The sequence below is a fragment of the Podarcis muralis genome, chromosome 2, assembly GCF_964188315.1.
Source record: "Podarcis muralis chromosome 2, rPodMur119.hap1.1, whole genome shotgun sequence".
Taxonomy (NCBI): Eukaryota; Metazoa; Chordata; class Lepidosauria; order Squamata; family Lacertidae; genus Podarcis; species Podarcis muralis.
Window position 1 is genome coordinate 109667479 of NC_135656.1, and position 283886 is coordinate 109951364.

The 283886-nt window shown below is 45.3% G+C and overlaps 13 protein-coding genes and 1 long non-coding RNA gene across 30 annotated transcripts in view; 8 read left to right on the forward strand and 6 right to left on the reverse strand.

The window, feature by feature from the left end:
• The first annotated feature begins 5321 nt into the window (after window positions 1-5321).
• Window positions 5322-16119, forward strand: LOC114590951 (killer cell lectin-like receptor subfamily B member 1B allele C). 2 transcript variants are annotated; one of them, XM_077925219.1, is made up of 6 exons: window positions 5322-5809; window positions 8228-8326; window positions 10226-10375; window positions 12068-12222; window positions 14225-14328; window positions 15548-16119. In XM_077925219.1, the coding sequence occupies exons 1-6, from the start codon at window positions 5725-5727 to the stop codon at window positions 15666-15668; spliced, it is 714 nt and encodes a 237-aa protein (XP_077781345.1). In that variant the 5' UTR covers window positions 5322-5724; the 3' UTR covers window positions 15669-16119. The 2 variants fall into 2 exon arrangements, with proteins under 2 accessions (XP_077781345.1, XP_028573412.2); XM_028717579.2 differs by lacking the exon at window positions 15548-16119 and having other exon boundaries at window positions 14225-14332.
• A 33884-nt stretch (window positions 16120-50003) lies between these two features.
• Window positions 50004-62090, forward strand: LOC114590246 (early activation antigen CD69-like). 4 transcript variants are annotated; one of them, XM_077925204.1, is made up of 7 exons: window positions 50004-50292; window positions 52895-52952; window positions 55346-55870; window positions 58601-58732; window positions 59466-59656; window positions 59758-59864; window positions 61628-62090. In XM_077925204.1, exons 3-7 carry the CDS (start codon window positions 55720-55722, stop codon window positions 61761-61763), a joined length of 717 nt encoding a protein of 238 aa, XP_077781330.1. In that variant the 5' UTR covers window positions 50004-50292; window positions 52895-52952; window positions 55346-55719; the 3' UTR covers window positions 61764-62090. The 4 variants fall into 4 exon arrangements, with proteins under 4 accessions (XP_077781330.1, XP_077781333.1, XP_077781334.1 ...); XM_077925208.1 differs by having other exon boundaries at window positions 50017-50104; window positions 52899-52952; XM_077925207.1 differs by lacking the exon at window positions 52895-52952.
• A 1455-nt stretch (window positions 62091-63545) lies between these two features.
• Window positions 63546-79293, reverse strand: LOC114591973 (killer cell lectin-like receptor subfamily B member 1B allele C). Its single transcript, XM_077925215.1, has 6 exons — window positions 76509-79293; window positions 74586-74675; window positions 68550-68675; window positions 65933-66087; window positions 65131-65240; window positions 63546-63752 (listed from the first exon to the last, which is right to left on the reverse strand). The coding sequence occupies exons 1-6, from the start codon at window positions 76591-76593 to the stop codon at window positions 63632-63634; spliced, it is 687 nt and encodes a 228-aa protein (XP_077781341.1). The 5' UTR covers window positions 76594-79293; the 3' UTR covers window positions 63546-63631.
• Window positions 79294-79515: 222 nt separating this feature from the next.
• On the reverse strand, window positions 79516-99318 carry LOC114590952 (C-type lectin domain family 2 member D-like). Of its 6 annotated transcripts, XM_077925211.1 has the most exons (9): window positions 98826-99297; window positions 94753-94922; window positions 94407-94624; window positions 92018-92074; window positions 91152-91220; window positions 84719-84811; window positions 83036-83220; window positions 81981-82084; window positions 79516-81044 (listed from the first exon to the last, which is right to left on the reverse strand). In XM_077925211.1, the coding sequence occupies exons 4-9, from the start codon at window positions 92034-92036 to the stop codon at window positions 80912-80914; spliced, it is 603 nt and encodes a 200-aa protein (XP_077781337.1). In that variant the 5' UTR covers window positions 92037-92074; window positions 94407-94624; window positions 94753-94922; window positions 98826-99297; the 3' UTR covers window positions 79516-80911. The 6 variants fall into 6 exon arrangements, with proteins under 6 accessions (XP_077781337.1, XP_077781336.1, XP_077781335.1 ...); XM_077925210.1 differs by lacking the exon at window positions 94407-94624 and having other exon boundaries at window positions 79517-81044; window positions 99005-99296; XM_077925209.1 differs by lacking the exon at window positions 94407-94624 and having other exon boundaries at window positions 79517-81044; window positions 98826-99296.
• A 2231-nt stretch (window positions 99319-101549) lies between these two features.
• LOC114591975 (killer cell lectin-like receptor subfamily F member 1) lies at window positions 101550-113539 on the forward strand. The gene is made up of 6 exons (XM_077925225.1): window positions 101550-102176; window positions 107967-108056; window positions 109338-109463; window positions 111188-111342; window positions 112040-112149; window positions 113212-113539. The coding sequence occupies exons 1-6, from the start codon at window positions 102092-102094 to the stop codon at window positions 113330-113332; spliced, it is 687 nt and encodes a 228-aa protein (XP_077781351.1). The 5' UTR covers window positions 101550-102091; the 3' UTR covers window positions 113333-113539.
• A 46-nt stretch (window positions 113540-113585) lies between these two features.
• On the reverse strand, window positions 113586-224367 carry LOC144324883 (C-type lectin domain family 2 member A-like). Of its 6 annotated transcripts, none has more exons than XM_077925221.1 (6): window positions 224269-224367; window positions 123023-123548; window positions 119854-119961; window positions 118919-119112; window positions 118710-118816; window positions 113586-117386 (listed from the first exon to the last, which is right to left on the reverse strand). In XM_077925221.1, exons 2-6 carry the CDS (start codon window positions 123201-123203, stop codon window positions 117275-117277), a joined length of 702 nt encoding a protein of 233 aa, XP_077781347.1. In that variant the 5' UTR covers window positions 123204-123548; window positions 224269-224367; the 3' UTR covers window positions 113586-117274. The 6 variants fall into 6 exon arrangements, 5 of the variants coding, with proteins under 5 accessions (XP_077781347.1, XP_077781348.1, XP_077781346.1 ...); XM_077925222.1 differs by lacking the exon at window positions 224269-224367 and adding an exon at window positions 127162-127258; XM_077925220.1 differs by lacking the exon at window positions 224269-224367 and adding an exon at window positions 125755-126024.
• Window positions 127530-161617, forward strand: LOC144327049 (uncharacterized). Its single transcript, XR_013392029.1, has 3 exons — window positions 127530-128156; window positions 128811-129029; window positions 161466-161617. It is a non-coding gene; the product is annotated as an uncharacterized LOC144327049 (long non-coding RNA).
• LOC114590954 (killer cell lectin-like receptor subfamily B member 1) lies at window positions 176180-181189 on the forward strand. Its single transcript, XM_077923542.1, has 5 exons — window positions 176180-176276; window positions 177239-177286; window positions 178841-178995; window positions 179384-179493; window positions 180760-181189. Exons 1-5 carry the CDS (start codon window positions 176180-176182, stop codon window positions 180878-180880), a joined length of 531 nt encoding a protein of 176 aa, XP_077779668.1. The 3' UTR covers window positions 180881-181189.
• On the reverse strand, window positions 183668-193662 carry LOC114591971 (uncharacterized). 2 transcript variants are annotated; one of them, XM_077925218.1, is made up of 7 exons: window positions 193164-193662; window positions 188990-189635; window positions 186745-186867; window positions 185813-186003; window positions 185604-185710; window positions 184839-184994; window positions 184510-184598 (listed from the first exon to the last, which is right to left on the reverse strand). In XM_077925218.1, exons 2-6 carry the CDS (start codon window positions 189267-189269, stop codon window positions 184883-184885), a joined length of 813 nt encoding a protein of 270 aa, XP_077781344.1. In that variant the 5' UTR covers window positions 189270-189635; window positions 193164-193662; the 3' UTR covers window positions 184510-184598; window positions 184839-184882. The 2 variants fall into 2 exon arrangements, with proteins under 2 accessions (XP_077781343.1, XP_077781344.1); XM_077925217.1 differs by lacking the exon at window positions 184839-184994 and having other exon boundaries at window positions 183668-184598; window positions 193164-193657.
• Window positions 208979-224364, reverse strand: LOC114591970 (C-type lectin domain family 2 member D-like). Its single transcript, XM_077925216.1, has 6 exons — window positions 224246-224364; window positions 220478-220981; window positions 218586-218699; window positions 216004-216197; window positions 215795-215901; window positions 208979-211236 (listed from the first exon to the last, which is right to left on the reverse strand). Exons 2-6 carry the CDS (start codon window positions 220593-220595, stop codon window positions 211023-211025), a joined length of 747 nt encoding a protein of 248 aa, XP_077781342.1. The 5' UTR covers window positions 220596-220981; window positions 224246-224364; the 3' UTR covers window positions 208979-211022.
• A 7493-nt stretch (window positions 224368-231860) lies between the features above and the next one.
• On the forward strand, window positions 231861-241982 carry LOC144327050 (killer cell lectin-like receptor subfamily B member 1C). Of its 2 annotated transcripts, XR_013392030.1 has the most exons (5): window positions 231861-231994; window positions 238423-238577; window positions 238770-238825; window positions 239662-239771; window positions 240316-240341. XR_013392030.1 is itself a non-coding variant. In XM_077925227.1 (4 exons), the coding sequence occupies exons 1-4, from the start codon at window positions 231937-231939 to the stop codon at window positions 240467-240469; spliced, it is 477 nt and encodes a 158-aa protein (XP_077781353.1). In that variant the 5' UTR covers window positions 231861-231936; the 3' UTR covers window positions 240470-241982. The 2 variants fall into 2 exon arrangements, 1 of the variants encoding a protein (XP_077781353.1); XM_077925227.1 differs by lacking the exon at window positions 238770-238825 and having other exon boundaries at window positions 240316-241982.
• Window positions 241983-244919: 2937 nt separating this feature from the next.
• Window positions 244920-255985, forward strand: LOC114591968 (E3 ubiquitin-protein ligase TRIM17-like). The gene is made up of 7 exons (XM_077925226.1): window positions 244920-245637; window positions 248004-248099; window positions 249933-250166; window positions 252272-252294; window positions 253218-253385; window positions 253842-253973; window positions 255055-255985. Exons 1-7 carry the CDS (start codon window positions 245032-245034, stop codon window positions 255293-255295), a joined length of 1500 nt encoding a protein of 499 aa, XP_077781352.1. The 5' UTR covers window positions 244920-245031; the 3' UTR covers window positions 255296-255985.
• A 4248-nt stretch (window positions 255986-260233) lies between these two features.
• On the forward strand, window positions 260234-271689 carry LOC114590956 (nuclear factor 7, brain-like). The gene is made up of 5 exons (XM_028717585.2): window positions 260234-260626; window positions 263269-263364; window positions 265123-265356; window positions 266641-266663; window positions 269629-271689. The coding sequence occupies exons 1-5, from the start codon at window positions 260237-260239 to the stop codon at window positions 269846-269848; spliced, it is 963 nt and encodes a 320-aa protein (XP_028573418.2). The 5' UTR covers window positions 260234-260236; the 3' UTR covers window positions 269849-271689.
• A 10246-nt stretch (window positions 271690-281935) lies between these two features.
• LOC114590957 (uncharacterized) overlaps window positions 281936-283886 on the reverse strand; it is a 13695-nt gene continuing 11744 nt past the window's right edge. Inside the window, exon 6 of the mRNA XM_028717586.2 lies at window positions 281936-282709. Within this exon, the coding sequence (XP_028573419.2) occupies window positions 282530-282709 (180 nt within the window). The 3' untranslated portion in view covers window positions 281936-282529. The remainder of the gene's footprint in view (window positions 282710-283886) is intronic.

Below are 283886 nucleotides of genomic sequence, written 5' to 3' on the forward strand. Positions count from 1 at the left end.
ATGATTTCAATCCTAGAGTAATGATCTTCGAATCCTAGAATTGCAGAGTTGGAAGGGACCCTAAGAATCATCTAGTCCAATCGCCTGCAATGCAGAGATTTCAACTAAAGCATCCATGGCAGATGACCAGCCAGACTCTGCTTGAAAACCTCCAGAGAAGAAGAGTCTGCAACCGCCCAAGGTTAAATACAAAAAAAATGTACAGAGAATAATAATAATAACAGACAATAATTACAGAATCCAGAAAAAAACAAGTCAGATAGATGTTTTAAACCAGGCATAGGCAACCTTCGGCCCTCCAGATGTTTTGGCCTACAACTCCCATGATCCCTAGCTAACAGGACCAGTGGTCAGGGATGATGGGAATTGTAGTCCAAAACATCTGGAGGGCTGAAGGTTGCCTATGCCTGCTTTAAACAAACCAAGAACTCTGCAATCAAACCAGCATTACTAACCTGTGGTGAGAACAACAGTGATAATCTCCAATTTAACCAAACCGTCTCAGTCACCCCATCTCTCACCTGGGTCAGCACACTCACTGCCTCTCTTCCTCTCACATCGCTCTGCAGCATATGAGCTACTTTACACTTTTGATCCTCACTCTCAAACCCATCCAGCCTTTCACCCCAAGTGTCACAAATCTTTGCCCACAAGCACTCATATGTAAGATGGAAAGCAAAACCCTGCCACCTCATTTTCAACAGTAACAGCAGAGAGAGAGAGAGAAAATGAGAAAGAGGGGTTTCTCCTTACTGGTGCTGCACCAGTAGGTAAAGGTAAAGGTAAAGGTCCCCTGGATGGTTAAGCCGAGTTGAATTTGACTATGGGGTGTGGCGCTCATCTATGTTTCAGGCTGAGGGAGCCGGTGTTTGTCCACAGACAGCTTTTCTGGGTCATGTGGCCAGCATGACTAAACTGCTACTGGTGCACGGAGGACTGTGACAATTGCCAGAGCGCACGGAAACGCCGTTTACCTTCCCGCCACAGCAGTACCTATTTATCTACTTGCACTGGTGTGCTTTCGAACTGCTAGGTCAGCAGGAGCAGGGAGCAAGCAACGGGAGCTCACCCTGTCGCAGGGATTCAAACCGCTGACCTTCTGATCCGCAAGTCCTAGGCTCTGTGGTTTAACCCACAGCGCCACTTGCGGAGGTAGTGGAAGTCAATTACCCCCCACCCCCCGATCACATAAGCTCAAAGAACAAACAGCTCTGCTGATAACAGGATTTCAATAAAATGTATGCAGGCAAAGGCCACAAAGACACAGTAATAGTTAGCAGTAAACAAAGTTAGATGGGGCTGTGTCAGCAAGATTACAGGTCTAGTCTTTCTAGTATGCTAGGGCGCAGACGCAGCATTGCAGCAAAAAGTATCCAGTGGGTTTTTGCCAGCTATCCTCTGCAGATTTGGGGGGGGGGGCTTTTATTTGGACTCTGTGTGTATTCTTTGCGTGTAAACTGTATAAAAAGTCTCAACGGACAACACCGGGGGATCAGGCTTTGGGAAATATCCTGCTGAATCAGTTAGTTTGCACAAACTAATAAACGCTGGGTTCTCTCTCCTTTCCGTCTCCTGTGTCTCATTGGCAAAATCCAGGAAGAACAGGTTTTAGACCTGCAACAACCCCGCCATGCGACATCAATCCGCCGACCTTATGATTTGCAAGCCCAAGAGGCTGGGTGGTTTAGACCACAGCGCCACATGCGTCCCTAGTAGTGCTGCGGCACTAGTCGTTAGTTTATGGCCTACATATTTGTTTCATTTTTGTATTTCTTGTGCAACTCAAGGTGGTGTGTGTAGACATCCCAAGTGTTCTCCTTTCAGACCCAGTCTTCCTTAGCATGGTTGCTTCTGTCATGTCTCCCTCAGACCACAACCTGAGACTTGCCACAGCGGAGACAGCCCGCTCATTCTGGCATCACTTATCTCCACTTCTACTTTTCTACGCCTCTGTCCTCATCATAACAACGAAAGGATGTTTCACTTCACTTCCCCCAGCTTCCCTTTTCCTGAAGCACGCAGACAACAAACCCATGCGCTGGAAAGAAAGAGCTGTTTCTCAAAGTGCAGGTTGGACGCTACATTTACCCGCAGGAAATTGAGGCCTAGAGAGTAATCTAGGGCAGCCTCAAAGTGAGACGGCAGTTGAGAGAACCAGCAACTCTAGGAAAGTTGACATGAACGAAGGACCTTTTCTTTCTCCCTGAAGAAAGAAAAGTTCCTAATTCTTGTCAGGCACGAAGAAACTTTAAAGGACTTCATTCGAGATATTACAGCATTTCTGGTGGGCTGGAAGCTACATGTGGGCCTTGGGCCATTTTCAGGTGTGTCACAATGCCATGGCCTACCCTTCAGTGCCTCCTCAACCTGTTCCACTTCCCAGCCATCCCACAGCCTTTTTGTTGGAGCAATGCCAGCACCAGCAACTCCTTGGATGCTGAGGAAAGGAGGGTGGGAGCCAGAGAAGTTGGTGGAGGGTCAGGGATGGGGGAAAAGGTCTCCTTCCTCTGAAGAAAAATGTCCAGAGGAGATGTTGAATAAAATTAGGGGGAAATGTTAATATTTGACATCATCATTATTAAGTTGTGGGTCGACACAGAGATTTCTCCAAGTGGTTCTTTATAGTAAGCTGGAACTGAACTGAACTGAACTGAACTGAACTGAACAGCTCAGCCGGCCTGCTTTTATAAGCAGCCGGCTGTCAACACTGTAACAACAACAACCCAGGGTTTCCTGTCTAAATTAACTGAAGTGGACCTGAGTAAAAACTATATACACGATACTCCTGGTGGCCAGGGTGAGAACTTCAATACATAACAATCACCATCAATAAATCAGCTGGAAACAGAAGAGAAGTGAGGAAAGTTGTTACAGGAGGAAGAAATAAAGATAAAAGGACAAGGGAGGATGGATGGAAGAAACTAGAAATTTGGGTGTGGTGGTGGAGTAAGATACAAGTTAAGTGTGAAAAGAGAAGGGGGGGAAAAGAAATTTCAGGAGACAAGTGAAAATACTTTGATAGACATGTGGGCGTAGGAAGCGAGAAATAGAAAATAAAAATCCTTTTTCCATTTCAGATCCTTCTAAATCAGCAAGTTCTGCCTAAAATGGGCAGGCTGAATCACATTCCCTCCAGAGCAAATGCCTCTATTTAACCTGAGGAAAGCTGAGCTACGCATAGAACTCCTTACCACAAGGAAGAATTTAACAATTTCCAACGATGGAGTAGTGTCTGTAATTTCCATCTGGTTATGTGAAACTCGGCCTACATCCACTGCCATTTTGTGACCAGCTCTGTCCCTGCAACGCCATTTTGTGATTGCTGAGTCTCAGTCACTTTCAGTCATTTCATGGGCCTGGGAGCAGTACATTTGAGAATCCCCGTGTTAGTGTATAAAGAACTAAAGGCCAGGACAAGGTTAGCTGGAGGGCTGCCTTGTACTTTATTCACTTTATTCACTGGCTTGATCACTGTGATCATCTAGAATAGCCCTCTTGATTTCCCCCACAGATATACTGTATCTTATTCATTTAGTTTCTACATGAACTACTAAGGCTTTTAGTGTTGCAGCACCAGTCCTCTGGAACACTGCTACAATTGGCCACTAACAACTGCAGTATTTCATCACCTGCTGAAAACTTTTCTGTTTCAGCAAGCATTTTTAGAGATTTGAATTTTTTTCAACATTGGTCATTTGTTCTGTATTTTATGATTTTACAATTTCATGGTGCTTTGGTAATTTCACTGCACGCTGCACCATACAATTAGCAATTCATGACTATTCTTAAGAATAAAATAAAATGCAGATTTTGGCACATAGAATTCTGCTTTTTCCATTGCCCCCCACATCCACTCCCACCAGTTACCAGTTATTTGTGCTGCACTGCACCGCAAAAACTTTTTTTTTTTGACACTGCAAAGCTTCAGAAGCGACTTGTCAACTTTCACAGCAGGACCTCTGCTCATTTGCCTCTAATGCGGTAAATAACTGTTATAAAAAGGAACAGCAACACCCCCAAAGTGTGAGCCTCCGGTTGTGACCCTAATGGAGAAAATGTATCTCATTTTTGTTCTGAATTATAGTACTCAAGGGCCAGGCACCTCAAGGAGCTGATTTTTGCCTGGAAAGAAAGGATAGCAAATTGCTAGTTATTTAATTTGCCGTCATTTTATTTTCTTCTTCCAGGGAGAGGTACTTATGGGATTTTCTGCCTCAGGTGCCAATATAACTTGGCTGGCTTTCAGAAAGATGCACCTTGCCACAGTGGTGGCCTCAGGGGTGTGTTTGTGTGTGTGTACCATTTGCTGCTTCACCTCAGGCAGCAAAATGACCTGGACAAAGCCTGACCAAGAATGAGGTGCTGTTTAATAACTTGCCATTCATGTTTTGCCATTAAAACAAATATATGGGTTTCAAAGTGGGGAACTTGTGTCCCTCCCAAGCTGTTGGAATCCAACTCAAACTAGCTGCCCCCAGCTTACATGGCACATACCGTATTTTTTGCTCTATAAGACGCACCTTTCCCCTCCTAAAAAGTAAGGGGAAATGTGTGTGCATCCTATGGAGTGAATGCAGGCTGCGCAGCTTTCGCTGAAGCGAAAGCAACGTGAAGCCTCCTGAGCGCACCAGGACTGCTCCTGCTGCGCTCAGGAGGCTTCAGGCAGCTATCCCTGAAGCCAGGAGAGCAAGAGGGATCGGTGCGCACTGACCCCTCTTGCTCTCCTGGCTTCGCTTCACTGGAATGGCACTGTGAGAGGGAAAGGTGCGCAGCGCCCCTTCAGTGAAGCGGCAGGAGAAACGGAGCCCCTTCCATTTCTCCTCCCGCTTTGCTGGAGAGGCGCTGAGCAGAGAGGGAGAGAATATTTTTTTTCTTGTTCTCCTCCTCTAAAACTAGGTGTGTCATATAGAGCGAAAAATACGGAAATCAGATATTGTTGAAGTTGCATCCCTGCAATATCTGGAGCATGGGTAGGCAAACTAAGGCCCGGGGTCTGGATACAGTCCAATCGCCTTCTCAATCTGGCCGGTGGACAGGCCAGGAATCAGCATTTTTTTACATGAGTAGAATGTGTCTTTTTATTTAAAATGCATCTCTGGGTTATTTGTGGGGCATAGGAATTCGTTCATTCCCCTCCCCCCAAAAAAATATAGTCCGGCCCCCCCACAAGGTCAGAGGGACAGTGGGCTGGCCCCTTGCTGAAAAAGTTTGCTGACCCCTGGTCTGGAGGGTCACAGGTCCATCTCCCAGCATTTAAGGAACTGACTTTAATGAAATGAAAGCACACAAAAGGTTTTAAAAGAAGGTAGTGGGCTTTTATGAGTTTGACCAAACTGCGGGAGGCAGTGGAAGACAGGAGTGCCTGGCATGCTCTGGTCCACGGGGTCACAAAGAGTCGGACACAACTGAACGACTAAACAACAACAAAGTGGGATTTTAACTTCAGTGTCCTTCTTGACCTCAACAGCAGAAGCCATAGACGCCCACGGGTCTTTCTCGACTGCAGCTACTTTCTTTAATGTTTCTCCTCCTCCTGCAAGCACAGATGAATATAACCGCAACTGTACTTGGGGAAGGAGGGATGTCATTTAGCTGCAGTCACACAAAAGGGAGCTGATATGTAAGCAAGATAACACGAGCAGCTCAGTTTCCGTGAGTTTTACGTGGGTGTGAAGAAAGTTTCTCACTCACAGATAGTTCCACTCTCCAGAGTGACAGTTCAGCATGGATGGAGCAGTTGTCTATGCAGACATAAAATTACCTGAAGTTTCTTCACCCGGAAGAAACTTAGATTCAGTTCAGAAGCCAGGTATGTTGAGCTGTTATCAGAGACTTATCTTGAACTGCTTGTGCAAGACGTAGAGGTGGAGGGTAGGACCATTTAAAGCTGATGCAGGATGGTCATGTGGCCCAGGCCTCAAACGCAGGCACACATTCATGTTTTGGCAATTGCAAAGTTTTGCCATTTGTTTTTATTGCACGGCAAAACAAAATGTGGCACTGTCTCAGCTTACAGCTGTACAATTAAGTGAATTTGTGGTGTGATTTAGTAAAATACTTTTCTTTCTTTCTTTCTTTCTTTTTGTTAGCTGATACGAATTTTGCCATGTTGAAAAGTTTTTAAAGTTCCTAAATATTAAGTATAAAATACATCCATTCTGACGGCACAAGAGAAAAACCATGAGGAAAATGTCCTCTGTTCAGCGGATATTTTTGTTCAGCGCTTTGTATTGTTTTCTTGTGTTCATCATTTCTTACGCTTTTATTATAACTCAAAAAGCTTGAAGTGGGCCAGGCCTCGGCAGATCTGTCAGGGAGCTCAAAATCAATTTACGGAAACATGCTACCCTTTTCAGCCTCGCTTAGAGCAGCTTTACACAAGCTGAAGGAAGAAATGGGAGAGAATGTAACACTTTCTCACCATGTTTCTGAAGTGGTACCCACTAAAGGGAGGAGGGGATGAGGAAGGTGTTTCTGCATCTGAAGTATGGGACAAAGACTTGCTGCATCATTTCCTGTTGATTCCAAAGAGAACTGGGATAATCTGTGGATAATCCCTTTGTGGTGGGCCAGCACATTTAAACTGAGGTGCAGTAGTGAATTTTTGTTCACAGCCTCACATGTAAAGAAATGAAGCAATAATTCCCTGTGCTACCTCATGGACTTTCTTTAAATGTAAAGGACTGGTGAACAGGAACTTTGGAGAACTTACACCTCTTCAACAGATGACCTGATACCATACAAGTTCATATGACACACACACACACACACACACACACACACACACACACACCACCGAGAACAGATCAGCATGAACATAACACCAATTTTTGTGCAATCCAAGATACTTGTTATTATATACAAACTGGGACCCGAACATATTTGCATGGGAGTATTTTCACTCTTGTGAATTCATCTAAATTTGTTAGAATCTCCAGGAAGACTTGGCAAATGTTGGGGATGTTAAATTGATGGTGATGGAAGCAGAATAATATCTCTCTCTCTCTCTCTCTCTCTCTCACACACACACACACACACACACACACACACACTCCTGTATCTACTTTGTGGACCTCTCTCCCAGATACTGCCCCTCTGAGCAAATCTCTGCCTCCTTTAGAAGGCATGTGGAAACATTTTTCTTTAGATGTGTGTGGTGAACTGGTTTGTGCTCTGTTGCTTTAAAGATTTATTTTTGTGGTTGACGCTGCTGTGATTTTGCCGAATTTGGTTTTATGTGTTTCGTTGTACGTTGGCTCTGGAGTTTCTGAGGAAAGGCAGCTGAGAAACAAATGCCTTGCTGCTATTTACTTGCTTGCTTGCTTGTTGGTTTTGTTATGTATTTCTATGCCACATAGGTCAGTTGGTAGGAGCATGGGACTCTTAATTTCAAGGATATGGGTTTGAGCCCCACATGGGGTGAAAGATTCCTACATTGCAGGGGGTTGTACTGGGTGGTCTTTGTGGCCCCTTCCAACTCTAGAATTCTGTGATTCTGGCCAAGGGACATTTAAAATGGCTCACAAAATAACCAGAAAACAAGTACAATAAAACCCAAACTGCACTAATCAGAGAACAAAATTTTTTAAAATGTATTTAAAAATGGCGCCAGGAGGGTGAAACAAGGGGGGTGAAAAGGTGGGGGCAGCACTAAATGACCAATGGAAGGAAAAGAAGAGGCAAAGTAGAGCTGGCTCTACCATCAGGCAAAGTGAGAAAAATTGCTTTGCCTCAGGTGCCAAAATGTCTTGGGCTAGCCCTAGTTTAGGCAGTAGAGAGTACAGCACATTTTAGCATTCAGCTAAAGGATTCTGGGCACAGTTCAATCCACTGGTAACTGTTAGAGGCTGGGCTAAGCAGCCATTTGATCCTCTACAATTCAATAAATTATCACAGGTGCACACCCAGTTCTTAGTGGTCTCATTTTGGCTCCATTTCTTCTCACCAGTTAAGTTCGCTATTGGAGGCAGAGATGCCTTGCAGGCAAAAAAAACCCCTGGTTCATTCTCTGGCCAGATAAGACCCCTACCTGAAGCCCTGGAGAGTCATAACTAGACAGACAATACTGAGCTAGATGGAGTAACAGTCCGAGCTGATGCAAGGCACTTCCTTATGTCCCTATTTCATAGCGGAATTCTCCATCAAGGCCCTGCAATGCAGAGTTAAAAGCTGAACACAGGGCTGCCTTGGAACATGATCCCCAATCTTTTCACCTGCGTTTTTGCAGAACACCAACTGTGCCCACGCTGGCATGGAATTATGCTGCAGGTTGGATGGGCTGGAAACATTGTCCTGGTGGCAGCAGTGATAGTGATGGGAGTTTGGGGTAAGTATCAAAACGTGAGATTTGCGCAAGACTTAACAATGATCTTCCCTGGGGCCCTGGCTGCCTGGGCACCCACAAAATTCCCCATGAAGGTGCCAGGCACCCACAAATTTCGGTGCCAGGGCCATGCATGCTGTGCGGCCCCCCACGGTCACAGGGCCAAGCTGGCACTCCTGATTAAGCTGGGCATTTTGTCTAGCAGAGGAAAGAGGGAGAATCAAACAACAAAGAGCACAATCACCCATACTAATCTGCCTGAGCTTTAAAATGATAGGATTATAGATTAAAGCAGTGTAATAGGGAAGAAGAAGAAGAAGAAGAAGAAGAAGAAGAAGAAGAAGAAGAAGAAGAAGAAGAAGAAGAGAAGTTTGGATTTGATATCCCGCTTTATCACTACCCGAAAGAGTCTCAAAGTGGCTCACATTCTCCTTTCCCTTCCTCCCCCACAACAAACACTCTGTGAGGTGAGTGGGGCTGAGAGACTTCAGAGAAGTGTGACTGGCCCATGGTCACCCAGCAGCTGCATGTGGAGGAGCAGGGAAGCGAACCCGGTTCCCCAGATTACAAGACTACCACTCCTAACCACTACACCACACTGGCCCACACTGGGAGGTCCACAAAGAACCTACACATTGCACCTAGATAGATAGATGATAGATAGATAGATAGATAGATAGATAGATAGATGATAGATAGATAGATGATAGATAGATAGATTAGATAGATAGATAGATAGATAGATAGATAGATAGATAGATAGATAGATGATAGATAGATAGATATAGATAGATATAGATATAGAATTCCTGTGCCCCACAAATAACCCAGAGATGTATTTTAAATAAAAGGACACATTCTACTCATGTAAAAACGCGCTGATTCCCAGACCGCCCACGGGCCAGATTGAGAAGGTGAATCTGGCCCCTGGGCCTTAGTTTGCCTACCCATGATGGTCTTCTAAGGAAACATGGCCATTTAAAAGAGATAAACCAATTTGAAAACCTCATGATAAACAAACAGAAGCAACAACTTCTTAGTAAGATATATAGCAGAATTATGAGCGTGGACATATCTAAGAATTCATATCCATGTAATTGTGACAAAGAATTGAGGGGGGAAATGTCTCAGAAGAAGTAGACATGAGTGCAACACATATTCTACAGCAGACTCTGTGCCCAAATTTAAAATAAAGATATACAGATCAGTATTCCAGTGGTACCTGAGACCTGTATCACTTAATCCATGGGTAGGCAAACTAAGGCCCGGGGGCCGGATCAGGCCCAATTGCCTTCTAAATCCGGCGCGCGGGTATATACAACAACACAGTTTAGATATGGTGGAGGTGCAGAGCACCAAATCAGAAAGTGCTTTATATTTTTTTGGGTCTAGCTATAACATAATGATTTTTGGAAAACTGTAATAAATTAATTAAACTTACAACAGGCAAAAACATTGCTTTTAAGTTTTGAATTTTATTTTATGCTGCTTTGCTTTATTGTGATTAAAAAATAATAATTGTTATTTTACATTGGTGATTTGCTCATTTTATAGAGCTGCTTTGAAAGGATTATCCATAATGATTCTGAAATAAATAAAAATATAAAATATCTCGGCCCCTTGCTGACTTTGGAAGGACAACTTGGTATTTGCAAAGCATCTTTACGAATCCCTGTGGAAGTCAGCAGAGCAATTTCACCCAACCTGGTGCCCTCTATCTTTTGGACTAAAACTCCCATCATGGCCATGCTGGCTGAGGCTGCTGGGAGTTGTAGTTCAAGACACTTAAAGGACCCCAAAATGGAGGGCGCTGTGGAGGCTGCTCATCAGCCAGCAGTACTATCAAGCTTTAAACTTGCAACATAGTAAAAAAAAATCTGCCTAAATCTTTCTCCTCCCCAGTTATAAATAAAACTCCACAGGATCGTGAAAAACAGGTCAAAGCATCTGAATGGTCTCCAAACACAACTCAGTACAGCCCTGCAGGATGTGAAGGAAGCAAAGCATCAGAGGATTTCAGGTCTACTCTGAAAGAAAAATTGTGTGAGACGGGTAAATTCATTTCATAAGTAACTGCGACATGCTTATGCCTTTGATCTGCCTCTGCTACGCTTTCCAAGTAAACTGTCGTTACTAAAAAAATAATAATATTCTAAATGTATAGCGATACCTAGTGCTCAGCTCCGGAAAATGCAGCCCTGAAAGAAATTTTCAGCTGAAGTAAAATAAGCCCACAACTGATATAGGGGTTACGTTGTGGGGATCATGCCTAAAGCCAGAATCGCATGTAGTCAAAGCACATTGATTTCCACAGTGGTTAGGATTGCTAAAGTCACTTTGCTTTTCTCAAAAACCCCATCCCCTGTATTTTATTTTTTTGCCACACGTGGAAAGCTGAACATGTTAAATGTGTGTAAGTTATGAGCTTACTGCACTGGAGACTGTTTCTATTATTTTAACATTTGGTAGGGCCGGCCCAAGACATTTTACCATCCTGAGGCAAACCACAAAATGGCGCCTTCCCTACCAGGGAAGAAGGGGTGTTTGAAGATCTACTTTGGGAACAAATCAACCTTACCTGAGAGGTGAAGTGGGAATCAAAGGCTATCATGGGGAGGGGGAGGGAAACCCTCTGAATCACGCTGGGTGCAGGTACAATTAGAAGACCCCAGAGGGCAGCCCCTGCCATTTCCTTCCAGCGGGGAAGACTAGTATTGCGTCCTATTTGTCAAGAGGCAGCTGTAGAGGGGGCATTGCAGTGTGACGCTGAGGAGCCATGAAATCCAGCCTCCAATGATGGCGCCACAGTCATTGTTGACACCATGGTGGCAACAGTAGTGGGCAATGTATCCTTGGGTGCTGGATCTGCTGCACCTATGGATCTGACCACCTGAGGCAGTTGCCTCACCTTGCCCCATGGGTGGGCCAGCCCTGAAACACACATGGTACACAATGTAAGATTAACACCTTTTCCTGCCCAAAGGATTTATATTCTGTGTTAAACTGAGGGAAAGGGGGGAACCTGGCATTTGAACTTCTCGCAATCTCATTTGATGAGTTTTCAGTTTCTCTGCATTTGTTCTAGAGCAGCCTTTCTCAACCTGTGGGTCCCCAGATGTTGTTGGACTACAACTCCCATCACCTCTAGCTAGCAAGGCCGGAGCTCAGGGATGATGGGAGTTGTAGTCCAACAACATCTGGGGACCCACAGGTTGAGAACCGCTGTTCTAGAGTCACAGGCACTATGGGCGCAATCCTAACCCCCTAGTGTTTATAACGGGGAAGGAGAGGCCACTAGACTGGTGCAAAAGGCCTTCTCCACCCATCTGTCCCTTGCTGATAGTGCAGCAAATCACAAATTGATTTGAAAATGTAGAGAATTGAACTTAACACGGGAAAAATGAGTAACTGAGGGGAGGGAGAATGGAACAACTGCTTATATGTAGCCCTGCTCCCAGCCTGAGGTTTGGCTTGCCCTGTGCATATCTTTGGCCACATTCTGTTTGCTGAGCTTCAGTTCTTTGAAACTGACAGAATACCATACATTTATGACTAAAACCACCGGGACTTCTGTTATTCTCCAGCTAACAGTCAATAATATGCAAATAACATCGTTCTGCAAACTGCTGGAGAAATCTGCTGCGAGAGTGCTCGTGAAGCTGAATGGCGAAAGACTCGCCTGAAAAGTACAGATTGTGTGAGGTATAAATCCAAATTAAAAACAACGGGAATTTTTCTTCTTAGGGGATGGAAGCTGCCACCTGTGCCCCATGCAGTGGCGTCTGCACAAGAATAAATGCTACTGGTTTTCTGAAACGATTCAGTCCTGGGAGAAGAGCAAGGAAGACTGTATAGCCAAGAAGTCTCACCTACTAATAATTGATGATCAGGAAGAAAAGGTACAAAATATTCAATCCCGACAATGAATTCTTACTCTTTCACACTTTTATCTCTGTTACAGAATGTTTACTCTTTCGCCCTTATTAGTGCGTAAGCCAGCAATGTGAAGCATCACTGTCTAAATTAGTATACACTACACTGTAGTTTTGAAGGGGCACTGAAGTACATATGGAGAACGTTCACGCTTTGAGATCTGTTCGTGTGACTGCACGTCATAAGAGGAACCCAGGTGATCAGGCCAAAGGCTCATCTAAGTCTAACAGTCCGTTCCCACAGTGGCCAACCAGATCCTTGCAAGGAAGCATGTTGCAGTAATCTAGTCAGGAGGTTATCAACACACGAACGGCAGTGCATGTAGCTACCTTAGATGGGGTAAGATTCAAAGCATCGCTAAGGAGATCGTTCCATCAGAGCAAGCCTCTCTGCTTGCCTAATGCAACTATCTTCCCCTCTCCCCCCCCCCCCCATGTGCTGTTCTGGGGTTCTCCTGACCCCCAGAGCCAATTTGGGGGAGGAATGTGGGGCCCCAGGAGGAGGAGAGGGGGAAATTCCCATTGCACAAGCGGGAGTCATTGCACTGACACCTACTAATGCAATTATTGTGGGAATGTTGAGGAAAGTAGGAGAGGATATATTGATTAAATATTATCCCTCCTCACTCACGCTAGTGAGCAAGCAGCAGAGCACATTTCCTTGCACATTGCTGGAAGCAAGTTGATGAATTCGTTAGAATCATTTAAGTTAAGCAATCCAGTCTGGCTTGCCCAGTCTAGAATGTTCCTGGTAAGTTTCCCCTCCTAAAATAATAATAACAGAACAGTCATCTTTAAAAACAAGAGCAAAGTTCACTTCCATTCAGTTCATAGCAGTAAATCTGAAGGCAGGCTTTATCTTGTGGTTACAGTTACATTTGGAGAGCAAAGAGGTTTGAGCTAGGCCTCTGTCTTTCTACTTTGTGGCTTCCATCCTCTGTAAGGATGAGCCATGTAAGAGCCAGAAGAGGAGTCCCAAAGGAGAAAATGGAAAAGGGGAAGATGGCTGTGTGGCTAGACCTTTTGTAGGGTCTGCTAGGGTCACGCCCATCTACCTGGTCACACACAAGGGGAGGAGGCTCCAGAGCAGGTATGACAGGAAGTCCTCCCTGTCTGGAGCAACGTTCCCCTGTGTGTCCACTCTAGGCAACAGGAAATGTTGCATTTGACTGCTTCAGTGGCGATATATCCCACAACTATTTCGTTGAATCTGACCCATTAGCCACAGCTGACTTACCAGCCAAAGCTGATTAAAAAGCACTCCTTGCCACAGAGGCCACCTGCACCTCAAGTGACAACAGTGGTTCAAGATGTACTACCTCCAAGCTACATACCACTGGTCTATTCCCTGAATCTGAGAACAACTCACCCACAAAGCCTCTGTATTCCCAGGGCATAAACTGCGGAGAGGGTGTTGGGGGGAAATATCAAGGAGGCGGCATCCTTGTCCTCATATCAACCTGAAAGGGGAACCCCAAAGAGAAGTTCCCTGTCATGTTTCTTCTTCAGGGCTGCCTCCTCAGCACCAAATTGTAGGCGGCAGACTGCTGCACTGAGGTAGCCAGCAATTTCTGGCTCCATGACCTAGGATTGCCCACAGCTGAAAAAGAATTTAAATGCTTCTCACTCAAGCAATAGACCTCACTGCAAAAAAATAAAAAAATAAAAATGGGCATGTGAGGGCTTTCGGGACTTGTGAGGGCAGGTGTATGTGCTAAGAACTATTCCCCAGCTCCCTGTCCACCACACAGTAAGATCTTTGCCTGGAGTCCACATCCTGTTGGCCTTTTTTCTGGGGGTGCTTTTTCTGGGCGGTACGCAGGGGTATCCATACCCCTGAACATTTTGTGAATATAGGTTTGGCCTCATTGAGGGGCAGTATTTCAATACGAGTAGGAAAATGAGAGTATCCCTAAACATTTTTTAAGAAAAAAGCACTGTGTTTATGTAATTAAATCATATTTTATAGGAATTCATCCAGAAAAATGGGAAATTAGTATGGATTGGACTTATCGTGTCATTGCCAGAGAAGAAATGGATCTGGATCAACGGCTCTTTGTTACAGGAGAAATTGTGAGTACTGAAACACCTGTGTAGGAGAAATTGTGCAAATCAATAGTTTTGCATGATGAACTTGCAAGAAAAGCTACGATAAGGAAAACTGTAGATGTTACCATGGCTATATAGTGGTACTTCTGGTTGTGAACGGGTTCTGAAAAAAGCACAACCCGTAGCAGCGTGTCTGTGTATGCGCAGGTTGCGATTTGTCACTTCTGCACATGCGCATGATGTTATTTTGCACTTTTGCGCATGCGCGAGCAGTGAAACCCAGAAGTAAACCTTTCCGGTACTTCCAGGTCACCGTGGGACATAACCTGAAAGAATGTAACATGAAGCAGATGTAACACAAGGTATGACTGTACACTTCTTAAAGGTATTGCAGCTCTGCTCATTTTTACTACATAAAGCATATAGCAAAGGGTCTTATAGCACCTGAAAGACTAAGAGCCCAGTCCAAAATTGCCTCCTGATACATCAGCCCTGTTGAATTCAGTGGGGTTACCTTGTTCAACACTTTCATTCCTTTTCATTTTCTTATATTTCTGTTCCATCTTTCTTCCATCATGTAAGATGCCATCCCTCCATCACATGGGGTTCCCAGGCAGTCATTCGTCCAGGTATTGACCAGACCTTGACCTGCCTAGCTTCAGCAAGACCTTCAGGGCATACTGAGGAATTTCAATGTACAGTGGTACCTCAGGTTACATACGCTTCAGGTTACATACGCTTCAGGTTACAGACTCCAGTAACCCAGAAATAGTACCTCGGGTTAAGAACTTTGCTTCAGGATGAGAACAGAAATCGTGCTCTGGTGGCACAGCGGCAGCGGGAGGCCCCATTAGCTAAAGTGGTGCTTCAGGTTAAGAACAGTTTCAGGTTAAGTACAGACCTCCGGAACAAATTAAGTACTTAACCCGAGGTGCCACTGTACAGTCATACCTCAGGTTACAGCCGCTTCAGGTTGCATTTTTTTGGGTTGCAGACCGCCGAAACCCAGAAGTACCGGAACGGGTTACTTCCGGGTTTTGGTGGTTGTGCATGCACAGAAGCGCTAAATCGCGCTTTGCGCGTGCACAGAAGTGTCAAATTGCAACCCACACGTGTGCAGGCACGCAGACCCGGGTTGCGAACGCAGTAGGTTGCAAACGTGCATCCCGCATGGATCACGTTCGAAACCCGAGTGTCCACTGTATACATACACTGACTGCTGTTTCATCCCTTCTCGCCACAGATTTCCAGCAATGCAGCCTGAGGAAGGCAGCTGTGGTGCCCTTCAAGACAATGAAATCTATTCTGAGCTGTGTAGCACACAGCTTCGCTGGATTTGTCAGAAGGAATCTGTACTCCTTTGAGTATCTTCATGTGTCCCCATTCGTAATTAGCTACACACTCTCCTTTAGACATCTTGTTCTCCGTCCTAAAAAAACCCTCAAGGACCTTCTTGGTGGCTGCTCCCAGACTTTGGAACTCTCTCCCTAGAGAAGCCAGACTGGCTCCCTCCTTGTTCTCCTCCCGCTGGCAGGTGAAGACTTTCTTGTTCCAACAGGCTCTGGAGAACTGACTGCTTCTAACGAAAGGGCGGGTGCCATGCCGTTTTTATTGTGATATTTTGTATGGTTTTAATAGATTAAATATATGTATATATGTAACTTTAATTCTATCAGTGTGTGTTTGTTTATTTTAAATTGTTGCTTTTCTTATTTGTTTTTAGCTGTTCTTCTTTTTCTCTGTAAGCCGTCTCGAGTCTCTTTCAGGGGAAAAGGCAGGGAATGAATGAATGAATGAATAAAAATAATAATAATACAGTCGTACCAGTGTGGTGTAGTGGTTAAGAACAGTGGACTCATAATCTGGTGGATCGGGTTCGCTTCCCCGCTCTTCCACGTGCAGCTGCTGGGTGACCTTGGGCCAGTCACACTTCTTTGAAGTCTCTCAGCCCCATTCACCTCACAGAGTGTTTGTTGTGGGGGAGGAAGGGAAAGGAGATTGTTAGCCGCTTTGAGACTCCTTAGGGTAGTGATAAAGCGGGATATCAAATCCAAACTCCTCCTCCTCCTCTTCTTCTTCTTCTTCTTCTTCTTCTTCTTCTTCTTCTTCTTCCTCTGCTTACGTATCCCTCTGGATATGTAAACTTCGGTTTGCAAACACGGCAAACCCGGAGGTGTATACTTCCAGGTTTTACCGCACGCACATGTGCAGAAGCACTCTATCGCAACACACACATGCACAGAAGTGGTGCCTCTGCCTATGGACTTTTTGGGTTGTGGAAGGACCCCCAGAATGAGTTAGGTTCATATATGTAGGGTCCACTGTATTATAACAACATAAAATACCCTTCACATGATAATGACAGCACCACCGTACAGGAGACAAGCAATGTTTCCTCTTCTTGTTCATCTCTCTTTGTGGTGGCAGCATCTTATGGATGTGAATCCTCATTACAGTGGTAAAGGGATGAGAAAAACTGGGCTTGGTGGATATTCATCAAGAGTTCTTAGATAGGAGTACTGTGTCTTTTGGAACAGAGTCACCTGTTATAGTGACTTTTTGCACACTGAGGAATAAGATAACCACCCTAAACACCGATACCTAAATTAGGCTATGCGTCTATGCCATCCTGGTTGAAAAGGACCAGTGCTTTTCCCCCCTAGAAAAATAGGTGCTGGTTCTCACCATGAAGTTGTTACAGTAAGTGTCACACTTTTAAACCAAAATAAAAAGAGGTGCCAGTACTGCATGCCCTTGAGTACCCCGTTAAAAAAAAGCACTGAAAATGATTATTTTGTTTCAGGTAGGAAACTGACAGGCACTTTCCTACATTCTTTTCTAAATGCTCATACATTGTTTTAAACCCCCTCCAAGTGTCACCCCCCTGCTCATTCTGCTCAAACCTCTGCCATTGTTTAAAATTGCCACTTTCCTCACTCGGTTTCCCCACATCCCAGCAGTACCTGAACCTCTTGTTTAAAACGGCTGGTGTTGTGCAGGCCACCTTCTCTTTTGCTCCCCTCCCCCACCCTGACTTCATGCAAATCCAGGATCACAGCAAAGCTTTACAAATCCTGCAATGCATGACGACGGCCTTACATTTTTATGTATATAGGAAGATTGATGTGTGCAGCAGCAGCAGCAGCAGTAGTAGCAGTAGTAAGAATGTTGTCATGCTGCAATTCGTATGGCCACCAGCAGGTGGCCATGCAAACTGCAGCATAGCAACAGAACAGTAGACAGCCCAGGCAGACAGACAGATAGAGCAAACACTCTTTATTTCATTAAAATAAAATAAAATAAAATAATAATGCTCACCCAAGACTACCACCAGAATGACAGTCACAAAGTCTGCTACTTAGGGGGTACTCTCATGTCATCAGGGAAACTAGGAAGTATATGTAAAAGAGTGAAAGATACTGTATTGGCCTGAATATAAGCCGCACCCAAATATAAGTCGCACTTTTAAAATTCAATGGGGGGGGGGGGAGAAAAACAATACCCAAATATAAGCCATTCCCTTAAAATTCTGCAGGCACTCACACCCATTCCGTTTTACCGTATGTCTGTTTCAGCCGCGATATCGTAAAAGTCAATTTTTGTAAGGTCGCGAATTTAAGCCACACTTTAACTTTTCACAGTCAGAATTTGAAAAAAAAGGGGAGGCTTATATTCAGGCCAGTACGGTAATTTGTGAACTTCATGGCATGAGTTGGGGATGGAGGAGAAATGTGATTCAGTTCACACTGAAAAGTGAACCTGTCAAATTTGCACAACAGGGGAACCAAAACACAGCTATCCTTCAAATTTCGTACTGCTCTGAATTTTGCGTAAGCAGCAGGCCATGTCAGAACTAATCAGGTTTCACTTGTTGATTTATTGTTCAGATCAAGCAATGGAGGGAAAGACATTCTTTTAGGTAACTTGGTAACTCTATGGAGGGTTACATGAAAGTACAGTGGTACCTCTGGTTACGTACTTAATTCGTTCCGGAGGTCCGTTCATAACCTGAAACTGTTCTTAACCCGAGGTACCACTTTAGCTAATGGGGCCTCCTGCTGCCACCACACCACCAGAGCACAATTTCTGAAAGTTCTTAACCTGAGGTACTATTTCTGGGTTAGAGGAGTCTGTAACCTGAAGCGTCAGTAACCTGAAGCGTATGTAACCCGAGGTACCACTGTAACCTTAAATGTCTATCGCGGTGGCTAATAGGCAGCCAGATCCCTTAGCATAGGTGCGGTTTGGGCCTCCTAAATTAGATAACTTCACCTATCTCTCTTTCGTTATAGTAAGTGCCCTCATAAGTTATACAAACCTGGATTTGACTGTAAATTTGCAATATAGATGACTTATAGTGGCACATAAGACACCCACTAAACCATTAAATACTGGGAGGAGGATGTAGAAGACTAGTGGACTGGTTAAATAAATTTGGGCTGCAATTGTACGCCTAAGTGGGAGTAAGCACCACTGAACAAAGTAGTACTTAAATAATAATAATAATAATAATAATAATAATAATAATAATAATAATAATTTATTATTTATACCCCGCCCATCTGGCTGGGCCTCCCCAGCCACTCTGGGCGGCTTCCATAGAAACCAAAAATACAGTAAAATATCACACGTTAAAAACTTCCCTGAACAGGGCTGCCTTAAGATGTCTTCTGAATGTCAGGTAGTTGTTTATCGCTTTGACATCTGCTGGAAGGGCGTTCCACAGGGCGGGCGCCACTACCGAGAAGGCCCTCTGCCTGGTTCCCTGTAGCTTTGCTTCTCGCAATGAGGGAACCGCCAGAAGGCCCTCGGCGCTGGACCTCAGCGTCCGGGCAGAATGATGGGGGTGGAGACGCTCCTTCAGGTATACTGGACCGAGGCCATTTAGGGCTTTAAAGGTCAGCACCAACACTTTGAATTGTGCTCGGAAACGTACTGGGAGCCAATGTAGGTCTTTCAAGACCGGTGTTATATGGTCTCGGCGGCCGCCCCCAGTCACCAGTCTAGCTGCTGCATTCTGGATTAGTTGTAGTTTCCGAGTCACCTTCAAAGGTAGCCCCACGTAGAGTGCATTGCAGTAGTCCAAGCGGGAGATAACCAGAGCATGCACCACTCTGGCGAGACAGTCCGCAGGCAGATAGGGTCTCAGCCTACGTACCAGATGGAGCTGGTAAACAGCTGCCCTGGACACAGATTTGACCTGTGCCTCCATGGACAGCTGTGAGTCCAAAATGACTCCTAGGCTGCGCACCTGGTCCTTCAGGGGCACAGTTACCCCATTCAGGACCAGGGAATCCTCCACACCTGCCCGCCTCCTGTCCCCCAAAAACAGTATTTCTGTCTTGTCAGGATTCAACCTCAATCTGTTAGCCGCCATCCATCCTCCAACCGCCTCCAGACACTCACACAGGACCTTCACCGCCTTCACTGGTTCTGATTTAAAAGAGAGGTAGAGCTGGGTATCATCGGCATACTGATGAACACCCAGCCCAAACCTCCTGATGATCTCTCCCAGCGGCTGCATGTAAATGTTGAAAAGCATGGGGGAGAGGACAGAACCCTGAGGCACCCCACAAGTGAGAGCCCAGGGGTCTGAACACTCATCCCCCACCACCACTTTCTGAACACGGCCCAGGAGAAAGGAGCGGAACCACTGTATGACAGTGCCCCCAGCTCCCAGCCCCTCAAGGCGGTCCAGAAGGATGCTATGGTCGATGGTATCAAACGCCGCTGAGAGATCCAGCAGAACTAGGAAACAGCTCTCACCTTTGTCCCTAGCCCGCCGGAGATCATCAACCAGTGCGACCAAGGCAGTTTCAGTCCCATGATGAGGCCTGAATCCCGACTAGAAGGGATCCAAATGGTCTGCTTCTTCCAGGCGTGCCTGGAGTTGTTCGGCAACCGCTCGCTCAATCACCTTGCCCAGGAATGGAAGATTTGAGACTGGGCGATAATTGGCCATCGTGGCCGCATCTAAAGATGGTTTTTTAAGAAGCGGTTTAATAACCGCCTCTTTCAGCGGGTCTGGGAAGGCTCCCTCATGGAGGGAAGCATTCACCACCCCACGAAGCTCATCGCCCAGTCCTTCCCGGCTAGCTTTTATAAGCCAGGATGGGGAAGGATCCAGGAGACAGGTGGTTGGTTTCACTCGTCCAAGCAGCCTGCCCACATCCTCGGAGGTAACAGACTTACATCCAAAGGAGAAGTAAATGGAAGCAACTAACTGATAGGAAGCTGCCTTATCTCAATCCAGACTATTGCTCCAGCTAGCTCAATATTGTCTGCAGCTTTCAAAATGTAGACAGAGGTTTTTCCTTACCCTACCTGTAGATACTGCAGATTTATTTATTTATCTCCTACATTTATAGTTTGCCTTTTCTTGAGGAGCTCAGGGTTTCCCCCTCTGTTTTAACCCTTACAACAACAATGTGAGGTAGGTTAGGCTGAGAGGGAGTGGTTGGCTCACGGTGACTGGATTTGAACTCTGGTCTCACTAGTCCCTTCATGAAGCAGGTGTATTTCACGAAGTCTTCAAGCTCTTGCAAAAAAAAGTTTTCATTTAGTCCTCAGTGCAAATTATTTCAACACAGGAAGTACGTTGTTTCCCACGTCTGTGATCTTCAGTGCTTCGTATGCTGCTGGTGAAAAAATATGAGTTTGGCCTAGATTCCACAATTCCCAGAGATGGGACTTTAGTCTGTGTTTCCCATCATGTTGGTTTCTTGGGGACAGCCTGATCATGAAGCAGAGCAGGAAAATGGATTCGGGTAGGTCAGACCTCAGCTGGAGTACTGTGTCCAGTTCTGGGCACCACAGTTCAAGAAGGACACTGACAAACTGGAACGTGTCCAGAGGAGGGCAACCAAAATGGTCAAAGGTCTGGAAACGATGCCTTATGAGGAACGGCTAAGGGAGCTGGGCATCTTTAGCCTGGAGAAGAGGAGGTTAAGGGGTGATATGATAGCCATGTTCAAATATATAAAAGGATGTCACATAGAGGAGGGAGAAAGGTTGTTTTCTGCTGCTCCAGAGAAGCGGACACGGAGCAATGGATCCAAACTACAAGAAAGAAGATTCCACCTAAACATTAGGAAGAACTTCCTGACAGTAAGAGCTGTTTGACAGTGGAATTTGCTGCCAAGGAGTGTGGTGGAGTCTCCTTCTTTGGAGGTCTTTAAGCAGAGGCTTGACAACCATATGTCAGGAGTGCTCTGATGGTGTTTCCTGCTTGGCAGGGGGTTGGACTCAATGGCCCTTGTGGTCTCTTCCAACTCTATGATTCTATGATTCTATGATTCTAGGTGTGGGAAGAAGCAAATCAGCACCACCAACCTTGCCTTTGCATTGTTTTATTATTGAATCAGCTCACTTGTCGTGTTGGTTGCATGTTTTTGCCCGTTGAATCACTTACTCTGTGAGGCAAGTCAATACACACACCCCTCCACCTCAGATCACAGCAGGATTCTCCAGGTACTTTCCTTTTCCTCACCAACTGGATGCTCCGCTGGGCAGCTCCACCCCCTTCCTGTTAAATCAGCACCAGGCTAAGTCCCTCCCTTCGCTGCTTTACATACTTAAAGCACTAGAGTCCTACCACCGCCTCTCTCTCTCTCCCTCCGGCCCTTCCCCTCCCAGGCACGCAGGACAGAGCCAGCTGGCCACCTCGGTGCCTCGCTCGCCCCTGCCCTGAACTCGAGCAGAGCCACCCGTAGCAGAACAGCCTGTGGCGCTCCAACAGGCTCTTCCCCGGACTCCTAATCTCGGCACCGAACTCTCAGCTAGGCACCCCTGAGAGCCCGGCGCCCTGGCTCCCTGCACCAGTAACGCGTATGGTTAAGACGGCCATGACCCTGAGAGTACCTAAGAGCCTATCTTAGCTTCACTGTCACATCATGCCAACGTCAGCAGACCTACCAGCATGGGAGGACTATTGCATTTCTCTGTTAGCGTTGCAAGGAGTTGGCAACGAATGCTGGGGCTCCCTGCAGAAAGTGATGAGTTAGGTTTTTCTTTGCTCCTCCTCAGCTCAAATTCCAGCCATCACCTTTCACCTTCTCATGCCTTTTGATGGTTTGGGCTTTGCGAAACGAAGTCTGGAGAGGATTAGGCAGTGCAATTTGAGAAATGAACATTTTGCAAGATGGTGGGTGTGCCAATAGGTTTCCTCACAGAGAGTGTTGACATTTAACGTAGTTCTTCATCTCTGAGTTCAGTGAGGGAAGAGAACCAGTGAGTGTGTTAATTGGGCTTGCTGAACTGGAGTCAGTTTGGCTCAGTCCAAAGGTAGTATAAATAGCACTCACTCTGTTGAAATAAGAAGGAGAGGGAGCAACAAGTGGCCAAGATTTGTGAGGAGGGAGGCCTGAGAATTTCAGTGGGAGAGGAAATTACCAGTCATGGTCACTTATTCGTCCTACTCCTGGAACAAAAATAAATCCAGGAAATATAGCTGGTGTTCGCTGGTGTTGCTTTTAGACTGGAAGCTTGTTTACTCCTGCTCCTGAGGGCAGGACTCGAACCAGATGTAGGAGTGCAAATATCCAGGGTGTGGGGTCAGGTGGGATTACTATGAGGAATTATAAAATATGCATCAAGCCATTGTGTCCGCCGTGAAAGCGTGGCGTGGACTGGGTTTAATTCACTGACAATAATTTCTGATCAAATCCCACAACCCTCTGCATCTCTGGCCATTTTCTCTACTGTCCATTTCTCTCTGCTTGACAAGTCACGTACACAGCCCAGTGGCCAGCTGCTTCGCCAAGCATGCATCCTGGGCTGTGAAAGATAGTGGGCAGTTTCTTTGATGTAGCTTTTCTGATATGTTAATCTTAGGTTGTTAATCTTAGGGCCAGGAAACAGATCTTACATTAAGGTGATAATGATCGCTGTCCTCCTGGCCATCCTTCTTATCAGGTATATTGCTTGTTTATGACCTCAGAGGTTGACAAATGCACTCCTTTGTAGTTCTGTTTTATTTACCCCAGAATGTATGCATGCTTAATTAGTTTTCATCGTTTAACTTCGTCCCCAAGTGGGGATTATTGAAATGCTCAGAAGAAATCTGATTGGTTCTTACAAACACTCTGTAAAAAGTTCTTTTGTGAATAAAACGACCTGGGCCAGGGGGTGGAGGGACAGATTATTATACGCACCCTTCCCAGAGTCTTGCTGGTTCAAGCCTCTGTGTGTATTTTCATTATCAGAGTCTGATCCTTCCTTTGCTTTGAGAACGCCACACCAATGGCTTCAAGTGACAAGAAAGGAGATTCTGACTAAACATCAGGAAGAACTTTCTGACAATAAGAGCTGTTCAAAAGTGGAACGGACTCCCTTGGGAGGTTGTGGCCTCTCCTTCCTTGGAGGTTTTCAAGCAGCGGTTGGATGGCCATCTGCCATGGATGCTTTAGCTGAGATTCCTGCATTGCAGGGGGTTGGACTAGATGACCCTCGGGGCCCCTTCCAACTCTACAATTGTATGATTCTATGATATCCTCCCTTCCTCCCAAAAAGCAATTAAACGGGGGGGGGGGGGACACACATATTTAAAGCCTTCTTTAAAAGCGTGTTAAAAGTAATTCTAATGCGGACTGGGAAAGCTCTAGCTTTAAAGACTTGTTGAAAGAGGCAGGTCTTCAGTAGGAGCTGAAAAGACAACAGAGGAAGCACCTGTCAAATACTCAGAGAGGGAGGGGATATTCCAAAAAAGGTAGCTGTCACAATACTAAAGACCCGATTCTGCATTGTGCAGATTCCTAATAAGATAATATCAGCTGGAGGCCCTTGCCTACAGAGCACAGCGATCAATTGGTTATATAAGGGGAGAGATGATCTTTCAGGTATCCTGATCCAATAATAATAATAATAATAATAATAGTAATAATAATTTATTATTTATACCCCGCCCATCTGGCTGAGTTTTCCCAGCCACTCTGGGCGGCTCCCAATCAAATGTTAAAAACAGTACAGCATTAAATATTAAAAACTTCCCTGAACAGGGCTGCCTTCAGATGTCTCTTGAAGATAGGATAGCTGCTTATTTCCTTCACATCTGAACGGAGGGTGTTCCACAGGGTGGGCGCCATTACCAAGAAGGCCCTCTGTCTGGTTCCCTGTAACCTCAATTCTTGCAATGAGGGAACTGTCAGAAGGCCCTCGGTGCTGGATCTCAGTGTCCGGGCTGAACGATGGGGGTGGAGACGCTCCTTCAGATATACTGGACTGAGGCCATTTAGGGCTGTAAAAGTCAGCACCAATACTTTGAATTGTGCTTGGAAACGTACTGGGAGCCAATGCAGATCTCTGAGGACCGGTGTTATGTGGTCCCGGCGGCCAGTCTCAGTCACCAGTCTAGCTGCCGCATTCTGGATTAATTGCAGTTTCCGGGTCACCTTCAAAGGTAGCCCCACGTAGAGAGCGTTGCAGTAGTCCAAGCGGGAGATAACTAGAGCATGCACCACTCTGGCGAGACAGTCCGCGGGCAGGTAGGGTCTTAGCCTGCGTACCAGGTGGAGCTGGTAGACAGCCGCCCTGGGCACAGAATTAACCTGCGCCTCCATGGACAGCTGTGAGTCCAAAATGACTCCCAGGCTGCGCACCTGGTCCTTCAGGGGCACAGTTACCCCATTCAGGACCAGGGAGTCCCCCACCCCCGCCCACCCCCTGTTCCCCAAAAACAGTACTTCAGTCTTATCAGGATTCAACCTCAATCTGTTAGCCGCCATCCATCCTCCAACCGCCTTCAGACGCTCACACAGAACCTTCACCGCCTTCACTTCCCAAGCTGTGCAGGTCTTCATACACCAAACCTCTTAGCCTGCTAGCAAATTGTCAGCTTTCTGTGTATTCCTTTCACAATACTGCAGACCTCCCACTAGATGGCAGCTGTTGGTACTTTTTCTGTTGATACTTTTTCTGTCTCCAAAGTTCCAAGCAGCTCCTCAGTGAGAAATCACGCCATTGCATTACTTTCTTAGATATTGGGCACCAAATTGGGTGCCGCAGTCCGTTTGCAAAGCTGGTGAAGGTGAGGGTTGTGCTCCTTCTTTGTTCTTCTGAATTCCCTCTAAGGATATTTCCATCGACTGGCATCTCTTGGTTTCAAAAGAGGAAGAGACGTTTTTCTACTGCGTGATTTTTGCAAAGCTTACAAGACTCCTGATGGATTCTGAACGGGAAGCGGCCTGCTCCCTTGAGGGGAATAGAGCTTTGCTTTGTAAAAGGGGAACTGTCACCTCCTAAACCTTTGGTGAGGCGTTGGGACAGAGTCCAAGCAGGTAAGGGAGCAAATGGAAACTTTTATTATAACCTCACAATTCTCACAGTTCTCCCTGGATAGGACCTAGCACTGAGTCTTCCGTGTGTTTTGCTGTTATTGTTAAAATTCAAAAGGAAGCCCGACTACTAGAGATTAATGCACCCCCTGTACTATCATACCATTCTGAAAAACAAAAATTATGTTAGCAGGTTTGTAGTAAAGGATACATTTGCAAAGCTTCTTTTCTATTATATTCATTTGCATTTCATTTCCTTCTTTCCTCATACGCCTTTTTTGTTTTCCTGATCGTTGTCCGATATGAAACTCGATGATCCCAGGCAGTGCTTTTTTGCTATAAAACAATTTTTTTTAGGAATACTCTCATTTTCCTACTCATATTGAAATACTGCCCCTCAATGAAGCCACACTTAGGCTCACAAAATGTTTAGGGGTATGTGTACCCCTGCGTACCCCCAGGAAAAAAGCACTGATCCCAGGGCATTGTTCCCTGAAATTGTGTGATGGCTGGTTGCCCTGATACAATACAATAAAAAGGAGTTGAAACAATGAGCAGAGAGTTACGCCTTTGATCGCCTTTCCACATTTGTTTCGTTTTCTAGTTGTCAACATGTTGGCCCCGTTTTATTTTCTGCCAAACCCTCAAGGCGCCACTGATGGGAAGAGGTAGTTTCGATTCTTGTAACACAGCTGCTGCCCTGCTGCTGTAACTCCTAAACACTGCACAGGGTTTAAGGTTCAACTTGTGTTTGCTAAACTGGCCATATAAATAAACTCTTCCTTTAAAGCAGAGAAACAATGCTTTTATTAATTTGTTTGTTTATTTAAACCCTACCTTTCTGTGTTATGGGACTCAAGGTGGCTTATAGATAATTAAAACAAAGATCTGCTAAAAACATAGAAAAAGCAATCATTAAAAACAATTAAGAACTGATAGGATTAAAACTATCTCTCTATATACACACACACAGGGGCACCATCGGGGTGGCCAAGGGGCCAAGGAGGGGACTGGGGCCCCTCAATATTCTGTGGGGATGTTAGCACATCAGGTGCGCACCACACATGCAAGTTGTGTGGCGTGTGTGTGTGACATGTCAGCATGTTGCAGCATGCACATGTGACATGACCACATTGCTGGGTGCTAGCCCCCTCAAGTGTGTGTGTGTGTGTGTGTCCCCAGAAAAAAAGCACTGTATATATATATATATATATATTGTGTGTGTGTGTGTTAATAAAAATTAAAATAGCACAGCACCAGCCTTTCATTAGAAGCAACCAGATTCCCAAAGCCTGTTGGAACAAGAAAGTCTTCACCTGCCAGCAGAAGGACAACATGAAGGGAGCTAGTCTGGCTTCTCTAGGGAGGGAGTTCCAAAGTCTGGGAGCAGCCACCAAGAAGGCCCTCTCCTGCATCCCCACCAGGTGGGGCTAAGGATGCAGTTCCACAGTGGGAGGGGAGAAAACAGAAACTGAAGACCAACCACAGGCATAGGCAACCTCGGCCCTCCAGATGTTTTGGGACTACAATTCCCATCATCCCTGACCACTGGTCCTGTTAGCTAGGGACGATGGGAGTTGTAGTCCCAAAACATCTGGAGGACTGAGTTTGCCTATGCCTGACCTACCACCTCTCCCAATGCCCCAAGGTCCCCCAAGTATTAGAACTGGAAGCCATGTTTTTTAAAAAGTGATTTAGAGTTAGGAGTGAGCAGTGAGATAGCCAGCTTTGCTGATGACACCAAATTGGTAGGGTGGTTAGAAGAAATGGGGATTCTATGGAGATCCAAAACTGGGTGGACTGCATTTTCCATTTTAATGCTCATTCAGTGTAGGCTAAAGCAGAAGATCCTGATTTTCCAAATATGCTAACGGGGTCTGAACTGGTGGTGACTCACTAGGAACTAGACCGTGGGTTCGTGGTGGAGAGCTTGATGACGATGCCGGCCCAGTGTGCTGAAGCTGTGAGAAAAGTGAATTCCATGCTAGGGATCATTAGGAAAAGGACTGGACATAAAACAGTCTATATCAGGGGTTGTCAACCTGGTCCCTACCGCCCACTAGTGAGTGTTTCAGGATTCTAGGTGGGCAGTAGGGGGTTCTACGGCACAAGCCAAATCCTCCTTCTATCGAGCACTGGTGGGCGGTAAGGAAATTTTACCCTCAAGAGAGATGCATTAGTGGGCGGTAGGTATAAAAAGGTTGACTGCCCCTGGTCTATATAATGAGTTGTACAAATCTGTGCTGCAAGTGCACTTGGAATAATATGTACAGTTCTGGGTGCCTCCTCTAAAAAGGGATGTTATACATCTAGAAAAAAATCAAAAAAGAGCCAAAATGTTTTGGGGCTTTTTGGCAAAAAAAATTTGCATTGCTTTTCAAATTTTTACAAATTGGTCTATTTATTTAGCCATACTTCTTGGTGAGTTGTCCTCTAAGCTAATAATGCTTTAAAATGATCTCATTAAAAAATCACAAACGTAAAACACGGACAGTTTAAAAAAAGAAAGCGAGGGACTGTCCCAAGAGGGGCTGCCCCAAGGAATAAGGGCAGTGGAGACCTTTGTCATTCTGTCGTTTGGTTTAGTCTGTAAAAAAAAAACCCAGGACTCCTACACTAGGCTTGGGTTTTCACATGTTGCTTATGCTTATGCTTCTCTGCTTCTTTGACAGTCATATGACTTAGTATTGACTTTACAGGAGCCAGAATCTAGTACTAAAAGAGTATTAGAACTGATTCAAGAATTTGGTCATGTGGCAGGATTTAAGTTGAATTTAAGTTAAAAACTAAAGTCCTTGAGAAAAATTTAACACCAATTGAGAAAGAGAGGTTTCAGAATGAGACAGGTTTAACAGTGGTTAAGAAAGTGAAATACCTGGGGATTAACATGACAGCAAAAAATGGGAATTTATTTAAAGACAACTATGATAAATGTTGGTCAGAAGTGAAAAAGGACTTAGAAATATGGTCAAATTTGAAGCTTTCCTTGTTGGGTCGAATTGCTGCGATAAAGATGAATGTATTGCCAAGAATGTTGTTTTTGTTTCAATCATTACAAATTTTGGACAAAATGGACTGTTTCAAGAAGTGGCAGAGAGATATTTCTAGATTTGTCTGGCAGGGCAAGAAGCCCAGAGTAAAATTTAAAATACTAACTGATGCAAAGGAAAGAGGGGGATTTGCCCTGCCGGACTTTAAACTTTATTATGAATCAGTAGCATTTTGCTGGTTGAAAGAATGGCTGCTTCTTGAGAACACAGACATTTTGGATTTAGAAGGTTTTAATAATGTTTTTGGGTGGCATGCATATTTGTGGTACGACAAGGTTAAAGCACATAAAGCATTTAAAAACCATATTGTCAGGAAAGCATTGTTTAATGTCTGGATAAGATATAAAGACTTACTTGAAAATAAAACCCCAAGGTGGTTGTCACCGATGGAGGCAAAGGCTCAGAAAAAGTTCAATATGGAGGCCAAGTGGCCGAAATATTGGGAAATTTTGCAGCAAGAAGGAGACAAATTGAAATTGTAGAGTTTTGAGAAATTAAAAGACAAAGTGCGAGACTGGCTTCATTACTATCAAATAAGAGAGGTTTATAATTTGGACAAAAAAATTGGCTTCCAGGTGGAAAAATCAAAATTGGAAACAGAACTGCTAGATCCCAAAATAAAGATACTTTCAAGAATGTATAACTTGCTGTAAAAATGGAACACTCAGGATGAAATGGTTAAATCTGCTATGATTAAATGGGCACAAGATGTTGGACATAACATTATGTTTGCTGACTGGGAACAGTTGTGGACCACAGGTATGAAATTTACGGCATGTAATGCCTTAAGAGAGAATATTATGAAAATGATATACAGGTGGTACATGACACCAGTCAAGCTTGCAAAAATATATCATCTGCCCGATAATAAATGTTGGAAATGTAAAGAAAATGAAGGTACATTCTTTCACCTTTGGTGGACGTGCCCAAAGATTAAGGCTTTCTGGGAGATGATCTATAATGAAATGAAAAAGGTATTTAAATATACCTTCCTGAAGAAACCAGAGGCCTTTCTCCTGGGCATAGTCGGCCAATTGGTGCCAAAGAAGGATAGAACTTTTTTTATGTATGCAACAACAGCAGCAAGAATACTGATTGCAAAGTATTGGAAGACACAAGATTTACCCACACTGGAAGAGTGGCAGATGAAGGTGATGGACTATATGGAATTGGCAGAAATGACTGGCAGAATCCGAGACCAGGGAGAAGAGTTGGTGGAAGAAGATTGGAAGAAATTTAAAGACTATTTGCAGAAATACTGTAAAATTAATGAATGTTAAAATGATGTTGGATTGAAAATAAGTGGTATTGGTAATAAGATTAACAAGAATATGCAAATACGGATTGATAATGGATGAAAATATATAGTTATAATAGGTTAAGATATAGAGTAAAGATAAATGAAAGAGGGTAAGGATTTGCTGAAATGATTTTGTAAATGGGAATACAAAAAGGGGAGGTGCGAGGAGGTCAAGGAAATAAGTAAACGAGCCTAAAGATATTGAAAAATGGATTTATTTTTTTAAAAAATTCTTTCTAGCTATTTGTTTTTTTGCATTTTGTTTCTTTTTTCTTCTTTTTTTCTATGTGTGTTTCTTAGTTTGTTAATTTTTGTTTTAATTTCCCCTATTCTGTAAACCTATGTTTTTTGTAAAACCTTAATAAATATTTCTTTAAAAAAAAAATAGTCTATAAAAGAACCCCAGGACTCCTACACTAGGCTTGGGTTTTCACATGTTGCTTATGCTTATGCTTCTCTGCTTCTTTGACAGTCATATATGGACATGTGTGGTTGTCTTCGTATGTGAGCTGTGACAGTTAAAAGGTTTCTAGATGAGTCTGTTATATCTCTTGACTTTGAAACTCTCCTAATAGCTGGTGGTTTCCTCTTTTGGTCACCCTCACCAACAATCAGATATAGCAAGAGGGAGAACTAAGTCATGGTGCAATGGAAACTTGACTAGCTTAGTTTTCCATTTCGGTACTTATTCATTAATTGAGGTGTTTTAAGACATTTATATGCCACATTTCTGAATTGAAAAAAAAAAATCCTAATGCAACCTACATGTTAAAAGAAAGTATATAAACGATGCCAGTATAACCAGCCCTGAAAATACAAATAAATCAATTAAATAACAGATGGTTCATTTAAAAAATCAGAAGTAAAAGGTCCCCACATCTGAATAATGTTGCCTATCTAAAGGCCACCTGAAAACATTTTCACAGGTTGCTGAAATGGTTTGAATGTGATGGACTTGCCGACATCAACAGGTGAGGCGTTCCAGAGCTGTGCAGAAAAAAACATTCCTCTTCTTCCCACCAATCTCACTGTCTTTGGTGACAGGAAAATGAGAATGGTCTCTGTGTAGATCTTTGAGAGCAAACAGGACAATGTGGGTTGAAGGGGTCTTTCAGCTGACTTGGGCCTTGACTTCCCCGATGAACCCAGTCTAAAAGAACTCCCAAGCTGTGGACGTGATCTTTCTGTGGAAGGCGGGGGTCGCCCCATCTTGGACCAGCTGTAAACCAGCTGGGAGTTGGATGTGATGGTTTGTACTTGGTGCTGGGAGGCAAACACAGGACTGGGATCTCATTGGTAGACCATCCACGCCACAGCTCAACTACCTCCCTGAGCTGCCAGAGGCGGTCCCTGGCATGGTGTTGGAAAAACCAAGGACATTAGTTCTGGGCGACATCCATTTTGATGCTGCCTTAGCTAGGCCAGCTCTGGACTTCATGGCAGTCGTGACAACCACGGCGCTGTCTCAATGCATCATCCACACAGTGCATAATGCAGGTCATCCCCACTAGGTCTACTTTTCACTACAGAGGGTATTAGAAATAATAATAATAATAATAATAATAATAATAATAATAATAATAATAAATTTTATACTCTGCCCATTTGGCTGGGTTTCCCCAGCCACTCTGGGCAGCTTCCAACAAAAGATTAAAAATACATTAAAACACCAGTCATTCAAAACTTCCCTAAACAGGGCTGCCTTCAGATGACTTCTAAACCTTAGATAGTTGTTGAATGCTTTGACATCTGATGGGAGGGCGTTCCACCTGTTCTCCTGGAGAGGTGTTTGTGTGGCTATTACTCTGTTGTCACAGAAAAATCTCTCCCTGGTTTCACTGTGTAATGTTCAGATGGAAAGCACCGTCAATACAGTGGTATCTTGGGTTACAGATGCTTCAGGTTACAGACTCTTCAGGTTACAGGCGCTTCAGGTTACAGACCACACTAACGCAGAAATAGTACCTTTGGTTAAGAACTTTGCTTCAGGGTGAGAACCGAAATCACGCAGTGGTGGCACGGCAGCAGTTGGAGGCCCCATTAGCTAAAGTGGGACCTCAGGTTAAGAACAGTTTCTTTTTTCTTTTTAAAATAATCTTTATTAATTTAAATTACACACATATACAAAGAATTTACAATCTCATACTACAAAAAGAAAATTAAAGAAAAAACAATTAAGGAAAAGGAAAAAAATAAAATACAGAAAAAAGAAAGAAGAAAGAAGAAGAAACCTTCTAAAAGTATATTTCCTTGGCATCTAATGGAAGGGTGTTCCACTTCTGCCAAGAAGGCCCTCTGTGTGGTGTTTGAAGGGAACACAAAATAAGATACAAAGGGGAGGGAGGCCTTGTCTTGCACGAGGGCTAAAGGAGAGTTATGGCTAGGACACTCCGTCTCCCTCTTCTGCCTTCAGGGACAGCCTCTCTAGCCTCCGTGGGGCAGCGGCTTGCCCCACTGTCCCCCGAGCTTGTGGGGCTGGCGATGGGGAGAAGCAAGCTTGCTTCTCCCCCCTGCCAGCCTCCAGACCAGGTCCGGGAATAGCGGGGTGACGGCGCTCCGCCTCCCCGTTATCCCCCGAGTTTGTGGGGCTGGCGGGGGGGGGGGATGCAAGCTCCAGACCAGGTTGGGGAATAGCGGGGTGTCGGTGCTGCGCCTCCCCACTGTCCCCTGAGCTTGTGGGCTGCTTCATTTTTGGAGGGGAAAAGGTGCATCCTATAGGGCGAAAAATACGGTAGTTCCTGGGCCAAGTCACAGGCTCACACCCTATTCAAACACAAACATACCTTTAAGACATGATTTGTGAGGAAAGAGACAATGGGGAGGTTTCCCACTTTGACCTTGCAGAGAAAACATTTACTCAGTTTAGGGATCAAAATGGTTCCAGGTCGGTCTTCCTGTGCTGATCTATGTACCTGCTTGGTTGGTACACTTATGAACATTACCATATATCTAAGACCTCAAAATTCCTATCATATCCCTAAGGTTATAGCATGCTGTGAATTTAATATCTACCTTCCACAATCTCTCCTATTGATCCATAGATATATATTGTATCCAAAATCCTGTGCCCATTTCACCATAACTGCCTTGACTTGTTCTTCTTTTGTTTCCCATTCCAAAAGGTAATCATAGATTCGTGAAATATTTTTTTCCTTTAATAAAAATGAATTCTCTTTCAAATTTAGATGTTTCTTTTGCAATTCCTTGTTTTAAATCCATGGCTAATCTTTGGTGTAACTGAAAATATTATAACCAATCCGTTAGGTGACTTTTAATTTCCTCTTATTTTTTCAATGTAGGCTTGTCTTTATCTATTTCTAGGACTAATCAGTTAAGAACAGTTTCAGGTTAAGAACGGACCTCCAGAACAAATTAAGTTCTTAACCCGAGGTACCATTGTACAATCATGCCTAAGCACCTCTCTGGCCAGGGGGAGTACAGGAGGCTCCTTGCTCTAGCTTATTAAAGAGGCTGGACATCAGCTAGAGTATAGGGGATGCAAGTATTGGTGTGAACCTAACAGAGGTACGAGTACACAGACATTCTTCCATAGACAATGTGACACTGGCCCTGTATGCACTGGCTGCCAGTGAGCTACTGGGCCCGATTAACGGTGTTAGCACTGGCCTATGAAGCCCTAAATGACTTGGGATCCAAGTACCTAACAGAGCGCCTTCCCCCAACACCAACCACCATGGACCCTGTGATCAAGCGAGGGAGACCTTGATGGTGGCTGAAGAACACCCAGACATTTGGCAGCTGAGGCCTCCTGATCCTGACAAGCCCTAGATCACTGGATGGAAGACTGAGATGGTTTTCAGAATGTATTAACTGTTATAAAACCTTTTCGCTTGCTACCCTGGGTTCCTTAAGGAAGAAGGGCAGAATTAAAAGAAGAAACCCAATAAATAATTAAAAAATGATAATAACCACCTGGATTTAATGTCAGGTTGTTTCCCCTTTGTTCATCCCAAAATTGCCCTCCTGCAATGTAGTCTGTGGCTAAGATATCATTTTTTGGTTCTGTCTGGAGGGGAGTTGCACCAATGGACCCATTCCTGCCCTGCTCTCCTGCTTCCTATGGGCAACTGGTTGGCCATTGGGGAGAAAAGGATAATGGACACGATGGGGACCATTTCTGATACTGTCATGTTAATGTTTCCCTTTTCCTCTTCCTCTGTGCTATATTTTCCCAGCTGATTTGTATACCAGAGGCCTCTTTTGCCTAGCTTGGCAATCGCTAGTGGTTTTAAACAAATAAATTTGACTTGACTTCATGCATCTCCAGTGCCATAGTTTTTCTCTTTTGCTTAAATTCCATTGCTTTGCATCTCGCCCCCTAACAAGGAGCACCAGTGGTAATGGCAAAGGTAGTGGAGAGTTTGTACTGCTCATTTGGCAGAAACATGAAACCGAGACATCAGAGTCCTTGGCCCAATACAATGTGCCATGGGTGGGATCTGTGGTCTAAACCACTGAGCCTCTTGGGTTTGGTGATCAGAAGGTTGGCAGTTCGAATCCCTGTGACGGGGTGAGCTCCTGTTGCTCTGTCCCAGCTCCTGCCAACCTAGCAGTTCAGAAGCACACCAGTGCAAGTAGATAAATAGGTACTGCTGTGGCAGGAAGGTAAATGGTGTTTCCGTGTGACCATTTACTGTATGATAATCCTGCCAGCAACCACTGTGCCAGCTTTTAAATAGCTGCTAAGAACTTTTCCATTCCGTCATGCTTTCTGATTTTATTTTATTTTATTTCTATACTGTCCTATACCTGGAGGTCTCAGGGTGGTTCACAGAACAAAATCAAAATATAAATATATGGTAGGAATAGCAATGATAGGGGGTCAGATTAAAAAAGGGCATGTGATAAATTGCCTTAAAAAAATAATGCCATTGTTTTGCAACCAGGAGGCTGTTGTTTTGCAACCAGGAAGATCCGCAAGAGATTCCATCAGCCTTAGTTTGCTGCCATGTGCAGTCTGTCTGCCAGTGCTCTTCATCCCACCTTACAATATCCAAGTGGCAACTAAGCCCATCCATACAGAATGAGTTGGAAGGGACCCTGAAGCAGCGGCAGAGCAAGCTGATTGGGCGCCTGAGGGTGGGCCAGCTGCCCACAGGGGCAGGGCCAGCCATCCACGGGGCAGGGCAAACCAGGGCAGGATGCTCCGTGGGGCCTCCGAGGAGTCTGCCTGCCTCTTCCCACTCAGCTTCCCTACAATTGAGGAGGAGGAGCCAGGTTGACGTGTGTCTCAGGCGCTCTGCAGGCCCCGCAGTGAGTGCCGCCCGGCATTTTGTCACCCCCCTCAGTGGTGACACCCGGGGAGGACCACCCCCACTGCACCCCCTTCCTCCGCCCCTGCTTTGAAGGTCACCTGGTCCAAGCCCACCTTAGGGCAGGATAGCCCAAGTGAAGCATCTCTTCTTACTCCTCCTGCACGTCTCCCACACAGGGCTTCTTATAGCCCTGGAACAAAAATCTTGTACAGTAGAATATTTCCCCATAGTGGGGCATTGGCAAAAGAGCTGGCAAAGAGTATCTCACTTTTGAGCACTTTTTAATCCCAGGTTGCCAGAAGAATGCCTTATTAAGCATCTTTCGTGTTTGTGACACAGGAATGAGTCATGTGTTCTACCACACAAATTATGGGGAATTAGTTACTAGCTGTGATGACTATGCTCTGTCTCCACAGAAAGAGGAAATAATTCTTCTGAATAATATTAGCTAGAAACTGCAGGAACTACAGGCATCTGGCGGGCCACTGTGAGAACAGGATTGTGGACCAGATGGGTCATTGGCTTGATTCAGGAGGCTCTCCTTATGTTCTTATGACCATAGTGCTGTAATACTGAAAATCATGAGAACTTTAAATGCAGGGCAAAGGCACTGATAAGAAGCTGGCCATAACAGTTTATGAGGAAACTGTTGCAATCTGTTGCTTCTGTTGCAATCTGTTGCTTCTGTATTTTCTCCCGAAAACCCTTTGTGCAATCCGCCTTCTCAGCAGACCCTGATCACATGAAACTCATTCAACTGTCACACTATTATTAATATTTATTAAATTTGTACATCACCCTTCATCCAAAGATCACAGGGCAGCTCACCAGATTAAAAAATGAGAACACGAAATACATAATAAAACAGAAACCAATATCCTCCCAGAAACACATTTCAAAGAGCATTTCAAAGTTCAATCAGCCCAAGGTCTAGTTGGAGGAAAACAATTTTGCCTGGCGCCAGAAGATCTGTAATGAAGGGTCTCAGAGAAGCCTTCAATCCCTTCATTTCTGCCTCCCACTATGACTCCTGAAAAGGGTGGGGTGGGGTGGGGTTCAGATTAACCCTCCGTGCACTCAAGGAATGGGGTAGGCCTGCTCACAGCTGCCAAAGGGACCTGCAGCCAGATCCATACCCTCCAACATAGCCCAGATGACAATAGGGACATTTCTCACTCTCCACCCCACAACTGACCCTCCTCAACCTCCCATTTTTGTGCCCCCCACCCAGCATTTCCTATCATAAGAAGGGTGGCTGCCACCCCCCATTACACCAACAGGACACAGCACACATCCCCCCTCCCATCCTGAAAAAACCCCTCAGTCCTGACTTTATCTTATTTTGTAGATTTACAAAAAAGAAAAGCACACGCCAACAAATACAAGATTGGACATGGGCGCACAAAGCATAATCACCATCATCATCATCAAGACCCCTTTCTTCCCTCCCTGCCCCCTGCCTGACCCTCAGAGGGGGCGCATCATGTGGGGCTGGGCCTCAGTGGTGGCAGCCTCTCCCCAACGGAGGAGGCCAGCAGCAGTGGCCATGGAAGAGGCCGGGGAGAGGCAACAGGGTGGTCCCTTGCCATCTTCGCTCGGGAGAAGCACCGGCTCATCCTCCTCCCTCAGCTCAGTGGTGGCAGAACTGGCGGGAGAAACAGGGACATTCCAGGATCAAAGCAGAAGCCAGGGTGGCTTTCGTAATTCCAGGAGTGTCCCTGGAAAATTGGGACTCTTGGAAGATATGATGATACCCTGTCAGCTGCCTTTAACCACAGTCATTTTAAAAAACCCATAGACTAATAGTAAGTATGTTAGTGATTAAGGCTGCAAAAATAGCCAGGTGAAGGGAGGGAGCGTATACAAAAAAACACAAGGTCAAAATGGGAAATTTCTAATGCTGAGGCATTCTTCTTTCGATCCGCTTCTGTAGATTTACTTCTCGTTTCAGAATAAAGTGCTTGTTCTTTACTTCTGCTTTTATTTTTGGATACCAATGAAGTAAATCAATGTGGGTATGTGGGTGTGTGCATTAAATAAGATTTAAGTTGGAACAATTAGTGCCTATTATTTCTGCTTGGACACTCAACTGCCCCCTCACGGGCTAGTCAAGGGTTCAGCTCGATTCACCCCAGAAGGATGGGGCTGGTTGTAGAGGAGAGGAAGGCAACCTCATGCTACAGGTGGACTGGAGGAAGCCAGTCCAGGGCATTGAGTCTGGACTTAGGGGGTCGAAGGCCCTGTTTGGGGAGGAGGGATCGAGGGAGGGTGCCTTCGAGGGATCTTTCCCCCGGCCTTGCCCCGGTCTGCCACTTCACCCACAGAGGGGCAAGGTAAGTGAGACCCATGGACGACTGGCGTTCAGGTGATGCTCAGGCAGGTGCAGCCCCAGGAGGAACCCAGGGCTACAAATATGTTTGACGTGTCAGTGGTCAATGCATCAATGCATCTTGCACTGCACATTGCGTACTGCAGCTAGTTGTGTTCTTCTTCATTGCACAAACTGAGTGATTTAGTGCTGTTAAGGAAAAATTCTGGGTGCAGGTTTACTCCGCTGCCCAGCTGGTCAGGGTGCCACTCCCCGCGTGTCTCTCCTGGTCAGCAAAAGAAGGAATCTCCAACCAAGTAAAGAAGCAAATCAGTGGTCAGTAGACCTGATCTTTATTGTTGCAACAAGGTTCTCACACACATGGAGTAGGAACCCTGAGCATGGGGTTTCATGGACTTTTAAGACTTTCCCCCCTTCCCATAATACATTTCCAGATACATCCCCAACGTGTCACCAAGAAGGAGGGGATCTTGCGTGGTAACATGAGTCCATCATTCATCCCCTTATCAGATTCAGACACCTTCTAAGTACCCACCACCAAGAGAAGAATAAAACTATTTACACCTATCCTTGCCCTCAGGGCTTTCCTGAAGATGGGCTTTGTGAACACCTGGCTTCAGCAAACTCCATCAAGGGATATCTGTCTGGTCCATTGTTATCTTTTCCTCACTCTCTGGGGAGGGGGGAGGTGTATGCGACTCTATGCCTCAGGGATTATGGAGGCAGGGAAAGCCCTGGATACCCCTCTTCCAGAGAAGTCATTAGCCATTGGAACCAAGGAAATGGGTCAAACTGTTGAATTTTGGCGATTATTTGCTTCTATATTGGATAGTCGCAGGAAACAGTATGATACCTGGTATCCACTTATTGCTACAGATTTATAGACTACGTTTTAGAGGCTGCGGTGGGGACTTGGGATTTTGGGCGAGTCATTTAACTCCCCCACCCCCGCCCCGTTCCTGTTTTTAACAGTTCTAGGTACTTTACAAATTCTTAAAGTTTCGTTTTGAAGTTTCTTGTTTAAGTTTCGTTTCCACAAAGCCTCTCCCTCTCTGCCTCCAAGTTTCTTAAACAAGTCATGGTCACGGCTGTCTCACAGTCTGGGCACTCAGCCCAAGACCTCATAATCAGCAAAGGCAGGGGAGGAAATTGCAGCTGTGGGTCAAAGGAGAAGCCCTCCACCTTCTGTTCCCTGCCTTGCAGTGGTAAACAGGAAAAGAACACATACCATGTGTCATGGTTTCTTCCTGAAATGGCTGCAGCCAACCAGCAGAAGAGAGGCAAAAGAAAAATTGACTTGAACGAAATTCCTCATGAATGTGAGCACTGTCAGCATGGAATGGCAGCAGTGAAAATGTCTTGGGGCCTCAAAATTTGGCATCCCTTGCCCTCCATTCTACAAAATAGTTGTGGTGGCCTCTGCTACACCCCCAAGTCTCTGTCCCTTCCCCAAATCTGCCCCGATGTCTGGCAGGAGTTCAAATTCTCACAGGCCCTGAATATAAAGATGAGAAGGGTAAAAATAATAATCTTGGTTACCAAGCCCTAAGGAGCTGAAGGTGGGGCTATGAGGAAAAACCAGCTCATTTGGACTTGCCTAGGCAGAATCCAAGCTGTCCCAACATTCATTAAGAACTTATGCTCCAAGGTATAATTCAATCCATGTCATACTGGCATCCGTAAGAAGCTTTTCAACAAACAGACTGCTGCGTGCTTGTTTTAGAAATACAGTGGTACCTCAGGTTAAGAACTTATTCCATTCTGGAGGTCCGCTCTTAACCTGAAACTGTTCTTAACCTGAGGTACCACTTTAGCTAATGGGGCCTCCCGCTGCTGCCGCGCCACCAGCATGCAATTTCCGTTCTCATCCTGAGGTAAAGTTCTCAACCCAAGGTACTACTTCCTGGTTAGTGGAGTTTGTAACCTGAAGTGTTTGTAACCCGAGGTACCACTGTAAAGAGAAGCAGAAGGGTGGGCAGTGCTGCATTATAAATGTAATAAAGGACATATTTACATTTTATTACATTATTTCCCGTAGAGGAGAAGTGGGGATGTTCCCGGACTACAACCCCCATCATCCCTCACGACTGGTCAATCTGGCTTCAGAATTATGCTTTGTGGGGGAAGGGAGTCTCAGTATGCAACTATAGATTAAGAAAGGGAGATAATTAGGAGGTAATTAGGTAATTAAGTAATTAGGAGGGGGTGCCATCTGCTTGCTCTTCCATTCTTTTGAAGGCACTTCTATTTCTCTTGGTCCACTCAATCCTACATTTCCCCAATTTTCCTTCCTTCCTTCCTTCCTTCCTTCCTTCCTTCCTTCCTTCCTTCCTTTCTTTCTTTCTTTCTGTTATCCCCCCCTCAAAAAAAATCTTATTTTCTCTTCCATGTTCTTTCTTTTGTTATGAACTGTTCAAGGGTGGGCTCTGCAATGGCTGCTTGTGCAGTCGGGAGAAAATGCTTAGAATAAACCTTGACATTTGTACGGTTAGTGCTGCAAACAAATTAAAAAATAAGAGGATGTCACGCGTGCAGTTAGCTGACACTTGTGGGTGTTGATAAACAGCTCAGATATGGAGCTGAGAATAAATTTCTCAGAAAAGATGCTTTGATAATGTTCTGTATTGCAACTTCCCTCCCCTAACCCCAAAAAGTCACCTTGAACAATGTTCTCCTAATGTTCTCAGCCTTTCAGTGCAGCTGCTGATTCTTCCGCACAATGCAATGGAATGGGGCTAGCTCTGGGTCACTGGGGGGGGGGCAGCTTTGGAGTATTGTCCCTCCCCCCTCCTGAGAATATTCAACAACATTATTCCTCAGTTTTGTTTTCTGAAAATAGGTTGGATAATTTACGGAGGGAGTTCCTTGTTAGAATTAAGCCTTATCAGAGGAATTGGCCACTCTCCAGGCTCCCGGCTTAATTCCTTGTTGACCTCCCCGGTCTGCGACTCCTGGCAAGATCAGGCGAGATCTTCTATCGGCGATCCTCCTCTAACGTGAGAAGAACACACCACTCCCCCTCCTCCCTGCCATTCCCCAGGGAGGGGAAAGAGACAGACAGAAATGTATTTACATGCCTTTTATTTCTGTCTTTCAGCAGTACAGAGAAACGTGTCTGTACTCTCTTAACACCAACAGCAGAAAGAGAATACTCCTCCCCCTGTACTTCCAGTACAGGTCACATGACACTCTGAGCTAACATCCGGTGCTCAGCACAGTGAATAGACTGCCCCTTTGTTCCCACGGTACAGCCCCAAACATCAACATCCTGTTTGGCTTTCCAGCCATCTGGAGCTCGCTTTTGCATTGCTCCTTTTTCGTAACATTCCTGTGTTGTGTTTTTCGTCAAACTGGCTTGTAACCTATAGGGAAGAGGAAGGAGAAAGGAGGAAGGGTGATATGAAAAAGAGACATAGCTAGATGGGGGAAGCGCTCCCCAACCCCACCACTTCTCAAATTAAAATCACACATTTCCATTCTTGCTTTTCTAGCAACAATAACATTTATTGGGGCATTGTCAAAGGAACAACCAGGAGCTTAAAGTAAGGTTACCAGATTTCCCCCCCCCCCAATGAATCTGGGGACACTTTAAATAAATAAATAAATAAATAAATACTACACGTTCGGGACGTTGATGCTGCAGTGATGGCGGTGGCAGAAACTCCGCACAGTTATGTTTCACAGGGTGCGAAAGAAGGGCTTTGCACCTTTATACAATGTGCATGTGTGCTTGGGTCCAGGGTCTTTTGCCTCACCATCCCCACTACTGACTCATGGTTGCTTCTCAGCTTAAAAAAAAAAAAATTGTCCCTGGATTCATTGAAAAAAATCTGGTGGCCATATCTGTATGGCTGCTGTCCTCCGTCCGTCTCCCAGCCGGATACTGGGCTAAGATTAGATGACTGTGGAGCTCGCAGGCGCAGCTTCCTTCCTGCCTCTCCGCTCCTGCTGCTGCTGCCACTTCCTCCGCCTCTTTCCCAGGAACATTTAGATTCACAAAATGTTTAGGGGTACACGTACTCCCACGTGGCCCCAAGAAAAAAAACACTGAATATAAGGACGGCTTTGTTTGATTGGGGGAACTGCTAGAATCCCTTTGGGGGTCGTGAGGGAGGAGAGGAGGAGAATGTTCCCTTGTGCAAGGAGAAACCTTGTGCTGACAGAACATTCTCCTAGCACAGCTAGGAATACAACCCAAAGTTCTCACCAACTCATTCAATATACAGTGGTACCTCGGGTTACATACGCTTCAGGTTACATATGCTTCAGGTTACAGACTCCGCTAACCCAGAAATAGTGCTTCAGGTTAAGAACTTTGCTTCAGGATAAGAACAGAAATTGTGCTCCAGCGGCAGCAGGAGGCCCCATTAGCTAAAGTGGTGCTTCAGGTTAAGAACAGTTTCATGTTAAGAACGGACCTCCGGAACGAATTAAGTACTTAACCTGAGGTACCACTGTAGTGGGGAATTAAAAAGTGGCTATACTGTTGTTCACCCTTCAGAGAAAAGTGGAAGAAATTTGCAGAAATATGAGCCTCTCGAGATTAAGCCTGCCAAATTTTACACAGATTCATTCAGAGATTTTTGTGCCAGACACCTTTATTAAAGTGGATCAGACCTCACCTGGAGTACTGTGTCCATTTCTGGGCACCACCATTTAAGGAGGATGTTGACAAGGGGAAAGCAGGGGTCAGCAAACTTTTTCAGGAGGGAGCCTGTCCACTATCCCTCAGACCTTGTCGGGGTCTGGATCCACCCTCTCCCAAAAGGGGCAAGAGCACCCAGTGTGCCGCCACCCACGTCCATCTTGCTCACCGCAGCTGCAGCTGCCGACACCGGCTTGTCTTTGTCGGCGTCCTCTGCCTTGACTGGGGGTCCACGGGGCGCAGAGCCAATGCCGCTGGCCTGGGCAGCAGAGGCAGCCTCCCCGCCGCCGCTGCTTCCTCCCGCTCGGTTCTTGGCAGCCGCCTCAGCGGGAAGGAAGGGGCGTCACCCAGAGGTGTCCACAGCTTTGGACTGGCTGCAGGAGCTTCCTTCAGCCAATCCGAAGCCGCGTCAGTGTCATGGAAGTTAGTCCCCACATGGTGAGGCATCCGCAGTTTCTGTGGGGACTGACCGAGTGGGTGGCAGGCTCTGGGGGCCAGATATACGAGCCTGGTGGGCCGCATCCTGCCCCAACAGCAATGGTGGTGGCAGAGGGGCATCCGCCTTGACCTCAACCGCCATGTTTCCCCTTCCTCTGAGGCTTCTATCTCCTTTCTCCATGAGCCTGAGCAGCCCCTGAGTTGTCAGTTCTTTGATGGTGGTGGTGGGGAAACGGTGCACGGTGGCTCAGGCATGGAAGGCAGAGAAGGAGGGCTGAAAGCGGCGGCAGCGAAGCAGCCCCAATCCCATTCCTACTTGTGTGCAAGCAGGAAGGGACAGGGATCCCTCAGCTGTGAAGGGAGGCTTCCCGTTGCCTAACTGAGATATCCCTGCGCCCTCCTGCTTACACGCAAGCTCTGATAGGCAGCGTGAAGCCTCCCTTCACAGCTGAGGGATCCCTGTCCCTTCCTGCTTGCACACAAGTAGGAGTTGGGAGGCTGCTCCAAAGGGCAGCATGAAGCCCCCCTTCACAGCTCAGTTGCTGGGGTCAGGGAAGGTGGAGGCAGCCCGGAAGCTGCCTCTTCGAGCCCCTGCACCACCATCATATGGGGAATTCTGAGCAGCTCCTGAAGCCAGCCAGAACCAACCGCTCCGGGCTGCTGAGACTGCCGCTGCTGCGTTTCCCTGGGACGTTAGATGAAATCCGGGGACATTCCGGGGATGGAATTTGTCCCGGGACCTATTTGCAAATCCGGGGACTGTCCCCGGAAACAGGGACGTCTGGTAACCCTAGCTTAAAGTGGAGTCCTGATGATTGCCTTCCTGGGGCAAGGCAGGCTCCCATCTTGCCCATCAACTGATGAGAGGTATGAACCACTCAAGGAGGGAAGAGTGGTTTCCATCTGATGTGGGCAAAAGCCCATGCCAGGTTCGAGCACAACAGAGTCACTCAGTCCCAGGAACGATGAGAAAGTGCTGCTTTCAAATAGATTCAGATTTTATTTCAAGGTGCATCAAGAAAGCTGACAAACAAGACAAGAAAAACAAAACAAAAGGGTTATTGAGGGCTGCACCCTGAGTTGTGCCTCCACAGAGTTTTACGCATGCAGATAAACATCACTCTTTTCATGTCATTCTAACCATTCTAGCTAACCACGAGGCTCTTCATATCAATTACATAGGAAACATCTGCACAACCACTTCCTAGGGAAAAAACACTTCTCTCTCTTTTTCCCCATAACTAAAAAAACCCCCGACTTCCCTTCCCCTCTTTCTCTCTCTTTCGCTCTTGCCTATGGCTCATGCTAGCCATAGCAAGCACTGCATAAGCAAATCAAAATGGTGTCTGTCTTGCATCTGTCTGTTTTAAGAAAAGGTCTTGCATTCTCCATCTTGCATCCCACAGAAGCCACCTCTCCTCCCCATGGCTGTTCTCAGAAGCAGACTCCGCAGTCCCTTGCAATTTTCGAAAATGGAAGTTGAAAGGAGCAGCGTGAGGTGGCTTACAGGAAGCTGACTTTTACAGAGCCAGGCAAATTGATCTGTCTACCTCAGTGTTTTCCACACTGACTGACAGCTGCACTCCAACATTTCAGCCAGACTTGAGGAAGGTGTGGAGCAACAGTGGTGTGGGTTGGAGAAGAGGAGATGGCCTATGGAGAGCCCTGGGGGCTAGTCAGGCATACCCCACAACTAGGGGAGTGGATGGCTCTGCGGTCTCAACCAGGGATGTCCAAGAGGTCGATCGCAATCTACCGGTCGATCATGGGGGTGTCCCAGGCTGTAGTTTTGTAAGTGATCTCCCTCTTGCTCTTAAGCGATTGTTACGCGCCCCGCCCCCGCTTTGAGAGGTTTATTTCCTTGCCTGGGTGGCAGAGTTTGGGAAGGCAGGAGGTGAGCTGACTGTTGAGCGATTGATTTAACACACTCCTTCTCCTAAAACCAACCTTGCGAATCCTTTCCAAAAGAAGCTCAACAACTTTGGCTCCCCTCCCCAAAATCATAACAACTTAACTATTGCCAATGACAATGGGTAGATCAAAGCCAGTCTTTTTATACTATGAGTAGATCGCAGTCCCTTGGGAGTTGGATGTGCCTGGTCTAAACCACTGAGCCTCTTGGACTTGCTGATCGGAAGGTCGGCAGTTCAAATCCCCGCGATCCTGTCGCTCCATCCCAGCTCCTGCCAACCTAGCAGTTTGAAACACACCAGCATGGGTAGATAAATAGGTACCACTTCGGCGGGAAGGCAAATGGCATTTCCGTGCACTCTGGTTTCTGTCATGGTGTCCTACTGCACCAGAAGTGGTTTAGTCATGGTGGCCACATGACCCAGAAAGCTGTCTATGGACAAATACCGGCTCCCTTGGCCTGAAAGCAAGATGAGCGCCGCAACCCCATAGTCGCCTTTGATTGGACTTAACCGTCCAGGGGTCCTTTACCTTTTTAATTTTACCACGCAACTGACACATTTTGAGCTAGATATTGTGGATTACAGAAGCCAATCCCAGCTTCTGTTTTGATCCCGGAATATCCGATGAAGACTAGCACCTTGGCATGAGTCAGCAAGGCTGCGTCTGACCCTGCGGATGAGCATCAGACCACCTTCTGGATGGCTTTGGCAATCATCAAAGGGTCGTGCCAAAGTGGCTCTGGGAGGCCATGCTGGCCGGGGGTGGGGAGGAGGCCACGGCAGTGGAGGAAGAGGTTGCAGCCACAGAGGAGGAGGGCAGAAAGGTGTAGAGGAGGAGGGAGCGAGTAAGTGGGCAGGGAAGGGAGGGGTGGGTGTTGGTGGGCGTGAGCAGTGGGGTGGTGAGATGGTGTGGGGTATCCCAATTTGCCCTCTTGAAATGTTGGAGTCCTGCTGGTTTCACATGATTCAAAATCCCATTATAAAGGATTATTATTATTATTATTATGACCAGAATGTAATTGAAACTAATAAGATTTTGGAATGCAAAAATAAAGAAAATCATCAAACCATCAAATCTAGCACGCGGGGCCCCACTTTATCTAAATTATACAATTTGGCATTTGAACGATTAGTATTAATAATTGTATTATAAATTGGGATTGTTATAATGAGGCTATTATTGGACTGTAATTGAAAAATAATAAAAATTATTATTAAAAAACATTCATCCTGTTCTGCTTCTTGAAGGCTTTGCCATCATCAGAAACTGCAGAAACTGGCTGCTGGATTGATCCCAAAAGGAGGCAAAAAGAATAATTATGCAAGATAGAATGAGCCTCATAGAAAGTGGAGAGAGAGAAGCTTTTCTCCCTCTCTCATAACACCAGAACTCCACGGAAACATCCATGGAAGCTGAACGTTGGAAAATTCAGGAGGAAACAAAGTTTGTCTTCATCCAGCGCATGGTTAAACTATGGCGCTCCTTCGCCCAGGAGGCAGTGATGATCCCCCACTTGGATGGCTTCAAAAGAGGGTGAGAAAGGTTCCTGGGGGAAAGGGCTATTGAGAGCTTCTAGCCATGAGGTCTGTGCTTTGCCTCCTTCTGAGTTTCTGGAAACTGCAGGCGGGCAGAGCGCTCTTGTGAGTTTCCCACAGGCATCTGGGTGGCCCCTGTGAGAACAGGGTGCTGGACTCCTGATGCCAATGGCCTAATCCAGCCAGGCTCTTCTGACGTTCTTATAGTCTTATGAAGCTCAGTTTAATCAACAGTTGTCATGCTGAGTCAGAGGGGAATTCAGGGCAAAGGAGAGGCAGGGAAGGAAATCCCACCCCTTCTAGTTCTGGCTTGCCCTGTTGGCTTCAAACCAGCTACTGCAATAACAATTCCAGGAAATCAGTTCCATTTCCAGAAATCCAGGAAATTTAGTAGCAGCTGCTGGCAACGAGCCTGTATACGGAAATTTGGCGCCAGCTAAAAACAGTTGGTTAGAAAGGTTATGTAATTATCATCTGCTTTATTGTTTTAACTTTTATATGTTTTAAATGAGGGCTATCCGTCCCGTCCCGTCCCCCCCCCCTGTTTTGATTGTTTTGTCTTTTTGTAAACCGCTCTCAGGGTTTTTCTTTTTATAATCAAGCCAGATTTGGGTTTGATGAGCCCCTAAGCTACTGAAGGTAATGGGGCCCTTTATATGTCCAGCGGTCCTTTGCCAGCAACAAATTGTCGCTGTTTTTTGTGTTGAATATGGGCTGTATGGTAATTTATGGACCTAATAGGTATCTAAAGCCATTTGCACATAACAAAATATGTATTTTATCAAAGTACATCCAGGTTTTTTTTCTTTACATTTTTTGGCGGCCCCCAAGAGAGTGGGGCCCTAGCTGTAGCCCTAACCCCGTGGTGAGTGCTGCCCAGCATTTTGCCACTCCCCTCAGTGGTGACACCTGGGGCGTCCTGCACCCTACCACACACCCCTTCCTCCGCCCCTGCTCCTAGGATGAGACAGGCCGGAAATTAGGCTGTACAAAAATGCTAAGAGTTTTGAAGAGACCAAGGACTCAGCTACATTAGTCAAAAGACAACGTTTTGAATGTGTTATAAACATGCAACACCAGATGGTGCCAGAGAGCAGAAAGAATTTCTATGCGATTTTTACATAGCAGTTTTGTTTTTGTTTTGTTTTTTTGGAGACAAGGCAATTCAGAATAGACATTAGAGATGTTTATAAAATTACATTCTTTGTGCCAAGTTTGAGCGATTAGCATTAATAATTGTATTATAAATTGGTACTGTTATAATGAGGCTATTATTGGAATGTAATTGAAAACTAATAAAAATTTATAATTAAAAATAATAATCACATTATGGATTCAGAAATACATGATGCGTTCATAAGGCTGCCGAGAAACTAGTCCTACTTATCGCAATCAGTTATAAGACTGGTTTCTCAGTATTACTAGATGGTGGTATCATTATCACACAATGATGAGAATCAGGAGAGGAGTTAATGTCAGGAGGGGTGTGTAATATTTTCCCTTCATTATCTCTCCCAGCAACATGGGGGTGTGGGAGGCTTAGTTGAGTATTCATTCTCTCCTGGGTCTACTTATGAGGCATTACCAAACAGAGTGTATTGATATAAAGCTGCTTTATGTTCACATGATGTTAGCGTTGACAAGACTACCCACCTCAAAATTAAACAGATGTCTGGCAACAAAGAGATCAAAACTAATATTGATGTACTCCAGGTGGTGTGTATAATCTGCTCAGCCCAGCTGAAAGAGAAGGATGAAAATAGAAGCATGATTTCAGAACCAGTTCATGCAATGATGCATGATTTCCTTCCTGGGCTTATATTGCAGGTGTTGAGAAATCATATATCACATAACACAATAAAAACAGCATTCATAAATATAAAATATACAACCAGAGCAGATTGCAGCAATAGCTCATGGGTTACCATAAAAAAATTACCCTGAGGCAAAGATCACAAGACGACCTGGCTGGTAGCAAGATTCTGTGACCAGCATTTCCCTAGTAAGCTATTTGTGTTTGGAAACCTATGTTAGGGTTCCCATCTTCCGAGCTGCAAAAACCCAGATGCATTTGGGGCATTCCTCCTCCCCATCCCACATCTCTGTCCCCCGCCCCCTCCCTGCCCCACCTAACCTACCTTTCTTCAGTGATCCTCCTTCACAGCCCTCTGGGAGCGTTGGGAGAAGTGGTACAGCATGGCCTCTACTTGGCAGAAGTGGCACAGGCCAGGCAATTTGGTGGCCACATGACCCGGAAGCTGTATGCCAGCTCCCTTGGCCAATAAAACGAGATGAGCGCCTCAACCCCAGAGTCGGTCATGACTAGACCTAATGGTCAGGGGTCCCTTTACCTTTAAGTATGCTTATGAGGGATGCGGGTAGCGCTGTGGTCTAAACCACTGAGCCTAGGGCTTGTCAATCGGAAGGTCGGCGGTTCGAATCCCCATGATGGGGTGAGCTCCCATTCCTTGGTCCCAGCTCCTGCCCACCTAGCAGTTTGAAAGCAAGTCAAAGTGCAAGTAGATACTGGTAAATAGGTACCACTCCAGCGGGAAGGTAAACGGCGTTTCTGTGTTCTGCTCTGGTTCACCAGAAGTGGCTTAGTCATGCTGGCCACAGGACTCGGAAAAACTGTCTGCAGAAAAACGCCGGCTCCCTCGGCCATAAAAGCGAAATGAGTGCCGCAACCCCAGAGTCGTCCGCGACTGGACTTAACAGTCAGGGTCCTTTACCTTTCAAGTATGCTTATGAGCAATGCTGTGATTCTAAAAAAATATTCAAGGGTACTCTCACTTTCCTACTCATATTGAAATACTGTCTCTCAATGAGGCCAAATTTAGATTCACAAAATGTTTAGGGGTGTTATGTACTGAGTTGAATAGGATCCAAACTGCAGCAGTCTGATTGGTCCTAGAACAATAGGATCCAAAAGGCAGAAGTCTGATTGGTCCTAGAACAATAGGATTCAGAATGCAGCAGTCTGATTGGTCCTAGAACAATGCAGCAGTATGATTGGTTGGCAGGAACCACCCAATCATGCTCCAGATAGAAGTGAATCCACAACCTGATTGGCTTACAGTAGAATTCCGGAATTAGCCAATCATGTGCAGCCCATTATGTAAATAATGTATATAAAGCAGATACTTTGAGGGGACATTCATTCATTCCTCCTCACCACTATGAGCTGAATAAAGAGCATGAAATCACCTTGCGACTCTGAGTATATTTCAAGGGGTATGAGTCCCCCCAGGAAAAAAAGCACTGCTAATGAGTGTCCTGGAGAGTTTCCTGCATGGAAAAACCCTAGCACTTTTGTACTGACTTAAACTGTATTTTGGGTTGAAAGCTTAATGTTTACTTGTTAAATATTTGCTAAGATTAACGAGTTCGAAACAGCGTTTTCAGGCTCCTGGCGAAGTTGATCTTTAGGCTGTTTGTTCTATGTTGAGGCAGAAGTCAACGATCCAACTCAGCAGAATGAGCAGGAGCAGAAGTGATAAGATCGTAGTTAAAACAAAATACAAAAATTCCTTCCAGTGGCACCTTAGAGACCAACTACGTTTGTTATTGGTCTGAGCTTTCGTGCGCATGCACACTTCTTCAGATAGTAGTTAGTACACAATGCCTTTAAGGGCAGGTGTCCCATTAAGACCTTCAAGTCCAAAGGCAATAATCTCCTAATTGCACCACTGTTCGACCTTTTACAGCCTTCCGTGTTCTTGTTCATGTTCAGTCTTATCAGCTCACCTGCAGATTGCGAGGGAAATAGATGGCTGATTGCTGTAGGGTCAGTTGCCTGTGTGGGTGGGGAGGGGGTGGCAGAGAAGCAGGAGGAGGAGCGGGGGTGGAGCTGAATCCAGCAACCGCAAGGCTTCAACGGCCAGCGGCTCCTCCTGCTGCTATCATTGAAGGGGGAGGGGCTGCTTTTTGACCCTCCTTCCCCTCCTTGGCAGGAAGAGGACGAGAAGGAGAGCTAGCCAGAGAGCAAAAAGAATTTCTATGCGATTTTTGCATAGCGTTATTTTCTTTTGAAGAAAAGGCAAGTAAGAATAGACATAAGAGGTGTTTATAAAATTACAGTCTTTGCTCCAAGCCAGAGGGGAAGGCAGGAGAGGAGAATGAAAGGAGAGGCGGAGAGGGAACTTCCACCCCTTTTAGTTCTGACTTCCCATGTTGGCTTCCTGAACAGCAGTTCCAGAAAACAGGTTTCAGTAGCAGCTGCTGACAATAGGTCTGTATAAACAAGTTTGGCGCCAGCTAAAAACAGTCTTGTGTACATAAGCCTACCAGTTGCTTAGAAAGTTGACGTAATTATAATCTGCTTTAATATTTTTACTTTTGTATGTTTTAAATTAGGGTTGCGTTTTTCACCCCAATTTTATTTTTTTATCTTTTTGTAAATCGCTCTGAGGTTTTTCACAATCAATTGTACGAATTATATGATTCCCAAGTTGGGGAAGGCAGAGACTCTCCTGTGCATGATTAGGTTAGGTTTGTCACTTTCAAAAAATAATAATGAATTCTTACTGCTTTCTGCTACTTAACCATTTTTTATGGAGCAGATTTTGGGCACCTAAACGCTTGCCATCTTTTGTGAGACCTTGCATTGGCTGCCTTCAAAACATTAAGATCTTTCATTATTTTTAAAATCTCATTATCTTTTGCATTCCTCCCTCAAGAGGCTACATAAAATTACAGAAACCAATGCTCTTTTCAACTTTCTGCAGGCATTTTCCTTCCACTATAACACTTTTAATTTTCTTTTACTATAATACCTGCCTTGCTTCAAGCAAGGTTGTCATTTGTTAGTCTCAAACTCAGCAATTGCCAAGTTGCCAACTAGCACCGGGACTTCAGCAGCTGTTTCTCCTTCTGTACATTGAGGGTGATCACATTCCTCACTGGGCGGTCCTGCCCTTTGTTTGTGGGGTTGATTTTAAATTATGCTAAACATTATTTTTCACTTCGAGCCCAAGAATGCCTTCGGCCTCTAACAGGGTTGCACTGTTTTCCGAAGCAAGGCAGAAGACTTGGGCAATTGAACCCATCTCTAGATTCAGGCTGGGGGCGAAATTAAAGGCTGGGCGGGGCTGGAGTCAGAAACTGTTGACTAGGAATTCGCTGGCAAGGACGAGGAGGCGGGGAAGGGCAGGGGGAGGGAGATAAATGGCAGGAACCATTTTGAAAACTCTTTTCTGTTTTGCTTCTTGTGGGCTTGGTAGGCAGCAGATACTTGTTCCTACACTGCAGAACCTGGCAGTGGATTAATTCTGCCAGAAGGTAAAAAGAATTCTATAATATATTGGAGGAGGGAGAAATATTGGGAGGCGGAGGAAAGGGAGATGGGGAGGGAGACTGGGGAAAGGAGAAGGAGAGGAGGAAGGGGGAGATGGGGAGGGAGACTGGGGAAAGGAGAAAGAGAGGAGGAAAGGGGAGAGGGTTTGGGGCTGAAGAAAAAACATTTCTAAAATAATATAAGCAGTGCTCTATTTCTAAAAAAATATTTAGGGGTGATCTGCCCACGAGGGCAGGATGAACCACTAAAGGGGCGGGGCAAGGGCGGGGTGAACTGCCCATAAGTGTGGGGCGAGGGTGGGGTGGGCCGCTATAGGGGCAGGGTGAGGGCGGGGCGAGCTGCCCATAGGGGTGGGGCAAGGGCAGGGTGAGCTGCTATAGGGGCAGGATGAGGATGGGGATGGGGTGAGCTGCCCATAGGGGTGGGGTGAGGGGCAAGCTGCTATAGGGGCAGGGTGAGAGTGGGGTGAGCCACTATAGGGGCGGGGCGAGCTGCCCATGGGGGCAGGGAGAGGGCGGGGCGAGTCTGCCTGCCTCCTCCCACTCAGCCTCCCCTACAGCTGTGGGAGAGGCAGCGGGCAGACCGTTTGGGGCAGTGTGGAGCCTGCGGGTGCCCAAGCCATCGTGTCACTACAGGCCCCTTGGTGAGTGCCGCCCGGCATTTTGTCAACCCTGTCAGTGGTGACACCCGGGGTGACCCACACCCACCGCACCCCTCTTCCTCTGCCCCTGTATAGCATTTATTTCTTTTGGAGAAAAGGCAAGTAAGAATAGACATAAGAGATTTTTTTAAAAAATCAGTCTTTGTGCCAAGTCAAAAGGACCAATGAAAGAAGAGGCGAGTTCTGGCTTGCCCTGTTGGCTTCAATCAACTAACAGACATTACTGGAATCGGTTTTAGTTGCAGCTGCTGGAAAGCGGTCTGAATAAACAAGTTTGGTGCCAGCTAAAAACATTATTGTGTAGCTAAGTCTGCCAGTCGCTTTATAATTCTATAGAATTATAGAAACCAATGCTCTTTTTAATTTCCCACAGGCATTTTCCTGCCATTATAACACATTTAATTTTCTTTTACTATAATACCTCCCTTGCTTCAACCAAGCTTGTCATTTGTTAGTCTCAAACTCAGCAATCGCCAAGTTGCCAACTGGCACCGGGACTTCAGCAGCTGTTTCTCCTTCTGCACATTGAGGGTGATCACATTCCCCGCTGGGAGGTCCTGCCCTTTGTTTGTGGGGCTGATTTTAAATCATGCTAAAAATTCTTTTACACTTCGTGCCCAAGAATGCCTTCAGCCCCTGAGAGGGTTGCACTGTTCTCTGAAGCAAGGCAGAAGACCTTGGGCAATTGAAACTATCTCTAGATTCAAGCTGGGGGGTGAGATTAAAGGCTGGGCGGGGGAGCTGGAGCCAGAAATGGCTGACTAGGACTTCGGGGGCGATAACGAGGAAGCGGGGGAGGGGGAGGAAGAGGCGATGAGTAGCAGGGACCAATCGCTTTGAAAACAGTTTCTATTTTGCTTCTTGTGGGCTTGGTAGGCAGCAGATACTTGTTCCTGCACTGCAGAACCAGGCGCTGGATTGATTCTGCCAGAAGGTAAAAAGAATTCTATAATATATTGGAGGAGGGAGAAATATTGGGAGGGAGAGGAAAGGGAGAGGGTGAGATGGGGAGGGAGACTGGAGAAAGGAGAGGAGGAAGGGAGAGGGCGAGATGGGGAGGGAGACTGGGGAAAGGAGGAGAGGAGGAAGGGGGAGAGGGTTTGGGGCTGAAGAAAAAACATTTCTAAAATAAAATAAGCAGTGCTCTTTTTCTAAAAGAGGGTACTCTTTTGGGGTACTCTCATTTTGACTCTAGAAAAGTACCAATTTATAGCTAAAATCGGGAAAAATAAATACAGTAACAGGACAGGACAGAGAAGACTTAGTCCAAAAGGTGTTTTTTTATTTTTTAAGGAAACCCAGAGGGGAAAACACAAATCCTCAGACCAAAATTTGTGGTTCTTCCAAAATAGAAAAAAATCTACAATGTATGGGGGGGGGGAGATGGGGAGGGGGAGGAAAGGGAGAGAGTGAGATGGGGAGAGGGAGATTGGGGAAAGGAGGAGGGAAAGAGGAAGAGTTGACGGCTGAAGAAAAAACATTTCTACAATAATATAAGGACGGCTTTGTTTGATTGGGGAGACTCCATAATCCTTTTGGTGGTTGTGAGGGAGGAGAGGGGGAGAATGTTCCCTTGTGCAAGGAGAAATCCTGGTGCTGACAGAACGTTCTCTCCGCACTGCTAGGAATACAACCCAAAGTTCTCACCCCCTCATTCAATATAGTGGGGAATAAAAAAATGGCTATACTGTTGTTCAGGCTTCAGAGAAAAGTGGAAGAAATTTGCAGAAATATGAGCCTCTCTGGATTAAGCCTGCCAAATTTTAGGCAGACCTGTTCGGAGGTTTTTGTGCCAGACACCTTTATTAAAGTGGGCCAGACCTCACTATTAAGTTGTGGGTGAACATAGCAGACGACACAGAGATTTCTCCAAGAGGTTCTTTATACAGTAGTAAGCTGGAACTGAACTGAACTCAAACAGCTCAGCCGTCCTGCTTTTATAGGCAGCCAGCTGTCAACAACACCCCAGGGTTTGCCGCCTAAATTAACTGAAGTGGACCTGAGTGAAAACTACATACACAATACCCCTGGTGGCCAGGGTGAGAACTTCAATACATAACACTCACCTGGAGCACTGTGTCCATTTCTGGGCACCACCATTCACGGAGGATGTTGACAAGCTGGAAGGTGTCCAGAGGAGAGCGACATTTCTTTATAAGGCTTGGAAACCAAGCTTAATGAGGCGCAGGAGCTGGCTATGTTTAGCCTGGGAAAGAGGAGACTGAGGCAGTGGCGTAGCATGGGTTGTCAGCACCCAGGGCAAGGCAAGTAAATTGCGCCCCCTAACCCATGGATTTGCGCCCCCTAACCCGTGGATTTGCGCCCCCTAACCCTAACCCCCAGATGTTGCGCCCGGTGCGGCCGGCCCCCCCTGCACCCCCCACGCTACGCCACTGGACTGAGGGGAGTTAACAGTAGCCATCTGCTACTCTCTATTTCTCAATGCCAGGCCAGTGGGTGGTCCTATATTTGCATAGTAGCTTTCCAATTAGATATTGCTGTAAGTTCAGCAGAGGAGATGGGGCTAGGCTGCATGCCTGAGACCCTGCTAATTCCTAGATCCAGCAAGGGCTAAAATCTTGGTAATGGCCCCTTAAGTGTGGGTCAGGAGCATGGCGGAGTCAAGTGAGGGAGGAGATGGAAGAAAGACAGGCTCTGACTCTGAACCTGACAGGCTGCAGGAGGAAGCAGACCCAGCCCCCCCCCCCCTTTCCTACCAAGATTCAAGCACAGAGAGTTTCCAAGAAGGGGGCGTAGAGGCTAGGCAGCCAGATAGGCAGAGGATTGACAGCTCTTCTCTGGAAAGGGTAGAATTTCCCGACCCTCAATCCTGAAGAGCTGAAATGGTGAGATTGCAAAGGAAGTAGAAAAGGGGAAAACAGGTTTTTCTGTTGTGACTACAGTGATGACTCTGAGTAACCAACTGTATCCATTTCTGGACACTGCAATTTAAGGAGGATGTTGACAAACTGGAGGAGAGTGACATTTCCTCATAAGACTTCATGAGGAGGAGGAGGAGCTGGGTAGGAGGAGACTGGGAGGAAATATAATACACTAGCCATCTTCAACTATCTCAAGGGCTCCTCCCTTTCACTTTTCTCAATGCTTTCATTTCATCAAGAAGATGTAGAAACATGATTATAATCATTTAGACTAAAAAGAAGCAATATTTCATACCTGAATTTCCAGACCTGTAAATTGGTATGTGTAAGACCACCTTCAGGGCTTTTGGGGGGGGGCTATACTAGTATGGAAGCAAAACTGCACCTTTTAAAGACTTCAGGAAGAGATGATTTATTTCTCTGCTCTGTAATTTTGTCTCCATAGAGGAATCTTGGGACGTTGATGCTATGGCAAAAACTGATGTGGTGATTTTTTTTCTGGCAAAAGCACAGAATTGATGCTTCAGACTCTGAAGAGGCTTTCGTTTCATTAGGAATAAAAGGAGTCACGAAGACAAAACAGGGAAGTGGAAAACATATTAAGTGCAGCTTGGCTGGACAAAGTATCCGATTAAAGCACGCAATTAAGTAGTATTTAAAAAGGGTGTTTTCTCACCACATCACCTAGCCATACTGTGCTTGAATCTGCAATCCAGTGATCTGCTTTCAACATATCTCAAGAAATTGCAAAACTCGGTGTAACTAGAGCTGAGTAGCATTTACTGTGAGGTCTCTGGATCTTCCTGGGAGAAAGAAAAGATGGGTTTCTCTGAAATTGAAAAGACAGGGCAAAAGCTCCCTTTGAATCCAGATGCAGCAGAGAATGGGGAATGTAGTGGAATCACAAGTAATGGAAGCACCAAACAAGCAAGAGAAGTCTTCTCTCCGAAACCAGGCCATTTTCCATATGGTAAGTGAGTTCTGATGAGAAAGGCATGAGTTTGTCAGAAAAGTTATGGATTTTCTGCTGGGATGAGAGCTGCCGAATGCAGGCCAACTAATCAAATTCATGGAGACGCTAATTTATTCATGCAATTAAAAGCCATGGGGAAAGGATGGGTACATAGACACTTGTGTGAAAATCGAGGAAGGCTTCTCAGACTCTTCTTAGTCTGAGTAACTATCCTTCCTCACGCAGGCATGCATAAGGAGAAGGGGGTGAGGCTGCCCTTGAGGAGAGAGATTCCTGGCTGTTCTTCCAGTTCCCCTTCCATGTACACCAAGAATGGAGAGATTGTGGCTCACCAGATGTTGCTGGATTCCAACTCCCTCCCATCACTCCCTGCCAGCATGGCCAATGTAGAGCAAAAACATCTGGAGGATCACAAGATCCTCATTCCTGCTGCACACAGAGCTGGAGAGTAACTGATAAGCGAAGAGACCAGGAATCTGCAAGTGCAGGCACATGGTCCACAGCATTTACAAGCACAGTGGCACTTCAATCCTTTGTTGTTGTTATTATATGATGCCCATCTGATTGGGTTGAATGGTATACATTACAGTAGACCATACTGACATTTATATTTGAGTGGGTGATTTATAATTTTTTAATAAATAAATAAATAAAATTCTCAGCAAATCGAGAAACAAATGATACTGTGCAAATCCCCTGGCGTAGAACCCCTGTAAGACTGACTTCACAACTTTGCCTTATGCAACACTATTTCAGAACATATCGTTCAAAACATATTGGTTCCTCCTTCTTCCAGGAACCCAATCTGACCAACCAAGTGTTGGCATGTTTACATACTGGTGACATGGCATTAACTGGGAAAAAAAAATTATCTGCTGAAAGCAGACACTCAGAGCTGCATATTGCTGACGAACCACTTTGCTGGCTAGTCCTTACATTTGGACCTGGTTTTCTTTAACTGGCAGTTATGCCATCCTCAGCATATAATTAATATAGCAACCTTAGTACATCTGCTAATCCTGGTCCGTGAACTACGAACTGCTAGTTTGACTTATTTGGGTGAGGCAAGCTTGAAAATTCACTATCCTGTATTGAATGAATAAAGCTGCTTCTAGCATAGGAAAATGTTGTTTGGTTTAACAATTCATTTTAATGCATTTTGTTTTGCACATTAATGGATCTACCTGTAATGTGTTGGAACCAACCCTATGTTATACAGAAATGTGCAAGAGCTCAAATTTTATTCCCTTAATGGTTTGTTTTACAGTAAATATTAAAATGGTTATTCGCTTGAGGTTGCTGCACTAGCCTGAGATGCGTGAACAAAATATCCCATTCTGTTTCTACATAGGACAGAGATCTCCTGTCACTTCCATTCTACCAGCGACAAAAACTTTCAACTTCTGTTTTGAGGGCAATTCAGATGCTCTAAAAGGGATGGGTAACTGTGACCTTCAAGATGTTGTTGGACTACAATTCCCATTACCTGTGACCACTGGTGATGATGGCTGGGGCTGATGGGAGTCCAGCAACATCTGGGGGGCTGCAGGTTACTCACCCCTGCTCCAAAGCCCTGTGTACCCAGTTATAATATAGCAGTATATGACACTGCAGCTCCCTTGACTGGCACTGTTTTCGGGTAACAGTCTTGGCAGCCAGTGGATTTAACAAGGCTGCCACTATTAGGTAATTTACAGATGATCTTTCTTAAATTTTTAGTTACATACTGTACATACACATGCATTATATTTCACATTTGTTCTTGCTCTCCGGAGCTGACTTCCCTCCTTCCTTCTTCTGGCTTTTTTATGTCCTCTTTGACTTTTCGCATTGTCTTTGTCCATTTTCAATAAGATTGTTCTTCTTCATTTTTTCCATTAAATGTCCGTAAACAAATAAATCTTTCTATATATACAAGTTCTTGTTGTCTGTCTATATTCATTTATAAATATTGTTCAATAATAGTCGTAATATACATTTTTAATTCATTATGATATTATTTTCTTTTTTTCCTATTTCTACTGGGGTTTTTTGTTTTATTATATACCTTATTGGCCCAAATATAAGCTGTACCCGAATATAAGCCACACCTTTAAAATTAAAGGGGGGGAGAAAATGCTCGCTCCAAGCCCATTTTGTAAGGTCGCAAATATAAGCTGCACTTTAACTTTTCATGGTCAGAATTGGGGGGGGGGGGAGTGAGACTTATATTCAGGCCTATATGGTAAACATTATTGTGCATCACCTTGATAGTTTAGGAGATATAAAATAAATAACTGGTGACTCACCAGCCATGCGCAGAGGCCTACCACTTGGCTGACTTTGTGGTGGGAGGCACCAAACCTATGAGCTTCATGATGCCACAGGAGAACTTGGTTCCTCTCATACCCTTCCAACATCCCACTGAGCAAAACTGGGACGTTTCTTTTTTTGGTCCCCACCTGATTTGCACCACAAGTCAGACTCAGACCAAAAAATGGGACATTCCAGGATGCAATCAGAAGCCAGGATTGGCTTCTGTAATTCCCGGATGTCCCACATAAATCAGGACTGTTGAGTGCTATGACATCTTGCTGTGATGCAACCTGAACTCACACCTTCAATGTGGGTGGACTACCCAAGCCTGGGTAGACTTGGAGCCCCCCAGATACTCTGGAGTTTCTAGAAGGACTTGTCCGGCATCTTGTTGAAATCAAGGACACATTAACACTTTATTTCCCCCTGTAGGTTTGCACAATAATGAAAAAAAGAAACTCGCTTTTACTGTAATAATTGTGAGCTTGGTGGTTAATGTCATTCTGATCATTTCCATCATCAGCAGCAGCAGCAGCAGCAGCAGCAGCAGCATTGCTTTATCAGGTAAGTGAAGAGCCATTTTGCTGTAACTTCTGCCGGGTTATCAACAGGCCACCTGCTCTCACAGATCTCCTCTCCTCAATAGCTAGAATAGCTTTATTGGTGTTCAGTTGAGGCAGCCTGAAAGCAGTTGCAAATGGAGGCCCACATTCAGGCAAGGTAGACTTCATGTACTGTAATAATAGACCAATATGCACATACAATATACATACACAATACGCACACAATTTCAAGTGATTTAAATTGTACGATACAATTCTAATCAAAGGCATATTCTCAGGGAGAGTCAGCTAGACCTTGGCTGTGTATTTCACGGATAGTCAATTAAGGTTGACTAACTATGGTTGAGCCACAAGAGAAGCTGCTCTATGTCCTGCAAGCTCCTGAGTTTTTGGACAGAAATGGGCACTGGGCTGTCTGCCCTCCCTCCTACCCTCATTTCCCCACCCTTATCCAGGCCTCCTGGAGATGATGGGGGTTGACCGGAGACCTCCTGCACACAGTTTTTGTGTGTGGTGTATTTGCAATTACGTTGTTATACTGTATTTTTATGTGATTGTTCTTATGATGCTTGAGATGTGTTCCCATTTTCTTTGTTGCAAGCTGCTTTGAGCATGATTTCTTTTATGGAAAGGCAGCACACAGATATAATGTTGATGAGTGGAGTACATTGCCTGACCTTTATTTTGGGTAGGACTATATATAAACTCTGTCTCACTTTCTGATACCTTTCTAGGGACAAGTGCAGTATTGCCAACCGCCCTACCTTCTCCTTCCACTCCAACTGAATGCTGTCCGGACGGCTGGATTGGCTACCAAAGGAAATGTTACTATTTTTCGGACAGTGACAGAAATTGGACTTATAGCCAGAATTACTGTGCCTCTTTCGATGCCTCTTTGGTCGTGATTGACTCCCAAGAAGAGATGGTGAGTGGAAAGATACAGAGCACAGTCTGCAGCCCCAAATAGAGTTGATTCTCTATTGGATGAGGGTTGAAAATTTATTCACACTTCATTTCTTTATTAAGAGCTTCTTGAGACGATACAAAGGTCCTGCTGACCACTGGATTGGTCTCCAAAAGATGAATGACCAGGAATCTTGGAAATGGATCGATGGCACAATTTTCAATAACTGGTGAGATCTCTCCCCCCCCCCCCCCCCGGTTGTGTGTCAAGAAACAAATGTCAAAGTCCAGAAACTAGAAATTCGACAGAACCAGCCATTTAAATGTCCGGGCTATGCAGACATTTAATGTTTTTATATAGAAAATAAGGTGCAAGTATTCACCACGAAGTTCTTACAGTAAGTGCTATGCTTGTAACATTTTTTTTTGGGGGGGGGGAATGGTCTGGTGCTGAGTATCCTTGAGTACCCCCTGAAAAAAGCACTGCATGTCCTAACCTAGTGGCATGCAGTCACTGAACTAGGGGGACTAGGCTAGTCCCCTAAATGTTCCGAGTAAATAAGTGTACTGAAGTATTAAAGCCTGGCACCTCCTTCCCAAAGCCCAGGAAGCTTCTACCTGGCTTAGAGAGGGAGGTGTGATCCCCATGTTGGACATGGCAATGTTGCAACATCACTTGTTCCCCACTCCACCCCAATTGCAAACTGACACCACTTGCCCTAACTGTTCCCTTACGAAAAAAATTCACTGCACGCCACTGTCAAAGGCACATTTGTAGTTTCACAATTGTTACTACTAGCCTGCCTGAATGACCAGAAGCCTTCTCTTTTATTATACACAGAGCTCCACCTTGTGGTGAGCTGCACACATAGAAGTTCATTTTCAGTCACAGTGCAGCAAGAGTTTGATGTTTCCTTTCTAGGCCAGATTCTAAAGAAAATATTTTGGTGGGAAAGCTGCTTAGAAATATGAATATTTGTGTTATATGAATATGAATGCAATTGTCTTCTTTAGGTGAAAATTTGCTTCCAGGCCTTCCTGCACCTATGCTTGGCATTTCTTCTTCTGCTTGGTCTTATGCTAGTTCCCAGAGATATTTCTATGGATATTTTCTACGAATTGCGGTTTTAGGGTTGAGGTTGAATTCCAACAACACAGAAGTACAGATTCTGGGGGACAGGGGGGCAGGCATGTTTGGGGTATTCTCTGGTCCTGAATGGAGCAACTGTGCCCCTAAAGGACCAGCTGTGCAGCCTTGGAGTCATCTTAGACTCACAGCTGACCATGGAGGTGCACGTCAATTCTGCCGGCTCCATCTGGTACAATGACTGAGACCCTACCTGCCTGCGGACTGTCTTGCCAGAGTGCTGCAAGCTCTGGTTATCTCCCACTTGGACTGCTGCAATGCGCTCTATGTGGGGCTACTTTTGAAGGTGACTCAGAAATTACAATTAATCCAGAATGCGGTAGCTAGACTGGTGACTGGAAGTGGTCACCAGGCCCATTTAACACCAGTCCTAAAGGATCCACATTGGCTCCCAATACGTTTCCAAGCACAATTCAAAGTGTTGGTGCTGCCCTTTAAAGCCCTAGACACCCTCAGCCCAGTATATCTGAAGGAGCGTCTCCACCCCCATCGTTCAGCCCGGACACTGAGGTCCAGTACTGAGGGCCTTCTGGCAGTTCCCTCACTGAGAGAAGTGAGGTTACAGGGAACCAGGCAGAGGGCCTTCTCGGTGGTGGTGCTCACCCTGTGGAACGCCCTCCCATCAGATGTCAAGGAAATAAAAGAATGTATAACTTTTAGAAGACTTCTGAAGGCAGCCTTGTATTGTGAGTTTTTATTGTTTGAAGTTTTACTATGTTTTATTATGTTTTTAATATTTTGTTGGGAGCCAGCCAGAGTGGCTGGAACAACCCAATCAGATGGGTGACATATAGATAATAAAAGTGCTGTTATCATTACTTCAACATATGTTGTTTGAAATTTTAGGTTTGAAATTCGGGGAGGAGGAACATGTGCTTACATAAACCTTCATGGCGTTGCCAGCTCCAGCAGGCTAAGTGAAGAACCCTGGATCTGCAGCAAACCAGTTCACAGATGGGAAAGGGCACTGGCTGTGCACTGAACAGACTTCTGAATGAGGTACACATGATCTGCTGGCCCCCTGCAGCTTCCACAACAGAAGAGAGAGATTGGACTATCCATCCAAGCTATTGAATCTGTGAACACTGCTGGAGGAAAAAACAACAACTGGAATTTATTGGGGTGTTCTCGATTTAGTGTTTGGTGCTCCAGATGGAAATGAATCCACAGCCTGATTGGCCTACAGGAGAATTCCGGAATTAGCCAAGCACGTGCAGCCCATTGTGTAAATAATGTATATAAAGCAGATACTTTGGGGGAACTTTCATTCCTCCTCCCACTATGAGCTGAATAAAGAGCATGAAATCTGCTCTCGACTCTGAGTATATTTCAGAAGGCGTGCCTATATCTGATTGAAACCACCCAAAGGTTAATATTTTCTATATTCAAGGCAGATTCCCTAAGAACATGAACTGAAAATTGGAATTTCATACACCCTTGTAAGAAATTGTGGCACTACATAACCACGGCAGGTTGCACCATTGTAACATGCACTCTCTCTCTCTCTCTCTCTTCCACATACACACACAAACAGACAGACTCAAGACACTCAGGACCCAAACCCAGGAACACAAAGGAGGAGAGGTGGAGTGTGAGGGAAGTGATGGATGCAGCCAGTGCTTAGAAAGTGAATAAAATGGTTGCTGTCTTTCTCTCTATCTGAGCTGACTCCCTGCCTGTTATGTTAAGTGTGGTGTCTGCCTACATGCAGGTATGCATGAATTTCTTTTCTGAGTAATGAGCTGTGTTTTTGAAGGGTGACTCTTTCCTCCTCCTCCTCCTCCTCCTCCTCCTCCTCCTCTCTCTCTCTGTGCCTCCTCCCACCTTTCCACATCTTCACTAACTGCTGCCTCACTTTAAATCCTTTCTCATTCCTTTGAAATCCAGGAAATTTATGCCATATCAACAATCTGGGATAGCAGCGGGAAACGGCACTGGAATAAGTGAGTTTCCCGCCAAATAAGGGAAGGTTGACAGCTATGCCTCCCCACCTCCTGGACCTGAGACCTGGGACCTGGGACACACATCTTTTCAGGATTCAGCTTCAGTTTATTGGCCTGCATCCAGCCCATCAGCACCTTCAAGCGCTAGTCTAACATCTCAGCTGCTTCTCCTCATTCAGATGGAACAGAGAGACAAATCTGGGTGTGATCTGCATATAGATATGCAACTTCCTGGACTCAGCCTTGTGCCTAGATGCCCAGGTCTCTGCCATGGCCAGAAGTGTATTTGCACAGTTAAATCTAGTGCACCAGCTGCACCCATTCCTTGAGATACCACCACCCCCATCATTCTGCTCGGACACTGAGGTCCAGCTCTGAGGGCCTTCTGGTGGTTCCCTCCCTGTGAGAAGTGAAATTACAGGGAACCAGGCAGAGGGCCTTCTTGGTAGTGGCGCTCGCCCTGTGGAACACTCTCCCATCAGATGTCAAGGAGAAAAATGACTATACAATTTTTAGAAAACATCTGAATGGAGCCCTGTATTGGGAAGTTTTTAATGTTTGATGCTTTATGATGTTTTTATATGTTCTGGAAGCCGCTGAGAGTGGCTGGGAAAACCCAGCCAGATGGGTGGGGTATAATCATCATCATCATCACCATCATCATCATGCACTGTCAAATTCTACAGCTGATCCTCAATCATGACTTAAAACCAATCTTTTAGTAGCCAAAATAAATTGACTTAGAATTCCATTTTAGGTGTACTGCCTCTGGATTTCACAAAGAGGTATTTTGATGACAAGAGAATAATACCTTTACATAATCTCAGTGACTCAGTGGCATTTTTATTCTGTGTTCCTGGCAAATAACAAAAGCCCACATAATTATTTCATTTATCAAACTAAAATATCACAGCAGGAGAGAGTCTTTCTGGCAAATCCACTGAAGTTCACGATTGCAGGGTTCAGAGGTGACTTTTTGTTTTATTGCAGCACAAGAGTTTTCTTCAGCATAGTTTGGTTCTTTAAATCTGTGGAAGAAAAGGGTACATCTGAATATCAGGACTGAAGTCTGTTACAACTATTTTTCCTGTTAATAGAAAGCATGAGTGTTCCCAAAATGTACAATAAGCTGGTTGTATGCATTTGAATCCTCCAAACATGCATGAGTAGCATCAAACTGGAGAGTGTGGAAAAAGTCATGCTGAGCTTGATAGTGGGAGCAGCAGCCCTTTTCCTGCCCCAAGACTTTGGGGCCTGGGAAGAAGGATTGCAGCAGTGGGGGATGCTCCACCAGGGACTGGGGCATACTTTACACCCCAGGAAATCAAAACAGCAGCAGGGCATACACCCACGCTGCATGAGGGGTCAAGGCACGGAGGGCGCCCTCCCGCGCCACAGTTCAGGGTAGGACAGGGTTGGAGAAGCTGCTGCCCACTCTCCTCCTGCTCTCCGCTGCCACGTCAGAAGTGACCAAGTGGCAGAGCAGCGCTGCCCCCCCTCGCCTGCTCTCCTCCCCTGGGTCAGGCTGCACCAGGCACAAGCACCATAACCAAGGAGCTGCTCCTTCTGGAGCGCAGCCAGGTTCTGATGAAGGAGCCTGCTGTGGGACACCTGTCTGCATCCCCTCTCAAAATTGTGCAGAGCAGTGGCACCTCCATGCTACGCCTCTAAATGAAAATGACCTACCAGTTTGCCACCTAGGAAGAATTAGTGAAATGGGGGCAATGGGGCAGATATAGGAACTTGAGAGCAAGAGTTGGCTTTGCTTGTCCATATTTGGACCTTCCCAACTCCATTAAACAAACCCAAACCGGTCAGTTGGCAACCCCAAAATAAACGAGATGCTGGGGGGGGGGGCACCCATCATTAACTGCCAATAACTTTCCAGTTTTCCCTTTCTCTTCTCTTCTCTGATTTTCCTCTAAGGTCAGGCCAATATTTTTGGCCAGTTCTTTTTGACCATTTGTGCGTGTTAGGAGTGAAAGAAAGCCCTGAAAAAAGAAACAGGGTGAGGGTTTTTAAAGAATTCCATGGAGAAGGGTGTTGTCTCTGGTTATGACAAGGAGCATGAGGATTTTCACTTTGCATTTTTCAAAAAAAAGTGGGAAGGGTTACACCTCCACTCCCTGCCACTGTGGTTCCATACAGCACTTATAAATAGGGGGAAATGTTCCATTCACACCCCTAAGGACTTTTCCTTCCCCCCAAGAACCAGTGTTCTGGAGAAAGGGGGGAACTTCAATTGACACCATGAGTGGGGAGTGAAGTGGTCAGTGAATAAAAATAAAAATAGAACTACTCGCAAGACTTCATGGTTTGGAAACTTGGCATCCCAGGCCTTTCCCAATTTCTCAAGAGGCAAAATTCTATGATTTTTTGCTTAGATTAAAAACAATAACAACTCACAAACTCTGATCAAGCTGGGAGCCTGCAATCCAAGTCCATTTCTTCTTCGATTTTAATAGTGAGAGTCCAATCCAGTATCTTGAATTTTCAGTAATGTTTTCTATGAAATCCTGCATGAGAGATAATGTGTTTTTTATTTAAAAAATGTTAAATTATTTTCAGGTTGACAACTTCAGAATAAAGCTTACATTAAAGTAAAATAAAGTAGTAAAATGTGAAAGTTGATATTAATTATAACGAAACATTCACCAAGAACAGTAATCAAAGCAGCATTAAGCATTTATAATGCAGGCCTCCCCATTTATGCAGGCGTTACATTGCAAGGAACTGTGCATTGAAGTGAAATTGCGTATAGTGGGAACACCGTTGAAAACGCCTCCAAACACGCTTTAAAACATCCATGGGGAAAAGCCACTGAAAGGCCATGTGGAATTGGGGGAAAACAAGGGGAACACCAGCTCCTCCTCTGCCACTGCTCCACTACCAACCTCACCTTCCTAAAGAGTCTTTCTAAATAAAAAGAGGACTTGGGCTACAGTTATAGGGATTTGCTTGCAACTGGTACTTTGGTTCTCACTATTCAAGCTCCCCAAGGCCTTCTCTAGACACTGATGAACTGGCCGTGGGTGGGAATGGGATGAAGCACTAAACAAGGCCCTACACTCCACATGCTTCTCAAGTCACCAACCATGATATCATTGCAGAGCTACTAAGCTAGAGTTAAGCTCAGCTGGACTCAGGCTTCCTTCAGAGTTAACATGCATTGGAATGCATTGCCTGAAATATGCAATTGTCCCCTTACCAGCTCCTCCTTGTCTTGGATGACCAGCAGTTGAGAATCCCTTGTTGAACAGTTATGTTTGCTCTCATCCCAGGTTTTTATATCTTTTGATGGCCAGTAGCACTTGTCCCTGTGGAGCTGCCATTGCACAGGGCACACTTTGCAAGGGGAATTATCTGTGGAAAGAAAGACACTTAATGATTATGACTGGGCCTCCATTTCGATTGTGAAAAACATAAGTGCTCTGCAACGGTAAAGACCCAATGCCTCTAGGCTGAGTGAAGTTGTCCAGTAAATTGATGGTTTGCAAGGTGCTCTTTGAAACTCCTCAAAGTTGGGGTCCAACAACTTTTTATGTTATTCATTTTTTAAAAACTTTTTTTTTTTTTGAAGTGTACTTAAATTTGCCACATTTCTTTTGAAAGAAGAGCCCTGATCCAGATCATGCTCTCCATTTCTATCAGGACTCAGTGCTGGCTTCCCACCCAAAAATATGCCCTCTGTTTGAGCCAGAAGGTGTTTTTTAGGGGAGAAGGGGGGGGGGAGGCGAGACAATAGCTGTCAGGTGGGGAGGTGATTTTTATGGGAAACAGGCGTGTAGATTGATTCAGTTCGCCCCCTTTAAAGCTTCTTTTATAGTCCTGATCCAATTCAGTCCTCCCTGCACAATCAAAATCCTTTTGAGTATAAAAAGATACAGAGATCAAAGTACAGATCTCTCACATCATGCTTAGTTTAGGCCTTTCGCAAATATAAGTTTATTAGTAAAGGTAAAGGTACCCCTGCCCGTACGGGCCAGTCTTGCCAGACTCTAGGGTTGTGCGCTCATCTCACTCTATAGGCTGGGAGCCAGCGCTGTCCGGAGACACTTCTGGGTCACGTGGCCAGCATGACAAGCTGCATCTGGCGAGCCAGCGCAGCACACGGAACGCCGTTTACCTTCCCGCTGGTAAGCGGTCCCTATTTATCTACTTGCACCCGGAGGTGCTTTCGAACTGCTAGGTTGGCAGGCGCTGGGACCGAACGACGGGAGCGCACCCCGCTGCGGGGATTCGAACCTCCGACCATGCGATCGGCAAGTCCTAGGCACTGAGGTTTTACCCACAGCACCACCCGCGTCCCATACAAGTTTATTACTCGCCTAGTTTTTCCATCTGAATGAGATCAGAGAGAGGAAACTGGAGCCCTCTAGAGGACAAATTGTAGCCTTACATGTCCAAGTTGGTCTCCACAGTCTGTCTCATGGTAGCTCCATGTTGACAATACTGTGGTGAGATGGGGGGGTTTTTTGGGGGGGCTGTCAATCTCCATTATACCTGAGTCCCTTCTAATTCCTGGGGTCCTGGATCCAGAAAAGGTTAAAATCTAATGGAGGATTCCATATATATATTAACTAGCCAGGTGAGTCAATAGTCTTTAATGTTGTCCTTGGTATAACAAAGGAAGTGGCTTTGTGCCAGAGGGCAAATGGGTGGGTCTCCCCTCCCTCACCTGGCTCTTAGTGAGAACGGCAATGGCCAGAGTTGAGTGTGAAGTTAGCTCTAGAATGAAACCACCAATGCTTGATATTTTAGGAGCATAGGGAGCTGTCTTATTCTGAGGGAAACCATGGGGTTCATCTAGCTCAGTTTTGTCTACACTGACCAGCAGCAGTTTGAGACACTGCCCAGGGATTGAATCTGGGACTTTCTGCATCCAAGATCAGTGCTCTGCCACCAAACTATGAGAACGCCACCTGGAGTACCGTGTCCAATTCTAGGTGCCACAATTTAAGAAGGATTTTGACAAGCTGGAATGTGTGCTGCCACACGGAAGATGGAGCAAGCCTGTTTTTTCCTGCTCAGTAGGGTTGGACCTGAAACCATGGATTCAAGTTACAAGGAAAGAGACTCTGACTAAATATCAGGAAAAACAACAGTAGAAACTGTTTGACAGTGGAACGGTCTCCCCTGGGAGGTTGTGGACTCTCCTTCTGAAATATACTCAGAGTCGCAAAGTGATTTCATGCTCTTTATTCAGCTCATAGTGGTGAGGAGGAATGAATGAATGTCCCCTCAAAGTATCTGCTTTATATACATTATTTACACAATGGGCTGCACATGATTGGCTAATTCCGGAATTCTACTGTAAGCCAATCAGGTTGTGGATTCACTTCTCTCTGGAGCATGATTGGGTGGTTCCTGCCAACCAATCATACTGCTGCATTGTTCTAGGACCAATCAGACTGCTGCCTTTTGGATCCTATTGTTCTAGGACCAATCAGACTGCTTCAGTTTGGATCCTATTCAACTCAGTACATAACACCTTCCCTGGAGGTTTTTAAGCAGAGGCTGGATGGCCATCTGCCATGGATGCTTTAGCTGAGATTCCTGTATTGCAAGGAGACTGTTGGGGTTCCCCCCAGCTCTACAATTCTATAAGTCTATGAGCAGCCTGGCGTGCTCTGGTCCATGGGGTCACGAAGAGTCGGACACGACTAAACGACTAAACAACAACAACAACATGATTCACCCACAATGAATGAGGTTCTTTGCAGAAGCTTTTATGCCTCAAAACAACATAGATGTGAACTGAAAGCAAGTTCTTACATACAATTGCTATGCTTAAAAGAGACAGCAGTACAATATATCAATTCTACCTGAGGACCTATTCTGATTTTGATTGCAGATGCTGTGTCTTAAGGAAGCCCGGAACTTGTCTGTTGAGGCATTGCATCCACCATTGTTCAGTAGAATTTTTCCCTTTTCAGCTTCCAACAGCAAAGCTGCCCCCGCAAAACAAATAAAGTCATTTAAGTGAATGGGCATAATGTTAAGGCACAAATTTGAATTATGAAGGCCAAGGAATGGGGAGAAGAAGATGGATATGATAACATAATGAAGGCAAGCTGCAAAACAGACCAGGACACTTGTATATTTACTCATTGTGCAGAGGAGGGAATTTGGGAGGAACATATTATCATGCAGGGATGTAAGTAAACACACCTGCCCAAATTCCTCCTATGCAAACATTAGGGAGTCCCTGCTTTCTTTAGACAAAAATATGTGGCAATGGGATTTCTATCAGCATTTTTAAGGACAAAAAGATTTTGAAGCTATTTGCTTTCAAAACAAAATACATGGTTGCAATTGTCCTATTCCTCCCCAAACCACAAAACCAGGAAGCATCCAAGAATAAGGTGCAAAAAAATACCTCACAGATGCCAAGAAAAAGGATGACTCCTTTGCAATTTAAGCATACTGCAAAAATAAGTAACCTGTCATTCTTGGAATCTGTGAGATATTTCTCTTTTTTGCACTGTATTCCCCCAAGCACTGAGAAGATCGAAAGGTTCAGTGCTTCCCTAATTTCAGCTTCCTTTGGAAGAAGGTGTCTTCAGGCTTACAGCGTTTTTGTAACAGTTGCATTTATTTACAAACATATAGGAAGAGCAGAGATGACACACTTCTTCCACTTTTTTCTGCCAAAATCTTTATCTAGGCTGCATCTGGGCCTAACACAGACACCAGCTCCCTTCTTCTGATATTCACCAGCAAACCATTACAGTATCAACATAATCGGGAAGAGCAGCTTGTTATTCAGGCCTCAGATACCTATTTTTACCTCAGCTTTTGCCTCACACCTCCCTCCCTCGCTGACTTTCCCAACTGGCATTACTTCTCCTCATCTTTCAGTCTACTCCCAACTGACAACCAATCGGAATACGTTGCTTCACTGACACAGTTTAAAATGAATTTACCTGGTCCAAGTCTTGTCTAAAAACATTTAAAAAGGCAACACACGTACTTCTGTAAACTAATAAAATGTTTAATAATAAGCAGTGCTTATATTTAAACACCATTTTATAGTTCAAATCAGGGAAAATAAATACATTAAAGGGACAAAAGTACAAAGATTCACAAAATGTTTAGGGGTATGCGTACCCCTGCATCCCCCCAGAAAAAAAGGACTGATAATAAGTATTTTTTAAAAAAAATCAAAAGTACGATAATCTCTCTGTCTCCTTTCAGAAGCTGTTACCAAGCAGCAGGGGTGGCCCATGCATGAGGTGAGGTGAAGCCATTTGTTTCAGGTGATGGATCTGTCCTCCACCCCATCCCCACCTTTGTGTTGCTGCCAGCCCTGAGGGGCTTCGCCCTCCCTCCTACCACTGCGCCCTCACCACTGCACTCCTGCAGCACGGGTGCAGCCACAGTTGAGGGTGTAGTTGCGGTGATGGGGCTGAGGCGGGGACCCGGATCCGTGGGGGTGAGGCATTTTGCCTCTATTGGCAAGATGTTTGCAGCTGGCCCTGCCAAGCGGCAAATGCTAAACAGGCCTGCAATGGTAAACAGACCATGCCTCATGTTATGTACTGAAGTTCTCACCCCGGGCCAGCAGGGGTATACTGTAGATAGTTATGCAAATGAAGGATCGAAAAGTGACGTTCACTGATTGGATAGTTTTAGAAAATGGCAACAGTTACATTGTTCTGGAGCTCTATATAAGCAGGCTGACTGAGCTCCTCAGTTTAGTTCTGTTCCAGCTTACAAAATAAAGAGCTGCTTTGGAGAAATCGCTGTGTCGTCTGCTATGTCAACCCACAACTTAACACCTCAAATTTTGACAGTTGCTGCACTTTGATATCACCGTAAGTCGCTGAAATATTGTTCGTAGCACTAAACAGAGGCACAGAGAGACAGCATACTTCCATGGGTAGGTGGGTGGGTGTTTAAGGGTTATTAACAAAGAAAGAGCTGGAAACAAGGAGACATAGCCCAGATCAAAACGGGGAATTGGAAATCAGTATCAACACAAAAGAGCTGATTCAAACTGTTTTACAAAGCCTAATGCACACATGTGGGGACTACAGTGACTCAATCTGAAGAAAACTGAGGATTCACACCTGCTTTAGAGTAAAATGTGGAGGAGCCCTGAGGTGGGGAAATGTCATTCCACCAGCAAGGATCCTGTTACCCCAACGGTTGCTGATAGCAGACCCTCCAATTCACTCTGCAGTGGTACCTCGGGTTACAAACACCTCGGGTCACAAACACTTCGGGTTACAGACTCGGCTAACCCAGAAATACTACCTCAGGTTAAGAACTTTACCTCAGGATGAGAACAGAAACCATGTGACGACAGTGGGAGGCCCCATTAGCTAAAGTGGTACCTCAGGTTAAGAACGGTTTCAGGGTAAGAACCGACCTCCGGAACAAATTAAGTTCTTAACCAGAGGTACCACTGTATTTCCCAGGGACAGTGCAAGATTTACAGAAGCCGTCCCTGTTTCTGATTTGATCCTGGAATGTCCCACTTTTCCTTAGGACATTCCTTAGGACACCCCAGAGTGGCTGGGGAGGCCCAGCCAGATGGGCGGGGTATAAATAATAAATTATTATTATAAATTATTATTATTATTATTTTCATTGGAGAAATGTTGGAGGGTGTGGAGTTATTTCACCCACCAAGCCAAGGAGATAAGTAATTATACAACCTTTGGAAGACATCCAAAGGCATCCCTGTATGTGGAAGTTTCTCGATGTTTAATGTTTTATTATGTTTTTATATATGTCGGTAGCTGCCCAGAGTGGCTGGGGCAACCCAGTCAGATGGGAGGGGTATAAATAATAAAATTAAGATGATGGTGGTGATAGTGATGATGATGGAATATCATGTCCCTATTTTCATTGGGAAAATGGCGGAGGGTATGTGATAGCATACCCTCCAACATTCCTCAGATGAAAATGGGGACATTTCTCACTCCCTTGGCACCACAGATCTGCCAGAGCCTCTCCTCCTCCACACCTGCTCTCCAGCAGCCTCTTTGAGCCTCCCAAGGGAGGAGGCACACTGGTTCCCCTATATAAAATATAGAGCTGCTCAGAACATTTCCTTGAATTAAATATTTCCTTGAATTAATGGTTAATACACCGGGAGCAGGATTTTGAAACATCTACAGTTGTGGTTCCCAACATGGGGCACACACCACACAGGGGGGGCAATTTGATTTTTTTTTTTTAAATAATGTTTATTAAAGGTTTCCAGAAAAAATTAACAACCCAACAAAGAAAACCACAAGAAAAACAACAGCGAACAAACATCAAAAAATCCCAATAGAAAAAACACCCAAGAAAAAGAAAAATACAACAAAAAAGTTTAGTATAAAAAGAACACTCTTTCATTTTGATAACTTTCAATACCTTATTCTCATTTACTTCCACCCGCCTTCCCTTCTTGTATTCCAATTTAAAAATTAGTTCAGCAAGATCATTAACTATTCATCTTAAGCCTTTGTCCTTCTCTTTATAATCTATTTATCTTGACCACTTAAACCCCTTCATTTCATTTTCAATGCCCTCAGCATTCATAAATTTTACAATGTTTTTGTAGATAGACTTTAAACTTCTTCCAGTCCTCTTCCACCTGCTCCTCTCCTTGATCTCAGATTCTGCCGGTCATTTCAGCCAGTTCCATATAGTCTATTACTTGCATCTGCCATTCTTCCAGAGTGGGTAGATCTTGCGTCTTCCAATGCTTTGCAATAAGTATTCTTGCTGCTGCTGTAGCATACATAAAAAAGGTTCTATCCTTCTTTAGCACCAATTGGCCGACTATGCCCAGGAGAAAGGCCTCTGGTTTCTTCAAGAAAGCATACTTAAATACTTTTTTCAGTTCATTATAGATCATTTCCCAGAACGCCTTAATCCTTGGGCACGTCCACCAAAGGTGAAAGAATGTTCCTTCAGTTTCTTTACATTTCCAACACTTGTTATCGGGCAAGTGATAAATTTTTGCAAGCTTGACTGGTGTCATGTACCACCTATAAATCATTTTCATAATATTTTCTCTTAAGGCACTGCATGCCGTAAATTTCATACCGGTGGTCCACAACCGTTCCCAGTCAGCAAACATAATGTTATGACCAATGTCTTGTGCCCATTTTATCATAGCCGATTTAACCGTTTCATCCTCAGTATTCCATTTCAACAGCAAATCATACATTCTTGACAATATCTTAGCATTGGGTTCTAACAATTCTGTTTCCAACTTTAATTTTTCCACCTGGAAGCCATTTTTCCTGTCCAAATTATAGGCCTCTCTTACTTGAAAATAATGTAACCAATCCTGCACCTTATTTTTAAGTTTCTCATAACTCTGCAATTTCCACCTGTCCCCTTCTTGTTCTAAAATTTCCGAGTATCTCGGCCATTGGCAATTTGATTTTTAAGGGGGGCAATTTGAGAATAAGGTATTAACAGTTAATGGCCTTTTAGGCTTCATTCACGTGAATAGTTCACTCTTTGAATAATAAGAATTATATGTCACCGGGGGGGTGGGGTGTCAGGATTTTAGAGATCGTTAGGTGTGGCATGGCCAAAAAAAGGTTGGGAACCACTGATCTATAACTATTTAGAATTTAAATCTGCATTTTGCAAATTTTGTTAACCCAAGTGAAAACCACTATTTTTTCACAATACCCTTGAGTAGAAACAACTCATAATCTTCCCATTGTTCAATTGCTGAGCCTTGAAAAATGTATTTTGGACTCCAAATAAAATTAAACATTGTGCCCCACTACTGATTTTCAATATTCATTCACTTTTCAATGATTTCCCAAAATGTTTCCAGCCGGCCTGGTTAAATACCATATGTGGCAAATGTCTTAGATTTTTTTTTAAAAAATCATTATGATTCGTTTCTCATTCGTGCATAAAAATTGGTCAGATTTTCAAAAGAGAATTAGAATGTGTGCATAAGGCTTTGAATCTCTCACCTCATGTGGTTAGTTAAGCCCACCACGGACAGACACTTCAAGGCTACTTGAAAATGTAATGGTTTTATCGGAGTCAGTTACAGCCTACATCGACTTCCTGTCACATCAGAGCTCAGAAACTAGCATACCAAGAAGTCTATGCCTTCCTTTAATCAGGAAGATGATTTCTAACCAACTTCTTGGAAACCATCTTAAAGCAGAAAACAAATGTGCAATTTCTGATGTATGAGGAGGGGTCCCATTCTGAATGTGAAAAGATGCTGTGTTCGTTTCCTAATAAAAACATTAGGAAAGAGAGACTGGTTGTTGTTTTTACTACTACTACTACTACTACAGTCACTCTGGACGGCTTCCAACAGGATATTAAAAACACAATAAAACGTCAAACATTAAAAACTTCCCTAAACAGGGCTGCCTTCAGATGTCAGATACTTGTTTATTTCCTTGACATCTGATGGGAGGGCATTCCACAGGGAGGGCGCCACTACTGAGAAGGCCTTCTGCCTGGTCCCTGTAACCTCACTTCTCGCATTGAGGTAACTGCCAGAAGGCTCTCGGAGCTGGACCTCAGTGTCCAGGCTGAACGATGGGGGTGGAGATGCTCCTTCAGGTCTACTGGGCCGAGGCCGTTTAGGGCTTTAAAGGTCAGCAGCAACACTTTGAATTGTGCTTGGAAACATACTGGGAGCCAATGTAGGTCTTTCAGGACTGTGTTATGTGGTCTCGGCGGCCGCCCCCAGTCACCAGTCTAGCTGCCGCATTCTGGATTAGTTGTAGTTTCCGGGTTACCTTCAAAGGTAGCCCCACGTAGAGTGCATTGCAGTAGTCCAAGTGGGAGATAACTAGAGCATTCCTCCCCCAAAACATCCCCCCCCCCACTAAAAGAATAGCTACTTATAAATATACTTTCATACTCACCCAGGACTATCACAGCTATCACGAGGATGACATTCCCAATGCATGCCGCCCACAGAGCGATCTGGATCCAACGGGAATGCTGGGGAGCAGCTATAAAGAGTGACAACTAATTTACAAAATTGAAGGATGTGTTTATGCAGTCTTAAGTGAGCTTGCCTCCAGCCGATTTCAGGTACAGGACAAATGCAGTGATATGATGTGTGGGGAAGCCAACCTTCCCACCCATAAGCAATGTTACCCACACCACACGTTCACCCGTATGAATTTATTACCACACCAATATGCCAAATAGTCACCAAATGTGCTGCTCTATAGATGTAAGGCGAAATATTAGCAGCACAATTCACGTATTCACAGACATTTTCAAATCTGTGGGGAGAGGAGGCGAATGATCAATTATTGGGCCACATAGTGGATTTAAAAAGCAAAACAAAAAACTTTCATATTCTGGCATCACATTTTGGGCCTAAACCAAAATAATATTTTTTAAAAAAAAGATTTGCCAAAGAAACAGCCACTGAATCAAAAACTGAATTTTGATCAATAAATCTAATTTCTGGAGGAGGAGTTGTACAGATCACTGTGCTATACTTATTGCTTTTCTTTTTAAAAATAAGAACACCCCATTTTTATTTGTTCCGATTTATTTTATTTCTTTAGTGCTTATTCGACAGAAAGCCTCTAAGCAGTTCACAAAAACAATCTAAAATATTCAGTAAAATACCAGTAAAAGCAAGCATTAAAACACATCCTTTTGAATCAAAAAATAAATAAAACAAGCAAATTTAAAACAATTATACGGCTTGAACTTACACGATAAAACTACATGCCTGGGTACGCTTGCCGAAATAAAAAAGTTTTTAGCAGGTGCCAAAAACAAGACAGTGAAGGAGCCATAGATTGCCTTAGAATCATAGAGTTGGAAGAGACCACAAGGGCCATCGAGTCCAACCCCCTGCCAAGCAGGAAACACCATCAGAGCACTCCTGACATATGGCTGTCAAGCCTCTGCTTAAAGACCTCCAAAGAAGGAGACTCCACCACACTCCTTGGCAGCAAATTCCACTGTCGAACAGCTCTTACTGTCAGGAAGTTCTTCCTAATGTTTAGGTGGAATCTTCATGCCTTAATCTAAAGTGGTTAGATTAGAAGGCATGAGCTCCAAACACGGCTTGTGCGCTGAATTCCAAGTGTTAAACTGAGATAATTTTGTCAGCATAAGTTGATCTATGTTAATAAGCAGATACGTGTGGAATTCTCCCATTTTCCAAGGCAGTTACTAACAAAGACTGACATTTCACTTGCGCACATCATTCATCCTTCCCTCTATCCCACAAAAGTAAAATACTTCAACTGCTACTTCAGCTGAAGGCGTAGTTCATATACACCCTTCAATTTCTGTGGGTTGTATTGAATGCTATTCCTACTCAAAGCAGACCAGTTCATGTTTATGGAAGTTAATGGACATAACTAATTTAGGATACCTGAAGAAGTGTGCATGCACACGAAAGCTCATACCAAGAACAAACTTAGTTGGTCTCTAAGGTGCTACTAGACAATTTATTTTATTTTTATATATATTTCTACTGCGTCAGACCAACACGACTACCTACCTGAATCTAATTTAGGTTCGTTGATTTCAATGAATCTGCCCTAAAGCAGAACTTAGGACAACTTTTCATTGCTTAGATGCAACCTTTCGCACAGGATTCTATTTCTTCCATATGCCGGGGCAATTTTCCCGCACACTTGCACCAACTATTTTGCATGATCGCAGCCGTAAAAAAATGGCACAGAAACATGGGGGTCCAAGCGGAGCCCAAATGACCACCCTGGTGAAAGTTCCAAGTGCCTACTTTCTAGTCCCATGTCCCAAAGACAACCACCAATGTTTAAAAGCAATCAGGAGACACTACCACTCACCAAGTTGCTGTGATGGGCTGTGCAGGCTTGAAGAGCCTGTCTGAGAAGTGAACTTTATATCAGCATAAAGTATGTCCTCAGCCATCCTGGAAGTGGTGCATGAGTCCGCTAAGCTCTCCGTAACAAGGGGAAATGTCTGCAAGCAGTGGCGTGCAAACCAGCCTGACCAAGGCAATCCAAGATCAGGAAGTGTTAATCACACCTCTTTGAATGCGGGGCTGACATTTTCTTCATTTACATTTTCAGAGGGCAACCCGAGTCTTGTGCAGCTAGAATCACCAAGAGGAACAAGCACGAGCAGGGAGGAGGTGGATCTGGATTTCCTGGCAGGTCTTTGGATAGATCTCCAAGGGATCCTGTCTCCCAACTGTTTGATGAGAACAGCAGCAAAAAAGGGTTGTGTGCGTGCGTGTGCGTGCTTTCTAAAAACCAGGCTCTGTGGTGAAAAACTTGGAAGAAAAAAAAGAAATTGTTTTTGTATGTGGAAGGACTTGGAGCTTAATTGTAGTGCTGAAAGCCCATTCCTGAGTGAAGCATCTTCTTAGAGCAGGGGCCACCACTATGGGGGTGCCCCCTTTTCCCCTGGTGGCCACAAAGCCTCTAAGCCCCACTACCACCACCAATCACTACCTTCTTGGACATAAGGTGATGAGGGTGGCTTTTTCTTCAGCCCTCTGTGCTTTTCAAGGCTCAGATTACTTCTACTGGATTCATCTTTTACCCAGATTCCTTGGAAAAGCAAAGTAAAGTGGTACCTTGGTTCTCAAACTTAATGTGTTCCGGAAGTCCGTTCCAAAACCAAAGTGTTCCAAAACCAAGGCGCGCTTTCCCATAGAAAGTAATGCAAAATTCAGTATAAATACAGCTGATAGCTACTGTGGTCTAAAAGACTGATTAATAACCAATTGAGCCATAAAATGCTGGCTTGCCGAATAAAAATAGGGGAAATGGTTAAAGTAATTAAAGTAATATTTTGCAAAAGAAAAAAAAACAGAAGGAAATATGCAACTTACATATAGTCATTATTTACGCGTTAATAACAGACTTAAGGGGACGTGGGTGGCGCTGTGGGTTAAACCACAGAGCCTAGGACTTGCCGATCAGAAGGTCGGTGGTTCGAATCCCTGCGACAGGGTGAGCTCCCGTTGCTCGATCCCTGCTCCTGCCAACCTAGCAGTTCGAAAGCATGTCAAAGTGCAAGTACGTAGATAAATAGGTACCGCTCCGGCAGGAAGGTAAACGGCGTTTCCATGCGCTGTTCTGGTTCGCCAGAAGCGGCTTAGTCATGCTGGCCACACGACCCGGAAGTTGTACGCCGGCTCCCTCGGCCAGTAAAGCGAGATGAGCGCCGCAACCCCAGAGTCATTCGCGACTGGACTTAACTGTCAGGGGTCCCTTTACCTTTACCTAACAGACTTAAGAGAATTATTTATATGAGCATCTTGGCATAATTATGTTGACATTTTAGATTGTTTATTTATATACTTAATTTATATCCCATTATTCCTCCCAAAGGAGCCAAGGAGACCTAAACTTTGTAATGTCTTGAAAATTTTCTTATTTTAAAAATTCAAATAATAAAGGGGGGGTATGCTCCTTAGCAGAAAGCTAAACATGAAATGGAAACCTGTGTGATAAACACCTTGACCACGAAATATGCAAAAGCAGTGGAGATGCTGTTTGCAGTGGAACAAATGAGTCAGACACCTTTGGTGGACAGGCAGAAAGGCCATAGGCCGCAGTGGTTAGCACATGCTAACAGTGAAATAAACAAGCCCTATTGTTAATACTGGAGACGGCTTCTTCTACATAATGGTCTTGTTGGGGGAGGATGTGGTTGTAGGTGGAGGAAGAAGAAGGTGTTGACTGCTTTAGATTTGCAGCAAGAACCCTGCAGGCAAGAACTTAATTCGTTCTGGAGGTCCGTTCTTAACCTGAATCTGTTCTTAACCTGAGGTACCACTTCAGCTAATGGGGCCTCCTGCTGCCACCACTCAATTTCTGTTCTCATCCCAAAGCAAAGTTCTTAATCCGAGGTACTATTTCTGGGTTAGCGGAGTCTGTAACCTGAAGCGTCTGTAACCCAAGGTACCACTGTATCCCATTCTTCAGAAACTAGCAAAAAGTAGGGAAATAAAAGCTACTAAAAAGAAAAAGAAAAACGTACTTTTCCATGTATAACACGCCCCCGTGTATAAGACGCCCCCTATTTTGGGGGACTCAAAATAAAGAAAATGCCTTGCCCCACCCTCCAGTCTCTGCTTCTCAATTTGTATTATTTTATGCCCTGTGGCTTGCCGTTGTTTTATTGAATGTAGTTTTGAAATTATTTATTGTGATTGTTAAGAGTAGTTTTCTGTTTAATTTTTATATGCTGATATTTAATATTATTCTATGTTATTCTAATGATTGTTGAATGTTACTTTATTTGATGTGGGTTGCTTATTTTAAAGTTATGTTTTAGTATCACATTTTTGTATTGCATTAGATTGTTATAAGGTGTACATTCTTTGTTTCTTCAGCCTGTAAACTGCCTTGGGTATTGTAAGATAGAAAGACAGTATACAAATTAAAAGTGATGATGATGATGATGATGATGAAAATGGGGGGAGATTGCCCAGAGTTATTGAGCAAAATATCATGGAGAAAGAGATCTTGCCAAATATCTTCCAAGCGGTTGCAGAGAGCGGGGGATTCCAAACCAAGCAACCAACTTCACTTCCGTTCTGTTCCTGGGTTGCTTGGAGAGTGGTCCAAAGGTGTTGACATAGTTCTCTGTGTGAAGTTAAACAGGCCTCTGATTGGGCTTTACGTTTTTGGGAGTCCACCCAGGTAACCCAGTGTTTTAGGGACAAAGTTAATCCAGCCACTTAACTGTTGGGGATTAGTCAAGAGTCCTAAACAATTTTTTAACCTTTGCTTAATGCCAACACATAAAACCAGAGATTTTTTTTCTGTGTGGTGGTGCTGCCACCTTTTTTATTATTAAACAAAGCAACAACAACAACAACAACAACAAATATTCTTAGCAGAGTTCAACGAAATGTGTCAGATAGTTAAAGAAATGTAACACAATTTTGCACTTTTTAAAAACCACCACTTGCAACAAGATGGGTTTTTAATCCCTGAGGCAAGAATCAAGAGGTGGCAGTTGGTCCCTGTTAACTGACATTCTTAACAGAACATATCAGAACAGACACTGAAGGGAGGGGTGTTTTTCTTACACATATGACCCCTCTCATGAGTTATTTCAAGAAGGGGTGTGTGGGAATCTTTCTTACCTTAAGGCAAACGAGTTAGACCTGAGCAACATTAAGGCAAAAAATATATAAAAATATTAAAACACAGAATAAAAGCATTTAATCATTGTGTCCAGGAGAAAACAAAAGTTTTTGCCCAGCAACAAGTGAGACTCCTTAGGGAAGGTATTCCACAGATAGGGAGCTACTGCAGAAAATTAGTTATGTAGTGTGTGTGTATAAGAGATAAGGAATGGATGAAAATAAGAAGGAATGGCCTTGCCTACTTTTGACTTTGGTTCTGCTCACTTCTGGTTTGGAATCATTGCCAAGACTGGAAAAAACAACAACAACCCACATTCACCTGATTCTATAAACATCTTTACACAGCAGTTTTTAACATTCATATTAGAGAGTTTTTTGGTCCCCACGTATTAATGACCTGCCCCTAATCCTTAAAGTCACAACTTGAGACCAGCACTGGCAAGTTCAAACCACAAGATGGCAACTGTTCTTTGAAGCAATGGACAAAAAAGGTAAACATCTTTCTATCACTAGCTTGGAGTAATGTTCCCTCTGCAAGAAAGTGATAAGGCCTGAACGTGCTTACTTGGAAAGGAAATAGCACTGCGATAAGGAATGTGAAAAGTCAAACGGAGGTGAAGGGAATAAATAAGACCCTCTTGCATTCAGCTAGATAGATCCGGCAAGCATGTTTGGATCCTTGGCCAAGCGTCCACACAGCCTCAAATCGCTGCGTGTCCTGCTCACAGTTTATTCCTCAGACAAGATGGAGGGCAGCTTCTCAGCTGGTGATTGGCTTAGGAACTGTGCCTTTCAGGCCTCAGTTCATCCATACAACAAGCTTCAGGTGCTTTGGACTACAACTCCCATAATCCCATGTCACCGGTCGTGCTGGCAGAGGCTGCTGGGAGTCCAACAGCCCCTGGCTGATAAGGCAATGGTAGTCTAAGGCCATCTTGTGAGTTTATGGCATAGGAGAGGTTCAAACGCAGTGACAAGACAGTTGCCGCTATTCTTGATAAATCTCTCTTATAGGCAGATAACAAAATGGAGCATTATATCTGGAACTAGCTGCAGAAAGAGTGGTTCTACCAGTGAGACTCTAAAGAGCCAGTAGTGCTCGCTTTAAACAAATGAGGATCACAAGTTTTGTTTCCTCTTGGCGCAAGCATCCGCCAGGCTGCAGACAAAGTTCTTCACCACAGCGCACTTGGTGCTGCTGACCCCAAGGTCATTTATGTAAGCGCAAAAGCCTTCGCCTCGCACTGTAAATCTGAAATAGACAACAAGAAGAAGAAGCAGGTATTGTTCTCTGCATTAAAGCAACATCTGCAGGGTTGGAGTTAAACATGACAGCAAATATCTGTTAATTTATTCAACTTACTAGTTGCTTATCAAAGGTCTCCAAGTGACACTAAAGAAAAATATATACACGTACATTATACCACAGCAGGGTAGGAGGATCATATAATATGTCGATATTTCACATAACTTACAACTTATGGGGAGGAAACAAGACACTGGCTGCATAAACACTGGGTAAAACCTCAGCGCCTAGGACTTGCCGATCGCATGGTCGGCGGTTCGAATCCCCGCGGCGGGGTGCGCTCCTGTTGCTCGGTCCCAGCGCCTGCCAACCTAGCAGTTCAAAAGCACCCCCGGGTGCAAGTAGATAAATAGGGACCGCTTACTAGCGGGAAGGTAAACGGCGTTTCCGTGTGCTGTGCTGGTGCTGGCTCGCCAGAGCAGCTTCGTCACGCTGGCCACGTGACCCGGAAGTGTTTGCGGACAGCGCTGGCTCCCGGCCTATAGAGTGAGATAAGCGCACAACCCTAGAGTCTGTCAAGACTGGCCCATACGGGCAGGGGTACCTTTACCTTTACCTTTTTACAACTTATGGGGAGGAAACAAGACACTGGCTGCATAAACAGCAGCAGGAAATATTAGCAAAACTCTATCCAATAACCAAAGCAATACTCTCACCTACTAATTATCATTTAAACAAAACCTCATCCCCGCTCCCATGTCCACATATTCCCTATTCCTGCATGGTATTTCAGAATAAAAAGGTGTCTGCAGCTACAGCTCCACACAGTGAATTGTGGGTACTGTATATAAGCTCTGGAAACTAAGGCAAAAGACAACTTTTACAATCCAAACCCAAAGCAGGCACGTATTCACAGGCAAAGAGGGGGTGGAAATCACTCACTGGTTTCCAAACTCTGTCCCATTGGGCCATTTCCAGGGCTGACCTGCTTCTCTTGAAAGACCAATCCAATAATGAGAGGGACGAGTAAAATTCCACAAAAAATCCTAGGAGGAAAGGAATGGCAAGCAGTGGTTTATATACCTCTACCACCTTCTAGGACTCAATACTTAAATCTCATCTTTATCAGCATCATCATATCTGGTATACCGCAAAAAGGGGACCTTCCGTTCCGTAGCAGCTTGTCTGGTGGGACAGAACTACAATGTCCACTTCCCAGCATGTGTGTCCTTGCCATTTATCGAGAGGGTAGGGTGCAAGGGCAGCAGTGGGGGTGCGAGACTGGCTCTCTTGGGGCAGCTACACATTGCTCTCCCCACCACCATGCCCCTCCCTCCCTCCTGTTCCTGACATCATCTCTTACTGCCATTCACCACTCCTTGCTCCCTTTCCACCTCTCCTTCTGCTGTCTTCCCCACTGCCGCAGGGATAAGATTGCAAATTCCTTGGGGCACTTTGCTTATGTCGCTCTGCGAAGTGTCATGAACCCTGTTGTAAATTTAGTATTTTTTAAAATTATTATTATTATTATTATTATTATTATTAAACCCGGAATGGGAACGCAGGTGGCGCTGGGAACGCAGGTGGCGCTGTGGGTTAAACCACAGAGCCTAGGACTTGTCGATCAGAAGGTTGGCGATCGAATCCCCACGATGGGGTGAGCTCCCATTGCTGGGTCCCTGCTCCTGCCAACCTAGCAGTTCGAAAGCACGTCAAAGTGCAAACAGATAAATAGGTATCGGCGTTTCCGTGCGCTGCTCTGGTTCGCCAGAAGCGGCTTAGTCATGCTGGCCACATGACCCAGAAGCTGTATGCCGGCTCCCTCGGCCAATAAAGCGAGATGAGCGCCGCAACCCCAGAGTTGGTCACGACTGGAACTAATGGTCAGGGGTCCCTTTACCTTTACCTTTAAAGCCGGAATATAAGTTACAGGTGGAGCTGTACTTGTTTGCTTCTGGCGATGAGCCCACAAGTGAGGATACAAACTTGTTCCTTACCAGATCAGGCTTGGTATCAATCACAGCCAAAGAGGCACCAAGGAAGGAACATCTAGATTCACTGTCGCTCCAGTTCCTTTTGTCTTCCGATGTATAATAGCATTTCCCTAGGTACCCAACCCATCGATCTGGGCAAGCAGCATCGACAGCGGGAGGACACAGCGGACAGGGCTGTGGCTTTTTAACTGGAAATGAAACAATTTGCCCAAATGTAAGTGCTCACAATGATTCTGTAACACTGAGGACAGATACTGGGAAACATTTGGGAATTGTAGTATGGGTAGCAGTGAACTATAATTCCCAGGGTTCTTTTGGAAAAGCCATGATCTTTTCTTTCTTTTATTTAAACAACTACTGCTATGTATGTTTATTGGGCAGGTAGATTTCGTGCCCGTACTAAAAGATTATATATTTGTACTGCTGTGGTTCACATTGCTTAGTGCAAATACAAATTTACGAGTGGAAAAATAGGATAAAAATATCACAGGAAGCTGCCTGGCACCAAGTCAGACTATCTAGCTCAATATTCTCAGTTAAGATTTAATCTTTCAAGTGTGTAGCATGTCTTGCTGTTAACAGTTCTCAAGATGGCTCTGGGAAAGGCAGCCAGTCTCGCAGCTTAGCAGACCCCTCATTTATAACTTTCATTTTAACTGATTTTTAATCAGTTTGTTTTAAACTAATTTTTGCTATGTTGTGGAGAGCAGAGCTCGAGAAAATGCAGAGTTCATCTGTTGCCTGTTTTAATGAATTTTATGGAGCAGGATGTTTCAGTGTTTTGGAGACAGCATATAAATCTCAAAGAACATCAAATCAGATATAATTAGGGAGCCATTTTCCTCTCCTTTACTTCCTCAACTTTGCAAGAGAGGGGTTAGTGTTTTTCATCAAAATTTCCAGACAGTAATAGGGCCCTTTATAGGTCCAGCTGTCCTTTATCAACAACAAATTGTCGCTGTTTTGGTTTTTTTGTGTGTGTGTTGAATATATGCTGTATGGTAATTTATGGACCTCATAGGTCCATACACAACACAAAACACTGTTGCTGTATGTAGGTTTTACTTTATTTGTTTTTTATCTTATATTTTGGAAATGTACATCCAGTTTTTTCCCCCTTTAAGTTTTTTGGGGGGCCCCAAGAGAGTAGGGCCCTAAGCTATAGCTTGTTTAACTTACACATAAATCTGGCACTGGCCCTGTTAGAAGAGTTTTTTAAATAAATAAATAACTGCACATAAGGGCTGGGAAATCCATTCTCACGATGGTGCTTACTGAAGTGCAGAAGGGCCCACCTCAATTCTACTGCAGCCTGAGAATGTACTCTGAAGCAGAAATCTATACAGTGGTACCTCTGGTTACAAACTTAATTCCTTCCAGAGGTCCATTCTTAACCTGAAAACGTTCTTAACCTGAGGTACCCCTTTAGCTAATGGGGCCTCCCGCTGCCACCACCGCACGATTTCTGTTCTCATCCTGAGGTAAAGTTCTTAACCAGAGGTACTACTTCTGGGTTAGCAGAGCCTGTAACCTGAAGTTTGTAACCCGAGGTACCGCTGTATTGGACTATTATGAGGCAGCAAATGCAGTTCGGTGAGGGAAGGAATCTACAAGTCAAAGGCAGAAAGAAGCAATAAATCATAAATAATTATGTCAGGGTTAAAGCACAAAGTTTTCTCTACTCACCAGCCAATGCGATTATAGTAATGACCAAAGCTGTGATGACGGCAACAACTGCTAATGTATATTTTTTGTCTTTAATGCACTTTGGGATGAAAACTGAAAAACAGAAGGGAAAGGGTCTGAGGCAGTGTTTCTCAACCTTGGGTCCCCAGATGTTGTTGGACTACAACTCCCATCATCCCTGAGCTCTGGCCTTGCTGGCTAGGGATGATGGGAGTTGTAGTTCAACAACATTTGGGGACCCAAGTGAATGATGGTCACGAAAGCAAACAAATCAGTCTGTTTGTTGCTACAGTTCTGTGAGAATTTGACATTCAAGACAAGGCACTGCAAATTCATTCCAAACCACGACTTTAGGGTATGCCTGCCTTAGCTGCCTGCTTTCCATGAGATGTATTCTAAGGCAGCCATTCCAAAACATCATGTGCTATGGTGGTTGTTGGACTTCAAATTCCATCAGACCACATGGCCAAAGGTCAGGGATGATGGGATTTGTAGTCCAAGAACATTACTGTCCTAGAACATTGGACTACAAATGAGACTGCTTAAAAAAAAAGAGTAAAGTATAAGTACTTTATGGATGCACTGAGATACAACAAAATCCCCTAACGTTGGGCAACCCAGAGGGAGTATCTTTTATGTAACCCTACTTGGGAACTTAAAGGAAAATTTCCATCTTTCCTCTCTAACTTCTGGGGTGCTCCCCCTGCTGGATTGTAGAACTATAAGTCTCTGAGAACTGCTGGTTGTTTTGGAATTTATTTCTTTTTTTTGTGTCTGGATGTTTACTTTTTGGATTGCCTTTCCCATGGGATTTATAATTTGACCTTGAAACATAGACAGCTGTGGAATGAGTGGTGCAGGAAAAACAAGGGCCGGCAAAAAAGCAAAACAAGCTGAACTATTGCAATTAACTTTGCCTGTGCAGCATCGTAGGTCATCAGTCCCAATTGTGACGGGTCTGCAAGAAGGACAATCTAAACAGCCAGTTTTGGAAGATATGGCTGCAGGAGGGCTAGACCCTATCTCTAAAGAAATATTGGACCAACTGGCAGCTTTAAATAAAAAAGCTGATGAACAAGCGGCTAAATTTGATCAGGTGACAGCTACAATTAATAAATTGACAGACCAAGTTGCTCAAAACACACAGGCGATAGGAAATATTGAAAAGACTTCAACAGAGAGTCGAAAATTAGCCGAGGAAGCAAGTGCAAAAGCAGACCTAAATACAAAAAGGATAGAGGAACTAAGAGGAGAAGTAAGACCACTGAGTAGACAAGTTACTGAACAGCAGGCCTACCTGTCTATGGCGGAGCTGAAAAGCAAAGAAAGCAATCTTAGGCTTAGAAATATCCCAGAATCAGAAAAGGAAGATCTGATCAGCTTTTTGACTGCAGAAATATCCAAGTTCTGGGGTTTGGCAGAAGAGAAGGACTTTAAAATTGTCACCGCCTTTAGACTGGGAAGAGTGGCCAAAAAGGATAAACCAAGAGATTGCTTGGTCATATTGAGATCTAAGCAAGAAAAAGATAATATACTCGGCCTACATTTCAAAAATTCATTGGTGATACAGGGAAAGACAGCAGAAATCTTCAGAGACATACCAAAACAGCTGTTGGACTTAAGAACTACATATAAAGATCTGGCAAGATTACTCAGAAACAACACAATTCCTTACAGGTGGGAATTCCCCCAAGGCCTATCTTTCAACTGGAAAGAGAAGAAGGTAAGAATCAGAACAGCGGAGGAGCAAGAAAAGTTCCTGAACGATCACGGGGAGGACCTTCGGAAAGGAACAGCAGGTACCTGGCCACCCCCCTTGCTTGGTCAAAAAGATCCACCTCCAGGAATAGACGACAAGGGAGACAACCCTATTGGCTGACAAACTGATCCAGGATGTCTCTGCAGCTCTTCAGTTGGAACATTCATGGTGCAAATTCCCCTGAAAAAAGGAAAAGGATTTTTCATATATTGAGGAAAGAACAACTAGACGTCATTTGTCTTCAAGAAACTCATGTGACCAGGCTCCACAGAAGAGTATTAATTAACAAGAGACTAGGCCAAGAATTTATTTCATCAGACAAAGTCAAGAAAAGAGGAGTAGTGATATATGCTAAGGAGAGCCTAGCACCAAAATTTGTGTTTAAAGATGAACAAGGAAGAATTCTGGCGATTGAAATACAAACACAAGGAGAAAAATTCCTGATAGTAGGAATCTACGCACCGAATGAGGGGAAATCAGAATTTTACAAGAAGCTGCATGAGACAATGCTGGACCATGTTGACTATAATAACATCATTCTGATGGGAGATATGAATGGGGTTGTCTCCACACATATGGACAAGTCACAAAACCAAAACTTGACCAAAGATGGCAGACTACCAAAGACTTTTTTTGAACTTACAGACAATATGGACTTGATTGACATTTGGAGGGTAAAGAACCCTCTAGGTAAAGAGGGAACATTCTTTTCTGAGGCCCACCTATCTTGGACACGAATCGACCAAATCTGGATATCTAGAGGACTGGCACCTAAGACCAAAAAAATTGAAATCTGCCCCAAAACTTGCTCCGACCATAATGCCTTGAAAATGGATTTGAGACTCACACCAGCTGGATCCTTCAGATGGAGAATGAATGACTCTTTGTTTAGAGATCAGGAGATTGTAAAGAAGGCCCAAAAAACGATGAAAGACTTTTTTGAAATAAATTTGAACACTTCGGTGGAAAAGAAAACAATCTGGGACGCAAGTAAAGCTGTTATGAGAGGTTTTCTGATACAACAGAACACTATTAGGAAAAAACTCTGGAATGGTAAAAAGGACAAGATTTTGGAAAAGATAAAGGACGGAGAGAGAAGGTTGAGACTTAACCCAAAATCAAAAGAAGTTTTAAGAGAAATAAAATTCCATCAAGCACAATATGCGAAACTGATAAATCAAGAAGTTGAATGGAAAATTAAACAGATGAGACAAAGATCATTTGAATCGGCAAATAAATGTGGGAAGCTGCTTTCATGGCAGCTGAAAAGGAGACAAAAATTGAACTTTGTTACCAATCTAGAGGTTGAAGGAGAATGTATTCAGAAACCAGAGGAAATTAGAAAGTGTTTCCAGAAATATTTTAAAAAATTGTATACCCAAGGACCCCAAGTGGAGACTGAGATAAATAAATTTTTAAAAAGCTATGGCCTGGAAAAATTAACACAAGATAAACAAACAGCCCTGAACTATAAAATAACACAACAGGAAATTGAAAGTTCCATTCAGAACATGCAATTAGGCAAATCCCCGGGCCCAGATGGACTTACCTCCAAGTATTATAAGACATTGAAGGAATATTTGATTCAACCACTGATGGAGGTATGCAACCAAATTATGGAGGGGAAGGGGGCACCAGAATCGTGGAAAGAGGCATTCATTACTTTGATACCAAAATTGGAATCCGAAAAGACTCAACTTAAGAACTATCGTCCTATCTCACTCCTAAATGTGGATTACAAGATTTTTGCTGATATTTTGGCAAATAGATTGAAAAAAGTTTTAAATGAAGTAATTCATAAAGACCAAGCAGGCTTCCTCCCCGGCAGACATTTGTCTGATAACACTAGGAACATTGTGGATGTCCTGGAACTACTACAGACAAACTTGAATACGAAAGCAGTTTTGATATTCATAGATGCGGAGAAGGCCTTTGACAACATATCTTGGAAATTTATGAAGAAAAATTTGGAAGGGATGGGAGTGGGAAGGGCGTTTCAAAATGGTATTGAAGCAATTTATTCAGAACAAAAAGCTAAATTGATAGTAAATAATGTGGTGACAGAGGAGTTTAAAATTGAAAAAGGAACACGACAGGGGTGCCCCCTATCACCCTTGCTATTTATTTCTGTCCTGGAGGTGTTGCTGAACTTGATTAGGAAGGACCAGCTGGTGGAAGGAATACAGGTCGGAGGAAAACAATATAAACTGAAGGCCTTTGCAGATGATTTGGTTTTGACATTACAGGAGCCAGAACCCAGTACAAAAAGAGCTTTAGAACTAATCTCTGAGTTTGGTCGGGTGGCGGGATTCAAGCTAAATAAACAAAAAACTAAGGTTTTGGTGAAAAACTTGACACCTTTAGAAATAGAGGGGTTTCAGAAGGAAACGGAGCTAAATGTGGTTAAAAAAGTGAAATACCTGGGGGTTAATTTGACTGGGAAAAATTTGAACTTGTTTAAAGATAATTATGAAAAATGTTGGTCTGAAATTAAAAAGGACTTAGAAATCTGGTCAAGATTGAAACTTTCCTTGTTGGGAAGAATTGCAGCAGTTAAGATGAATGTATTGCCAAGAATGCTGTTTTTGTTTCAGGCCCTGCAGATCGTGGACAGGGTGGAGTGTTTTGGAAAGTGGCAGAGGGACATTATGAAGTTTGTCTGGCAGGGCAAAAAGCCCCGAATAAAATTTAAAATATTAACAGATGCAAAGGAAAGAGGGGGATTTGCCCTGCCGGACTTAAGGTTGTATTATGAAGCTGCATCCCTCTGCTGGATGAAAGATTGGTTTTTGCTAGAAAACACTGATGTCCTAGATCTGGAAGGGTTCAACAATGCTTTTGGATGGCATGCATATCTGTGGTACGACAAGGTAAAGTCTCATAAGTTATTTAAAAACCATATTGTCAGGAAATCTTTGTTTATTGTCTGGACTAAATACAAGGACTTACTCGAAAACAAAACTCCGAGGTGGCTGTCACCAATAGAGGCTAAGGCCACAAAAATACTTAATATGGGGGGTGGCTGGGCAAAATACTGTGAAATAATAGAAAAAGTAGGGGACACTTGGAGGTTGCAGAGCTTTGAAATATTGAAAGGAAAGGTGCGAGACTGGTTTCATTATGCCCAAATTTTAGAGATTTTTAAAAAGGACAAAAAAATTGGTTTCCAGGAGGAAAAATCAAAATTAGAGTTAGAACTACTTGAACCTAAGACGAAAGTGCTTTCAAGAATGTATAACTTGTTGCTTAAATGGAATACTCAAGATGAGACAGTTAAATCAGCCATGATAAAATGGGCACAAGATATTGGACACAACATTATGTTTGAAGACTGGGAAAGGTTATGGACCACCGGTATGAAATTTACGGCATGTAGTGCCTTAAAAGAAAATATTATGAAAATGATGTACAGGTGGTACATGACCCCAGTCAAACTTGCAAAGATATATCATTTGTCTGATAATAAATGTTGGAAATGTAAGGAGGCTGAAGGAACATTCTTTCACCTCTGGTGGACATGCCCGAGGGTGAAGGCTTTTTGGGAAATGATTTATAACGAGTTGAAAAAGGTATTTAAGTATACCTTTCATAAGAAACCAGAAGCCTTCCTCCTGGGCATTGTGGGCCAGAGAGTGCTAAAGAAAGATAGAACTTTCTTTCTATATGCAACTACAGCAGCAAGAATCCTTATAGCCAAATACTGGAAAGCACAGGAGTTACCCACACTGGAAGAATGGCACACGCAACTGATGGACTACATGGAATTGGCTGAAATGACCGGCAGAATCCGAGACCAGGGAGAAGAAGCAGTGGAAGAGGACTGGAAAAAATTTAAGGACTATTTACAAAAACATTTTAAGTTATATGAATGTTGAGAATTTGCTAAGTTTTGAGAAAAACAAGCTTCAGTATTGAGATTCGGAAATGATTGAAACTAAGTTATGTTTGAGAAAAGTTTAACTTTTAGAGTAAATAATTAGATGAAAATACAAATACACATGAAACAAGGTTTTAATTTGCTGTTGATTTTTATTGTAAAGAAAGCAGGGATGGAGGATGTGGGGAAGTCCAGTTGATGTTGAAAAAGGATCTGAAAAAGTGAATCTTTTTCTTTTTTGTTTTTTTACTTTGTAAAAAAAAAAAAAAAAAAGCTCTTGTTGTGTTATTGACGATGTATTAATGTTGTACTTTGACCCTGGAAAACAAAGCAATAAAAAATATTAAAAAAAAAACAAAAAACAGAGGGAGTATCTTTTATGTATAAAGGGAGAAAACAAAGGTGTCAGGATCCACAGAAGCAGATAAATTCTGGAGAAAATATGGGAAAGAGCTAGCAGGAGAAAGGGCATTTGGACTGGAACAGAACAGGAAGAGGTAGACTCAACAGAGGTCAAAGTGAAAGAAAAATAAATAAAAACAAGATGGCATTAAAAATCTTAACTTGGAATGTAAATGGACTTAATAACAAAACAAAAATAAGTAAGATTGAGCATGTAGCGAAGAAGTTAAATTTGGATGTAATCTGCTTCCAAGTAACACATATTGCTAAGAAACATAGAAGGATTTTGATTAATAAAAGGCTGGGGGAGGATTCTGTAACCTCCGACATAAGAAGAAGAAGAAAAAAGGATTTATGTATTTAAAACCAGAGTTGGACCCAAAATAACTATCTACCAGCATTTCCTGCTTCCCTTGCAGCAGGTCTCTCAGGAGTCATCAGTTCACTGTTGACAGTGGCTCTATCTGTAAAGTAAGCATAAGTGGTCAAGAACCAGTGTTATCTTCTCATGTGTGGCACCACATATGAAATCCCCCTCACCTTTTGTAATTGAATTAGGACAAAACTCCAGGTGACAACTGGGATGGAAGCATTTCTAGAACGGGACCAAAATTCAGTATACTGTGGTAGGTTTGGGGCCAGTTCAGAAAATGACCTGGTGCCTAAGAACAGCAAAGACTCCCAGATTTTATGACTTGACTCGGGGATTTTACTACCTGTGTTGAGTGGGTCTCAGATGGTCATATTTTCTTGGGAAATGGCTCAATTAAGTTCTCAAAGCAATCTTGGGGAGTTTCTATACAATATACAGTCGTACCTTGGAAGTTGAATGGCATCCATTCCAGAAATCCATTTGACTACCAAAATATTTGGAAACCAAAGCACAGCTTCTGATTGGCTGCAGGAGCTCCCTGCAGCCAATCAGAAGCCGTGCCAGACATTCGGCTTCTGAAAATTGTTCAAAAACTTGAACACTCACTTCCAGTTTTCGATCATTCAGGAGCCAAAATGTACGAGTTCCAAGGCGTTCGGCAACCAAGGTATGACTGTAAATAAATTGTAACAGAGAGATACTGGGTTATCACATGTATCTGAAAGGAAGTATCTTTTTCACCACACCCAGAATTAATCCTCTCTCCAATAAAACATTCTGGGATAGAGTTTCATCCCTGGAGTCAGTGAGAGAGGTTTGCCCTCAAGATTTTGCCCTGCCACCTCTAGTTATCCACTGCGTGCAACAAACAAGATTATTATGCCTCACCTGTGGTATCTTCTGCCATCTTGGGATCCTTCCATGCTGAGTACAACAGCTCTCAACCTTCAGGGAAGACAAAGAGGTCCCTGTTACCAGCAATGTTAATCGATCAACTTGGGTTTTGATTTTTTTAACCAGACATCTTTGTTGTTGTTTAGTCGTTTAGTCGTGTCCGACTCTTCATGACCCCATGGACCAGAGCATGCCAGGCACTCCTGTCTTCCACTGCCTCCTGCAGTTTGGTCAACCTCATGCTGGTAGCTTCGAGAACACTGTCCAACCATCTCATCCTCTGTCGTCCCCTTCTCCTTGTGCCCTCCATCTTTCCCAACATCAGGGTCTTTTCCAGGGAGTCTTATCTTCTTATGAGGATACTTATAAGTATTGGAGCCTCAGATTCAGGATCTGTCCTTCCAGTGAGCACTCAGGGCTGATTTCCTTAAGAATGGATAGGTTTGATCTTCTTGCAGTCCATGGGACACTCAAGAGTCTCCTCCAGCACCATAATTCAAAAGCATCAATTCTTTGGCGATCAGACATCTTTATTGAAAGCTAAAAAGTACATAATTATATGTGCACTAAGCATGGGATGTGGGTGGCGCTGTGGTATAAACCACTGAGCCTAGGTCTTGCCGATTGGAAGGTCGGCAGTTCGAATCCCCATGATGGGGTGAGCTCCCATTGCTCTGTCCCAGCTCCTGCCAATCTAGCAGTTCGAAAGCATGTCAAAGTGCAAGTAGATCAATAGGTACCGCTCCGGGGGGGGGGGGTAAATGGCATTTCCGTGCGCTGCTCTGGTTTCACCAGAAGCGACTTAGTCATGCTGGCCACATGACCCGGAAAAACTGCCTGCAGACAAACGTCAGCTCCCTCGGCCAGTAAAGCGAGATGAGCGCCGCAACCCCAGAGTCATTCGCAACTGGACTTAACTGTCAGGGGTCCTTTATCTTTTTAAACATGGTGATACGTAAATAAAAGAGAGAAAAAGAAAAAGAGAAACAGAACCCGTGAAGAAGGGAAAGTAAAGGGGGGACCCAAAACTGTATATTTTACAAAGTTGGTATCGTACCAGATCTTAACCTATTACAGTATTTGTAAGAATGGATTCCAAATATCATGGAATTTGTCCATGGCAAATCTGCATTTATATGCAGAATGTTCACATGTTGTGAGTTTGTATAGGTCTTCAATCGTAGAAGGGAGCTGCATTTTTTTCCAATTCATCAGTATCAGTCTTTTTGCCGTGGTAAGGGCACGGAGAGTCCACTCGCATTGTCCTTTTGTAAGGTACCATGCGCTGAGCATATAATTCAAAAGGATATTTTGTTCTGTAAATGTAAGTTTTTTCCGTACAGTTCTGTTGATAGTTTCAGTTACCCTCTACCAAAATCTTTCAATATAGGACAATGAAAAAACATGCGTTTTAGAGAACCATTATCCCTATTGCATCTCCTTAGATAGCCCTTTTTTAAACAAACGTAATGGGGTTCAGTATATTCTAAATATTATTTTTTGTTTTATGAGCCTCAATTTAAGGTCCAGAGACACCCTTGTTGTAGCAGGGTGACTTTAGAGACTTAAGGTGAATGAAGTTATTTAACTTCATACAGGCAAATCCTGTATTTCGAACAACCTCCCTCATGTTTCCAGTGTTGCAACACAGCTTTTAAGGCCCACCAAGGTAGTTTTGGATGCTGCCATGAAGGTAATATTCAGCATCCTGGAACAACCCACCTGCCAGTTTTGGTTTCTCTTAGTTTCTCACTTTTCTTCTCTTCAGTTTTCCATGTCAGTTTGTGACTTTTTTAAAAAAAAAGTCTGCATGAAAAGTACCTGCATTTTATTGCTGATTTCTCCCAGTATATGACAAAATATGCCATTTTGCCTAACGTGCATTTTTGCTAAGCAATTTCCCCTAGTATAAAACATTATAAGCTATATTCATTAATATATGCATTTTTATGCACACTTTACTCTTTATATATACATTTTTGTATACATTACTTGGCTGGAGACCTGTGCTGCAAAATTCAAAAACGTGCACATTCTGGCAGTTCCCTCACTTGCGAGAAGCCGTTACAGGGAACCAGGCAGAGGGCCTTCTCGGTAGTGGCGCCCTCCCTGTGGAACGCCCTCCCACCAGATGTCAAAGAGAACTACCAGACTTTTAGAAGACATCCAAAGGCAGCCCTGTTTAGGGAAGCTTTTAATGTTTGATGTATCACAGTATTTTAATATTTTTTGGAAACCGCCCAGAGTGGCTGGGGATGCCCAGCCAGATGGGCGGGGTATAAATTATTATTATTATTATTATTATTATTATTATTATTAAAAGATGGCTTTTGCTTCAGTTTTTGCATGATCGCTTCAGAAAGTACAGATTTGTTAGGTTTACCTTTAAGCGTGAACGGAGTCAAGTTTCTCCCCCATCCCTGCATGCCACTGATAATGCCAAGGTTGCGAGTTCGATTCCCGTATGGGATGGCTCCATATTCCTGCATCGCAGGGGGTTGGACTAGATGACCCTCAGGATCCCTTCCAACTCTACATGCTTTAAAATGTCTTTGACATGTTCTTGCAAAGAGGACAGCTTCTGGACCAAGGCCTGCATTTCTGCAGGTAGAAAAGAGAAGGAAAAAGAGGAGGACAAAAAGAGAGAGGGAAAGGGGTGCTAGCCCCAACAGATGACCACTGGCAGAATGTGGCCACAGAGACAGATTTGAAAAGTTGCCGATCCTTACCTTTGACTGTAGAAGACTGTATGTTGCCTTTGGTCCTTGCACTCAGTTCTGCAGGATCTGACTGGCAGCAGCTCACTGAGGTATCACACAAAAGTCTTTCCCAGCACCGCCATAAGTCTTTTTAGCTGGAGATGGCATGGTTTGAACCAGGTTCATTGTGCCTATGAAAGCTACAACGAAAGAATGAAATGAAAACGGTCTTGAAAACACCAAAGAACAATCATCAATAGGAGTATAGCATCTAGATCAAGGGATGCTATACTCTTGCATCAATAGGAGTATAGCATCTAGATCAAGGGAAGTAATAGTGCCACTGCATTCTGCTCTGGTCAGACCTCACCTGGAGTACTGTGTCCAGTTCTGGGCACCACAGTTCAAGAAGGACACTGACAAACTGAACGTGTCCAGAGGAGGGCAACCAAAATGGTCAAAGGCCTGGAAACGATGCCTTATGAGGAACGGCTAAGGGAGCTGGGCATGTTTAGCCTGGAGAAGAGGAGGTTAAGGGGTGATATGATAGCCATGTTCAAATATATAAAAGGGTGTCACATAGAGGAGGGAGAAAGGTTGTTTTCTGCTGCTCCAGAGAAGCGGACACGGAGCAATGGATCCAAACTACAAGAAAGAAGATTCCACCTAAACATTAGGAAGAACTTCCTGACAGTAAGAGCTGTTCGACAGTGGAATTTGCTGCCAAGGAGTGTGGTGGAGTCTCCTTCTTTGGAGGTCTTTAAGTAGAGGCTTGACAACCATATGTCAGGAGTGCTCTGATGGTGTTTCCTGCTTGGCAGGGGGTTGGACTCGATGGCCCTTGTGGTCTCTTCCAACTCCATGATTCTATGATTCTATGAATTGAAAGCATCTAAAAACATTTAACATATATTTTCCACCCTCTTTGGAAATAGGTTGGAAAGGAATAAATCAAGCATTTTGTATGTCTAGAATCCAAAATGCTTGTGCAGAGGGGGAGGGGAGGGTTCAAAAACACTCCCTAAATCAGGCATAGGCAAACTCGGCCCTCCAGATGTTTTGGAACTACAATTCCAATCAACCCTGACCACTGGTCCTGTTAGCTAGGGATCATGGGAGTTGCCCCAAAACAACTGGAGGGCCAAGTTTGCCTATGCCTGCCCTATATGAAAAAGTTACTGGTGAGGGGGAGTTGAAAGGCCCTGAGATGTGGGCAGAAATCTTTGCATGTTTACAGGTTTTTATTGTTTTCTTAAGGCTCTCGGCCATTGTGCATGAAGAAATATCCTTTCTAGAATACTTTCCATTCCATTCCCTCCTTCACTTTACTTTCTGGCGCTGAAGTCATTATGTTTTATCAACAGTGCTTTTCTCTGTTGAGTATAAACAGTCTCCTTTTGTGTGGTCACAGAAAACAATATGTTGGCAATAATAAAACTGAAGTATCTCCTCCAAAGGCTTTTGTGGTGGCAGCAGCTGTTGAGTGTAGGCCTAGGAGTTGACTCCTAGGCCTGCATGTAATAAATGCATTCCAACTCCCTCCAGGCTGTCAGTATGTTGAAGGACGGGTTCAAGTTAGACTTGAGCACTTAAAAGTGAATTAAAGCCTTCTGTCAGGCTAGCAGAACAAATCCACTTTTTTAAAATGGACTTTTTGCAGTTAGGAAAGTGACAGTGAACTGAACTGAAACATATTCGGTGTGGGAAGACAATTAAACACTCCACAATCAAATCAGGAGAAAGGAACGAGGAATCCTTCTGCTGGTGTAACCACCCCATGAGCAAATCAGAACAAATAGTCAGTAAAGACCAGATGTAATCTAACTACCTCTTGAATTCTGTGGAAGCAGGTCAGCATGAATGTTCATTAAACAGGTTGTTCGGGGGAACCCTCAACGATTGATTCCTGAACTACAACCCTTGGTAAAGGTAAAGGTAAAGGGACCCCTGACCATTAGGTCCAGTTGTGACCGACTCTGGGGTTGCGGCGCTCATCTCGCTTTATTGGCCAAGGGAGTCGGCGTACAGCTTCCGGGTCATGTGGCCAGCACGACTAAGCCGCTTCTGGCGAACCAGAGCAGTGCATGGAAACGCCGTTTACCTTCCCGCTGGAGCGGTACCTATTTATCTACTTGCACTTTGATGTGCTTTTGAACTGCTAGGTTGGCAGGAGAGGGACCAAGCAACGGGAGCTCACCCTGTCGTGGGGATTCGAACCGCCGACCTTCTGATCGGCAAGCCCAAGGCTCTGTGGCTTAACCCACAGTGCCACCCGCGTCCCTTGCAACCCTTGGTAGTGTATGCTATATTTGCCCCTGTCCTTGCACAGAATCCAGGCTTAGGCCGTCAGATTTTATTCTCCTAAAGGGAATCTCTCGCCTTCATGGGTGTGGAGAAAATCCCACAGATGTGATTGCGCCCTCGATACTTTAAGATCAAAAGGCAAAGAGCTTTTCCAGAGTATGCGCTAGCAGTTTCTGGCAAAAGCAAATGTCCAGATCACATGGTATGCCTAAATGCAATTCTAAAAAAAAAAAAAAAATGAGCGGGGGCAGAGAGCAGCTATTGCCAGTTGCCACCAGTCTTGGGCTGCTGAGCAGCACCCAGTACCACCACCACACCACACCACCCCCGTCATCCAGGAAAGGGCAGGTGGCAGCTATTGCTCCTGCCTGCTATTGTTGCCAATTGCTGGCAGGACAGAGGCAATGGGACTCCCTGAGCTGGTAGGGACAGCTGCAGAACAGGTAAACACTGACCCTCTCTTCTTGCTCTCTCAGCAAGGTGAGGAGAGCCACCAGATCATCCCTGGAGGAAGCCTTAATCCCCACCCACCCCCACCCCACACATAGATTAGCAGCAGTGGGCCTTGTTTTTTGGGTGGTGGGGATTAAGACTTTTGGGTGGGGGCATTGTTTTGTTTTAATGTTTAGATACAGTTTTATACTGTACAGTGGTAACTCGGGTTACATACGCTTCAGGTTACATATGCTTCAGGTTACAGACTCCGCTAACCCAGAAATAGTACCTTGGGTTAAGAACTTTGCTTCAAGATGAGAACAGAAATCGCGTGGCGGCAGCACGGCAGCAGCGGGAGGTCCCATTAGCTAAAGTGGTGCTTCAGGTTAAGAACAGTTTCAGGGTAAGAACGGGCCTCCAGAAGGAATTAAGTACTTAATCCAAGGTACCACTGCATCACTGTTACTGGGGGCGGAGCACTGATACTGTATGGAATGTTAACGTTTAATGTCATTTTTCTCGTTTTATCCCCCCCCCCCCCCCGGTTTAATATACAGTATATATGTAGATGTTCTTCAGTGTGAGTTGCTTACAGAGCTTTTAGGGAACAAGAGGCTAATAAGGTGCCTAGGTAATAATCAATCATGGTCTCTGGGCACACCAGCTGGAATCAACACCCACGCAGGACTAGAGCTGCTATTTCTTGCAGGATGGATGGACCAGAATGCACCAAACTTCCCTCTGCCCTTTCCCCTTGTTCCCCCCTCTTATCAGCTGCTGTCCAGTGGCAGGATACAGAAGAAATGTTAACTTCTGGTGTGCACTCTCCCCTCACTGGTGCCTGCAATTGTATGGCACCTCTGGGTTGTCAGTAATTTGTGGAAGGCATTCAAGAGCTCATGGGGGGGGGGGGAGATAAGTTTGTGCAATTAAAAAGGAGCACTGAATTCAATTTAGAAAAGAAACCAGAAGACATATAAACACCCCACAACCACATGCTTGTTGAATGCTTGCTGTCACAAAGCCCGCCCACCAACAAATCAGAGCACACGGGTGAGCTTTGTGCCAGTAAAACAGGGTGAAAGCTCAAGAAATAGGTCGGCCGGAAGAGCAAGCAGATTCTACAGAATCTACAGGTTCTGGATTCCATCTGATCCCTTCCTTTCTCCCTTCCTGCGCAGCCCCCTCCATCTGACACACCCCTTTTCTTTGTCTCCAGCTCCCTGTACGCCAGGGCGCGCCTCAGACGTCTGCTGAATAGTGATATACGATCCCCCAAAGAAGGGATTCTGAGGCTAGTGATCTCAGGCGACAGGCACGACCGAGCGAGGAGGACTGGAGGGAAAGTGCCAGCAGCAGCTTACCCCGGAGGAATCTCTTTTGAGTACACCTCGCCTGGGCGCTGAAGGGTGAGAGGCAGGACCTTGTGATGAATCACCTAAGTTCAGTGGCTCTCCAGGGTTCCAGCTGCCATGTCTGATCCGTTAGCAGAAACACTGCGACACCAAAACCCCGTGAGAAGCGTCATTGGAAAAACACTTACCATGACGAAGCAGGAGGCAGATAATGATCGAGCCCACGTGACGCTTCTCCGGCGCCCGGAGCAAAACAGCAGGAAAACAAGCAGCAGATACGGCGATAGGAGGCAACTTCTCATGCTTATTTGCTACCATGAAAACTAGGCAAAGCATTTGGGAAGCTCCTATTCCACGCCTAGCTTTCCTCCAGTTTCCACGCCTACTTAAACAGCCTGCTTTTGTTCTGAGGAAAGGAGCTGAAACACGCAAAAGCTCATGTCTGCAAAAATGCCTTGTTAATCTTGACTCCCAGAAATGCTTCGAATTCTTTGGCTCTGTGGTCAGCGATTCCACTTTGTGGGAAGGCGTTGCTATTTCCTTTTTGCTATCCTCTTTGTCTAGTGAGATCGGGTGCATCCGTGGCTCAGAAATGAGTGGCACGCCAGCAGAAACCCGGTGCTTTTTTTTTCTTTTAAAAAAATGTTTAGGGGTACTGTCATTTCCCTACTCATATTGAAATACTGCCCCTCAATGAGGCCAAACTTAGATCCACAAAATGTTTAGGGGTATGCTTATCCCTGCGTCGTCCCCCCCCCCCCTGAAAAAAAGCACTGCAGGAACCCATCAGCTCATATGGCTACAAAGGAGTTTAGACAAACTTATATGGCTGTAATTGCTACTGGACCATTTTCTTGTTTTTATTTATTTATTTCGACTGTGTCCTACCAACATGGCTACCTACCTGAAGCTTACATGGCTGTGTTCAGTTTCCACTGCAGCCTCTGAATGCCCGTTTCTGGAAATCACAAGGCTTGCCAGAGGAATGGCCACTGTGAGAACAGGGTGCTGGACTAGATGAGCTATTATTGGCCTGATCCAGCGGGACTTTAAAAAAAAAAATTCTTAAGGAAGATTTAATGAAAAGAGGGGCGTTATTTTGTCCTTTGCTAAAGCTGTGTTCATCTTATCTTGAGGCTGCAGATTCAAAGCAGGAAACACATTGAATTTCCTGACCACCTTCCCCCTCCCCCTTTCCATTGGAAGTAGCAAACTTTAATAGCAAGAGTAATTAAAAGAAAACAGAATAAGGCAACAGGGAAGGAAGAATCATGTCAAGGGGGGAGGGAAGACCCCCTGATTTCTGTAATGGCACTTGGCAAAAGTAATTGACAATCCCTATTTTTAAAATCCCTCTTTCTTGTTTTTCTAAGAAAACAACAACACTGTCCCTGTTTTATATTTGTGAATGTTTGGTGAAAGCTTCTTTTTAAAAAAATTCAGTTTAGTAGACACATTGGTTTGGAAGACAAGAATTGTTATCTCTCGTCAATAAATGCAGAACAAGTATCTCCCAGGTTTTACCCAAATACAATGATGTCCAGTGCCACCTAGTGACTAAAACTATATGATACCATCCACACAGTGGTTACAAAAATCTTTCAGAATGTAGTATAGCTGCATCCCTGAGCAGGGCCAGCCCACGACATTGTGGCACCTGAAGTGAAGCACACTGTGGTGTCCCCTGTCTTCCAGGGAAGAAGGGGTTAGGGGGGAGCCACATCAGGAACAAGGTGGGAATAATATCTACATTAGGATCTGCTGCCATTGCGGATATTGCTGCCTGAGGCAATCGTTTCACCTTGTCCCATGGGTTGGCCAACCTTGTCCCTCGAGCATCTAAAAATTTAATGTCTGAGTAGGGTTTTGATGCATCTTCACTGTAGACTAATACACAAGCATAATAATACAGTGGTAAAGGTAAAGGGACCCCTGACCATTAGGTCCAGTTGTAGCCGACTCTGGGGTTGCAGTGCTCATCTCGCTTTATTGGCCGAGGGAGCCGGCATACACAGCTTCCGGGTGATGTGGCCAGCATGATTAAGCTGCTTCTGGTGAACCAGAGCAGCGCACGGAAACACCATTTACCTTCTCGCTGGAGTGGTACCTATTTATCTATTTGCACTTTGACGTGCTTTCGAACTGCTAGGTTGGCAGGAGCAGGGACCGAGCAATGGGAGCTCACCCTGTCGCGGGGATTTGAACCACCAACCTTCTGATCGGCAAATCCTAGGCTCTGTGGTTTAACCCACAGTGCCACCCGCATCCCAATACAGTGGTACCTTGGTTCAATAACAACTTCATTTATGAACAACTTGGATTAAGAACGCTGCAAACCCGGAAGTAGGTGTTTTGGTTTGTGAACTTTGCCTTTGGAAGTGGAACATGTTCCGCTTCTGGTCAAGTGTGTTCCATTTGTAAATTGAGTCCCCCACTGCTATGGGAAAGCACACCTTGGTTTAACAATGCTTTAACAACTCCATCCCCATGATGGAGTGAGCTCCTGTCACTCCATCTCAGCTCCTGCCAACCTAGCAGTTTGAAAGCACACCAGCATGGGTAGATAAATAGGTACTGCTGCAGCAGGAAGGTAAACGGTGTTTCTGTGTGCTCTGGTTTCCGACATGGTGTCTCGTTGTGCCAGAAGCTGTTTAGTCCTCCTGGCCACAAGACCTAGAAAAGCTGTCTGTGGACAAACGCCGGCTCCCTTGGCCTGGAAGCAAGATGACTGCCGCAACCCCATAGTCGCCTTTGACTGGACTTAACCGTCCAGGGGTCCTTTACCTTTTACCTTTCCTCCTCCCCACTCAGAGAATCATAGAATTGTAGAGCTGGAAGGACCCCAAGGATCATCTAGTCCAACCCCCTTCAATGCAGGAATATGCAGCTGTCGCATACGGGGATTGAACCTGCAGCCTTGGCATTATGAGCACCACGCTCTAACCAACTGAGCTATCCAGCCTCATTCATGGAAGCCTCAATCACATCTCTAGATGGTTTAGCTATAATCCATAATTGGAGACTTCCAAAAGCCAAACTCCAAACCAGAAGCTGAACAATACAAACTGAACAACTCACAAAAACGCTTTTTAAAACAAGAACCTGCCCTAACCACCTAATAAGGGTGCGAATGTGTTGTATGTATTGTGGTTGAAGAGAAGAGCTGCTCCGGAAAGAGATCTTTGGCCATCAACTCAGGCTATAGCAGCAAACCCTCAGTGCTCCTTCGACAGCCCTGCAGCCCTGAGAGACTTCTCTGCAGCCTTTGCTTGCCAATGGAGGGGGAAGATGGTTATACTGCTTTGAACTTCCACTCTAGGAGGGCTGCATCAGGAACTGCCGCTGTGGCTAAGAAACAAGGTACTCAGTTCAGACCCCTTCGTATCTTCCAGTTTTTGTCTGATTCCACTGTAATGTATCGGTTGACAGACGGACATGATTTTCCTTATCCTTTAGATTTATCCTGTTTGTGGAAAGTTCGTTTGTACCGTTATAAGCAGTATTTTTGTTTTTATAAGGAGACGGAAATGCAGAAGGGTGCATGGCACCTATGGAGGGGGAATAATTTCAGTTTTGTTTGCATTTTCATGATAAACTACCCAAATTGCACTGTTTAAAACAAAACAAAACTGTATTTAAAAATTCGCACTTGTGTTTGAATTTTGCAGTGCAGTTCTTCAGCCACAAAATATAGACAAATATGCATATTCTGGTGTCTATAAATAATATACGAAATTTAAATTTGTATATCATTTAAATAATATACAAAAATTAAGAGGAAATCGCTTGCAAAATGTGTATACATGAAAACTGCATATAAAAATGTGGGAGAAATCTGAAGTAAATGCGGATGAATTTTCATTAAAAATAAATAAATGGTTGCAAGGAATTCTCAAAGTTAAAGTTGACTTTTAAAATGATCGGTGCTACACAAGTTTGAAGGGTCTCTGAATAGGTAAAGGGAGAGGGAGTTGTCATTCGAAGTTCACATACAAATGAAATCAAGATCTTACTGCATGTTTTTAAACATGATGAGAGCAGAAATGTTTCAATATTCAATTTATTCCTTGTAAAGAAACCTGGAGTTATTTCTGATCACCAACAAGTGTATTTATGTACCCAGTAATACCTCTATGATTCTCAGCACAATTTCCTTCCATGTGGTGTTTGTTATTTTGTACCCCCCCCCCAAAAAAAAAAATAACAAAAAGGCAGAAACAGGACCAAGGGTGTCATTTGTTCTTTTATAACAACTTTGTTGTCTTGATTTCTTATTATTCTGGTGAGTTTTGCCATTTCTGCATAGTCCATTAATTTCTGTAACCAGTTTTCTCTTTTCTGGACTTCATTTCATTTGAGGGCAAATAACGTTCTTGCAGCTGTAGTTGCATACATAAATAAATTTCTATACTATTTAGGTAGTTCTATTCCTATAATTCCCAAAAGAAAAGCTTCTGGGTTTTTAGAAAGGCTTTTAAGAAGATTTTTAGAAAGGAATGGAAATGGTTCAGTGAATATTTACAAATAAATTGTAAACAGACATTATGACATGGGCAGGATTATTGTAAATACCTGCAATTTGTTTTTGTTTTTTTTAAAGAAACCATATATGAGATATATATGAGCATAAAAGAATAAGTGAAGATAATTCGGAGTATGCAGGAAATGATGAAAATAAATGTAAAGAACCGCAGAAAAAGAGGGAAGGAAGCCGAGGTTTGATATGTTAGAATTATTGTTGAACTATTTTAACGTATACAAATGAAAATTATAAATAAGATTTCTTTATATATAAGGATGCAGAATTGAGGACAATGCAAATAAAATTAGGTATGCTAGTCAGCTTGGAAAATAAGAAGTTATAATATGCTTTTATTCAAATTCAAAGCATGCATGTAGCATGAAGCATGTACATAGATGGGTCTTTGCTTGTTGCTTTTTCTGCAACATTTTACACTCCTTCCCCCAGCCTAGTGAAGAAAAAACACTTCTGTAGATGCTGCACCCAATGTCCTGGCCAAGGCACAGTTTAAAGTTGTGAGCATGTTGCCTGACCACCCGCTCCACCCACATCCTTTTCCTATGTACCTACTGAGCCACGGAGGCGACTGATGGTGAAAACTGCAGCGCCTGCCTCTCCTTTTCTCTGCTAACACCTGTTCCCCACTGGGCCTGCCCAACAAAGGCTGGTAACTCATTTGTTTCACTGCAACCCAGGGCACGTTTTCAAATGCAATGGCCAAAGGTTTTGCTGCAGAACTTCTTTCCACCTCAGGTCCACTTCCTGATTAAAGAGAATGCTTCGTATTTTAGCATCTGGTGCTCCGTTTCTTTTTGTCAGGTTAATGAGCAATATTGGTAGTCAACTAAATAATTGGACGGGCAGAGTAACTTCCATTTGGACCATGTCTGTCTTACCAGGCACATCTCATGCCTGTAGGAAGGGATTTGCACTGGCTGCCCATTAGATATCAAGCCAGATTTTTAAGGTCTTCTTACTTATGTATAAAGCCCTAAACAGCTCTGGACCAGATTTCCTAAAAGAACAACTCCCCTCTCGTTGGCAGGTAAGGGTATTAAAAGTACAAATGAAGCCCAATTAGTCTTGCCACAGCTTCCTGATTCTTAGCTTGTGGGAGGTGGGCTCCTTTCACCGATAGCTTTAGCGATATGGAGGGCACTCCATGATGAAATACAAGCATATTCATCTCTATTGGCATTCTGCAGCCTTTGAAGATGCCCCTCTTTACACAGATTTCTCAGCATAAATCTCATGTTTTAATTACTGCCATGTTTTAAAGGCATTTTTATGTCTTGATGCAATTGTTTTATTGTGCGTTTTAATGGCAATAATATCAAATGAAAGCTAAAAACATGCCAATTTACAAAATGAAAAAAGGAGGTGGTTTTATCAGGCAAATATATTACAGTATTGGAATGAAATTTCCATAGCTATCTGAAATTAGACCATTTGGGGAATGCATTTAAATATTCCCAAGCTCACCAGCTGCCAGATACATCTGTCAATAGCCCTGATTTTTTTCAACCACTTTGGATGGTACACTTTCTGTGAATATATAGCCCACTTGGTTAGATATACTGGTGCATATAGTGCCTAGGTTGCAGGTTTGGTTCCTGTAAGCTAGAACTGCATAGATTGGACTCGATGCTCCTCAGGGTCCCTCCAATGCTACAATTCTAGGTACTTCTACACAAAAATCAATGTCACACACCCACTTTTTCCTCTAAATAAAAATAGCAAAGTAGTTCAACCTGCTTCCTATTAGTGGATGGATGTTTTCTGAAGATTTTTAAAATTCAAACTAATACAAAACATCAGAAATAAAGGATGGTTTATTTCCTTCGCTCTCTTTCTCTTCCCACCTTTTGACAAAGCATGCTGCTGACAGCTGACAGTCACATCAGCAGTGGAGGAAATCTGCATCAAAAACACACACACAACAGACACCAGAAAGCTCCAATATATATTCAATCAGGCCACATAGCAAGAGGAGCACAAAATCAATGACAGCGAGCTGAGCATAGTCAAGGGGTTACGAACAATGATGAGATTTTCAGGGTGCAAAGTTTATCAGTACATTGGTATCAGAGACTGCTCATTTCTTTTTCTTTCTTTCTTTTGCATTTTTGTTTAGATTTTCCATAATACAATTTAATTAAAAAAAGAGAGAAATAATACATAACAGAAAAGAAACATTAAATCATTATACAATATCCAAAAAAGAAAAAACATAAACAAAATAAAAGAAACCCACCACCCTGTTTAACTTCCCTCCACCGCTACTCGTCTTCTCTAGAATCAATTTTACCTTTATCGTTGCATTCTGATTGTTTTTATTTTCTCTACATACATACATATGTCATTGATAATTTATTGTTTTGATGCATTTACATTCTTAATTAAAGCATATTAGCATGTCTTTTTTTCTAAAGGGAATTCATTAATGCATGAAACATTATTAAAAAACAATGAAATATTACTATCTAAAATATATAACCTTTTGCTAGATTTCGACATGATTGACGAGGAAGTGAAAGAGACAATGATTAAATGGGTGCAAAATTCAGCCACACAATATATTTAGAGCAATGGGAGAAACTTTGGCAAGAAGATATAAGGTTTACCTCCTGTAGTACAATAAAAGAAAATTTCATCAAAATGTTCTACAGGTGGTATTTAACCCCAGTCAAATTAGCAAAAATCTATCAACTGAAATCTAACCTTTGTTGGAAATGCAACAAGGAAGCTGGTACAACAATGCATATGTGGTGGAGTTGCACACCGATTAAGTACTTCTGGGGAGATATACATGAGGAGTTGAAAAAAATGATTAAAATCCCATTAACGAAAAAACCAGAGGCTTACCTACTGGGCCTTTTAGGAAAATAAATACCGAAATGGAAAAAAAGAAATTTCTTATATGCGACCACTGCAGCTAGGATAGTAAAAGCATCTAAATGTAAAGCTAAAGAACTACCTACCGAGGAGGAATGGATTCTCAAATTAAATGAATATTTTAAATTGGCTAAATTAACAGCATCCATACGACAGCAGTCAAATCAAAAACTAAAAAATGAATGAATGAAGAAGAAGAAGAAGAGTTTGGATTTGATATCCCGCCTTTCACTCCCCTTCAGGAGTCTCAAAGCGGCTAACATTCTCCTTTCCCTTCCTCCCCCACAACAAACACTCTGTGAGGTGAGTGGGGCTGAGAGACTTCACAGAAGTGTGACTGGCCCAAGGTCACCCAGCAGCTGCATGTGGAGGAGCGGAGACGCGAACCCGGTTCCCCAGATTACGAGACTACCGCTCTTAACCACTACACCACACTGGCTCTGCTTTGGCAATGCTTTGATGATTATATGTGTGCTGGTCCCAGGGGGTTACCGTGCGGCATGGTCCGAGTCCAGTCCGAGGTCGAGGGTGTGGTATGGGGGTTGTCCGTCAAAGCTGTAGCTGGGTCCAAGGCAAGGAGTCAGGTGAGGTCAGGAACTCTGGCAGAAGAGCAGGACAGGGTGCCGGCAGGAACAGCTTACCAACAATGTTGCTCCCGCAACCTGGGTCTGGGCTGGCTGGCTGGCTTTTATCTCCACTGAGGCATAGGGTGGCCCCGGTCCACAGGTGACTCACCTCTCCTGGCCTGGAGGCGAGCACTCCTCCTGCAGGAACTTAGTTCCCTCTGCCTCTCTGCCCTGAGCCTCTGCAGCTCAGGAGAGGCTGGAGGGTTACTGGACCCAGAGGCAACCTCACCTTCCCCTGACGGGGCTGAGAGTGGAGCACCTGCAGGCAATGGGTCCTCTATCACCTCCAGAGACAGAGCAGATTCAGCTGGGGAATCTGGCACAAGTGAGGATCTGGCACAAGTGATTGCCCTTCAGGTTCAAGCCCCAGTCCCGGCTCAGCCGGTCCTGGAGGCGGGGACTTCTGTGCAGGCTGGGATTCCTCAGGTTAAGCCTCTGAATCCGATTCCCAGGCCATCACAAGAAAATATTGCTCCAACAGAGACTGCTCATTTCTTGCATGTGGAATGGGAGATCAGCTCTTCTCCTTATTGTGCCAGCTCCATCAAATCTCACTCTTATTTTTGTCTTTTGTGAACTTCTTCACAAGCCCTTCTAAATTAGACAAGTTTAGCCTGGCAGATCTCCCCATTCCTACACCTCTTCCACACACCCCTTTAAATGCCTCCTGACAATTCAACGTTTTGGTGTGCATTTCTCCGAATGTGCACATTTTTTGTTTGCAATTTTGCCTAGCACACTGTTGTTGTTTTTTTGAGCCATCCCCTAATACAGTGCATTTTGGTATGTTGGCAGTTTACTAAACATATACCATTTGCCTGTTGCCTCCTGAAGGGATATTTTTTGTGTCAAAAAACAAAACAAAACAAATCACCCAGCCTTCGCCCTGTGATGTTTGTTAGCCTGCAATTTGTTGTTTTTTGGTCGTTTAGTCATGTCCGACTCTTCGTGACCCCATGAACCAGAGCACGCCAGGCACTCCTGTCTTCCACTGCCTCCTGCAGTTTGGTCAAACTCATGCTGGTAGCTTCGAGAACAACGAATTACAGGAAATTCTATTCTAGGCACTGCTGACTCACATCATTCAAGTTTTCCCACTCCTCACAGATGCTTCTGGGCTTCCCTGTTGGTACCGGATCACCCTGTGGGCAGGTGGCTTTGTGATCATCATCCTGGGGGTGGCTGTGACAGTCTTGGGTGAGTATTATTTATTATTTCATTTATGAATTGCTGTCCATGTGGCATCCTGAAGTGGTTTACCATACAATAAAAGCACATACAGAATGATTGTCTAAATAAAAACAGTTAGCACATCTTCCATTAGCTCCAGCCCATTTGATCTGGCCCCCTCTCCAGAGCCCTCCTTCTCCCCCCACCCCAGTGGTTTCAGTTGGCTGGGTTCGTGTGTATGGAGCACCCTTTACAAGTCTGGTGCATGGCCATGTTCTGCGTACTCCCATGAGCTTTCATCAGGGCCATACCCCTTCCACAAAATCAGGTGTTGAAAGTTCTTCGCATCGTGGAGTCTAGAATTTGTTCTACTTCATACTCCCCCTTTCCTTCTACCATGACGGGAGGCAGAGGTGCTTGTCTAGGTGCCTGGTAAGGGTGTGCAGGCACGACAGGCAACAAAACTGATCTGCGGAAGATGGGGTGAATCTTCATGGATACAGGCAATCAAAGCCAGAAAGTCACAGGGTTGATCTGATCTACAACTTCAAACGGGCCCACCCTCTGTGGCTCCAATTTCTTGCACCTGCCTTTCTGTGGCAAATCACGTGTCAACAGCCATACCTGATCGCCCACCTTAATCTCAGTGCCAGGTATTCTGTCTGCATCAGACAATCTCTTACAGGTTTCCTTAGCACAATCCAAAACGCTCTTTTAGCAAACTCTGTATTCCTGTCAGTTCTTCTGTGAAGTCTTCTGCTGCCGGCACTGACAGGGAGTCGGTCGGGGATAGGAAGGTGCGAGGATGGTATCCATAACTGGCAAAGAAGGGGGCCTGCTGTGATGAAGCATGAAGAGTGCAATTGTATGCAAACTCAGCCAAGGAGAGATTGGATACCCAATTGTCTTCCTGGTAGTTCACATATTCTGATTAGCTGTCAATTGGGAGTAGATTGACAGCTGAGGAGAAGTAATGCCAGTTGGGTAAGTCAGTGAGGGAGGGAGGTGTGAGGCAAACACCTCCTAAGGTCTGAGGTGAAAATGGGTATCTGAGGCCTGAATAATAAGCTGTTCTTCCCCAATATGTTAATAATGGTTTGCTGGTGAATATCAGAAGAAGGGAGCTGGTGGCTGTGTTAGACCAAGTTGCTGCCCCAGATAAAGATTGTAACAGAAAAAATGGCAGAAGTGTGTCACCATTGTCTTATCATATCCATTTTCTCCCATTCCTTGGCCTCCGTAATTTGAATTTGTGCCTTAACATTATGTCCATTCACTTTAATGACTTTATTTGTTTTGTGGGGGCAGCTTTGCAGCTGGAACCTGAAAAGGAAAAAATTGTGCTGAACAATGGTGGATGCAATGCCTCAACAGACAAGTTTCGGGCTTCCCTAAGACACAACTTGTGCAATCAAAATCAGAATAGGTCCTCAGGTAGAATTGATATATTGTACTGCTGTCTCTTTCAAGCATAGTAATTGTATGTAAGACCTTGCTTTCAGTTCACATCTATGTTGTTTTGAGGCATAAAACCTTCTGTAAAGAAACTCATTTCATTCATTGAAATTCATTCATTTCAGAGACTCATAGAATCATAGAGTTGGAAGGGACCCTAAGGGTCATCTAGTCCAACCCCCTGCAATGCAGGAACCTCAGCTAAAGCATCCATGACAGAAGGCCGTCCAGCTTCTGCTTAAAAACCTCCAGGGAAGGAGAGTCCACAACCTCCCAAGGGAGACCATTTCACTGTCAAACAGCTTCTAATGTCAGAAAGTTTCCCTTTATTTAGTCAGAGTCTCTTTCCTTGTAACTTGAATCCATTGTTTCATGTCCAACCCTACTGAGCAGGAAAAAACAGGCTTGCTCCATCTCCCGTGTGGCAGCACACATTCCAGCTTGTCAAAATCCTTCTTAAATTGTGGCACCTGGAACTGGACACATGACTCCAGGTGGTGTTTTCATAGTTTGGTGGTAGAGCACCGATCTTGGATGCAGAAAGTCCCAGATTCAATCCCTGGTGTCTCAAACTGCTACTGGTCAGTGTAGACAAAATTGAGCTAGATGAACCCAATGATCTCCCTAAGAATAGGGCCACTCCCTATTCCTGAATGATAGTCCTGAATCATCAAGCATTGGTGGTTTCATTCTAGAGCTAACTTCACACTCAACTCTGGCCATTGCCTTTCTCACTAAGAGCCAGGTGAGGGAGGGGAGACCCACCCATCTGCCCTCTGGCACAAAGCCACTTCCTTTGTTATACCAAGGACAGCATTTAAGGCTATTAACTCACCTGGCTAGTTAACATGGAACCCTCCATTAGATTTTAACCTTTTCTGGATCCAGGACCCCAGGAATTAGAAGGGACTCAGGTATAATGGAGACTGACAGCCCCCCCCCCAAAAAAGCCCCCACCTCACCACAGTATTATCAACACAGAGCTACCATGAGACAGACTGTGGAGACCAGCTTGGACATGTAAGGCTGCAATTTGTCTTGTAAACTCCATCTCCACCTTTGTCCTCTAGAGGGCTCCAGTTTCCTCTCTCTGAACTCATTCAGATGCAAAAACTAGGCGAGTAATGAACTTGCATTTGCGAAAGGCCTAAACTAAGCATGATGTGAGAGATCTGTACTTTGATCTCTGTATCTTTTTATACCCAAAAGCATTTTGAGTGTGCAGGGAGGACTGAATTGGATCATGACTATAAAAGAAGTTTTAAAGCAGCAAATCTGAGTCAAGCTGCACGCCTGTTTCCCAGAAAAATCACCTCCCCACCTGACAGCTATTGTCTCGCCTCCCTCCCCCACTCTCCCCTAAAAAGCACCTTCTGGCTCAGAGGGCATGTTTTTGGGCAAGAAGCCAGCACTGAGAACTGGTGGAAATGGAGAGCATGATCTGGATCAGGGCTCTTCTTTCAAAAGAAATGTGGCAAATGTAAGTGCACTTCAAAAGAAAAGAAAAGGGAAAAAAGAATAACATAAAAAGTTGTTGGATCCCAACTTTGAGGAATTTCAAATAGCACCTTGCAAACCATCAATTTACTGGACAACTTCACTCAGCCAAGAAGCACTGGGTCTTTACCATTGCAGAGCACTTATGTTTTTCACAATCAAAATGGAGGCCCAGTCATAATCATTAAATGTCTTTCCTTCCACAGATAATTCCCCTTGCAAAGTGTGCCCTTTGCAATGGCAGCTCCACAGGGACAAGTGCTACTGGTTATCAGACTATATGAAAACCTGGGATGAGAGCCAACATGACTGTTCAACAAGGGATTCTCAACTGCTGGTCATCCAAGACAAGGAGGAGCTGGTAAGGGGACAATTACATATTTCCGGCAATGCATTCCAATGCATATTAACTCTGAAGGAAGCCTGAGTCCAGCTGAGCTTAACTCTAGCTTAGTAGCTCTGCGATGATATCATGGTTGGTGACTTGAGAAGCATGTGGAGTTAAGGACCTTGTTTAGTGCTTCATCCCATTCCCACCCATGGCCAGTTCATCAGTGTCTAAATAAGGTCTTGGGGAGCTTGACTAGTGAGAACCAAAGTACCCGTTGCAAGCAAATCCCTGTAACTGTAGCCCAAGTCCTCTTTTTATTTAGAAAGACTCTTTAGGAAGGTGAGGTTGGTGGTGGAGCAGTGGCAGAGGAGGAGCTGGTGTTCCCCTTGTCCCCCCCCCCCCCATTCCACATGGCCTTTCAGCGGCTTTTCCCTACGGATGCTTTAAAGTGGGTTTGGAGGCTTTTTCAGTGGTGTTCCCCATATACACAATTTCACTTAAGTGCACAGTTCCTTGCAATGTGACCCCTGCGTAAATGGGGAGGCCTGCATTATAAATGCTTAATGCTGCTTTGATTACTGTTCTTGGTGAATGTTTTGTTATAATTAATATCAACTTTCACATTTTACTACTTTATTTTACTTTAATGTAAGCTTTATTCTGACGTTATCAACTTGAAAATAATTTAACATATTTTTTTATAAAAAACACATTATCTCTCATGCAGGATTTCATAGAAAGCATTACTAAAAATTCAAAATACTGGATTGGACTCTCAGTATTAAAATCGAAGAAGAAATGGACTTGGATTACAGGCTCCCAGCTTGATCAGAGTTTGTGAGTTGTTATTGTTTTTAATCTAAGCAAAAAATCATACAATTTTGACTCTTGAGAAATTGGGAAAGGTCTGGGATGGCAAGTTTCTATACCATGAAGTCATGCAAGTAGTTCTATTTTTATTTTTATTCACTGGCCACCTCGCTCCCCACTCATGGTCTCAATTGAAGTTCCCCCCTTTCTCCAGAACACTGGTTCTTAGGGGGAAGGAAAGGTCCTTAGGGGTGTGAATGGAACATTTCCCACTATTTATAAGTGTTGTATGGAACCACAGTGGCAAGTAGTGGAGGTGTAACCCTTCCCACTTAAAAAAAAAAAAGCAAAGTGAAAGAATAGTAGAAAATCCTCATGCTCCTTGCCATAACCAGTGACAACACCGTTCTCCATGGAATTCTTAAAAAAAACTTCACCCTGTTTCTATTTTCAAGGCTTTCTTTCACTCCTAACACACACAAATGGTCAAAAAGAGCTGGCCAAAAATATTGGCCTGACCTAAGAGGAAAATCAGAGAAGAGAGAAGAAAGGGAAAACTGGAATGTTATTGGCAGTTAATGATGGGTGCCCACCCCCGGAGGAGAGCAGGCGAGGGGGAGGCAGCGCTGCTCTGCCACTTGGTCACTTCTTACTTGGTGGCGGAGAGCAGGAGGAGAGTGGGCAGCAGCTTCCCCAACCCTCTCCTACACTGAATTGTGGCGCGGGAGGGTGCCCTCCGTGCATCACCCTCTCGGGAGTGTGCCCTGGGCGGCGCAGGCATACACTCCACCGCTGTTTTGATTTCCAGATCCCTGCTGGAACATAAACCACTGCTGCAATCCTCCTTCCCAGGCCCCAAAGTCTTGGGGCAGGAAAAAGGGGAGGTGGCGATGCTCCCACTATCAAGCTCAGCGTGACTTTCTTCACTCTCTCCACTTTGGTGCTACTCATCCATGTTTGGAGGATTCAAATGCATACAACCAGCTTATTGTACATTTTGGGAACACTCATGCTTTCTATTAAGAACATGAAAAAATAGTTGTAACAGACTTCAGTCCTGATATTCAGATGTACCCTTTTCTTCCACAGATTTCCAGAACCAAACTATGCTGAAGGAAACTCTTGTGCCGCAATAAAACAAAGTGTCAGCTCTGAACCCTGCAATCGTCTACTTCAGTGGATTTGCCAGAAAGACTCTCTCCTACTGTGATATTTTAGTTTGATAAATATAACAATTATGTGGGTTTTTGTTATTTGCCAGGAACACAGAATAAAAATGTCACTGAGTTACTGAGAAGATTATGGAAAGGTATTATTCTGTTGTCATCAAAATACCTCTTTGCAAAATCCAGAGATAGCAAACCTAAAATGGAATTCTACGTCAATTTATTTTGGCTAATAAAAGCTTGGTTTTAAGTCATGATTGAGGATCAGCTGTATAATCTGACACTGCATGATGATGATGATGATGATGATGATACCCCACCCATCTGGCTGGGTTTTCCCAGGCAGTCTCGGCAGCTTCCAGCACATATAAAAACATCATAAAACATCAAACATTTAAAACTTCCTAATACAGGGCTCCATTCAGATGTTTTCTAAAAATTGTATAGTCATTTTTCTCCTTAACATCTGATGAGAGAGCGTTCCACAGGCCGAGCGCCACTACCAAGAAGGCCCTCTGCCTGGTTCCCTGTAATTTCACTTCTCACAGGGAGGGAACCACCAGAAGGCCCTCGGAGCTGGACCTCAGTGTCCGAGCAGAATGATGGGGGTGGTGGCATCTCAAGGAATGGGTGCAGCTGGTGCACTAGATTTAACTGTGCAAATGCACTTCTGGCCATGGCAGAGACTTGGGCATCTAGGCACAAGGCCGAGTCCAGGAAGTTGCATATCTATATGCAGACGACACCCAGATCTGTCTCTCTGTTCCATCTGAATAAAGAGAAGCAGTTGAGATGTTAGACTAGTGCTTGCAGGTGGTGATGGGCTGGATGGGGCCAATAAATTAAAGCTGAATGCTGAAAAGATAGGTGTCTCAGGTCCAGGAGGTGGGGAGGCAATCTGCCCTTGGAATGCTGGCTATTGTCCCTTTTGGATGGTGATGACTTGGTCACTGTGCTCCATAGCTTCCAGAATGAATTATTGCAATGCACTGTATGTGGGGCTGCCTTTGAAGACAACTCAGAAACTTCTCTTGTCCAACATGCAGCAGCCAGATTTCTGACTGGTTCTGCATAGATCTCATACAGTCTGTGTTTTAAAACAGCTTCACTGGTTGCCAGTTTGTTACTGGATCCAATTCAAGATGCTCACATTAGTTTTTAAAGTCCTAAGCGACTCAGACCACAAACAGCTGAAATACCACCTCCTTCCCATGGTCCCTCTTGGGCCCCTCATGGTAGTTCACTCACTCTCAGAAGCTTGTGGTGTTCACCCACCCTCCCAGTATTGTTTGAAGTTATAGGGAGCTTGCAATTGCTTGGGGTGAACACCATGCAACTATGATGTGTCTTGCTGCTTCGTGTCCTACCAATTAGCATTACAAAGCCCAGCTATGGATGGAATATGCAATATTTTTCTTACAATTGTAAATCATAGTGCCTTTGTTTTTTATTGAATATAGCACTGTAAACCACATGCACCATTGTACTGGATTGCTTTGAAGTCATTTCTGTGAGTCCCCCCCACCCTGAGAATAATGCACTCATATAAATTGGTTTGTGCGGATCTTTTTGGGTAAGATACTTTGGCCATAATAACAGGCTACATCCAACTAAATCCTACTTAGGGCAGACCCTTTGAAATTAATGTTTGGATTTTTAATTCATTTCAGTGAGTCTACTCTGAGTAGGACTAGCATTCGAGGCAACCGTGGGGGGGGGAGAGGGAGAGAGATGTGTAAATTTAAATAGCAGGAGGAGGGCGAATGAGGGCTGAGAGCAAATGTAAAAAGGATGGGACAGCTGCATATTCCTGCATTGTAGGGGTTGGACTAGATGATTCTCTTTTTTAAAAAAAATAAAAAAAAATTTATTCAGTTTTCAAACATACAAGAAAAAACATACCAAACATATACATACCAAACAAATAACAGACAAAAGAGAAAAACATACACTTACACCAACATAAAATGTAGAGAGAAAAAACATAACTATTAATAACACTTCTTTATATAACTAATTGGACTTCCTCACATCTCCCTTCCCTGCGTTCTCTGTAATAGAACAAATGACAGCAATTTGATACCTTATGTCAATTTCTTATTTTATACCTCTCACATATTATGTCTCTAGGCTTCACATAGTTTTTGTCAATTAGTTATAACTTAAATTTAAACATAATATTACTTTAAATTTAACCTTTTCTTACTCATCACTTAGTTTCCTGTATCTTTCAACTAAATTGCTGGAACCGTATTTTTCCAATCGTGCAGTTTCTTAGGATTCATATAATTTATATTGTTTTTGTAGATAGTCCTTAAACTTTTTCCAGTCCTCTTCCATTGTTTCTTCTCCCAAATCACGGATTCTGCCAGTCATTTCAGCCAACTCCATATAGTCCATCAATTGCATCTGCCATTCTTCCAGTGTGGACAAATCTTGTGTCTTCCAATATTTTGCAATAAGTATTCTTGCTGCTGTAGTTGCATACATAAAAAACGTTCTGTCCTTCTTTAACACTTTCTGGCCAACAATGCCCATGAGGAAGGCCTCTGGTTTCTTAGTGAAGGTATATTTGAATACCTTTTTTAACTCATTGTAGATCATTTCCCAGAAGGCCTTCACTCTTGGACATGTCCACCAGAGGTGAAAGAATGTCCCTTCAGCCTCCTTACATTTCCAACATTTATTATCAGACAAGTGATATATTTTTGCAAGCTTGACTGGGGTCATGTACCACCTATATATCATTTTCATAATATTTTCTTTCAGGGCATTACATGCCGTGAACTTCATACCGGTGGTCCATAACCTTTCCCAGTCCTCAAACATAATGTTGTACCCAATATCCTGAGCCCATTTTATCATGGCTGATTTAACTGTCTCATCCTGAGTGTTCCATTTAAGCAGCAAGTTATACATTCTTGAAAGTACCTTAGTCTTTGGACTAGATGATTCTCAACAGGGTGTGGCGTTCCCAAAGCAAAGGAAGGACTGCACTCTGATAAAATACACACATAGGCTTGAACCAGCAAGACTCTGGGAGGAGTGCATATAATAATACCGTATTTTTCGCTCTATAACACGCACCTGACCATAACACGCACATCGTTTTTAGAGGAGGAAAACAAGGGAAAAAACATTCTGAATGAAACAGTGGACGTATCATTTTTGTGCTTCATGCTGTGGCCACAGACATGTGATCTGATGGTGAATTTGGGGTGACCCAATGCAAAAATCCTGAGAATCCCTGTGGATCCATGCTTTGTAACCACGTTTTTGCACCATTGCAGCCCCAGGCAACAGTGGGTGCGTGATTTTTGGGGGGTAGGCTGTAGCCAAGGATATGCTATGTGCTCTGATGGTGAATTTGGGGTGACCCAATGCAAAGATCCTGAGGATCCATGTGGACCCATGCTTTGTAACCACGTTTTTGCACCATTGCAAAAGTTAAAGTTAAAACTACAAAGAGCTAATTTCCTACTTGAGCATGCATACACAATCTGAGAGTAAATGCTTTTAAATAATAATAATAATAATAATAATAATAATAATAATAATGGTGATGATGAAAGTTCTTGTTAAAATGGGCAGCTGCAATTTGGGGGTTGTCTTATAAGCCCAGTCGCCTAATACGCTGGGCAGCTCTGCGCTGGGAGAAAGCCGCCTGAGAAACAGTTATAAAGGTCAGGACTAGCCGCCTGAGAAACAGTAATAAAGGTCAGGACTAGCCGCCTGAGAAACAGTTATAAAGGCCAGGACTAGCCGCCTGAGAAACAGTTTCTACGCAAATGCAATTCTGGTTCTAAACGCAGCATAAGGGGTCTCTGTAATATAGTGTATTTTAAAATGGGGTTTTAGAGGTTTTAGGGGTTTTTGAATGTTTTATGTAGTTTTGTAGTATTTTTATGTAGTTTTGTGGTAGTTTTATGTAGTTTTTATGTAGTTTTCATTCAGAGGTATGTTGAGTGCACAGCTAGTGCCCTTTCTCATCTGTGAACTGGTTTGCTGCAGATCCAGCGTTCTTCACTTAGCCTGCTGGAGCTGGCAACACCTTGACGGTTTATGTACGCAGATTCTCCTCCTCCCTGAATTTCAAACCTAAAATTTCAAACAGAACATATGTTGAAATAATAATAACAGCACTTTTATTATTTATATGTCACCCATCTGATTGGGTTGTTCCATCCACTCTGGCTGGCTCCCAACAAAATATTAAAAACATAATAAAACATAGTAAAACTTCAAACAATAAAAACTCACAATACAAGGCCGCCTTCAGAAGTCTTCTAAAAGTTATACATTCTTTTATTTTCTTGGCATCTGATGGGAGGGCATTCCACAGGGTGAGCACCACCACCGAGAAGGCCCTGTGCCTGGTTCCCTGTAACCTCACTTCTCTCAGTGAGGGAACTGCCAGAAGGCCCTCAGCGCTGGACCTCAGTGTCCGGGCTGAACGATGGGGGTGGAGACGCTCCTTCAGATATACTGGACTGAGGCTGTTTAGGGCTTTAAAGGGCAGCACCAACACTTTGAATTGTGCTTGGAAACGTATTGGGAGCCAATGTGGATCCTTTAGGACTGGTGTTAAATGGGCCTGGTGACCACTTCCAGTCACCAGTCTAGCTACCGCATTCTGGATTAATTGTAATTTCCGAGTCACCTTCAAAAGTAGCCCCACATAGAGTGCATTGCAGCAGTCCAAGTGGGAGATAACCAGAGCTTGCAGGCAGGTAGGGTCTCAGTCATTGTACCAGATGGAGCTAGCAGAATTGACGTGCGCCTCCATGGTCAACTGTGAGTCTAAGATGACTCCAAGGCTGCACAGCTGGTCCTTTAGGGACACAGTTGCTCCATTCAGGACCAGAGAATACCCCAAACATGCCTGCCCCCCTGTCCCCCAGAATCTGTACTTCTGTGTTGTTGGAATTCAACCTCAACCCATTAACCGCATTCCATAGAAAATATCCATAGAAATATCCCTGGGAACCAGCAGAAGACCAAGCAGAATAAGAAATGCCAAGCATGGGTGCAGGAAGGCCTGGAAGCAAATTTTCACCTAAAGAAGACAATTGCATTCATATTCATATAACACAAATATTCATATTTCTAAGCAGCTTTCCCACCAAATTATTTTCTTTAGAATCTGGCCTAGAAAGGAAACATCAAACTCTTGCTGCACTGTGACTGAAAATGAACTTCTAGGTGTGCTGCTCACCGCAAGGCGGAGCTCTGTGTATAATAAACACACACACACACACACACACACACACACACACACACACAGTATATATATTCAAAAGCAAAGCATTCTGCATAGCCTGGACATTTAAATGGCTCGTTCTGCTGAATTTTTAGTTTCTGGACTTTGGCATTTGTTTCTTGACACACAACCGGGGGGGGGGGGGGGGGGAGAGATCTCACCAGTTATTGAAAATCGTGCCATTGATCCATTTCCAAGGCTTCTGGTCATCCACCCTTTGGAGACCAATCCAGTGGTCATCAGGACCTTTGTACCGTCTCAAGAAGCTCTTAATAAAGAAAAGAAGTGTGAATACATTTTCAACCATCATCCAAGAGGAGAATCAACTCCATTTAAGGCTTCAGACTCTGCTCTGTATCTTTCCACTCACCATCTCCTCTTGGGAGTCAATCATGACCAAAGAGGCACCGAAAGAGGCACAGTAATTCTGGCTAGAAGTCCAGTTTCCTTCACTCTCTGAAAAGTAATAGCATTTCCTTTGGTAGCCAATCCAGCGGTCCAGACAGTACTCAGTTGGAGTGGAAGGAGAATGTAGGGCGGTAGGCAGTACTTCACAACTTCTCCCTATTGATAAGAAGGGTATCAGAAAGTGAGACAGATCACTATCCATAGCTTATAAATAGTCCTACCCAAAATAAAGGTCAGGCAATGTACTCCACTCATCAACATTATATCTGTGTGCTGCCTTTCCACAAAAGGAATCCTGCTCAAAGCAGCTTGCAAGAAAGAAAATGGGAACACATCTCAAGCATCATAAGAGCAATCACATAAAAATACAGTATAACAACGTAATTGCAAATACACCACACACAAAAACTGTGTGCAGGAGGTCTCCGGTCAACCCCCATCATCTCCAGGTGGGGCTGGATAAGGGTGGGGAAATGAGGGTAGGAGGGAGGGCAGACAGCCCTGTGCCCATCTCTGCCCACAAACTCAGGAGGTTGCAGGACAAAGAGCAGCTTCTCTTGTGGCTCAGCCATAGATAGTCGACCTCAATCGACTATCCATGAAATACACAGCCAGGGTCTAGTTGACTCTCCCTGAGATAGGCCTTTGATTAGAATTGTATTGTACAATTTAAATCACTTGAAATTGTGTGTGTATTGTGTGTGTATATATTGGTCTGTTATTATAGTACATGAAGTCTACCTTGCCTGAATGTGGGCCTCCATCTGCAACTGCTTCCAGGCTGCCTCAACTGAATGCCAATAAAGCTATTCTAGCTGCTGAGGAGAGGAGATCTGGGAGAGCAGGTGGCCTGTTGATAATCTGGCAGAAGTTACAGCAAAATGGCTCTTCACTTACTTGATAAAGCGATGATGATGATGATGGAAATAATCAGAATGACATTAAGCACCAAGCTCACTTTTTTTACATTAAAAGCGAGTTTCTTTTCTCCATTATTGCTCAAACCTGCAGAGGGAAATAAAGTGTTAATGTTTCCTTGGTTTCAGCAAAATGCCGGACAAGTCCTTCTAGAAACTCCAAAGTATCTGGGGGGCTCCAAGTCTACCAAGGCTTGGGTAGTCCACCCACATTGAAGGTGTGAGTTCAAGCTTGCATCACACCAAGATGTCTTACCACTCAACAGTCCTGATTTATGCGGGACATCCTGGAATTACAGAAGCCAATCCTGGCTTCTGATTGCATCCCAGAATGTCTGAGTTTTTGGTCGTGCAAGTCATCTGGGGACCAAAAAAAGAAACGTCCCAATTTTGGTCAGTGGGATGTTGGAAGGGTATGAGATAAACCAAGTTCACCTGTGGCATCATGAAGCTCATTGGTTTGGTGCCTCCCACCACAAAGTCAGCCAACTGGTAGGCCTCTGCGCATGACTGGTGAGTCACCAGTTATTTATTTTATTAAAAAGTATTCACATGCCACCATCTCCTAAACTATCAAGGTGATGCACTATAATGTTTACCGTATAGGCCTGAATAAAAAAAGTCAAAGAGGACATAAAAAAGCCAGAAGAAGGAAGGAGGGAAGTCAGCTTGGGAGAGCAAGAACAAATGTGAAATATAATGCATGTGTATGTACAGTATGTAACTAAAAATTTAATAAAGATCATCTGTAAATTACCTAATAGTGGCAGCCTTGTTAAATCCACTGGCTGCCAAGACTGTTACCAGAAAACAGTGCCAGTCAAGGGAGCTGCAGTGTCATATACTGCTATATTATAACTGGGTACACAGGGCTTTGGAGCAGGGGTGAGTAACCTGCAGCCCCCCAGATGTTGCTGGACTCCCATCAGCCCCAGCCATCATCACCAGTGGTCGCAGGTAATGGGAATTGTAGTCCAACAACATCTCGAAGGTCACAGTTACCCATCCCTTTTAGAGCATCTGAATTGCCCTCAAAACAGAAGTTGAAAGTTTTTGTCGCTGGTAGAATGGAAGTGACAGGAGATCTCTGTCCTATGTAAAAACAGAATGGGATACAGTGGTGCCCCGCAAGACGAATGCCTCGCAAGACGAAAAACTCGCTAGACGAAAGAGTTTTGCGTTTTTTGAGTCGTTCCGCAAGACGAATTTCCCTATGGGCTTGCTTCTTACAAGTTCTTGCGAGTTTGTTTCCTTTTTCTTAAAGCTGCTAAGCCGTTAATAGCCGCTAAGCCGCTAATAGCCACTAAGCCGCTAATAGCCGTGCTTCGCAAGACGAAAAAACCGCAAGACGAAGAGACTTTCAGAACAGATTAATTTCGTCTTGCGAGGCACCACTGTATTTTGTTCACGCATCTCAGGCTAGTGCAGCAACCTCAAGCGAATAACCTGAAACCATTTTATTTTTATTTTTTTTATAAGATATTTATTAAGATTTTTTAACATATTACAATAAAAATGAAAAAAGAAAAAGAAAAATACAAAATAAAAGCAATTAAAAACACATTAATTTTCCGTTTCTTATTTTCCTTAAACTTATTTCCCCGGACCTCCTCATACCTCCCTTTTTTGCATTCCACTTAGATTTATTAGTTCAGCAAATCCTTGCCATTAAGCTTTTACCCATTTATAAGCCTTTTTTCATATTCTCTTAAAGCATTACAGCTGGAAACCACTTAATTTCTATCCTACATAGTAGCTTCCCAATGTTCTATCCTACATTTCCTATGTTATACAGAAATGTGCAAGGGCTTAAACTGTATGCCCTTAATGGTTTGTTTTACAATAAAGATTAAAATGGTTAACCTGAAACCATTTTAATCTTTATTGTAAAACAAACCATTAAGGGGTTTAAGCCCTTGCACATTTCTGTATAACATAGGGCTGGTTCCAACACATCACAGGTAGATCCATTAATGTGCAAAACAAAATGCATTAAAATGAATGGTTCAACCAAAGAACATTTTCCTGTGCTAAAAGAAGCTTTATTCATTCAATACGGGATATTGAATTTTCAAGCTTGCCTCACCCAAATAAGTCAAAATAGCAGTTTGTAGTTTATGGACCAGGATTAGCAGATGTACTAAGGTTGCTATATTAATTCTATGCTGAGGATGACATAACTGACAGATAAAGAAAACCAGGTCCAAATGTAAGGACTAGCCAGCAAAGTGGTTTATCAGCAATATGCAGCTCTGAGTGTCTGCTTTCAGCAGATAATTTTTTTCCAGTTAATGCCATGTCACCAGCATGTAAACATGGCAACACTTGGTTGGTCAGATTGGGTTCCTGGAAGAAGGAGGAACCAATATGTTTTGAACAATAAGTTCTGAAATATTGTTGCATAACGCAAAGTTGTGCAGGCAGTCTTACAGGGTTCTCTGCCAGGGGATTCGCACAGTATGGTTTACTTCTCAATTTGCTGAGAATTTTATTTATTTATTTTTTAAAAAAATTATAAATCACCCACTAAAATATAAATTTCAGGATGGTCTACTGTAATGTATACCATTCAACCCAATCATATGGGCACCATACAACAACAAAAGCATTAAAGTGCCGCTGTGCTAGTCAGTGCTGTGGACCATGCGCCTGCACTTGCAGATTCCTGGTCCCTTCGCTTATCTGAGACTCTCTAGGTCTGTGTGCAGCAGGAATGGGGACCTTGTGATCCTCCAGATGTTTTTGGTCTACATTGGCCATGCTGGCAGAGAGTGATGGGAGGAAGTTGGAATCCAGCAACATCTGGCGAGCAACAATCTCTCCATTCTTGGTGTACATGGAAGGGGAACAGGAAGAACAGCCAGGAATCTCTCCCCTCAAGGGCAGCCTCACCCCCTTCTCCTGATGCATGCCTGCATGAGGAAGGATAGTTCCATCTGAGAGAGGAACTAAGAAGAGTCTGAGAAGCCTTCCTCGGTTTTCACACAAGTGTCTATGTACCCATCCATTTCCAATGGCTTTTAATTGCCTGAATAAATTAGCGTCTCCATGAATTTGATTAGTTGGCCTGCATTCTGCAGCTCTCATCCCAGCATCAAATCCATACCTTTTTTGACAAACTCATGCCTTTCTCATCAGAACTCACTTACCATCTACACAATGGCCCTGTTTCAGAAAGAAGCCTTCTCTTGCTTGTTTGGTGCTTCCATTACTTGTGATTCCACTACATTCCCCATTCTCTGCTGCATCTGGATTCATGGGGAGCCTTCGCTCTGTCTTTTCCATTTCAGAGAAACCCATATTTTCTTTCTCCCAGGGGAAAGGAGACATTACAGTAAATGCTACTCAGCTCTAGTTACACAGAGTTTTGCAGTTTCTTGCGATATGTTGAAAGCAGATCACTGGATTGCAGAATCAAGCACAGTTTGGCTAGGTGATGTGGTGAGAAAACACCCTTTTTAAATACCACTTAATTGTGTGCTTTAATCAGATACTTTGTCCCGCCAAGCTGTACTTAATATGTTTTCCACTTCCCTGTTTTGTCTTCCTGACTCCTTTTATTTCTAATGAAACGAAAGCCTCTTCAGAGTCTGAAGCATCAGTTCTGTGCTTTTGCCAGAAAAAAATTCACCACAACATCAGTTTTTGCCATAGCATCAACGTCCCAAGATTCCTCTGCGGAGACAAAATTACAGAGCGGAGAAATAAATAATCTCTTCTTGAAGTCTTTAAAAGGTGCAGTTTTGCTTCCATACTAGTATAGTCTCCCCCCAAAGGTAGTCCTAAAGGTAGTCTTACGTATACTAATTTACAGAGCTAGAAAATTCATATATGAAATATTGCTTCTTTTTAGTCTAAATGATTACAGTAATGTTTTTACATTTACTTGATGAAATGAGAGCATTGAGACAAGTGAAAGGGAGCAGCCCTTGAGATAGTTGAAGATGGCTATCGTATTATACCCCCCCCCTCTTCTCCTACCCACCTCCTCCTCCTCATGAAGCCTGTTTTCCAAGCCTTATGAGGAAATGTTGCTCTCCTCTGCACACGTTCCAGTTTGTCAACATCCTCCTTAAATTGCGGTGTGCAGAAATGGATACAGTTAGTTACTCGGAGTCATCACTGTAGTGACAACAGGAAAACCTGTTTTCCCCTTTTCCACTTCCTTTGCAATCTCACCATTTCAGCTCTTCGGGATTGAGGGTCGGGAAATTCTACGCTTTCCAGAGAAGAGCTGGCAATCCTCTGCCTATCTGGTTGCCTAGCATCTACGCCCCCTTCTTGGAAACTCTCTGTGCTTGCTCTGTCTCAGTAAACCAATATCTTGGTAGGAAAGGGGGGGGCTGGGTCTGCTTCCTCCTGCAGCCGGTCATATTCAGAGTCAGAGTCTTTCTTCCATCTCCTCCCTCGCTTGACTCCGCCACGCTCCTGACCCACACTTAAGGGGCCATTACCAAGATTTTAGCCCTTGCTGGATCTAGGAATTAGCAGGGTCTCAGGCATGCAGCCTAGCCCCCCCCCCCCACACACACACATCTCCTCTGCTAAACTTACAACAATATCTAATTGGGAAGCTACTATGCAAATATAGGACCACCCACTGGCCTGGCATTGAGAAATAGAGAGTAGCAGATGGCTACTGTTAGCTCCCCTCAGTCTCCTCTTTCCCAGGCTAAACATACCCAGCTCCTGCGCCTCATTAAGCTTGGTTTCCAAGCTTTATGAGGAAATGTCGCTCTCCTCTGGACACCTTCCAGCTTGTCAACATCCTCCGTAAATTGTGGTGCCCAGAAATGGACACAGTGCTCCAGGTGAGTGTTATGTATTGAAGTTCTCACCCTGGCCACCAGGGGGTATTGTGTATATAGTTTTCACTCAGGTCCACGTCAGTTAGTTTAGGCGGCAAACTCTGGGGTGTTGTTGACAGCTGGCTGCCTATAAAAGCAGGACGGCTGAGCTGTTTGAGTTCAGTTCAGTTCCAGCTTACTACTGTATAAAGAACCACTTGGAGAAATCTCTGTGTCGTCTGCTATGTCCACCCACTACTTAATAGTGAGGTCTGGCCCACTTTAATAAAGGTGTCTGGCACAAAAACCTCCGAACGGGTCTGCCTAAAATTTGGCAGGCTTAATCCAGAGAGGCTCATATTTCTGCAAATTTCTTCCACTTTTCTCTGAAGCCTGAACAACAGTATAGCCATTTTTTTTATTCCCCACTATATTGAATGAGGGGGTGAGAACTTTGGGTTGTATTCCTAGCAGTGCCAAGAGAACATTCTGTCAGCACCAGGATTTCTCCTTGCACAAGGGAACATTCTCCCCCTCTCCTCCCTCACGACCCCCAGAGGGATTCTAGGAGTCTCCCCAATCAAACAAAGCCGTCCTTATATTATTGTAGAAATGTTTTTTCTTCAGCCGTCAACTCTTCCTCCCCCCCTCCTCCTTTCCCCAATCTCCCTCTCCCTTTCCTCCCCCTCCCCATATCCCCCCTCTATACATTGTATAATTTTTTCTATTTTGGCAGAACCACAAATTTTGGTCTGAGGATTTGTGCTTTCCCCTCTGGGTTTCCTAAAAAAATAAAAATAAAAAGCCACCTTTGGGAATAAGTCTTCTCTGTCCTGTCCTGTTAACTGTATTTATTTTTTCCGATTTCAGCTTTAAATTGGTGCTTTTCTTGAGTCAAAATGAGAGAGAACCCCTAAATATTTTTTTAGAAAAAGAGCACTGCTTATATTATTTTAGAAATGTTTTTTCTTCAGCCCCAAACCCTCTCCCGCTTCCTCCTCTCCTTCTCCTTTCCCCAGTCTCCCTCCCCATCTCCCTTTCCTCCCCCTCCCGATATTTCTCCCTCCCCCAATATATTATAGAATTCTTTTTACCTTCTGGCAGAATCAATCCAGCGCCAGGTTCTGCAGTGTAGGAACAAGTATCTGTTGCCTACCAAGCCCACAAGAAGCAAAATAGAAACTGTTTTCAAAACGACTGGTTCCTGCTACTCATCGCCTCTTCCTCTCCCTCCCGTTTCCTCGTTATCGCCAGCGAAGTACTAGTCAGCCGTTTCTGACTCCAGCTCCTCCTGCCCAGCCTTTAATCTCACCCCCCAGCTTGAATCTAGAGATTGTTTCAATTGCCCAAAGCAGGGGTCTGCAACCCGCGGCTCCGGAGCCGCATGTGGCTCTTTTATACCTTTGCTGCGGCTCCGGGGCGGATACTAGCGAGGGGAGGAGGCGCATTGTGCGCCCCGACACTCCCCACTGTGACTCTGACGTCGCATGGGGATGGTGCGTGCATTAGTCACGCACTGTCCCGACGTCACCTTCCCGCCCGCCCGCTACATTGTAAGGGGCATGTACGCTGGTCACTGTTTTGAAGGGGAGTGAAGAACACACACACACACAAAGGTAACTTGTTAATTTAACGTTTATTTCTATGAGGAGGAGTAATTCTGAGGGGTCAAACAAAGAAATAATAAAAAAGTGACAAAAAAGTTATTTTTATAATGACGAGTTTTGCGGCTCCCAGTTTTTTTTCCTTTGGAAAAGGGGCCAAGTGGCTCTTTTTGTCTTAAAGGTTGCAGACCCCTGGCCCAAGGTCTTCTGCCTTGCTTCAGAGAACAGTGCAACCCTCTCAGAGGCTGAAGACATTCTTGGGCGCGAAGTGTAAAACAATTTTTAGCATGATTTAAAATCAACCCCACAAACAAAGGGCAGGACCTCCCAGTGGGGAGTGTGGTCACCCTCAATGTGCAGAAAGAGAAACAGCTGCTGAAGTCCTGCTGCCAGTTGGCAACTTGGCGATTGCTGAGTTTGAGACTAACAAGTGACAAGCTTGCTTGAAGCAAGGGAGGTATTATAGTAAAAGAAAATTAAAAGTGTTATAATGGCAGGAAAATGCCTGTGGAAAATTAAAAAGAGCATTGGTTTCTATAATTCTATAGAATTATAAAGCAACTGGCAGACTTAGCTACACAATAATGTTTTTAGCTGGCACCAAACTTGTTTATTCAGACCGCTTTCCAGCAGCTGCAACTAAAACCGATTCCAGTAATGTCTGTTAGTTGATTGAAGCCAACAGGGCAAGCCAGAACTAAAAAGGGTGGAATTGTCCTCCTCGCCTCTGGCACAAAGACTGATTTTTTTTTTTAAATCTCTTATGTCTATTCTTACTTGCCTTTTCTCCAAAAGAAATAAATGCTATACAGGGGCAGAGAAAGAGGGGTGCGGTGGGTGTGCGTCACCCCGGGTGTCACCACTGAGAGGGGTGACAAAATGCCAGGCGGCACTCACCAAGGGGCCTGTAGAGACACGATGGCTTGGGCACCCGCAGGCTCCACACTGCCCCAAACGGTCTGCCTGCTGCCTCTCCCACAGGTGTAGGGGAGGCTGAGTGGGAGGAGACAGGCAGACTCGCCCCGCCCTCTCCCTGCCCCTATGGGCAGATCACCCCACCCTCACCCCGCCCCATAGCAGCTCACCCCACCCCTATAGTGGCTCACCCCGCCCCTATGGCTCACCCCACTCTCACCCTGCCCCTGTAGTGGCTCACCTCGCCCCTATGGGCAGCTCACCCCACCCTCACCCTGCCCCTATAGCGGCTCACCCCACCCCTATGAGCAGCTCACCCCACCCTCACCATGCCCCTATAGCGGCTCACCCCACCCCTATGAGCAGCTCACCCCACCCTCACCATGCCCCTATAGCAGCTCACCTCACCCCTATGGGCAGCTCACCCCACCTTCACCCTGCCCCTATAGCAGCTTGCCCCGCCCTTAACCCGGCCCCAATATCAGCTCACCCCGCCCCTCACCCCACCCCTATGGGCAGCTCACCCCCTCCCCATCCTCATCCTGCCCCTATAGCAGCTCACCCTGCCCCTATAGCGGCTCACCCCACACTTATGGGCAGTTCACTCCGCCCTTGCCCCGCCCCTATGGGTGGACTGCCCTGCTTCCGGGCGCGCCACCCCAGGCGCCTGAGCGGCTTCCTCATCTGCTGACGCTATGTAAAAATCGCAAAGAATTTCTTTTTGCTCTCTGGCTGGCTCTCCTTCTCTTCCTCTTTCTGCCATGGAGGGGAAGGAGGGTCAAAGCAGCCTCCCTTCAATGACAGCGGCAGGAGGAGCCACTGGCCATTGAAGCCTTGCAGCTGCTTCGTTCAACTCCCCCCCCCCCCCCACGATGTCCTAACGTCATGCATGCGATGCTGGGAGACTATGTGTGTGATGTCATTGCCCTCGCAAGCTGGCACCTCTGCTTCTCTTCTTGGGATCTACACTGCCAAAGGTAGAGATATCTGAATCCAGGAAATGACCCATACTTATAGGGCCATTGCCAAGAAGCTGGCTGGCTATTCCAGCAATTGAACCTCCTTTTGATTTCAGCCCTTGCTGGATCTAGGAAGAGTCTCAGGCATGCAGGCCCCCTCCCCGTCCCTGTCCCCCGCTAAACTCACAACAATATTTAACTGGGAAACTACTATGCAAATACTGTGCAAACATAGTTGTTGACAGAAAGGGTGAGAGTCCACAGTATGATAACATTTCACCCTGAACCACCCACTGGTGTAGATGGAAAACATTGGTATACCTATGAAATGTTTTGACCACACAGTTAAAAAATGTATGTGAGGGATCCATCTGCATGTGATCACCCCCATCTAGAAGCACTTCACTGGTCTGCAGCCCCAGCCCAAACCTGGGAATCTTTTCAGCTGAGAGAGACTAGTCACACCACTCTCACATCATGAGTGTAATATTAATGATATATTTACTTTTACACATACATCAAAAGAGGACAATGGAGGCTAGTGAAGAACAATTGTCTGCCATTTCTCTGCCCTCCCCTCCCCACCCATTTGCACCTGCACAGAGCAAGGTTCCTTCAAGGGCTGGGTGATGGAACGCTTTGGTGAGGCAGCTGCTGTTTTCTCTCCTATAGGTCCCTGCACCCCCGTTGGAAACTGGCTCTCCTCTATGCACATCAAACTGTTCTTTAAGCTAGACTATGCTGTACTATGATGAGTGGAGGAAACTGGACAATGTTCTCTGGAACAGTATCTGAGCAGCAATCTGTCAGAAAAGCCACACCAGATTGGAGGAAGGGGACAAAGAAAACTGACCCTACAACAATCATTCCTCTATTTCCCTCAGTCTGAAGGTGAGCCGATAAGGTTGAACATTATGAGAACACGGAAGATAGTAAAAGTTAAACATTGACATGCTCTGTGCAGTGGTGCAATAAGGAGATTTTTGCCTTTGAACTTGAAGGTCTTAAAGGGACACGAACTCTTAAATGGCAATGTGTACTAACTACAGTGGTACCTTGGGTTAAGAACTTAATTTGTTCTGGAGGTCTGTTCTTAACCTGAAACTGTTCTTAACCTGAGGTAACACTTTAGCTAATGGGGCCTCCTGCTGCTGCCATGCCGCCACGGCACAATTTCTCTTCTCATCCTGAGGTAAAGTTCTTAACCCGAGGTACTATTTCTGGGTTAGCGGAGTCTGTAACCTGAAGCGTTTGTAACCTGAAGCGTATGTAACCCAAGGTACCACTGTACTTTCTATGGGAAAGCGCACCTTTACTTTTAGTCTATCACTTTTGCTTCTGCTCATTCTGCTGCGTGAGGCCCATGACCTCTGCCCCAACATGGAACAAACAACTTAAAGTTCAACCTTGGTCAGGAGCCTGAAAAAGCTGTTTTGATCTCATTAATCTTAGCAAATATAAATATTACCAGTAAACATCAAGCTTTTAACCCAAGGTACACTTTAAGTCAGTACAAAACACTATGGTTTTGTAGCCTTATGAGGCTTTGCCCTCGGGTGGGAAAAATATTGCGCCTGGGAAAGGGAAGTGGGAGTCAACAGACACTCAAGGAATAGTTTTGGAGAAAAGGCTTTTTATTTCTACCATCCATGAACTGGTAGAAGGAGCAAGTGTGATAAGTCACAAAAAGCATGCACGAATTCACAGTCATGTGCACAAGCATATATACCCCTTTCCAGTTCCCTCCTCCTTTCTCATCCCTCAGGAGTCCTGCCCCATGTTGAGGTTCCTGAGCATGTACAGAAAGCTGTCTTGGGACTATTGTGGACTCTTGGCACCCTTCCCAGGAAAGGGGTTTCAGAGTGTTCAGATATGTTTCAATCTCTTGTTGTGGCATGGTTCCCGGACAGAAAGCAAGTTGCAATGTGGTTCTTTAGCAAGGCCAGAAGGCATGAGAAAGGCCTGAGAAACTGTAGCACCCTGCTTGTGGTTAACGCTTAGCTGGAATGAAATATTCAACGCAGCAATAGAGAAATTAAAATAATAATTTATTTGTCAGACAAATAAATGAGAGGCACAGTGGTATATGGTTACCAAGCTCTGGCCTGGCCTCCTGCCATTATGGCCAGCACTTATATTCCCTTAATCCAGCCCCCTTTGCTCCTCCTTGGGCTGCCTCTGTCCAATCAGCCTGGTTGGATTTCCTATTGGCTGATTGCTATAACCAATCCTAAAAGATACACCCATATCCTCCTGTCCTTATATGGAACACAAAGAGCTATATATTGTTACATCTATAAATGACAAATAAGTAGTAATATATCTTACATGTGTCTCAACAAGGAATCTTAATTACCAGCTCACCTCTTGCCCTCCTTGCCCTATTGCCTTCTAAAACAAATGGTTAATCTTAAATTTTTATCTTAAACATATGTCAAGGATCTTGAGTTTCACATCAACATTGAAAGATCTCCTTCATTTGAAGGTTTCTAAACAAATGCCTGACAACTATATATCAGGACTGCTTGGATGGCGTCTCCTGTCTGGCAGGGGGGCTAGGCTGGTGGCTGACTTAATTTCAGGATAAATACAACTCTTACAACTATATGAAATAAGAATCTAGCATTTCTTAAATCCTTTGCATAATTACATCTATGCCAATATACTTAATACACAACACAGGTAGCCTCTTAAAAGGAATAAGGCCTTTGTAAAGTAGAAAAAGGAACTCAGTAAAAAACAGCTTCAAAAGAAGCCTCTTCAGTCTACACCCCCCCCCTCAGCCAGCTGCTTTCCCCATTAGCTCTTTCCAACATTTATTGCCCTTCAACTCTCTCAGTTTAAGAAAGAAACAGCTTTTAGAAAAGATTTCCCAAAAATGCTCTTTTTCTGCCAGCTAGATGCTTCTCCATTGCTCTTGGCCTTTTAACCTTTGGAAAGAAGATCTGGCTCATTTTACTGGGAGGCACATTGGTATTATTTTACTATTTACTCATTCCTAATTATGTTTATCTCTGCCTTTTTTATCTTCTGTAACATGTAGGGTCAATGTCCTCGCTCTTAGCCTGTAATTCCCTTTTTACGACTTTGAGAATTGTTTTCTGCTATAAATCAAGGGGCCCCTTGTCTAGGAGGAAAACATTGCCAAAGTTTCTCTAAGCAGCTGGCATGAAACATTTGAAAATCTAAGCCCATTTAATTTAGGAACCTGATCAAGATATAAGCCAATATAAGTCTTGATTAAAAATGCAGTCTATATTCAGATGCCACATTCCCCCCTTTCAAGCTCAAGGACCTTCATCCCAAGTGTCCTTGATAGCTTGACCTTCATCATGTTCCTGAGGTAAAGCTCTGTATAGGGCCATGATATGAGGTAGAGTTTCATTTGAAACCATCTTGCTAATTGTACTTCTAAAACATGAAATGATACATGGCATCATACATAAAACCATTACCACTACTGTCAAGAAAAACAAGCAAGACAATAGTATCCCTTTGAGTCCTGTGACATTAGGTAACCAATTGGTGAGCCATCCCATATCCCATCCTTCCCATGTTTGTACTGGGACATGTGCTATATTCTCCATCTTTGTAGCCAACACACGGATTGCCTCACCATTATCAGAAATGTTAAAGCAACAGGCATTCCCTGTCAAGTTCAAGACTCCACATAGGCCTCCCTGCCTGGCAAGTACATAATCCATTCCCATTTTCAGCTGCAAAATGGCGGCTCTACTTTCATCCAACTGTTGTGCAATAAGTCTCAAACTCTGGGCCGTTGCATTGGTTACAAGTTCCACTACTGCTTGCAATCGAATTATTCTGTTTAGATTATAAATAGGATCCCGTGCCCCTTGTATGAGCTCACCAGGATTCCAGGAGGCAGGATCATAATAGGCTATAATGCGCTCTGGCGGCCAATCATCAGTACCGCTCCAACTTTGGGTACTTCCTCCTGCTATACGAGAAATATCAGCATTTCTTCGTGTTCGCTTGGCCGAACTAGTGGGCATAATCCACATTGGTGGTAATACCCATCCCAGGAAACAAGTCCCACTCCATTTGGAAGGGAGTTTCTTGTATGCCCATTCTCCACATATCCACCACAACCATCGGGTCTGAGGTTTTTGGTACGTGGAGTACAGAAGGCGAAATATCAAAAGGGGTAGAGAGTTCACAGTGCAGTATGTTAGATTGCCTTTTTCTGTCACAGTTATGTTCCATACCACTTTCCATGCATGAATAAAAGGAGGTGCACAGGGCAAGGTATTCCGAGTTCGATAGGTAGTACCGTGTGCCCAGGTATGACTATTCTTAATATAATCCCAAGTATAGTGGCAATGAGAAGAGCCTATCATGGTAGAATCAGCTGCATCTGATGATTTATGTACACAGAATTCCCCTTGTACAGGTATAACTCGTAATGGTTTAGTTGAGTTCCATCCGGGGAAATTCTGTATTTCTGTTTGGTGTGGCATTTCGCTTACCATACCAATGGCATCTAATGGTATCGGTAATAAGGGCATACCTCCCTCTGAATCATCTGGCCCAAGAGAGCAAACAAGGCAATTGGTCCTATTTGCAACATTGGCTACCATTTCAGCTAAACCTACCCACATATTGTGGTCATGGCTGAATCCATATTTAGCAAATTTGGTCAGATTCAAGGACCCTTCCCCTTCCCAAGGGATCAGGATTAATAATAAAATCATGTTGATGTCTAGCATATGCATTCCTTCCACAAAAGATTACCTTATTGTGATAGCAAATAAATATTAGTCCCAATATAATTCCCCCAGTGACAGAAATGGGGAACCACCAAGACCAAAACATATATCCCGAGGATCCCCAATGAGTAATATCTCTGATAATTGTTCCACAAGGGGGGGGCAGTCAATCAATTGTATAAGAGAATCTTCCCTTTCACAATCGCTGGTTCAGATGCTCCTCAAGCTTCAGGCGTGCGCAGGTCAGCCAGCTTCCAGGTTGTGGCTGCAGCAGGCCGGTCGTCTAATGTTGCCCGTGACCTAGCCCGTTCCCGGTAGGGCTAGATACAGGGGTTTTTGGAGAGAGTCAGTTTTAAAGGATTAGAGGGGTCACCTTTGCACGTCCAACTGCCTTCGGACTTCTTCAAACGGGAGTGATGAATCCAGGGGGTCACCTCAGCTACCTTCACCGCGGTTGGAGTAGAGAGCAAGACGGTGTAAGGTCCACGCCACTTAGGTGCAAGTGGATCACGTTTCCACTCTTTCACCCATACGCTATCGCCAGCCTGGAACTGATGAATCGGCTCGGCAATGCTGCACGGCGTGCGCTCGAGGGCCCACCTGTTAAGAGAAACAAAAACACGGGAGAGAGATTGCACTTGTCCCTGTGTCACATGGTCTCCTATTTGTTTAAGATCAGCTGGAATATCCTGAACAAAGGAGGGCGGTCTCCCATACAGGAGCTCAAAAGGTGACAACTTAAGTCTTTTTGTGGGTGCACACCGAACACGAAACAGTGTTATGGGTAACACATCTACCCTCCTGAGACTTTAGACATATTAGTGGGCTTCTGGCATGCCCTGCAGATAACTTGCACAAGCGTCTGGCGGTAGGTGGTAAGCCTGGCCAGGTGAATTGCATTGTTTGGATCCCAATTAGGATCTTCCAAGGGAAAGTTGTCCTGGAGATGACGGTCAATATTATAAATATTTCCCACTCTGGCCTGCTCACGCAAATATATCTGTGCCTTTTTCAATTACGTCTCTCCTTTCCTCAGTGGTGAAAAGAGTATTCAGGAGCTGGCGACAATCTGTCCAAGTAGGACTATGAGTATTTACTATTGAAGTCACCAAGTCCATCATAGCCTGAGGTTTTTCTGCGAAAGATGGGGTGTGTGTTTTCCAATTCATCAGATCCGTAGTTGTGAATGGAATGTACTGGAGAGTCGAAGTTCGAGGTGGCCTTGGTCCGGGTTGCCAGTTAACCAGCACAGGCTCCTCAAGTGCATCAAATACTCTTCTGAGAGGGGCTACTACGTGATCTTTCTCTTCGCTTTGCTCTAGGGGCCTCAAATCATAGGGGATGGTATTTGTCCCAAGACGTTCTTTTAGCAGCTTTATACGCCTGGCTGTATTGCTTGCTGACCGATTAAGGTCTCCCTGTAACTTCTGTAATAATTCTCTAGGACTTGGATGTACAGGGGTTTGGGGTAGGCAATCAGTTGTTCCACTAAAAGAGACTGTAGATGGAGTTCTACTGGGACTCACAGATGGAATAACCACTTCTGCTTGGGCTTCATTATAGGACTCCAATGCCTCCTGAAGATATTTATCATAATCTATCAAGGAATCAAGTTCGGTGACTCCAGCCCCATTATTCATTCCACTTTCTTGCCTTGGGGTTACAACTGGTGGAGTGTTTGGATTAGGCTCCCTTCGATGTGGAGCATAGGGTGGAGGTGGAAGCACCTCTTCCTCTGGTCCCTCAAAAATGGGTTTGAGTTTATTTGGCAAGATTCCTTTCCTAGCTTCGGCTTTTACAGCCAATAATTTGCATCGTTGGACTTTGCATTCCCTTATCCATGGAGGATTTTTATTTAATGTGCTCAGCCAAGAATCTATATATGAAAATTGTTCTGGGCACCCTCCAGTTTCTTTGGTGATGTTAGACCAAAGTTTGCTTACTAAATTTATATCAAAAGTTCCCTGAGATGGCCATCCAGTATTTTGTTTTGGCCATTCTAGTTCACATAACGTTCTCAAGCGCTCTGGCGTCATTTTGACTCCATATGCCCCTGAGAAGGCTTTCTTAAAATTATTTAACATACATTCAAGAGGTGTATTTCCCCCCTTTGAACCCCCAACTCCCATTGTATGGCCCTGTGAAGTATCCACTCAGTCACTCACACACACGCTTCGTGGGTTTCCTTGCCTAGTGAAGTCGCCTTACTAGGAACCGAAGTACTGCCCACTCCACACTCAGGTCAGCTACAGATTGCTCTGTACTTTCTCACACATACAATGCGCTAGATACTTCACCACACTCTACCTCCCATTCTTCCCTTTTCCCCCACCAGACCACCATCTGATATACCCAACCACCTAGCGTACTCAGTTCCCACTTACTGAGACGCAGAAGTTTGATCAAGACTTCTCTTCCTCCCAATTAATTGGAGGGCCAAAAATCCCTTTGTGCACTTACCCTTGGTTGGTTCCGTTTCCCCCCGGTCCGTCGCCGCCAGTGAGCAGGGTATCAGACAGACGAGACTTCTGCGTTCCCCCTGGAAAAATTTTCCAGTGCGCGCTGGGTAGGCAATCAGTTGTCTTCTCTCTTGTACCCTGTCCAGTAAGGCGATGGGGCTGCGTTCCAGCAGACCACTTATCCGAGTCACAGGCGCACCATAAAATGTAGCACCCTGCTTGTGGTTAACGCTTAGCTGGAATGAAATATTCAACGCAGCAATAGAGAAATTAAAATAATAATTTATTTGTCAGACAAATAAATGAGAGGCACAGTGGTATATGGTTACCAAGCTCTGGCCTGGCCTCCTGCCATTATGGCCAGCACTTATATTCCCTTAATCCAGCCCCCTTTGCTCCTCCTTGGGCTGCCTCTGTCCAATCAGCCTGGTTGGATTTCCTATTGGCTGATTGCTATAACCAATCCTAAAAGATACACCCATATCCTCCTGTCCTTATATGGAACACAAAGAGCTATATATTGTTACATCTATAAATGACAAATAAGTAGTAATATATCTTACATGTGTCTCAACAAGGAATCTTAATTACCAGCTCACCTCTTGCCCTCCTTGCCCTATTGCCTTCTAAAACAAATGGTTAATCTTAAATTTTTATCTTAAACATATGTCAAGGATCTTGAGTTTCACATCAACATTGAAAGATCTCCTTCATTTGAAGGTTTCTAAACAAATGCCTGACAACTATATATCAGGACTGCTTGGATGGCGTCTCCTGTCTGGCAGGGGGGCTAGGCTGGTGGCTGACTTAATTTCAGGATAAATACAACTCTTACAACTATATGAAATAAGAATCTAGCATTTCTTAAATCCTTTGCATAATTACATCTATGCCAATATACTTAATACACAACACAGGTAGCCTCTTAAAAGGAATAAGGCCTTTGTAAAGTAGAAAAAGGAACTCAGTAAAAAACAGCTTCAAAAGAAGCCTCTTCAGTCTACACCCCCCCCTCAGCCAGCTGCTTTCCCCATTAGCTCTTTCCAACATTTATTGCCCTTCAACTCTCTCAGTTTAAGAAAGAAACAGCTTTTAGAAAAGATTTCCCAAAAATGCTCTTTTTCTGCCAGCTAGATGCTTCTCCATTGCTCTTGGCCTTTTAACCTTTGGAAAGAAGATCTGGCTCATTTTACTGGGAGGCACATTGGTATTATTTTACTATTTACTCATTCCTAATTATGTTTATCTCTGCCTTTTTTATCTTCTGTAACATGTAGGGTCAATGTCCTCACTCTTAGCCTGTAATTCCCTTTTTACGACTTTGAGAATTGTTTTCTGCTATAAATCAAGGGGCCCCTTGTCTAGGAGGAAAACATTGCCAAAGTTTCTCTAAGCAGCTGGCATGAAACATTTGAAAATCTAAGCCCATTTAATTTAGGAACCTGATCAAGATATAAGCCAATATAAGTCTTGATTAAAAATGCAGTCTATATTCAGATGCCACAAAACAATGGACTGTTCTCTACCTTTGTTACAGCAGAGCGGAATGTTTCTGATGCTTAGCTGCTGAGAAAATGATTTTGAAAAGCTTTGAGAAGCTTTGAGCCTGCTTTGGTGGGGGGTGACTTCGGGCCTAGGTGGGGTCACCTGTCTTCACCTTCCTTCAGTTTTTCTGTATAGGAAACTCTCCAAGACACTCACAAGAATACTTAGCAGCATTTTTGCTTGAGTAGCACCTGAGTAGTTCTTCCAGCTCAGCACTGCCCTGAAAAGTTGATCTGATTTCTTTCTGCAGGGCCTGTAAGACAGTTGTTCCGCCTGGCCTTTGGCTTGGAGCCAATTTGATTCCCTCCCTCCCTCTCTTTTTTCCTTTCCTTCTCCTCCTGCGAGGAGGCTACATTTTAATATTTTAATGTTTCAATCTTTTAATGTTGTATTTTAATTTTGTTTTTAAGTTGTAATCATTCAACCTGTTTTTATTATTGCTTGTAAGTTGCTCTGAGCCCGGCCTTGGCTGGGGAGGGCGGGGTATAAATAAAATATTATTATTATTATTATTATTATTATTATTATTATTATTATTATTAAAGGTGAAACACAGTGGGTGGAATTGGGTATGTGTCAAGCTGATCATTCCATCAACACAAACATTTTCAGATGGAATTCCCCCTCCCCAGATGGAAATATCTCCCCTCCCCTCCCCCATGCACAATGTTCTAGTGTTCTCTTGACACCCCAGAGCTGATTTGGAGTGGGGGGTCATAGGGGGTATGCAGGGTGGGGGTGGGGAGGAAATGCCCATTTTTAAAAGAAGGGACATAAGCCTCTTCCCTTGCTCCTCAGATTGGCTGAGACCTCTCTGCAGCAGTGACACTCAACTCTGCTACTTTCTGGGCAATTTCATGTTATTTTTTAACTACAACCAAACTGGTGTGTGTGTGTGTTTCCATACCCTTCAACATTTCTCCGATGAAAATAGGAACGTCCCATTCCATAATGATAATTTTACTATTTATACCCCACACATCTTACAGAGTTGCCCCAGCTACTCTGGGCAGCTTCCAACATGAATAAATAATTTTAAAAAAGAAGAAATATTAAACACTTAAAAAACAACAACACCTCCTCTATACAGGATTGCCTTCATATGACTCGGGGGTCAAACAACTCCATACCCTCCAATATCTCTCCAGTGAAAATAGGGACATCCTAAGGAAAAGTGGGACATTCTGGGATCGAATCAGCTTTTCTAAATCAGGGACATCTCTGGAAAATAGAAACACTTGGAGGGTTTGGGTTTCACAGGCCACCAGAAATCACCTTGGATTGGGTGGAGCACCAATTAGACAGTTGGAGGCCGCTCAGAGTGGCTGGGGAGGCCCAGCCAGATGGGTGGGGTACAAATAAATTATTATTATTATTATTATTATTATTATTATTATTATTATTATTAACACCCCACTTCATGAGATTGCACCATTTTTCATGCTTTTTCCGCAAGGCAGGTCCAATGGTTTATGAGGAAGTTGGCATACAGTAAGTTGTTCTTCCTCAGAAGGGAAATAATTAATAAATGAAGGAAATGTGACTCGTTCTATATTATTAAGAAGGAACAGAAGTCTACATAGAATTAGTAAGGAGATGATGGTGGGTGGGGGTTATTGAGTTGTTCTTTTTTATTTTGATTATATATTCTGTGTTTTTATATCGTGATTTTATCCTGTGAACTGCCCTGAGACCTGCAGATAGAGTGCGGTACACAAATTTAATTAATTTATCCAGGAACCACCTGGTTCTGGAAAACACCAAATCCCAGCTCTCCTAGGGGTTCAAGATGGACCTCCTACCACTCTCCTGCTCTGCTTCCTTTCTCCATTCAAAGATGGCTTTCCTTTCCATAAGACAACATCCTGTCTTAGTGGCGCCCACCCTGTGGAACGCCCTCCCATCAGATGTCAAGGAAATAAACCACTTTCTGACTTTTAGAAGACTTCTGAAGGCAGCCCTATTTAGGGAAGTTTTTAGTGTTTGACCTTATATTGTGTTTTTAGTATTCTGTTGGGAGCCGCCCAGAGTGGCTGGGGAAACCCAGCCAGATGGGCGGGGTATAACTAAAAAGTTATTATTATTTATTATTATTTTCAGACATAGGTTAGTGTTGCCCTATGTCCGGGATTTCCTGGACATGTCTTCTTTTGGGGGGACAACCTGCCCATCCGGGTGGATTTTTGCATTTTACACAAAATGTCCGGGTTTAGGGATATACCATATATATCTAGGGGTTCTTTTGAGGGGCACACACATGCCACGGAAGAGTGGGAGAGGGCAGGCGCTCTTCAGGGCCTGCCACTCTCCACCCTCTTCATGCACTGCCTGGAAGTGCCACAGCAGGGTCTGCACAACCACCACCACCAGGGCTGCCACACCGCTGCCAGCACCAAGCCACCAAATCGCCAGGCCTGCACTGCTTCTGCCAGGTGGAGACCATGCCGTACCGCTTCTCCTGACGCTCCCAGAGGGCTGTGAAGGAGGATGACTGGAGAAAGGTAGGTTAGGGGGGGCGGGGGCGGGGGACAGAGATGTGGGATGGGGAGGGGAGGGGGAATGCCCCAAATGCATCTGGGTTTTTGCAGTTCGGAAGATGGGAACCCTAACATAGGTTTCCAAACACAAATAGCTTACTAGGGAAATGCTGAAGTCACAGAATCTGGCTACCAGGCAGGTTGTTTTGTTACACTGGTCAACAACAAATTTGTTGTCTGCATTTTTTCAGCTGATTTAGGATGAATCTGATGCACTGAATCCAAAAATCACATTGGTTTTGCTCAATCAGGTCAAGTTTTTGAGCTATGGCCACATGTCTTTTTTTACGTTTTTGTTCACATGTACGCTTGTGTGGAGCATTTTAGAAGAAGTTGGTGGGGGTAAAATGCCTTGTCAAATAATTGTTTTGATTGGAAATTATTATTTTAATGACAAGAAGCATTCAGGTCCGATAGTTCTGGGTGATTATGTCGAAAAGGGATCAGTTTGAAGTCATAAAACCTCAAAATCTTCCATAAATTGGTCCAGCAAAGCATAAAGTTGGGGGATCAAAACTAAGTTAATGGGGCAGCCGCCCCGCGAAGTATCCTGATCTTCAATCAGCACATCGTCCTGTAGCTCATTGTGATGAAATTCCAGTGCCTATCTTCGGAGAACTTCCTGACATTAGTGACGAAGATGCCTCCAGTGTTGAAGGACATGAAGAAGAAGAAGTGGTTCTTGAAGATGATGCTCCACATCCATTTTCCCAAAAGGAGTTGAATGATCTAGTTCACGACTTCAGCTTGTCAAAGGACTCTGCCGAACTGTTGGCATCCAGATTGAAGAAAAAAACCTCCTCTCTGACAGTGCTCGCATCAGCTTCTTCCACAACAAGCATCAAGAGTACCTCCGTTTTTTCTCGGAAGAGAAGGACTTGGTGTACTGTGCAGATATTGCGCAACTTCTGCTCAAGCTTGGAGTGCCACAGTACGAACCCAAAGATTGGAGACTGTTCATTGACAGCAGCAAGCGATCACTGAAATGTGTTCTGCTACACAACGGCCACCAGTTTGCCTCTATACCCCTGGCTCACTGGAGTACACTGAAGGAGAACTATGAAGCAGTGAAGTATGTGCTGGAGAAAATTGGTTATGATCAGCATAAGTGGTTTATTTGTGTTGACCTGAAGATGGTGAACTTGTTGTTGGGACAACAGTCTGGCTTCACCAAGTACCCATGTTTTCTGTGCATGTGGGATAGTAGGGACCGTGCTCAGCATTACACAAAGAAGGACTGGCCTGTGCGGGAGGAATTGGTGCCTTGCAAAGAAAGGAACGTCATCAACGACCCTCTGGTGGACAGAGACAGAATACTCTTCCCACCGCTGCATATCAAGCTCGGCTGAATCAAGCAGTTCACCAAGGCTCTGGACAAGGATGGTGACTGCTTCATTTACTTGTGCCAGGAGAAGTTGAAAGCTGGCATCTTTGACGGTCCTCAGATCTGTCAGCTCATCAGAGATCCAGAGTTCGGAAACTCAATGAACGAAGTGGAACTGCAAGCGTGGAAGGCATTTGTTCTGGTAGTAAAGAACTTTCTTGGCAACAATAAGGCCAGAAACTACGCAGAACTTGTCAACAACATGCTGACTGCTTTCAGAAACCTGGGCTGCAACATGAGCATCAAGATGCACTACCTATTTTCACATACGGACCGGTTTCCTAAGAACCTGGATTCAATGAGTGACGAGCAGGGGGAGAGATTCCATCAGGACATGAAAGAGATGGAGACCAGGTATCAGGGTCGCTGGGATGCAGTCATGATGGCTGACTACTGTTGGACTCTGAAGAGAGACCTCCATGCTGCTGAGCATTCCAGGAGTTCCAAGAAACAGAAGTTCAAGCCCTGAAGTTTGAAAAATGGTGAAGCAACATGCAATTTACGTGTACTTACCTTTATCAATGCCCACCATTCAGTTTACAGAAAACCTGACCTGATGGAGAGAAATGGATGCCATTTCCTGATTCAGCAGTACAAAAATACCCTAAATCAGTTGTAGAAATCTAGACAACATTCAAAAAGTAAAAAATTGTTGCCCGGTGTTATCTTTGCCTAAGGGTAATTTTTTAATGGTAACCCATGAGCTATTGCTGCAATCTGCTCCAGTTGTATACTGTTACTGTAAAATCTAGGTGTGAGGCTGCTCTGCCACCCAGCTCGTCGGACTAGGTCCGCGGGTCCCTGCGGAGCAAAAGGAGTGCAGCCGGAGACAGGAGACAGGAGCAAGGTGAAGAAGATCCACGTTTATTGCGCAACAGGTTCAAGGCGAGATTGAACCCCGAGGATGGGGTGACATGAACTTTTAAAACTTCCCACCATTACCCATGATACAGTTCAAAAGCATCATCAACACATCACAGTTACATCATGATTACATCAGGAAAGGGGTGGGTTACACGGGATTAACATATTCTGGTGCTGTAGGACACCATGACAGAAACCAGAGTGCACGGAAATGCCATATACCTTCCCACTGCAGCGGTACCTATTTATCTACCCATGCCTGGTGTGCTTTCAAACTGCTAGATTGGCAGGAGCTGGGATGGAGCAGCAGGAGCTCACCCCGTTGCAGGGATTTGAACTGCCGACCTTCCGATCAGCAAGTCCAAGAGGCTCAGTGGTTTAGACCAGGCACATCCAACTCCCAAGGGACTGCAATCTACTCAAAGTATAAAAAGACTGCCTGTGATCTACCCATTGTCGTTGCCAGTAGCTGAGTTGTTATGATTTGGGGGAGGGGGAGCCAAAGTTGTTGAGCTTCTTTTGGAAAGAATTCACCAGGTTGGTTTTAGGAGAAGGAGTGTGCTAAATCAATCGCTCAACAGTCAGTTCACCTCCTGCCTTCCCAAACTCTGCCACCCAGGCAAGGAAATCAGCCTCTCAAAGTGGGGGTGGGGTGCGTAACAATCGCTTAAGGGGAAGATCACTTACAAAACTACAGCGATTGACCTGGGACACCCCCACGATCGACTGGTAGATTGCAATCAACCTCTTGGACATCCCTGGTTGAGACTACAGAGCCATCCGCTCCCCTAGTTGTGGGGCATGCCTGACTAGCCCTCACACCGTCCTCAAGTCTGGCTGAAATATTGGAGTGCAGCTGTCAGTCAGTGTGGAAAATACTGAGGTAGACGGATCAGTTTGCCTGGCTCTGTAAAAGTCAGCTTCCTGTTTCCCTGTGTATTGCAATCAGGAGGACAGAAAAGCAGCTGCCTTTGGTACTCCCTTGCAAACTTCCCAAGAGGCACCAGGCAGCCACTGACAAATGTTGCCCTTTGTAAGCCACCTCACACTGCTCCTTTCAACTTCCATTTTTGAAAGTTTCAAGGGACTGTGGGGTCTGCTTCAGAGAACAGCTGTGGGGAGGAGAGGTGGCTTCCATGGGAGTGAGATGGAGAATGCAAGACCTTTTCTTAAAACAGACAGAGGCAAGGCAGACACCATTTTGATTTGCTTATGCAGTGCTTTCTATGGCTAGTATGTGCCATAGGCAAGAGCGAAAGAGAAGGGGGGGAGGGAAGTCGGGGCTTTTTTTAGTTTATGGGGAAAAAGAGAAAGAAGTGCCTTTTCCCTGCCTGCTTTTTCTACAGGAAGTGGTTATGCAGATGTTTCCTAAGGAGTCGATATGAAGAGCCTTGTGGTTAGCTAGAGTGGTTAGAATGACATGAAAAGAGTGGTGTTTATCTGCATGTGTAAAACTCTGTGGAGGCACAACACAGGGTGCAACCCTAAATAACCCTTTTGTTTCATTTGTCTTGGTTTGTTTGTTGTGCTCGAACCTGGCATGGGCTTTTGCCCACATCACACGGAAACCACTCTCCCCTCCTTGAGTGGTTCTTACCTCTCATCAGTTGATGGGCAAGATGGGAGCCTGCCTTGCCCCAAGGAAGGCAATAATCAGGATTTCACTTTAAGCTAGGGTTACCAGACGTCCCCATTTCCCGGGGATTTGTGAATAAGTCCCGGGACAAATTCCATCCCCGGAATGCCCCCGGATTTCATCTAATGTCCCCGGGAAACACAGCAGCGGCAGTCTCAGCAGCCCGGAGCAGTTGGCTCTGGCTGGCTTCAGGAGCAGCTTGGAAGTCCCCATAGGATGGTGGTGCAGGGGCTCGAAGAGGCAGCTTCCGGGCTGCCTCCACCTTCCCTGACCCCAGCAACTGAGCTGTGAAGGGAGGCTTCACGCTGCCTAACAGAGCTTGCGTGTAAGCAGGAGGGGGCAGGGATCTCTCAGTTAGGCAACGGGAAGCCTCCCCAGCTGAGGGATCCCTGTCCCTTCTTGCTTGCAAGCAGTGTGGTGTAGTGTGGTGTAGTGGTTAAGAGTGGTAGACTCGTAATCTGGTGAACTGGGTTCGCTTCCCCACTCCTCCACACGCAGCTGCTGGGTGACCTTGGGCCAGTCACACTTCTCTGAAGTCTCTCAGCCCCACTCACCTCACAGAGTGTTTGTTTGTTTGTTGTGGAGGAGGAAGGGAAAGGAGAATGTTAGCCGCTTTGAGACTCTTTTGAGTAGTGATTGTTAAGTCGTGGGTTGACATAGCAGCCGGCACAGCAATTTCTTCGAGTAGCTCTTTATTCTGGTAAGCTGGAATAGAACTGACAGCGAACAGCTCAGCCGGCCTGTATTTATAGGCAGCCGGCTGTCACATTGTAACCACAACAGCCCAGAGTTCCCGCCTAAAATAACAGACGCGGACCTGAGTGAAAACTATCTACAGACCTGAGTGGAAACTATATACAGTATCCCCCTGTTGGCCCAGGGTGAAACTACACTACATAACACCCCTCCCCACCGAGATAAGGCGTTAGTTACAATCGTAATGGTTTCCTTATATACAGCACTACGCGTAATGGTTCAATTAGGCACAAAAGCATATCGGTTACATTTCCCATGCTTAGACCAACAGTGATACCTGTCCAACAATATAGTCCTTTAAATGAGTTGGGCGCCTGGAAACTCTGCCAGACCGCCGGGGACTGGTAGCCAAGTCCGGAGGCCCACACAGTTCTCGCTGAGGCTGTGGTGCGACCCTAGGTGGCGTTGGAACCAACTCCCCTGGATCCGCTGCTGTGAGTGGAGCCTCCGCAAGTGGAGTGGTCTGAGTCTGTTCTGAAACGGCTTGGTTCGGCTCCACGCTGGCAGTTTGCGAGGGAGGTGTAGGTGGGGCCTCGCCATCTGTACGTGTCTCTTCTGGAGCCGCAAGCGCAGTTGGGGGCACCTCAGTAGTGTCCAAGTCCCCAACCCTGCGCCTAAGCTGGTCGATGTGCCGTCGCCACAAGCGTCCGTCTTCGAGTGCCACCTGGTACGAGCGAGGTCCAGTGACTCCCACTACTGTGGCTGGCACCCAAGGGATGTCCCCCACATAGTTCCGGGCAAAGACCTGGTTTCCTGGGACAAATGACCGTGGTGCGTTGGCACAGCCTGGGGGTTCAGCCACGGCAAAGTCTGGGTGTAGCCGGTCGAGCGGTGACCTGAGGCGGCGGCCCATAAGCAGTTCCGCAGGACTCCTCCCTGTGGCCGCATGAGGGGTGATGTGTTGCGCGAACAAGTATTCGGCGACCCGCTCATGCCAGTCTCCCCGGTCCAGGCACGCCAGTGCCTCTTTTGTCGAGCGCACCATTCTTTCCGCTTGCCCGTTGCTGGATGGATGAAAGGGTGCCGTTAGGGCATGGCGGATGCCCAGTCCCAAAAGATACCGCTCAAACGTGCCTGACGTGAACTGCGGTCCGTTGTCAGAGACAAGGACATCAGGACACCCATGCGTTGCAAACAGGCCTCGCAGCACCCGGATGACAGCTTCGGTAGTGGTGGAGGGCATCAGGGCGACCTCCAGCCATTTGGAATAGGCGTCCACCACTACCATAAAGGTCCGGCCGTGAAAGGGGCCAGCCAGATCGATGTGCACCCTCGACCAGGGTGTCTTTGGCGTCTCCCAGGTGTGTCCCTTAGCTGCCGGTGGTGCAGGCCTCGACTCCTGGCACGCTTGACAGGCGGACACCCAAGCAGTGATGGCATCGTCCATATTAGGCCACCAGACGTAACACCGAGCCAACGCCTTCATTTTGACAATTCCCGGGTGGCCAACGTGCAGAGCCTCCAGGACGCGCTGACGGAGTCCCTGGGGAATCACGACGCGGTCTCCCCACAGCAGGCAGCCACGATGAGCTGAGAGTTCATGTTGTCTGGTTGCGAAGGGCTGGAACTCCGATGCAAAAGGCCCTTGTGGCCACCCCCTCCACACCCAGTTGAGCACCCGGCTGATGGTGCGATCCTGGGCAGATGCGGAGGCCACAGCGGCAGCCGATACAGGCGCTGCCGGAAGATCCTCAATCAGAAGGAGCGATGAAGCTGGAGCCGGGTCTTCCACAAATGCTGGAAGAGGGCAACGGCTGAGGGCGTCGGCATGGCCCATCGATTTCCCCGGGCGATGGATGAGCCGGTAGTGGTAGGCAGCCAGGAAAACAGTCCATCGCAGCATGCGTGGTGAGAGGACCGGTGGAGTTGGACGATCACCGGCGAGGAGGCCCAGGAGTGGCTTGTGGTCAGTGATGAGGTCAAAAGTCCTGCCATAGAGGTATTCATGGAACCTCTTCACTCCAGCCACAAGTGCCAATGCCTCCTTGTCGAGCTGACTGTAATTCCGTTCCGTCGGAGATAGTGTCCTGGAAAAGTAGGCGAGCGGTGCTTCTCTTCCATCTGGAAAACGGTGACTAAGGACAGCACCGATGCCAAAAGGTGAGGCGTCGCAGGCAAGGACCAGCGGCCTGGATTCACTGTACTGTACCAGCACACTGTCTGAAGAAAGGAGAGCCTTGACCGCGTTGAAGGCCGCCGTCTCCCGATGACCCCAGGCCCAAGGCGTCTTAGTGCTAAGGAGTCGGTGAAGAGGCTCAGCCACTGTGGCTTTGTGGGGCAGGAACATGTTATAAAAGTTCAGCAGCCCCAGGAACGCCTGCAACTCCGTTTTGTTCTTTGGAGTGGGGGCCTGCTGAATAGCGCGGATCTTGGATGTGGTTGGATGAAGACCGGAGGCATCGATAAGATAGCCCAGGAACTCTACCTGTGGAACGGCGATCTGGCACTTCTCCCTTTTTACCTTGAGCCCGGCCTCCTGGAACCTGGTCAGCACGGCACGGAGGCGCTCGAACAGCTGCTGGTGTGAGTCTGCAGACACCAAGACGTCATCAAAATATGGTACCACGCCCGGAAGCCCTTGCAGGAGACGCTCCATAAGGCTTTGGAAGATGCCAGGAGCCACACTCACCCCGAACTGCAACCGGCGGCAACGGAAAGCCCCCCGGTGGGTGACGATCGTCTGGGCTTCAGCAGTGGCATCATCGACTGGCAGTTGTTGATAGGCTTGGGCAAGGTCCAGCTTAGCGAAGACCTTACCCTCACCCAGGGAATGCAGCAGGTGTTGGACAACAGGAACCGGGTAAGCGTGCTGCTGAAGTGCCTTGTTGATCGTGCACTTGTAGTCAGCGCAGATTCTCACCGACCCATCTGGCTTGACAGGCGTGACGATGGGGGTTTCCCACTTTGCGTGGTCAACCGGCTCCAAAACTCCTTGGGCAATCAGTTTGTCCAGTTGTTCGTCCACCTTAGCCTTGAGAGCAAAGGGAACCCGGCGTGGCTTTAGCTTGATGGGGGCGACTTGTGGATCAAGGCTAAAGGAGATGGGCGTACCTGTATATTGGCCCAAGGTGCCGTCAAAAACCTCGGCAAAGTCTTTGACCAGACCCTCAGTCTCTGCGTTAGAGATGCAGTTGATGCCGGTGACTTCCAGGCCGAGGGCATCAAACCAGTCTAGCCCTAGGAGGCTTGGCCGCTGACCTTCGACCACCACCAACCGGAGCAGGCCCGAAAAATCCTTGAAGGCGATCCGGAACCGGCCAACGCCTACCACAGGAATGTCGTTTCCCTGGTAGTCTCTCAGGTGTACGCGGTGAGAGTCGAGTTGCCTTTTGGACACTCTGGGTACCAGTCTTTTGATGGTGCTCCATGACACGATGGACAGGGCAGACCCGGTGTCGATCTCCATGTCACATGGAGCTCCTTCAATGAGCACCGTGACGTTCAGCTTGCGTCGCGTAGGCGAGTCGGTTTGGCCAATCGTGGTTCCAGACGGGCAGCGGCAGTTGGTGAGAGCGAAACAACTTTCCTTGGCAGACTGGAGTGAAGACTTGGACTTGCGAGTCGATGAAGGGGGGGTGTCAGACGGAGCCGATCGACAGACCTTAGCGATGTGGCCCCTTCTGGAACACTTCCTACAGATGGCGTCTCTGAATCGACACTTGGCACGGGAATGGTTGCCTCCGCAGCCAGCACATTCCGGTTGGCCCTTGGACTTCTGTTGGAACTTCCTGCGCTCCCGCTTTGTCTGGTGCACGTCATCGTCTTCACTGGAGGATGCCTCATCACTGCTGGCCTCTTCATGATGCACCGGAACTGGCTCCCTAGCAAGACGCGGGCTGCTGGACTTGCGGATCTCCTGGGCGGAGCGTTCAGCAGCTTCTGAGGCCACAGCCTCCTCAATGGCTTTCTGTAGCGTGAGGTCTGGCTTGGCTAGGAGGCGCCGTTGCAGATGGATGTCCCGGACCCCGCAGACGATTCGATCCATCAGGGCATCGTCTAAGTCTCGGAACTCACAGTGCATTGCAGCCTGTCGCAGGGCGGTGGTGTAGTTGTTGATTGACTCCCCCTCTGCCTGGTTCCTGTGGTAGAACGCATGGCGGGCAGCAATCTTGGACGGCTTTGGTGCGTAGTGGTTGCGGAGCTTCTCTTGGATCGTGTCCCATGGTGATGCCTGGACTGCTTCAGGCGCAACCAACGCTCGGGCCGTCTCAAACACCTCAGGCCCACAGAGGCTGAGGAATAGGCCCCGCTTCCGATCCTGTGATACTGCTGTCAGTTCGTTGGCTTGGAGGTAGCAGTCGAACCGAGCGAGGTAGGAGTCCCATGATTCAGAGGCTGGCGCAAACGGCGGTAGAGGCACAAGTGAAGCCATGATTCCGATGCCGGCGTGAAGGGCGATGGATGGAACACAGTGCTCTAGCCAGAACAGTCAGCTCTGAACTGGTTCTGCCCAGTGATTTCGCTCAGTGATTTCGCTCTGTGATTCAGCTCAGTGATTCAGCTCAGTTCAGAGGCTGGCCGCATCTGGCTGTGCTCTGATGTCCATCCATCCCACCTTCGTCGCCAGTGTTAAGTCGTGGGTTGACATAGCAGCCGGCACAGCAATTTCTTCGAGTAGCTCTTTATTCTGGTAAGCTGGAATAGAACTGACAGCGAACAGCTCAGCCGGCCTGTATTTATAGGCAGCCGGCTGTCACATTGTAACCACAACAGCCCAGAGTTCCCGCCTAAAATAACAGACGCGGACCTGAGTGAAAACTATCTACAGACCTGAGTGGAAACTATATACAGTATCCCCCTGTTGGCCCAGGGTGAAACTACACTACATAACAGTGATAAAGCGGGATATCAAATCCAAACTCTTCTTCTTCTTCTTCAAGCAAGTAGGAATGGGATTGGGGCTGCTTCGATGGGAAGGGAGGCATCTCGCTGCCTGAGCTTCGCTGCCGCCGCTCTCGGCTCTCCTTCTCTGCCTTCCATGCCTGACCCACCGTACACCGCTCCCCCCCCCCACCGAAGATTCAACAACTCAGGGGCTGCCCAGGCTCATGGAGAAAGGAGATAGAAGCCTCAGAGGAAGAGGAAACATGGCGGTTGACGTCAAGGGGGAGGCCCCTCTGCCACCACCATCGCTGCGGGGGCAGGATGCGGCCCACCAGGCTCGTAAATCTGGCCCTCAGAGCTTGCCACCCACTCGGTCAGTTCCCGCAGAAACCGCGGATGCCTCACCGTGTGGGGACTGACTTCCATGACACTGGCGCGGCTTCGGATTGGCTGAAGGAAGCTCCTGCAGCCAATCCAAAGCTGCAGATACCTCTGGGTGACACCCCTTCCTTCCTGCTGAGGCAGCCACCAAGAGCTGAGCGGGAGGAAGTGGCGGCGGAGGGGAGGCTGCCTCTGCTGCCCAGGCCAGCGGCATTGGCTCTGTGCCCCACAGACCCCCAGCCGAGGCAGAGGACACCGACAAAGACAAGTCGGTGTCGGCAGCTGCAGCTGCGGTGAGCAAGATGGACGTGAGTGGCGCCGGGGCAGCACGTTGGGTGCTCTTGCCCCCTTTTGGGAGAGGGTGGATCCAGACCCCGACAAGGTCTGAGGGACAGTGGACAGGCTCCCGGCTCCCTCCTGAAAAGGTTTGCTGACCCCTGCTTTCCCCTTGTCAACATCCTCCTTAAATGGTGGTGCCCAGAAATGGACACAGTACTCCAGGTGAGGTCTGATCCACTTTGATAAAGGTGTCTGGCACAAAAATCTCTGAATGCATCTGCCTAAAATTTGGCAGGCTTAATCTTGAGAGGCTCATATTTCTGCAAATTTCTTCCACTTTTCTCTGAAGCATGAACAACAGTATAGCCATTTTTTTATTCCCCACTATATTGAATGAGGGGGTGAGAACTTTGGGTTGTATTCCTAGTAGTCATCTAATCTTAGCAGGGAGAGAGAGGGAGGAGGGCACAAAGGCAAGCTCCACAGTCATCGAATCTTAGCAGGGAGAGGGACAGAGGACAGCAGCCACACAGACGTGGGATCCTCCTGGCCAGATATGGTTACCAGATTCTTTTCAATGAATCCGGGGAAACTTTTTTAAAAAATTTTTTAAAGCTGAGTAGCAACAGGGAGTCAGTAGTGGGGATGGTGAGGCAAAAGACCCTGGGCCCAAGCACACATGCATATTGTATAAAGGTGCAACGCCCTTCTTTCGCAGCCTGTGAAACATAACTGTGCAGAGTTTCTGCCACCGCCATCACTGCAGCATCAATGTCCCAAACACTTAGTATTTATTTATTTATTTATTTATTTATTTATTTATTTATTTATTTATTTAAAGTGTCCCCAGATTCATTGGGGGGAAAATCTGGCTCCTGATTATTCCTTTGACAATGCCCCAATAAATGTTATTGTTGCTAGAAAAGCAAGAATGGAAATGTGTAATTTTAATTAGAGAAGTGGTGGGGAGAACTCCCAAAACTTCCCCCACTAGCTGTGTCTCTTTTTCATATCACCCTCCTTTCTTCTTCCTCTTTCCTGTGGGTTACAAGTGAGTTTGACGAAAAACACAAAACAGGAACTCCTTCTGTAAATTATCCAAGCTATTTTCAGAAAACAAAACTGAGGAATAATGTTGTTGTTGTTGTTTTATTAAATATTTTATTAAGGATTTTCTTGTTTTACAGAAGTAGGTGTAATGCCTCGTTTTTCCCCCCATGTAACATTTTTACAAATCCGTTTCATTTGTTGAGGCATTAGGGGGAGAAGGGGGGGAAAGGGGAAAAAAAGGGGTGGGGGGAGGGAAGATGGATGGGGGTGGGGTCTGGTGGCGGTGTTTCTATTATGCTTAATGTATGTAGAGTTTGGTGTCAGCGTTGCTTGTGTTGTTCACTTGTGTTCCTTTGGTGGTGAGAGAGGTTGGGGTTGGCCTAGGGTGTGATTGTTTGCTTGTGATTGGCTGTGGTGATCTTTGTTTTCATGTGTGAGTGGGGTGGGTGGGTGTTTTGGATCAGGTAGGGATAATGTTGTTGAACATTCTCAGGAGGGGGGAGGGACAATACTCCAAACCTGGCCCCCACAGTGACCCAGAGCTAGCATTCCAGGGCATTGTGGGGAAGAATCAGCAGCTGCACAGAAAGGCTGAGAACATTTGGAGAATATTGTTCAAGGCGACTTTTTGGGGTCAGGGGAGGAAGGGAAGGTGCAATTCAGAACATTATCAAAGCATCTTTTCTGAGAAATTTATTCTCAGCTCTGTATCTGAGCTGCTTATCAACACCCACAAGTGTCAGCTAACCGCATGCGTGACATCCTCTTATTTTTTAATTTGACTTTTGTACGGTAAGTTTAATTCTAAGCATTATCTTTCTACTGCACCAAGCAGTCATTGCAGAGGTCACCCCTGAACATTTCATAAACAAAAGAAAGAACATGGAAGAGAAAATAAGATTTTTTTTGAGGGGGGGGGAGGGATAACAGAGAAAGAAAGAAAGGCAGGAAAATAGGGGAAATGGAGGATTGAGAGGACCAAGAGAAATAGAAGTGCCTTCAAAAGAATGGAAGAGCAAGCAGATGGCACCCCCTCCTAATTACTTGGGGGAAGAGATTATCTCCCTTTCTTAATCTATAGTTGTGTACTGAGACTCCCTTCCCCCACAAAGCATAATTCTGAAGCCAGATTGGCCAATCGTGAGGGATGATGGGGGTTGTAGTCCAGGAACATCCCCACTTCTCCTCTACAGGAAATAATGCAATAAAATGTAAATATGTCCTTTATTACATTTATAATGCAGCACTGCCTAACCTTCTGTTTCTCTTTACAATGGTACCTCGGGTTACAAACACTTCAGGTTACAAACTCCGCTAACCAGGAAGTAGTACCTCGGGTTGAGAACTTTACCTCAGGATGAGAACGGAAATCGCGCGGCAGAAGCGGGAGGCCCCATTAGCTAAAGTGGTACGTCAGGTTAAGAACAGTTTCAGGTTAAGAACAGACCTCCAAAATGAAATAAGTTCTTAACCCGAGGTACCACTGTATTTCTAAAACAAGCACACAGCAGTCTTGGCATTTGTTGAAAAGCTTCTTACGAATGCCAGTATGGCATGGGTTGAATTATACCTTGGAGCATAAGCACGCAATGAATGTTGGGACAGCTGGATCCTGCCTAGGCAAGTCCGAATGAGCTGGTTTTTCCTCATAGCCCCACCTTCAGCTCCTACAAACTCCTGGGGCTTGGTAACCAAGATTATTATTTTTACCCTTCTCATCTTTATATTCAGGGCCTGTGAGAATTTGAACTCCTGCCGGACATCGGGGCAGATTTAGGGGGGCACAGAGCCTTGGGGTGCAGCAGAGGCCACCACAACTATTTTGTAGAATGGAGGGCAAGGGACGCCAAATTTTGATGCCCCAAGATATAAACAACTACCTGACATTCAGAAGACATCTTAAGGCAGCCCTGTTTAGGGAAGTTTTTAATGACTGATGTTTTAATGTATTTTTAATCTTTTGTTGGAAGCCGCCCAGAGTGGCTGGGGAAACTCAGCCAGATGGGCGGGGTATGAATAATAAATTATTATTATTATTATTATTATTATTATTATTATTATTATTATTATTATTCCCCACTGCTGCCATTCCATGCAGACAGCGCTCACATTCATGAAGAATTTTGAACAAGTCCATTTTTCCTTTTCCTCTCTTCTGCTGGGTGGCCGCAGCCATTTCATGAAGAAACCATGACATGAATGGAATGGACATGAATGGAAGGTGGAGGGCTTCCCCTTTGTCCCACAGCCGCAGTTTCCTCCCCTGCCTTCGCTGATTATGAGGTCTTGGGCTGAGTGCGGACTGTGAGACCGCCGTGACCATGACTTGTTTGAGAAACTTGGAGGCAGAGAGGGAGAGGCTTTGTGGAAATGAAACTTAAACAAGAAACTTCAAAACGAAACTTTTAAGAATTTGTAAAGTACCTAGAACTGTTAAAAACAGGAACTGGGTGGGGGTGGGGAGTTAAACGACTTCCCCAAAATCCCAAGTCCCCACCGTAACCTCTAAAAAGTAGTCTATAAATCTGTAGCAATAAGTGGATACCATGTATCATACTGTTTCCTGCGACTATAAAATATAGCAGCAAATAATCGCCAAAATTCAACAGTTTGACCCATTTCCTTGGTTCCAATGGCTAATGACTTCTCTGCAAGAGGGGAATCCAGGGCTTTCCCTGCCTCCATAATCCCTCAGGCATAGAGTCACATACACCTCCCCCCTCCCCAGAGAGTGGGGGAAAGATAACAATGGACCACACAAAATAAAAAAATTCCTTCCAGTAGCACCTTAAAGACCAACTAAGTTAGTTCTAGGTATGAGCTTTCGTGTGCAAGCACACTTCTTCAGATACACTGAAACAGAAGTTGCCAGATCCTTCTATATGGACCAGACAGATAGCCTTTGATGGAGTTTGCTGAAGCCAGGTGTTCACAAAGCCCATCTTCAGGAAAGCCCTGAGGGCAAGGATAGGTGTAAATAGTTTTATTCTTCTCTTGGTGGTGGGTACTTAGAAGGTGTCTGAATCTGATATGGGGATGAATGATGGACTCATGTTACCATGCAAGATCCCCTCCTTCTTGGTGACATGTTGGGGATGTATCTGGAAATGTATTATGGGAAGGGGGAGAAAATACTGATTGCAACAGAAGCAACAGATTGCAACAAGGTTTCTTAATATTTCCCCATAGACTGTTAAGGCCAGCTTCCTCTCAGTGCCTTCACCCTGCATTTAAAGTTCTCATGATTTTCAGTATTACAACACTATGGTCATAAGAACATAAGGAGAGCCTATCATATATTTATATTTTGATTTTGTTCTGTGAACTGCCCTGAGACCTCCAGGTATAGGGCAGTATAGAAATAAAATAAAATAAAATCAGAAAGCATGATGGAATGGGAAAGCTCTCAGCAGCTATTTAAAAGCTGGCACAGAAGGTGCTTGCTGGCAGGATTATCTCACAGTAAATGGTAAAAGATAAAGGACCCCTGGACAGTTATGTCCAGTCAAAGGTGACTATGCTGTTGCGGTGCTCATCTCGCTTTTCAGGCTGAGGGAGCCGGTGTTTGTCCACAGACAGCTTTCCAGGTCATGTGGCCAGCAGGATTAAACTGCTTCTGGCTCAATGGAACACCATGACAGAAACCGGATCACACAGAAACACCATTTACCTTCCTGCCACAGAAGTACCTATTTATCTACTTGCACTGGTGTGCTTTTGAACTGCTAGGTTGGCAGGAGCTGGGACAGAGCAACAGGAGCTCACCCCATCATGGGGATTCAAACTGCCAACCTTCTGATCGCCAAACCCAAGAGGCTCAGTGGTTTAGGCCACAGCGCCACCCACGGCACATTGTACTGGGCCAAGGACTCTGAAGTCTCGGTTTCTTGTTTCTGCCAAATAAGCTGTACAAACTCTCCACTACCTTTGCCATTACCACTGGAGCTCCTTGTTAGGGGGTGAGATGCAAAGCAATGGAATTTAAGCAAAAGAGAAAAACTATGGGGCTGGAGATGCATGAAGTCAAGTCAAATTTATTTGTTTAAAACCATTAGCAATTGAAGATAAACTAGAAATAATTGGGGAATATGGTGCAACACTAAAGAGAACCATTGACATATCCAGGAAGGTGTGTAAGAAAAATGACATCTGAAGGTAGCCCTGTTTAGGGAAGTTTTAAATGACTGATGTTTTAATATATTTTTAATTTCTTGTTGGAAGCCACCCAGAGTGGCTGGGGAATGAATGAATGAATGAATAGACAAATTTGTAAAAATTTGAAAATCAATGCAATTTTTTTTTGCCAAAAAACCCAAAAAAACCCATTTTGGGTTCTTTTTTGAATTTTTTCAAGATGTATAACATCGCTTTTTAGAGGAGGCACCCAGAACTGTACATATTATTCCCAGTGCACTTGCAGCACAGATTTGTACAACTCATTATACAGTGGTACCTCAGGTTAAGTACTTAATTCGTCCCGGAGGTCCGTACTTAACCTGAAATTGGTCTTAACCTGAAGCACCACTTTAGCTAATGCGGCCTCCCACTGCCGCTGCGCTGCCGGAGCACGATTTCTGTTCTCATCCTGAAGCAAAGTTCTTAACCTGAAGCACTATTTCTGGGTTAGAGGAGTCTGTAACCTGAAGCGTATGTAACCTGAAGCGTATGTAACCTGAAGCGTATGTAACCTGAGGTACCACTGTATAGACCAGGGATAGTCAACCTTTTTATACCTACCGTCCACTAATGCATCTTTCTTCAGGGTAAAATTTCCTTACCGCCCACCGGCGCTCGATGGAAGAAGGATTCAGCTAGTGGATGGTTTTATGTCCAGTCCTTTTCCTAATGATCCCTAGCATGGAATTCACTTTTCTCACAGCTTCAGCACACTGGGCCGACATCTTCATCAAGCTCTCCACCACGAACCCACGGTCTAGTTCCTAGTGAGTCACCACCAGTTCAGACCCCGTTAGCATATTTGTGAAATCAGGATCTTCTGCTTTAGCCTACACTGCATGAGCATTAAAATGGAAAATGCAGTTCACCCAGTTTTGGATCTCCATAGAATCCCTATTTCTTCTAGCCACCCTACCAATTTGGTGTCATCAGCAAAGCTGGCTATCTCCCTGCTCACTCCTAACTCTAAATCACTTTTTAAAAAACATGGATTCCAGTACTAATACTTGGGGGACCTTGGGGCATTGGGAGAGGTGGTAGGTCAGGCATAGACAACTCGGCCCTCCAGATGTTTTGGGACTACAACTCCCATCACCCCAAGCTAACAGGACCAGTGGTCAGGGATGATGGGAATTGTAGTCCCAAAACATCTGGAGGGCCGAGTTTGCCTATGCCTGTGGTTGGTCTTCAGTTTCTGTTTTCTCCCCTCCCACTGTGGAATTGCATCCTTAGCCCCACCTGGTGGGGATGCAGGAGAGGGCCTTCTTGGTGGCTGCTCCCAGACTTTGGAACTCCCTCCCTAGGGAAGCCAGACTATCTCCCTCCACGTTGTCCTTCTGCTGGCAGGTGAAGACTTTCTTGTTCCAACAGGCTTTGGGAAACTGATTGCTTCTAATGAAAGGCTGGCACACACACACACACACACACACACACACACACACACACACACTTGAGGGGGCTAGCACCCGGCAATGTGGTCATGTCACATGTGCATGCTGCAACATGCTGACATGTCACACACACACCACTCAACTTGCATGTGTGGTGCGCACCTGATGTGCAAACATCCCTGCAGAATATTGAGGGGCCCCAGTCCCCTCCTTGGCCCCTTGGCCACCCTGATGGCGCCCCTGTGTGTGTGTGTGTGTGTGTGTGTGTGTGTGTAGATAGATAGTTTTAATCCCATCAATTCTAATAATTTTTCTATGTTTTTGCAGTTCTTTTTTAAATTATCCACCTTGAGTTCCAAAATGGAGAAAGGTAGGGTTTAAATAAACAAACAAATTAATAAAAGCATTATTTCTCTGCTTTAAAGGAAGAGTTTATTTATATGGCAAGTTTAGCAAACACAAGATGAACCTTAAATCATGTGCAGTGTTTAGGAGTTCCAGCAGGGCAGCAGCTGTGTTACAAGAACTGAAAGAATCTCTTCCCATCAATGGCGCCTTGAGGGTTTAGCATAAAATAAAACAGGGCCAACATCTTGACAACTAGAAAACGAAACAAATGTGGAAAGGCAAACAAAGGCGTAACTCTCTGCTCATAGCTTCAACTCCTTTTTATTGTATTGTATCAGAGCAACCAGCCATCACACAATTTCAGGGAACAATGCCCTGGGATCAGTGATTTTTTCCTGGGGATACGCAGGGGTACACATACCCCTAAACATTTTGTAACTCTAAGTTTGGCCTCATTGAGGGGCAGTATTTCAATATGCGTAGGAAAATGAGAGTACCCCCATATATATATATATATATATAGAGAGAGAGAGAGAGAGAGAGAGAGAGAGAGAGAGAGAGAGAGCGCACTGCCTGGGATCATTGAATTTCATATCAGACAACAATCAGGAAAACAAAAAAGGCATATGAGGAAAGAAGGAAAGAAAATGCAAATGAATATAACAGAAAAGAAGCTTTGCAAATGTATCCTTTACTACAGCACCTTTTCAAACCTGCTAACATAGTTTTTGTTTTTCCGAATGGGACACACCTGCCATGATAGGACAGGAAGTGCATTAATTTCTAGTATTTGGGCTTCCTTTTGAATTTTAACAATAACAGCAAAACACATGGAAGACTCAGTGCTAGGTCCTATCCAGGGAGAATTGTGAGGTTATAATAAAAGTTTCCATTTGCTCCCTTACCTGGTTGGACTCTGTCCCAACGCCTCACCAACGGTTTAGGTGAGAGTTCCCTGTTCAGAATCCGCCAGGAAAAAGTAGCAACAGAAAAAGTACCAACAGCTGCCATCTAGTGGGAGGTCTGCAGTATTGTGAAAGGAATACACAGAAAGCTGACAATTCGCTGGCCGGCTAAGAAGTTTGGTGTATGAAGACCTGCACAGCTTGGGATCAGGATACCTGAAAGATCGTCTCTCCCCTTATATAACCAATTGATCGCTGTGCTCTGTAGGCAAGGGCCTCCGGCTAATATCATCTTATTAGGAATCTGCACAATGCAGGAATCGGGTCTTTAGTATTGTGACAGCTACCTTTTTTTGGAATATCCCCTCCCTCTCTGAGTATTTGACAGGTGCCTCCCCTGTTGTCTTTTCAGCTCCTACTGAAGACCTGCCTCTTTCAACAAGTCTTTAAAGCTAGAGCTTTCCCAGTCCGCACTGGAATTACTTTTAACACGCTTTTAAAGAAGGCTTTAAGTGTGTGTGTGTGTGTGTGTGTGTGTGTGTGTGTGTGTGTGTCCCCGTTTAATTGCTTTTTGGGAGGAAGGGAGGATATCATAGAATCATACAATTGTAGAGTTGGAAGGGACCTCGAGGGTCATCTAGTCCAACCCCCTGCAATGCAAGAATCTCAACTAAAGCATCCATGGCAGATGGCCATCCAAGCTCTGCTTAAATACCTCCAAGGAAGGAGAGTCCACAACCTCCCAAGGGAGTTCGTTCTACTTTTGAACAGCTCTTATTATCAGAAAGTTCTTCCTGATGTTTAGTCAGAATCGCCTTTCTTGTCACTTGAAGCCATTGGTGTGGCATTCTCAAAGCAAAGGAAGGATTAGACTCTGATAATGAAAATACACACAGAGGCTTGAACCAGCAAAACTCTGGGAAGGGTGCGTATAATCTTTCTCTCTCCCTGGCCCAGGTCGTTTTATTCACAAAAGAACTTTTTACAGAGTGTTCGTAAGAACCAATCAGATTTCTTCTGAGCAGTTCAACAAACCCCACTTGGGGACAAAGTTAAACTATGAAAACTAATTAAGCATGCATATATTCTGGGGTAAATAAAACAGAACTACAAATGAGTGCATTTGGCAACCCCTGAGGTCATAAACAAGCAATATACCTGATAAGAAGGATGGCCAGGAAGACAGCAATAATTATCACCTTCATGTGAGATCTGTTTCCTGGCCCTAAGATTAACAACCTAAGATTAACATATCAGAAAAGCTACATCAAAGAAACTGCCCACTATCTTTCACAGCCCAGGATGCATGCTTGGTGAAGCAACTGGCACTGAGCTATGTATGTGACTTGTCAAGCAGAGAGAAATGGACAGTAGAGAAAATGGCCAGAGATGCAGAGGGCTGTGGGATTTGATCAGAAATTATTGTCAATGAATTAAACCCAGCCCACGCCATGCTTTCACAGAGGACACAATGGCTTGATGCATATTTTATAATTCCTCATAGTAATTCCACCTGACCCCACATTCTGGATATTTGCACTCCTACGTCTGGTTCGAGTCCTACCCTCAGGAGCAGGAGTAAACAAGCTTGCAGTCTAAAAGCAACACCAGCAAACACCAGCTATATTTCCTGGATTTATTTCTGTTCTGGGCGTAGGACGAATAAGTGACCACAAAATTGCCCACAAAATCGCAGTCACGGTTGGCTGTGCTGATTTGTATATGTCCATCAGCAACATAGTAAAATAAGATTAGGAATAACACTGAATACAAATATTATTCGGATACTCGGAGATTACATAACATATAATGTAAATAAGTGACTGGTAATTTCCTCTCCCACTGAAATTCTCAGGCCTCCCTCCTCACAAATGTTGGCCACTTGTTGCTCCCTCTCCCTCTTATTTCAATGGAGTAAGAGCTATTTATACTACCTTTGGACTGAGCCAAACTGACTCCAGTTCAGCAAGCCCAATGAACACACTCACTGGTTCTCTTCCCTCACTGAACTCAGAGATGAATAACTACGTTAAATGTCAACACTCTCTATAAGGAAACCTATTGGCACACCAACCATCTATTTATACTACCTTTGGACTGAGCCAAACTGACTCCAGTTCAGCAAGCCCAATGAACACACTCACTGGTTCTCTTCCCTCACTGAACTCAGAGATGAAGAACTACGTTAAATGTCAACACTCTCTATAAGGAAACCTATTGGCACACCAACCATCTATTTATACTACCTTTGGACTGAGCCAAACTGACTCCAGTTCAGCAAGCCCAATGAACACACTCACTGGTTCTCTTCCCTCACTGAACTCAGAGATGAAGAACTACGTTAAATGTCAACACTCTCTATGAGGAAACCTATTGGCACACCCACCATCTTGCAAAATGTTCATTTCTCAAATTGCACTGCTTAATCCTCTCCAGTCTTTGTTTTGCAAAGCCCAAACCCTCAGAAGGTGAAAGGTGATTGCTGGAACTTGATCTAAGGAGGAGCAAAGAAAAACCTAGCTCATCACTTTCTGCAGGGAGCCCCAGCATTCGTTGCCAACTCCTTGCAACGCTAACAGAGAAATGCAATAGTCCTCCCATGCTGGTAGGTCTGCTGACGTTGGCATGATGTGACAGTGAAGCTAAGCTAGGCTCTTAGGAGAGCCAGTGTGGTGTAGTGGTTGAGAGCCAACCACTCCGTCTCTCAGCCTAACCTACCTCACATTGTTGTTGTAAGGGTTAAAACAGAGGGGGAAACCCTGAGCTCCTCAATGAAAGGCAAACTATAAATGTAGGAGATAAATAAATAAATCTGCAGTATCTACAGGTAGGGTAAGGAAAAATCTCTGTCTACATTTTGAAAGCAGCAGACACTATTGAGCCAGCTGGAGCAATAGTCTGGACTGAGATAAGGCAGCTTCCTAACAGTTAGTTGCTTCCATTTACAGTGGTGCCTCGCAAGACGAAATTAATTGGTTCCGCAAGTTTTTTCTTCTTGCGAGTTTTTCGTCTTGCGAAGCACGGTTTCCCATAGGAATGCATTGAAAATCAATTAATGCGTTCCTAGGGAAACCGCTTGCCAGGCTGGCGGTGCGGAGAAGGGCTTTTCTCCCCACCGCAAGCCTTCAGGACAGGTACGGGAACAGAGGGGAAGGCGCGCAGCGCTTTCCCTCTGTTCCCGGGGCTTGCGTGGGAGGAGGGTTTTTCCTCCCCACCGCCAACATTCAGAACAGCATTCTGAATGTTGGCGATGGGAAGGAAAACCCTCCTCCCACCCCAAGTCTTCAGGAAAGCCATCCGAAGCTGGGTGGCGGGAGGAGGCGTCCGTCCCCCCCGCCTGGCATCGGAGCTTTGTTCCGATGCCGGGCGGCGGGAGGAGGCGTTCCCCCCCCCCGCCCGGCTTCGGAACTTCGTTCCGATGCCGGGCGGTGGGAGGAGGCGCCCCCCCGCCCGGCATCGGAGCTTCGTTCCGATGCCGGGCGGCGGGAGGAGGTGTTCCCCCCCGCGCCCGGCATCGGAGCTTCGTTCCGATGCCGGGCGGCAGGAGGAGGCATTCCCCCCCCCCCCCCCCGCCCGGCATCGGAGCTTCGTTCCGATGCCGGACGGCGGGAGGAGGCGTTCCCCCCCTGCCCGGCATCGGAGCTTCGTTCCGAAGCCGGGCGGTGGGAGGAGGTCCGAGGACAGTGGGGAAGACGCGCTGTGCTTCCCCGCTGTCCCGGAGATTTCCCTATGGGCTGTCGTCTTGCGAAGCAAGCCCATAGGGAAATTCGTTTTGCGAATCGCCTCCAAAACGGAAAACCCTTTCGTCTAGCGGGTTTTCCGTCTTGCGAGGCGTTCGTCTTGCGGGGTACCACTGTACTTCTCCTTTGGATATTTACTCAGATGTAAGTACTACTTTGTTCAGTGGTGCTTACTCCCACTTAGGCATACAATTGCAGCCCAAATTTATTTAACCAGTCCACTAGTTTTCTACATCTTCCTCCCAGTATTTAATGGTTTAGTGGGTGTCTTATGTGCCACTATATTTTTTTTAAAAAAATATTTTTATTGCTTTTTTTTATCCAGGTACAGATATAAAACGAAATAACAGAAAAAGAGAAAAGAAGAAAAAAAGAATAAAGAAATCCGTCTTTCCAATACATTTTTTCATAACCAACCGGACTTCCCCACGTCTCCCTCACCCTGCTTTCTTTACAATAAAAGTATCAGCAAATTAATTCCTTGTTTCATGTGTTATTAATACTTTCAAATGGTTATCTTTTGAGTTCAAAATACTTAATATCAATTTGCTTTTGCCCTGAAATAAAATACAATGTTATTTTAAACTTTAGTCCTTCCATAGTTATATCTTAGTTTCCAATATCCCAAATCTTATTGCTGGAGCTAGATTTTCCAAATCATGCAAATTCTTAACATTCATATAATTTATAATGTTTTTGTAAATAATCCTTAAATTTTTTCCAATCCTCCTCCATTGTCTCTTCTCCCAAATCTCGGATTCTGCCAGTCATTTCGGCCAGTTCCATATAGTCCATCAATTGCGTATGCCATTCTTCCAGTGTGGGCAAATCTTGTGTCTTCCAGTGCTTTGCGATAAGTATTCTTGCTGCTGTTGTTGCATACATAAAAAAAGTTCTATCCTTCTTTAACACTTTCTGGCCGACAATGCCCAGGAGGAAGGCCTCTGGTTTCTTGGGAAAGGTATACTTAAATACCTTTTTTAGCTCATTATAAATCATTTCCCAGAAGGCCTTCACTTTTGGGCAGGTCCACCAGAGGTGAAAGAATGTCCCTTCAGCCTCCTTACATTTCCAACATTTATTATCAGACAGGTGATATATCTTTGCAAGCTTGACTGGGGTCATGTACCACCTATATATCATTTTCATAATATTTTCTTTCAAGGCATTACATGCCGTGAATTTCATACCGGTGGTCCATAACCTTTCCCAGTCCTCGAACATGATATTATACCCAATATCCTGCGCCCACTTTATCATGGCTGATTTAACTGTCTCATCCTGAGTATTCCATTTAAGCAGCAAGTTATACATTCTTGAAAGAACCTTGGTCTTTGGTTCAAGTAGTTCTGTCTCTAACTTCGATTTTTCCACCTGGAAACCTATTTTTTTGTCCATTTTAAAGACCTCTTGAATTTGAGCATAATGTAACCAATCTTGCACCTTGTTTTTTAATTTGTCTAAGCTCTGCAGCCTTATGTGCCACTATATTCATTTATTTGTCATCTATATTGCAAATTTACAGTCAAATCCAGGTTTGGATAATTTATGAGGGCACTTACTATAACGAAAGAGAGATAGGTGATGTTATCTAATTTACAAAGCCCAAACCACACCTATGCTAAGGGATCTGGCTGCCTATTAGCCACCGCGATAGACATTTAAGGTTACAGTGGTACCTTGGGTTACATACGCTTCAGGTTACATACGCTTCAGGTTACAGACTCCTCTAACCCAGAAATAGTACCTCAGGTTAAGAACTTTCAGAAATTGTGCTCTGGTGGTGTAGCGGCAGCAGGAGGTCCCATTAGCTAAAGTGGTACCTCAGGTTAAGAAGAGTTTCAGGTTATGAACAGACCTCCGGAACGAATTAAGTACGTAACCAGAGGTACCACTGTACTTTCATATAAAGCTCCAAAGAGTTACCAAGTTACCTAAAAGAATGTCTTTCCCTCCATTGCCTGGTCTGAACAATAAATCAACAAGTGAAACCTGATTAGTTTTGACAAGGCCTGCCGCTTACGCAAAATTCAGAGCAGTACGAAATTTGAAGAATAGCTGTCTTTTGGTTCTCCTGTTGTGCAAATTTGACAGGTTCACTTTTCAGTGTGAACTGAATCACATTTCTCCTCCATCCCTAACTCATGCCATTCAAGTTCACAAATTACCGTAATGGCTTGAATATAAGCCTCACCCCCCCCCCCAATTCTGACCGTGATAAGTTAAAGCGTGGCTTAAATTTGTGAACTTACAAAAATAGACTTTCATGATATCGCTGGTGAAACAAAGATACGGTAACACGAAATGGGTGTGAGTGCCTGCAGAATTTTAAGGGAGTGGCTTATATTCGGGTATTGTTTTTCTTTTCTCCCCCCCCCCCTTGAATTTTAAAGGTGTGGCTTATATTTGGGTGTGGCTTATATTCAGGCCAATACAGTATCTTTCACTCTTTCACATATGCTTCCAAGGTCATTTGATGACATGAGAGTACCCCCTGAGTAGCAGACTTTGTGACTGTCATTCTGGTGGTAGTCTTGGATGAACATTATTTTATTTTATTTTAAATTTTATTTTATTTTTATTTTATTTTATTTTATTTAATAAGAGTGCTTGCTCTATCTGTCTGTCTGCCTCAGCCAGCTGTCTACTGTTCTGTTGCCATGCTGCAGTTTGCATGGCCACCTGCTGGTGGCCATACGAATTGCAGGATGACAACATTCTTTCTACTGCTGCTGCTGCTGCACACATCTCTCTTCCTATAGACATAAAAATGTAAGGCCGTCATCATGCATTGCAGGATTTGTAAAGCTTTGCCATGATCCTGGATATGGGTGGGAGAGGGGAGCAAAAGAGAAGGTGGGTTGCACAACACCAGCGGTTTTAAACAAGAGGTTCAGGTACTGCTGGGATGTGGGGAAATTGAGTGGGGAAAGTGGCAATTTTAAACAATGGCAGAGGTTTGAGCAGAATGAGCAGGGGGGTGACACTTGGAGGGGGTTTAAAACAATGTATGAGCATTTAGAAAAGAATGTAGGAAAGTGCCTGTCAGTTTCCTACCTGAAGCATAACAATCATTTTCAGTGCTTTTTTAATGGGTTACTCAAGGGCACACAGTACCGGCACCTCTTTTTATTTTGGTTTAAAAGTGTGACACTTACTGTAACAACTTCATGGTGAGAACCAGCACCTATTTTTCTAGAAAAAAAGCACTGGTCCTTTTCAACCAGGATGGCATAGCAGCATAGCCTAATTTGGGTATCGGTGTTTAGGGTGGTTATCTTATTCCTCAGTGTACAAAATGTCACTATAACAGGTGACTCTGTTCCAAAAGACACAGTACTCCTATCTAAGAACTCTTGATGAATGTAATATCCACCAAGCCCAGTTTTTCTCATCACTTTGCCACTGTAATGGGCATTCACATCCATAAGATGCTGAGACCACAAAGAGAGATGAACAAGAAGAGGAAACATTACTCGTCTCCTGTATGGTGATGCTGTCATTATCATGTGAAGGCTATTTTATGTTATTATACTACAGTGCACCCTACGGATACGAACCTAACTCATTCTGGGGGTCCTTCCACAACCCCAAAAGTCCATAGGCAGAGGCACCACTTCTGTGCATGCGCGTGTCGCGATTGAGTGCTTCTGTGCATGTGCGCAAACCAAAGTTTACATATCCAGAGGGATACGTAAGCAGAGGTAGAAGAAAAAGAAGAAGAAGAGTTTGGATTTGATACCCTGCTTTGTCACTACCCTAAGGAGTCTCAAAGCGGCTAACAATCTCCTTTCCCTCCCCCCCCCAACAAACACTCTGTGAGGTGAGTGAGGCTGAGAGGCTTCAGAGAAGTGTGACTGGCCCAAGGTCACCCAGCAGCTGCATGTGGAGGAGCGGGGAAGTGAACCCAGCTCACCAGATTACAAGTCCACTGCTCTTAACCACTACACCACACTGGTACGACTGTATTATTATTATTATTATTATTATTATTATTTATTTATTTATTTATTTATTTATTTATTTATTTATAAATACATACCCTGCCTTTTCCCCTGACAGGGACTCAAGACGGCTTACAGAGAAAAAGAAGAACAGCCAAAAACAAATAAGAAAAACAACAATTTAAAATAAACAAACACACACTGATAAAATTAAAATTACACATATACATATATTTAATCTATTGAAACAATACAAATGATCACAGTGAAAACAGCATGGCACCAGTCTTTTCGTTAGAAGCAGTCAGTTCTCCAGAGCCTGTTAGAACAAGAAAGTCTTCACCTGCCAGCGGGAGGACAACAAGGGGGGAACCAGTCTGGCTTCTCTAGGGAGAGAGTTCCAAAGTCTGGGAGCAGCCACCATGAAGGTCCTTGAGTAGTTTTTTTAGGACAGAGAACAAGATGTCTAAAGGAGAGTGTGTAGCTAATTACGAATGGGGACACATGAAGATACTCAAAGAAGTACAGATCCCTTCTGACAAATCCAGTGAAGCAATGTGATGCATAGCTCGGAATAGATTTTATTGTCTTCAAAGGCGCCACAGCTGCCTTCCTCAGGTTGAATTGCTGGAAATCTGTGGAGAGAAGGGATGAAACCGCTGTCAGTGTATGTGTAAATTGAAATTCCTCAGTATGCCCTGAAGGTCTTGCTGAAGCTAAGCAGGTCAAGGTCTGGTCAATACCTGGACGAATGACTGCCTGGGAACCCCATGTGATGGAGGAATGGTATCTTCCATGATGGAAGAAAGATGGAACAGGATAGAACAGGAATATAAGAAAATGAAAAGGAATGAAGTGTTGAACAAGGTAACCCCACTGAATTCAACAGGGCTGATGTATCAGGAGGCAATTTTGGACTGGGCTCTTAGTCTTTCAGGTGTATGCTTTGTGTAGTAAAGATGAGCAGAGCTGCAATACCTTTAAGAAGTGTATAGACATGGTAACCTCTACAGTTTTCCTTTTCATAGCTCTTCTTGCAAGTTCATCATGCAAAACTATTGATTTCCACAATTTCCCCTACCCGGGTGTTTCAGTACTCACAATTTCTCCTTTAACAAAGAGCTGTTGATCCAGATCCATTTCTTCTTTGGCGATGACACGATAAGTCCAATCCATACTAGTTTCCCATCTTTCTGGATGAATTTCTATAAAATATGATTTAATTACATAAACACAGTGCTTTTTTCTTAAAAAATGTTTAGGGATACTCTCATTTTCCTACTTGTATTGAAACACTGCCCCTCAATGAGGCCAAACTTACATTCACAAAATGTTTAGGGGTATGTGTACCCCTGCGTACCCCCCCCCCCCAGAAAAAAGCACTGCATAAACAGGATGTGGACCCCAGGCAAAGACCTTGCTGTGTGGTGGACAGGGAGCTGGGGAATAGGTCTTAGCACATAGCTTTGTGGGTGAGTGGTTCTCAGATCCAGGGAATAGACCAGTGGTATGTAGCTTGGAGATACTACATCTTGAACCACTGTTGTCACTTGAGGTGCAGGTGGCCTCTGTGGCAAGGAGCGCCTTTTAATCAGCTTTGGCTGGTAAGTCAGCTGTGGCTAATGGGTCAGATTCAACCAAATAGCTTTGGGATGTATCCTCACTGAAGCAGTCAAATGCAACGTTTCCTGTTGCCTAGAGTGGACACACCGGGGAACGTTGCTCCAGACAGGGAGGACTTCCTGTCATACCTGCTCTGGAGCTTCCTCCCCGTGTGTGTGACCAGGTAGATGGGCGTGACCCTAGCAGACCATACAAAAGGTCTAGCCACACAGCCATCTCCCCCTTTCCCATTGTCTCCTTTGGGACTCCTCTTCTGGCTCTTACATGGCTCATCCTTACAGAGGATGGAAGCCACAAGGTAGAAAGTCAGAGGCCTAGCTCAGACTTCTTTGCTCACTAAATGTAACTGTAACAACAAGATAAAGCCTGCCTTCAGATTTACTGCTATGAACTGAATCTTAGTGAACTTTACTCTTCTTCTTAAAGAAGACTGTTCTGTTATTATTATTTTAGGAGGGGAAACTTACCAGGAACATTTCAGACTGGACAAGCCAGACTGGATCACTTAATTTAAATTATTCTAACGAATCCATCAACTTGCTTCCATGTGCTCTGCTGCTTGCTCACTAGCATGAGTGAGGAGGGATAATATTTAATTACTGCCACCGCCCAATTTCTGTTCTCATCCTGAAGCAAAGTTCTTAACCCGAGGTAATATTTCTGGGTTCGTGGAGTCTGTAACCTGAAGCGTATGTAACCCAAGGTACCACTGTAGTAGGTGTCAGTTCAATGACTCCCGCTTGTGCAATGGGAATTCCCCCCTCCCCTCCTCCTGGCCCCCCCCATTCCTCCCCCCTGGACTACAAGAAGATCAAACCTCTCCATTCTTAAGGAAATCAGCCCTGAGTGCTCACTGGAAGGACAGATCCTGAAGCTGAGGCTCCAATACTTTGGCCACCTCATGAGAAGAGAAGACTCCCTGGAAAAGACCCTGATGTTGGGAAAAATGGAGGGCACAAGGAGAAGGGGACGACAGAGGACGAGATGGTTGGACAGTGTTCTCGAAGCTACCAGCATGAGTTTGACCAAACTGCGGGAGGCAGTGGAAGACAGGAGTGCCTGGCGTGCTTTGGTCCGGGGGTCGCAAAGAGACAGACACGACTAAACGACTAAACAACAACAACAACAACAATATATTGAAGGGACAAGATTCTCACCTGGAAGAACCCTTGTCTTGTGCTCCATGCATCCGATTCTCACAGTGCAGGCCTATTTGCAGCCAGTAAGCAGGCACTCTCCCCACTTCTGATTCTCAGCAAATGGCATTTAGAGGCATACTGCCTCTGGCAGCAGAACGAGACTAAACCCATCACGGGCAGCAGCCATTGGTAGCTGTCTCCTCCATGAATTTGTCTAATCCTCTTTTAAAGCCATCCCAGTTGGCGGTCTTCCCTGCATCCTCTGGGAGTGAGTGCCACAGCTTCCCTACGCACTGCTTGAAGAAGTATTTCCTTTTTTCTTCCCTGAATCTCCAAACATTCGTCTGCATTGGGTTGCTCCAATTTCTAGCCTTATGAGTGAGCGGGGGGGGGGGGGGACACCTTTCTGTGGGCAGTGTTTTCACATAGTTCATTATCTTAGTCACCTCTCTCATGTTTTCCCCTTAACTTTGTTTCCCAAACTAAAAAAGCTCCAAACATCATAACTTCTCCTCAGAAAAGGAACTTGGCTTCAGCCCCTTGATCATTTTTTGTTCCTGTCTCTGAACGTTTCCATCTCCACAATATCCTTTGTGAGATGGGGCAAGCAGAACTGGGCAGTATTCCAAGTGTGGCCACACCAAATAAAGGAGTTATGATATGGGCAATTTTATTTTCAATTCCTGTCCTAATGATCCCCCACAGCCGTTGCACAGTGGGTCCACATTTGCATGGAAATGCATGCCCAGGGTCTCATTCCTGGTGAGTCACCACCAGACCCCATTCATGTATATGTGAAAAAGGGATATATATATTGTCCCCACATGCATTGCTTATACTCTTGCTCACATACAATTGCATTTGCCATTTTACTGCCTGTTTCATTCACCCAGTTTAGAATTCTCTTTCTTGAGTGCCCAGCAACCCCCTTTTCCTTCTCACTACCCTATGAGACAGGCAGATGCCAGCAACATCCCCCAACAACAACAGCAATCTTGAGTAAGCAAGCCTGGCTATCTCAACCACTGCTCACCCCCCAATTCTAGATCATGTATGAACAAGTTAAAAAGCACAGGCTCCAACACTAAGCATCAGAAAAGAACTTTCTGACAGTAAGAGCTGTTCATCAGCAGAACGGTGTCCCTTGGAAGGTGGTGGACCCTCCTTCCTTGGTTTTCAAGCAGAGGTAGGATGGCCGTCTTTCAGGGATGCTTTAGTTGAGATTCCTGCAATGCAGGGGGGTTGGACTAGATGACCCTCAGGATCCCTTCCAATTCCACAATTCTATGATTCTGTTATTCTATACTGATCCTTGGGGGATTTGTCTTCCACCAGCTCATATCCAGCATGACTGGGTAATAATACTAATTTGTTGTTTAGTCGTGTCTGACTCTTCGTGACCCCCTGGACCAGAGCACGCCAGGCACTCCTGTCTTCCACTGCCTCCTGCAGTTTGGTCAAACTCAGGCTGGTAGCTTCGAGAACACTATCCAACCATCTTGTCCTCTGTCGTCCCCTTCTCCTTGTGCCCTCCATCTTCCCCAACATCAGGGTCTTTTCCAGGGAGTCTTCTCTTCTCATGAGGTGGCCAAAGTATTGGAGCCTCAGCTTCAGGATCTGTCCTTCCAGTGAGCACTCAGGGCTGATTTCCTTCAGAATGGATAGGTTTGATCTTCTTGCAGTCCATGGGACTCTCAAGAGTCTCCTCCAGCACCATAATTCAAAAGCATCAATTATTTGGCGATCAGCCTTCTTTATGGTCCAGCTCTCACTTCCATACATCACTATTGGGAAAATAGTGCGGCGCAAAAATGTATAGGACAAGTTCAAATATCTGCTGGAAATATAAAGAAAAAGAAGGTACCATTTATCGTATGTGGTGGACTTGTCGGTACCTACATAGAATCATAGAATCATAGAGTTGGAAGAGACCACAAGGGCCATTGAGTCCAACCCCCTGCCAAGCAGGAAACACCATCAGAGCACTCCTGACATATGGTTGTCAAGACTCTGCTTAAAGACCTCCAAAGAAGGAGACTCCACCACTGTCGAACAGTTCCTACTGTCGAATTCCACTGTCGAACAGTTCCTAATAAAAACATTTCTGGTTGTTGTTGTTGTTGTTGTTTTAAAGGTTATTTTAAACATTTTCTTCATTTCATTATATATCATCTCCCAGAAAGCTTTTATTACCTTATAAGACCACCAAAGAAGCAAAAAAGACTTTTTATGTATGCAACAACAGCAGCAAAGATTTTATTGGCCCAGAGATGGAAAGAAGAAAAAGTCCCTACCAGAGAGGAACCGCAAACCAAGCTGTTGGACTATGCCAAAATGGCAAAGCAGACTGGAAAACTCAGGAACCAAGAGGACAAAAACTTTATAAAAGAATGGGGGAACTTTATAAGTTATTTAGGAGACCACTGTAAGCAGATGGAAACACTGGCAGGATTCTGATTCCACTTGTATTGTAACAATTACCATGGACAATATGGACTGATGGGTTTGGAAGTATATGCAGTTGTAAAGGTTCAAAATGGAACCCCAAGGGAGGGGGTGGGGGGAAGTCTCTGCATATGGATATATATTCGGATTATTATAATTTTGTATTTGTAAAATTTAAAAAAAATTCAAAATAATAAATAAAAAAGTAATAGTGTGGCATATATACACCATTCCACAGAAGGAAAGTCATTGCGGTGGCAAACTCCTTTCTTGACCAACACCTACATTTCAAGAGAGCCCCTGCATAGGCAGCTGTAGCATGTGGTGCTGTGGTCTGAACCACTGAGCCTCTTGGGCTTGCCAATCAGAAGGTTGGCGGTTTGAATCCCCACGACGGAGTGAGCTCCCATAGCTCTGTCCCAGCAATTTGAAAGCACGCCAGTGCAAGTACATAAATAGGTGCCATTGTGGCGTGATGGAAAACAGCATTTCTGCACACTCTGATTTCCATCACAGTGTCCCGTTGCATGAGAGGAGGTTTAGTTCTGCTGGCCACATAACCCAGAAAGCTGTCTGTGGACAAACACCGCTCCCTCGTTCTGAAGCAAATTGAGTGCCACAGCTCCATAGTTGCCTTTGACTGGACTTAACTGTCATGGAGTCCTTTACCTTTAACTTTTCCTCCTCCCACTCACAGAATCATAGAATTGTAGAGCTGGAAGGTACCCCAAGGACCATCTAGTCCAACCCCCTTCAATGCAGGAATATGCAGCTGTCGCATACGGGGATTGAACCTGGAACCCTGGCATTATGAGCACCACGCTCTAACCAACTGAGCTATCCAGCCGCATTCATGGAAGCCTCAGTCACATCCCTATATGGTTTAGCTATAACCCATAACTGGAGATGGCTTAAGCGTCTTTCCAAAAGCCAAAGTCCATTCTAAAAGCTGAACAATACAAACTGAACAACTCACAAAAAGTTTTTCAAACAAGAACAACAACCCTGCCCTCCACCCCCTGCCCTAACCACCTAATAAGGCTGCGAATGTGTTGTATGTATTGTGGTTGAAGAGAAGAGCTGCTCCGGAAAGAGATCTTTGGCCATCAACTCAGGCTATAGCAGCAAACCTTCAGTGCTCCTTCGACAGCCCTGCAGCCCTGAGAGGCTTCTCTGCAGCCTTTGCTTGCCAATGGAGGGCGAAGATGGTTATACTGCTTTGAACTTCCAGTCTAGGAGGGCTGCATCAGGAACTGCCGCTGGGGCTCAGAAACAAGGTACTCCGTTCAGACCCCTTCGTATCTTCCAATTTTTGTCTGATTCCACTGTAATATATCGGTTGACAGACGGACATGATTTTCATGATTTTCATTTATCCTGATCGTAGAAAGTTCATTTGTACCGTTATAAGCAGTACTTTTGTTTGACTAATGAGACGGAATTACAGAAGGGTGCATGGCACGTAGGGATGGGGAAGAATTTCAGTTTTGTTTGCATTTTCATGAGAAACTACCCAAATTGCACTATTCGAAACAAAACAAAACTGTCTTTCAAAATTCGCACTTGTGTTTGAATTTTGCAATGCAGTTCTTCAGCCACAAAATATGCACAAATATGCATATACTGGTGTCTATAAATAATATACAAAATTTAAATTTAAATAATATAATCATCTAAATAATATACAAAATTTCAGAGGAAATCGCTAGCAAAAATGTGTATACATGAAAACTGCATATAAAAATGTGGGAGAAATCTGAAGTAAATGCAGATGAATTTTCATTAAAAATAAATAAATGGTTGGAAGCAATTCTCAAAGTTAAAGCTGACTTTTTAAATGATCACTGCTACACAAGTGTGAAGGGTCTCTGAATAGGTAAAGGGGGAGGGAATTTTCATTTGAAGTTCACATAAAAATGAAATCAAGATTTGCCTGCATGTTTTTAAACATGAAGAGAGCAGAAATGTTCCAGTATTCAATTTATTCCTTGTAAAGAAACCTGGAGTTATTTCTGATCATCAACAAGTACATTAATGTACCCAGTAATACCTCTATGATTCTCAGCACAATTTCCTTCTATACGGTATTTGTTATTTTGTACGCCCCACAAAAAACCCCACAAAAAAAGCAGAAACAAGACCAAGGATGTCATTTGTTCTTTTATAACAAGTTTGTTGTCTTGATTTCTTATTATGCCGGTGAGTTTTGCCATTTCTGCATAGTCCATTAATTTCTGTAACCAGTTTTCTCTCTTCTGGACTTCATTTCATTTGACGGCAAATAACCTTCTTGCAGCTGTAGTTGCATACATAAATAAATTTCTATACTTTTTAGCTAGTTCTAATCCTATAACTCCCAAAAGAAAAGCTTCTGGGATTTTTTAAAACAAATATATTATCTTAAAGATTTTTAGAAAGCAATGGAAATGGTTCAGTAAATATTTACAAATAAATTGTAAACAGACATTAAGACATGGGCAAGATTATTGTAAATCCCTGCAGTTGTTGTTGTTTTTTTTAAAAATGAGATATATATGAGCATAAAAGAATAAGTGAAGATAATTTGGAGTATGCAGGAAATGATGAAAATAAATGTAAGGAACCGCAGAAAAGGGGGGAAGGTAGCCGAGGTTTGATATGTTAGAATTATTGTTGAACTATTGTAACGTATATAAATGAAAATTTAAAAAGATGCAGAATTGAGGACAATGCAAATAAGATTAGGTATGCTAGTTAGCTTGGAAAATAAGATGTGCTTTTATTTTACTTTATTTTATTTATTATAAGATGTGCTTTTTATTATTTTATATGCTTTTATTCAAATTCAAAGCATGCATGTAGCATGAAGCGTGCGCATAGATGGGTCTTTGCTTGCTGCTTCTTCTGCAACATTTCACACTCCTTCCCCCAGCCTAGCGAAGAAAAAACACTTCTGTAGATGCTGCCCCCAATGTCCTGGCCAAGGCACAGTTTAAAGGTGTGAGCATGTTGCCTGACCACCTGCTCCACCCACATCCTTTTCCTATGCACCTACTGAGCCACGGAGGCGACTCATGGTGAAAACTACAGCGCCTGCCTGTCCTCTTCTCTGCTAACACCTGTTCCCCACTGGGCCTGCCCAACAAAGGATGGTAACTCTTTTGTTTCACTAAAACCCAGGACATGTTTTCAAATGCAATGGCCAAAGGTTTTGCTACAGAACTTCTTTCCACCTCTGGTCCACTTCCTGCTTAAAGAGAATGCCTCATGTTTTAGCATCTGGCGCTCCATTTCTTTTTGTCAGGTTAATGAGCAATATTGGTAGGCAACTAAATTGCGTGTCAAGACCCCAAGACCACCCCCTCATTGATGAATAAGACACAAGGACACAGATATTAGGTTAAGGTTATTGGGCAAATTTAGGCCACAACTTTTTTGGTTACAGAATGTGAGCGGTATTGGCTTAGGCAATGGAATTGACCCAGCTATATCTGACTCCTGCCCATTATGCAGGGAGTCTGGTAAGGGTCAACCACCGGTAGGGGGTGCCCTGTCAATGCAAACCAACTCAAGCTCCCCCTGGGTTCCCAACGGGGTCATGGCATGGCCCTAGCCCAGCCCCGGACTTCAGACAAGAGCCACACCCCTGGATTCCTTTAACGGAATACCCTTAAACTTGGAGGGGCAGGTGATGGCCACACCTCCCCTCCCCCATCATAAGATCAACCAATGCCTAAGCGCCAAATCTTACAAAGTTGTGACGATTGCTGTGAGGTAGGCGAAAACCAAACGGCCCATGCCAATTTGCCAAGTGGAAAAAATCCTACCAGGCCCCTCAACGGCGACCAACTGAGGTCCATAGCAAGGCCAGATTTGAAACCTGAAAATAGGGAGGAAGGGTGGGAGATCGAGGAAGTGAGCCAAGAGGAAGCTCTGTGGCTCACACCTCAGTTTAAATGGGGCCCAGCTACGCCCCCCCAGCCACCAGATTGGCTAGCAGGTGAATGACATGGCTGGGAACCTCCGGGGGATGCGGGGCTTCGTGGGTGGCCACGTGGTCCACTGCAACTCCTCCCCACTGGGAAGTGGGGCAGATTAATTGAATGGGCAGAGTAACTTCCATTTGGACCATGTCTGTTTTACCAGGTACGTCTCATGCCTGTAGTAAGGGATTTGCCCTGGCTGCCCATTAGACATCAAGCTGAATTTTTAAGGTCTTCTTACTTACGTATAAAACCCTAAACAGCTCTTTTCAAGGCTAATACAATGCATTTTGGCAATTTGTGTGGACAGGTAGTGTCCCCCCCCAACCCCAGGCGACCCCCAAGCGGAATAATGACTTGAGACAAAATGCTATGGGATTAAAATTGGCCACAACTTTATTAAGTTTCAGAGGTAGGGAGACCTTGTCTCAGGTATTGGGCGTTTATCCTTCCCAGTCCCCAGCCAGGGATCTGGGAGACATCAGAGTTATCCAGAATGTGTGGGGATTGGGCTGGCTCTGGAGAACATATGTTCAAGCAGAGAGCCCGCCCCCTGTTTTGCCGCCATCGCAGGGGAGAGAAATGACAACCTCTCGGCGTATAGCCAATGCCTCCCCTCAAGACCCCTTTAACGGGGACCCTGGGATCACAGCCGCAAGGGGGGGTCACCGCGTCACACACACCCCATTTAGGAAGATAGACTAAAGGATTCTGCCGAAGGCCTGAAACCACCAAAGTTGTGATGTTTTGCTCAGGGAAAGGCAAAACCTGCCAATGCAGGAAAATTCTTTTCTGGCCCTTCAACAGCGATCATGATGTAGCAGTGCCCACGTACCTGTGGAGAAGAGGTTAACCTGCAAAAGAAGGCTTAATTGAGGGAGGGCAGGGTGGGAGAAGCTCTGGAGCCAACTGATGCTTTGCAGGTAAGATTCTGTTGTGTGGGCAGGGTGGTCCCTCCCCCTACCTGGCCAATCCCCTGGCAGCGCCTCCCCAGGCGGGATTGGGCGATTGGTTGAGGTAGCGGAGATCTCCAGGTATCGAGCCTGGGGAGGGTGAAGCCAGCCCATACTACTGGGAGCCACACTGGGATCCGGGGGCTGCAAGAGACCACGCAAAATGCACCCCCCATTTGATGTGGGGAGCGGTCATTACTAAACAAATACCATTTGCCTGTTGTCTCCTGAAGGGATTTTTTTGTGTCAAAAAACAAAACAAAAACAAATCACCCAGCATTATTTCCCTGCAATGAGTTGCAGGAGACTCTAGTCTAGGCACTGCTGACTCGCATCATTCAAGTTTCCCCTCTCCTCACAGATGCTTCTGGGCTTCCCTGTTGGTACCAGATCACCCTGTGGACAGGAGGCTTTGTGATCATCATCCTGGGGGTGGCTGTGACAGTCTTGGGTAAGTATTATTTATTATTTCATTTATGAATTGCTTTCCATGTGGCATCCTGAAGTGGTTTAAAGGTAAAGGTAAAGGGACCCCTGACCATTAGGTCCAGTTGTGGCCGATTATGAGGTTGCAGCGCTCATCTCACTTTACTGGCCGAGGGAGCCTGTGTACAGCATGACTAAGCTGCTTCTGGCGAACCAGAGCAGTGCACGGAAACACCGTTTACCTTTCCACCTGAGCGGTACCTATTTATCTACTTGCACTTTGACGTGCTTTCAAACTGCTAGGTTGGCAGGAGCAGGGACCGAGCAACAGGAGCTCACCCCATTGCAGGGATTCGAACCGCCAACCTTCTGATCGGCAAGTCCTAGGCTCTGTGGTTTAACCCACAGCACCACCCGCATCCCTTCCACAGTTAATTCCACTTGAAGTGGTTTACCGTACAATAAAAGCACATACAGAATGATTGTCTAACATCTTCCATCAGCTCCAGCCCATTCAGCAGGTTATGAACATTTGGTCTGGCCCAGTATGGCAGCTCTCAGAACAGCAGCAGAAGATGAGACTCCTGACTATCAACCCCAGAGTCTCCGAGATTCAGCAGAATCATCCAGCAAGTTACCGAGCAGTGGGATAAAATCCCTCGAGGAATTTTAAATGGGGAAAATTAGAGCATATTATCACACGTTAAAAATAAGACTACCTGTTAATATATAATCTTCTAATGTTCCAGTCTGTATCTGTCTTGGATTTGAATTGATTCTATATATGTGGTATTCTTGTTTTTAAATTGTGTGTGCTTCATCCACAAATACTGAAAGTACAGTTGTACCTTGGAAGTCAAACAGAATCCGTTCCAGAAGTCCATTTGACTTCAAAACGTTCAGAAACCAAAGCGCAGCTTTTGATTGGCTGCAGGAAGATTCTGCAGCCAATCAGAAGCTGCAGATGCCCCGTCAGACATTTGGGTTCCAAAGAACGTTTACTAACTAGAACACACTTCTGGGTTTGCAGTGTTTGGGAGCCAAAACATCCAAGTACCAAGGTATTCGGCATCCAAGGTACGATTGTGGTGCCATTTGGGATCTAAAGCAATTGATTGAAATGTAATTTGTTCCCTATCCTGAAATACTTTTAACCAAAAGTTTTTAATCTGTGGGCATTCCCAGAGATATGTATAAGTGTTCCATCATTCCCACTATTTCTCCAACACTGTGGAGAGTTATTTTTGTCTATTTTCTTTAGCAACCAAGCAGATAACATAACTACTTTTATATTCATAAAGATGCTGCCATCATTCCCCTTACTATGTGATTTTCTGAAGAAGGCCAAGATGGATTCATACTTTTGTGGGAGGAACTGTGGCAGGTCTCTTTTGCAGCTTGTTTTCCGAATCTAATTGTATCCATCTTCTTTTTCCATCCCTTGGCCTCCATATTTTGATTATGTATGTTAACATGATGCTTATTTATTTAAATAAATGTGTTTGTTTGTTTGTTTGTTTGTTTGTTTGGTGAGGAGTAGCTTTGCAGTTGAAAACTGAGAAAGGAGAAACCAGAGTACATGCTGGCAGATGCAATCTCTGTTTAGACAAGTTTCAGGCTTTCCTAAGACGCAGCCTCTGTAACCAATACCAGAGCAAACCCTCAGGTAAAAATTTATATATTGTACCTGTTTTCCCCTCTCCAGGGAATACCAGGCCTATTTTATTATTATTATTATTTTACAAATATAGGTCACTGTGGAATCCTAATGGGCACAAAATTCACTTTCACCCCGCAAGTTCCCCCGTCACAAATAAGTTTTGCAGTAAGGAAGCAAGAGTCAGAATAATGTTACCAATGGATGTATTGAAACATGTGGTTTGGTCCAAATATATACAGTCGTACCTCAGCTCCCGAATGATCAAAACCCGGAAGTGAGTGTTCCAGTTTTTGAATGTTCTTTCAGAAGCTGAACGTCCGATGGGGCTTTCGCAGCCAATCAGAAGCCAGGCTTTGGAAGCTGAATGTTTCGGAAGTCAAACGGACTTCCAAACGGATTCTGTTTGACTTCCGAGGTACGACTGTAGTTCAATTGGCTTTAGACGTTTAACTCGGTTTCTGTGACTAGCTGCCCCTTTCCCTCTGCTACAAGCATTATTTTGCTACCCACCCACCCCATCTGATCAATCACCTTTTCAGTCAATAAATAAAGCAAAAAGATGAGTGAAATAGCCCACCACTTTGGAGGGAATACTATAGTTGGGCCCACCTGATGCCCTGGTTGTCCAATTGGGAGAAAACGACAGCGTATCGCAAAGCCATTGACTTGAGATGGAACATTTTTGGCGATTTTGCCGATCTGTTGGCGACTTACCCAAACATTACAATCATGTGGTCCTCGTTGCTCGAGAGGAGGACGTGGAGGGATTGTGTGAGCCCGGTTGGAATCAATAAGGCAAGAAAGGTCTTGCAACGGGCTGTGGAACGTAGAGTGGTGGCTCTGGACGGGTGCGTCATTAGGCACCCAGGCATCCAGTACAGCAACGAGGCCCTCTACAGACGGGATGGCGTGCATCTGTCAGATGCGGGAAATGATATTTGGTTGAGGGACATTATAGCAGGGATTAGGGATTGGTTACAGGCTTGAAGGTATTGGCGGCGAGCTTTGCTCGTTTGGCGGTTAGGCATTGGCAGGGGTTATTGTTATGCAAATGAGGGGGGAAGGGAGCGCCATCACCTTCCCCCAATGGAAATGGGTAGTCCGGTAGAGGACTCCGGGGGGCGTTGCCTCGTCCGAAACCTAGGGAGGTAAGGGCCTCCGGCACGCCCCCGAGCGGTGACACCCGTGGGGATCCTAGTTGGCGTACTTCAACGGGACCCCCCACGGCTTGTGGTTAACCCTTCCCGGTCTCCATGCCGGGTAGTCGATAGGAGCCAATGCCTAAGGCCAATACCTTCCAATTCTGTAATCAATAAAGTTGTGGCCTTTTAATGCCCATTAACCTTAAATAATGTGTCCCGTGTCTTTATTTCTCTTGGGGGAGGGGACTTGCCACGCAATTGAGGTTGTGGCTACTGAAGTACTATTGGCGTCAGTAAGCCTAAAGCCACTGGTTTCTGCAGTTGCAGAGTACATAATGTTTTTCTACATTGGAAATGGTGAGCCAGTCACAATCATTAAATTATGTGTCTATCTTCCCTTCCACAGTTAATTCCACTTGCAAAGTGTGCCCTGTACAATGGCAGCTCCACAGGGACAAATGCTACTGGCAATCGGAAGATACTAAAACCTGGAATGAGAGCCAACATGACTGTTCAACAAGGGATTCTCATCTGCTGGTCATCCAAGACAAACAGGAAATGGTCAGGATCAATGATATATTTCATGCAATCCATGAAGGAAGCTGAGTCCAATTGCTTTTAATTCTAATTTAGTAACTCAACAATGGTATCATGCTTTGTGACTTGAGAAGCTTGTGGAGTGCAGGGCCTTGTTTAGTGCTTCATCCCATTCCCACCCATGGCCAGTTCATCAGTGTCTAGATAGGGCTTTGGGGAGATTGACTAGTGAGAACCAAAGCAGTAAGTTGCAAGCAAATTCATGTAACTGTAGCCCAACTCCTCTTTTTATTTAGAAAGTCTTTTCAGAAGGATGTGGTTGATGGTGGAGTTTATATTAATCTTTATTTTGATGTCATCAGTTTGAAAATCAGCAAATATCTTTTTCAAAAATACATTTTCTCTGACACAGGACTTCATAAAAAACATTACAAAAAATGCAAAATTCTGGATCGGACTCTCACTATCATTAGCAGAGAACAAATGGATGTGGATTACAGGCTCCCAGCTTGATCAGAGTCTGTGAGTTCTTCTTATTGTTTTTAACCTAAGCAAAACATCGTGCAATTTTTAGAGCTCAGATTATTGGGGTGTGCAATTGAGGCACAGGTTTCTGCACTGGTTCCAATTAGGTTGCCAGCATTCTCATGCAGAGAGAGGGACTGGTATAAGAGACGCTGCCAAATTCCATTTATAGGTGGTACTTAATACCCACCAAACTAACAAATGTACAAAATGAAAAATAAGAACTGTTGGAAATGCACTGTAAAAGAGGGAGACCTTTTTGTCACTCTTAACACATACATACTGTTAAGTTGTGGGTGAACATATCAGACGACACAGCGTTTCTTCAAACAGCTCTTGTTTATTCAGAGGCCAGAACAGAACTGAACTGAAGGGTTCAGTCAGCTTGCTTATACAGAGCTCCAGTACACATAATTGTAACAACTTTCTAAAACTATCCAATCACTGAACGTCACTTTCAATCCCTTATTTGCATAACTATCTACAGTATCCCCCTGCTGGCCCAGGGTGAGAACTTCAGTACATAACACCTACATTCAAAAAGAACTGGCCAGAAGTTCATTTTCGGTCCTAGAGGAAAATCAGAGGAGAGAGAAGGAAGGGAGAATTGGAAGGTTATTAGCAGTTAATGACGGGTGCCCCCCCATCTCATTTAATTTGGGGTGACCAACTGACCAGTTGGGCTTTGGAAAGTCTTAATGTGGTTGAGGTGAGTCACCGACTAATACAGAGTGTTGCACATCCATTGTTGCTGGGAATGTGCTGAGGTCCAAATACCAACAAGGAAGCCAGCTCTGCTCTCAATCTCCTATATCTGCCCCATTACACCAATTCACCAACTCTCCCTAGGTGGCAAACTGGGCTGGTTATTTTTAGTTCCCAGGATGTAAAGTATGCCCAGGATTCTCCACCACTGCTGCAACCCTCCTTCCCATGCCTCAAAGGAAAATATTTGGTCTTGGGGCAGGAAAAGGGTAAGATGGCCGGGTCCCATTATCAAGCATGCATGACCTTTGTATCCTGTGGACTGCCCTGAGACCTGCGGGTATAGGGCGGTATATAAATTTAATAAATAATAATGATGACTTTCTTCATGCTATCCAATTTGATACTATTCATGCATGTTTGAAGGATTCAAATGCACACAGCCAGCCAATTACACATTTTGGGAACACCCCTGATTTCTATTAAGAATGTGGGAAGGGGGGAATAGTTGTAACAGTCTTCAGTCCTGACCTTCAATTCTACCCTTTCCTTCCACAGATTTCCAGAACCAAAGTATGCCAAAGGGAACTATTGTGGCAAGATAAAGTCTGAACTCGTCGCTGAAGCCTGCAGTATTGAACTTAGATGGATTTGCCAGAAAGACTCTCTTTTACTGTAATATTTTAGCTTGATACAGATAATAATTATGTGGGGTTTTGTTATTTACCAGGAGTGCACAATTTTTAAAGATACCAAATACCGAGAAGATTGTGGAAGGCATTTCTCTATTTTCAGCAAAATACCTCCTGGTAAAATTCTGAAATTTTACCCAAATCATCAATTGCTTTCATCAAATTAGGAATACTAGATTGAGTCTTCGAAATAAGCAGAAGGATACCATCTGCAAATAAAACCAAAGAAAGAGCCCAGAACAAAGGCCAGATAATATCGTATTTTTCGCCCTATAGGACGCACTTTTCCCCCTCCAAAAATGAAGGGGAAATGTGTGTGCGTCCTATGGGGCGAATGCAGGCTTTCGCTGAAGCCTGGAGAGCGAGAGGGGTTGGTGTGCACCGACCCCTCTCGCTCTCCAGGCTTCGTGGACCTCTCCGCAAGCAGCGGGAACGCTCCCGCTGCTTGCGGAGAGTTGCCTGCATGCCGAAGCCTGCGTGCGCTGAGATCAGCGCGTCCAGGCTTCGCGGACCTCTCCGCAAGCAGCGGGAACGCTCCCGCTGCTTGGGGAGAGTTGCCTGCATGCCGAAGCCTGCGCGCGCTGAGATCAGCGCGTCCAGGCTTCGTGGACCTCTCCGCAAGCAGCGGGAGCCAGCGCTGGGCTCCCACGGCTTGCAGAGAGCTGCCTGTTTGGGGCTGGGGTCGGGGGAAGCTCGGGCTGCCCCAGCCCCACGCCTGGGGGGGAAATAATTTTTTTCCCTTTATTTCCCCCCCAAAAAACTAGGTGCGCCTTATGGGACGGTGCGTCCTAAAGGGTGAAAAATATGGTAATTATGTGGAATTTTGTTATTTGCCAGGAACACAAAAATTTAAAAGATATTGAATACCAAGAAGATTCTGTTTTCAGCAAAATACCTCTAGGTGAAATCCAGAGATAACAAGGGAATTCAAAGTAGATATATTGGCTACTGAAAGATTGGTTTGAAATGAAAGTTGAGGATCAACTGTAGAATTTGACAGCACAAAACAGCAAACCTGGCCAATAATTACAGTTTAAACAGAACAGCACCGTCCCTTTCATTCAAAGCAGTCAGTTCCCCAAAACCTGTTGAAAGCAAATTTCTGATCCCTCTCCAGACTAACAAGCTTTCAAACTACTTATTTATCGGACTACTTGGACAAAGTCATTGATTACTGGGTATGTAAAACCTCCCATTATGTATTATTTCTTTTAATGAGATGTAACCATGTCAACTAGAGCGAAATGAGAGGCAGCTTCTTCAAGTCCAACAGCGTCACTAATCAGTTGGGCCACAGAAAATGGTGGTGGAGGACAGTAAATACTAATTTACTGAAATTTACTGGCTTAAGTACAAGTTCTGAAGCCGATCCTAAAGGACTTGGCAGAGCTTAAAAACGATGTGAAGCAGATGCAAGATAGAATGGTTCATTATGGAGATGGTTTGAATGATCATGAGACCATCGTGCAAGCTAGGCCACTATGCAGCCCCTATGTTGTGGAACTCCTTCCCCATCCTGGAACCATTCTATAGCTTCTGGTGAATGCTGAAGAGGCACGCTTTACACTGAACATTTGAGATGAGGTTAAAAGATGTTGTATGGAAAGATGCAGATATTGCCATTGGGCCTCATAGGACAGGTGATATTTTCCTCTTAGAACATCATACGTGTAATGTTCATATTCTTCATCTATCGAGGTCAATAGACCTGCTTCCATCCAGTTTTTCCATCTTACCATCTTCTATTCAAATTTTTAGAGGAGGATATCCCCACAGAGTAAGTTTTGCATGGGAAAATGGATCAAAATTGCTTTTATTAGCCACAACAACCCAGTTTTCTAACTGAATTATTTCAAGAGTCATCTGAAATTTCAAATATTTCTGAAATATTTTTGATTCTAATGCTGTCCAAGCAACCAAAAGTGCTATATATGTATATTCTAAGGTTGCCCATGTCAGGAAGTTAAGACCATCAGGAGGTCTCCAATATTTCCAAATCCACCTTCTTTCATTTGTTATTGTATTTTCTGCATAGATATCCTCAGTGCTTTTGAGCTCCAAAGACATTTCCTAAACAGGGACTTTATCTTTTGAAAATATGACCCAGGTATAAAAGCTGGAAGTCTTCTCAGGACATAAAGAAATCTGGAAGTAATGTTCATTTTGAGAGCATGCACCTTTTCCCCAAGAGTAAGGTTTAATGGTTCCCGCCTGGCAATATCTAGTGAAGACTTTTATTATTTCATTTATGTTTACTGTTACTAACTGAGTTATATCTCTTGGTATTAACATACCTAGGTATTGAATAGATTTGGTACAATTCCGGAATTGGTATTGCTTAAATGATGAGTAATTAGAATTTCACCTATTGGCATCCATTCCAATTTGGACCAATTAATTAATTGAGTATCCTGATATTTTACCCAAATCATCCATTGCTTTCGTCAAATTAGGAATACTAGAATGAGGCTTTGAAATAAGCATATTCAACTCCTTCATGAATCTCACAATGCTATCTAATGCCAGGAGTTCTAAACAAGGTGGAAGTGGACATCCTTGTCTGGTTCCTCCTGGCCCTCTGTTCATCCTTAATGGCCCTAGCTTCAACAGGTTGTTTCCCAAAGGCTAACTCAGGAATTCCTCTACAGTTTATATTTCCCCCTTCACATCCCAAATATTGGGGTACACTACTTAAACCATTTCCCAACTTCGCTAGAGTCTAGCCCTGCAAATTCTGTATCGGTCAGAGAAAATAAGAGACTACAGCCAAGCAATGAAAAAGAAAACCAGCAGCCAATAGGCTTGATCTTTATTTGTTGCAACAAAGGTTCCAACCTTTAAGGCAAGCAAAAAAGACAGAGCCCCGAACAAAGGTCACATGAGTTTTTTAAAGTTCTCAAATTTTCTCATAACACATTTCACACAGTGTCATCAAAACATCGCACACACCATATATATGTAAGCATATATGAATATATATTGAATATATATGAATATATATCGAATATATTGATTACTGATAACTGATTATATGGATAGCATAGGGGTAGCCCTTCTTCCTTGCCTCAATGGGAGGACAGGCACCACTACTGAGAAGGCCTTCTGCCTGGTTCCCTGTAACATCACTTTGTGCAGGGAGGGAACAGCCAGAAGGCCCTCAGAGCTGGACCTCCACCCCCTAAACGATGGGGGCAGAGACCCCTTCAGGTATACTGGGCCAAGGCTGTTTAGGGCTTTAAAGGTCAGCACCAACACTTTGAATTGTGCTCGGAAACACACTGGGAGCCAATGTAGGTCTTTCAGGACTAGTGTTATATGGTGTCAGTGGCCACTCCCAGTCACGAGTCTAGCTGCCGCAGTCTGGATTAATTGTAGTTTCTGGGTCACCTTCAAAGGTAGCACATTGCAGTAGTCCAAGCGGGAGATATTACAGGGATCAGCAAACTTTTTCAGCAGGGGGCTAGTCCACTGTCCCTTAGACCTTGTGGGGGGCCGGACTATATTTTGGGGGCGGAGGGGCAGGAAATGAACAGATTCCTATGCCCCACAAATAACCGATTTTTAATAAATTTTAAGTAAAAGCACACATTATAGTCATGTAAAAACACGGGGCAGGCCCCACAAATAACCCAGGCATTTTAAATAAAAGGACACATTCCAGTCCATTACAGAAGCAGGGCCAGACCAGCACTTCCACTGCCAAACCTGCAGATACAAAAGAGAAGAGGAGCTGTATCACATCACACAGGGACGTGTTTCCTGTGTCTCTCTCCCAACATTGCCCAGGAAAATGCAAATCTGCACCAAACCCAAAATCTGGACCGCCCAATGAAATCAAGTAAGGTTTTTCCTCCATCAACACCTACAGATTCAATAGCTAGGGTGGATAGCCTAATCACTCTCTTTGGTTGTGGAGGCTACAGGGGGCCAGCACATTATGCATACCTCATTGAGTGTGATCTGCATGACTTAGAAGCCTGTGCTGCTTCTCATTTACCAACTGGTTTGCTGCAGATCCAGCGTTCGTCATTTCCACTGGTGCCGCTAGCAACACCCTGATGGTTTAAGTAAGCACCTGTTCCTCCTCCCCGGATTTCAAACCTAAAAAGCAACAGAATGTAGAAATGGTATCCCTAAGAACAAGTATAAGACCATGCAACTGAAAAGAGACCCCCCAATGTATGTACCTGAAAAGAGACACCCCAATGTATGTACAGGGAACCCTGGAAGCTAATTTTCACCTGAAGAAAACTGCAGAAGGCAGTTTATATTAATTTAATACATTTACATTTTAGACTATGTGATCTTGGCTCAGGGCCTCAGCAAATGGTATAAAAACCCCTGACTTCAGAAGAGGAGTGGAAATATCGACACACACTCAGGCTGGGGGACCCAATGGCACCCCTATGAAGGCTTCACCTGGGGCAAAATCCTGGCTAGCCATCGACTGCCCCCAGGCTCCCACCACTGTAGCTATGTCTTTGTCCTTTCTCCTGAAAAAATTCAAAAGTGGGTGTGTGTGTGTGTGTGGAGAGAGAGAGAGAGAGAGAGAGAGAGAGAGAGAGAGAGAGAGAGAGAGAGAGTGTTTTTCAAAAGCAAAACATGCTCCATAGCCTAGACATTTAAATGGCTGGTTCTGCCAAATTTCTAGTTTCTGGACTTTGACATTTATTTCTTGACACACAATTGGGGGGGGGGGAGAGATCTCACCATTTATTGAAAATGGTGCCATTGATCCATTTCCAAGGCTCCTGGTCATTCATCCTTTGGAGACCAATCCAGTGGTCAGCAGCACCTTTGTATCGTCTCAAGAAGCTCTTAATAAAGAAAAGAAGTGTGAATACATTTCCAACCCACATCCAAGTGGAGAATCAACTCCATTTAAGGCTTCAGACTCTGCTCTGTATCTTTCCACTCACCATCTCCTCTTCAGAGTCAATCACGACCAAAGAGGCATCGAAAGAGGCACAGTAATTCTGGCTAGAAGTCCAATTTCTGTCACTGTCCGAAAAATAGTAGCATTTCCTTTGGTAGCCAATCCAGCCGTCCGGACAGCATTCAGTTGGAGTGGAAGGAGAAGGTAGGGCAGCTGGCAATACTGTGCATGTCTCTAGAAAGGTATCAGAAAGTGAGACAGATCACTATCTATAGCTTATAAACAGTCCTACCCAAAATAAAGGTCAGGCAATGTACTCCACTCATCAGCATTATATCTGTGTGCTGCCTTTCCACAAAAGGAATCCTGCTCAAAGCAGCTTGCAACAAAGAAAATGGGAACACATCTCAAGCATCATAAGGACAATCACATAAAAATATAGTATAACAACATAATTGCAAATACACCACACACAAAAACTGTGTGCAGGTCTCTGATCAACCCCCATCATTTCCAGGGGGCCTGGATAAGGGTGGGGAAATGAGGGTAGGAGGGAGGACAGACAGCCCTGTGCCCATCTCTGCCCACAAACTCAGGAGCTTGCAGGACATGGAGCAGCTTCTCTTGTGGCTCAACCATAGATAGTCAACCTCAATTGACTATCCATGAAATACACAGCCAGGGCCTAGTTGACTCTCCCTGAGATAGGCTTTTGATTAGAATTGTATCGTACAATTTAAATCACTTGAAATTGTGTGTGTATTGTGTGTGTATATTGTGTGTGCATATTGGTCTGTTATTACAGTACATGAAGTCTACCTTGCCTGAATGTGGGCCTCCATCTGCAGCTGCTTCCAGGTTACCTCAGCTGAACACCAATAAAGCTATTCTAGCTGCTGAGGAGAGGAGATCTGTGAGAGCAGGTGGCCTGTTGATAACCTAGCAGAAGTTACAGCAAAATAGCTCTTCACTTACCTGATAAAGCAGTTCTGCTGCTGCTGATGATGATGATGATGAAAATGATCATAATGACACTAAGCACCAAGCTCGCAATTATTAGAGTAAAAGCGAGTTTCTTTTTTTCATTATTATAGAACCCTGCAGAGGGAAATAAAGTGTTAATGTGTCCTTGGTTTCAACAAGATGCCAGACAAGTCCTTCTAGAAACTCCAAATATCTGGGGGGCTCCAAGTCTACCAAGGCTTGGGTCGTCCACCCACATTGAAGGTGTGAGTTCAAGCTTGCATCACACCAAGATGTCATACCACTCAACAGTCCTGATTTATCTGGGACATCCTGGAATTACAGAAGCCAATTCTGGCTTCTGATTGTATCCCAGAATGTCTCATTTTTTTGGTCCTGTGCTCTGGTGCAAGTCAGCTGGAGACCAAAAAAGAAACTTCCCGATTTTGGTCAATGGGATGTTAGAAGGGTAAGAGATGAACCAAATTCACCTGTGGCATCATAAAACTTGGTGCCTCCCACCAGAAAATCAGCCAACTGGTAGGCCTCTGCACATGGTTGTGCAGTCACTAGTTATTTATTTTATTAAAAAGCATCTCCTAAACTATCAAAGTGCTTCAGAATAATAGTTATACAATAAAACAAATATCACCAGTAGAAATAGTAAATATATATAAATATATCATTAATATAAAGGTATGCGGGTGGTGCTGTGGTCTAAAGCGCAGAGCCTAGGGCTTGCCAATCAGAAGGTCAGCAGTTCGAATCCCCGTGACAGGGTGAGCTCCCGTTGCTCAGTCCCTGCTCCTGCCCACCTAGCAGTTCGAAAGCACATCAAGTGCAAGTAGATAAATAGGTACTGCTCTGGCGGGAAGGTAAACGGCGTTTCCGTGCGCTGCTCTGGTTCACCAGAAGCGGCTTAGTCATGCTGGCCACATGACCTGGAAGCTGTCTGCGGACAAAAGCCGGCTCCCTCGGCCTATAGAGGGAGATGAGCGCCACAACCCGAGTTGTCCACAACTGGACCTAATGGTCAGGGGTACCTTTATGTTTTTATCATTAATATATCTGGGAGATCAACAACATTTTAAACAGCTGTATAGCCTTGTTGGAATAAGAAAAGGTCTTCAAGTCAAGCTTAGAAGTCAGAAGTGAAGATGCCAGATGTGTCTCTGCTGGAAGAGCGTTTCACAGCTTGAACTGGTGGCGCTAAATTCCCAACTTCTAGCTGAGGTCACTTGGGCTTCTGAGACAAATAGCGGCAGCCTTGTTAAATCCACTGGCAGCAGTCTGCCAGAAGGGAATCTCTATCCTATTTCGAAGCAGAATGGGATATTTTGTTCATGCATCTCAAGCTAGTGCAGCAACCTCAAGCGAATACAGTAGAACCTTGACTTACCACCGCCCCTACTGGCGAACAATGTGCATCTGCACATGCACAGAACGGTGCTGCTGCCAAATGCGCACACGCAGAATGGCGCTTCTACCAGCAACCCGGATCTACTCATGAACGGACCTCCGGAAGGGATTCCGTATGTGAGTAGAGGTTCCACTGTATCCTGAAACCATTTTAACCTTGATTGTAAAACAAACCATTAAGGGGATACTGTTTGAGCTCTTGCACATTTCTGTATAACATAGGGTTGGTTCCAACACATCATGGGTAGATCCATTAATGTGCAAAACAAAATGCATTAAAATGAATTGTTCAACCAAAGAACATTTCCCTGTGCTAGAAGAAGCTTTATTCGTTCAATGCAGGATAGTGAATTTTCAAGCTTGCCTCAACCAAATAAATCAAAATAGCAGTTTGTAGTACACAGGCTAGGATTAGCAGATGTACTAAGGTTGCTATATTAATTATATACGGAGGATGGCATAACTGACAATTAAAGAAAATCAGGTCCAAATGTAAGGACTAGGCAGTAAAGTGGTTCGTCAGCAATATGCAGCATATATATATATATATAATCTCAGTTAATGTCAACACATGTTTGGCCAGATTGGGTTCCTGAAAGAAAGAGGAACCTAAAAGATGTTTTGAATGATACATTCCGAAAAGTGTTGCATAACGCAAAGTTATGAAGTCAGTCAAGCAGGGGTTCTCCAACTGCTTTTAATTGCCTGAATAAACTAGAGTCTCCATGAATTTGATTAGCTGGCCTACATCTTACAGCTCTCATCCCAGCAGCAAATCGATAACTTTTCTGACAGTAGGTGGAGACAAACTCATGCCTCTCTCATCAGACTCACTTACCATATAGAGAATGGCTCAGTTTCAGAGAGACTCTTGCTTCATGTTGTTGTTGTTGTTGTTGTTGTTGTTGTTGTTGTTGTTGTTGTTGTTGTTGTTGTTGTTGTTGTTGTTGTTGCTGCTGCTGCTGCTGTTGTTGTTGCTGTTGCTGTTGCTGTTGTTGTTGTTGTTGTTTTTGCTTAACTCTTGCTTGTTTGGTATTTCCATTACTTTTCCCATTCTTAGCTGCATCTTGAATCATAGGGAGCCTTTGCTCTGTCATTTCAGTTTCAGAGGAACCCATCTTTTCTTTCTCCCAGGATCCAGAGACCTCACAGTAAATGCTACTCAGCTCTAGTTACACAGAGTTTTGCAGTTTCTTGAGATATGTTTAAAGCAGATCACTGGATTACAGATTCACGCACAGTTTGGGCTACGTAATGTGGTGAGAAAACACCCTTTCAAAATACTACTTAATCGTGTGCTTTAATCGGATACTTTGTCCAGCCAAGCTGTACTTAATACGTATTCTACTTCCCTGTGTTATCTTCCTGACTCCTTTTATTACCAGTGCCTCTTCAGAGTCTGAAGTACCAATTCTGTGCTTTTGCCACACACAAATTCACCACAACATCAATTTTCACCATGACATCAATGTCCCAAGATTCCTCTGTGGAGAGAAAATTACAGAGGAGAAATGAATTATCTCTTCTTGAAATCTATAAAAGGTCACTTTTGCTTCCATACTAGTATAGTCCCCCCCCCCAAAAAAAGCCCTAATGGTGGTCTTACATATACTAATTTACAAAGCTGGAAAATTCACATATGAAATATTGCTTCTTTTTAGTCTAAATGATTACAGTAATGTTTCTACTTAATGAAACAAAGGCGTTGAGTAAATGTGAAAGGGAGGAGCCCTTGAGATAGTTGAAGATGGCTATCGTAATATATTTTCCCCCAGTCTCCTCCTACCCAGCTCCTCCTCCTCATGAAGCCTGTTTTCCAAGCCTTATGAGGAAATGTCGCTCTCCTCTTGACACGTTCCAGCTTCTCAATATCCTCCTTAAATTGTGGTGCCCAGAAATGGACACAGTACTCCAGGTGAGGTCTGACCCACTTTAATTAAGGTGTCCAGCACAAAAACCTCTGAACGGATCTGCCTAAAATTTGGCAGGCTTAATCCAGAGAGGCTCATATTTCTGCAAATTTCTACCACGTTTCTCTGAAGCCTGAACAACAGTATAGCCATTTTTAGATTCCCTATTATATTGAATGAGGGGTGAGAACTTTGGGTTGCATTCCTAGCAGTGCTAGGAGAATGTTCTGTCAGCACAAAGATTTCTCCTTGCACAAGGGAACATTCTCCCCCCCCCCCTCCTCCCTCATGACGCCCAAAGGGATTCTAGCAGTTCCCCCAATCAAACAAAGCCAGCCTTATATTTAGTGCTTTTTTTTCTGGGGCCACGCGGGAGTACCCGTACCCCTAAACATTTTGTGAATCTAAATGTTCCTGGGAAAGAGGGGAAGGAAGCGGCGGTGGCGGCAGCAGCAGGAGGGGAGAGGCACGAAGGAAGCAGTCACCTGCGAGCTCCACGGTCATCTAATCCCAGGGACGGAGGATGGCATCTGCACAGCCGCAGGACCTGCCTGGCCTTTCCCTCCATGAGATCCTCCCTCCCCTTGCAGATGTGCCCTGTGCCCAGGGACAGATTTAGGTTTGATGAGGCCCTAAGCTCCTGAAGCTAACGGGGCCCTTTCTATGTCCAGCTGTCCTTTGTCAACAACAAATTGTCGCTGTTTTTTGTGTTGAATATATGCTATATGGCAATTTATGGACCTCATAGGTATCCAAAGCCATTTGCCCATGTTGCCATGCAACCAGTCCATGCAGAATGTAGGCAGAATGTAGGCATGTGATATTTTAGGGAGCAGGCTAGCAGGCAGGACCCATTACTCACATCCTAGGAGCCTACACGACACAAAACACTGTTGTGCTGTGTGTACGTTTTATTTTATTTGTTTTTTATCTTGTTTTGGAAATGAACATCCAAGGTTTCTTTCTTTAAATTTTGTTGGGGGGGGGCCAAGAGAGTGGGCCCCTAAGCTAGGGCTTGTTTAGCTTATACATAAATCTGGCATTGCCTGTGCCCGTTCCCCAGCCTGATCTTTCATTGATTCCTGAGGTCCTGGGTTTCCTTGTGCTTCCAGACCCGAAACATTTCTCACGCCTTTCCTCCTTTTCTTTCTCAGCTGCTTTCATGGCTTTCCTCCAATCTCTCTCTCTCTCTCTACCCTGCCCCAATGAATGTTAGGAAAATAAAATAAACTGTGCAGAGTAGCACATTAGAGGGCAACTAAGTATGTTTTGGGTATAAGCCAGGGGTCAGCAAACTTTTTCAGCTGGGGGCCAGTCCACTGTTCCTCAGACCTTGTGGAGGGCCAGACTATATTTGGTTTTTTTTTGGGGGGGCGAATTCCTATGCACATTGCGTGGGGGGGGGCAAGTAGTCCCCCTCCCATTGTAAATAAAAGGACACAGCATGCCAGGCAGGCCCCACAAAGATCCCACAGATGCAGTTTTTTATAAAGGACACAGCTTACCTGTGCGTTGCGAGCGGCAGGGGCTGGTGGTGGTGGAGGGACGATGAGCAGCGCGTGAAATGGCTGGCTCTGGAGAAGGGCTGCTTAAAATGGCGGCCTCTCGAGCGCTTATGCTGATCCAACAAAGCCCAGCCCCCTTCCTCCTCTAGGCAGGGCGGGGAGAAGCCAGTAGGAGAAGGGAGGAGGCACCGCCGTGGTGTGTGTAAGAGAGGGGGATGGGGCAGGGGGGGAAATGGCACAGCCCAAACAATGAGAATCGCCACCACCCTTGGGCACCCACCACCCTTCTGAGTAATACCCCTCCCCACCTTCTCACTATATAGAAGGATCTGGCAACTTCTGTTTCAGTGTATCTGAAGAAGTGTGCATGCACACGAAAGCTCATACCAAGAACTAACTTAGTTGGTCTTTAAGGTGCTACTGGAAGGGGAAAAATTTTTTTGTTTTGACTATGGCAGACCAACACGGCTACCTATCTGTAATGAGAATCGCCACACCCATTCCCAAACTGTCCGTGGGCCGGATCCAGAAGGCAATTGGGCCTGATCCAGACCGCGGTCCTTAGTTTGCCAGGCCCCCCTGCACCTCCCACGCTACGCTACTGGTAGAATTCTTTTTACCTTCTGGCAGAATCAATTCAGTGCCAGGTTCTGCAGTGTAGGAACAAGTATCTGCTGCTGACCAAGCCCACAAGAAGCAAAACAGAAAAGAGTTTTCAAAGCGACTGGTCCCTGCTGTTCATCTCCTCTTCCTCCCCCTCCCCCGCCTCCTCGTTACTGGCAGCGAACAGTTCCTAGTCAACAGTTTCTGACTCCAGCCCCACCCAGCCTTTAATATCACCCCCCAGCCTGAATCTAGAGATGGTTTCATTTGCCCAAGGTCTTCTGCCCTGCTTCAGAGAACAGTGCAACCCTCTCAGGGGCTGAAGGCATTCTTGGGCACGAAGTGTAAAATAATGTTTAGCATTATTTAAAATCAATCCCACAAAGTAAGTGCAGAACCTCCCAGTGGGGAATGTGGTCACCCTCAATGTGCAGAAGGAGAAATAGCTGCTGAAGTCCTGGTGCCATTTGGCAACTTGGCAATTGCTGAGTTTGAGACTAACAAGTGACAAGCTTACTTTAGAGAAAATGCTATGGGAAGGAAGGTATTACAGCAAAAGAAAATGCCTGGAGAAAGTTGAATAGAGCATTGGTTTCTATAATTTTATGGAGCCTCTTGAGGGAGGAATGCAAAAGACAATGAGATTTTAAAAGTAATGAAAGATCTTAATGTTTTGGAGGCAGCCAGTGCAAAGTCTCACAAAAGATGGCAAGCGTTTAGGTGTCCAAAATCTGCTTCATAAAAAATGGCTAAGTAGCAGCATGCAGTAAGAATTCACTATTTTTTTGAAAGTGACAAACCTAACCTACTCATGCACAGGAGAGTCCCTGTTTCTGCCGCTCCAAACTTGGGAATCATAAGATTCACACACCACTTTATTGTAAAACCCTCAGAGCGGTATACAAAAAGATAAAACAATAAAATCAGAAAGAAATACAACACTAATTTAAAACATACAAAAGTAAAAATATTAAAGCAGATTATAATTATGTACCTCAACTTTCTAAGCAACCATAATGTTTTTGTTGTTGTTGTTTAGTCGTTTAGTCATGTCCGACTCTTCATGACCCCATGGACCAAAGCACGCCAGGCACTCCTGTCTTCCACTGCCTCCCGCAGTTTGGTCACACTCGTGCTGGTAGCTTCGAGAACACTGTCCAACCATCTCGTCCTCTGCGTCCTCTTCTCCTTGTGCCCTCCATCTTTCCCAACACCAGGGTCTTTTCCAGGGAGTCTTCTCTTCTCATGAGGTGGCCAAAGTATTGGAGCCTCAGCTTCAGGATCTGTCCTTCCAATGAGCACTCAGGGCTGATTTCCTTCGGAATGGATAGGTTTGATCTTCTTGCAGTCCATGGGATTCTCAAGAGTCTCCTCCAGCACCATAATTCAAAAGCATCAATTCTTCGGCAATCAGCCTTCTTTATGGTCCAGCTCTCACTAATGTTTTTAGGTGGTGCCAAATTTCCTTATACAGACCTATTTTCAGCAGCTGCTACTAAATTTCCTGGATTTCTGGAATTGGAACTGATTTCCTGCAATTGTTATTGTAGTACTTGGTTTGAAGCCAACCGGGAAGCCAGAACTAAAAGGGGTGGGATTTCCTTCCCTGCCTCTCCATTCATTCTCCTTTGTCCTGAATCCCCCCCCCCCCCCCCCTGGTTCAGCATGAGGACTGTTTATTAAACTGAGCTTCATAAGAATATAAGAACATCAGAATAGCCCGGCTGGATCAGGCCAAGGGCAAATGGAGTCCAGCACCCTGTTCTCACAGGGGCCACCCAGATGCCTGTGGGAAACTCACAAGAGCGCTCTGCCCGTCTGCAGTTTCCAGTAACTCAGAAGGAGGCAAAGCATATAGACCTCATGGCTAGTAGCTCTCAATAGCCCTCTCCCCCACAAACCTTTCTCACCCTCTTTTGAAGCCATCCAAGTGGGGGATCATCACTGCCTCCTGGGCGAAAGAGCGCCATACTTTAACCATGTGCTGGATGAAGACGAACTTTGTTTCCTCCTGAATTTTCCAACGTTCAGCTTTCATGGATGTTTCTATGGAGTTCTGGTGTTATGAGAGAGGGAGAATAACTTCTTTCTCTCCACTTTCTATGAGGCTCATTCTATCTTGCATAATTATTCTTTTTGCCTCCTTTTGGGATCAATCCAGCAGCCAGTTTCTGCAGTTTCTGATGTTGGCAAAACCTTCAAGAAGCAGAACGGGATGAATTTTTTTATAATAAATTCTATTAGCTTTCAATTACACTCCAATAATAGCCTCATTATAACAATACCAATTTATAATACAATTATTAATACTAATCGTTCAGATGTGAAATTGTATAATTTAGATAAAGTGGGCCCCCGCGCGCTAGATTTGATGGTTTGATGATTTTCTTTATTTCTGCATTCCAAAATCTCATTAGTTTCAATTACATTCTGCTCATAATAATAATCCCTTATAATGGGATTTTGAATCATGTGAAACCAGCAGGACTCCAACATTTCAAGAGGGCAAATTGGGATACCCCACCCCATCTCACCACCCCATTTCTCACGCCCACCAACACCCACCCCTCCCTTCCCTGCCCACTTACTCGCTTGCTCCTCCTTCACACCTTTGCTGTCCTCCTCCTCTGTGGCTGCAACCTCCTCCTCCACTGCCGTGGCCTCCTCCCCACCCCCGGCCAGCATGGCCTCCCAGAGGCGCTTTGGCACGACCATTTGATGATTGCCAAAGCCATCCAGAAGGTGGTCTGGTGCTGATCCGCAGGGTCAGACGCAGCCTTGCTGACTCGTGCCAAGGTGCTAGTCTTCATGGGATATTCCGGGATCCAAACAGAAGCTGGGGTTGGCTTCTGTAATCCACAATATCTAGCTCAAAATGTGTCAGTTGCGTGGTAAAATTAAAAAGGTAAAGGACCCCTGAACGGTTAAGTCCAATCAAAGGCGACTATGGGGTTGCGGCGCTCATCTTGCTTTCAGGCCAAGAGAGCCGGTATTTGTCCATAGACAGCTTTCTGGGTCATGTGGCCAGCAGGACTAAACTACTTCTGGTGCAGTAGGACACTGTGACGGAAACCAGAGTGCACGGAAACGCCATATACCTTCCTGCTGCAGCGGTACCTATTTATCTACCCATGCTGGTGTGCTTTCAAACTGCTAGATTGGCAGAAGCTGGGATGGAGCAATGGGAGCTCACCCCATTGCAGGGATTTGAACTGCCGACCTTCCAATCAGCAAGTCCAAGAGGCTCAGTGGTTTAGACCAGGCACATCCAACTCCCAAGGGACTGCAATCTACTCAAAGTATAAAAAGTATAAAAAGTATAAAAAGGCTGTGATCTACCCATTGTCATTGCCAGTAGCTAAGTTGTTATGATTTGGGGGAGGGAAGCCAAAGTTGTTGAGTTTCCTTTGGAAAGATTCACCAGGTTGGTTTTAGGAGGAGGAGTGTGCTAAATCAGTTGCTCAACAGTCAGCTCACCTCCTGCCTTCCCAAACTCTGCCACCAGGCAAGGAAATCAACCTCTCAAAGCGGGGCAGGGCACGTAGCAATCACTTAAGAGCAACAGGGAGATCGCTTACAAAACTACAGCGATCAACCTGGGACACCCCCGCCATTGACTGGTAGATTGCGATCGACCTCTTGGACATCTCTGGTTGAGACCACGGAGCCCTCCGCTCCCCTAGCTGTGGGGTGTGCCTGACTAGCCCTCCGGGCTTTCCATAGGCCATCTCCCCCCTCCAACCCACACCACTGTTGCTCCACACCTTCTTCAAGTCTGGCTGAAATGTTGGAGTGCAGCTGTCAGTCAGTGTGGAAAACACTGAGGTAGACAGATCAATTTGCCTGGCTCTGTAAAAGTCAGCTTCCTGTAAGCCACCTCACGCTGCTCCTTTCAACTTCCATTCTTGAAAGTTGCAAGGGACTGCGGAGTCTGCTTCTGAGAACAGCCATGGGGAGGAGAGGTGGCTTCCATGGGAGCGAGATGGAGAATGCAAGACCTTTTCTTAAAACACCATTTTGATTTGCTTACGCAGTGCTTGCTAGTAACTTCCCGAGCCATAGGCAAGAGCGAAAGAGAGAGAAGGAGGGGGAGGGAAGTCGAGGCTTTTTTTACTGAATGAAAAAAAGAGCGCGGAAGAGAGAGGTGCTTTGCCCTGGCTGCTTTTTCTACAGGAAGTGGTTATGCAGATGTTTCCTATGGAATCGATATGAAGAGCCTTGTGGTTAGCTAGAGTGGTTAGAATGACATGAAAAGAGTGATGTTTATCCGCATGCACAAAACTCTCTGAAGGCACAACTCAGGGTGCAGCCCTCAATAACCCTTTTGTTTTGTTTTTCTTGTCTTGTTTGTCAGCTGTCTTGATGCACCTTGAAATAAAATCTGAATCTATTTGAAAGCAGCACTTTCTGGTCATTGCTGGGACTGAATGACTCCGTTGTGCTCGAACCTGGCATGGGCTTTTGCCCACGTCACACGGAAACCACTCTCCCCTCCTTGAGTGGTTCTTACCTCTCCTCAGTTGATGGGCAAGATGGGAGCCTGCCTTGCCCCAGGAAGGCAATCATCAGGACTCCACTTTAAGCTAGGGTTACCAGACGTCCCCATTTCTGGGGGATTTGTGAATAAGTCCCGGGACAAATTCCATCCCTGGAATGTCCCCGGATTTCATCTAACGTCCCCGGGAAACGCAGCAGCGGCAGTCTCAGCAGCCCGGAGCAGTTGGCTCTGGCTGGCTTCAGGAGCTGCTCAGAAGTCCCCATATGATGGTGGTGCAGGGGCTTGAAGATGCAGCTTCCGGGCTGCCTCCACCTTCCCTGACCCCAGCAACTGAGCTGTGAAGGGGGGCTTCATGCTGCCCTTTGGAGCAGCCTCCCAACTCCTACTTGTGTGCAAGCAGGAAGGGACAGGGATCCCTCAGCTGTGAAGGGAGGCTTCACGCTGCCTATCAGAGCTTGCGTGTAAGCAGGAGGGCGCAGGGATATCTCAGTTAGGCAATGGGAAGCCTCCTTTCACAGCTGAGGGATCCCTGTCCCTTCCTGCTTGCACACAAGTAGGAATGGGATTGGGGCTGCTTCGCTGCTGCCGCTTTCAGCCCTCCTTCTCTGCCTTCCATGCCTGACCCACCGTGCACCGTTTCCCCACCACCACCATCGAAGAACTGACAACTCAGGGGCTGCTCAGGCTCATGGAGAAAGGAGATAGAAGCCTCAGAGGAAGGGGAAACATGGCAGTTGAGGTCAAGGCGGATGCCCCTCTGCCACCACCATTGCTGTTGGGGCAGGATGCGGCCCACCAGGCTCGTAAATCTGGCCCCCAGAGCCTGCCACCCACTCGGTCAGTCCCCACAGAAACTGCGGATGCCTCACCGTGTGGGGACTAACTTCCATGACACTGACACGGCTTCGGATTGGCTGAAGGAAGCTCCTGCAGCCAGTCCAAAGCTGTGGACACCTCTGGGTGACGCCCCTTCCTTCCCGCTGAGGCGGCTGCCAAGAACCGAGCGGGAGGAAGCAGTGGTGGCGGGGAGGCTGCCTCTGCTGCCCAGGCCAGCAGCATTGGCTCTGCGCCCCGTGGACCACCAGCCAAGGCAGAGGACGCCGACAAAGACAAGCTGGTGTCGGCAGCTGCAGCTGCGGTGAGCAAGATGGATGTGTGTGGCGGCAGGGCGGCACACTGGGTGCTCTTGCCCCTTTTGAGAGAGGGTGGATCCAGACCCTGACAAGGTCTGAGGGATAGTGGACAGGCTCCCTCCTGAAAAAGTTTGCTGACCCCTGCTTTCCCCTTGTCAACATCCTCCTTAAATGGTGGTGCCCAGAAATGGACACAGTACTCCAGGTGAGGTCTGATCCACTTTAATAAAGGTGTCTGGCACAAAAATCTCTGAATGCATCTACGTAAAATTTGGCAGGCTTAATCTCGAGAGGCTCATATTTCTGCAAATTTCTTCCACTTTTCTCTGAAGCGTGAACAACAGTATAGCCATTTTTTAATTCCCCACTACAGTGGTACCTCAGGTTAAGTACTTAATTCGTTCCGGAGGTCTGTTCTTAACATGAAACTGTTCTTAACCTGAAGCACCACTTTAGCTAATGGGGCCTCCTGCTGCTGCTGGAGCACAATTTCTGTTCTTATCCTGAAGCAAAGTTATTAACCTGAAGCACTATTTCTGGGTTAGCGGAGTCTGTAACCTGAAGCGTATGTAACCTGAAGCGTATGTAACCCAAGGTACCACTGTATATTGAATGAGTTGGTGAGAACTTTGGGTTGTATTCCTAGCTGTGCTAGGAGAATGTTCTGTCAGCACCAGGATTTCTCCTTGCCCAAGGGAACATTCTCCTCCTCTCCTCCCTCATGACCCCCAAAGGGATTCTAGCACTTCCCCCAATCAAACAAAGCCAGCCTTATATTCAGTGCTTTTTTTTCTGGGGCCACGTGGGAGTACGTGTACCCCTAAACATTTTGTGAATCTAAATGTTCCTGGGAAATGGAAATGTAAGGAGGCAGAAGGGACATTCTTTCATCTCTGGTGGACCTGCCCAAAAGTGAAGGCCTTCTGGGAAATGATTTATAATGAATTGAAAAAGGTATTTAGATATACCTTCCCCAAGAAACCAGAGGCCTTCCTCTTGGGTATGGTGGACCAGAAAGTGTTAAAGAAGGATAGAACTTTACTTATGTATGCAACTACAGCAGCAAGAATTCTTATTGCGAAGCACTGGAAGACACAAGATTTACCCACACTGGAGGAATGGCAGACGCAGTTGATGGACTATATGGAACCATAGGCGCCGACTCCATGGGGCCTGAGGGGGCCCGAGCCCCCTCAAAAATTTTATTGGGGGAGCTCTGCCCCCCCCAATAATTTAAAAAATTATCGCGCGCCTTGGCTCCCGCGGCCGGCGAGGGGAGCCCGGGCCGCACGCGGCTGCTGCTGCCGCCTCTCCTGGGGGCGCCGCCTCCCCGGGCGGGAATGCTGTGGGTGCGCAAGGGAGGAGGGCGGCCCCCGGGGGCTGGGAGAGCCGGGCTGCCGTGGCCGAGAGGGCTGCTCTGCCGGGCGCCGGCTCCCTCGCCTCGTCGCGCGCCTTGGCTCCCGCGGCCGGCGAGGGGAGCCCGGGCCGCGCGCGGCTGCTGCTGCCGCCGCCGTTTGTGGTCATGGCGGAGCTGCCGCCTAGGGAGGAGGGGAGAGGGGGCTGGCGGGGGGGGCAGGCGGTGAAGGGGGCTTGGCTGCCCCTTGCAGGCTCAGGTGTGCACAGGTGGGTCCCTGGCCACCTGCATCTCTGTGTGTTGATCGACTGGAGGGGAGAAGGCAGGTAGAATTTGCAGCCTCTCAGGCCAGGAAGGGGGAAAGATTTGGGGTCTGGTGAATGTCTGGTGCGGTTCTTGTGATGCTCTGGCCATCCTGGGGTGTCCCCGGAGAAGAACTCAGAAAGGCCTGTGGGAAAGATCTGAGCCCTAAACTGGCTTTTCTGGCTCCTGGAGGGAGGCGAGAGCTGAGCTGCCGGTTCTTAGGAATGTCCTCCCCTCTCTCTCTCTCTCTCTCTCTCTCTCTCTCTCTCTCTCTCTCTCTCTGGCTCTTCCTGCCCAGGGCTTGTGGGCATCTGCTCTGAGAGGAAGATGGAGGTGACTTCCCTTAAAGGTCATGGAATCATAGAGGTGAAAGGGACCCAAAGGTCATCCAGTCCAACCCCCGGCAATTCAGGACTCACAGCTAAAGCATCCCTGGCAGATGCCCCCCCCCCAACCTCTCCCTAAAAGCCCCTTCCCCTGTCTGACTGCTCTCACCACCAGAAAGGCCTTCCTAATGTTTTGTGGGAATCTCCTTTCTTGTTTCCTTATATTTTATTGAGAGTATTACAAGGAGTTAAATTGGCGGGGGGGGAGGGGGAATAAAAAGGTTACATGCATTACAAATAAATAGAAGCAGAGGAAAAGAGCAATAACAAAATAGCAATGGAATATAATTAAGCCTACAGAGCTATATATGCAAATGGATCTACTTATTCTTTCCCTTGAAGATACATTGATTCGTTTGTTACTGTGGTTTCGATCAATACTTTCCAAAGATCTTTACATTTGTCCATGCATGATCTTTGTCTTAAAGCTTTAAAGGTTGCAGGAGTTGTCATAGGAGGTTATATTTTTGTCCTTCCAACTGTTATGGAAATTACAGGGGGGGCACATCTTTAAAGTTGTTAAATGTTGCAAATATTATGCCTGAATGTACCCTTTCAACTTGACAGCTCAGGGAAGTTACCTAGATAAAATCCTGTAACACAATGTATCAGCCTTAATCATTTTGCAGATGTTAAGGGAGGGTGCAGAGCCTGCAGCCACCATCCCTTTCCGGTGGGGAGGGGGCAGAGGAAAGACAGGAAGCTTTTCCCTGCAGAGTTAGACCCCTTGGCTGCGTGGCCCTCAGGTCCCTTCAAACTCCTGGGCGTTTTGCTGGTGGGGGGCTGCGTGGGGGCCTGGGCGATGTCAGAAGAGGAAGCTTGCAGGCCTGGTTGTCTGTTGGGGGCAGCAGGAAGAGGCGGAGGGCAGGCTGTGCAGCCCCTGCCTGGCTTTCCTGTGGGACCAAGGAAGCGGCTGGGGGGGGGGACTTGGCCGCTGGCCTTTGTTGCGGAGGCGGCAGTGTGGGAACGCCAGTCCCAAGGGCAGCCTCTGGGGTCTGGGTGCTGCTGCCTGTCTCCTGCCATGGACTTGGGGGGGGGGGGCTGTGCTATTGGGCTGGCAGAGACTTAACGGGGGGCTGCCTCTCCCAGCCAAAGCTGACCCACAAAATTGCAACCCAGTGTGTGTGTTTGTGTGTGGGGGGAACCAGCCTGCGCAGGGTAAGCACCGATGGGGCTCCTGGGCTCCTTCTGATGCATGAAAATTGGAGGTTGTCCTTTACAGCTCAGCTCCCCAAGGGGCTCAAAGCCTCCCAAGTCCATTATCAGTCGGAGACGAATGAGTGGAAGCTGGAAGAAAGGGGGAATCTTTATTTTTCTGTTGAAACAGAGCCCTCCTTCCCACTGACATTTGCAAGGAGGGGAGGACCCCAAACAAAGGTGTGCAGCAGCTTTGAAAGACTTTTCCGGCTCAACATCAGGAAGAGCTTTCTGACAATAAGAGCTGTTCAGACGGTCTCTGCTCCCTGGGAGTGGCTAGGTGGCCATCTGTCAGGGATGCTTGAGCTAAGATTCCTGCATTGCAGGGGGCTGGACTAGATGACCTTGGGGTCCCTTCTGTCTCTATGATTCTATGATTAGCATAATACAAGCATCTCAGGAAGAGGCATCTACCAACAGAAATCCAAGAGTGTGGCTTCTCTCCTGTCTGTCAAGGGACCTGCAGATGCTGATTGCCTTACTTGGCCAGTTCCTTAGGACTGGTACATACAGTCATACCTCGGGTTACAGATGCTTCAGCTTAAGCATTTTCAGGTTATGGATGCACTGAAAGCCAGAAGTACCGGAATGGGTTACTTCCAGGTTTCGGCACTTGTGCATGCGCAGAAGCGCTAAATCACAACCTGTGTGTGCGCAGACGCAGCAATGTGAGTTGCGGACACTGCGGGTTGCGAACGTGCCTCCCACATGGATCACGTTCGCAACCCGAGCGTCCAGTGTACCTTGGTTCTCGAACAGAATGCGTTCCGGGAGTCCATTCGACTCCCGGAACCATTTGAAAACCAGAGTGCGGCTTCTGCCAGAGGAGCCCCCTGCAGCCAATTGGAAGCCGCACCAGATGTTCACCCTCCAAAAATCATTTGAAAACCAGAACACTCACTTCCGGGTTTCGATTGTTCAGAAGCCGATTTGTTTGGGAGCCAAGGTGCTCGGCTTCTCAGGTACAACCGAACCTGAGTCCTTGGGGGCGCTGCCTCCCCGGGCGGGAACGCTGCGGGTGCGCGAGGGAGGAGGGCGGCCCCCGGGGGCTGGGAGAGCCAGGCTGCCGTGGCCGAGAGGGCTGCTCTGCCGGGCGCCGCTGACATTGGAACTTAGAAAACTTCCCGGGGCAGGACCCCGGTATGGGCCCCCCCAATATTTTTTATAAGTCGGCGCCCCTGTATGGAACTGGCTGAAATGACTGGCAGAATCCGAGATTTGGACGAGGAAACAATAGAAGAGGACTGGAAAAAATTTAAAGACTATTTGCAAAAACACTATAAGTTGTATGAATGTTAAGAATGTGCACGATTAGGAAATTTGATGCTTTAGCAATTTGATTAGGTAAATTGAAAATTAAGTGATAAGAAAGAAGAGGAGGCAACATGAAATAACTATATTATGTTTATTTTATTTTATTTTATTTTTAATAATATTTTTATTGCGTTTCTTTTCATAAGTTCATACATTCCAAAAAGTACAGAAAAACAATGCAAGAAACAGATTTTTTTTTTTAACAAAAAAAGATACAAAAAAGATAATGAATATATAATGGTTCAACTTTCCATAAATCCCTGTTGGACCTCCCCACACCTTCCAGATCTGCATTCTTTGTATTAACAATGTCAGCAATTTGTTACCTTGTTTCATACCTTATTATAACTTTCAGTTATTATGTCTCCAGATTCAAAATATTGTAACTCAGTTTTAATACCTTTAAAATAAACATAATATGTTTGATTCACATTGTCTCCTTTTCTCTTTTATCACTTATTTTACCATTTACTTAATCATATTGCTAAAGCATAACATTTCCTAATCGTGCACTGTCTTAAGATTCATACAGCTTATAGTGTTTTTGCAAATAGTCTTTAAATTTTTTCCAATCTGCCTCAATTGTTTCTTCGTCCAAATCTCGGATTCTGCCAGTCATTTCGGCTAGTTCCATATAGTCCATCAACTGCGTCTGCCATTCCTCCAGCGTGGGTAAATCTTGTGTCTTCCAATGCTTTGCGATGAGTATTCTTGCTGCTGTACTAGCATACATAAACAAAGTTCTGTCCTTCTTTGACACTTTCTGGTCTACCATGCCCAGCAGGAAGGCCTCTGGTTTCTTAGGGAAGGTATACCTAAATACCTTTTTCAATTCATTATAAATCATTTCCCAGAAGGCCTTCACTTTTGGGCAGGTCCACCAGAGGTGAAAAAATGTCCCTTCTGCCTCCTTGCATTTCCAACATTTGTTGTCAGACAGGTGATATATCTTAGCTAACTTGACTGGGGTCATGTACCACCGGTATATCATTTTCATAATATTTTCCTTCAAGGCACTACATGCCGTGAATTTCAAGTTAAGAGCGGACCTCCAGGATGAAATAAGTTCTTAACCCGAGGTACCACTGTATTTCTAAAACAAGCACGCAGCAGTCTGTTTGTTGAAAAGCTTCTTACGGATGCCAGTATGACATGGGTTGAATTATACCTTGGAGCATAAGCTCTTAATGAATGTTGGGACAGCTTGGATCCTGCCTAGGCAAGTCCAAATGAGCAGGTTTTTCCTCGTAGCCCCACCTTCAGCTCCTACAAACTCCTGGGGCTTGGTAACCAAGATTATTATTTTTACCCTTCTCATCTTTATATTCAGGGCCTGTGAGAATTTGAACTCCTGCCGGACATCGGGGCAGATTTGGGGAGGGGACAGAGCCTTGGGGTGCAGCAGAGGCCACCACAACTATTTTGTAGAATGGAGGGCAAGGGACGCCAAATTTTGAGGCCCCAAGATATTCCCCACTGCTGCCACTCCATGCAGACAGTGCTCACAGTCATGAGGAATTTCGGAAAAGTCCATTTTCCCTTTGCCTCTCTTCTGCTGGGTGGCTGCAGCCATTTCAGGAAGAAAGCATGGTAGATGGTAGAGCGAGGCCTTGGGCTGGTTGAACTTTCTATGGTCTTTGAAATGTGTTTTTGGGAGGATATTGGTTTCTGTTTTATTATGCATTTTGTGTTCTCATTATTTATCTGGTGAGCCGTCCTGTGATCTTTGGATGAAGCGCAATACCTTGGGTTACATACGTTTCAGGTTACATATGCTTCAGGTTACATACGCTTCAGGTTACAGACTCCGCTAACCCAGAAATAGGGCTTCAGGTTAAGAACTTTGCTTCAGGATGAGAACAGAAATCGTGCTCCGGCGGCGCAACTGCAGCGGGAGGCCCCATTACCTAAAATGGTGCTTCAAGTTAAAAACAGTTTCAGGTTAAGAACGGACCTCCGGAACGAATTAAGTACTTAACCTGAGGTACCACTGTATACAAATTTAATAAATATTAATAATAGTGGGATAGTTGAAGGAATTTCATGTGAGCAGGGTGTGCTGAGAAGATGATTACACAAAGGGTTTTCGGGGAAAATACTGATTGCAACAGATTCTTCTCAGTGCCTTCATCCTGCATTTAAAGTTATCATAAGAACATAAGGAGAGCCTGCTGAATCAGGCCAATGACCCATCCGGTCCACAATCCTGTTCTCACAGTGGCCAACCAGATGCCTGTAGTTCTTGCAGTTTCTAGCTAGTGTTATTCAGAAGAATTATTTCCTCTTTCTGTGGAGACAGAGCAGAGTCATCACAGCTAGTAGCTATTTGCCCATAATCTGTGTGGTAGACACTTGAATCATTCCTGTGTCACAAACATGAAAGATGCTTAAGTAAGGCGTTCTTCCGGCAACCTGGGCTTAAAAAGTGCTCAAAAGTGAGATACTCTTTGCCAGCTCTTTTGCTGATTCCCCACTATGGGGAAATATTCTACTGTACAAGATTTTTATTTCAGGGCTATAAGAAACCCTGTGTGGGAGACATGCAGGAGGAGTAAGACGGGATGCTTCACTTAGGCTATCCTGCCCTAAGGTGGGCTTGGACCAGGTGACCTTCAAAGGCCCTTCCAGCTCATTCTGTGTGGATGGACTTAGTTGCCACTTGGATATTGTAATGTGGGATGAGGAGCACTGGCAGACAGACTGCACATGGCAGCAAACTAAGGCTGATGGAAACTCTTGTGGTTCTTCCTGCTTGCAAAGCAACGGCCTCCCCTTGTGAGCCCAGTTTGCATTCATGGCTCTCTGGTTGCAGACAGAACTGTTGGCTATCTATGTACCCTGTGTGACTTCTGGCATCATACTCATTTTTTAAAAGCAATTTGTCACATGCCCTTTTTTGTCTGACCCCCTATCATTGCTATTCCTACCATAGATTTATATTTTGATTTTGTTCTGTGAACCGCCCTGAGACCTCTAGGTATAGAGGACTATAGAAATGAAATGAAATGAAATGAAATCAGAAAGTATGATGGAATAGAAAAGTTCTCAGTGGCTATTTAAAAGCTGGCACAGAAGGTGGTTGCTGGCAAGATTATCACACAGTAAATGGTAAAAGGTAAAGGACCCCTGGACGGTTATGTCCAGTCAAAGGTGACCATGGGGTTGCGGTGCTCATCTCGCTTTTCAGGCTGAGGGAGCCGGTGTTTGTCCACAGACAGCTTTCCAGGTCATGTGGCCAGCAGGACTAAACTGCTTCTGGCACAACGGAACACTGTGACGGAAACCAGATCACACAGAAACACCATTTACCTTCCTGCCACAGCAGTACCTATTTATCTACTTGCACTGGTGTGCTTTTGAACTGCTAGGTTGGCAGGAACTGGGACAGAGCAACAGGAGCTCAGCTCACCCTGTCGCAGGGATTCAAACTGCCAACCTTCTGATCGCCAAACCCAAGGTGCTCAGTGGTTTAGGCCACACCGGCACCTACGGCACATTGTGCAGTGGTGCCCCGCAAGACGAACGCCTCGCAAGACGGAAAACCGGCTAGACGAAAGGGTTTTCCGTTTTGGAGGCGCTTCGCTAAACGAATTTCCCTATGGGCTTCCTTCGCAAGACGAAAGCCCATAGGGAAATCTCCGGGACAGCAGGGAAGCGCAGCGCGTCTTCCCCACTGTCCTCGGACCTCCTCCGAAGCCTGGCGCCGGGGCGCCGCCAGGCTTCAGAAGGATGCTCCGAAGCCTGGCAGCGGGAGGAGGTCTCTCCGCCCCGCCGCCAGGCTTCGGAAGGCTGCTCCGAAGCCTGGCGGCGGGGCGGAGAGACCTCCTCCCGCTGCCAGGCTTCGGAAGGATGCTCCGAAGCCTGGCAGCGGGAGGAGGTCTCTCTGCCCCGCCGCCAGGCTTCGGAAGGCTGCTCCGAAGCCTGGCGGCGGGGCGGAGAGACCTCCTCCCACCGCCAGGCTTTGGAGCAGCATTTTAAAATGGCCCGGGACAGCGGAGGACTTCTCCGCTGTCCCGGGGTTTTTTAAAATGCTGGCAGGCGGCAGCCCTGGAGGAGCAGGGACCGAGCAACAGGAGCTCACCCCGTCGCGGGGATTCAAAACGCCGACCTTCTGATCAGCAAGTCCTAGGCTCTGTGGTTTAACCCACAGCGCCACCCGCGTCCCAGTGGCTATGTAGAGAAGGACTAATAACTGTGCCCAGTTTCATTTGTCTCAGTCCACGGGGAAGTACATCAGGGGAAATCTTTAATGAACGCCCCTCGTATATATCATTCTAAAATGTCACAGGTTTTTCTTACCTCATTATTGGTTTGTTTCATGGGTAGACAAACTGAGGCCCGGGGGCCAGATCCAGCCCAAGCACCTTCTAAATCCGGCCCATGGACGGTCTGGGAATCAGTGTGTTTTTACATGAGTAGAGCTGCTGCTGCTGCTGCTGCTGCTGTCGTGAGTGCTTAATTTTAGTATAATTGTTTTTTGCTCTTTTTTTTTGTTAAGTTATTATATAGTTTGTATTTTGCTTTTTAAGGGGAAGGGTCAGGGCTGCCTGGGAGAGGGCCTCAGTCAATAGAATGGCTGGGGCAGGTTCCACAGGGGGGAATGTATTGGGACACCTGATCTCAGTGATCACGGGCAGGAGGAGGAGTTACGCTAAGACCAGACCATGTCTGAACTGAGTTTCCATATGAATCATTGTAGCAGTTTTCCAAAACTAATTTTCAATAAAATTAACTTAATCATTAACATCTTTCTTTCTTATCCTATTCGCTTATATCCATAATATTATAAAATTTAAAATACATTACTCCTAAGCCAATTTGGTACTCACAAATGATACTACTTATGTTATCTTAGAATATATTGCTAAATAGTCCTTAAATTTCTTCCATTCTTCTTGGTATTCCTCCTCCTTCTGTTCGCAGATTCTATCAGTCAGGTCGGCCAGCTCCAGAAAATTCATCATACAATAAATTTCCTTTTATAAATTTATAAATAAATTTTCACCGACTCGGCCCCGGACACACTGACCAGATGCTTGGAAGCTGTGGCTGGATGGTTTCGTGGGAGCCAATTGAAACTAAATCCTTCGAAGACAGAGGTCCTCTGGCTGGGTCGGGATGGCATGGGGATGAGGGACCAACTCCCTTCTCTTGCGGGGGCCCAATTAGTGCCAGTGCCTTCCGTTAAGAGTTTGGGTGTAATCCTTGACGCCTCCCTTTCCATGGAGGCGCAAGTTACAGCAACAGCCAAGGCAACATTTTTCCACCTTCGCCGCATCAAGCAGTTGGTCCCTTACCTTTCCCGCCCCGATCTGGCCACAGTGATCCATGCGACGATCATCTCCAGGCTTGACTACTGTAATTCGCTCTACGCGGGGCTGCCCTTGAAGCTGTCCCAGAAACTCCAGCGGGTGCAGAATGCTGCAGCGAGGCTCCTCACGGTGTCTCTGCCATGGGAGCACATTCACCCAGTGCTTTTCAAGCTGCACTGGCTCCCAGTGGAGTACAGGGTCAGATTTAAGGTGCTGGTTTTGACCTTTAAAGCCCTTCACAGCCTAGGACCCTCGTACCTAAAGGATCGCCTCTCCCGGTATGCCCCACGGAGAGCCTCAATGTCCATAAATTGCAACACCCTAGTGGTCCCGGGCCCTAAGGAAGTTAGATTGGCTTCAACCAGAGCCAGGGCCTTTTCAACTCTGGCTCCGGCCTGGTGGAACACTCTGTCTCATGATGAGGCATCTGATCAAGGCCTGTATTTTAAAATGAGCTTAAAAGATATATTTGCAAATGTTTGTATGTTTCATGCCAGGCAGAAACCAGCTGGCTAAGTACTCTGGCAGTTGTTTATCTTCCTGCTCAAGGCCCCCCCTGATTTATAGCAGTAACAGGAGACAAGTTTCTCAAAGTTGTAAAAGGGAATTAAAGGCTGGGAGCAAAGGTTATACTGACCCTACATATTACAGAATACAATCAAGCTGCAAAAACACTAATTAAGAGTTGGTAAATAGTAAGATTTATTGTTTAACAGAAAATAATACCATGTGCCTCCCATCAGACTCTAGCCATATTTTCCTAAGGTTAAAGGGCAAGAGCTAATGGGAAAAGCAGCTGGCTGGGAAAGGGGGGTGTAAACTGATGAGGCTTTTTTTGCAAAAATATTATAAGTTGTATGAATCTTAAGATAGTGCATGTTATTGGAAATGTTATGCTTTAGCAAATATGATTAAGCAAATGGTAAAATAAGTGACAAATGAGAAAAGAAGATAAGTGAACCAAACATATTATGTTTATTTTAAAGGTATCAAAATTGAGATACAACATATTGAATACGGAGACATAATAATTGAAAGTTGTAACAAGGTTTGAAATAAGGTAACAAATTGCTGATATTGTTATTACAAAGAACGCAGATTTGGAAGGTGTGGGGAAGTCCAATGGGGATTTACGGAAAGTGGAATGTTTATATATCTATAACTTTATTAAGGTTTTTTCTTTTTCTTTTGTTAAAAAAAAATCAAAAAAAGTGTTTCTTGTATTTGGTTTCTTCTGTACTATTTGGAATGTACAAAACTATGAAAAGAAACGCAATAAAAAATATTTTTTTAAAAAATATATATATATAGGCAGCCGGCTGTCAACATTGTAGCAACAACAACCCAAGGTTTCCCGCCTAAAGTGGACCTGAGTGAAAACTACATACACAATACTCCTTTTGGCCAGGGTGAGAACTTCAATACATAACACCCCTCCCCACCGAGATAAGGCATTAGTTACAATCATAGCGGTTCCATTACATACAGCAATACCCTTATTGGTTTCAGTAAGGCACATAAGCATATTAATTGACCCTATTCACCATACAGCTTTACATGTGCAGTTTGTCCAGTGAATATCGTCTTTTAAATATGCTGGGTGCTTGGAAACCCTGCTGGATCACCGAGGGCCAGTACCAGAGTCCGGGTGGCCTTGTGGATTTCCTAGGCGGAGAGTTCAGCAGCTTCTGAGGCCACAGCCTCCTCAATGGCTTTCTGCAGCGCGAGGTCTGGCTTGGCAGGGAGACGCCATTGCAGATGGATGTCCCGGACCCTGCAGACGATTCGATCCATCAGGGCATCGTCTAAGTCTCAGAACTCGCAGTGCATTGCAGCCTGTCGGAGGGCGGCAGTGTAGTTGTTAATTTGACTCCCCTCTGCCTGGTTCCGGTAGTAGAACGCATGGCGGGCAGCAATCTTGGATGGCTTTGGTGTGTAGTGGTTGCGGATCTTCTCACTTTGGGGCCACAAAGGCTGAGGAAGAGGCCCCGCTTCTGCTCTACAGACCCTCTTGTAAGCTCATTTGCTTGGAGGTAGCAGTCAAACCGAGTGAGGTAGGAGTCCCATGATTCAGAGGCTGGGGCAAACGGTGGTAGAGGCACGAGTGAAACCATAGTTCCTATGCCGACATGGAGGGCGATGGATGGAACACAGTGCTCTAGCCAGAACAGTCAGCTCTGAATTGGTTCTGCTCCGTGATTTCGCTCAGTGTTTCAGCTCCGTGTTCAGCTCATCTCAGAGGGTAGCTGCGTCTGGCTGTGCTCTGATGTCCATCAATCCCACCTTCGTCGCCAGTGTTAAATAGTGGGTAGACATAGAAGACAACGCAGCGATATCTCCAAAGCAGTTCTTTATTTGTAAGCTGGGACAGAACTGAACAGCAAACAGCCAGCCTGCTTTTATAGGCAGCCGGCTGTCAACATTGTAGCAACAACAACCCAGAGTTTCCCGCCTAAAGTAACTGACGTGGACCTGAGTGAAAACTACATACACGATACTCCTTTTGGCCAGGGTGAGAACTTCAATACATAACAAAATTAAAACAATTTAAAAGAGGAGACCTCTCTGCTGAGCAGCCACAGTCCTTGTGAAGGCCCTGCCCCAAGCCAGGTGGAGAGAGGGCCAGGGCAGGTCCCTTCAGGCCCTCAGCAGGCAGTCCTCTTGGGCAATGGCAACAGTGCTTTTGAGCTCCAAAGACAAAAATATGACCCAGGTATAAAAGCTGGAAGTCCTCTCAGGACATAAGTAAATCTGGGAGTAATGTTCATTTTGAGAGCATGCATCTTCCCCGCAAGGGTAAGGTTTAATGGTTCCCACCTGTCAATATTTAGTGAAGCCTCTTTTATTATTTCATTTATGTTTACTGTTATTAACTGAGTTATATCTCTTGGTATTATCAGACCTAGATATTGAATAGATTTGATACAAATCTGGAATTGGTATTGCTTAAATGAACGAGTAATTAGATTTTCACCTATTGGCATCTATTCCAATTTGGACCAATTAATTGAGTATCCTGATATTTTACCCAAATCATCCGTTGCGTTCATCAAATTAGGAATACTAGATTGAGGCTTTGAAATAAGCAGCAGTCTTTCACCTGCAAATAAAAACAATTTATATTTAAATGGCAAAGCCGTGCCAACCACCCCCAACTTGGACAGCCGCTCCAGAAGGACACCGTGGTCAATGGTATCCTTCAGGATACCGCTGAGACGTCAAGGAGAATTAACGTTTCCTCTGTCTCTCTCCCAACATTGCCCAGGAAACCACAAATCTGCACCACACTCAAAATCTGGACCACCCAACAAAATCAAGTGAGGTTTTTCCTCCACCAACACCCACAGATTCAATTGCTAGGGTGGATTGCCCAATCTCTCTCCTCTGTTGTGGAGGCTACAGGGTTCTGCATTCCTCATGGAGTATGATCTGCCGGAGTTAGAATCCTGTGCTGTTTCACATTTACCAACTGGTTTGCTGCAGATCCAGGGTTCTTCACTTGCACTGGTGGCGCTAGCAACACCCTGATGGTTTAAGTAAGCATATGTTCCTCCTCCCCGAATTTTAAACCTAAAAAGCAATAGAAGGTAAAAATAGTATCCCTGAGAACAAGTATAAGACCATGCCACAGAAAAGAGACCCCCAGCGTATGTGCAGGAAGCCCTGGAAGCTAATTTTCACCTGAAGAATACTGCAGAAGACAGCTTCATTCATATTAATTTAATACATTTAAATTTAAGATTACGTAATCTTGGCTCCCCTTCATAGATCACTTCCTTGCCGTGGCAAAGGGGCTTGGATAACTCAGAGAAGCTATGAACTATGCCGAGCAGGGCACCCAAGATGGACAGGTCATAGTGGAGAGTTTTGACCAAACGTGATCCACCTGGAGGAGGAACCGGCAAGCCACTCCAGTATCTTTGCCAAGAAAACTCCATGGACAAAGACAACAGGCATATAAAAGTTATGACACTGGATGATGAGCCCCTCAGGTCGGACGGCGTCCAACATGCTACTGGGGAAGAGCGGAGGACAAGTACAAGTAGATTCAGAGCTGATGAAGCGGCTGGGCTAAAGCCGAAAGGTCGCTCAGTTGCGGATATGCATGGAAGTGAAAGGAAAGTCCAATGCTGTAAAGAAAAATATTGCATAGGAACCTGGAATGTAAGAACCATGAACCTTGGTAAGTTGGATGTGGTCAAAAATGAGATGGCAAGAATAAATATTGACATCCTGGGCATCAGTGAACTAAAATGGACGGGAATGGGCGAATTCAGTTCAGATGACCATCATATCTACTACTGTGGGCAAGAATCTCGTAAAAGAAATGGAGTGGCTCTCATAGTCAACAAAAGAGTGGTGAAAGCTGCACTGTGATGCAATCTCAAAAATGATAGAATGATCTCGATACAAATCCAAGGCAGACCTTTTAACCTCACAGTAATCCAAGTTTATGCACCAACTACTGGTGCTGAAGAAATTGAAATTGACCAGTTCTATGAAGACTTACAACACCTTATAGAAGTGACACCAAAGAAGGATGTTCTTCTCATTATAGGGGATTGGAATGCTAAAGTAGGGAATCAAGAGATAAAAGGAACAACTGGCAAGTTTGGCCTTGGAGATCAAAACGAAGCAGGGCAAAGGCTAATAGAGTTCTGCCAAGAGAACAAGCTGGTCATCACAAACGTTCTTTTTCAACAACACAAGAGATGACTCTACACATGGACATCACCATTTCTGGTGATTCAGATTGATTATATTCTCTGCAGCCAAAGATGGAGAAGCTCTATACAGTCAGCAAAAACAAGACCTGGAGCTGATTGTGGCTCAGATCATCAGCTTCTTATAGCAAAATTCAAGCTTAAACTGAAGAAAGTAGGAAAAACCACTGGGCTGGTAAGAGACAATCTAAGTCAAATCCCTTATGGATACACAGTGGAAGTGAGGAACAGGTTTAAGGATTTAGATTTGGTGGACAGAGTGCCTGAAGAACTATGGGTGGAGGCTTGCAACATTATACAGGAGGCAGCAACGAAATCCATCCCAATGAAAAGGAAATGCAAGAAAGCAAAGTGGCTGTCCAACGAGGCCTTACAAATAGTGGGGGAGAGAAGGCAAGCAAAATGTGAGGGAGATAGTGAAAGATACAGGAAATTGAATGCAGATTTCCAAAAAAAATAGCAAGGAGAGACAAGAAGGCCTTCTTAAATGAGCAATGCAAAGAAATAGAGGAAAACAACAGAATGGGAAGAACCAGAGATCTGTTCAAGAAAATTGGAGATATGAAAGGAACATTTCATACAAAGATTACCATAATAAAGGACAAAAGTGGTAAGGACCTAACAGAAGCAGAAGACATCAAGAAGAGGTGGCAAGAATACACAGAGGAATTATACCAGAAAGATATGGATGGCTCGTACACCCCAGGTACATCCTGGAGAGTGAAGTCAAATGGGCCTTAGAAAGCACTGCAAATAACAAGGCTAGTGGAAGTGATGGTATTCCAGCTGAACTATTTAAAATTTTAAAAGATGATGTTGTTAAGGTGCTACACTCAATATGCCAACAAGTTTGGAAAACTCAGCAGTGGCCAGAGGGTTGGAGAAGATCAGTCTACATCCCAATCCCAAAGAATGCTCCAACTACCGCACAATTGCACTCATTTCACACGCTAGCAAGGTTGTGCTTAAAATTCTACAAGGTAGGCTCAAGCTGTATGTGGACCGAGAACTACCAAAAGTGCAAGCTGGATTTAGAAGAGGCAGAGGAACCAGAGACCAAATTGCAAAGATGCGCTGGATTATGGAGAAAGCTAGAGAGTTCCAGAAAGACATCTACTTCTGCTTCATTGACTATGCAAAAGCCTTTGACTGTGTCAACAACAGCAAACTATGGCAAGTTCTTAAAGAAGTGGGAGTGCCTGATCACCTCATCTGTCTCCTGAGAAATATCTATGTGGGACAAGAAGCTACAGTTAGAACTGGATATGGAACAACTAATTGGTTCAAAATTGGGAAAGGAGTACGGCAAGGCTGTATATTGTCTCCCTGCTTATTTAACTTATATGCTGAATTCATCATGCGAAAGGCTGGGCTGGATGAATCCCAAACCGGAATTAAGATTGCCGGGAGAAATATCAACAACCTCGGATATGCAGATGACACAACATTGATGGCAGAAAGTGAGGAGGAATTAAAGAACCTGCAGCAGAGATCGTAGAAATTTTGCCTGAAAGCCATCTAGCTTTGGCAGGAAAGAACCTTTTAATGAGGGTGAAAGAAGAGAGCGCAAAATATGGGTTGAAGCTCAACATCAAAAAAACGAAGATCATGGCCACTGGGCCCATCACCTCCTGGCAAATAGAAGGGGAAGAAATGAAGGCAGTGAGAGATTTTACTTTCTTGGGCTCCATGATCACTGCAGATGGTGAGAGCAGCCACGAAATTAAAAGATGCCTGCTTCTTGGGAGAAAAGCAATGACAAACCTTGACAGCATCTTAAAAAGCAGAGACATCACCTTGCCAACAAAGGTCCGTATAGTTAAAGCTATGGTTTTCCCAGTAGTGATGTATGGAAGTGAGAGCTGGACCATAAAGAAGGCTGATCGCCGAAGAACTGATGCTTTTGAATTATGGTGCTGGAGGAGACTCTTGAGAGTCCCATGGACTGCAAGAAGATCAAACCTATCCATTCTTAAGGAAATCAGCCCTGAGTGCTCACTGGAAAGACAGATCCTGAAGCTGAGACTCCAATACTTTGGCCACCTCATGAGAAGAGAAGACTCCCTGGAAAAAACCCTGATGTTGGGAAAGATGGAGGGCACAAGGAGAAGGGGATGACAGAGGATGAAATGGTTGGATAGTGTTCTCGAAGCTATGAATGTGAGTTTGACCAAACTGCGGGAGGCAGTGGAAGACAGGAGTGCCTGGCGTGCTCTGGTCCATGGGGTCATGAAGAGTCAGACACGACTAAACAACAACAAATCTTGGCTCAGGACCCCAGCAAATGGTATAAAAGCCCCTGATTTCAGAAGAAGAGTGGCGATCTTGACATGAACCATTCTGGAGCATGAAGATGGGTTTTGAGCCTAACTGAAGAACCGTCAGCCAGCCTGAAGAAACGGAGATATCCAGTGGCTGGAGAGGACACGCAGATGAGCCTATTTTATCCCTATATCTCTGCTTATTATTCCTTTGCTTAAAATCTTTACTTATTGTCTACAGTGGTACCTCAGGTTACATATGCTTCAGGTTACATATGCTTCAGGTTACAGACTCTGCTAACCCAGAAATATTACCTCGGGTTAAGAACTTTGCTTCAGGATGAGAACAGAAATCGTGCTCCAGTGGCGCAGCGGCAGCAGGAGGCCCCATTAGCTAAAGTGGTGCTTCAGGTTAAGAACAGTTTCAGGTTAAGAACGGACCTCCGGAATGAATTAAGTACTTAACCCGAGGTGCCACTGTAAAGGCTTTCTTCACTCAATGGTCTGTCAGTCCTCCATCCAGTGAGAGCCAAAGAACCTGTCTTCCCTTGCCTAGAGGTTGCCCCCAGCTGGGGTGGCTATTGAGCAAGACAGCAGGCTGAGAGGGTATTGGCTCCACGCATGCCCTCACAACTGGCAAGGCATAACATTTGGGTGGCATATATTAAGCTTTATGTGTAAACCAAGACGGATGTAATGATTGTATTGTTCATGTGAGCTGACGTTTTGCAGGGGGTTAAAATTCCCCCTTCCTTTTGTCTCTTCCCCCAAGGGTGAAACTAGGCAGTATTTCAAAGACCCAGTTTGGCACCCCATCACCAAGCATATTTGCATACATACACACACGCACACACACTCAGGCTGGACGACTCAATGGTACCCCTCTGGAGGCTTCACCTGGCACAAATTCCTGCTTAGCCCCACCCCACCCCATAGCCATGTCTCTGCCCTCCCTCCTTAATAAATTCACAATTTTTAAAACACACACACACACACACACACACACATATATTAAAGAATTTTTTTCCAAAAGCAAAACATTCTGCATAGCCCGGACATTTAAATGGCTGGTTCTGCCAAATTTCCAGTTTCTGGACTTTGGCATTTGTTTCTTGACACACAACAGGGGAAAAAAGATCTCACCAGTTATTGAAAATGGTGTCATTGATCCATTTCCAAGGCTCCTGGTTATCCATTCTTTGGAGACCAATCCAGTGGTCAGCAGGACCTTTGTATCGTCTCAAGAAGCTCTTAATAAAGAAAAGAAGTGTCAATACATTTTCAACCCTCATCCAAGTGGAGAATCAACTCTATTTGGGGCTGCAGACTGTGCTCTGTATCTTTCCACTCACCATCTCCTCTTGGGAGTCAATCACGACCAAAGAGGCATTGAGAGAGGCACAGTAATTCTGGCTATAAGTCCAGTTTCCTTCACTCTCTGAAAAGTAATAGCATTTCCTTTGGTAGCCAATCCAGTGGTCCGGACAGTACTCAGTTGGAGTGGAAGGAGAATGTAGGGCGGTAGGCAGTACTTCACAACTTCTCCCTATTGATAAGAAGGGTATCAGAAAGTGAGACAGATTGCTATCTATATCTTATAAACAGTCCTACCAAAAATAAAGGTCAGGCAGCGTACTCCACTCATACCATCATCTTATTCATATGCTGCCTTTTTACAAAAACAATCCTGCTTAAAGCAGCTCACAACAAAGAAAAAGGAAATAAGTCTCAAAACCAGACATTTCATAACTATACAGTGGTGCCTCGCAAGACGAAATTAATTCATTCTGCGAGTTTTTTCATCTTGCGAATTTTTCGTCTTGCGAAGCACGGTTTCAGAAAAGTTTTGGAAAAGCTTCAAAAATCACCAAAGTCTTCAAAAACCTCAAAAAAGGCTACCACACCGCATGCTATGAGTTGCTCCTCGAAGTCAAGTCGCAACTGTATTAACGATTTTAAGAAAAAGGAAACAAACTTGCAAGACATTTTCGCCTTGCGAAGCAAGCCCATAGGGAAATTCGTCTTGCGAAGCAACTCAAAAAACCACAAACCCTTTCGTCTTGCGAGTTTTTCGTCTTGCGAGTTTTTCGTCTTGCGAGGCATTCGTCTTGCGAGGTACCACTATAGATCAAAACAACATAACTGCAAATATAGCACACAAAAACATTGCATGAAGAACTCATCATCTCCAGGTTGACAATCTTTCAGAGCCACTGCTAGTCAGATCACAAGTCGGTTGGGGCTGATGAGATTTGTAACCAAACAACATTGCTTGCCTGGGAAGACAGGACTCAGGGAGAGGGACCAAAGGTTATAGAGCAAATGATCTGCATGCATACTATTTCTGGTTCCACCCACAGCGTCTCCAGGTAGAGATCCCTGTTGGAAACCCTGGGCAGCCACTGCCAGGCAGTGTAGACTCAGCAGGAGCCAAGGTGATGTTCAGATGGTGGGAGTTGTAGACCAACAGTGTCTAGAGGGCACCCAATGGGCTACTCCCAGAGACAACACTGGCCAAATGGACTAAAAGTCTTGACTCGGGATAAGGGTGCTTCCTCTACATGAGGAACAGATTGGCTAAATTAGGGTAGGAGGGAGTGCAGCAAACCTAGGGCCCATCTCTGTCCACAAGCCCAGGAGGCTGCAGAATATGGAGCAGCTTCTCCCATGGCTGCCACATATTCAAAGCCAGCCAGGTCCCTACACCTGATTCCTCATAAGAGTTGACTCCCCCTGAGAGGAGCATTGGATCAGAGATATATATATATATCTTTATTAAACATCACCAGTGCAACACATTATACCAAATATAATACATACAATACATATACTTAAGCCTACTTATTTGGAAATAAGCGCAATGGTTTTTGATTCTGAGCAAGCACACTTATGGTTTGTTTGTTGATATCCTGCACATACTAGACAAGGGATGGGATATTGTTGGATTTGAACTCCCACCAGCCCTTCCCACTTCCCTTCCAACAAAGGATTGGTGGAAGTTGCAACCCAACTACGTCAGAAGGGCCACCCTTATTCTTAGCGCTCACAAATGCAAACAACAGTACAGGCCTTTTCATCTGGTGCTGGAATTCTTTTAAAACAAGCCGCTTACACAAAACCCTCCAGATGTTGTTGGACTACAACTCCTATCATCCCATACTGGCTGGGGCTAATGGGGAAATACAATCTAAAATGGCAGGGTAGTGTCAGTCTATTGACAAAGGACATCACTGCTGCTTCCTATAGTGGTTCAGGGTGGCGGCAAGGTTGGGGCAGTGTGGGTGCTGGTAGAGCAATTCTGGCACCCCTGCTGTGGAGTTCAAGCCACCCCACATTCAAGGGCGTAGCGATGGGGATGCAACAGGGGCATGCAGCACTGGGTGCCACCACTGAAAGGGTGACAAATCCCGGGAGGCACTCACCTTGGTGCCTGCAGCGCGCCCAAGCCATGGCTCGGGCGTGCAAAGGCTCTGCTGCTCAAAAGGTCCACCTGCTGCCTCCCCAGCTGTAGGATGACTGAGGGGGAGGAGGCAGACAGAGAGCCCTGTAGACGGCTGGCCCCGCCACTCCAGGCACCCAATCGGATTGCTCCACCGCTGCCCACAATCACCCGGTAAGCAATGACAATGCTACTGCCAGGAGGCCAGCATCATCCCACCCCACCCGCTGCTCTTGCAATAAGGGCACCAGATTGCAGAAGGCTGTTTATATCATTTGAAATTTAAGCATCTCTGTCTATTATATTGGTCTATTATTGGTCTATTGGTCTATTATTACAGTAAACAAAGACTACATTAACTGAATGTGGGCCCCCATCCACAACTGCTTCCAGGCTACCTCAACTGAATAACAATAAAGCTATTCTAGCTGCTGAGGAGAGATTTTTGAGAACAGGTGGCCTGTAGAGAAGCTGGCAAAATGGCTCCTCACTTACTTGATAAAGCAATGCTGCCCGCGATGATGATGGTAATGATCAGAATGACACTAAACGCCAAGCCCAAATTTTTTATATTAAAAACGAGTCTCCGTTTTCCATTATTGCACAAACCTGCAGAGGGAAATAAAGTGTTAATGTGTCCTTGGTTTCAGCAAGATGCCGGACAAGTCCTTCTAGAAACTCCAAAGTATCTGGAGGGCTCCAAGTCTACCAAGGCTTGGGTAAAAACAAAAAAAATCCTTCCAGTAGCACCTTAAAGACCAACTAAGTTAGTTCTTGGTATGAGCTTTCGTGTGCATGCACACTTCTTGCACACGAAAGCTCATACCAAGAACTAACTTAGTTGGTCTTTAAGGTGCTACTGGAAGGATTTTTTTTGTTTTGACTATGGCAGACCAACACGGCTACCTATCTGTAACAAGGCTTGGGTAGTCCACCCACATTGAAGGTGTGAATTCAAGCTTGCATCACACCAAGATGTCATACCACTCAACAGTCCTGATTTATGTGGGACATCCTGGAATTACAGAAGCCAATCCTGACTTCTGAATGAATCCAACAATGTCCCATTTTTTTGGTCCGGTGCTCTGGTGCGGATCAGCTGGGGACCAATAAAAGAAACGTCCCGATTTTGGCCAGTGGGATGTTGGAAGAGTATGAGATGAACCAAGTTCACCTGTGGCATCATGAAGCTCATAGGTTTGGTGTCTCCCACCACAAAGTCAGCCAAGTGGTATGCCTCTGCGCATGGCTGGCGAGTCACCAGTTATTTATTTTATTAAAAAGTATTTACATGCCACCATCTCCTAAGGTGTTGCACAATAATATTTGTACAATAAAACAAAAATCACCAGAAGAAATAGTAAAATAAATATATAAATCATTAAAATAACTGGGAGATCAACAACATTTTAAACTGCTGTATAGGCTTGTTGGCATAAGAGAAGGTCTTCAAGTCAAGATTAGAAGTCAGAAGTGAAGATTCCTGATGTATCTGTGCTGGAAGAGCCTTTCACAGCCTGAACTGGTGGCGCTAAATGCCCAACTTCTAGCTGAGGTCACTTGGGCTTCTGAGACATGGAGACAACCAGATGTGCTCCTGTGGATGATCTATTGCGCTAGAAATCTTTATTCATTCAATAAAGGACAGTGAATTTTCAAATTTCCCTCAACCAAATAACAACAAGAAGAAGTGCAACAACAAGAGCAAAAACAAAGCATTTCAGTGCCACTGTGCTAGTAAATGCTGTGGACCATGTACCTGCATCTGCAGATTCCTAGTCGCTTATCTGTGACTCTCTAGGTCTGTGTACAGCAGAAATGGGGGCCATGTGGTCCTCCAGATGTTTTTGGTCTACAGGTCTCATCATTCCTGAACATTGGCTATCAGGGAGTGATGGGAGGGAGTTGGAATCTAGCAAGCCACAAGCTCTGCATTCTTGGTGTACATGGAAGGTGAACTGGGAAAAGAGGTAGGAATCTCTCTCCTCAAGGGCAGCCTCACCCCCTTCTCCTTATGCATGCCTGTGTGAGGAAGGATTGTTCCATCTGAGAGAGGAACTAAGAAGAGACTGAGAAGCCTTCCACACTATTCAAAACTGGGTACAATCAACAGTTTAGAGGAGCTGAACATGCTTTGAAAGAGGTATCGCTTCCCATGATGTAAAGGTATCTCTCTGCTCCAACCACTCAATCTTGTCAAATCAATTTTTACAAGAGTAGCTATGTACCCATCCTTTTCCAACTGTTTTAACTGCCTGAATAAACTAGAGTCTCCATGAATTTAATTAGTTGGCCCGCATTTTGCAGCTCTCATCCCAGCAGCAAATCCATAATTTTTCTGACAGTAGGTGCAGACAAACACACCTTTCTCATCAGAACTCACTTACCATTTAGAGCTTGTTGGGTGCTTCCATTATTTGTGATTTCATTACTTCCAGCATTCTGTGCTACTGCTGGATTCATGGGGAGACTTCGCTCTGTCGTTTTAGTTTCAGAGAAACCCATCTTTTCCTTCTCCCAGGAGGATCCACAGATCTCACAATAAATGCTACTCAGCTCTAGTTACACTGAGTTTTCCAGTTTCTTAAGATATGTTCAAAGCAGATCACTGGATTGCAGATTCAAGCACAGTTTGGCTAGGTGATGTGGTGAGAAAACACCCCTTTAAAATACCACTTAATCATGTGCTTTAATTGGATACTTTGTCCAGCCAAGCTGTACTTAATATGTATTCCATTTCCCTGTGTAAAATGGCTGCCTTTGTGACTGCTTTTATTCCCAGCGAAAGTAAAGCCTCTTCAGAGTCTGAAGTATCAATTCTGGGCTTTTGCCACAAAATAATTTCACAACAGCATCAGTTTTTGCCACAGCATCAATGTCCCGAGATTTCTCTGTGGAGACAAAATTACAGAGCAGAGAAATAAATTATCTTTTCTTGAAGTCTTTAAAAGGTGCAGTTTTGCTTCCATACTAGTATAGCCCCCCCCCCCTCACAAAAGCCCTGAAGGTGGCCTTACATATACCAATTTACAGGTCTGGAAATTCAGGTATGAAATATTGCTTCTTTTTAGTCTAAATGATTATAATCATATTTCTATATCTACTTGATGAAATTAAAGCATTGAGAAAAAGTGAAAGGGAGGAGCGCTTGAGATAGTTAAAGATGGCTATCTTATCTCCCTCAAGAACTAACTTAGTTGGTCTTTAAGGTGCTACTGGAAGGAATTTTTTTGTTTTATCTCCCTCAGTCTCCTCTTTCCCAGGTTTCCATGCCTTATTAGGAAAGGTTGCTCTCATCTGGACACTTTCCACCCTGGGTCGGCAAACTAAGGCCTGGGGGCAGCTTGTGGCCCATCAGACTCATAAATCTGGCCTCCAGAGCCTGCCACCCACTCAGTCAGTCCCCACAGAAACCGCAGATGCCTCACCATGTGGGGACTGACTTCCGCGACACTGGCGCAGCTTCGGATTGGCTGAAGGAAGCTCCTGCAGCCAATCCAAAGCTGCGGACACCTCTGGGTGATGCCTGTTGTAAACAAAAATGGCCCTTTTCCCTTTTGGTGTATCCAAGAGCCCATATAGAGTCCTTACATAGGTTCCCTATTGGTAGGAGCGAATAACAGAGGCCAACCAGAGAATACTGAGAAGCAAAGCAGCTAGTAAGCTTGATCTTTATTGATCTGTTGCAACAGGGTGCTCCCCTCACACGCTGAAGAGGAGGAGGAACCCAGAACAATGGCACACAAGGCCTTATAAAGACTTTTGAAATTGCCACCCTGTAGATCAAGACCACCCCCAGAAACATCATACATACATCACAGAAGGGGTGTAACCTAAAACCACCTCTCAGATACATCACACCTACATCACAGAAAAGGCGGTCTAAACAGAAATTTGAATGTTGTTTTCTCCTGTGCTGTTTATCTCTTGTCTGGCAGGTTATTTGATTGGATTGCCTGGGGAGCCTGGCCATTCTTTTGTAGTGATAAATACTTAGTTCCTGGACCAGGTCACAGGATCACACCCTATTCAAACAGAGACATACCCTTAAGACAGGATTTGTGAGGAAAGAGACAATGGAGAGACTTTTCCACTTGGACCATGCAGAGAAAACATTTGCTCAGTTTAGGAATAAAAATGGCTTCAGGTCGGTCTTCCTGTGCTGATTTATGTACGTTCGGTTATGAACATTGCCATATATCTAAGACCTCAAAATTCCTATCACACGCCCCTTCCTTCCTGCTGAGGCGGCCGCCAAGAGCCTAGCGGGAGGAAGCAGCGGCGGCGGGGAGGCTGTCTCCGCTGCCCAGGCCAGCGGCATTGGCTCTGTGCCCCGCGGACCCCTGGCCAAGGCAGAGGACACCGACGAAGGCAAGTCGGTGTTGGCAGCTGCAGCTGCAGTGAGCAAGATGGATGTGAGTGGCGGCACACTGGGTGCTCTTGCCCCTTTCGGGAGAGGGTGGATCCAGACCTCCACAAGGTCTGAGGGACAGTGGATCGGCCCCCTGCCGAAAAAGTTTGCTGACCCCTGCTTTCCCCTTGTCAACATCCTCCATAAATGATGGTGCCCAGAAATGGACACAGTGCTTCAGGTGAGGTCTGATCCACTTTAATAAAGGTGTCCGGCACAAAAACCTCTGAATGCATCTGCCTAAAATTTGGCAGGCTTAAGCTAGAGAGGCTGATATTTCTGCAAATTTCTTCCACTTTTCTCTGAAGCGTGAACAACAGTACAGTCATACCTCGGGTTAAATACGCTTCGAGTTGAGCGCTTTCGTGTTGCGCTCCGTGGCAACCCGGAAGTAACGGAGCATGTTACTTCCGGGTTTTGCCGCTTGCACATGCGCAGACGCTCAAAATGATGTCACACTCATGCGCAGAAGTGGCGAAAAGTGACGCACGCGCGCAGACATGCCGTCACTAGTTACGTTTACCTCTAGATGTGAACAGGGCTCTGGAATGGATTCTGTTCGTATCTACAGGTACCACTGTATAGCCATTTTTTTATTCCCCATTATATTGAATGAGGGGGTGAGAACTTTGGGTTGTATTCCTAGCAGTGCCAAGAGAACGTTCTGTCAGCACCAGGATTTCTCCTTGCACAAGGGAACATTCTGCTCCTCTCCTCCCTCACGACCCCCAAAGGGATTCTAGGAGTTCCCCCAATCAAACAAAGCCGTCCTTATATTCAGTGCTTTTTTCCTGGGGTTACGTGGGAGTATGTGTACCCCTAAACATTTTGTGAATCTAAATGCTGCTGGGAAAGAGGCAGGAAGGAAGCGGCGCCTGCAAGCTCCACAGTCACCTAATCTTAGCCCAGCATCCAGCAGGGAGAGGGACAGAGGACGGCAGCCATACAGATATGGCCAGATATGGTTACCAGATTTTTTTCAATGAATCCGGGGACACTTTTTTTTTCTTTTTTAAGCTGAGCAGCAATAGGGAGTTAGTAGTGGTGGGGATGGTGAGGCAAAAGACCCTGGGCCCAAGCACACATGTATATTGTATAAAGCTGCAACGCCCTTCTTTCGCACCCTGTGAAACATAAACGCGCAGAGTTTTTAAAAAACTGGGAAACAGAATGCCGCCCACCCGTGACTCCTGAGCCTCCCCCAATCAGTCAAAACAAAGGGGGGAGGGGGCAGGAGATCTGTACCGTTCCCCTTCGGCAGTGGCAGCGCCACAGCAGTGGGCAGCTCCTGAAGCCAGCCAGAGCCAACTGCACTTCCAGCCTGGCTCCGGGCTGCTGAGGCTGCCGCTGCCATGTTTCCCGGGGACAGATTTGCAAATTTGGGGACTGTCCCAGGGAACTGGGGACGTCTGGTAACCCTAGAGGAGGCCCCTCCCCCCCCCGCGAGATCCTCCCTCCCCTTGCAGATGCACTCTGCGGCTAGGGCCAGATTTAGGTTTGATGAGGCCCTAAGCTACTGAAGATAATGGGGCCCTTTATAGGTCCTTTGTCAACAACAAATTTTCGCTGTTTTTTGTGTTGAAAATATGCTATATGGTAATTTATGGACCTAATGGGTACCTAAAGCCATTTGCCCATGTTGCCATGCAACCAGTCCATGCAGAATGTAGGCACCCTATATATAGAAATGAGAAAACCAGTGATATTTTAGGGAGCAGGCTAGCAGGTGGGGCCCATGACTTACCGTATTTTTCACTCCACTTTTACCTTCTGGCAGAATCAATCTAGCAGCTATGTTCTTCAGCGCAGGAATAGATATCTGCTGCCGACCAAGCCCACAAGAAGCAAAAGAGAAAGTGTTATCAAAGCGAATGGTCCCTGCTATTTATATTCTCCTCTTCCTCCCCCTCCCCCGCCTCCTCGTTACTGGCAGCGAACAGTTCCTAGTCAACATTCTGACTCCAGCCCCACCCAGCCTTTAAGGTCACCCCCCAGCCTGAATCTAGAGATGGTTTCAATTGCCCAAGGTCTTCTGCCTTGCTTCAGAGAACAGTGCAACCCTCTCAGGGGCTGAAGGCATTCTTGGGCACAAAGTGAAAAAGAATGTTTAGCATAATTTAAAGTCAACCCCACAAACAAAGGGCAGGACCTCCCAGTGGGGAATGTGATCACCCTCAATGTGCAAAGTTCAATGCACCGGAGAGTCCCTGTTTCTGCCGCCCCAAACCTGGGAATCATAAGATTCATACACCACTTTATTGTAAAACCCTCAGAGTGGTATACAAAAAGATAAAACAAAATCAGAAAAAAAATACAACCCTAATTTAAAACATACAAAAGTAAAAATATTAAAGCAGATTATAATTATGTACCTCAACTTTCTAAGCAACTTGTAGGCTTATCTAACAACATAATGTTTTTAGCTGGCGCCAAAGTTCCTTATACAGACCTATTGTTAGCAGCTGCTACTAAATTTCGTGGATTTCTGGAAATGGAACTGATTTCCTGCAATTGTTACTGCAGTAGTTGGTTTGAAGCCAACAGGGCAAGCCAGAACTAGAAGGGGTGGGACGTCCTTCCCTGCCTCTCCATCCATTTTTCTTTGTCTTGCCTTGCCCTCTGGCTCAGCATGAGGACTGTTTATTAAACTGAGCTTCATAAGACTATAAGAACGTCAGAAGAGCCTGGCTGGATTAGGCCATTGGCATCAGGAGTCCAGCACCCTGTTCTCACAGGGGCCACCCAGATGCCTGTGGGAAACTCACAAGAGCGCTCTGCCCGTCTGCAGTTTCCAGAAACTCAGAAGGAGGCAAAGCACAGACCTCATGGCTAGAAGCTCTCAATAGCCCTTTCCCCAATGAACCTTTCTCGCCTTCTTTTGAAGCCATCCAAGTGGGGAATCATCACTGCCTCCTGGGGAAGGAGCGCCATGCTTTAACCATGCGCTGGATGAAGACAAACTTTGTTTTCTCCTGAATTTTCCAACGTTTAGCTTCCATGGATGTTTCCGTGGAGTTCTGATGTTATGAGAGAGGGAGAAAAACTTCTCTCTCTTCACTTTCTATGAGGCTCATTCTATCTTGCATAATTATTCTTTTTACCTCCTTTTGGGATCAATCCATCGGCCAGTTTCTGCAGTTTCTGATGTTGGCAAAGCCTTCAAGAAGCAGAACAGGATTTTATAATAATAAAATACAGTGGTGCCTCGCAAGACGAAATTAATTCGTTCCGCAAGTTCTTTCGTCTTGCGAGTTTTTCGTCTTGCGAAGCACGGTTTCCCATAGGAATGCATTGAAAATTAATTAATGCGTTCCTATGGAAACCGCCTTCAGACCAGGTCCGGGGACAGTCTGTCCCCCGACCTCTTCTGAAGGCTGGGGGGGGGGGGACAAGGGCTTTTCTTCCCACCCCCAGCATTTTAAAAAAACCCCGGGACAGCAGAGGACTTCTCCGCTGTCCCGGGGTTTTTTAAAATGCTGGCGGGCGGCAGCGAAGCCTTCGCTGCCGCCCACCAGCATTTTAAGATCGCCCCGGCTGTCCCGGGGCTTTTTAGAATGCTGGCGGGCGGCAGCGAAGGCTTCGCTGCCGCCCGCCAGCATTTTAAAAAACCCCGGGACAGCGGAGGCTGTCCGGGGCGATTTAAAAGCCCCCGGGAAGGCAGGCAGGGGGAGCAAAGACTTTTGCCCCCCGCCCGCCTTCAGAAGAGGTCCTGGACCTCTTCCGAAGGTGGGCGGGGGGCAAAAGTCTTTGTCCCCCCTGCCTGCCTTCCCGGGGGCTTTTAAATCGCCCCGGGACTGTCCCGGGGTGATTTAAAAGCCTCCGGACGGCTTTTGAAGGCAAGCAGGGGGGAGCAAAGACTTTTGCCCCCCGCCCGCCTTCAGAAGAGGTCCAGGACCTCTTCCGAAGGCGGGCGGGGGGGGCAAAAGTCTTTGCTCCCCCCTGCCTGCCTTCCCGGGAGAGCGGAAAACACAGCGCTGCCTTCCCGCTTTCCGCGGAAGGCAGGCAGGGGGGGACAAAGACTTTTGCCCCCCGCCCGCCTTCGGAAGAGGTCCTGGACCTCTTCTGAAGGCTGGCGGGGGGCAAAAGTCTTTGCTCCCCCCGCCTGCCTTCAAAAGCCGTCCGGGATAGCGGGAAGCGCTTCCCTGCTATCCTGGACCGCTTTTAAAATGCTGGAGGTGGGGAGCAAAACCTTTCGCCCCCGCCGGCCTTCCTGGACCTCTTCTGAAGTCCTGAGGGGGGGGGAAGGCTTTGCTCCCCACCACCAGCATTTAAAAGAGGTCCCCGGATATTTCCCTACGGGCTTTCGTCTTGCGAAGCAAGCCCGTAGGGAAAATCGTCTAGCGAAGCGACGCAAAAACCGAAAAACCCTTTCGTCTTGTGGGTTTTTCGTCTTGCGAGGCATTCGTCTTGCGGGGCACCACTGTATATAAAATAATGCTTTTTATAATAAATTTTATTTAGTTTTCAATTACAATCCAATAATAGCCTCATTATAACAATACTAATTTATAATACAATTATTAACACTAATTGTTCAAATGGCAAATTGTATAATTTAGATGGTTTGATGATTTTCTTTATTTCTGCATTCCAAAATCTTATTAGTTTCAATTACATTCCGGTCATAATAATAATCCCTTATAATGTGATTTTGAATCATGTGAAACCAGCAGGACTCTATCCATACCCCCCAACATTTCGAGAGGGCAAATTGAGATGCCCCACACCATCTCACCACCCCATTGCTCACGCCCACCAACACACACCCCTCCTTTCCTGCCCACTGGCTCGCTCGCTCCTCCACATCTTCGCTCTCCTCCTCTTCTGCAGCCGCCACCTCCGCCTCCACTGCCGTGGCCTCCCCCTGCGGCCAACATGACCTCCCAGAGGTACTTTGGCATAGCTCTTTGACGATCTCCAAAGCAATCCCTGAAGGTGGTCTGGTGCTCATCAGCAGGGTCGGGCTCAACCTTGCTGACTAATGCTAAGGTGCTAGTCTTCATGGGATATTCCAGGATCCAAACAGAAGCTGGGATTGGATTATGTGATCCAGAATATACAGCTTAAAATGGGGCAGTTGTGGGGTAATAATAATAATAATAAATTTTTATTTATACCCCGCCTTTCCCGGTTCGGAAAACCAGGCTCATGGTGGCTAACAACAAATTTAAAACACTTAATTGATGCAACAAAAACAGCATAAAATATAGTATAAAACGTGAATAACAATTCAGAATTCAAAAATCAATTTAGAGGGGAAATCCATCCAATAAACATTAGATGATCACCAGGGCTAGCTGGCTAAATTAATCCTATCTGGGCAAGTGAGAAGACCAGGGGAGAATTGGCTGTGGGATCCCAGAGTGGGTAATCTTCATAAAAAGGGAAGGGGGAGAGAAGGAAGGAGAATAAAATATCAGGCTAAGTTCAAATTGAAAGCCAGGTGGATTAGCTCTGTCTTACAGGCCCTGCGGAAGGAAGTTAAATCCTGCAGGGCCCTAGTCTCATGGGACAGAGCATTCCACCAGGTCGGAGCCATCACTGAGAAGCCCTGGCCCTGGTGGAGGATAATCTGACTTCCTTAGGGCCCGGAACCTCTAAACTATGATTATTCATGGACCTTAAGGTCCTCTGTGGGGCATACCAGGAGAGGCGGTCCCGTAAATACAAGGGCCCTAAGCCACAAAGGGCTTTAAAGGTCAAAACTCGCACCTTAAACCTGACCCTATACTCCACCGGGAGCCATTGCAACTGATAAAGCACTGGGTGAATATGCTCCCATGGCAGGGACCCCGTGAGGAGCCTCACTGCAGCATTCTGCACCCGCTGGCGTTTCTGGGACAGCTTCAAGGGCAGCCCCACATAGAGCGAGTTACAGTAGTCAAGCCTGGAGGTGCCTGTCGCATGGATCACTGTGGCCAGATCAGGGCAGAAAAGGTAAGGGACCAACTGCTTAATGCGGCAAAGGTGGAAAAATGTTGCCTTGGCTGTTGCTGTAACTTGCGCCTCCATGGAAAGGGAGGCGTCAAGGATTACACCCAAACTCTTAACGGAAGGCACTGGCACTAATTGGGCCCCCGCAAGAGAAGGGAGTTGGTCCCTCATCCCCATGCCATCCTGACCCAGCCAGAGGACCTCTGTTTTCGAAGGATTTAGTTTCAATCGGCTCCCATGAAACCATCCAGCCACAGTTTCCAAGCATCTGGTCAGTGTGTCCGGGGCCAAGTCGGTGTGGCCATTCATCAGAAGATAGAGCTGAGTGTCATCAGCATATTGGTGACAGCCCAGCCCAAAGCTCTGGACAATCTGGGCAAGGGGGCGCATAAAGATGTTAAAAAGCATTGGGGAGAGGATTGCACCCTGCAGCACTCCACACACCAAGGAGTGGCACGACGACATCTCCCTCCCCAGCGTCACCCTCTGTCCCTGACCAGAGACAAAGGAGCACAGGCATTTTTGGGCTATGCCCTGTATCCCCACATCGGCAAGGCGGTGGTCCAGAAGATCATGATCGACCATGTCAAAGGCTGCTGACAAATCTAAGCGAATCAGCAGCCCCGACTCGCTTCGATCCAGTTGTCTACAGAGAAAAGGTAAAAGACCCCTGGATGTCCAGCCAAAGGTGACTATGGGGCTGTGGCGCTCATCTTGCTTTCAGGCCGACGGAGTCAGCATTTGTCCCCAGACAGATTTCCGAGTCATGTGGCCAGCATGAGTAAACTGCTTCTGGTGGAACGGGACACTGTGACGGAAATCAGAGCACACGTAAATGTCGCTTGCTTTCCTGTCACAGTGGTACTTATTTATCTACTCATGCTAGCATGTTTTCAAATTGCTAAAACTGCTAGGTTGGCAGCACATCCGATCACGTAGTGGGAGCGTCTCCAGGGACAAAGCCCAACCTAAGCGCTGTGTCTGAGGCAAGAGTGGCGGCCATCTATTGTTTTGCGAGCGATATATGGCATACCTCCAAAGCACAAGATCTATGGTACCCCCCTAAGAAAACCTCTACAACTTTGGCCTGCCCCCTAAAAACTTTGGATTTCCCCCCCCCCAAAAAAAAATGGGTAGAACACTGCTAGATTTTCAGTCCGGGAGCAGATCGCAGTCTCTTGGGAGGTGGACATCCACAGGATGTGGCTAAGCAGATGTTTCCTATGTAGTTGATATGAAGAGCATTGTGGTTAGATAGAGTGGTTAGAATGACATGCATGTCGCGTATTCCACGCGGCGCTTTCAGCGAGACACTAAGAGTTCCAGGTTTTTCCAGTGCAGTCTTTTTAATGTGAGCTATATACAGGCATTTACAAAAGAAACAGTCCATACAGAGTACCGTATTTTGCGCCCCATAGGACGCACCGCCCCATAAGACGCACCTAGTTTTTTGGGGGGGGGAATAAAGAAAAAAAATTTTATTTCCCCCCCCAGGCGTGGGGCTGGCGCGGGGGAAGCCCGAGCTTCCCCCGACCCAAGCCCCCAGAACAGGCTGCCGCCCCAAGCCTTGCTCGCCTGGCGGGACCTCCCGCCGGGCGCGGGAGGCTTGCAGACACCTTCCCGAAGCACGGGGCGTCCTCTGGAGGGCGCCCCGTGCTTCGGGATGCAGGCTGCCGCCCCAAGCCTCGCGCGCCCGGCAGGACCTCCTGCCGGGCGCGGGAGGCTTGCAGACACCTTCCCGAAGCACCGGGCGTCCTCCGGAGGGCGCCCCGTGCTCCGGGCTGCAGGCTGCTGCCCGCAAGCCTTGCGAGCCCGCGGGAACTCCCCCGGGCTCGCAAGGTTTGAGGAAAGCTTCCTGAAGCCTGGAGAGCGAGAGGGGTCGGTGCGCACCGACCCCCCTCGCTCTCCAGGCTTCAGCGAAAGCCTGCATTCGCCCCATAGGACGCACACACATTTCCCCTTCATTTCTGGAGGGGAAAAGGTGCGTCCTATAGGGCGAAAAATACGGTACTTACAAACGAATACTCTCCACCACACTACAGCACAACCACCACAACCACTGTTAAACAGGCTTTCCTTTTAAAACAGGTGATAGCCAATCACACTAATCACACTCCTGCTGAGTCACTCTGACCCAGCAGAGTATTGCATCATCCTGTTGAAGCCTGCAGACTTATCCAGTATCCTGCGAATCCCAACACTCCTCCTTAAGTCAAAGGCTTGAGACCTAATAATTCTCTTAAGTCTCGAAATTTAGGAGCATCCAAACATTTTGTATACAAATCTGCCACATTACATTTTGTGTTACAGTGCTGTACCTTTATCACATTTCTTTCCAAAGCATTTTTCACATTTCCGTATCTTATAGCAATATGTTTACTCTTGCTTTTAAAGTTCTGTTGGTTGGCAAGCTGTTGTGCAGCCATGTTGTCACTTAGCACAGTGATTGGCATTTCAGAAGGTAAGAGTGATGTTTATCTGCATGGGTAAAAGTCTCTGAAGGCACAACTCAGGGTGCAGCAGGGTGTTTTGTTTGTCTTGCTGTCAGCTTTCTTGATGCACCTTGAAATAAAATCTGAATCTATTTGAAAGCAGCGCTTTCTGGTCATTGCTGGCACTGAATGACTCCGTTGTGCTCGAACCTGGCATGGGCTTTTGCCCACATCACACGGAAACCACTCTCCCCTCCTTGAGTGGTTCGTACCTCTCATCAGTTGATGGGCAAGATGGGAGCCTGCCTTGCCGCAGGAAGGCAATAATCAGGACTCCACTTTAAGCTCCTGATTTGTCCTTTGACAATGCCCCAGTAAATGTTATTGTTCTTGGAAAAACAAGAATGGAAATGTGTAATTTTAATTAGATAAGTGGTGGGGTTGGGGAGAGCTTCCAAAAATTAATTCCTTCCGGAGGACCGTACTTAACCTGAAACTGTTCTTAACCTGAAGCACCACTTTAGCTAATGGGGCCTCCTGCTGCCGCCGCACCGCTGGAGCACGATTTCTGCTCTCATCCTGAAGCAAAGTTCTTAACCCAAGGTACTATTTCTGGGTTAGCAGAGTCTGTAACCTGAAGCATATGTAACCTGAAGCGTATGTAACCCGAGGCACCACTGTACCCCAGATGCTTCAAGGTTGCTATTGTTTGCCTCCCTTTTGTTGCAAGAGTGCATAATAGTCGATGGTCCACTATTATTGCCTCAATGCATGTTGCAGGATAGACCCCCACAACCCCCCTCCAAGCTGGAGAGGCCCTCAGCCCCATATGTTTCAAGTCAGAAACTCTTTCTGTTCATAGTGTCCCTAAGGAAAGGAGATACACACAGTACCCACTATCAGAACACTCGTTATCTGCCCATTCCGTTTTCCCAATATAAAGAATGATGCCCAAATCTTGCTGCACAAGCAGCTGATTCATATATCTGAACAGCCCACTTCCTTGTTTCTGCTCTGCTGCAATTGTTTTTGAGGGGAAGCCACACCGGGAAAGAGGAAGACAGACGGCATGGGTGTAGCCAGGCTTTATGTTGCAGGAGCAGACTTTGTGTTAGGTGATGCAATTGGTAAGTTAAGTATTTTTATTAGTTTACTTGATTTAGGAGAGCAGCCTCCCCCCCTTGAGCCCTGACACACAAACCCAGCTACGCCCATGACAGGTGGGGCATGTCTTTCTTCTTGTTTACCAGTGCAAGGCAGGGAATGGAAAGATGGGGCTTCCCCTTTGTCCCCTTTGTCCCACAGCAACTCCCTCCCCTGCCTCTGCTGATTGTGGGGACTTGGGTTGAGTGACCAGACTGTGAAGCCTCCTCCACCATGACTTGTTTGAGAAACTTGGAGGTATGTGTTGGTGTTGTTGTTGTTGCTGCTGCTGCTGCTGCTGTTGTTATGCATTCCATATCCTTTGTGCATCCACGTCCAATCTTGCTCCTTTCTGAAATGTATTTATTGGCATGTGTTTTTTCTTTTTGTAAATCTACCATAGAATAAAATAAGAGAAAGAGGTTTTCTCAGGATGGTTGGAGGGGGTGTGTGCAGTGTTCCCGTTGGTGCAACGGGGGTGGCAGCCACCCTTCTTATGATTGGAAATGCTGGGTTGGGGGCAGTGGCGTAGCGTGGGTTGTCAGCACCCGGGGCAAGGCAAGTAATTTGCGCCCCCTAACCCGTGGATTTGCGCCCCCTATCCTGTGGATTTGCCCTAACCCCAGTTGCGCCCGGTGCGGCCGGCCCCCCCTGCACCCCCCACGCTACGCCACTGGTTGGGGGTACAAATTGGGGCATTGTGGAGGTTCAGTTGTGGGGTGGGGAGTGAGAAATGTCCCTATTTTTATCTGGGCTATGTTGGAGGGTATGTATCTGGCCGCAGGTCCCATTGGGAGCTGGGGGCAGGCCTACCCCATTCCTTGAATGTACGGCGGGGTAATCTGAACCCCACCCCACCCCTTTTCAGGAAATGCAATTTGAGAATGTGATGGCAGGAGTCATAGTGGGAGGCAGAAATGAAGGGGCTGAAGGCTTCCATGCAATCATCCTCTGAGACCCTTCATTACAGATCTTTTTGTGCCAGGCAAAATTGTTTTCCTTGGGCTGATTGAACTTTCTACGGCATTTGAAATGTGTTGGGGGGGGGGTACTGTTTCTGTTTTATTTTGTATTTTGTGTTCTCATTTTTTAATCTGGTGAGCAGCCCTGTGATCTTTGGATGAAGGGCAATATACAAATTTAATTTTAAAAAATTATTTAAAAAATTATTAACAGTTTCAACATAACAATTATCAAATCCCTGTGGAACGCCCGCCCATCACATGTCAAAGAAATAAACAACCACCTGACATTTAGAAGAGATCTAAAGGCAACCCTGTTTAGAGAAGTTCTTAATGTTCGATGTTTTATTCTGTTTAATATTCTGTTGGGAGCCTTATCCACCCTGTTGGGTGACTTTTGCTGAGAGAGGTACAAGGGGAACATAGGAGGTGACCTTATCCTGAGTCAGACCATTGCTCCACGTAGCCCAGTACTGCCGATACTGACTGTCAGGGCTTCAGACAGGGAACTCTCCCAACCCTACCTGGAACTGCATTCCTAATCTGGAGTATAAACATTCATGAGCCTGGCCCGAAGCACAAAAGTGGCTTAAAATGCCATTTGCTCATTTGGGGGATGATGCTCGTTGAGGTATGGCTCAGGAGAAGATAAGGTTAGTGAAATAAATAGTTAATTATGTTAGGGGAAATCGCTTTGTAAAATAAAAATTAAAATAGGGCAAAAATTGTGTGAAAATTATAATTATACTATAAAATTATAATATAAAAAATGTGTATATTAGGACAAAGTCCCTGATGAAATTTTAAGAAATAAATCACAAACTGATGTGCAAGATTGGGGAAATGAGAAACTGAACAAAAACAAATTGACAGATTTGTCCATGTGAAAAAAACTATGTTTTATTCGTGCCTCTGGCTGATGGCACAATTCATCACAGCAATCTAAGTTAGCAAATTCTCCAGCTGCTCTTTCTAGTGATTCTAAACTTACGTGTGATTAAAAAGATCAAAGCCCATCGAATGCAAATGGCTTAGGCACCTTTGTATCTGCCTAGCAACAAGCTACACACACACACACACACACACACACACACACACATGTGCCAAAGAAGTGAGTGATATGTGCATGCAGCTGTGATTCACGTTCACAGGTGGAGCTTTGCACACTCCTCCCCACCTGTGAGCACGTGCACAGTGCACTGGCAAAGCCACAGCCTGGAGCTGTGAACACCTTTCTCTCCTTCACTCTATAGCCACATCCTTTCATGAAAATGTCTATTGTGCAGCGGAGGCCATTTCTGCTGATCACTACTAGAGAGCTTGTCTTCCCACCTCCCTTAATACCTGTTAACCATTCTGGCCTCCACCCTTATTCAGACATATGGGACTAAATTTGTTCCACTGCAAACTCAGGCCAAGCTACTTTTTTTCTGCCCATGAAGGAGAATACCTCATACAGTATTTCGAAATTTGGCTTTGAGCCCCCAAAAATGCACTGGATTGTTGTGAGTGAGGCGGGGAGGGGGGGTTTAGGCTGTAGGATGCCCCAGTCCCTTCTAATTCGAGGATCAAGCAAGAGTTTGAATCTAATGGAGGATCCCATTGTTGAATTAGTCGGGCAAGGGTGGAGTTGACACCTAAGTGCCAAATTACATGGGTGCTCATAATGGAAGTATGATCATTAATATAACAAAGGAGGTTGCTCTGTGTCACCTGACTGGGAGCGAAAAAAAGACAAAATCCAGAGGAAGATGGAGAGATGGACTAGAAGCAGACAGAAGCCAGAGAGAGAGAGAGAGAGAGAGAGAGAGAGAGAGAGAGAGAGAGAGAGAGAGAGAGAGAGAGAGCGCCATGCCTGATTTCTGTTTGAATCTGAGACTATCACTATGGGAGAAGCCAGACCTTCTGGGGTGTTAATGCTGTGAGCTCCTCAGTCTTAGGCTCAGGATGTATAGGTGTGTAAATAAACCATATATCCTAAAGAGGGATGCGGGTGGCGCTGTGGTCTAAACCACTGAGCCTCTTGGGCTTGCCTATCGGAAGTTCAGAAGTTCGGTAATTTGAATCCCTGTGAAGGAGTGAGCTCCCGATGCTCGGTCCCTGCTCCTGCCAAACTAGCAGTTTGAAAGCACACCAGTGCAAGTAGATAAATACAGCTGCGAAGAAGGTAAATGGGGTTTCTGTACGGTATGGCTTCCATCAGGGTGTCCTGTTGCACCAGAAGCGGTTTAGTCCTGCTGGTCACATGAGCCAGAAACGCCGGCTCCCTTGGCCTGAAAGCGAGAAGAGCACTGCAACCCCATAGTTGTCTTTGACTGGACTTAACAGTCCAGGGGTCCTTTACCTTTAACTTTTATATCCTAAAGACACCACAGTCTCTGTTGTCCAGGGAAATTGACCTGTGGGTAAACCTCTGGGATCTTGCACCATTCAGAGGCTGGGGTGACATGCAATTGTATTTAGTTCTGTTGTATGAACTTGGACCAGGGAGGCCAGGGTTCATATCCACAGAACAGAATACAATGGGAAGAGAAGGTAGATCATTTACATCAGGCAAGGAGTGATCTCCTTAGCACTGTTCTGACTTCCACCTGCAGTGTTCAGTGGAGTAGACAAATGGACAACAGCAGTCCAAGTTAATTTAATCACCGAATTTTCCATTCCTCCAGCCAGCATTTTATGAGTGTTCTGTGTGCCTCTTCTATCCTTATGTAAAGGTAAAGGGACCCCTGACCATTAGGCCCAGTCGTGGCCAACTCTGGGGTTGCAGTGCTCATCTTGCCTTGTTGTTGTTTAGTTGTTTAGTCGTGTCCGACTCTTCGTAACCTCATGGACCAGAGCACACCAGGCACTCTTATCTTCCCAATGCCTCCCGCATTTTGGTCAAACTCATACTGGTAGCTTCGAGAACACTGTCCAACCATCTCATCCTCTGTCATCCCCTTCTCCTTGTGCCCTCCATCTTTCCCAACATCAGGGTCTTTTCCAGGGAGTCTTCTCTTCTCATGAGGTGGCCAAAGTATTGGAGCCTCAGCTTCAGGATCTGTCCTTCCAATGAACACTGAGGGCTGATTTCCTTCAGAATGGAGAGGCTTGATCTTCTTGCAGTCCATGGGACTCTCAAGAGTCTCCTCCAGCACCATAATTCAAAAGCATCAATTCTTCAGCGATCAGCCTTCTTTATGGTCCAGCTCTCACTTCCATACATCACTACTGGGAAAACCATGGCTTTAACTATAGGGACCTTTGCCTTAAAAACCATCAAAACCAGCTGTTTTTAACAGACATGCATGCACAGCCCCCGTGTGGAGAACAGTGTCACTACAGCGATGGACATTTCAGGTCTCCATTTCCAACTGTGCTTGTTCTTTCTTTGTAACAATTTCTCAAGAATGCCCCCCTCACCTTGTCATGCTGTGAGCCTGTGCTTGTTAAAAACAGCCTGCTAAAGGGGCCAAAATTGGTTAGAGAAGCTTCGCTTGGCAGATTTCCTTCCGTAGGGAGACCTGCAGGATGATCCCGGAATGATTTTCAGGACAGGTAAAGGTAAAGGGACCCCTGACCATTAGGTCCAGTTGTGACCAACTCTGGGGTTGCGGCACTCATCTCGCTTTATTGGCCAAGGGAGCCGGCGTACAGCTTCCGGGTCATGTGGCCAGCATGACTAAGCCGCTTCTGGCAAATCACAGCAGCACACAGAAACACTGTTTTTTATTTATCTACTTGCACTTTGACATGCTTTTGAACTGCTAGGTTGGCAGGAGAAGGGACCGAGCAACGGGAGCTGACCCCATAGCAGGGATTCGAACCGCCGACCTTCTGATCGGCAAGTCCTAGGCTCTGTGGTTTAACCCACAGCGCCACCCGCGTCCCTTTTCAGGGCAGAGACTCTGGCAAAAACCAGGCTGCAGGTCAGGGGGGAAACAGGGCTCCAGAAAGCACATTTAGCAGTGGCTTTTGTCCATTTTTGTCCATGATTGGATAAAATATTGGGGGTACCTCCCCACCCCCAATATTTTATCCAAGTTGGCACGCCTGATCTCAGTGTTGGCCTTGCAGAACTCAGCAGGGAGCAGGATAGGACCCCAAATAGGATGAGTTGGCTCTGCCTGTCATTGGGTCCAGTTCCGTCTCTTGTTGGCCTCTCTGCCCTTCGCCCTACCAGTCTCAATGGGCACCAGTCACCATTGGTCTCGAGGGGCATAAGCCCCCCACTTCTGAAATTGGACAGAGAACCAATATCTGTTGGGTGGGGTGTGTCATGAGACGAAGGTTCTCAAGAGCAGAAGAAGTAAGGCACAGGGATGTGTAACAGCTTGGTCACAATGTGGGATTAAGCCCCCCCCCCCCTGAGGAGGCCCCTAGGCGGACCAAATCTCAGAGGGGGGGGGCCTTGCAAATTATCTCCTAATACATTTTTTATTTTACCAACCAACAATTTTAACAAACCAATTACAAGATCAATATGATTTTGATCCATTGTCGTGGGGCCCCTGAAAGACAAGGTCATAATCAGGGCTTCCCCCCCCCCAACTAGAACTTGCCAGAACTCAGTTCCAGCACCTTTCAGCTGAGCACCATGGCCATTATAAGAGAGGCATTCCTGGTGAATTCTGGCGCCTCTTTTTCTAGAGAAACAGCACTGGTGACATCCACACCATACATTTAAAGCACTCTTATTCAACGGTCATGGAGAGTACAGGGAATTCTACTTGGCTAAGGGCGTTTGGAATTGCAGCTCTGTGAGGTCATCACCGCGAGCCAGCATACCAGGCGAAACTTGAACCTGGGCAAGTAGGGATGCTCTCCTTAGGGAGTACCTAAGGATGCTGGTGGCGCTGTGGTCTAAACCACTGAGCCTCTTGGGCTTGCCGATCGGAAGGTCAGCGGTTCAAATCCCCACAATAGAGTGAGCTCCCGTTGCTCTGCCCCAGCTCCTGCCAACCTAGCAGTTCGAAAGCATGCCAGTACAAGTAGATAAACAGGTACCGCTGTGGTGGGAAGGTAAACGGTGTTTCCATGCACTCTGGTTTCTGTCTTGGTGTCCCATTGCACCAGAAGCGGTTTAGTCATGCTGGCCACATGACCTGGAAAGCTGTCTGGGGACAAATGCTGGCTCCTTTGGCCTGAAAGTGGAGATGAGCACCGCAACCCAATAGTCACCTTTGACTGGACTTAGCCACCCAAGGGTCCTTATGGAGCGAGACAGTGCATTCATCATGTGCCACATGAGGATGGCTGTGATGAGCTCTGTAGACCTGGTGCAGCAGAGGTCTCAGGTGGTGGTGCTGAAACTGTGGTTATAGTGGTAGTATCTATTGTCTGCAGGACCCCTTGGGTAGCTTAGAAAGCTGCTGGATTTGCCGCAATGATTTCTGTGCTCCCCCCATTACTATCAATGGGGGCTTAAACAGAAACATTAATTATGTCTCCGGTTCTCTCCTGCCCAGCGAATTCCGCTTGCAGACTCTGCCCTGCCCAGTGGCATCTTCACAGGGAGACGTGCTACTGGTCTTCAACAAATGTTAAATCCTGGGACGGGAGCCGAGATGACTGCCTTGCAAGGAATTCTCAGCTAGTGGCAATCAAAGACAAGGAGGAAATGGTAAAGGAACCCATCAAATATTTCTTGCCGTGCGGTGGATGCATGCTTACTCTGAAGTAAGCCCTACTGAGTTTGATAGGTTTGTTTCTTATGTTGGATTGCAGCTTATAAAATAATTGTGGTAGATAGTGAATTGGAATGTGGGTGTTGGTACGTGAGCATCTACTCTTGCGTTTTCATTTCTTTCTGCAGCAGAGTTCCTTTTGCACAAACGTCTTCCTGCATCTTTTACTTCTTCACAGCAACAGGTAGGTAGCCGTGTTGGTCTGCCATAGTCGAAACAAAATAAAAAAAATCCTTCCAGGAGCACCTTAGAGACCAACTAAATTTGTTATTGGTATGAGCAATGCCATTACTCCAAGCAGCTGCATTTCTAAGCCTCTCTCTGTAAATATGGAATAAAAAGCATTGGTGAGAACATTCCTTGTCTTATCCAGGGGGCTGGACCCTCTGATGCCTGATGCTGAAACACTAAAGTGTCACAATACGCAGTTTGGAAAGCTCTGCCGCAAAGCTTCCATTCAAGGAATGGAGAAAGATTTGCAGGGTTGCTATTGTTTTCCAAGCGACATAAGACACTGTTTGTATCCAAGCCAAGTTCTAAACAATCCACGCTGAAATATAGGAGAGAGGTGTATTCAAGACAGTGAAATAGCAATCAGAGATCCCAAGAAGAACACAAGAATTTAAGAGAAAAGGCCAAATAAAGATATTTTTTTTTAAGGAACGTTTGAGATAAAATGCATACAGCTTCTGAGCCTAGGATACTTAACCATTATTCCAGCCTAAGATACTTTACCACCATGCAAACTTATGAGTAGATTCTGGATTTGGGCTTTAAGGGATGCAAATATGACAAATGTACATTATTAACGTTTCCCTGGTTTTTGCCAGGCTGCGCTAGAGAATTTGAATGGGAGAGTAGATTGAGAGAATATTAATTGGAGGTGTCAAAGGGTTACAGGGGATTGTGATTATATAGACAAGCCGGCAGAAAACTCTCGTGGTCAAAGGATTCAGGAAGAATAATAGCACAAAAGACAAACTTTCTAGACACACAAATACTTATCTCTTTATAACATAGTTCTTGAAGCAAATTACAAACCAGACACTCCTATACTGGATCGGACTCTTCCTTTCATGGCCAGAGAAGAAATGGATGTGGATTACAGGCTCTGGATTTGCTCAGCATCTGTGAGTTGTTGTTGTTGTTGTTTTGTTTGTTTTTCCTATTTCAAATAGAAATATTCGAGATTTCAGAGCTGAATTTGTATGAGCGTTCAACGGAAGCTCTCAGCAGTGCACTGATTCAGATTGTGTGACCAATTTCACCAGGGAGGGAGAAGTTGAAGCAGAGGTAGCCAACATCAGGCATAGGCAAACTCGGCCCGCCATATGTTTTGGGACTACAACTCCCATCATCCCTAGCAAACAGGACCAGTGGTCAGGGATGATGGGAGTTGTAGTCTCAAAACATCTGGAGGGCCGAGTTTGCCTATGCCTGGCCAACATGGTGCCACCCAAATGATGGCTGACTACAATCCCCATGCCCCCCCACCAACCATTGGCCATGATGACTAGGGCTGATGGGAGTTGGAGTCCAACTACATCAGCAGGGCAGCACATTGGCTGCCTCCAACAGTAGGAGGGAAGACAGAACTGGAGGAGAGAGAATGCTTCTTTGTTAGAAAGGCATGCCACAGCCTTGAACCCTGATGTCCCTTCCTGTCTCCTGCAGGTCCGAAAAGCCACCCCAAGATGGGGCAAAATACTGTGGAGGAATAACGAGTGACACAATCACGCCTCACATCTGCAAATGCCATATTTGGGTGGCTTTGCCAGAAAGAAGCCATCTTGATATGATGCTCCCCTTGGTGCGTAATGGAACCTAGTCTAAACTATCACAGAGAAAAAGGTTTCTGGTAAATAGCTAGAGGAACCCCATAGGCAAGCTTCCCTCTCATATCTCCCCAGTCTGACATGGCTGCAGTTTTGTCTGAAGTCAGCAGAATATCAGAGCCTCTCAGAATTTCCCAACTCTGCTAACCTGGAGGGCAGGGAGAGAAACTTCCTCCCTTTCTAAAACTGGCTTATTTTCAGACCGGAAAGAGCAGCAATGAAGTCCTGAGGCAGGAAAGTCTCTTCAGGATTTTCCCACTCATGGGAGCAGCAAAGAGCTTAGCAGCAGCACAGCAAGAGAAGAAAATAGCTGGGATGGATTTAGGGACTAAATCAAATTGGTACATCAAAAATAAATGAATGTATTCTTCAGAAACAGGAATGAAACCTTGTCTGTTTTCCCTGCCAACATGCCCACAAAGGATCTCAGGTTTCCAGAACTATCAGAGGGCAGGGAAACAGTGACTGAGAGAAGGGGAAAACAAGGCACAGAGAAAACGCATCTCTTCAAACACTATCCATTAGTGTGGATTATAACTTTCAGAAGACATCTGAAGGCAGCCCTGAATAGGGAGGTTTTCAATGTTTGACGTTTGTTGTGTTTTTATGTCTGTTGGAAGCCACCCAAAGTGGCTGGGGCAAGCCAGTTCGATGGGCAGGGTACAAATAATAAAATGATTTATTGGTCTCCGTCCGGTTGAGGGCAAGACCAAACTCCATGCAGGCTTGGTGAGACTCTGTAGAACCCCTTTTTTGCTCTGGAACTTTCTCCACAAAGACATACTCTTTAAAGCTCAACCAGAGCAAACAGCAATCAATGGAAAAGGTCAATTGCAGTTTGCTCCTATTCAACTTTAAAGAGCAGGTTTTCTCAGGACACGCTCCAGAGCAAAAAATAAACAAAAAGGTGTTTATTGGGAAATGATCCATAATGATTTGGAAAAAGTGTTTTAAAGTACTAACCCTCCCCCAAAAATAGAGTCCTTTCTGTTGGAGATAATTCAGACTAAAATTCCCTGGTGTCAAAAAAATGTTATTTTATGTATGCTTCTACTGCGGCCCATGTTTCGTTAGCCCCAAAATGGAAAACGAGCGAAGTCCCAACTAAAGAATGACAACTTAAGTTGCAGAATATGTGCAGCTTGCAGATTCAACGTATAGAATAAGAGAACAAGAAGAACATATGTTTAGAGAAGATTGTAAATGTTTATTGAATATATGGGAAATAACTGTGCACAGCTGAAAACGCTGGCAGCATTGCATGGACAGGCGGAGTCCCCCAAACTCTGGGCGGCCCCCGTGTGGAATAACGAATCAAGACAATGTGCTATGGGATTAAAACTGGCCACAACTTAATTACGTTTCAGATGTGGGTAGACCTTGGCTCAGGCATTGGGCGTTTGTCCCTCCCAGTCCCCCGCTGGGGATCTGGGGAGCATTAGGGTTATCCAGAGTATGGAGGGGATGGGCTGGCTCTGGAGAACATATGTTCAAGCAGTGAGAGCCCACCCCTGTTACACCGCGATCACAGGGGAGAACAATGACAACCTCTCAGCATATGGCCAAAGCCTCCCCTCAAAACAACCCCTTTAACGGGGAACCCTGGTATCACCGCCGCAAAGAGAAGGGGGTGTGGGTCACCGCTACACGCCCACCCCCAGTTAGGAAAGATAGAGTAAAGGATTCCGGCCAAGGCCTGATACCGCCAAAGTTGTGACGTTTTGCTACGGGAAAGGCAAACCTGCCAATGCATTCCTTTCCGGCCCTTCAACAGCCACCCTGACGTAGCAGCGCCCATGTACCTGTGGAGAAAAGGTTAACCTGCAAAAGAAGGCTTAACTGAGGGTGGGTAGGGTGGGAGAAGCTCTGGAGCTGATTCCCGGGTAAGATCCTCCCCCTATTGTGTGGGTTTGTGGTGTTCTGGAGCCAAAACATCCGAGTACCAAGGCGTATGAGATCCAAGGTACGACTGTATACCAAATGAACCTCTTTCTGAGCTATAGAAGCACAGGTGTGTCTTGCTGAACTGGCCTGGAAATCTCCCCTCCTGCCAGTCCCTACCAGAGACCTGCAGCCCAAGCTGCTTCTCACTTCTCCCCTCAGCCCTGCAGGCAGGTTCTCTCCCTTTACCTCCTCAGATTCAGCTAGGACCACCAAGCCTTTGCCCACCAAGCCATTCCAACAGTCTTTGTGTTTTTAGGAAATAGGGATTATTTGCAACCTGAATCCCTTCATTTCACCTCAGGAGAACATTGCACCTCAAAAGTGTCTCGTGTTGCTTCTCCCATAACTTCTGCAAGCTTCGTCCAGAGCAGCCGTGCTCCCTGAGGGTCTCTCAGTGCAGCCCCCACCCCATCCCCAGCCAGCAACCATGGCGTTCTCCCTACATCCTGCTCCTTCTTCCCAGAAAACCTTGTCAAACACAACTCCCTCTTCCGTTTACATCAGGCATTAGGCAAACTCGGCCCTCCAGCTGTTTTGGGACTACAGCCAGGGCCATCTTAAGCATATCCAGCACTGTGGTGCAAAAATCCCTGTGCCCCCCCCCTTTCCCAGAGCTTTTTTAGGGCTGGAGGAGGTGGGCAGTGGCTGGAGGGCGGTTCCTCCGGTGGGGAAGAGGCAGAGGCTGGATGTGTTGCCTGCTGGCTCAGCTGCCTGCTTTGTGCCACAGTGTAGGAATCTTTCCCCTAAGTGGGTATTGAACCAACAAAACTGAGATTAATAATAATAATAATAATAATTTATTAATTGTACCAACTGACTGGGTTGCCCCAGCCACTCTGGCTTCCAATAGAATATAAGAGAACACACCAAACATAAGACATTATAGGACTACGGGCTGCTGGCTTGGGTTTGTGGTGTTTTTGTGTGTGTTTTTTTTTAATGTGAGCTTCTGAGTTCTTTGTAGAACTCGTAAGCCACCTTGGGAATTATTAGATGGGAAGGTGAGGTATTAGCCTTCAAAATTACAGTGGTATCTCAGGTTAAGAACTTAATTTGTTCCGGAGGTCCGTTCTTAACCTGAAACTGTTCTTAACCTGAGGTACTACTTTAGCTAATGGGGCCTCCCACTGCCGCCGCGCAATTTCTGTTCTCATCCTGAAGCAAAGTTCTTAACCCGAGGTACTATTTCTGGGTTAGCAGAGTCTGTAACTTGAAGAATATGTAACCTGAAGCTTCTGTAACCCAAGGTACCACTGTTAAGTGTTTGTTTTTTCCTGTTATAGGTAGCACTTTTGCCCTGGGGGAAGGGAACACTGTGTTTTATAAACCCAGAAGTCCTCCCTCCAAAGTCTTTCCCCTTTTTTCATATATATTTTTATTAGTTTTACATAAAAGTTGTACACAACAAACATAACATTTTCAAAAATAAAATAAAATTTAAGGGTTCTTTCGAACCTTCAGACCTCCTTCCTTCCCTTCATGGGTTCCATGTTTAAATTTTATTCCTCATCTTCTACTGTAATTTATCTAGTGTATAATCATAGGATCCACCATTCATGTTACTTTACATGTGTCATTGTATATCAATTGAATAAATCAAAATAAACATTTCTGTAGTGATTATGCTATATAGGCACAACTTTGTTTACATATTCAGAAACTTTTATCTGAGCGTATACTGTGTTTTTTTTGCTTCACTTCTCGTTTTATGCAACTGTTACCTGTTGTATGTCTAAATGTAATTAAAAATTTTAAAAAATAAACATCGGGATAATTTTATTTAATTAAGAAATAAAAATAGAAGATTTGTTTTCAATCCCATTGTGAGGGATTTACATCAGGAAACCACTGGGGGGCAGAGGAGGTGGTAACTGGGCTCTGGATATTACCTTAAGATTCCCCCCCCCCCCAAGTTTCAAAAAGAAAAAAACACTTTTTTACACACACACACACAGAGAGACAGAGAGAGAGAGAGAGAGAGAGAGAGAGAGAGAGAGAGAGAGAGAGAGAGAGAGAAGTTTACATTAAACCATAGTACCTTTATGTGGTTCCCTGAACCCCCAAACTTCCCACCACCCCTCCTTTGGCTTCCAAAATGTATCTTCCTTTTTTAACTGCGTCTAATTGCATTTATCCAAATTATTGTCCTTCATTGGAAGACCCGGCACCGAGAGGATAACAAATTTAACAGAGAATGGCGTAACTTTATAGATATATTAAAGAACACTGTAAAAATCTAAAAACGTTTGCAGGATTGACACAGCACAAAGGGTAAAAATGCCAGAGGTTCTTTGAATAGGAAAGGTCGAAATGTTAGATCAGCAAGAACAGTTATATTGGTCCATTGGAAAGATGGATTGGGCTCAAACAACCGCATGTTATTTCCTCCTTCGGGTAGTGATAAAGCGGGATATCAAATCCAAACTCCTCTTCTTCACCTGTGCTTCGAAATACCTAGAGGATCCAAGTGTCTCTGAACTATGAAGGGGGCTAGGTGTTGCTTTCTAATGCCAATAATGGCTTCCAGTTCTCTACTGACAGGAGACCTTTTTGGAGACATGAATCTCCAAAAGGATGGTGCAAGGGAACTGGGTGTGGAGAGTGCAGCTGAATGAGGCACAACTGTGAGCAGCGAGAAAATGATGACCCCCGTGAATCTGATTTCTTTGACTGCTCCACCCTTTCCAGCAATGCAGAAGTGAATCTGAAAGCAGAATCGCTCTGCGCCTTTTTCCTCAAGCGGCGCCTTGCGCAAAAGTGTCTTAGGGCCAGCGCGCTCGCAGGCGACGATCCTGCAGCCCCTGGGATCATGGCTTCCAGCCTGGTGGACGATCTGGTGTGCTCCGTCTGCCTCTTCCTCTTCCGCGATCCCCACGTACTGGATTGCGGCCACAACTTCTGCCTGGATTGCCTGAAGAGCTGCGCCCGCGACGGCTGGGGCAGAGGGATTTGCCCGGAGTGCCGCTGCCCTTTCAGACTGCGGGAAGTCAGGCGCCACAGGGTTCTGGACAACCTCGCGGAAAAAGCGCGCAAGCTGCAGCTGGATGAGGAGCCCCAGGCAAGGGCCAGCTCAGCTGGCTCCTGCGAGGAGCACGAGGAGCCGCTCAAGCTCTTCTGTCGCCAGGATCGCGTCCCCATCTGCGTGATCTGCCGGGATCAGCCCGCGCATCGGGGCCACGAGTTCCTGCCGACCAAAGATGCTGTGAAATGCGCGCAGGTCAGTGGCAAGATTTCTGCTTCGGGGTTGGGTGGGCTGCGGGGAGCGGTGGGTGATCATAATGTGAGGACAGCCTTACAAAACCACAGGCTCGGTTTGACCTCGTTCAGCCCAGGCAGGCAAAGGATGTTGACTCAGAAAAATCAGACCAGGAATTCACAACCGCGCAGGTCTGCTAAGGATTCTAACAGGCTTTGAAAACGTAGTTTTTGTGCTGCTTCAGAGCTCAGACAGCTTCACTGCTGCTTAACTGGATCGTGTTAGGATAGTCCTTTTATATATATATAAAAAGGTACATATAAAAAGCACATATAAAATAATTTTTATTATAAAAATCCAATATAAGCCACATTTTATCAATACCAAATTACAATTAAAATATCAATCAATTAAAAAGCCAATTACACATTTTACATGGAACCCCCCCCCCCCGCTAGATTTCAAGGAATGATAGTTTCATTTACAGTCATAGCATGGGTTACTGACGCTTCAGGTTACATTTCTTCGTACTGGAACAGGTTACGTCCGGGTTTCGGCAGTCGCGCATGCGCAGGAGGGTTAAATCGCGCTTTGCGCATGCCCAGAAGCGCTGGGTTGCAACCCGCGCATGCGCAGAAGCACCGCTGCACGTTGCAAACATGCATCCCACACGGATCACGTTCTCAACCTGAGCGTCCATTGTAATTCTGCTTCATTTCAGTCTTAATCATAATCCTTTATACTGAGGGAAGAATTAAGTAACCCTGCTCTAAGAAGAGGGATGCGGGTGGTGCTGTGGGTTAAACCACAGAGCCTAGGACTTGCTGATCAGAAGGTCGGCGGTTCAAATCCCCGCCACGGGGTGAGCTCCTGTTGCTCGGTCCCTGCTCCTGCCCACCTAGCAGTTTGAAAGCATGTCAAAGTGCAAGTAGATAAATAGGTACTGCTCCAGTGGGAAGGTAAACAGCATTTCCGTGTGCTGCTCTGGTTCACCAGAAGCGGCTTAGTCATGCTGGCCACATGACCCGGAAGCTGTACGCCAGCTCCCTCGGCCAATAAAGCGAGATGAGCACCGCAACCCCAGAGTCAGTCACGACTGGACCTAATGGTCAGGGGTCCTTTACCTTTACTGCTCTAAGAAGAGCAGAAGATATTGTAAGAGCCACCCCAACTCATGGTGGGTGAGTCACCAGGGTTGGGCTAACTCAAGTTACCAGAATAGTGCAGGAATTAGGAACTGAGGACTGAAGAAAATCAGCTTGCCTCAGCAGTCCTTGACACCAAAAAGCAGTCTGAACATCTGCAGGCTGAAGCCACAAGACAACGCCTTCTTGCCTCATCAGAAATTGCAGAAGTCAGCAGAAAGGGAAGGGAGACTGTCGTCTGCTTGCTTGCAAAATTGTGTGATCACACTCTGCACATGCTCTGGTGCCATGGAGGTTTGTTTGTGACATGGTATCAAAAGCAGCTCCAATCTGAGTTCAGGGCCCAGCCTTTGAGAGTTATCTCGCTGAAGCCAGCTGCACAGCTTAATAAAACTTTTCTCAAAGAACCCGTGTCTGTCTCATTAACTGGGGAAAAACCTGCAACAATGCAACAGCTACAACGTTTTTAACTTCCATTCATATTAATACATTTAATAATTTATATTTCTGCAAGTGAAGTTCTGTGTCCTTTATTATTCCTGTGCATGATATTTATTTTAGATTTGTGTTCCTTTGTTTTGTACATATTGTTTCTTGTTTGTCCTTATAAAACTTTATATCCAGCGCTTTTTTTTCTGGGGGGGACACAGGGGGACGCATACCTCTAAACAGTTTGTGAATCTTTGTACTTTTGTCCATTTGCTTTAGTTATTTTCCCCTGATTTGAACTATAAAACGATGATTTTCTTGAGTCAAAATGAGAGTAACCCTAAACATTTTTCAAGGGGGGGAAGCACTGATTATCGTATTTTTTGCTCTATAAGACTCACTTTTTCCCTCCTAATAAGTAAGGGGAAATGTCTGTGCGTCTTATGGAGCGAGTGCAGGCTGCACAGCTATCCCAGAAGCCAGAACAGCAAGAGGGATTGCCGCTTTTGCAGCGCAGCGATCCCTCTTGTTGTTCTGGCTTCTGAGAGTCAGAATTTTTTTTTTCTTGTTTTCCTCCTCCAAAAACTCGGTGCGTCTTATGGTCTGGTGCGTCTTATAGAGTGAAAAATACGGTATATCTTCATTCTCCCTGGTCTCCATCATGCCCTACGCAGCACCCCTGTTGTGCTAAGGTGGTCCTAGCCTTGGCCCCACCTGGCGGAGCTAAGCAGCAGTTCCACCTGGCCACATATTCCTCCATGCTTTTGAAGCCTTCCTTCCTTCTTAACCCCTGTTGATTTCTCTGCTGCACAGATGGAGCTGAAGCCATACCTAAAGCCTCTGAAGGAGCGTCTAAAGGAGGCCAAAGAGGAGAAAATACACCAGAAGGAGGCAATTGGGGAGCTAAAGGTAAAGGAAAAGCAGTAAGGGATTGTGGAACTCCGCTTCCCCACACTTTTTGTGGTTTAAAGAGCATGCATTAACGTCCTTGTTTATAGCCCGCCCTTGAAATTCACTGTTGCCTACAATAAAGTATAGAAAGCACAATAGAACAACTAATGCATTACAATTTTTTGTTTGTTCGTTTATACCCCGCCCACTCTGGGTGGCTCCGACCAGAGTATTAAAAACATGATAAAAGATCAAACATTAAAAACTTCCCTAAACAGGGCTGCCTTCAGATGTCTTCTAAAAGTCAGATAGTTGTTTATTTATTTGACATTTGATGGGAGGGCCACCACCGAGAAGGCCCTCTGACTGGTTCCATGTAGCTTCCCTTCTTGCAGTGAGGGAACTGCCAGAAGGCCCTCAGTGCTGGACCTCTGTGTCCGGGCTGAACGATGGGGGTGGAGACACTCCTTCAGGTATACTGGGCCGAGGCCATTTGAGGCCTTAAAGGTCAGCACCAACACTTTGAATTGTGTTCAGAAATAAGCAAAAAAACAAACAAACCTGAAATCTGTGAAGACAACCTGAAAATGGTATCGAAAGAGTGCAGGTGAAGCAGATCAGCATAAGCTTGGCCTGGGAAATTTTTAAAAAGGTCTTCATCTGGCACTGGAAAGACACTGGACTCTAGGTGCCAGGACCAGGCAAGCTTTTGTGGGGAAGTGTGTCAAAGCCAGGGCACCACCACTGAAAAGGCCCTGTCCCTGATAATCACAAGGAGCCCTAATCTCAGGCTGTGAAGGTTAAATTTCCATTTTTATGTTTCATAATATCCAGGCACAAAATCTCCTGAGGAATACCGCCAGATGGGCAGGGTATAAATTATTATTATTACTGTCAGAGACTGCCTCCCGGTCTCAGCTCACAGAAGACCAACGCTAGCCATTAGAACTGTACAGAAGTCTTTATTGGCATTTAGTTTCCATTTCCAAACACTAGCGTGCGTCTCTACGTCTAAACCCTAGACCAGCGAAGCCTCGTCTGAGTCTCCGCCCCCTGTACACCAGCTTAAGACTCTAGCCTTACTCCACCTTCTACGTTTCTCCTTCCTCCTCTGGGTCCTACTACCCCCCTGGGTGCCTTCTTTCCGGGATGCCTCGGAAGCGGACCCTTCGGACTCCTCCCCTTCTCTCCGGCGGGCTTTGGGACCCGGCTCTCTCTCCGGACTGCCCATTGCGCCCCCCTCCTGTACATTTGAACTTGGCGCGCGCGCGCTGCCCCTGACCTTCCTTTTGACCGTTACCTCGCTCTCTGATGCAGGCGTGGCTAACCCTGACTCATGTCCTTCCGCTGACGGAAGGCTGCCTGCTGCCGATGTTTGGGACTCCTCCCCCTTACTGCTCTCCGGTGGGAAAGTTGGTCCCGATTTCCAGCTGCTGCTCTCTGAGTCCCCTCTGGCCCCTCCTTCCTGGGGTGTTCCCTCTGGCAACCCCCTGGCTCTGACCACTGGGGCCCCTTTCTGTGAATCCTCTGATTCACTGGAGAGACTTAGAGACCTCGGATGGCTACCCTCGCTGACTTCTCCCTCAGATTCCTCTCCCTCGGTCTCTACTTCCTCCCTCTCCTGTCCCTCTGCTCCTGAACCCCTGACAATTACTATTATTATCATTATCATGATTACTTTCCATAGAAACTTTTCTAATTCAAAATCTTCTTGATGGGGTGACGGGACAAATCACCCTTTCGTTATGTTTGATTTTTATTGCCTTGAATGCGTATCTGCTTTGTTTTTCACTAACACTAAAAATGAAATTAATTCGTGTGTGTGTGTGTTTTTCTCCCCACCACTTGCAGAGTTGTACCGAAGATATCATAAATCACATTTCCACAGGATTTGAATCCCTTCACCAGATCTTGGATGAGAAGGAGAAGGCTATTAGGAAGACTGTCCAGGAGAAGAGGAAGAAGAACTGGGAGGAAATGCAAGATGCCTTTTCCTGCCTGAAAAACGACATTTCTTCCCTGACTGAGATTATTAACAAGGTTAAAGCAGCGTTAGAAAGTACAGACCACGTGGCCTTTCTGAAGGTGAGACCAGCTCCGATCAGAGGCATACCTGCAAAACACCATGCGGTCCAGCGGATGTGTGTGGTGATGTAGGACTGAAAGTTCTTGGCCAAATAACAAGATTCAATATAGCTAGACTAGATCTGGTTTAATATGGCTGCAGTTCCCAGAATTCATTGGGAAGAGAGGTTGATTGTTAAACTGCTTTGTGAGAGGCATAGGAGACTCTTAACAACTCTTCCAACTCGGGTGTTGGGCTCCATCCACAACAGCACTGTGGGTGGGATTCAATGAGTGAGTCCCACTCCTGGAAGCCCGGGACGCGGGTGGCGCTGTGGGTTAAACCACAGAGCCTAGGACTTGCCAATCAGAAGGCTGGTGGTTCGAATCCCCACAATGGGGTGAGCTCCTATTGCTCGGTCCCTGCTCCTGCCAACCTAGCAGTTCAAAAGCACGTCAAAGTGCAAGTAGATAAATAGGTACCGCTCCGGCGGGAAGGTAAACGGCATTTCTGTGCGCTGCTCTGGTTTGCCAGAAGCAGCTTAGTCATGCTGGCAACATGACCCAGAAGCTTTATGCCAGCTCCATCGGCCAGTAAAGTGAGAGGAGCACTGCAACTCCAGAGTCATCCGCAACTGGACCTAATGGTCAGGGGTCCCTTTACCTTTACCTGGAAGCTCAGATAAGGACTCTTGCTGGTGCAAGAGAGCTTTCTCCCATGCGCCCTCTAAAAATGACTTGGGTGGTCAGGGGGAACCCCGGAATTGCACATGGGAGAAGGGGAGGGCAGATCGTTCATCTGTCATGCTAAAATGCTTGCGCTGATGGAACTGTTGCCTTAGCGCAATGTTGAATTCTTCCTTGTGCCTATCTGTTTGCTAGTGCCAAAAGTGTTTGGCTCCTTGAGAGCGAAGCGGGGGGAGGGGAGGCAGAAGGAAACCTCTTGGAGGGTGGATGAGGCCCACACACTGAGATTAGATAGAAGTACAGGAGTCCCGGGGACGCGGGTGGCGCTGTGGGTGAAAGCCTCAGCGCCTAGGGCTTGCCGATCGAAAGGTCGGCAGTTTGAATCCCCGCGGTGGGGTGCGCTCCCGTCGTTCGGTCCCAGCGCCTGCCAACCTAGCAGTTGGAAAGCACCCCCAGATGCAAGTAGATAAATAGGGACCGCTTACCAGTGGGAAGGTAAACGGCGTTTCCGTGTGCTGCGCTGGCTCGCCAGATGCAGCTTTGTCACGCTGGCCACGTGACCCGGAAGTGTCTCCGGACAGCGCTGGCCCCCGGCCTCTAGAGTGAGATGGGCGCACAACCCTAGAGTCTGGCAAGACTGACCCGTATGGGCAGGGGTACCTTTACCTTTTACTTACAGGAGTCCCAGATCATGAAGGTCAAAAATCAGCCCTTTGAACTGAGCCCAGAAACCGAATGGAAGCCAGAGAAGGCAAGAGAATGAGGTGCTTATACCATCCGAATCCAGCAGACATGCTTGGCATCACATTTCAGTTGTTTCCAGAACACCTTTAAGGGCATGCCCAGTATGAGGCACTTGACTAGAGTAACCCAAACAGGATGTCGCCAAACCCTGGATCACTTCTTGCCAAACCATGAGGAGTTCCTTGCCAAAACTAGGGTCTCTTTTTACTATTTTCAGTTTACCCTTTTTTGCCAGTTAGATGTTGTTTGAGGAAATGATAACAATAGCCATATTTTATGGTGGTGGTGGTGACCTGGCTGCCACATTTATTTCTTAATTATTTTCTTTGGAGCACTTGTACCCTGCTCTTCAGCCAAGAAGGCTCCCAGAGGAGTGTTTACATAGTCAAAACAAAACAGTCCCTACCCACAACACACAAGGAAAAAGGGATAGGGAGGGAAGAGGAGAATAAAAAGCAAAACGCAGACGCCTGTTTCCTATAGGTTGTTCCTATAATGACCAGCTGGCACAGTTCCGGGGCAGGAGGTTCCGGGTGGAGCTGGGCTTCCAGCAAATCTTCCAATGTCTCCTGCTGAGGCAGTCTGATCTAACGGCTGACATCTGAAGCGAGAGGAAGCCCTTTCTAGTCATTCTTTCTAATTGACTGTGAAGACGCTGTAAATCAATACACTAAACTTGTTTATCTTTCATGTAGGACTTCCAGGAGCTGATGAAGCAGTAAGTGTCTGGAATTCATTATTGTGTGGCACCTCTGTGGTTCCCTTCTTTGACATTCCTTGTGTCCTTGGTTTCACCTGGTGGCAGGTGTGGGTGTGTGGCTTTTTCAGCCCAAGAGCCACATTCATTTTGGGGCAACCGCCCATGGCCACATCCCAGTGACGGGCAGAGCCAGAGGCAAAAATGGACAGGGCAGCAATAAATGCAAAATGTTCTTTTGTACGGAAGGCCACTATTTAAACACGGCCACAAATCCCTTTCTCTTCTCCATCCAGGCAAACGATAGTCATTTTCATAGGTCAAGCACACATTCCAGCCAAGCCAAAACAGCCCAGAATGGTGTGAAGGGAAACCATTGAGGGGGTGGTCTAGGGAGAATCTCATTGGCCACATAGACAGCTTTTTTGGAGGGAGCACATTTGACCTCCAGGGCTGAGGTTTCCCACCTCTGGTTTGGCCCCTTAGTCCTCATCCCCAACTGAACGCAGCTCGGTTTTTTAAAAAGACCATTTTCCTGCATTCACATTACTCTCCCATCTACATAGTCTATGGTGCGGAATCATTGCTTTTCCACAATCGGGTGGGCATGAAATTAAAATGGCGGCTCCATGCAGCACTTAACATAGCTCTAACATAATGTCAAGTACCTTCCACATGGCCGAAAGCCTCCTTTCAAATTTATTCTGATGGAACACATGTCAAGCCACAAACGTTGATCATCCAGTTTGCTCTTGCTTAGTTGAAAAATGTGGCTTCTCTTTGAAAGTTAGTGGCTTCTCCAACCAGTTCTAGGGCTTGCCACAGATCAGCCTGGCCTCTTTTGGGGGGGCAGGGGGCAACATCCTGTTAGGAGCAACAAGCAGGAGTAATACAGTGGGGCAGATCAGCCTTTTCCAGTAAAGAGGGGCTTCATGTTTTCTCAGAGCCAAAGACTCAATAGAGGTGGAGGTGGGAAAAGATGACAACAATGCAACTGAAGAGGAAGATAAGTCGTCTGATGAAGAAGAGGGTGAAAGTAGTGAAGAGGAGGAGGAATATTCTGAAGACGAGGAGAAAAAAGTGACATTGAGTTTTAGCGAGCTGCTTAAGAGGTAAGTGTCTAGAACTCATTCTTGTGTGGCACCTCTCTAAAGGTAAAGGGACCCCTGACCATTAGGTCCAGTCGTGTCCGACTCTGGGGTTGTGGCGCTCATCTCGCTTTATTGGCCGAGGGAGCCGGCGTACAGCTTCCGGGTCATGTGGCCAGCATGACTAAGCCGCTTCTGGCGAACCAGAGCAGCGCATGGAAACGCCGTTTACCTTCCCGCCGGAGCGGTACCTATTTATCTACTTGCACTTTGAGGTGCTTTCAAACTGCAAGGTTGGCAGGAGCTGGGACCGAGCAACGGGAGCTGACCCCGTCGCAGGGATTCAAACCACCGACCTTCTGACCAGCAAGCCCTAGGCTCTGTGGTTTAACCCACAGCGCCACCCGTGTCCCTGGCACCTCTCTAGTTCCTTTCATTAACATTCATGTTCCTTATTTCCTTGGTTTAACCTGGTGGCAGGTGTGTGTCTGATGAAGAACAGGATGAAAGTAGTGAAGAGGAGGAGGAATATTCTGAAGACGATGAGAAAACTTCGGTGCCAGTGTTTTCATTTCAAAGGAATTTCAAAGTGGATTCTGAGGAGCCGAAGAAGTAGGTGTCTAGAACTCATTCTCGTGTGGCACCTCTCTAGTTCCCTTCATTAACATTCATGTTCCTTGTTCCTAGGTTTAACTTGATGGCAGGTGTGGGTCTGAGGCAAAAGCGGACAGGGCAGCAATAAATGCAAAATGTTCTTTTGTACAGAAGGCCACTTTTTAAACACGGCCACAAATCCCTTTCTCTTCTCCATCCAGGCAAACGATAGTCATTTTCATAGGTCAAGCACACATTCCAGCCAAGCCAAAACACCCCAGAATAGTGTGAAGGGAAACCATTGAGGGGTTGGTCTAGGGAGAATCTCATTGGCCACATGGACAGCTTTTTTGGAGGGAGCTCATTTGACCTCCAGGGTTGAGGTTTCCCACCTCTGGTTTGGCCCCTTAGTCCTCATCCCCAAGTGAATGCAGCTCAGTTTTTTAAAAAGACCATTTTACTGCATTCACATTACTCCCCCATCTACATAGTCTATGGTGCGGAATCATTGCTTTTCCACAATCGGGTGGGCATGAAATTAAAATGGCGGCTCCATGCAGCACTTAACATAGCTCTAACATAATGTCAAGTACAGTGGTACCTCGGGTTAAGTACTTAATTCATTCCGGAGGTCCATTCTTAACCTGAAACTGTTCTTAACCTGAAGCACCACTTTAGCTAATGGGGCCTCCTGCTGCTGCCATGCCGCCAGAGCACAATTTCTGTTCTCATCCTGAAGCAAAGTGCTTAACCTGAAGCACTATTTCTGGGTTAGCGGAGTCTGTAACCTGAAGCGTATGTAACCTGAAGTGTACATAACCCGAGGTACCACTGTATCTTCCACGTAGCCAAAATCATATTTATTCTGATGGAACACATGTCAAGCCACGAACGTTGATCCTCCAGTTTGCTCTTGCTTAGTTGAAAAATATGGCTTCTCTTTGAAAGTTAGTGGCTTCTCCAACCAATTCTAGGGCTTGCCACAGATCAGCCTGGCCTCTTTTTGGGGGGGCAACATCCTGTTAGGAGCAACAAGCAGGAGTAATACAGTGGGGCAGATCAGCCTTTCCCAGTAAACAGGTGCTTGTTGTTTTCTCAGAGCCAAAGACTCAATAGAGGAGGAGGAAAACAAAGATGACAACAATGCAGCTGAAGCGAAAGATGAGAAGGCTAATGAAGAACAGGGTGAAAGTAGTGAAGAGAAGAAGGAGGAATATTCTGGAGACAATGAGAAAAATGTGGTGCCAGTGTTTCCATCTCTCAAGAAATTCAAAGTGGCATTGGATTTTGAAGCTTGGGGGAAAATGTTGCAAGGTATCGAACTCCAGGAAGAGAAGTGATCTCTGCATTTTCACACTCTACAGTCTCACTCTGCCTTTACGCATTATATTCAGAGGGAGGGAGATGTACCACACTGCATAGGGCAGCATAAGGGAGAGGGTGTCCTAGCTGTGTATTTAGAGGGGGAAAACTTTTGTGTGGTTTTTTAAATATAATTTTTATTAGTTTTCCATTTAATAATATATAATCACATCATTGCTATCCACTTTACCTCTCCGGCTCTTTTGAGCCTATAGACTTCCTTCCCTCCCGGCTCACGGCTTTCAAAGTAAACCTTCATATCATTGCATTTTATACATTTTCCAGTTCTGATTAGCTCATTACAAAAGTCATTGAAATTTATGTTAAAATAAAAAGGGAGAAAATTCTTCACTACGAGTCTTCGGACAACCCTGCTAGCGATGTTAATTGCTTACAGTAATCTTTCAGATATCGTATAAATATCGTATAAATTTATTCCCGTTCTTTTGGAATACTTGATCTTGCTGGTTTTGGATTCTTCCTGTCGGCTTCGCCAATTCCACAAAGTCCATCATCTGCCACTCTTCTTTCATTGGCATTACTTGCTGTTTCCATTTTGGGGCTAGGAGAATTCTTGCCGCTGTTGTTGCGTACATAAACAGTATTTTATCTTCCTTTAGGATCTCTGTTCATCCACTGTACCAGAAAATAAAACATTTGAACTCTCATTCTTGGTCTGGTTATATGTCCATATATTCCCTTGCAAAAAGAAAAAGAAGACCACAAGCTGTTTCTTAGGGCTTTACACCTTGGCGCGCACACCACAGGGCTGTTATTTAAAGTGCACAAACCAGTTCCGATCCCCAAACTAGGGCCTAACACACACACATGTAACCCTGCTGATACCGCAGCTGTAAACAGTTTATAGTGATTTAATTTTCAGTATTAAGCACTACTGTATACAAATAGATTTGGGATAGACAAAAGAAAGCACCAGGGCTTTCTTTTCCCCCAGGGGGAACTCACAGGAACTCAGTCCCGACACCTCTCAGGTGGGCGCCATTACCATTCTTAGAGAACAAGGGAGGTGTTCATGGTGAGTTGCGGCACCTCTTTTTCTAGAAAAAAATAGCACTGCACAGCATGTAGTTCAACAGAGTTCCTGATGGGTCACCCATGTGGATGACTTTAAAAGAAGATGAGGTGGACTCATTGGGAGAAGAAGGCTATCAATGGCTACAGGTAACGACAACTGTGTTTTCCTACAGTGCTGGAGGCAGTACGCCTCTGAATGCCAGCTGCCAGGAAACACAAGTGTAACTTAAGCAATAACAGGCAACACGTGGCTAATAATATACTAAAAAAACAATATTGTATGAACAAAATTAGAGAAGGCAGTCAGTCAATATCATAGAGGCAAACAAACCTTTCAATAGTCCCGATCCTGTAATCATGCGATAATAGAAGCTCCAAGCGTAGCAATTTTGAAACAGAGAATATGTAATGGAAACACAGAAAATAAAAGTCTATCACTGTTGCATGAACAAAATTAGACAATATAGTCCATTGGAATTGAAAGAGGCAAAAAAAAACGTAGAATGGTCCTAACAGGTACATCAAGTAGCATAAGATCAGCACTCACTAAGAAGCGTAGAAAGCTGATACTGGGGGCCGAATCCTAGAGACATTATATAGGCCATCCCGAGAGTGCTGAGTCATGTACAAATTCAGAAAATTTAAAGATACAGAATCCAACAATTAATGCAGTGAATGATAGCAGTAGCCATATAATCAGAACAATTAAATGAAACAATTAAAGTCTAATTCCGTGTTCAAACACCCAGGACACAGGGATTTGAATAAGAAAATTATTTTAGTTTCTTATTGGTGTAGCAATCTTACGTAATCTCTCCTCATCCCTAGTAATAATAATAATAATTTATTATTTGTACCCCGCCCATCTGGCTGGGTTTCTCCAGCCACTCTGGGCGGCTTCCACAGAGACCAAAAATACACTAAAATGTCACACATTAAAACCTTCCTTAAACAGGGCTGCCTTCAGGTGTCTTCTAAAAGTCAGGTAGTTGTTTATTTCCTTGACATCTGATGGGAGGGAGTTCCACAGGGCGGGCACCACTACCGAGAAGGCCCTCTGCCTGGTTCCCTGTAACTTGGCTTCTCACAGTGAGGGAACCGCCAGAAGGCCCTAGTTGTTCCTGATTTACCCAAAGAACCATGTAAAGAAGGTCCATGTCTCTCAAAAACCTACCGCTCATGTGGTTGATTCAATATAGAGTACGGTAGATTGCACAGGCATCTTATTAGATATACGACATCTGCAGTCCGGAAGGTGCTGAAATGATGGAGACACAAGTGGGCAGAGTGGTGAAGTTGCATTTGGGCCCTGCCCAAAGGCTTCTCCATCTGGCTGGCCACTGTGAGAACAGAACGCTAAGCTAGACAGACCATTGGCCATTGAACCAGCAGTGTTCCTCCTTAGGTTCTTACGACCTCTCAAGCCAGGATTGGCAATGTCGGCTGCCTGCCAAGGCCTCCTAGCCCTGGCTGTGCAGCTTCCCCACTTGTGTTCACCCGCTCAGCTTGTGCCCTACTCTTGTGTAGGACCCTGGCAGAGACACATGCCCAACTGGCATGTTCTCTCCCTCCTGGTCGATTGGGAGCTTCAAAAGCTTTCTTCAGCCCGCACATCACAGCGATTGATACCAAGAAGCATCAGCACACTCAGGGATCCACAGAGTATTCGCAGTTTGCGTAACAGAACTCAGTAGCTCAGCATTTTGGCTAATCTGCATCTATTTACATATAATACACTCGGAGCATTCTGACTTAGCTCCTTCCTCTTTCTCATCAGACAGCAGAGAGAGAGAGAGAACAAAGGACAACAGTCCCACTTCACGGAACACAGTAACATAAGCATCCTGTCTCCGTCACTTCCCACACTGGGGAATGAAAACATACACCGTCATGTGATAAGACAACAATTTCATGACTGCAAACACAGAGCAGGAATCCCAACAGCCTTCTCCCTTCCACCCTCAGCAACACTGGACACCTAGGCCCAGAGTGAGAGGGCAGGCAAGCAAGCATGCGGCCGCTGTGGATTCTTTGAGGGGGGGTTCATAACTGCCAAGAGTGCTTCAAACGTCTGTGGTGGGCGTTATTGATACTATAATCAATATTGGGAAATGTGCAAGTGAAAACGTCCCCCCCCCACCAACAAGAACCTGGTGAGCTGTAGTTTGATAAGGATGCTAAGGGTTGTTAGGACACCCTTAACGAACTACGATGCTAAATGCAAGAATATCCAGAGCACCAGTCTCCCCCAACAGACAGCTGTCTTATCTTCCATGACTCTTGGGACAGCTCTGTCGGTAAAGCACGAGTCTCTTAATCACAGGTTCGTGAGTTCAAGCCCCATACTGGGCAAAAGATTTCATGGCTTTTTTTCTTAAAAAAAAAAATAATAGCACTGGTTTTGTGCTTGAAATCCTTCACGAAGAGTGTCTACCGCCCCTCTAACTACAACTGGCTCCATTGCTGAACTGCTGTTGCAATCGATCAAGAGGGTTCTCCTACTGGTTCTTCCTCCACCCAAATCTACCATCCAGAAGCTGCAGATTCCACACAGCTAAAATGAAACTGAATGTTCTAAGGCAGTGTTCCAGAATCTGATGCCTATCAGATGCTATGGACTACAATTCCCATCAGCCCCTGCCAGCAGTGCAGTGGGAGGCCCCCAGGCTAAGGAAGGCTCACCTTTACTCTGAGGTAAGCCCTACTGGAACTGGGACGCGGGTGGCGCTGTGGGTAAAAGCCTCAGCGCCTAGGGCTTGCCGATCGAAAGGTCGGCGGTTCGAATCCCCGCGGCGGGGTGCGCTCCCGTCGTTCGGTCCCAGCGCCTGCCAACAGTTCGAAAGCACCCCTAAGTGCAAGTAGATAAATAGGGACCGCTTACTAGCGGGAAGGTAAACGGCGTTCCGTGTGCTGCGCTGGCTCGCCAGACGCAGCTTTGTCACGCTGGCCACGTGACCCGGAAGTGTCTCCGGACAGTGCTGGCCCTCGGCCTCTTGAGTGAGATGGGCGCACAACCCTAGAGTCTGTCAAGACTGGCCCATACGGGCAGGGGTACCTTTACCTTAAGCCCTACTGGAGTCCATAGGATTGACTCTGGAAGAAGAGCGGTTAGGACAGCAGCCTTAACATTAAGAAGAGATATTTTGCAAACTGCTTACAAGCCTATTCTGACATTAAGCCGGATATCTTCAATGCATAGGGTTCGGCAATAAGCCACAATGTGTTAGCGTTTAAAGTTTCGCTCCTTTCCCTTGTTATTTTAGCTTTAGGTTTTTTTATTTGGGTTTGGGGGGGTATTAATAGTTTATTTAAAAGATGTCAGTTAAAAAGAAATAAAGTGATGCAAAGGGAAAGAGAAAAAGAAAAGAAAAACGAAAAGGCCCCAAAAATTGTAGGGAAAAGGGCCAATATATGAAAATATACAACATACGAAAAATACTTTAGCCTTGGGGACCTTGCCTTATTTGAGAAAAATGATCTCTACGAAATGGTCAGCCGGCTCGCTGGTCGGAGTAATGGAATGTTGCCAAATGCAAACGGAGACAGGGCTCCTGCGCCTTTAAAAGTTCCCTCGGAGAAGGAATTTCATACGCTTCACCTGCTGGGCTGGTGGAAGGGGCTATTAATTAGGAGCACAGGGGGCGTTTGCTTCAGCTGGTCGTGCGCGCTCTTGGCTACTCCTGTTCCCTTTGCGTTTTTGCGCTCCCCGCACCTCTTTCCGGAGAAAGAAGAATCGAAAGACTGTGGATCCACTGAGCCGGCGTCGGGCGGGCAGAAGCGCTTCGAAGCAAGGCGCTGCGCGGGTGGGCGCACCTCTTCTTCCCGTTTGAAAGGGTGAGGGGCGTTCGCAGCCGGTCCCCGTCCAGTAGCTGCTCCCGGGGACCATGGCGTCCAACCTGGCTGAGGACCTGCTGTGCCCCATCTGCCTCTCCGTCTTGCAGGAGCCCCACCTGCTGGGCTGCGGCCACAACGTCTGCCTGTTGTGCATCAAAAGCTGCGTCCCCGTCGGGCAGGGCGCGGGGAGCTGCCCGGAGTGCCGCCGCCCCTTCGGGCTGCAGGAGCTGGCGTCCAACGTGGCCCAGAAAGCCCACCGTCTGGAGCTCGACGGCGAGCCGCTGCCTGCAGCCGCCCGCGACTTCTGCGAGGAGCACAAGGAGCCGCTGGAGCTTTTCTGTCGGCAGCATCGCGTCCCCATCTGCGTGATCTGCCGGGATCTGCCACGCCACCGGGACCACGAGTTCCTGCCGATCAAAAATGCTGTGAAGGACGCGCAGGTCAGTGGCAAGGCTTCTGCGTATTTTGCCGTCGAATACGCGCAGGTAGTCGACGCCAAGGCTTCTTTCTCTGTTCGGAGCCCGGGAACCGGCTGTAGCAGTGGTGACACGCGGGTCGGGTTCAGACGTGCGGTCCAATCCCGTACGTGCCTTCTCCACCCCCTCACAGAAGTCGGCTTCGCTTGGGTTAAATAGGGATTACTTCCCAGGTTGCTGCTGCTTTCTTGGCTCACTCATAGCCGAGTAATATTGTCTTCCATGAACACGGTCTTAACAATGACTGTGGAGGCCAGTTCTGGATCCACACGTCCTTCCACAGTGGGGACCTTGGTTTCCTGGTGGGAGTTGATCACGGTGTGGAATTGCCAAGCGTGCCTTCCTCTTAACACGCTTCTCCCTTGCGTCCTGAGTTCGAGCATCTTCAAAGCCCATGACACCTTTGGTAAAGGCTGTTCTCCAACTGGAGCGCTCGCAGGCCAGTGTTTTCCAGGTGTCAGTGTTTATCCTACATTTTTAAAGATTTGCCTTGCTATAGTCTTTAAACCTCTTTTGTTGACCACCAGCATTACGCTTTCCGTTTTTAAAATGAAGGCATTGCCCCAAGGGGGATTTTGCAACACCAAGGAAAAAGTTACAAAAACCTTGTGCAAACTTTCCAGTTCTGCATACCTCTCTTATATCAGGACAAGAAGTTAAAAAATGGGAGCGGGGAAGGTTGGCTGATGGTAAAACCATCTGGTCAAAGGCTAATACTGGGGTGTGGAAAATGCAATAGGATATGTTATTTTTATTTAATTTTGTTTCTCACCTGCCCTTCACCAACAAGGTGAATTTTAAAACTGGTTTCTGTGTATGTGTTTATGCTCTTTTAAATGTGGCGTCCATTATGTCACACATAGCACAGCACCTATTTGTGACTGGCCCCTGACCTGCATAACTTTCTCAAAATTCCAAGTTTGCCCAGTGTCCCAGATGGACTAGCAACCCCTGCTGGAACATCTCTCGCTTCTTTTCCCCATAGTCCAATGCTCCTGTTAAACTAATTTACCCCTCCATTATACTCTTCTAGCCCTATATTTCTGGCCAACCTAGCAGTTCGAAAGCATGCCAAAAAGTGCAAGTAGATAAATAGTTACGGCTCCAGCGGGAAAGTAAATGGCATTTCTGTGCACTGCTCTGGTTTCACCAGAAGCGGCTTAGTCATGCTGGCCACATGACCCGGGGAAAAACCATCTGCGGACAATGCCGGCTCCCTCAGACTGTAAAGCGAGATGAGTGCCGCAACCCCAGAGTCGTCTGCGACTGAACTTAACTGTCAGGGGTCCTTTACCCTTTCGTTTTTGTTTAGTCGTTTAATCGTGTCCGACTCTTCGTGACCCCATGGACCAGAGCACGCCAGGCACTTCTGTCTTCCACTGCCTTTCGCAGTTTGGTCAAACTCATGCTGGTAGCTTCAAGAACACTATCCAATCATCTCATCCTCTGTCGTCCCCTTCTCCTTGCGCCCTCCATCTTTCCCAACATCAGGGTCTTTTCCAGGGAGTCTTCTCTTCTCATGAGGTGGCCAAAGTATTGGAGCCTCAGCTTCAGGATCTGTCCTTCCAGTGAGCACTCAGGGCTGATTTCCTTCAGAATGGAGAGGTTTGATCTTCTTTCAGTCCATGGGACTCTCAAGATTCTCCTACAGCACCATAATTCAAAAGCATCAATTCTTTGGCGATCAGCCTTCTTTATGGTCCAGCTCTTACTTCCATACATCACTACTGGGAAGACCATAGCTTTAACTATACGGACCTTTGTTGGCAAGGTGATGTCTCTGCTTTTTAAGATGCTGTTTAGGTTTGTCATTGCTTTTCTCCCAAGAAGCAGGCGTCTTTTAATTTCATGACTGCTGTCACCATCTGCAGTGATCATGGAGCCCAAGAAAGTAAAATCTCTCACTGCATCCATTTCTTCCCCTTCTATTTGCCAGGAGGTGATAGGACCAGTGGCCATGATCTTCATTTTTTTGATGTTGAGCTTCAGACCATATTTTGCGCTCTCCTCTTTCACCCTCATTAAAAGGTTCTTTAATTCCTCCTCACTTTCTGCCATCAAGGTTGTGTCATCTGCATATCTGAGGTTGTTGATATTTCTTTCGGCAATCTTAATTCCGGCTTGGGATTCATTCAGCCCAGCCTTTCGCATGATGAATTCTGCATATAAGTTAAATAAGCAAGGGTACAATATACAGCCTTGTCATACTCATTTTTAGCCCTGTAATATACCTTTTTAGCCTGTATTATATTACTATTTTCATTTATATACCGCTTGGTATTTTAAGAGATCTTAAAGCAATTTACAATATAAAAATGTGTGTGTGTACATGCACACACACATACACACACACACACACACACACACATATAAGTTTCCTATAGTTTCCTATAGCTACCCTTTCTCTCGTCCCACCCCCCCACCCCCCACCATGGCCTTCAAACCCCCCCCCCCCCCCCGGCAAGGATCTTGATGATTTTTTCTTTAATGGTTATATGATTTAGTGTATTTTCAATATGTGTAACAAGTGTTGCCTCTCCTGTTTTGATAAACGAAAAATAGACATGTTTTTATGCTCAATGTCTCTGGCTTTCTCTGCTACACAGTGGGAATTGGAGACAATTCTTAGAAAACTGGAGAATTTCCTAGAGACCGCTGGTGTGGCCGAATCTCTTCAGCTAGAAGAAATGTCAGAGATGGAGGTAAATGATATACATCACACAGACCTGTACCTGGAGTAAGTAAAAGATTTCAGTTGTAGGAATGGGGCAAGATGGGTAGGCCAGTTCAAAGGTCTACTCCAAGATAGGTTCAAGGTTGAATTCCTTATGCCAGTTTCTATCTCTTGGCCTAAAGTTAAAATGTGTGAAAGTAGAGGAATGGTGGAGAATGATATTGGCCATCCTGAATTTGTTGCAGGAAAGGTAGGATAAAAATATAATAAACTAGCTGTCTTGTACCCAGCATTGCTCAGGAATGCTAAGAACCAAACAAACAAAAATTGGTGCAGTTTTGAAATCGGTGGGTAAAGTTACTGCAGTCTTGAAAGGACCAGTCCACCATCTTGATTCAAAATTGGTGTTCAATTGTATCCAAACATAGACCAAAAAAACCTGCTCTTTCAACTGGGGAATAATCGTGAAACATTTGGTTACAATATCTTAAGAGATACCCATATACATATACAGTGGTACCTCGGGTTACATACACTTCAGTTTACATACGCTTCAGGTTACAAACTCCACTAACCCAGAAATAGTACCTTGGGTTAAGAACTTTGCTTCAGGATGAGAACAGGAGGCCCCATTAGCTAAAGTGGTGCTTCAGGTTAAGAACAGTTTCAGGTTAAGAACGGACCTCTGGAACGAATTAAGTTCTTAACCCAAATGAAATATACTCAGAGTCGCAAAGTGATGTCATGCTCCTTATTCAGCTCATAGTGGTGAGGAGGAATGAATGAATGTCCCCTCAAAGTATCTGCTTTATATACATTATTTACACAATGGGCTGCACATGATTGGCGAATTCCGGAATTCTACTGTAAGCCAATCAGGTTGTGGATTCACTTCTATCTGGAGCATGATTGGGTGGTTCCTGCCAACCAATCATACTGCTGCATTGTTCTAGGACCAATCAGACTGCTGCATTCTGAATCCTATTGTTCTAGGACCAATCAGACTGCTGCAGTTTGGATCCTATTCAACTCAGTACATAACACCAAGGTACCACTGTATTAGATAACTGAAATACAAAACCAGCCCTGAATTTAAATAGCAGTTGTTATGGCTCCCTATTTACAGTATACCTCATAATATCATGAGGTATAAGTGCACCAGGAGAGTAAGTTAGCAATAGTCTGAAAAGTGTTGGTTTCTTGAGACTCTAGAAGACAACAATACATGGCTGGCAGTCTGCTTCTGGCTAGGTGGTGGGTCACCTGTTTGCAGGTCTGACTAAAATCAAGCAAAAAGGAAAGAGCTCCAGTCTTGGCTAAACCACCTCAACAGCTGCTTCCTCCATGGAAAGCTTGTGAGTCCAGAATGACTCCCAGGCTGTGCACCTGGTCTTTCAGGGACACGGTTACCCCATTCAGGACCACCAAACACACATCTTTCTATTAGGCCCATAATTTCTGAGTGAGTGCCATGTTCCAAATGGCTATCTGAATCACCCCTGCAGATCCCTATACAGCGTTGTAACAACTACCGTCCTTGTTTCTGCAAGAAGATGAAGCAGATTCAGTCACCCCACCTGTGTTTGAGTGGGCCTGATCCTCAGTTGCAATAATAAAGCGGGAAGCAACTGCAATTTAGAAGCTGGATATATTCAACGATTTCCATTGTACATTTTAAAAACAGATTTCGTAAATCGGAAGGTATTTGCTGCACGGCTGTTGTTGTTTTTCTCTTTAAGATTAAAAAAATCTCTCCTTGCTTCTTCGGTTTTTCTACCCCTTGCAGAATTGCACTAAAGACACCTTGAGTCGCATTTCCAGAGAGTTTGAGGCTCTCCACCAGATCTTGCATGAGAAGGAAGAACGTTATAAGAACAGAGTCCAGAAGATAAGCAAGAAGAACCTGAAGGATATGCGGAGTGCCGTAATACATCTGAAAGACGAAGCATCTTCGTATACAAAGAGGATTGCCAGGATTAAAGCAGCATTAGAAACCACAGACCATGTGGCCTTCCTGAAGGTAAGAGCAGATTTTTATGAATGGTTTACCTTAAAAGACTGGATGAGATTTTCAGAGCCAGGGAAGAGCATGGAATCCATTGGGTTCCACAAGTAGGCTATGTGGATTCTTTGGGCATGAGCTGACATGGGGAAAGTGGGTGAGGGGAACATACCGTATTTACTCGAGTCTAACGCACCATTGAATCTAATGCACACCTCAATTTTCAAAACCTTGAAACAAAACAAAAAAAGCATTTTATGGCAAATGTAAATGCTCCATCGAATCTAACGCACACCTTAATTTTCAGAACCTTGAAACAAACAAACAAAAAGAGCATTTGATGGTGAATGTAAATGCACCATCGAATCTAACTAATGCGCACCTTAATTTTCACAACGTAGTTGGGCCCCAAAAAGGTGAGCATTAGATTTGAGTGAATACAGTAGTTTGGCCAGATAATGGTAGCTAGCTCTAAGCAATAGTCTTCTCATATAGTATGTATGAGCAATAAGCTTTTTTTACAGGCGGTCAAAGGACGCGGGTGGCGCTGTGGTCTAAACCACAGAGCCTAGGGCTTGCCGATCAGAAGGTCGGCGGTTCAAATCCCTGCGACGGGGTGAGCTCCCGTTTCTCGGTCCCTGCTCCTGCCAACCTAGCAGTTCGAAAGCACGTCAAAGTGCAAGTAGATAAATAGGTACCGCTGTGGTGGGAAGGTAAACGGTGTTTCCGTGCTCTGCTCTGGTTCGCCAGAAGCGGCTTAGTCATGCTGGCCACATGACCCGGAAGCTGTACGCTGGCTCCCTTGGCCAATAAAGCGAGATGAGCGCCGCAACCCCAGAGTCTTCCACAACTGGACCTAATGGTCAGGGATCCCTTTACCTTTACTTTTACAGGCCGTCACAAGACTTTTTTTTGCCTATATCGTTTTACACATGCTTGTATTTTTCTTTTGTGTATAGTTGCCCCTTGGGTGTTTCTTTGTAAACACTTGATAAAGAATTCTAATTATTACTATTGCCTTGCTTATTTTGTTTGTGCAAATATTTATACCGTTCGACATATAAAGTACTGGAGCGGTGAACACTTCAGGACCCGAAAGCATATGTATGTAATCAAATACAGAAAAACAGTAGAAGTATCTTCAGGAATGTGGAGAAATTGACTTTGATTGGGTCTGGCTGGACTTGCATCCTTGAGCTCTGGTGTTGTGAGGGGAGCGCTGTTAATTCTTCCATGTTTTGAGGGGGCAGTGAAGAGAGGAAGAGCTCACTGACTACATCTCAATTGTTCTCTTTCATGCAGGGCTTCAAGCAACTGATGTACGAGTAAGTTCATGAATTCATATTTCACCCCTGTGCCATAACGTCTTCAGAAAATATCTCTTCCCACAAGACCCTTGGTTTGAACCCCTTTAGTCCCTTACCCAAAGAAGCCAGATTTAGACCACCAGCCTTCCCATTCGGCCCCTCACAAACCACGTCCGCCTGCCCCACACCTGACATCAAAGAATAATATAATATATATAATATTTGTTAATTTATATACCCTGCCCATCTGGCTGGGTCTCCCCAGCAACACTTGGGCGGCCTACAACATATAAAACCCAACAAAACGTCAAGCCATTAGAAAACAATATATCCTATGCCAAACCGATAAATCAATAAAAAAACCAGTAATAGCAATAATAAGAAACAGTTTACAGTTAATACTGTAAGTATTAAGTAACCGCTAACCCCGACTAAACATTGTAACCAACACCAACCCAACAAAAATGAAATGGAGGAATCAAAACTAGACCCGTTTGAAATATTTTAGCCAGTTGCCCCAACGCAAGAGATGTTCCAGCAATGTCCCAGTGGCCTCCCAGGAGCCTCTTTTAGCTGTTCAGGGTGGGTGTGGACCCTGCCCCCTAGGCCAGGTGGAAATGGGCCTTGCAGCAGAGAGCAGGTCTTCCCTCCATCACTCGCGGCAGCCGCAATCGAATGTGACATCCAGCAAGGGGCAGCGAGACACAAGGCCGGATCCTATGGCTGTTAATCAGGATTTGAACTCGCTGCTCGTTCTCTGAAGTGCAGGGAGTTCAATCCTGAGAACCAAGTTTGACAGGTGGGCAGGACTACTCACCTGCTAATCACATGGTTAATTACCTGACGTCCGATGGTTGACAGGTGGGTGGTCTCACCTTTCCATTAGATTTGGCCTGCAGGGTTTGTGGGAAGACGAAGATTTGGCTCTCCAGCTGAAAAGTTCTTTTCCCCATTGCTGCTCTGGACAGATGTATGATAAAACTCCAGATTTCCTTGAAAGTAATGTTGACAAGGGCACTTTTTTTGTGCATTTTCTCCTTGGCTAGATTGTGCCTTTGGATTCCTACCCCACCCCCAGCAATGTCCATTAACACTTTTTGTCTGAAAAGCACCAGCTAAGGTGCAAATTGCCCTTCTTTATCGAAAGTTGAAACTCTTCATAATTTCCACTCCCTCCATATTTGGAGAGAGCCGGTAACATGTGTTTTATCATACTAAATGAATAATGCGATGATTTAATTACTATTAGATCTTTATCACACCCTTCCCCTGCCCCTTTATTGTGGCCTTCATCCCAAATATTCTCAGGGTAGAAGAAATCTGCCCTCAAAAAATAATAATGAGGGGGATAGACCTGTAACAGAGCTTTTCGACAGTGGAACGGTCTCCCTCGGGGGGTTGTGGACTCTCCTTCCTTGGTGGTTTTTAAGCAGAGGCGGGATGGCCATCTTGTCAGGGTTCCTTCTAGCTCCACAATTCTATGATTCTACCTTAGCAGGGAGGGCTTTTAGTAAGCATGGGACCACCACTAAGAAGGCCCTGTTGTGGGTTTGTGCCAGCTGGGCAGCACCACCACCAGCAAGGAAGCCAATTGACCCTTCCTTAACCATGGTTTGTTTAGCCAACCCGCCAAACTATATAAAGTCAGGAGCAGCTGGGAAGCAAAACAATCAGGCAAGGTGTGCCTCCGTGAGCCATGGCTTAGTGTTAGCATGCAAAATAATCAAGCTGATGTCATTTGGGGGCTGCTTTGGCTTCTTACTGAAAGGCCTGCAATGTTTTGACGCTTTCAACTGTTGCAGGATTGGCGCTATGGATTAAACCAAAGAGCCTAGGATTTGCCGATCAGAAGGTCGGCGGTTCAAATCCCCACCATGGGGTGAGCTCCCATTGCTCTGTCCCTGCTCCTGCCAACCTAGCAGTTTGAAGGCACGTCAAAGTGCAAGTAGATAAATAGGTACACTCCGGCGGGAAGGTAAACGGCGTTTCCGTGCGCTGCTCTGGTTCACCAGAAACGGCTTAGTCATGCTGGCCACATGACCCAGAAGCTGTACACCGGCTCCCTCGGCCAGTAAAGCAAGATGAGCGCCGCAACCCCAGAGTTGGCCACGACTGGACCTAATGATCAGGGGTCCCTTTACCTTTACCTTACTGTTGCAGGAATTTATGTATAGGGTGGGGGGGTTGCCCCTCCAGCAGATACCATGCACATGCAGCCCACTACCAAAACCAGCACAATCACTCTTGTGACTTTTGTGATTTGTCCCCACAAAACACTTCATCACAGTTTCTTCCTATCTATTCAAAGGGCCTTTGCTGCACGATACCAAATGTAACAGTTCACTGATAAATGTATCTATGTACTGGTTCACTGGGAAAACTTCAGAAATTCATACAGACATGTGAGTTCAGCTACTCAGCAGCCCCTCTGCCTGATACCTGACAGGCAGGTAGCCATTCCAGAAATAACAAACCCAGATGAAGACAAAAGGGTGCGATTAACTTGGCTGGGAAACAGGGAAATGTAAATATCTTTTTTGTTACACTTGATGGGTGTTTGGTGGAGGGCAAGGAGAGCCATGGGGTCAGGGTCCGGGATGCTCAGATTACTGTCACCAGACCTCCCCTTTCATGATGTAACCGTGATGTATGAGTGATGTAGTTTGGGAGGGATGTAACATGGGGACTAGCAGCTAGTAAAAGTTTGGGTTCTCTTTTGTTTGGGGCTTCCATCTTGTTCCACCTTGTGGCAGGTGGGAGTACTGTCATGACAGACTTCAATAAAGACCAAGCCTACTGGCTCCTGTTTTGCTCTGGTATTCCTGGCTGGTGTCCTTGTTTTTTTGCCCAAGGGAGCCCTCAGATTTCTCTGTTAACAGTTCCCAGTAGGCAGCCCAAGGCGCTTAGTGGCAAGCGGGGTGTGATCCATGGGGAAAGCCCTCTCTGGCAATCTGGTATACACAGCTGTGTTCTCCTCCCTCAGAACTGCGGTGGGCGAGGACAAGGGAGACAGTGGCGAAGAAGAGGCTGGGCTCGAGGAAGAATGTGACAGTGATGAATGCGAGAACAATGGCACGGAAGATAATTCTGGTTTCTCCGGTGGCATTGCGATGTCAGCGGCTGTAGCCCTTAAGAAATTTGAGGCCTCGCTGGATTTTGATGTGTGGAAGAAAATTTTGCAATCTATTGGGCCCAGGGACTGATACCCCAACCCCAACCTTTTATACATAGATGGCCTTGGCACGGTTACCTGCTTGGCTGCGAGTGATGGCCTGTAATTGAACTATAGTACTGACAGTGCTCTGATTTTATTATGATTATTATTCTCTCACCACCCACCCCTTCTCTCTTCCCCACCCCCCTTAATTCCACTAGTGGCACCACTACAGTTTTAATGGAGGGTAATATTTTTGGACGGGCTTTATAACAACAATGTGAGGGAACTGGTAGCTTCTTCTGAGGCAGCTCTGAGGAAGCTACGCTTGCTGTTTTGAAACCCCATATTAGCCTTTGCTGGAATGGTGCCTTTCTGGTGTTTTGGACTACAAATCCCACCAGCCCCAGCCAGCATGTGTTGCCTGGGGCTGATGGGAGTTGTAGTCCAAAACATCCTTTTTCCCCTGAGCAGCAGTGGGGGTGGCCCGGGGGGCGGACCATTGGCAGCTGTGTGAGGAAAGTTGTGGTCTTGCCCAGGACCCCAGAAGTGGAAGCTGGCACTGCCAGCAGGTATTATTTCATTCTTTCTTGGCAAACCCAAGCATGGGCATTAGATGGCATACACTTTGGCAGATGTGGAGAACCTTTTGCCCTCCAGATGTTGCTCAGCTACAACTCCCAGCATCCCCCTGCTAATATGATTGGCAGCTTGGGATGGTGTGAATTATAGTTCAGAAACCCCAGGGGCCAAATGTTCCCCATTCCTGCTCTATAGTATTTTGTAAAGTTAGTTTCATTTTTTTAAAAAAAGATTCCAAAATCTGCATGAAACATTCCGATTTGCAGAATATCACGTTCCTATGACTCGGCCCTCTGAAATGACCTGTATCCTCCGCTGATTTGTCTTGTTTGTACGTAATTACTGAATACTTTTTAAAATTGTGATTTATTGAAATGTTGCATTGTTCGCCGATGACGTTGGAAGGAACAGAATATAAATAAAGATTTCTACACACACACACACACACACACACACACACACACACCACACTCCTCACAAGAAGATCCCAGGATCAGCTTATAGCACAGAAGCACAACACAATTTGAATAATAGACAACAACTTGCCTCTCCCTAACCCCAAAATGATAATTCCATGCTGGAAGGAGGACACTGATATTGTCAAACAGCAGAGCCAAGTGGTGTGTCTTCAGCAATGAAACAGAAGCTGTGAGCTGTACTTCTCTGGTTGTGCAAAAAAGGGTCCTTGTAATTTCTGCCTGGCTTCTACATTTTTTGTCCTCATTGGTCCATTTGACCTTAACAGCCTTCAAAGCAAATGGTCCTGTATTTCCCCCTTTTTTTCTTTTTTGGCAACTGCCTTGGCCAAATTTGGAAAAACCAAAGAAAAACCAAGTGAACTGAACCTTTCCAAAAGGGATATTTTAAAGCCTGTATCTTTGTTAACCCAAAGATTGCATGATCCTTTTGTAAGGAAACCATGCATTTTAATTTTTAAGTCATTTGGAACCTATTTTCTTTGTTTTACTGCCAGCAGATGGAGCCTTGTTTGCTGTAATTTCTGGAGACTCTGAGTAAAATATTAACTTATATGCCAAACTAAGTGTCTGTGATTTATTCTAGCCTAAGTGTTTTGCCAGGAAGTTTTGTTTCATAGCTCCCTGATAAACGTGCATGGGGAAGACATTTTTATTTCAGCAGGCATTCTGATGTAATGATTAATTTTAACAGATGTTATAGCTCGTGTATCTTTTTTATATAACCTTATATTACTGCACTATTAACCCTCAGCTGATTGAAACGTAATGAAGGAGAAGGAATAGCATTGCAGAACCTCAGCTGGCATTAGCTAGTTTCTCTGCAATATGAGTGAGCAAATGATGTCAATTTGGGGAAAAGCCCCAGGGTGCAAATCGCCTCAGTAACAGGCAAGGCTCAAACTGACTTCATGTGAATGACTCACCTCTCGTTAGGCAAGAGCAACAACATTTCTGCACATCCTGATAATCATGTGACTTGTGGCCTAAAGTGTCAGGGTGGCAGACTTCTTACATAAGATAGCTTCTTGCATTGTAGATCTTGAGAAATGGAAATGTTATGACGCAGCTCAATAAGAAGCCAGGAATAGAAAGTTGTTTTGGATCTTCTCCTTCACAGCCGGCAGACTAGATTCCGTTCATCTGGAATTCTGTGCTAAAATCTAAACTTACAGTAAGGTAAAGGGACCCCTGACCATTAGGTCCAGTCGCGGACGACTCTGGGGTTGCGGTGCTCATCTCACTTTATTGGCCAAGGGAGCCGGCGTACAGCTTCCGGGTCATGTGGCCAGCATGACTGAACCGCTTCTGGCGAACCAGAGCAGCGCACTGAAACACCGTTTACCTTCCCGCCGGAGTGGTACCTATTTATCTACTTGCACTTTGATGTGCTTTCAAACTTGAATTCCCCCCACAAAATACTGAGAGTCACAGCAATTTTTAGCAGCATTTGCATTCTCTTTCTCCTGCTTTCAAGGCAGGAGCTTATAGCTGCCATATAAATCTAATAAATAAAAATACATCTTCAGGGATGCTGTAGTTTCTGATGAGAACCCAGCAGAACCTCAGAACCAGCCAGATGCACTTAGTAGGTCTGCAAAATCTATTGCTGGTCCTCCAGTGTCAGGAAGTCAGTCCATGTTTCTTCATTGCCTTGACAACGAAGACAATGAGTAATAATATGACCACACATCTAGTCAGCTGTAGGTTTCCTTGGGTTTCGCGTCCGTGTCAGCTGTTTTGCAGAATACATTTCTGAGTAAGTACAAATGGGAGTTTTCAGAAAGGAAGTTGTGGTTTCTGTCAACCCCTGGCTCCTTGCTCCCCATCTGATGCCCTTTTCTTGTCAGCACAGAATCAAATGTGGAAAGGAAGGAGAACTATATGAAAACGATGTACAGGTGGTGTTTGACTTCTAGTAAATTGGCTAAGATGTATAAAGCTGAATCAGATATGTGTTGGAAATGTAAGGAAAAATGGGAGGTACCATTAACATACGTTGGTACCTCAGGTTACAGACGCTTCAGGTTACAGACTCCGCTAACCCAGAAATAGTACCTCAGGTTAAGAATTTTGCTTCAGGATGAGAACAAAAATTGTGCTTTGGTGGCGTGGCAGCAGTGGGAGGCCCCATTAGCTAAAGTGGTATCTCAGGTTCAGAACAGTTTCAGGTTCAGAACAGACCTCCAGAATGAATTAAGTTCTTAACCCGAGGTACCACTGCATGTGGTGGACATGTCAGATAGTGAAAGCTTTTTGGGAGATGATTTATAATGAGCTGGAAAATGTTGAAGGTATCGTTTAGAAGAAGACCAGAATCCTTTTTTCTAGGAATAAAGGTAAAATAAGGTAAAAGACTGGGGAAGCCGGCGTTTGACCACAGACAGCTTTCCGGGTCATGTGGCCAGCATGACTAAACTGCTTCTGGTGCAACAGAACGCCATGACAGAAGCCAGAGCACACAGAAATGCCGTTTACCTTTCTGCTGGAGCGGTACCTATTTATCTACTTGCACTGGCGTGCTTTTGAACTGCTAGGTTGGCAGGAGCTGGGACAGAGCAATGGGAGCTCACTCCATTGTGGGGATTTGAACCACTGATCTTCTGATCACCACACCCAAGAGGCTCAGTGGTTTAGACCACAGCGCCATTTGTGTCCTTAGGAATAATAGGTCAAGCTGTACCCAAGGATCAGAAAAAAACTACCGTATCTATGTATTCAGCAATGGCTGCCAGGATGATTTATGGGCAGAAGAAACAGTTCCAACCAAGAAGGTCAGGCAGATAAAGCTGATGGAGTATGCGGAGATGTCCAAACTTACGGGAAGAATAAGAAACCAGGAAGAGAATTTTTTAAATAAAGACGGGGGAAAATTTATTGGATATATAAAAAGTTATTGTAAACAGCTTAAAACTTTAGCAGAGCTAATGTAAAATGAGCTGTAAAGAATAATTAAATAAATTTTAGAAGAAATATACAAGGAATTTTTGTGGATATGCAGAAGTAGAGAACCACAGATTGCGGGGAGGGGGAGTCAATTCGATGTTATTTACAGTTTTGTTAATTGGTATGTATTGATGTAAAATGAAAAATGATAAGTAAATAGGAAATAAGTGTAATAAATACTGTAATACTATTTACCATTTCAACAAGTTTGCTTATTTAATAAAGCTGAACATTCGTGACTAATTCAAGCTCATTTAAAAGTATCTGTGTGGTTTTTTTATTACTGATTTGTTTCAGACTAAATAAACATTGCATTTGATTAAAAATGAAAGTAAACACTGTGGTTAGTAAGGGCAAGGTTGCCTCTTTTTTCATCTGTGGAAAGAGGAAGCTAAGAAAGATGAGTCCATCTCCTTTTCCATGAAATCGGGGGCGCAGAAACTATGAGTAACTGTGGCATTCAGCTGCTGCAAAGGGTGATTTCATGAGGAGGTCCTTCTTTCCACTATTGCGGACGTGGGAATCTCCCTTAGTCTAAGGGCCACATTCCCTTCTTGACAAGCTTTCAGGGGCCACATGTCAATAGTGGGCAACAGATGTGACTCTTACTTTTATACAGTAGATAGGTAGGTAGGTAGGTAGGTAGATGATAGATAGACAGACAGATAGAGATAGATAGATGATAGATAGATAGATAGATAGATAGATAGAGATAGATGATAGATAGATAGATAGATAGATAGATAGATAGATAGATAGACAGATAGATAGACAGATAGATTTTGTTTAGTCGTTTAGTCGTGTCCAACTCTTCGTGACCCCATGGACCAGAGCATGGCAGGCACTTCTGTCTTCCACTGCCTCCCGCAGTTTGGTCAAACTCATGCTGGTAGCTTTGAGAACACTGTCCAGCCATCTCGTCCTCTGTCGTCCCCTTCTCCTTGTGGCCTCCATCTTTCCCAACATCAGGGTCTTTTCCAGGAAGTCTTCTCTTCTCATGAGGTGGCCAAAGTATTGGAGCCTCAGCTTCAGGATCTGTCCTTCCAGTGAGCACTCAGGGCTGATTTCCTTCAGAATGGATAGGTTTGATCCATGGGACTCTCAAGAGTCTCCTCCAGCACAAGAATTCAAAAGCATCAATTCTTCGGCAATCAGCCTTCTGTATGGTCCAGCTCTCACTTCCATACATCACTACTGGGAAGTAGATAGATAAATAAATAATACCCCGCCCATATGGCTGGGTTTCCCCAGCCACTCTGTGCGGCTCCCAACAGAATATTAAAAACACGATAAAACATCAAACATTAAAAACGTCCCTAAACAGGGCCGCCTTCAGATGTCTTCGAAAAGTCAGACAGTTGTTTATTTCCTTGACATCTGATGGGAGGGCGTTCCACAGGGCAGGTGCCACTACCAAGAAGGCCCTCTGCCTGCTTCCCTGTAACCTCACTTCTTGCAGGGAGGGAACCACCAGAAGGCCCTCAAAGCTGGATGATGGGGATAGAGATGCTCCTTCAGGGATACTGGGCCGAGGCCATTTAGGGCTTTTAAGGTCAGCACCAACACTTTGAATTGTGCTTGGAAACGTACTGGGAGCCAATGTAGGTCTTTCAGGACCGGTGTTATATGGTCTTGGCAGCCATTCCCAGTCACCAGTCTAGCTGCCGCATTCTGGATTAGTTGTAGTTTCCAAGTCACCTTCAAAGATAGCTTATTGATGGTCAGGCCATGATGGAGGTCAATGAACATGGCCAAGGCCATAGACTAGTTTCTACCAACTCTCATTCACCCTTCTTCATTGTGTTCTTCATCCAGGCAAGGAAGTGTTCCAGCCATGCAAATCCACTCTAGGAGATTGCGAGGGAGCCCTTTGACAAGGGATCTGGAGCCAACCCATTATCATAGACTCATAGACTTGTAGGGATCCCGAGGGTCATCTAGCCCAACCCCTGCAGTGCAGGACTCTCAGCTAAAGCATCAATGGCAGGTGGCCATTGATTTCGTCCCACTGGGGAAGAAATGACCAAATTGAAAAATCAAGGTGAGATAGTAATTAATACGCTGGCAGGAAGACATGTCTTCACGTGCTTTAGAAGAATCCTGTAGCGGTGATAGCAAGTAGCCTGGGAGATTGGGTTTTTCTATGATGCTTGCTTTGTTGTGGTCTGTGACTTTTGTGATTTCCTGTATCTGTGATAGCGCAAATTGCTGAAGTGGTGGTTTTCAGTAGCAGGTATGCTGTGTCACGCAAGCCTTGCTGCGCTGTCTTTGAGATTTGCAGGCGACGGCCCCTGCATGTTTTCATCTGTTGAGCAATGTAGCTGGTTTTCCTGTGGGCTATTTTTGTGCATGAATAAAACTCAGCGCTGGACCTCTGAGTCTACAGTTTGAGAGCTGGTTCTTCTCTAGCAGGATCTCAGAGAAGTGGGAAGGTTTTGTTGGAGAGTCTAAGAAGTTTCGTGTGCCTATATTTCAGAAGGCAGGTGAGGAGATAACTTGCGGGAGGGAAAGGATTTGTAGATCTTTTGCTTTGCTGATTCAAATTATAATGGGAAATTGAATTATTCAGTAAGCATATGTTACTAAAAATGTCCTGGGCAGAGCTTAGAATCAAGTCATATTCTGCCAAATTTCTTGACAAGGTGCGGGGAGCGAAAACGGGTTGGTGGTGGTACCTTTATTTTGCTGGGTTTCCAGTTGCCATCTATGTTACTTCTCCATGTACTGGAGAAGATTTTGAGCATCTTGCTGGATCGCCCTAAGCGAAACTGAAGCTTCTGTACTTGCTAGGAAAGAAATGAAAAATAACTGGTTCTCAATTCTATTTTGGCAGTAAAAAACAAAACAGAACATTTTATTTCAATTATTAACAGCTATGCCTTTTTTAAAAAAGCAATTTCCCAGAAAGCGAGTATTATGGGGGTGCTTCTTAAAAGATATCTTTGTAAGACACCAATTTTGCTGGCATTAATACATTCCAAACTACTAGCAATTCTCTGTCATCTATTTAAGTACCAACCAGATCTAGCCAGGATGGAAGTATAGAGAAGCTCTCTCTCTCTCTCTCTCTCTCTCTCTCTCTCTCTCTCTCTCTCTCTCTCTCTCTCTCTCTCTCTCACGCACACACACACACACACACACACACACCCCACAAGCCGCTTTTGGTTCTCAATGTGTATTACAATAATCTTATTTATGGTCTGAATTGTTCCAGATATTCTGATGGCTCCTGCACCACTGAAAAGTCATGCCATGCTGTTCAGCAGGAGATATTTCTGTGGCTTTTCACTCACCTTGCTTGCTGCCCATTTCCTCTCCTCAAATGCCTGTGGATATGAGCCAATGAGTGAGTATGAATATGAAATTAGAGTTTCAGAAACCAACAACAAAAGTCCTTTCCTAAAAACATAAGGAGCTGCTTTTTACAAGGTCAGACGAGCGTTTTCTCAGGTTCTCTTGCAACAGAAATCAACCCCAAAGAAGCTGGTTGTTTCTCTCTCCCTTTGCATGTGGGTTTTTGCAAACTGCCCTGTGATCCTTGGATGAAGGGCAGTATAGAAATTTAAATAATAATAATTGCCTTCGGTCTTACAACAGAGATGGACAAATCTGTCATTTTTGGTTTCTCGGTTTCTCATTATTCCAATCTTCAGTTCTCTCGTTCAGGATCAGTGTGCAATTTTGTTAAGTCCTCATGAAAATTCATCAGGTTTTGTGTTTGTATGCAAATATACACATTTTCCCCGGTATACAGATTTTTGCAAGACCATTTAGCCAAAGGTAGTGCATTTTTGTGCACTATATTGGTGAATATGTGCAGCTTTATTCCAGTTATTCTCTTTTGTACAGACTGCTTGGCTAGAGAAGTGAGGTTTTTGAAGAAGGCTGTGTTTCCACTCTCATATCATTTTGGGAAATGTGAATGAGGTTGATTTGCCTTTCAGTGTCAACTGAGTCAAATTTCCTCTCCATCCCTGTCTAGCAATACTCTTAATTCTAACTGAAAGTAGTTCTCCAGGTTCTCAGGTGGCAGTGGAGCAGAGAGTCTCTCCCATCTCTTGCTACCTGTTTCTTTTGAGATCTCAGAGATGGAACCTAGGTGTCTTCTGCATTTAACACCGATGATCTACGACTAAGCTTCTTGAGAATTCTAGAAATAAGCTTGACGACCCTTGGTGCAATCATGTCCCAGGGACAGCTGTGTTGCCACATCTAGGCTTTGGAGCACCATGCACACAACAAGGAGATTTATTTGGCTGCCCTCTAAGGCTGTGCTGAATTTTTCTCCCACTTTGTCTACTCTGGAGTCTTTCTTCAGCACTCATGCTTGCAGGAAAGCCCTGCCAATGGGCTTGTGTTTTTGAGGAAGTATAGAGCAGAAAGGCGGCAGGCCACAAAGAGATGCTTGTACAGCGGAAGGGGACAGTCACACAACCATAACTTGCAGCCACCTTGTAAGGAAAGCAGCTCTGCTAAAATGGAAGTATACAGCGGTACCTCATGTTACATACGCTTCAGGTTACAGACTCCGCTAACCCAGAAATAGTACCTCAGGTTAAGAACTGAGTGCCAGTGGCACGGCAGCAGCAGGAGGCCCCATTAGCTAAAGTGGTACCTCAGTTTCAGGTTAAGAACAGACCTCCAGAACGAAGTAACCCAAGGTACCACTGAAAAGATGGGACGCAGGTGGCGCTGTGGGTTAAACCACAGAGCCTAGGACTTGCTGATCAGAAAGTCGGTGGTTCGAATCCCCGCAACGGGGTGAGCTCCCGTTGCTTGGTCCCTGCTCCTGCCAACCTAGCAGTTCGAAAGCACGTCAAAGTGCAAGTAGATAAATAGGTACAGCTCTGGTGGGAAGGTAAACGACATTTCCATGTGCTGCTCTGGTTCGCCAGAAGCGGCTTAGTCATGCTGGCCACACGACCTGGAAGCTGTACGCCAGCTCCCTCGGCCAATAAAGCGAGATGAGTGCCGCAACCCCAGAGTCGGCCACGACTGGACCTAATGGTCAGGGGTCCCTTTACCTTTACCTTTACCACTGTAAAATTATTTTTTGAAATAGGAAGAGTGTTACTAAATCAGGCCCAAGGGCCATCCTGTTTTGTTAGTGGGCAACCAGTTGCCTCGCAGAATGTGAGCGCAACAGCATTCTGCCCACTTGGAGTTAGTAATATCTGAATTGTAATACTGTTCCCAGGATTTGGGGCAGGGCAGGGCTGGGGGGAGGCAGTGCTTGTCAGCCTTCTTTATGGTCCAGATCTCACTTCCATACATCACTACTGGGGAAAATACCTGGGCACACTAGCTCAAACTGGAAGGAATATATGATACTGCTGGAGATAATATTTGAAACTAAACTTCTTTCTGGTTCCATCCCTGACAGGTGGTGAGAACTGCCTTAATCGTACTTCAAAATCTGTGCAAAAAGGGGAGACAATAACAGTGAAATTTGCTAATGATTCAGAATCTTCAGACCCTTATTTTGACACCTGCATTTGGAACAACACAGCTTCCAAGTGGGACATTTTGTGCCAGTTTAGTGACAGAGTCTGCAAGCCATACCATAAGGACTTCAAAGAGAATGTTTCCGTGACAGTGGGAACTTTCCATATATACAACGTAAGCAAAGATGCTGGCAGGATCTATAAGCTTCTCACCATTTCTGGAAAATGTGTGGCCTGGATCAATGTCACCGTGTCAGGTAAGTTTTTACGTGCCGCACCTCTGCTATAAGAGGATGTGGAGTCTGTGTAGACTCCGCGGTGCTATAATTGTTAAACATTTGGAAGTCAAAAACACTTGCTCATTTATTGTGGATCCACAATCATTATATGGGGCAGGTGGGACTGGATTAACCATTAAGCAAAATAAGCAACGCTAAGGGGGGAAAGGGAAGGGGGCACCACATAAATTTTCCATTGCCAGATTTACCATGGACCATATGGTACAGCTGAACCAGGTTCGACCAAAAAAAGGCTCCCACTATAAATGAAAAAGGAGACGAAGAAGAAGAAGAAGAAATACTAGAGATTGATGTTTTACATTTTTATGGTTTTATGGTTTCATTTATAGTGGGAGCCTTGTTATTTATATTTTGAATTAGATATCTACTATAGGGGCACCAAAAACTTTTAAGTACAGTGGTACCTTGGGTTACATACGCTTCAGGTTACAGACGCTTCAGGTTACAGACTCCGCTAACCCAGAAATAGTACCTCGGGTTAAGAACTTTGCTTCAGGGTGAGAACAGAAATCGTGCAGCGGCAGCAGGAGTCCCCATTAGCTAAAGTGGTATCTCAGGTTAAGAACAGTTTCAGGTTATGAACAGACCTCCGGAACGAATTAAGTTCTTAACCCGAGGTACCACTGTACAGCTGAACCAGGTTTGACGAAGAAGAAGAAGAAATAGAGATTAATGTTTTACACTTTTACAGTTTATTGTTATTTATATTTTGAATTAGACATCTGTAGGGGCACCAAAAACTTTTAAGTAGCCTTAATTTGGCCCTTGTCAACCTTGGAAAAGAGCCCATCTAGGAGAAGGAAAGTTCTGATCCTAAACCTCCACTGCCTTGTGGGATATCTTTGTGAGAAGGCAAGGCAAAGGACTAAACTCTACACAAATCCAGAGTGGAGTCCTTAACATGGCTGGATGGCTCCTTGTACGCTTCCTTCTGGCAACTCCTGCAGCCAAGCAGATGCCAAACGTATCGCTCTGCTTTCCTTTGGGTCACATCAGGGATGTTGAGAGGGGAGTCTTGTCGATTGAGCAGTTCAGGACCTCCATACACGCTGCCCAGGCTTGCATCCCGGGGAGGTCACTTTGGTGCTGCAAATGCAGCCGTTTGACTTCACCCCCAGAAGCGCACTCCATTGTCTCTCGAGTCAGACAGAGGCCAACAATGCAAGCACATCTCTAGCCGAAAGAGGGCACTGATCCATGGCCCTTAGCTAGGGCTCTGTGTCTTACGTTCTTCTTATACAGTGGTACCTCGGGTTAAGTACTTAATTCGTTCCGGAGGTCTGTTCTTAACCTGAAACTGTTCTTAACCTGAAGCACCACTTTAGCTAATGGGGCCTCCTGCTGCCGCTGCGCGATTTCTGTTCTCATCCTGAAGCAAAGTTCTTAACCTGAGGTAATATTTCTGGGTTAGCAGAGTCTGTAACCTAAAGCGTATGTAACCTGAAGCGTATGTAACCCGAGGTACCACTGTACTGCCTTTGGTGAAGTTCCTGAAAAGTGCAACTCTGTAATGCTAAAGTAGCTTACAAGTCGTTAAGAGAATTTGTTTCTCTAAGCAAATACAATGGTACCTCAGGTTACAAACACCTCAGGTTACAAACACTTCGGGTTACAGACTCCGCTAACCCGGAAGTAGTGCCTCGGGTTAAGAACTTTACCTCAGGATGAGAACAGAAATCGCGCGGCGACACAGGAGGCCCCATTAGCTAAAGTGGTACTCAGAGTCGAGAGTGGATTTCATGCTCTTTATTCAGCTCATAATGGTGAAGAGGAATGAAAGTTCCCCCAGAATGTCTGCTTTATATACATTATTTATACAATGGGCTGCACGTGATTGGCTAATTCTGGGATTCTCCTGTTGGCCAATCAGGTTGTGGATTCACTTCCATCTGGAGCTGGATTGGGTGGCTCCTGTGGACCAATCAGACTGCTGCATTTTGGATCCTATTCTTCTAGGACCAATCAGACTGCTACATTTTGGATCCTATTCAACTCAGTACATAACAGCCAGGGAAAGCGAAAGCGAAGGGGAAACACAAAGGCAAACCTTGGTGTTTCTCCAGCCTTCTGATAAACACCTCCTTATGTATGGATGCTGCTTTTGGTTAATATGGATCCACACCCAGATAATGAGTTCACTATTAATATATGTAGGAGAAATAACCTACTGAACCCCACTTTTCTTTTTCTTTCCATGCAGGTGGTGTGTCCTGGACGTACTCCCACATTGTAATTACAGTGTTAGCAATCTTATTATTATTTTAAATGTTGCTGTTGAATTTTTCTTGTCTTATCTTACTTTATAATAAAATTGCAAAATGTCGACACACTGTTTTCAATGGGGGCTTTTCGTAGATTTTATTTTATTTTCTGCAATGCCAGACATCATCATCATTTATTATTTCTACCCCGCCCATCTGGCTGGGTTTCCCCAGCCACTCTGGGCGGCTCCCAACAGAATATTAAAAACACGATAAAAAAATCAAACATTAAAAACTTCCCTAAGCAGGACTGCCTTCAGATGTCTTCTAAAAGTCAGATAGTTGTTTATTTCCTTGACATCTGATGGGAGGGCGGTCCACAGAGCGGGTGCCACTACCAAGAAGGCCCTCTGCCTGGTTGATTACCCTGTTGATTTAGAGTAGCTTGTGCTAGTGCACATTTGGAAAAAAAGGTTTTGCGAAAACTAAAAAGCCTTCATGAGATGCAGAGCTCAAAGCTATGTGAGCATCTTGCTCCATTGCAAGCAACACCGCCCCCAGCCACTCCTGTGTTAGGAATTTTGGATTGCCTATGAATGCATAAGAAGATGGCTCTTTCCTTCAATGGTAGGAAGCCCCACTAAGTTCAGAAGCACTTGCTCACCTGAGTATAGGATCACAGCCTTAGCCTCTCATATATAAACCCACCTGTAATCACATAAGCGCTTCAGTAGATGAAAAGGCAACAGAAATCTCATACTGTAAAGAAGGACTGAAAGTGATCAGTGAACAATGGAATAATATGGCTCTCTCAGATTATCTGAACTTGGCATCTCCAGAAGCAGGGAGATGTTGCCTGGCGTAGAAGGCAAGGGGCACTCCATCCCCTCTCGATACAGTTTGGCTCCACTTCCATCCCTGGTTGCTGAGTGTCTCTCGCTGAAGGACGTGAAGGAAACATGCTGTGGAAAGAAAGAGAAGTTTCTGACTTGGCTGGCCACTAGATGGTTTGAAGGCACGCCTTGTGTTTGTGCATGTGTGGTTAGGTAGGCATATACAGTGGTACCTCAGGTTACATACGCTTCAGGTTACAGACTCTGCTAACCCAGAAATAGTGCTTCAGGTTAAGAACTTTGCTTTAGGATGAGAACAGAAATCGGGCTCCGGCAGCGCAGCAGCAGGAGGCCCCATTAGCTAAAGTGGTGCTTCAGGTTAAGAACAGTTTCAGGTTAAGTATGGACCTCCGGAATGAATTAAGTTCTTAACCCGAGGTACCACTGTATTCACATTTATTTAATTCAAAGCTGTAATTTTGATGGGAGGTTGGCAAGATAGCTCTGAAAGAATCTATTTGGAATTAGCAGTGCTCATAACCAGTTGCCTGTGTGGATCTGCTGCGTTAAGCACGGCCTGGAAGCCGAATAACACCTGCTCATTGTACATTTTCATATACAGTGGTACCTTGGGTTACAGGCACTTCAGGTTACAGATGCTTGAGGTTACAGACTCTGCTAACCCAGAAATAATACCTCAGGTTAAGAACTTTACCTCAGGATGAGAACAGAAATCGCATGGCGGTGGCAGCGGGAGGCCCCATTAGCTAAAGTGGTACCTCAGGTTAAGAACAGTTTTAGGTTAAGAACGGACCTCCAGAATGAATTAAGTTCTTAACCTGAGGTACCACTGTACGTCTTTTTAACACTACAGACCATGGATGCTTCCAGAATTTTCTGTCCCCTCAGAAACAGTTTCTAAAGATTGCCTTAAACTTCCCACTGCAAGTGGGGGATACCGTATTTTTCTCTCTATAAGACGCACCAGACCACAAGACGCACCTAGTTTTTGGAGGAGGAAAACAAGAAAAAAAATATTCTGAATCTCAGATGCCAGAACAGCAAGAGGGATCACTGCGCAGTGAAAGCAGCAATCCCTCTTGCTGTTCTGGCTTCTGGGATAGCTGCGCAGCCTGGAGCCAGCCTGGTAGCACAGTTGGCTTTGGCTGGTTTCAGGAACTGCTCACTGCCATAGCATCCGCCATTTTGCCTAGCCAGAAGTCCCCATATGATGTGCCTTGTGCCGTTGAACCAATCACACATTATTCATTCCCTACTAATAAATCTACAACACATAAAATATAAA

Coding starts and splice junctions, on each gene's coding strand:
- LOC114590952 (XM_077925211.1), bottom strand. Junction 82,085..83,035: donor TTGATACCAAGCCTGATCTG/GTAAGGAACAAG, acceptor CTTTCCTCCTAG/GATTTTTTGTGGAATTTTAC. Junction 81,045..81,980: donor GGGACAGAGTTTGGAAACCA/GTGAGTGATTTC, acceptor TGTCTATTTCAG/ATTTACAGTGCGAGGCGAAG.
- LOC114590246 (XM_077925204.1), top strand. CDS start 55,720: ATGGGTTTCTCTGAAATTGAAAAGACAGGGCAAAAGCTCCCTTTGAAT. Junction 55,871..58,600: donor ACCAGGCCATTTTCCATATG/GTAAGTGAGTTC, acceptor TTCCCCCTGTAG/GTTTGCACAATAATGAAAAA. Junction 59,657..59,757: donor TTGACTCCCAAGAAGAGATG/GTGAGTGGAAAG, acceptor TTCTTTATTAAG/AGCTTCTTGAGACGATACAA.
- LOC114591973 (XM_077925215.1), bottom strand. CDS start 76,593: ATGGCTGAGGACATACTTTATGCTGATATAAAGTTCACTTCTCAGACA. Junction 68,676..74,585: donor GATAGCTGTGATAGTCCTGG/GTGAGTATGAAA, acceptor TTGCGGGGGCAG/CTTTGCTGTTGGAAGCTGAA. Junction 65,241..65,932: donor TCCAAGACAAGGAGGAGCTG/GTAAGGGGACAA, acceptor TCTCTCATGCAG/GATTTCATAGAAAACATTAC.
- LOC114591971 (XM_077925218.1), bottom strand. CDS start 189,269: ATGGGTTCCTCTGAAACTGAAATGACAGAGCAAAGGCTCCCTATGATT. Junction 186,868..188,989: donor ACTGAGCCATTCTCTATATG/GTAAGTGAGTCT, acceptor TTCCCTCTGCAG/GGTTCTATAATAATGAAAAA. Junction 184,995..185,603: donor GGCACCATTTTCAATAAATG/GTGAGATCTCTC, acceptor GTTGCTTTTTAG/GTTTGAAATCCGGGGAGGAG.
- LOC114591968 (XM_077925226.1), top strand. CDS start 245,032: ATGAGGCACAACTGTGAGCAGCGAGAAAATGATGACCCCCGTGAATCT. Junction 245,638..248,003: donor ATGCTGTGAAATGCGCGCAG/GTCAGTGGCAAG, acceptor TCTGCTGCACAG/ATGGAGCTGAAGCCATACCT. Junction 253,974..255,054: donor GATTCTGAGGAGCCGAAGAA/GTAGGTGTCTAG, acceptor TTGTTTTCTCAG/AGCCAAAGACTCAATAGAGG.
- LOC114591970 (XM_077925216.1), bottom strand. CDS start 220,595: ATGGGTTTCTCTGAAACTAAAACGACAGAGCGAAGTCTCCCCATGAAT. Junction 218,700..220,477: donor CACCCAACAAGCTCTAAATG/GTAAGTGAGTTC, acceptor TTCCCTCTGCAG/GTTTGTGCAATAATGGAAAA. Junction 215,902..216,003: donor TTGACTCCCAAGAGGAGATG/GTGAGTGGAAAG, acceptor TTCTTTATTAAG/AGCTTCTTGAGACGATACAA.
- LOC114590956 (XM_028717585.2), top strand. CDS start 260,237: ATGGCGTCCAACCTGGCTGAGGACCTGCTGTGCCCCATCTGCCTCTCC. Junction 260,627..263,268: donor ATGCTGTGAAGGACGCGCAG/GTCAGTGGCAAG, acceptor TCTGCTACACAG/TGGGAATTGGAGACAATTCT. Junction 266,664..269,628: donor TTCAAGCAACTGATGTACGA/GTAAGTTCATGA, acceptor CTCCTCCCTCAG/AACTGCGGTGGGCGAGGACA.
- LOC114590951 (XM_077925219.1), top strand. CDS start 5,725: ATGGATGGAGCAGTTGTCTATGCAGACATAAAATTACCTGAAGTTTCT. Junction 8,327..10,225: donor GATAGTGATGGGAGTTTGGG/GTAAGTATCAAA, acceptor TCTCCTCCCCAG/TTATAAATAAAACTCCACAG. Junction 14,329..15,547: donor TCTTTGTTACAGGAGAAATT/GTGAGTACTGAA, acceptor TTCTCGCCACAG/ATTTCCAGCAATGCAGCCTG.
- LOC114590954 (XM_077923542.1), top strand. CDS start 176,180: ATGGCAGCTCTCAGAACAGCAGCAGAAGATGAGACTCCTGACTATCAA. Junction 178,996..179,383: donor TCCAAGACAAACAGGAAATG/GTCAGGATCAAT, acceptor TCTCTGACACAG/GACTTCATAAAAAACATTAC. Junction 179,494..180,759: donor TCCCAGCTTGATCAGAGTCT/GTGAGTTCTTCT, acceptor TTCCTTCCACAG/ATTTCCAGAACCAAAGTATG.
- LOC144327050 (XM_077925227.1), top strand. CDS start 231,937: ATGGGTGTAGCCAGGCTTTATGTTGCAGGAGCAGACTTTGTGTTAGGT. Junction 231,995..238,422: donor TGTGTTAGGTGATGCAATTG/GTAAGTTAAGTA, acceptor TCTCCTGCCCAG/CGAATTCCGCTTGCAGACTC. Junction 238,578..239,661: donor TCAAAGACAAGGAGGAAATG/GTAAAGGAACCC, acceptor TTTATAACATAG/TTCTTGAAGCAAATTACAAA.
- LOC144324883 (XM_077925221.1), bottom strand. CDS start 123,203: ATGTCTCCTTTCCCCTGGGAGAAAGAAAATATGGGTTTCTCTGAAATG. Junction 118,817..118,918: donor TTGACTCCCAAGAGGAGATG/GTGAGTGGAAAG, acceptor TTCTTTATTAAG/AGCTTCTTGAGACGGTACAA. Junction 117,387..118,709: donor GGCACGATTTTCAATAACTG/GTGAGATCTCTC, acceptor TTGAAATTTTAG/GTTTGAAATTCAGGGAGGAG.
- LOC114591975 (XM_077925225.1), top strand. CDS start 102,092: ATGGAGGGGGAAGATGGTTATACTGCTTTGAACTTCCACTCTAGGAGG. Junction 108,057..109,337: donor GGTGGCTGTGACAGTCTTGG/GTGAGTATTATT, acceptor TTGTGGGGGCAG/CTTTGCAGCTGGAACCTGAA. Junction 109,464..111,187: donor AAATCAGAATAGGTCCTCAG/GTAGAATTGATA, acceptor TTCCTTCCACAG/ATAATTCCCCTTGCAAAGTG.